The sequence below is a fragment of the Mytilus galloprovincialis genome, chromosome 12 (genome assembly GCF_965363235.1).
Source record: "Mytilus galloprovincialis chromosome 12, xbMytGall1.hap1.1, whole genome shotgun sequence".
Taxonomy (NCBI): Eukaryota; Metazoa; Mollusca; class Bivalvia; order Mytilida; family Mytilidae; genus Mytilus; species Mytilus galloprovincialis.
This window is the reverse complement of record NC_134849.1, coordinates 69,995,375-70,283,732: the sequence shown is the minus strand read 5'-3', so window position 1 is coordinate 70,283,732 and position 288,358 is coordinate 69,995,375. Positions and strand designations below refer to the sequence as shown.

General features: G+C 33.2%; 5 protein-coding genes, 3 long non-coding RNA genes and 1 pseudogene across 8 annotated transcripts in view; 7 read left to right on the top strand and 2 right to left on the bottom strand.

The window, feature by feature from the left end:
* LOC143053563 (uncharacterized) overlaps positions 1-6,461 on the top strand; it is an 8,531-nt gene extending 2,070 nt beyond the window's left edge. The window contains exons 2-4 of the long non-coding RNA XR_012971408.1: positions 2,056-2,132; positions 4,231-4,362; positions 5,590-6,461. This is a non-coding gene — a long non-coding RNA (uncharacterized LOC143053563). The remainder of the gene's footprint in view (positions 1-2,055; positions 2,133-4,230; positions 4,363-5,589) is intronic.
* A 61,918-nt stretch (positions 6,462-68,379) lies between these two features.
* LOC143053590 (uncharacterized) lies at positions 68,380-84,171 on the top strand. The gene is made up of 3 exons (XR_012971423.1): positions 68,380-68,461; positions 83,725-83,788; positions 84,100-84,171. It is a non-coding gene; the product is annotated as an uncharacterized LOC143053590 (long non-coding RNA).
* A 2,191-nt stretch (positions 84,172-86,362) lies between these two features.
* Positions 86,363-187,949, top strand: LOC143053752 (uncharacterized). Its single transcript, XM_076226530.1, has 21 exons — positions 86,363-86,433; positions 87,111-87,181; positions 110,961-111,021; positions 115,988-116,110; positions 124,233-124,315; positions 124,550-124,573; positions 127,506-127,589; positions 128,760-128,858; positions 129,591-129,689; positions 130,318-130,425; positions 150,109-150,180; positions 155,937-155,988; positions 160,178-160,420; positions 162,218-162,709; positions 163,755-163,861; positions 164,818-165,271; positions 168,476-169,251; positions 170,242-170,272; positions 177,307-177,578; positions 184,090-184,117; positions 187,412-187,949. The coding sequence occupies exons 6-21, from the start codon at positions 124,556-124,558 to the stop codon at positions 187,822-187,824; spliced, it is 3,348 nt and encodes a 1,115-aa protein (XP_076082645.1). The 5' UTR covers positions 86,363-86,433; positions 87,111-87,181; positions 110,961-111,021; positions 115,988-116,110; positions 124,233-124,315; positions 124,550-124,555; the 3' UTR covers positions 187,825-187,949.
* On the bottom strand, positions 99,501-104,463 carry LOC143054695 (uncharacterized). Its single transcript, XM_076227714.1, has 2 exons — positions 102,851-104,463; positions 99,501-100,088 (listed from the first exon to the last, which is right to left on the bottom strand). Exon 1 carries the CDS (start codon positions 104,173-104,175, stop codon positions 102,865-102,867), a length of 1,311 nt encoding a protein of 436 aa, XP_076083829.1. The 5' UTR covers positions 104,176-104,463; the 3' UTR covers positions 99,501-100,088; positions 102,851-102,864.
* Positions 187,950-220,624: 32,675 nt separating the features above from the next.
* LOC143054692 (uncharacterized) lies at positions 220,625-221,539 on the top strand. The gene is made up of 2 exons (XR_012971789.1): positions 220,625-220,731; positions 221,294-221,539. It is a non-coding gene; the product is annotated as an uncharacterized LOC143054692 (long non-coding RNA).
* A 5,770-nt stretch (positions 221,540-227,309) lies between these two features.
* Positions 227,310-231,486, top strand: LOC143054690 (uncharacterized; annotated as a pseudogene).
* A 1,237-nt stretch (positions 231,487-232,723) lies between these two features.
* LOC143053751 (uncharacterized) lies at positions 232,724-240,254 on the top strand. Its single transcript, XM_076226529.1, has 10 exons — positions 232,724-233,451; positions 234,039-234,479; positions 234,980-235,139; positions 235,541-235,663; positions 236,082-236,348; positions 236,830-237,311; positions 237,592-237,846; positions 238,265-238,363; positions 238,739-238,987; positions 240,243-240,254. The coding sequence occupies exons 1-10, from the start codon at positions 232,906-232,908 to the stop codon at positions 240,252-240,254; spliced, it is 2,634 nt and encodes an 877-aa protein (XP_076082644.1). The 5' UTR covers positions 232,724-232,905.
* Positions 240,255-267,030: 26,776 nt separating this feature from the next.
* Positions 267,031-272,901, top strand: LOC143053750 (uncharacterized). Its single transcript, XM_076226528.1, has 6 exons — positions 267,031-267,185; positions 269,505-269,674; positions 270,437-270,553; positions 270,973-271,182; positions 271,750-272,043; positions 272,887-272,901. The coding sequence occupies exons 2-6, from the start codon at positions 269,633-269,635 to the stop codon at positions 272,899-272,901; spliced, it is 678 nt and encodes a 225-aa protein (XP_076082643.1). The 5' UTR covers positions 267,031-267,185; positions 269,505-269,632.
* Positions 272,902-273,440: 539 nt separating this feature from the next.
* On the bottom strand, positions 273,441-279,623 carry LOC143053749 (ATP-dependent DNA helicase Q1-like). The gene is made up of 4 exons (XM_076226527.1): positions 279,183-279,623; positions 277,017-277,091; positions 275,581-275,747; positions 273,441-274,254 (listed from the first exon to the last, which is right to left on the bottom strand). Exons 1-4 carry the CDS (start codon positions 279,615-279,617, stop codon positions 273,441-273,443), a joined length of 1,491 nt encoding a protein of 496 aa, XP_076082642.1. The 5' UTR covers positions 279,618-279,623.
* Positions 279,624-288,358: the final 8,735 nt, after the last annotated feature.

The following is a 288,358-nucleotide window of genomic DNA, read 5'->3' as shown; positions in this document are numbered from 1 at the left end:
CTTTTATTATACGTGAAAGGTACATGTAATAGCATGTTCAAGCGAAACCATAATAAACTTAATAGACGTAATTTTGTTGAAGGGTTTTTGAGAGAATTTTTTTTCATAAAAAAGAAGCTGTGGTTTGCCAATGAGACAACTTTCCACAAGAGAGTGACAAAAATGACACATATATTAACTATACGTCACCGTATAGCCTTCAACAATAGGCAAAGTCTATATAAGGCATAGTCAGCTATAAAAGGCCCAGATATGACAATGTAAAACAATTTAAACGAGAAAACTAACGGCCTTATTTATGTAAAAAAAAATGAATGAAAAACAAGTATGTAACACATAAACAAACGACAACCACTGAATTACAGGTACCTGCCTTGGGACAGGCACATACATAAAAAAATGTGGCGGTGTTAAACATGTGAGCGGGATCAAAACCTTCCCCTTTACCTGGGACAGTGGTATAACAGTACAACTTCAGAACGAACTATAAAATTTAATTGAAAAAGGCTTTACTCATCAGATGGACAAAAATAGAAATGAACGTGGTCGGGTACTTGTACATCCCGAAAACAAAAATAATTTAAAAAATCATGCATAAAAGACTAAACTATCAATCCGTACACATCCAACATCCAATGGATTTAGTGTAAAGACGTCATAAACAGTGGATTTAATGTAAAGATGTCATAAACAGTCATAGAAAAACATGACCATGTGCTATGCCAAAGTACAGGTATCGACAGATTGTAGATCCATGAATGTGTATATGTATATAACATACTAGTAATATTTAGTTTGCTTTTAATTTACTGATAATAAAATCAATATTTATGCCAATTAAAACAATATTCAATGATCTTATTACAGTGTTGAATTGGTAACATTTTAGAATAAGTATATTTAAAGGAGCGATAAGTCTACAAGAATCATTTTAAATTTCCGGGGACGGTTAACATCATTTCCGTAAAAATGAGGATGTGTTATCCAGTTTGAATTAAGTTTTCTACAGGTACAACCAAATTTCAAAACCAAATCTTTATATCTGTGGACATATTTTAAGTTTTATGTAATTTATAATAACAAAATCCCTTGTTTAATAATTTACCAGTAATACATAGATTGCGTTCGTTAAAATCAAAAACGTCACAACAGACACGGGCAATTCGAACGAGCTGAGAAATATAAACACAGTAAGATGGTTCCAAAGGAACATCACCATCTAAAAATGGAAAATTAACAATAGTTTGCTTAAATTTTTTTCATGTATTATTTCCAAATTAAGAATATTCTTTTGGTGTAGACTATTAGATATGTAGTTGTGATTAGGTGTCACACCACCAATTATCTGTTCAACCAAATTTTGCAATTTTCACAGCTTTCTAAATATTTTACCTTACGTTTAACCTCATAGAAACTAGGTATATCCTGAATTGTACATGTGTCACCTTTCTGCATGCCAATTTTAAACATACATTCAAAATCATATAAGAAAGAAGAGAACTCCGAAAGGAGGTACCACTAAAAATAACCCATGGTTTTCTGGAAATCTTAAATTAGTATACCATGGAGCGCATTAACTCTCAATTCTAAATCCAAACATCTAGACAGGTAAAAGTTGGCTCGAAATGGTCTTAATATATTTCTCTTTCAACAAAAGTTTCATTTCTGCACATTTTCTGTTGGTTAGTTAAGGTGAACAATGACATCAAATGCACTATTTTTTGTCCGAGTCGGCCTACTTTCTCATACGTTCTAAATGTGAGGTAGTAATTGGTGGTATGACACCTTGTAACACAAACACATTGACCTGAACCATAATAAACTTAGTGCTGGTATATTATATTTAGCTGGTACATTTACTGTTTGTATTTTGTGAAGAGTGCAAAAACAACAACATGATTTTTTATTCGAAGAAATTATTATTTTTAGCTAGATGGGGGATTCCCCGATTGATTTTGTTTAGCTATTTAAGTTTATCAAACGCTTCCTCATTCAAAAATTGTTAACATAAAAAAAATAATCAACATAAATCATTCGAAATATCGATTATTGCAGTTGTAATGTCAGCTTTTGTGTGTTGCTGGAGAAGACAGCGCCCAGCTTGCGGTCAGGGACGGACAAAAAATATAAAAGTAAGTTATTCAATCAAGGTTATCTGCAACACTGCTGCTAGAGAAACTATTATTATATAAACTTTTTAAATTACTATGGCGATTTCTGGTATTAGAACAGAAATGGTAAATTCAATATTGTGTCGAGTTCAAATATTAAAGAAACTTATGAAAGTTAAAAAATGAAAATAAGAATTGTAACTTTCTTGGATGTCTGATCATTTGGAGTAATTAGAAAATGAATGAGAAGGGTGTTTCAAACCAATTTCAAATCAAGGTTTATGCCCGGACATAACTCATAAAGAGGTCATTCTGTCAAATACTGGACGATTGAAATGTTCATACTTCTTTTGACAATTTTAAGTATCATTTTGTGTATGTGATGAAGTTTTTTTTTATTAATTTTTTAGACCGTTGATTTTTATGTTTGAAATGTTTTACACTTGTCATGTTGCAACTTGTTGTTCGGTGTGAGCCATGGTTTCATGCTGAAAGCCGTACGTTGACCTATCGATGCTTACTTTTTGTACATTGTGACTTGGATGGAGAGTTGTCCCTTTGGCACACATACCACATCTTCTTAATTATAAATAATATTTTTTAGAATGACTAACATTCTTTGGTTTTCTATGTTGTGTTTTGTGTACTGTCTTTTTGTCTTTTTGTCTTTTTCGATCTTGGTGTTGTTACTTTTTTTTTTACTCATGTGTTATGTCAATATTGTATCATTCGTCTCTCTTCTACAAAAATTAATGCAGGGCAAAATTTCAATATTCAGTTTCGTGAAAAAATGTAAGAAAGAAAAGTCTTGACTTTAAGATTTTTTTTTCTCTTTAATATTACTATTTTTAAACATATCAAAGAACTTTTCTTTATATTTTTGTTAAGTGGATCGGTATTTTAATTCAAGTTAAAAGTCAATTCGATTACTCATCTAGAGTATGACAAACTATATATGAACCTTAATTCATAATAAAGAACACATTTTAAGTGAAATGGTGTCTGTCAAAATATTAGGAAACTATAAAGGTTTCAAATTACAATAATCGAAAGTGCAAGTATGCAACATTTTACCGTTGTAAATATATGGAAAATTATCGATTTAATTGTTTTATTATCTGAACAGAAAGGAATCGTGTGGGTTTGAGCTCTAAATGATACACTACGATTAGATCAAGTTTTAAAGCAGAATTATATTAACATCTGGAAATAAAAAGGAAATATGGGTAAACGTCAATCAGAGACAGCTCTCGAAAAATAAAAGACAAAGGATAATATACAATCCCTTGTAACATCATAATTATCCTTTTGTTTGATGTAAATCTATTTCCGGTAGAAAACTTGATATCGTCTTTTACAATGAAACTAAATTTATCAATGGGTGATTTAGTCCTTTGAAAGGATTTTGTTATTAAAATTAATAAACAAACAAATTATGACATGTAACGATGTGCAATTTTATCTCTATTACCAATGGTGATAACTAATAGTCTTTAGTCCTGAGAAAAGATAAAGTTTTCTGGATTTTTGTTGTTAAAATAACAAATTTGTTTTGTGCTTTTATATCTATCATTGTTACTTACCTAAGTTTGCTTATATGACAATAACAATTAAACATAAGGTGCTTAGTAACTTTGATAAAAGGTATGAGATCTGCTGTTTAAATCTAAAAATATACATCTACACATATATTTTCATTTGTTTTGAGTTGAAAATATATGGAATTGTATGTTTTAAGTGCATTTATGTAACCATGATGTAACAATCAGGTCCGCCATGGATATACAATTATCAATTAAAATGGTGAAGATTTCTCAGCCGCACTAAAGACAAGGTATTGTACTTCACAGTGTCTTATTTAAGTACAAGAGTCAAAATTTTGTAAATGTTTCATAAAGGCACATTAAAGAGGGGCGAAATATACCAGAGTGACAACCAAACTCATAAATTGAAAATAAACTGACAACGCCATGGTTGAAAATGAAAAAGACAAACAGACAAATAGTTGTACACATGACAAAACATAGAAAACTAATGACTTAGCAGCACGAACACCACCAAAAACTGATCTCAGGGTGCTCCGGATTTTAAGAATAGTATCGATGTCTTTTAATTACAGAGGTGTCCATTGGAAAAGAAATTAGGCAACGAGAATGAAGTAAAGCTCGTAAATTTAGAAAATCCTGAAGGCTCAGATGGTCATAAGAGGATGCTTAATGGTTATGTAAAAGATCCAACTATCCATGGCAAAGTGAGTTTAATGTTAGTGTTACACGACTATTCAATTTGTGAAATTGTAACGCTGATGATAATCATACAAACACCTAAAGTTTGATTACGTCAGTAAGCATATCGATTACAAGTAAATTCAAATTTACAATCGCTCATTTTATTTTTAGACAAGAGTAAACGTTAAACTGTTTTATTTGAAATATATGTGCTAATAAATATTGTCTTGTTTCCATAATTCACCGACAGAATGAATTTTGATATTATGACAAAAATATCTTAAAAGTGTTAACATATTTTCCGCGTTGATTAAAAAAGGAGCAAATATTATATTTACAAAATATAAAGCTCTTTTTATACATCACAGTACTAGTGTTCCATATATTATTCTTTGTCATGTTTCAAATTCTCGAAATTTGGTTTATTATATCATCAAACACTACATTGACAAGCACACACATCTGGTCATTATATTGTTACAGCAACTTTTAATATAAAAAGACAACCATATTTACACAAAGAATAATTATACGTTACAACAATTTTGGTATTCTTGATTTTAGTACTGAAAGTTGCAGTTTTTTTGTTGTTTTTTTTTTGTACGTATTCGCAGTCACTGTCATTCGAACAAATGTATACTACTGTTGCCTTTAATAATAGAGTTAGTTTATACGTATGAAATGTATTTCCATATTGCCAAATCAAACTAATTTTTCAAATCATTGTAATAGACTGTAGAAAAAATTCAGGTAACATGTAACTGTAAATATCGCTATTTTATAAAAACAAATACTGATTGTTAGATCGTTTTCTTTAGAACTGAAAATTAGAATTGTCCTTGCGGAGAATGTGTCATTATGGTATAAACAAAACATGCAAACTAATTGTATTGAATAACAATCGAATTAACCCATGTGGAAACATCTTAACTATGTTCACGGAAATAGTGCAGAATATTTACAAATGAAATACGTAAATACATAAAACGAAATATGGCAGTTAACATATGAAATTTACATCTAAATTGTATGATCATAACTGAAAGAGTTTGACGTCGCGCCTTGTTTTAAATGTAATAAAATATACACATTCCAGTTTATTTCTCAAAGTTAACAATCTCATGTTACGTTTCGACACATTTTGTGACAATGTTTTGCCAGAGTGTTTTATAAAAAAAACCTGTCCAAATAGACTCATTTCCTTACTAAATATTGAATTGTCATGTTTATTTTGTACAATTAATTTTAAGAGAAGGGAAGGCATCGACAGGGAAGCATATGACTACGCAGAATTAAGAATCGTACCAAGAAAGGCATATATACAAAAGAAGAGCAACGAAGACGAAGACGATGAAGATGGTGATGGTTATCAAGTCTACACCGGTCCAGTTTCAGCAGAAACTGAAAAGAAGATAGAAGATATTTATGTAAATCAGACATTAACAACGGAGTATTGTAAGCATGATGAAATGTCTCAACGGAGATTATCAGATCACCAAACGACTGAAAATTCACAGGAAAGTCAGTCAACATCAGGAGATTTAAACTTTTATGAAAATTTAGAAAGTCAGGACAACTTCTATGTAAATAAGTCAAAAGGGATAAAGTATTCGGACTACGAAAATGTGAATATAAAAGAAACTGATATCGGGAAAATGGTGACTGTTCTTTCTAAAAATTTAAAGGTTACAAACGTAAATGAACTCATAGCTGGAAACACAAGTACAATCAATATAGATCATGTTGAGAACATGATCATTAATAATACAACAACTATACAGTTTGTAGCTGCGAAAATCGAAAAGCCGACGAAAGAAAGCGATAAAAAATCATTCACCTGGCCATGGTAATGATGAAAAACTCAATGCAACGTTTATTTGTTTAATTTGTTATGTTATATTTCATTTTTCATCTTCCAAGGCAATGTCTATATTTATATATAATACTTTTAGTTTAAACATATTCATTTTTACCAAATATTTTGTTTTCATTCTTTGCCCTTTGGTTTCTTTCGTCCCTCTTTTATTGCAACTTATAGTAATCCCTTTAAACTTTGCGGGTCCGAGTGCTGCCTTGTAGCTGCATTCGCCTGCACTTTTAAAAAAAATCTCAAAGGGTTCTTTTACATGCAAGAGATATGGCTTTCTCTTAACATTGGTCGGCCATTTATCGTACCCTTCCGACGGACTATCGTTGTTTCTCAAGACCATATTCGCAATTGGTTTCAAGGGAGAGTCGAAAATTCAGTTCCTGAAATTTTCTCACCAAAACGGGGATGGAACCAGGCACCTTTGTGTTAGTAGTTCAATTTGCTTAGCACTACACTAAGGCTCTCTTAGTACTTTTAAACGTGAATAGTGACCATAATCATCTGCATCTGTCGAAGAAATCAGTACTGATCCCCATTACGTTAGTTTATCAAGAATGAAAACAAAAAAGAAATATTAGAAAGAAAAGTAAAACGTGATAAATATCCCGGTTTCCATTTATTGTTGACACCAACATATAATCAGAAGACAAAAAATTTGGGAATACACGCATAATACAGGCAATTAACTTCCCATTTATTAGACCACGAAATTTAAGTTTTAAACTCGTAAATTAAACCTTTGAAAACAGAAATACAAACAAAAAATATGAAAAAGGTATTCTACTTAAATATGTATTCCTTAGAATGGAATTGCGTCAAATCAAAGGTTTGTTAAATAAAGTTCTGTGACCTTTACGCTAAAAAAATGTCATGGTATGTTATTTGTGTTACTACGTTTTTTTGATTGAGTTACGCCTTCCAATCGAAATTTTATAGTACGTCTTTCTATGTTGGGATGTTATACTATTGTTTCAGCAAAGGGAGAATGTTTGGTAAGGTTAAAACGTTTAATCCCGCTGCAATTGTTTGCACCCGTCATGCATCTGATGTACAATGGTTGCAAAACACAAATTCCTTTGGTGATTTCCCGTGTTTAAATTTTTAAATCGCCATAATAAGATCTCTCATTTTTGCCGATCAAAATTTTTTCTAAATGTTAAATCATGAATAAATTTCCGAGTTGACAATAATGATACAAATAAGAAAGCATTCATTAAAGTCCATTTAGTGAACTTATTTATTTAAAATTCTGTAAATGTTGGTGTAAAGAAATCATTTGAAATTATATATAAAGTCATTTATTTGTGTTCATTTGAAGTTTCATTGTCATATTCATAATTTCAAAGTGTAAATTGTAGGCACTTACTAGCCAACTATATCAAAGTATGTGTTTGATGCAAGTCTTTTTATATCTTGGCTTCATTCATGCATCAATTTTACATTCTGGTCTACTACTATGCATCAGGTTTAATTGGGCTAGTAACAGTGAACAAACGGAAAATGACGTCACCAATGAAGTAATCAGTGATCATCTTGTCCCAGGAATAGATTACCTTAGTCGTATTTGGCACAACTTTTTGGAATTTTGGATCATCAATGCTCTTCGACTTTGTACTTGTTTGGTTTATAACTATTTTTATATGAGCGTCACTAATGAGTCTTATGTAAACGAAACGCGCGTCTGGTGTACTAAATTATAATCCTAGTACTTTTGATAACTATAAAGTCGATACAAGAATGCTGACTGCAGTGATAATAACCAAGGAAAAAAGCATTAGCAAGCAGTGGAATCAACCACTATCTAAGACTCACCAGTGCCATCAATATTCGGAACAGTGGGAAGAACAAATATATAACAACATTGAAGAGAATAACAATTCCAAAATAAAAGCAGTTTCTGATGTCGATTTGTATGGTGAAAACATTTTCTTTAAACTTTATAGGAGAAATATTTTGAAGATTGTAAAGGTGCATCCTAGTAGACACTTAAATCAAACTTCTTTTTTTGCTTGTAAAAGAAATCTTGTTTCTGCTAAATGGTGTATTGTGTTATTTCAGATAGTGTTTGTTTTGTAAATATATGTTGTAAAAGAAAAGAGGGACGAAAGATACCAAAGGGACAGTCAAACTCATAAATCTAAAACAAACTGACAACACCATGGCTAAAAATGAAAAAGAAAAACAGAAAAAACAATAGTACACATGACACAACATAGAAAACTAAAGAATTAACAACACAAACCCCACCAAAAACTAGGGGTGATCTCAGGTGCTCCGGAAGGGTAAGCAGATCCTGCTCCACATGTGGCACCCGTCGTGTTGCTTATGTGATTACAAATTCGGTAAATAGTCTAATTCGGTAGGTCACATTTTTGAAAGGGAAGGTGATTGTAATTACGACGTAAGGAACATATCCGATATCATTTGTGAAACGGTTATTCCATAACGGTCAACCAACCCGTGATGGCGTCCGTAAAATTTACGAAGAGATGATTTCAACTTCACCATTTGGAACTCTTGGTTTAATAGCTTCCTTGTGAGGAGTAACCCTCTATCAAGAAAATCATGATAGGAAATGAAAGCATGGGAATATCGTATCAATTGGGAGATATATACCCCGTATGCAGGTGCTGCTGGAATGTTGCTACTTAGAAATGAAAAGTTCACAATTGGAAAGCTGAAATCATCTCTTTTGTCGTAAAGTTTTGTTTTCAACCGACCCTCATTGTCAATTTCTAGATGTAAGTCAAGATATGAAGCCGACTTAAGTGTATCTGTAGTATCCTTTATCTCCAATTCGATGGGATAGATGCGTTCCACATAGTCACCAAGTTTTAAATTGTTTAGTGAAAGCACGTCATCTATATAGCGGAAAGTAGAGTTAAAGGATATTGCTAACTTGTTATCTTTCTTCCTAAGAAGTTCCTGCATGAAGTCAGCCTCATAATAATTAAGATTCAAGTCGACAAGTAGAGGGGCACATTTTGTTTCCATTGGGATGCCGACAGTCTGTTGAAAAACACGTCCTCCGAACGTTACAAATATGTTGTCAATCAAGAAATCAAGCATCTTGATTATATCGGTTTCAGAGAATTTTTTGTTTGAATCAGAGTGATTCTTTACAAAGTATGATTTATCCCTCCCTACGACAAAATACTTGTATCTACGTTGGCCATTCTTTTTTATGAAGCAAAGTAATACCAACTCTTTCAATTTGTCTTTTAGTTTGGAATGTGGAATACTTGTGTAAAGAGTAGAAAAGTCAAATGTTTTAATACTGTTACAAGATGAAAGAGAGTTAGATTGTATGTACTCTTTGGAATTTTTAAGTATCCACATCTGATTCACGCCACCTCTAGAATAGACAGTTTCACAATAACTTTGAAGCCCGTCTTTGATTGCTGATAACATTGATGTTAATAATTTAGAAAGAGGTTTCGTGGAGCACTTGGAAGTCCCAGCAATATACCGTTGTGATATAGTTTAGGTATCCAATACAGTGATGGAAGATACAGTTCTTCATCTTTGGTTGAAATACCAAAGGAACAAAGAACAGACCTATGATTATCCAGGATTTCCTCTTTGGTAAGTGTCGTGAGGGTATATGTTGAGTTTCCAAGTGAATTGTCTATACCTAATTCGTTTATCAAGCAATTAATGTAGTGACTTTTACAGACAAAAACGATGTTATTTGGGGCTTTGTCTGCGGGGACAACAACATATTTATCATGGAGGTCGTAACAGTTTCAGAAGACGAATATTTTTTAACTTGTGGACTATTCCACTTTTTGGACGTTTCTGTCGTAAATAGTAATTTCTATCGCGCAAAGCGGCATAACTCATACACGAATTCCAAACAATGTGAGTGTTTACCAACGTTTTTGTACATTTTGTATTTGGAAATTAAACACAAATTTTGAAAGAGTAAATATCATAACGGTACTTAAATACATAACTAAATAGAGTAATTTAATTCTCATAATAATTTCGACTTTCTGGAGAATGACAGCAATTTTTGTATTCTTATACTTCATTTTAAGTTTTAGAATATGGTTTTGAAATAACATAGCGTATGCAATGATAATCATTGTATATGCCTGATATTCATATGATGAAGACATAATCTTTCAATCATTCAATTTGAAGTCTGAAGCTGGCATGTCAGGTAACTGCTAGTAGTCTGATGTTATTTATGTACTAGTGTCATTTTGTTTATTTTCTTTGGTTACATCCTCTGACATCAGACTCGGACTTCTCTTGAACTGAATTAAAATGTGCGTATTGTTATACATTTACTTTTTCTGCATTGGCTAGAGGTATAGGGGGAAGGTTGATATCTCATAAACATGTTTAACCCCACTGTATTTTTGCGCCTGTCCCAAGTCAGGAGCCTCTGGCCTTTGTAAGTCTTGTAGTATTTTTAATTCTAGTTTCTTGTGTACAATTTGGAGTTTAGTATGACGTTCATTATCACTGAACTAATATAAATATATATATGTGTGTGTGTGTGTGTTTAGGGGCCAGTTGAAGGACACCTCCGGGTGCGGGAATTTCTCGATGCATTGAAGACCTGTTGGTAACCTTGTGCTGTTGTCTGTTCTAAGGTCGGGTTGTTGTCTCTTTGTCACATTCCTCATTTCCATTCTAAATTTTATATATTTCACGTTGGGCCACCTTAATTGGTCTAAAAGTTTAATGTGGGAAGTATAAAACAGGTTTAATCCACAATTTTCTAAATAAAAAGTGCCTTTACCAAATCATGAATTTGACAGCTGTTTTCAATTTTTTTTGTATAATGCCTAAGTAACATAAGCCCTTTTAAAACTGGAGTTGATCTCAGGCGATTCAGAATTGGGAACTAGTATCTCATTTAACAGAAGATTATTTGAGACACCGAAGGCTTCAAGTACTGACAAAGAGAGGTGCTTTTAATATAGTTAATCTAGTATTATTATGTTGAAACAAGTATCATATCCTTCTTATATTGTATATCAATAATATTAAGAAGAGAACATAAGTTACAAAATCAGCAACAGATAAAATTTGACAAATATACACGTTAGTCAATAAGTATTACGAAAGTACTTTGAATAGAAGTAGCTACGTGGTGGAAGCTTAATGCACTAAACATTCCATAAAATTGAGAAAGGAAATGGTGAATATGTCAAAGCGACAACCACCCGACCATAGAGCAAACAACAGACGAAGGCAACCAATGGGTCTTCAATGTAGCGAGAATTCCCGCACCCGTAGGTGTCCTTCAGCTGGCCCCTAAAATATGCATAATAGTACAGTGATAATGGACGTCATACTAAACTCCGAATTATACACAAGAAACTAAAATTTAAAATCATACAAGACTAACAAAGGCCAGAGGCTCCTGACTTGGGACAGGCGCAAAATTGCGGCGGGGGTTAAACATGTTTATGAGATCTCAACCCTCCCCCTATACCTCTAGCCAATGTAGAAAAGTAAAAGAATAACAATACGCACATTAAAATTCAGTTCAAGAGAAGTCCGAGTCTGATGTCAAAAGATGTAACAAAAGAAAATAAATAAAATGACAATAATACATAAATAACAACAGACTACTAGCAGTTAACTGACATGCCAGCTCCAGACCTCAATTAAACTGATTGAAAGATTATGTCTTCATCATATGAATATCAGGTACAATCCCTCCCGTTAGGGGTTTAGTATCATACTATCATAAAATATATGAGAAGAACATAACCCGTGTCATGCCAACAACTGTTTTTTTAGAAATAAATTTGTTTAGTTCCGATGCAAAGACCCTATCAGTGAATCAATGTTAAAGCCAAAATATGCAATCTTTAATGACCTGACAACAGTATCGTAACTATATCCCCTTTTAATAAGTCTATTTAAAGGTTTTGTTAGTTTCTGAGGAGAATACTGACATTTTTGTGCTTTATAAAGAATATTTCCATAAAATTTTGGATGTGAAATACCTATATATATCTATTTAAGTACAGTCATAATCTTTGTTTAACACAAAATAATCAGTTTACTAGTATTTTAATTTTATTGATACTTACATCTCTAATAGGTATATCGTTTGGGTTTTTGCCTTAGTTATCTAAGGTAAAATGTATTTAACAATTTTTGTTATGTCAATAGTTAAAAGGAAAATCAATCAGATTTAAACATGCAATTTTGATTGAAAAATAGAAATATAGTTTTTTATGCACAAACAAATAACGTAATGATATTAGCATATGATCTTATCTTCTTATTGCTTATAACATCATAAATACTTTTGCACATGTCTGTACATTCATCCGAATTTAATTTTACAGGATAGGTCTATCGTTAATCTCTTGTGTGACCAGTCAATGCAACTTTCTACTTTTTGATTAACTTTATATAATTTAATTTTGGATGTAACCCGTCTTCTGATGGGCTGACGTTGTTTTGTTTATCAGCTCATTAGCATAATTTAGTCATGTGACTGTGACGTCATCAACGTTTTTTCATGGTTTACTCAGGTTTAAAGTGGAATTAAGAATATGATTATCAGAAATAACTTTAAAATTTTATCTGTCTATTCGAAATAAAATTATACAATTATGGCCCGCTGTGGATTTGAATATTAGTTCGGTATAATAAAATAATTGTGGCCCATTTAGTCGGTGATTATCCAAAATTGTCAACCCGAGTCAGGTTTATTTGATGAGGGCTTTAGCCCGAGGGGAATAACTTGACAATTTTGGATAATCACCGACTCAATGGGCCACAATTATTTTATTATACAGAACTAACAATGGATGGGTATTTTGAATCATTGTAAAAGCACTTAACCTTACTTAAGTCAGTAACAAACACAAGTTGACGTTCAAAAAATTTTCTACTTCTAAATAATTACAGTAAAACAAACAAAACATGGTCTTTTTATGTTTTTAGACATCTTATCAATTTAGATAGTCTGACTGAATTCTCTCCTCAACTATATGTATATCACAAATCAAAAAGTACCATTGATATACTTTTATGATATTTTATTGTACATTAAGCTTCCGTATATTTGCAATCTTCACTTATCGCGTTTCGACAGATAAATTAAGGTTAAATATAATGTGTACATATTGAGAACGCACGATTTCATTTTAAGTAGAATATTATTTTTAAAAAAATTATAATTTCCTTATTACGATTCTCAAGCTATATTTTTGGTTTCTCAAAACTCTCATTTAACCATTGACAACATTAACAAAATGCCACTTTCACGGTTTTGATTACTTTTACAGCTTTAATGGCAAACACGTGTGAAGTTTACCTCAATTGTGTTGTTGCATTATTGAACCTTTCAATTTACTGATAAAGATTGATATACACTGATTAGTTTTTACAAGGATGAGAAAAAAACGACGTATTAATTAACGCAGAAAAAAATAGATACTCAATCCGTCAAATCTTGGATAAATAAACTTAAGACATTCTTCTATTATTCACATATCATATATCAACCACTCTATGTAAGAAAGACTCAGGGAAAGAAAATAAATCGTGATGTGTTCCGATTTGCAAGCAATACTGTATGTATTTTTGCACAGAGACCTATTTTCTACTTCAAGACAATTCGGTAATGACATGCTCAAAAAAAAAGGAAAACGTAATGTTCAACACACTCTTTTTAAAGAACCGTTTTGTGTAAGAACTTGTCCTGGAGACTTTCAAACTTCACACAATGAATCGATGTTAACTTGTATTTAGTGCAAAGGAAAGAAAATTGTGAACATTCTGAAACAAAGTGATTAGCCAAGCTAAATGACAGTTCAATACACATAGATGAGTGTGAAAAGGTGCTGAAAACTTTTTGAAAGGGATATAGAAAAATCTGATTTAACAGATAAGTCTATAAATAAAAAATAGTTGAGAGGTAAATGGAGTTCACAGCGTCTTAACGTGTAGGGCTAGATTAAATTTTGATGGCTACTAACATGTTAAAACATCTCTTTGTCAATATTTTGGGAAATGAGATTCGCAGGTGTAGAATTAAATATTGTCTGCTCTTTGCAGTAAATTGTATCCACGAACTGAAGGTTATTATGAAATATCGTTCGGATGATATCGTGTCCAAAGATGTGAACAAAAGTCCTTTAAAAAGGTCAATATTAAACATGAAAAGGTGTCTTTCATAGACAAGACAGTATTACACGCGGAAAAGTGTTTACTCTCAGTCACTACAAAATATATATTCACTGGTTTAGTTCTTGATCTAGGTTGAAATTTTTAAATTAGCTTGAGTTGGTTGATTTTGTTTTTGTAAAAATACAAATTTAGTATTTAAACAGGAGAATTGAAATCATATAAAATGTGATAGTTCATATTTGTAATCAAATATGTATTTACAATAAATAATTGAAAATGCCGTGGTATCAACCCACAGTTTTGCATTTGTCCCAAGTCTGTCTTTGTAAGTATTGTATGTTTTTTTTTTATTTTAGTTAATCTTTGTAATTCGGGGTTAAGTGTGTTGCCCTTTTTCACTGATCTCATACATGTAATAAACATTTTTGTGTAGGGGCAGCTGATGTCCGCCTCGAAGTGCGGGATTTTCGAGAAAATGTGTAGAAGACACATTGTTGGCTTTGGGCTGTTTTCTGGTCATTGGTCAGGTTGTTATCTCTTTGACATATGCCTTATTTCCATTTTCATCATTCTCAATTCTTATGAATTATTTGCGCATATTATATTTAAATGTTCACAATATAACTGGTTCTTAGTTGATTTGTTTTAAAAATATTGTAAAATGCTAAATAAATGATCATAGATACCAAGATTAGATTTTATATTTACGCGTGTTTCGTCAACAAAAGACTCATCAGTGACACTCGAATCCACAAATGTTAACAAAGCCAAATAAAGTACGAAGTTGAAGAGCATTTAGGACCAAAATTCCAAAATGTTTTCCCAAATAAAGCTTATGTAATCTTTTGTGAGGTAAAAAAGCCTTAGTATTTCAAAAATTCAAAAGTTTTGTAAACAGTAAATTTATAAATATGACCATATCAATGATAACTAAATAAATATCCCTATCATTTCATAATATAATGCTTTAAAAATTGAATTCTAATGCAATCATTTTGTAACAATGGTTCTGATTGGATGACAGTAAGCGTAAAATTCTCTATCTCCTTGTCTATAACTAAGGAAGCCGACATTTTGAATTGCTGAATATATTGACTCCGGGTGCGGGAATTTCTCGTTGCATTGAAGACTTGTTGGTGATCTTCTGCTATTGTCTGGTCTATGGTCGGGTTGTTGTCTCTTTGGCACATTCCCTATTTCCATTCTTAATTTTATATGTAATTTCTACAATAATAATGTAATTTTTACAATAATAAGAAAATGTTAAACTATATATTCGGACTTAAACTTTAACAATCATATATCTGACATACATGTATGTAAAAAGGCATCAATACAATTAAATATTCTAAAACGTATGGGTAAATATTTAAACAACTAGGTAGGTTAACAGCATACTACTCATTCAATCTTTCAGATTTTAAATATTGTACAATAATTTGGCACTACTGTAGTGACAAAATATTCTTTAAAAATGGAAAAAATTCAAGAAAGAGCTCTAAAATTCATTTATGAAGATTATGATAGTCCTTACGAAAAGCTGCTCGAAAAATCTAAAGTACCATCTTTTAAATAAAGAAGAATAAAAACAATTGCAATAGAAACATTTAGAATAATTCACAAAAAAAGTCCGAGCTACCTTCCTGATTTGATTGGTATAGAAATTAACAAGTATGATTTAAGATCACAGGAAACAGCAGAACTCCCAAGAGTTCGAACTACTAAGTATGGCTTAAGGTCGTTTCGCTATAATGCTGCACAAATGCAATGAGCTACCGAACCATTGTCGAATGGAAACATCTTTTGACCAATTCAAAAAATTGGTACAAACATGGGATCCAAGTAACAGCTCATGCCAGAGCAGTACATGCATTTAGTGATTATGCCTGTTTTATCTTACTTTTTATTTTTTGTGTGACTATCCGATTTGTGCTATTTTATTATTAACTAGTTGTAAGTGTACTATGCTTTTAATATGTCATTTATATGATTTGGTATCTTACTATGCATTGTATGATGTTATAATTGTCTTGTTTTCATGACTTTTATGAGTGTGTATTGTATTGTGTGTGTGTGTTATGTATTTTGTTTTTACGTCGATTTGAAAAGCTCAATAGAGCTTGTGTGTATGTAGTTTATTGAATATCGTCTCTAAATAAAACTTTTAATATTAAATCTTGAATCTTGAATAGAAACAAACCCTTTTTTAGGAACTATGTGTATTAGATGTACTGAAAATTGCATATTAACTTTTTTCCTAAGACAATAATAATTCAATTTTCAAACAAAGTTTTAAAATGACCACGTTTTATCATAAATAAAAGGGGGACGAAAGATATCGTAGGAACAGTCAAACTCATTAATTAAAAATAAACTGACAACGCCATGGCTAAAAATGAAAAAGACAAACAGACAAACAATGGTACACATGACACAACATAGAAAACTAAAGAATAAACAACACGAACCCCATCAAAAACTAGGGGTGATCTCAGGTGCTCCGGACGGGTAAGCAGATCCTGCTCCACATGTGGCAAACGTATCAAAAGCAAACACACATATTTGACTAACCACCATATCAAACAAACCAAGAGCACCCGATTCCTCTGAGGATATAGACTTACAAATGAATACAATATAGTACAAATTTTGCTGGCTTTTGTGCAAAGACATAATGTTTTTGGGTTTAATCATTGTTACGTGCACAAATACACACCTGTCAAAACCATAAGTCGTAACTAGTCACTAGTCGGCGAATTATTTTAAGAAATTCTTTCCTTTTACATTATGATATTGTTTGATTTTACTATCGAAATATTGAAATTTCTTACAGACAGATGCATCGGTAATGGAAAATGGGAAAAAGAATGAAAACTCAGCAGAAGTTTGGAAATAGTTATGTTACAGATCCAACAACCGGAATTAAAGTGAGTATATAATTCATTTAAGATAATCATATTATATAAAAATGAATCCAGCGCTTGTATTTCGACCTTTGGGATAATGTCGAAAATACGCCAGTATTTCCCTGATGTATTCGATAAATTATTGAAAAATAAATAATTAAAAAAAACTTCCATGTTTACAATTTATGTAAGTGAGCCACGCATTTTGTTTTATCAGTGACGCTATAATCAAAATATTTGAAAATTCTAAATAATGTACGAAACTGTAAAGTACGTGTATATAAAACGTAAAGGTTCAAAAAGTTTTGAAAGATACAGGTTATTGACAAAAGATATACATTTATGTGGTATCTTAAATTTTATTAACAAATACATTGACACGCGCCTTTCATATAGTATCCGAATGTTTTGATTTCTGTCTCGCCATAACGGAGTCAAAAAGCGAGACAAAGATATGATGTTTTCGGCATCGGCGTAGGCGTCAACAGTTGTATAAGTTTGTGATGAAGTCTACTTTGTGGTGAAAAACTTCAGTCATGGTCTACTGACTCATAACTCGTAAGTTAACTGACAGCGCCACGGCTAAAAATGAAAAAGATAAACATACAAACAATAGTACACTATAAAACAACATAGAAAACTAAAGACTGAGCAACAAGAACCCCACCAAAAACTGGGGTGATCTCAGGTGCTCCGGGAGGGAAGCAGATCCTGATCCACATGTGGCACTTGTCATGTTGCTCGTGTTTTTACAAACCTGGTAAAGAGTCTAATTCGGAAGGTCAAATTCGTGAAAGGGAAGGGGATTGTAGTTACGACGTAAGAAACGTATCCGATATAATCTTTGAAACGGTTATATCATAACGATCAACCAACTGGTGACGGCGTCCATAAAATTTACGAAGGGGGTGATTCCAACTTCAGCATTTGGAACTCTTGATTTAATAGCTTCCCTGTGCAGCAAACCTCTATCAACGAACTCATGATAGAAAATATAGGCACGGAAATATCGTATCAATTGGGAGATATATACTCCGTATGCAGGCGCTGCTGGAATGTTGCTACACAGAAATGGAAAGTTCACAACTGGGAAGCTGCTATCATCTCTTTTGTCGTAAAGTTTTGTTTTCAACCTACTCTAAATATCAATTTTGAGATGTAAATAAAGATATGAAGCAGACTAAACTGTATCAGTTGTATCCTATATCTGTAGTTCCATGAGATAGACGCGTTCAACATAAACCCCCAAATTTTGAATTATTTAGTGAGAGAACATCATCTTTATAGCGGAAAGTAAAAATAAAAGATATTGTTAACTTCTTTTTTGTTCATCATAAAAAGTTCCTGTATGAAGTCAGCTCCATAATGATAAAGAACCAAGGCGGCAAGAAGAGGGACACAATTGGTTCCCATTGAAATGCCGAAAGTCTGTTGAAAAACACTTCCTCCAAACGAAACAAATATGTTGTCAATCAAGAAATCAAGCTTCTTGATAATTTCAGTTTCAGAGAATTTTTTGAATCAGTGTGATCCTTTACAAAGTAGGATTTATCCCTCCTTAAGACAAGATACTTGTATCTACGTTTGCCATTCTTTTCATGAACCAAAGCAGTACCAACTCTTTCAATTTGTCTTTGAGTTTGGATTTGGAAGTTCTTGTGTATAGTGTAGAAAGGTCAAATGTTTTAATACTTGCAAGATGAAAGAGTCTTAGATTGTATGTACTCTAAAAAATCTTTGAAATGTTTTAGCACCCTCCTCTAAAATAGGTAGTTTCACAGTAACTTTGAAGCCCGGACTTGATTGGTGATACAATATATATTAATATTTTGGAAAGAAGTTTCCTGGAGCACTTAGAATACCCAGCAATATACCTTTGTTTGTAAGGATACTTATGTTGTTTAGGTATCCAATACAGTGATGGATAATCCAGTTCTTTATCCTTGATTCTTCAAAAGTTAATTTGTGTGTTAATGTTTATTTAGAAGAAACGATTTATGATAGGTCAATGATATTTGGTATACAGTTGTACTAAAATTAGTAAATCTCATTTCCATGGAGATTTTTTAAACATCCATGTACCTCCAGTCATGGTACATTGACTTTGATTATTTGCATAACTTACATGTTAAATAACAGTTCTTTTACATCAATTATAACAAAAAGGCGAGATATGTATATGTGTTACAGCCGATTTCACTGAGTGTGTAGCTAAAGATAATATCTTTGGTTAGCTTGCTTGCTAGATGAACCATGAAGTCATTATTAGGTAAGGTATACTACCCTCCTTTCGAAGTAGCCTAGTCCTACAGACAGATATATTGGTTATCAGTCGGACTAGTCTATTCTTATAAGAGGGTAGTTTACCTAACCTAATAACGACTTCACGGTTCAGCTAGCAAGCAAGCTAACTCAATGTTTTACCTTTAGCTACACACTCAATGAAATCGGCTGTAACAGTTTATTTATTTTATAAATTGTAAAAGTACATTTTTATATTTATTATTTTTTACGGCATTGTTCCACTCATCAACTGCAGTATGAAATCCAGTTTGAATAGTTGAGCTAGTCTTAAATAATGTTAACTAATTTCCTCAGTATTTTCGTTTTCATTAATGAAGCTTTTTTTACCTTTTATTTAAGAGAGAAAACGGCACAGACGATAATGCATATGATTACGCAGTAGAAAATTGTGTGTCTAGAGATGCATATTTACAATAGGAGAGCACCCAAGGCGATAATGAAAGTGATGGGTATGAAGGGTAAATGGAAAGCATTTGTGCAGCTTCAGCAGCAACTGAACACAATTTGACAGATTGCAAAGCCAAGCAAACATTAACATCGGATTATCATAAACATGATAACACTTCTCAGCAAAATCCATTATATTTCCCAGAAAACAAAAATGACATTGAAAATTAGGCCATATCTGTAGAATCTAATTAAACAAATGATTCAAAAGAAATTGAAACTGAAGACTGTCACTATGTTAACCAGTCACCATTGAACAATACTGACTACGAAAATACAAAATTTAATGTAGATGCCTCTGAAAAGGTAGTGGCTGTTAATTCAAACTGTGTAAATGTTGAAAGCGTCAATGATATGACTGCTTTTAACACAAATACAATTAAATTAAATCATGCTGAGAATATTTTATACAAAATACGATACATGTGCATTTTTCGAATGATAAGGACTCTAAGTCGCAGAAAATTGACAAGAAAGCAAACACGTGGTGATGATGACAAACAAAGATTATACAGTTGTGTATAAAAGAGGGACGAAAGATACCAAAGGGACAGTCAAACTAATAAATCTAAAACAAACTGATAACGCCATGGCTAAAAATGAAGAAGACAAACAAACAACAGCACACACGACACAACATAGAAAACTAAAGAATAATCAACACGAACCCCACCAAAAAACTAGGGGTGATCTCAGGTGCTCCGGAAGGGTAAGCAGATCCTGCTCCACATGTGGCACCGTCGTGTTGCTTATGTGATAACAAATCCGGTAAATAGTCTAATTCAGTAGGTCACATTCATGAAAGGGAAGGGGGTTGTAGTTACGACGTAAGGAACATATCCGATATCATTTGTGAAACGGTTATTCCATAACGGTCGACCAACTCGTGATGGCGTCCGTAAAATTTTCGAAGGGATGATTTCAGCTTCACCATTTGGAACTCTTGGTTTAATAGCTTCCTTGTGAGCAGCAACCCTCTATCAAGAAAATCATGATAGGAAATGCAAGCACGGGAATATCGTATCAATTGGGAGATATATACCCCGTATGCAGGTGCTCCTGATATGTTGCTACTTAGAAATGGAAAGTTCACAATTGGAAAGCTGAAATCATCTCTTTTGTCGTAAAGTTTTGTTCTCAACCGACCCTCATTGTCAATTTCTAGATGTAAGTCAAGATATGAGGCCGACTTTATCAATCATAAATCAAAATATATATGTATACATTATGTTTGGTGTTATGATCCTAGTGAAAGGTATTTTAACCAAATTGATCTTCGAAAGTAAATATAGGGGGAAATATTTTAAATTGCATTTTTGAATGTGAAAAAAAAAATATAGTTTCCTTTGTCGGGTCGTTGTTCTTCTTATGACGAAATTTTACGAAACCTTGAATATATCATTACATAAAGAAAAGTTATATAATAATATGGAACGCATAAAGCACATTAATAGATAATCACAGTTTATCGGCGACAATGATAGATTATAGGTCGACCATTATAGATGTACGGCGTAAAGTATACTTTACGGTCGACCATCATAGATGGTCGAATTAATGTGACTCGCGCGCAGACAATGATAGTTACTTCTTTGATAATGCATTTACAGTCGACAAGGTGAATTGTTTCGACAATGATAGTTAACGTCGACCAAGTGAATTAAAATACGAGTCGTAAATCCGTAAATTATAAATAAAACCGGAAATACTTGTCGAATGTTAAATCAATTTTGATTGGCGGTCAACTTTTTCTACTTTCGTTTTTAAACTTAGGATCATGATGATGAAGAAACGGTTTTGAAAAATGATACAATGACTTTAAAGGTGAGTGACAGTTGTTATTACTAACCTTATGTTATTTAAGGACATATTTGCTGTTATTTGTAAAACTTATATCTTGTAAGTTTTATAGATATATAGGTCTGAATCAAGCGATATAATTTCTAAGTCCGAGATTACGAACCCGGATTCACGTCCAACGACTGTTTTGCCAGACAAGCTGGGACCGGCTCTAGCAGTATTCCTGAAATAACTATAACCAGCATTTACCTTTTGAACCCATCATCCATAGGCATGGCATGTGCCTTAAAATAATAAAATTGAGTTTGTGTGTTGGGGAAGTGGGTTTTGAAGTTCAATAATCGATGTTGGCAATTTATACTAGTGATTTCCAAAATTAAGTAAACGGACAAACTGATCAGCATACTAGACATGTTAGGCATGAAACAGTTTTGTAAATAAATAAAATGCAGGAGCACATAGTCGTTTTTCTAGACCATGCAAATCCAGGTCTGTTCGCCTTATACACATGTTATAGTTCATGTAGATAGATACAGTAATTCATATTTTTAACTATTAGTTAGTATTTTGTAACATGAATTAGTATAGATATATGTATTTTAAAAGTTTCTCATAATTCTTTTAAATAAGAATGGCATAAAGATATTTTAGTGTTTTAATTATTTTGTATGTGGTGAGACTTTAATGAACAGAGGCGAATTTAGGGGGGGTCTTTTTGAGAAAAAAAGTTTGTTGCTTATATAGGGAATCACTGAAGCATGACTGGTGCGGGCCCTCTTATACAATCAGTGGGCTTCCACTTATAAAAATTTCTGGATCTGCCACTGATGATATATTGAATTAAATTGTGTTTTAGACAGATATATATATTGGAAATAATAACATTATGCACCTTGATGTATGAAATATTGTAGCAATATTTACTAAAAAAATATATATCAATATCAAATAGAAATTAAAATATTCTGTGTAAAATAAAATGGGTTACAGATTGCTCTAAAAAAATCACAAGAAAAAATGGGCATCACAGGAATAATCTAGAATGTGTCCATAGTTCACTGATGTACCACTTAATTTAGTTTAAACATATTTTATTGTCGAAAAACATGCACCACCTGCACTTGCATTTTCTATGTTCAGTGGATCAAACCTCTAATTTGTTATTTCTTTTTGGGTATCATCATGATCATGTAAAATAAGGTTAAAATCTTAACAAATAATATCAGTTACACTAATTATGATCATGATGATTGTGGCAAAGTTTGGTTTATTGAGGTCCAGTTGTTGAATTAAGAGTAGATGACTTTTCAAGTAGTTTACAAAAATTATCAACAAATTGCAAAAAATGGCTGTTAAGGACAATTATACCAATCAGATTTTGATTGATTAATAAGGTTATTTTGACTTATCTGCATATCTTGCTTTGCTCTTTATTATTGCTCTTTACAGCATATCTTCATCTTACAAGATTCAAGATTCAAGATTCAAGATTCTTTATTTCTTAAACACCATAAAGATACAATGGTACAAAGAAGTTCTTCAAAAGTCATATAACATAACACAAACACACATGACAAGATGAGATGAAAATATCAAATAATACATGATAAACAGTATAGTAAAGAAGAGTGGTGATTAACCAGGAAGACTCACTTGAAAAGTTAAATTTGCACAGCAATTACTGCAAAAGATCGAAAAACGGACAATGATTTTCGGTCAATTTCCTGAATGAAAACAGGATTTTTTTCTTAGTAATTTTTTGACTGATTGGCCTAAAGTTCTGTTTTTTACACCTTTGAAATGTTTGCTGTTCATCTATAATAAAATTTATTTGATAAATATTCTATAAAGCTGCAGTTATTTGGTTTTAAATAGATGTGTAAAAACGGCAAATATGTGTCCCCCATTGACAAAACATCAGGGAATTTCATATCCCCTTTCATCTAACTTTACGGATGATTATTTTCAAACAAACATGTTTTCAAGCATAGGAATGTTTTGCATTTGAAGTTATCTTCATATAGAAATATCAGTATACTTAAAAAACATATAGACCTGAACATGAACTGTAGAAAACATGGAAAGATATGGCGAAAATGAGCACCCCACTCTACATGTTAAGTACACATGTACATGTACACTTTGAAATCATAAATAACAGTTCGCTTCATAGGGTGGACAATATTTGTTACGGATGGACAGACATGACTTTATGGTTATCACCACTAGGCATCTCCCTAATTACAAGATTGAAAAAAACGGGTTCTTAGATGAACCAGAAATGACCACATATGACTATAATCATCATAATCATGATGATTGGTCAAACATTTTAAGATAAAAATGTGTCTTTTTTTATATTTTAAATCTAAGTATTTGCAGAACTATATCAGCCAATCATGTCCCAGTCATGTCTGTTATTCTTGCACACATTTATAACAATTTAACCATTTGTTAACTGTCAGATTGTTTCATTTTTAAGTCTGATAGTATATATATAGACCATAATTGTTTTGTCTTTTATCTATGTTCTTGTCTGCCACGTTGGAAGTAAGGTAGGGTCATCTGACTTTTTTTTTAAAACTAGATACCTAATCATGCTTATGGTGATTATGGACAAGTTGGGATAAATTTGTCTCCGTAGTTTACAAAAATGTAGAAAAAAATTGTGAAAAAAAATGACTGTAAAGGGCAATAACTCTATATGGGGTCATATGATAGTATTTAACCTGATGAACATTTTTGCCACTGTCAGATTTGCTCTAAATGCTTTAAATTTAGTTTCAGAGATTTAAGCCAAAAACTGCATTTTACCCATGGATATGTTTTATTATTAGCCATGGTGGCCATCTTGGTTGGCAGACTGGATCATTGTACACATTTTTTAGATTAAATACCCTAGTGATGATTTTGGCCAAGTTTGGTTTACTTTTGGCCCAGTAGTCTGGTAGTTTCAGAGGAGAAGATTTTTGTAAAAGTAAACAGACGACAATGACGGATGAGTGATTAGAAAAGCTCACTTGACCTTTCAGGTCAGGTAAGCTTAAAACAAATTATTTTATGCAATGTTTGATTAAAAATATCAACACTATACTCATAATTTACTTACCATATCTGTTAATAAGGTCTTGTTCTGGTATCAGATTTGGAAGATTCTGCTTTAGATCATTTATTGACTGTATTGACTTTTTTATCAAATCTTCTGGAATGTTGGTCCCACTGCCTGAAAGTTAAAAAAGAAAAAATGTAATATAAATGATAAAGGAAAAAAATGTGATTTGTAGATATATTTTTTGTAAATCAAAAATACATGTATGCAAGATATATATTTGAAAATATCAATAGGTTTAGCATGTTTAGCCAACAATTCCTTATAACAAACAGAAGTTTCACAGGTCGGGAACACTTCCTTGTAAGGATATGCTTAAATTAGCATACTTATGTCCTCTGATTATTTAGGTATGATTATGAAGCAATTTATTTTTACCTAGGTTACCCCATTACCACCCTAACTAATGAAAAGCAACTGGTTCAATAATAATTCACTTTAAGCAGCAGCCAGTATGGTCTTTAGGAAAGGATGATAGTTCGTCGGAAGGGGATGATAAAGGGCTGACCTGTGTTAAGAGAGCCATATCTCTTGCACGTTAAAGACACCCTTGTAGATTTCGAAAAAGAGTAGGCTAATGCTGCTACAAGGCAGCACTCGCACCCGCAAAGTGGAAAGGGATTAATATAAGTTGCAAAACTTGTTTCCCAATCCACTTTAAATAAATTTGTTTAAATTATGCAGCCAATATGGTTCAATTTTGTCACAATAAGCTAAATGAAATGCTTTGCTGAGTGCAGCCTGATAAAAATGCAGAGTTTAGTTTGGATAAATGTTTTACATGAGAATTTGACAGCTAGTGAAGGAAAAGTATCACATTTACTAATTTGTTTCCTCAAAACAATGTATTATCACCAATCGAGGCCATTTATAGCTGATTATACAGTATCAGTTTTTCTCATTGCTAAAATTGTCTATCATCCATAGCATTTCATCAAAACTGCACAACCCATGACAAGGCCTTTTTAATTTTTGTCTGACAATGTTAACACTATGATCTAGAGAATTTAATTGACTAAAGAGTATTACATTTGGAAAAAAACTTGTTAACTTCTTATACAAGGCAAAAAAAGAAAGTTGACCCGTGCAGCCAGTATAGCAATATACATTATTAATCTTCGCATGCAAATTGAAGATTATGTCACATTATCATATGTGCAGACCAAAAACATTTAATTTGAAAGTCCTAGACAATATATGTTGACAGTTTTCCAGTGTAGTAAACTCGTAGTTTGCATTGTAGTTCATTGAGTCAATTGGTTAGGTTATCAAGGCCTAGTCCTTGTGTTTTAGAAATTACATAATGTACTTTGAAATATATTCTGACTTCAGGAAATCTTAGAGTTCTGACCTGTTTCAGGCATTTCTTAACATGATTAAATGTCACCAGAATGTGAAATCATTACAAATGTATATGATCCAACTCAGAGTAGACATGCAACAAACATTTGATTTTATTTTCACATTTAAATATATATGTTTTTTAATTTGCACCATATTGAATGACCAAATAAGAACTTGTGTGTCAGATGGGTCTTAGACCCTTTTCATTTCAACGATGTAGATGTAAAACTCAAAAATGTATAGAGTGTGGTCATAAGTATTCGTCACTTGAGATTTTTCGATATAAATTGTATCAAGGATTTGTATTTGTACTATACAAATCCTTGATTGTATATAAATTTACATTTTTTTCAAAAAAATATTCGTACGGAATTCCTTGGTACCATTAGAAGCAGAATTGTCACAGGTTTATTTTGTTTATATATTATTTTTGTGGATCATTTTCTTTTTTCTCAATTTAAACATAATGACATAATTAAATTTATTATTTTCTGTTCATTGCTGTTCAGAAATCCGTTATATATATTCAACCAAATTAACTCATAAAAATGTATTGTATGTGTTCACATCAAGAGAAAAACAAAAACACCTGAACACAAAACTATTACCTATAAATATACTGTAAACAATTCTACGTCTTTTGAGACCTTGTTGATAAGAATCCAACCATGAATGCTCCCAAAATATTTTTTGATGAAATTGTGTTTTTATATGAATTATATAGCCAAAAAATGTAGGTGATGAATACTTTATTCAATACTTTTGGCCAGATACTGTACATTTAAACCTGGATGCTGTATTTTGTAGTTTTATTTCGTAGATCTATTAATTTTCAAAAAAACTGTATTACAATGTAACAATGTAAGTACTCTTGTATATATTCGAGATATATTCAGACCAACATTGAAATAAAATTTATCCATAAAATTATAAGCGTGTGCGATCTTTAAAATTTCCCCCGGTGCTGACTGCAGATTTATCATTATGATGTTAATAAAGACTGTACAGATAAGCAATTGTACGTGGCCTACCTTCTATTCGTGATAGATTTGTTATTAATTCTGAAAGCTCTTTATCTGTGCTGGCAGCATCTAGTGTCCCACATTGAGCTTTTCTTTGTGTTTGAAGAAGGACTGTTGAGACGCGCTCTAACACACTGTCAATTGATGGTTGATGAGAACGAGCTAGACGATCCATTTTGCAGTTTGTGGGTACCCGCAGTTTGTTTGTAAATGGCGGCCGAATTGTGTTGTCATTTGTATCGATGGATATGATTGGTCGGAATTAATTAGCATGGACGATAACGCATTGTGATTGGGTACATATGAATTGCTACTGAAAAAAAGGCGTATTTTGTATTTACGAATCGCCGTTAAACTGTTCTTATCCAATAATGTGGTTCTCGCTTTCATCTATCATAGATTGTCGATCGTTAATGCATTTATGATAGATAATGATAGATTGTCGACGATAATTTCGTAAATGCATTTACAACCGTAAAGTATACTTTACGCCGTACATCTATAATGGTCGACCGATAATCTATCATTGTCGCCGATAATCTGTGATTATCTCATTAATGTGGTTCCCGCGTGCCATATATATACCAATAATTAGTTTTCCAACTTTTCAATGCAAAATTAAGAACATGTAAGACATATACATTATTTCAACTGACAAACAAATATTAATACATATTTTCCTTAGAATCTACTTTTTATTGGAATATAGAATTGCCCTTAAAAGGTTTGTCAAATATTGTTGTGTTGCTTACACATAATTAGAAAATTATTTAATTCAGTTTAGATATAAAAGATTTTTATTTAGATTGTTTTTTTACAATGCCAACAATAAACAGATTATATACCCGTTCATTATGTGTTATTGCGAACCACAGAGTTGTATGCTCTTGACCAAGGTATTTAAACTCTTGTAAGTTTACGTGTCCCATTGAATCAATACAATAGCTTTTACCTACCTGTTCAATCAAATTTACAGATTTCTAAATATTTTACCTTAAGTTTAACTTCATAGAAACCAGGTATATCCTGTTTCGTACATGTATCAGCCTTCTTCATGCAAATTTTCAACAGATGTTTAAAATCATATAAAAAAGAAGAGGTCTTCCGAATAGAGATACCATTAAAAATAACCACTGGTTTTCTGGAATTCATAAATTAGTATACTATGGAGTGCATTAATCCTCAATTTTGAATGCAAACTTATAAACAAATAAATTGTAGCTCAAAATGGTCGTAATATATTACTCTGTCACCAAATGATTCATTTCTGTCAATTTGTTGGTTAGTTTAGGGAAAAAATGACATCAAATGCACTTTTTTTTGTGTCCGAGATGGCCTACTTTTACATACGTTCTAAATTGGAAGGAGTAGTTGGTGGTGTGACACCTATTATACCATCATACAATTGGTAAAGATAATCATTACGTTCAAAACATTCGTAAATCAAATTAAATAAAGCTTATAATAAAATGAAAGTGTTGATATTTTCACCCCTCAAAACAAATCTTAACTTTTCACATCCTTCTTTAGTGATGTTCAATTTAATGATTCTCTTGTTTTAATGGGTTGGTCTATTACTATAAATTAAACAACAAAAGTTTACCGATTTTAAATTTGAGAAATCGATTCAGAATAATTAATCAAGATAATAAACAAAACAAATGGAATTCCATCAGATCAAAAAGGATCAAAACCATAATTAAGTTTATGATGATGACACCGGTCCAAAATCATCGTCAACTGATAATTTTGCAAATTGGTGTACCAATTGTCGAATTTTTCTTTTTACAAAAAATGCGAAAAGATCAGTATTGCTATAACAATAATTGCTATTTAAAAAATATAGATTGAATAAATCAATAATACAGTAGTTAAAATAATATGGTCATGAATAAACTGGTAATTTATTTAAAGAAAAAGAACAATGAAACGTACGAGTATGCAGAGAAAAAGATCGTATCTACAAACGCTTATATAGCAACAGAGAACGAACAGGATTATGACAAGAGTATGAGCAACAGCTATAGATACATACGGGCTGTATGCAAATCAGAAGATAACAAAGGAGTGTCACATACATGATGAAACTTTTCATCGAACCGCATCTGAACTCTATGTGGAACAAGAATCAGATTACGGGCGAGGCGAGTCGTTAAAATTATTGAAAGAAAATGTATATTTTAAACCGTTTACGATACAGGTTCCCGCTAATCTTAAAACTAACTTCATTCTATGTCATCTTCCACTTACTTCTAGCGATCGTTCGTTGTATGGGGATGAACCGGGATCTATGAAACCAATAATAACTAGATTCGCCATTGCAATCAATAGCGGATGGCACCCTCCAGGTGAGCGGCAGCCATTTTGAAAACACAAATGTCTAAGAGCACATGCAGACATATCAATTAACATTTTTGAAAAATTTCATGAATTTTGGAGCATTTTTTAAATGTTTTATGTTTCCATGGTAACGGTTACAATTTCCAAAATTCCAAAGACAGGTGCAACATTGGTACATGCCTTGTTCCATTTCTGTAAAGTTTCATTGGGATTGATGCTATATTCCAAAAGAAAATGCAGCTTTAATGTACTTTCCCATAGGGTCAATGTTAAACTTTTGCCCTGTTTCCATGACAATGGCGACCATTTTTGAACTCCTTGATATTGCATGCATATCTAGCCATGTCAGGTAACACTTCCATAGTTTCATCCACTTGGGTCTTTTAATGAAGGATATAGAATTTTTAAAATTTTTCACATTTTTGCAGTTTCACTGGAAGCGGCAGCCATTTTGAACCATTCCATGCTTCCTGCAACACTTCACATGGGGTCCTCAATATAGTAGAGTTCCATCAACTTTGTTCCATTTGATTTCCAGAAATAGCTTGGACAAAATGTGTGGAGGAAAATTAATAAGAAAAAAAAGAAACGTAGAATAACAATACGTCACCCCAACTCCGTTGAGGGTGCCATAAAAAGTGTTAAGATAAGCATGAAAAATTTAAATTATTAAAACTTAAAAACAAATTTGGGTTTTCATCTTTTTCCTCCTTCACAAAGTCGATTTAACTGAAACGAATCGTTGTAGCAAACCAAAACCAAGACAAACACAGCAAGAATGTGTCCATAGTACACGGATGCCCCACTCCCACTATCATTTTCTATGAACAGTGGACCGTGAAATTGGGGTCAAAACTTTAATTTGGAATAAAATTAGAAAGATCATATCATAGGGAACATGTGTACTAAGTTTCAAGTTGATGTAACTTCAATTTCATCAAAAACTACCTTGACCAAAAACTTTAACCTGAACTTTGCACTATCATTTTCTATGTTCAGTGGACCATGAAATTGGAGTCAAAACTATAATTTAGCATTAAAATTAGACAGATCATATCATGGGGAACATGTGTATTAAGTTTCAAGTTAATTGGACTTAAGCTTCATCAAAAACTACCTCGATCAAAAACTTTAACCGTACGGACGAACGGAGGCACAGACGGACGGACGGACGGACGAACGGAGGCACAGACCAGAAAACATAATGCCCCTCTACTATCGTAGGTGGGGCATAAAAACACAAATTATATAGGAGGAAAACAACGGAACAACAGAAACACTGAACTGTACGTCACATGAATGAATCAACGCCACAAAAGTTACGTCATTGGTAATTTAAAAACAATAGAAAATAAATTGGGCTTAAGGTTGTGAGGGTGATATTTTATGTATTTTCTAACCATACTAAACCATAACCGATAAGACTTAACACAAATTAATTGTTTTTAAAAGCATAAAGCACCTCTTACAATTTCAAACTATCGATGACTTTTTATGAGAAAGTGAAGTCATCCCTTCTTTGCTACGAGATTTTGGTTCAATGACATAGCAGTAATTTTTTTCTGAATTTTGATAAAAGCAAAATTACGTATATGCAGAACTAATGATATTGGATGATCCATACTTAGAAGTTCCAAAAGGCAACTTTTCTTGTCATTTGACATCAAACTTATAACAAGTTAATGTTTTTAAACATGTTTGACTTTGTTACAATTAGTCAGAGGTATAAATACTCAATAGTTCATTACACAATTTATCGTCTTCGACCAATCGTCAGGATCGTTAACTCATTTAAAATGACGTATTTCATAATGCATTGACTTTGTTTTGTATAGTTGTTAATACTTCAGCTTTATCATGTACATCTTTTGAATATTCATTTTATTAAATTTACTGTTTGCAAAAGTATAAATTACTCTAAATTATAGGGATTTTCTGGTAACTTAACAGAAAACCCTTGCCGTTTTTGGCACAACCTTTTTGATCTTTTGGTCCTCGATGCTGTTCAACTTTGTACTCGTTTCGGCTTTCAAACTTTTGTATCTGTGCGTCACACATAGGTCTTGTGGGGACAAATTACACTTCTGGCGTATTAAAATTTTGAACTTGTTGCCTTTTGTTGGCTGTTGTTCGTGTGATTCTTTGTCAATTGTGTTCTCCAATTTATTTATATTGTAGTCCTGTGTTGTCATTTTGATGTTATATTTCACATGGCCATAAAAGTGCGAGGTTTGGCATGCCACAAAACCAGGTTCAACCCACCATTTTTTCCTTTAAAAATGCCCTGTACCAAGTCAGGAATATGGTCATTGTTATATTATAGTTCGTTTCTGTGTGTATTACATTATAACGTTGTGTCGTTTGTTTTCTCTTATTTTTGAGTGTAAATTCACATTGCGATAAGACGTGTCACGGTACTTGTCTATCCCAAATTCATGTATTTGGTTTTGATGTTATATATATATGTTATATTTGTTATTCTCGTGGGATTTTGTCTATATGTGTTACATTTTAGTGTTATGTCGTTGTTCTCCTCTTATATTTAATGCGTTTCCCTCGGTTTTAGTTTGTTATCCCGATTTTGTTTTTTGTCCATGGATTTATGAGTTTTGAACAGCGGTATACTACTGTTGCCTTTATTTGAAAGCACTTTTTTCCACCCAATATACGTTTTTGCATTGATATACCTTAAGAATAGTGTGCCAATTTCGAAACATCCTAAAAATTCGCGTTAGTGAACCCACAGTGTAGAAGATAAAACGAAATCTCGTTTATTAGGATTGCATTACTCATGAGGAAGGCCCATGATAGGGATGTGTATTTTAGTGAGCAAGATAAAAAGATTTTCTAATTCTGGATTTTACAAGGTTTTATTTGTTGCTGCAGTTCATAGAATGCAAAGCAATAACCGCACAAGAAATTCGGACAAAACAGATCGGAAAAGTATATCGCTATCCTGTTGCACATGGTTTTAAATTGTTCACCCGAAGAATGCTTTCATATTTACAAGTGGTAGCAACAATCCAGTAGCTTGATATTTATTCATCCCTAAATTGTATGTGACGTTTAAAAAAATTGGTGAATTTTCTCGTATGATTCTTTAACAGAATAGTAGATGGGAAGTATTTTACACAGTGTTGATCGAAAATTGCGTAAATGCCCGTTCGATGACACAAAATGTCGTCCTCTTTTTTTATCAATTTACGAAGATATTTGCGCGCAACAGCAAGAGATGTGTTATCCTATCCTGCAACGGCAGACACTCACTGTCATTGATAGATGACATCAGTTACAGGCGTCACATACTTGAGTACCTATTATGTCTCTTTTTTTCTCTCACATATTGTTTTGAATATTATTGAGTCATATGCGACAGCCATACAAGTGAGGGGTTTCGTTAGCTTTAAAATCAGTCTGAGACTAAATCCAGCATTTTTCACTATAAATGGATGCCTGTACCAAGCTAGGATTGTAACATATACTGACAATTTGTTTTGGGTGTTTGAGCTTTTTATTTTGACATTTGATAAAGGAATTTCCGATTTGATTTTTGTTGGGGTTGGGGGGGGGGGGTATTTTTTGTTATTTTATATTTGAATAAACACATTCTGCTAATTTTAGGTACTTATCTTTAACAAATCTTCAAGATAGTATACATGGTATAAGTAAGTTAAAAGAGGAAAGAAAACAAGACATTTTAACTAAATATAAATAAAAAAGATATTCTAGAATAACAAAACTACAAAAAAAGAAAAGGCAAAACATTAGGTGAACCTAGTTTTTGCAACTCAGCCTCAAAACAATCAAATGTATAGAAAACGAGCAGATATTTGAGAGATATCTGATCTGTATTGTATTTTAAGCTAAACGGATAATTGCGAAAGAAAAAAAGAAAAGCTTAAAAACAATACAATTATCCCCATTCCATTCTATTGCAGCATATAAAAAAACCAAAAACCATTTAATAAATATTTTGCGGAAAATAAAATAAAAAAAAGGTCTGCCAAACTGTACATGTTAGAATGTCTTACTAAACTAAACTATGTTACGTCACATGTATTCTCATGATGTCAAACATAAAAACTTGACGTATTTATAACTTTTTGTACGCTTCAAAATGGTTTAAATTTTGACAAAAAGAAGATTTTGAGACTCAAAATGCGACTTTCATTTGTGAGACATTACATACCAAAAACAATCAAATTCAAAATGGTGGCCTTCAACGGACTGGTGGAACTTGGTATTTTCCTCTTCAAAATATTTTTCAACGACCAATGGAAATTATCGTTACAAACGAATTGCATCAGAATGAATGATAACAAATGGGATGATTATGATTATTGTTTGCATAGTATAAAACACACGAGTTGTAATGAAAAATGAAAATCCTATTTATTTATTTCCTAATAAAATAGTTAACAATTGAAATCAAAAGATCATTGCGAATTGTATAATTTAGGACATGCATACATGTGTAAAGTGTGCATATAACAACTGTTACAGTTATTTTGCTATATTAGCGATACCCTTTTGTTGTTTCAATAACTCATTTTTCTGACTTCTCTCAATCTTAAGTTCCGTCTCCGCTACTGCTGTCTGTCGTATTGCTTCCGTTCTTTCATTCTCTAATCTTGTCCTTTCGTTTTCCATTTCGTCTTTTAAACCTAAGAACAACACACACACCAGCAAGTATGAATAGTTTGTTCGCTTTCATAAATTACTTTATTATGTTGTCTTGTCTCCCACCTGTGATTTCCACTAAAACTAAGTAAACTCTTACGATATAAGGTTTTTTTTTTTTTTTTTTTTTTTTTTTATATATATTTTATTGAAATCTTTACATTTGTTAGTTTAAAACATCGATTACCGGTACCTTATCCCGGCCTCGTTAACATTAGTAATGATATTTATATATACAGGAGTTAGTGGGTGTTAGTAATATTCATTAAATATATATATAATAAACCGGTATAAATACATGTAAGTTAAAAGCTAACAAATATAAAGATGGTTCAACATAAATGTCTAATATAACAAACAAAAAATAAACATTTCTTCATAAATGAGATATTATTTAGTTTTGGATTTTGAGTAATCAAACAAAGATTATATATAAGTTGGCACGCGTTTTTGTTATTTTTGATAAATTACAGAGTATGATGAGAGCCATTAATTGCCCCCTGATATCAAATCTATTTAAATTTCTTTTATTTAAAAAAAAAAACGCTTTGAAATAGTCTGGACACTTTTAATTAGTACAAAATGGTGACGTATGGTATATATAGGACTTTAACAATTGAGGGACGATATATACCAGAGGGACAGTCAAACTCATAAATCAAAAATAAACTGACAACGCCATATTACGACCCTATATTGGAATTTCACGCATAGTTTTTTTTATGAGAAATCAGAACAGATTTACTGGAAAAATTATACATATTCATATCGTTTGAGATAAAACTGTATTAGAATTATATATTAAAGATCATCAAATAGGGCTATTTTGACTTTTTTCGTGGTTTACATTAAATGTTAAAAGTTTTGAGTCCAATTACAAATATGAAATTTTATATTGATATAAAAGAAAATACTGTGTGATTGCCAATGCAATGAGACAACTCTTCACAAGTGTGATTAACAACTACAAGTTACTCTACGGTCTTCAACAAAGAGCAAAGCCCATACCGCATAGTCAGCTACATGTATAAAACGCTCCGAAATGACAATAATAACGTCCTCATTAATGCACTGAAAAAGAATAACAGGTCACTAACTAAGACCAGGCACATGCATACATGCGGGGTTAAACATGTAAGATCGAAACCCTCTCTTTAACATGGGACAGTTTTAACAGTACAACATCAGAACAAACTATAAAATCATTTGAAAAAGGCTTAACTCATCAGATGAATACATTTTAGAGGGAATGCCACGAACCATCAAACATCATCCCTAAAACTAATTGAAACTACATTTTTTTTTTAAAATACATCTAACAAAAGCACAGATTGGACATTGACGGATACTTGTGCAGCACAACAAAAGAAAAGACACTAAACAGAGTCTGATGTCTGAAAGAGTAAGTTCTCATGAAAATCTGAAAGATGTCATTTAGTAGATTTACTACACTTTTCCGATTCGGGGGACTAAAACGGGTGCCTATTTATACTTTCTGCTTCCAAAATAAAGGCTACATAATGGAAACGTTTATAAGATAAACCAAAATGATAAACTTCATTTCCATAGAGTCACATAGAATTAAAAGAGGGACGAAATATACCAAAGGGACAGTCGAACTCATAAATCTAAAATAAACTGACAACGCCATGGCTAAAAATAAAAAAAGACAAACAGAAAAACAATAGTACACATGACACAACATAGAAAACTAAAGTATAAACAACACGAATCCCACAAAAAACTAGGGGTGATCTCAAGTGCTCCGGAAGGGTAAGCAGATCCTGCTCCACACGTGGCACCCGTCGTGTTGCTTATGTGATTACAAATCCGGTAAATAGACTAATTCGGTAAAATTTAACTTAAGATCATTCTATATATTTTATATACTGGCAATTTATTAGTTAAATCATGTCAGTAATGGCCATCATAACAATTGTCTAAGCTTATGCAAAAAATACCTTCATTAAATAAGCTCTAGATTAAAAAAAATGGAAAATCACAAATATAACATGTTGAATGATTACTACATTTTAAAAATCCATCGGTGATATATATTTAGACTTTGACTATTTCATTAAAATAAATATTGTTCGCGTCTGCTCTGTCCAATAGATATTTGTTTGGCTCTTTTTTTTGGGGGGGGGGGGGGCATTCTTGAATGTATGAGTATCCTCCTTTGGACATGATTTCGTTTCAATGTCTACATTGTATTAAATTTTAAACTTAATAACATATTGTTTGTTTGTTTTAAACATTATTGGTAGTGATTACCTAAGATCTATACTAGTCGACAAAAGAAACAATACACGACTTTTTTTCGAATTAAAGATAAAGTTTTTCGTTTATAGGACCAATATATTGAAAGTAGTAATAATTAATGACAACGGAAATATAAATCAATTAAAAAAATATTTCCTACTTTCATGACGTCATTTTGCGAATTTTTTTTGGGGACATACAACGACAATTTCAAAAACAGAAGTTTTGATTACAACCTCTCATTTGAAGGTAAAAACAATGTTTGCCATCAATTCTTTTCTAAAAATCATAGTTTCTTCATTTATTTGTAAAGCAAATTTCGGCCCCACGAAAAACAGTTTAAAAGTAAACAGTATCAATTGACATACCATTGACAGTTTGTGTAAAGTGAAATTCAAAATACTGCAACAATCTTAAAACCGCTCCGAAAGGTTCAAAATTTACAGGTTGTTGTTTTCGTATCTAAAAATTAAGATCACAAAAAATACTAAACTTAGAGGAAAATCAATTTGGAAAGTCCATAATCACATGGCAAAATTAAATAACAAAACGCATCAAAAACGAATGGACAAGAACTGTCATATTCCTGACTTGGTACAGGCATTTTCAAATGTAGAAAATGGTTGATTAAACCTGGTTTTATAGCGCTAATCCTTTCACTTTGATGACAGTGTCATCAAATTCCGTTTTATTTAATTTATATCTAAAGCATCGATTTGAGACGTAATTTTTTTTTTATTTTGTTAGATTTTTTGAGATTTCAAAAAAACTCTTTACCCAAAAAATAATTACCACGGTCTGAAAGCATCATGTCAGAATTGTTTTTATAGTTTATAATGTTCGAAATACAGTAACGTCAAATGAAACCATAAAAATATTAGACAAGTGATCTATTTGTGCAGTTCGATTGCCAAAGGTGATTATTGCTGTTTTTTCGAAAACATGTACATGTGCTTTCATGAATGAACGAACAGAAAATAAAGGCAGGTCAAACAACATCCAAAATTAAAAACAAGAAAAATCAAAAGCTTTACCTTGTTGCCACATGTTATGGTTTATCTTCAGGCAAACAAATCTATTTTATCAACGAATCAAATAATGACAAAGAGATATGCCAAAGTAACAATTGTATCTTAAACCAAAATACATTTTAGTGCAATAATAGAAAAATAAAATAAATACAAAATTGAAAATCTGATTTTGGAGAACGGGCATTAAGGCCTAGTTTTGGCCCAAGAAAATACAATGTTTGATAACCATTTCAAATTGGAACATATTGTTTAGAAATGCATCAGGTCAAGAAATATAAATGAAAAACTTAAAGATTTTTATCTGATGACGTAATAATATGTACTGTTTTCACAAAAACGATAAAAAAAAAACCAGAATGTATGCAGTTTTCTATCTTTATTTCCGTTGTGGAAACATCCTGCGCAGCCAAGAAACAACAAAATAATTTAACAGAAGCTTTATTATAACTATTGGCATAATCTCCAAAAATATAAAGTTGTTTCTTGGGTGCGCACATACTTTTTCACTCTAAAATATACTTAAAATTTGATGAAAAAAACAAGGAAAATCACGAAATTTAACATAATATGCAAATTAAGTCATGATTTGTTGCCATGGTAACTTGTTCGATGTCAAATTAGTTTTGTTTTTAATAGTACCTTATACCTTAGTCAGGTTTTCAGTTATTTGAGAATATGTATGATAACTTTTAAATTTGTTGTAATTTTTGGGCCAAATAAGGGCCTTATTGCCCCTACTCCTTTAGATGGTCATTGTAGTTTGTATGACTATAAAACGGAATTAGGTGTGAAATGTGATGAAGATATCTATCATGAAATTGCATTACCTTGAATTTCTCTCTGTAACCCTTGAATACTACTATCTTCTATATCTGTTCTTCCTCTTTCTGCTTCCTCCTTTTCTTCCTGGAGCCTTCTAATTTCTGTTTTCATCGTTTCCATATATCCTTAAAATATTAGATAATAGCATAGAAATTTACACACATCTTATCTCTTTTCACCGATTTCAAATAGTATGTAATTAAATTTTTGAGAAAAGGTGTTCAACTGACAAAATACTTTTGTAAACATCAAGGGTTTTTAGTGTTAAGTTAACGTCCTCCATTTGAACATTCTAAGGCCTTAATTTTAATTTGATTGCCGGGAATTAAATATATGTATCAGTGATGATCACGGATACATGTACGTGCATCTTGTAAGAACAAACAGCTCGTTATTTTGTTTGCTTCTCCCTTGTGCATTGTCATCCTACAAAACAGTCTAGGTGGTCACGTGATGACTGGAGATTTTTGCATAGTATATACACGCAGAGAGTTGTTGACCTTGACAACTGTTAGTCAAAGGCCTTAGTTATCCCATTCCCCTATACTGTCTACTGGAGGTGAAACTTTAGGTTATTGATGTATGCAATTTAGAATAATGCAAGAATATTTGTAAATTGCGAGCCATCAATAATTCCGATGCATATTTCAATACTATTACATACAATGCACAAAAGAGTCTTTGATCATTAGACGTGAATCATTTAAAAGATCAACCACAAAATATTTAATCAAAATCTTTACAGCTTTTGGGGTTCTATCAAAATCTTTGGTTGTTCTACGATTTACACTGCTATTCCCTATATGACTGTATCGTGTTACTATGGAAATCGTGCATATTTGTTGAGTATGGTTGATTGATGCTTCAGATGGGAGATAATGCACTGGGAGGAGGGCATAACAGTGACTTTGAGATGAAAACAGCAATTAAGGTATACGGTTTTGTTTCTATTGTGCAAGTTATGATTGTGTTGTCTTGGATAGAGACTTCGTACCTTTTTTTTTAATTTTAGTTATATTGTACAGAAAACCGAAAATGTGGTATAATTGTCAATAAGCAACTCTCCAACAGAGACCAAATTACATAAAAATTAACAACTATACGTATGGTCTTCAACGATGAACTCATAGTTATCAAAGGTACAAGGATTATAATTTAGTATGTCAGACGCGCGTTTCGTCTACATAAGACTCATCAGTGACGTTCATATCAAAATATTTATAAAGCCAAACAAGTACAAAGTTGAAGAGCATTAAGGATTTAAAATTCCAAAAAAGTTGTGCCAAATACGGCTAAGGTAATCTATGCCTAGGATAAGAAAATCCTTAGTTTTTTTCGAAAAATTCAAAGGTTTGTAAACAGGAAATTCATAAAAATGACAACATCATTGATATTCATGTCAACACCGAAGTGTTGACTACTGAGCTGGTGATACCCTCGGGGACGAAACGTCCACCAGCAGTGTCTTATCGGGGCCTTATATAGCTGACTATGCGGTATGGGCTTTGCTCATTGTTGAAGGCCGTACGGTGACCTATAGTTGTTAATGTCTGTGTCATTTTGGTCATTTGTGGATAGTTGTCTCATTGGCAATCATACCACATCTTCTTTTTTATATATTGAAGAGCATTGAGGATTCAAAATTCCAAAAAGTTGTGGCAAATACGGCTAAGGTAATCTATGCCTGGGATGAGAAATTCTCAGTTTTTCGAAATATTCAAAGGTTTGTAAACAGGAAATTTATAGAAATGACAACATCATTGATATTCATGTCAACACGGAAGTGTTGACTACTGGGCTGGTGTTACCCTTCGGGACGAAACGTCCACAAGCAGTGTCATCGACCCAGTGGTGTAAATAGTTATCAAAGGTACCAGGATTATAATTAAGTACGCCAGACGCGAGTTTCGTCTACATAAGACTCATCAGTGACGCTCATATCAACAGATTTATAAAGCCAAACAAGTACAAAGTTGAAGAGCATACCACATTATCATAAAACTGTGTATAGAAATTGTCTATTATTGTAGATATCTCTGTTAACATGATTAAAATGATCTCAACTTGTCCAACCTCTAGGGCAAGTTAGATCATACAACTTTGTATAGTAATTGTCTATTGTTATAGATGTCTCTGTTAACATGGTTAAGATCATCACTACTTCTCCAGACTTGGGGCAAGTTAGATCATAAAACTTTAGATACGAATTGTTTATTGTTGTAAATGTCTCTATTAACATGGTAAAAATGATCTCAACTTCTCCAGACTCTGGGGCAAGTTAGATCATAAAACTTTGTATAGAAATTGTCTGTTGTTGTAGATGTCTCTGTTAACATGAGTAAGATTATCTCAACTTCTCCAGACTCGGGGCAAGTTAGATCATAAAACTTTGTATAGAAATTGTCGATTGTTGTAGATACATTGTATCTCTGTTAACATGATTAAGAGTATTTCAACTTGTCCAGAATCTGGGGCAAGTTAGATCAAACAATTTGTATAGGAATTGTCTATTGTTATAGATGTCTCTGTTAACATGGTAAAAATGATCTCAACTTCTCCAGACTCTGGGGCAAGTTAGATCATAAAACTTTGTATAGAAATTGTCTATTGTTGTAGATGTCTCTGTTAACATGAGTAAGATTATCTCAACTTCTCCAGACTCGGGGCAAGTTAGATCATAAAACTTTTTATAGAAATTGTCTATTGTTGTAAATGTCTCTGTTAACATTGTTAACAGTATCTCAAATTTTCCAGACTAGGGGCAAGTTAAATCATAAACTTTGTATAGAAATTGTCTATTGTTGCAAATGTCTCTGTTAATATGGTTAACAGTATCTCAACTTGTCCAGACTCCGGGCAAGTTAGATCATAACACTTTGTATAGAAATCGTCTATTGTTATAGATGTCTCTGTTAACATGGTTAAATTGATCTCAACTTGTCCAGACTCGGGGCAAGTTAAATCATAAAACTTTGTATAGAAATTGTCTATTGTTGCAAATGTCTCTGTTAATATGGTTAAGAGTATCTCAACTTGTCCAGACTCGGGGCAAGTTAGATCATAAAACTTGGTATAGAAATCGTCTATTGTTATAGATGTCTCTGTTAACATGGTTAAAATGATCTCAACTTGTCCAGACTCTGGGGCAAGTTAGATCATAAAACTGTGTATACGAATTGTCTATTGTTATAGATGTCTCTGTTAACATGGTTAACATGATCTCAACTTCTCCAGACTCTGGGGTTAGTTAGATCATAAAACTTTGTATAGAAATTGTCTATTGTTGTAGATGTCCCTGTTAACATGAGTAAGATTATCTCAACTTATCCAGACTCGGGGCAAGTTAAATCATAAAACTTGGGATACGAATTGTCTATTGTTATAGATGTCTCTATTAACATGGTAAACATGATCTCAACTTGTCCAGACTCGGGCAAGTTTGATCATAAAACGATTGACCTTCTTAGCATAAGTTTGTTATAAACACTGGAGTGAAAAAAAAACAAATAACAATTGAGTATTTTGTCAAGGGGGGGGGAGGACGATCGTTCCATTTAGCATAAGTCTGTCATTAATACAGATAAGGATGACAAAATTCAGTTGAGTATCTGGTTAGCGGGAGGGGGAGGGGCGGAGAACGATCGACCTCCTTAGCATAATTAAGTCTGTTATAAATACAGATAAGGAGTGAAAAAAAAACAGTTGAGTATCTGGTCAACGGGAAGGGAAACGAATGTCGATCCACCTTCTACACATAAGACTGTTATAAATACACATAGGATTGAAGAAAAACAGTTGAGTATCTGGTCAGCGGGAAGGGAAACGAATGTCGATCCACCTTCTACACATAAGACTGTTATAAATACACATAGGATTGAAGAAAAACATTTGAGTATCTGGCCAGCGGGGGGACGGCAGACGATCGTTCTTGAAATTTTCAGGTACCAATCGCACAATTTGGAGTATAACACACAATCTTTTCTTTGTTTGGTACTCGTTGGCATTACATGAAGAATATCGCTTTGATATCTAGACATTTTCATATGAATATACAAGCAACAAGGTATACAATAATTACCAGAATTGGTAAATTAAACAGTCAATGTGTGTTACCTCTGAATAAAACCGAAAGGCAACAAGAAACCCCTTCATCACTGGCTTATAGAAAATTTACAAATAATAAAAATTAAAGGTGCGAATTACAGATTGACGACGGATATGTTTCATTTGTCATATTAACCAAAAACCCGGCCGATTTCCCTCGAAATTAAATAAGACTTATCACCTGATTTATACTTACATGAGCAAAACGACGGGTGCCATATGTGGAGCAAGATCTGCATACCCTTCCGGAGTACCTGAGACCATCTCAGGTTTGTTGGGGTTGGTGTTTTTCAGCCAATATTTTTGCATGTTTTGTTTTGTTTGTCTTTTCTTTAGTGAATAATAGGGTAATACGTTCTTAAACTGTATGAGACTCCTGAACTGGGAAAAAAACCTGTTGTCCGTCCTAAAATTGTCTAGAGGACTAATCTACAATGTAGCAGCAGCAAATTAAAAACTTTTCTTACCGTAAGTAGTACATGCAGGTTTTACATTTGGAATGTCAAATACATTGTTACATCTGAAAGAATATTTCGATTTTTGTTTCCATTGAATAAATATAGTAAACAAACCGCGATCGCAAGTCATTAATAATTTGAAAAGTTTCAATTGCCATTGTTCTCATTCTTCTGACTTGCATCTCTTTTTATAGTAAATTATCATAGAAGCTAGACAAGACATCATACACAAAACATAGTGCTCTTTCTTGCACTGTTTTCAATTGCTTTTGGAATTTTGCTGTGTGCAGAAATGCCATGCCAAAGTTGAAATTAACAAAGACCAATTAATAAAAAATGGTTCATTTGCACAGTTTGTCAAATAAAGTGCCTAAACATTAGAGCATATTCATTTGATCGGATGCCTTCCTGCAAGTCTTAGTTATATATAGAAAAATTCAGGACCCTAACTACTCAGATCAATGGACCCATGCTATACAATTCAGGACCCTAACTACTCAGATCATTGGACCCATGTTTCACACTCATGACCCTAACTACTCAGATCATTGGACCCATGCTACACAATTCAGGACCCTAACTACTCAAATCATTTGACACATGCTATACAATTCAGGACCCTAGCTACTCATATCATTGGACACATGCTATACTATTCAGGACCCTAACTACTCAGATCATTGGACCCATGCTACACAATTCAGGACCCTAACTACTCAGGTCATTCGATCCATGCTACACCATTCAGGACCCTAACTACTCAAATCATTGGACACATGCTACACAATTCAGGACCCTAACTACTCAGATCATTGGGCTTATGCTACACATTTCAGTACCCTAACTACTCAGATCAACGGACCCATACTACACAATTCAGGACCCTAACTACTCAGATCATTGGGCCCATGCTACGCAGGACCCTAACTACTCAGATCATTGGGCCCATGCTACACAATTCAAGACCCTAACTACTCAGATCATTTGGCCCATGCTACACAATTCAGGACCCTCATTACTCAGATCAATGGACACATGCTATACAATTCAGGACTCTAACTACTCAGATCAATGGACCCATGCTACACAATTCAGGACCCTAACTACTCAAATCATTGGACACATGCTACACAATTCAGGACCCTAACTACTCAGATCAATGGACCCATGCTACATAATTCAGGACCCTAACTACTTAAATCATTGGACACATGCTACACAATTCAGGACCCTAACTACTCAGATCAATGGACCCATGCTACACAATTCAGGACCCTAACTACTTAAATCATTGGACACATGCTACACAATTCAGGACCCTAACTACTCAGATCAATGGACCCATGCTACACAATTCGGGACCCTAACTACTTAAGTCATTCGACCCATGCTACACAAATCAGGACCCTAACTACTCAGATTATTCGACCCACTTAAAATCACTCATAACTATGAATATACAATAAAAGTCAAAAGTGTTGCATGATTCGACGATTTCTAGCTATCTCTTTCTGAAAATTTGATATCCGCCACTGAGAGCACCAATAATCAAAAAGGTCGGGTAATTTTAACAGTGTTTTCAAGATAAATTAAGTAACAAATAACAATTAATTGATTTTAGAAAAAGAGTGGTGTACGAGCCTACGAAAAATAAATGAGTTTTACAGTAAAAATCATAAATTGTACAAAAAACCTGAAATTTTCGGCCAAGTCCCGTTTTGACGATTTGTAATACTGACTTATGACGCGGTCAGAAAAATGTCCGGTCGTTAACAGTTCAGTGGACCCATGCTACACAATTCAGGACCCTAACTACTCAGATCAATGGACACATGCTATACAATTCAGGACCCTAACTACTCAGATCATTGGACTAATGCTACACAATTCAGGACCCTAACTACTCAGATCATTCGACCCTTGCTATACAATTCAGGATCTTAACTGCTCAGAGCAATGGATACATGCTACACAATTCAGGACCCTAACTTCTCAAATCATTGGACACATGCTACACAATTCAGGACCCTAACTACTCAGATGAACGGACCCATGCTACACAATTCAGGACCCTAACTACTCAGATCAATAGAACCATGCTACACAATTCAGCACCCTAACTACTCAGATCATTGGACCCATGCTACACAATTCAGCACCCTAACTACTCAGATCAATGGACCCATGCTACACAATTCAGGACCCTAACTACTCAGATCAATAGAACCATGCTACACAATTCAGCACCCTAACTACTCAGATCATTGGACCCATGCTACACAATTCAGCACCCTAACTACTCAGATCAATGGACCCATGCTATACAATTCAGCACCCTAACTACTCAGATCATTGGACACATGCTACATAATTCAGGACCCTAACTACTCAGATCATTCGACCCTTGCTATACAATTCAGGATCTTAACTGCTCAGAGCAATGGATACATGCTACACAATTCAGGACCCTAACTACTCAAATCATTGGACACATGCTACACAATTCAGGACCCTAACTACTCAGATGAACGGACCCATGCTACACAATTCAGGACCCTAACTACAGTACTCAGATCAATAGAACCATGCTACACAATTCAGCACCCTAACTACTCAGATCATTGGACCCATGCTACACAATTCAGCACCCTAACTACTCAGATCAATGGACCCATGCTACACAATTCAGGACCCTAACTACTCAGATCATTGGACTAATGCTACACAATTCAGGACCCTAACTACTCAGATCATTCGACCCTTGCTATACAATTCAGGATCTTAACTGCTCAGAGCAATGGATACATGCTACACAATTCAGGACCCTAACTTCTCAAATCATTGGACACATGCTACACAATTCAGGACCCTAACTACTCAGATGAACGGACCCATGCTACACAATTCAGGACCCTAACTACTCAGATCAATAGAACCATGCTACACAATTCAGCACCCTAACTACTCAGATCATTGGACCCATGCTACACAATTCAGCACCCTAACTACTCAGATCAATGGACCCATGCTATACAATTCAGGACCCTAACTACTCAGATCAATAGAACCATGCTACACAATTCAGCACCCTAACTACTCAGATCATTGGACCCATGCTACACAATTCAGCACCCTAACTACTCAGATCAATGGACCCATGCTATACAATTCAGCACCCTAACTACTCAGATCATTGGACACATGCTACATAATTCAGGACCCTAACTACTCAGATCATTCGACCCTTGCTATACAATTCAGGATCTTAACTGCTCAGAGCAATGGATACATGCTACACAATTCAGGACCCTAACTACTCAAATCATTGGACACATGCTACACAATTCAGGACCCTAACTACTCAGATGAACGGACCCATGCTACACAATTCAGGACCCTAACTACAGTACTCAGATCAATAGAACCATGCTACACAATTCAGCACCCTAACTACTCAGATCATTGGACCCATGCTACACAATTCAGCACCCTAACTACTCAAATCAATGGACCCATGCTACACAATTCAGGACCCTAACTACTCAGATCAATAGAACCATGCTACACAATTCAGCACCCTAACTACTCAGATCATTGGACCCATGCTACACAATTCAGCACCCTAACTACTCAGATCAATGGACCCATGCTATACAATTCAGCACCCTAACTACTCAGATCATTGGACACATGCTACACAATTCAGCACCCTAACTACTCAGATCAATGGACCCATGCTACACAATTCAGGACCCTAACTACTCAGATCAATAGAACCATGCTACACAATTCAGCACCCTAACTACTCAGATCATTGGACACATGCTACACAATTTAAAGATGCAGATAAAAATATATTGCACGTTTGTATTAATAAACAAATAATAGCACAACTTAGTTACACATTACTTTTTTTAAAATCAACATAAATAAGAAGATGTGGTATGAGTGCCAATGAGACAACTCTTCATCCAAATCACAATGTAAAAAAAGTAAAACAATTATAGGTCAAAGTACTGCCTTCAACACGGAGCATTGGCTCATATCGAGCAGCAAGCTATAAAAGCCCCCAAAATGACTAGTGTAAAACAATTCAAACAGGAAACACCCGTATTCAACGGACATGCAATTGCAAAAAAACAGGACATGAGCTGAGCTGTACTGAATTGTCACTGTCATTCCTGCTCATCCTGTCACACAATCGTAGAAATCAACAAATCAACACGTCATTATATTTTGGCTAATTAACAAAAGGATAAGTTATGGAATGAAAAAATGAGATTTGTTTAAAAAAATTGATTTAAGTTTAGGTTTCAAACTGTTTCTACTCTAAAACATGTTAAAGCCTGATAGAAGTTTGTTGCCTTGGGTATAAATAAATTGAGATCAAACATTTTTTAGATGTTAGTCAATGACCAAACCATGTAAACCAGTGTAATTGGTTTTCCAAAACGGTTTTAGTTCAGGATTATATAAACAAAAAAGAATATAGCTTAGGGTTTTGAACTATTGTTTTTGAACTGGCTACAAAAACAAATAATCATGTTTCATTTCATTATCTTCTTCAAAACAAAGACTGTTTTCAGTACGTGGTTGCCTCCTATTTAGCATGCAGTAATGTTATTTATCGGAAGAGAAATGAATTCTTTAACAAGACAATTATGCCAAACAATGAGTTTCATTAAGAATCCGTCAGTTTTTATAAATCAGGTGAAATCATGGATCCTTAAATAACAATTATCTGACTCTTTAAATTTCATAAAAAAAACAGGCATTATTAATATTCACGATTTCATTTCTTTTTTTTAAAGAAAGCAACTTGTGTTTATTGTGAATACACAACACGGAAGCTAACAACGCGGACCTCGACGAAAGCACCCATCAATATTTACATGTGGAATACACATCTCCACCAAAAGGCGCTTGGGTACATAATACAGATTTTATATTAGTAATTTCTTAAAATATTCAATGTTCTATGTTATATATAGGCTGGGTATTGATCTTCGTTTCAAATCTTTTATGTATTGAACCAGAATATTTACCTGTAAGATCAATAGGAAACTAATATATAAATAACTATCTTATCAATAACCCAGTACGTCCGTCCCACATAGAGTATATATGTGTATGGTTTGTCCGGCTAACTCCTCCTACGATTTACAAGTTTTTGTTGGTAAGCTGCCTTTGTAATACAGATATCTTTGTTGGTCAGATATCTTTGTTGAAGAGATGTCATTGTCGGACAGACTAGATATTTTTGTAAGACAGACGTCTTTGGTAGAAAAAGAATTTTGTTGAAAAGATGTCGTCTTTGTTGGACCTTGGTCTTTGTTGGTCATATTAGATATTTGTCTGTTTTGGTAAGAATTTTTTGGTGGACATGTCTTTGGTGGACATGTATTTGTTGGACATGTCTTTGGTGGACAGATGTCTCAGTTTTTGTTAGTCAGATGTATTTGTTGGACAGATGTATTTGTTGGTTAGATGTCACTGGTGAAAAGATATCTTTGTTGGACAGATGTTTTTGTTGGTCAGATGTCTTTGTTGGACATATTTTAGTTGCATGGACAAACTATAGTATTTGGTTGTACGTGTCTTTGCTGGACATGTGTTTGTTGGACAGATGTCTTTGTTGGACAGATGTCTCTGGTGGACAGATGTCTTTGTTGGACAGATGTCTCTGGTGGACAGATGTCTTTGTTGGACAGATGTCTTTGTTGGTCAGATGTCTTTGTTGGTCAGATGTCTTTGTTGGTCAGATGTCTTTGTTGGACATAAGTCTTTGTTGGACAGATGTCTTTGTTGGTCAGATGTCTTTGTTGGTCAGATGTCTTTGTTGGACAGATGTCTTTGTTGGACAGATGTCTTTGTAGGTCAGATGTCTTTGTTGGTCAGATGTCTTTGTTGGTCAGATGTCTTTGTTGGACAGATGTCTTTGTTGGTCAGATGTCTTTGTTGGTCAGATGTCTTTGTTGGACAGATGTCTTTGTTGGTCAGATGTCTTTGTTGGTCAGATGTCTTTGTTGGACAGATGTCTTTGTTGGACAGATGTCTTTGTTGGTCAGATGTCTTTGTTGGTCAGATGTCTTTGTTGGACAGATGTCTTTGTTGGACAGATGTCTTTGTTGGACAGATGTCTTTGTTGGTCAGAAGTCTTTGTTGGACATATTTTAGTTGCATGGACAAACTATAATATTTGGTTGTACGTGTCTTTGCTGGACATGTGTTTGTTGGACAGATGTCTTTGTTGGACAGATGTCTTTGTTGGTCAGATGTCTTTGTTGGTCAGAAGTCTTTGTTGGACAGATGTCTTTGTTGGTCAGATGTCTTTGTTGGACATAAGTCTTTGTTGGACAGATGTCTTTGTTGGTTAGATGTCTTTGTTGGACAGATGTCTTTGTTGGTCTGATGTCTTTGTTGGTCAGATGTCTTTGTTGGTCAGAAGTCTTTGTTGGACAGATGTCTTTGTTGGTCAGATGTCTTTGTTGGACATAAGTCTTTGTTGGACAGATGTCTTTGTTGGTTAGATGTCTTTGTTGGACAGATGTCTTTGTTGGTCTGATGTCTTTGTTGGTCAGATGTCTTTGTTGGTCAGATGTCTTTGTTGGTCAGATGTCTTTGTTGGACAGATGTCTTTGTTGGTCAGATGTCTTTGTTGGTCAGATGTCTTTGTTGGACAGATGTCTTTGTTGGACAGATGTCTTTGTTGGACAGATGTCTTTGTTGGTCAGATGTCTTTGTTGGACAGATGTCTTTGTTGGACAGATGTCTTTGTTGGTCAGATGTCTTTGTTGGTTAGATGTCTTTGTTGGACAGATGTCTTTGTTGTCTGATGTCTTTGTTGGTCAGATGTCTTTGTTGGTCAGATGTCTTTGTTGGTCAGATGTCTTTGTTGGTCAGATGTCTTTGTTGGACATATCTTAGTTGCATGGACAAACTATAGTATTTGGTTGTACGTGTCTTTGTTGGACATGTATTTGTTGGACAGATTGTATTATTTTGTTGTACGTGCCTTTGTTGTACATGTCTTTATTGGACAGCTATCTTTGTTGAACATATGTCTTTACTAAGCAGAAGTCTTTTTTAGACAGAAGTCATTTTTTGACAGATATTTTTGGTTGACTTATGTTTTTGTTTGACAGATATCTTTCTTGGACAGATTAAATGCCTTTTCATTGAACGTTGTTTGGGTGCTTCTCGTTGGCGTATTCTCTTCGCTTATAAAACTAGTTATTTTTGCAACGAAGCTCATAAAAAAAAATTATAGTTCGTTCTTAATATGTTGAACTGCTACACCACTGTCCCAGGTTAGGAGGAGGGTTGGGATCCTGCAATATGTTTAACCCCGCCACATTCTGTATGTTTGTGCCTGTCTTAAGTCAGAAGCCTGGCTGTAATTCAGTGGTCGTCGTTTGTTGCTGTCTTACATATTTGTTTTTCGTTCATTTTTTGTACATTAATTAGGCCGTTAGTTTTCTCGTTTGAATTGTTTTACATTTGTTTTTTCGGAGCCTTTTATAGCTGGCTATGCGGTATTAGCTTTGCTCATTGTTGAAGGCCGTACGGTGACTTAACGCTGTTAATATCTGTGTCATTTGGTCTCTTGTGAAGAGCTGTCTCATTGGCAATCATACCACATCTTCTTTTTTTATAAGCTACTGAGATAATTTTCTAATTTCCGTGATACTAACAAATATCGTCTAAAGAGCTGTTAGTTTTATAATAATTTAATTGAATCCGATGATGAGACTGTACTGCATTGAGCTTAAAAAATTGTTTAAGTTTCCCGTCTTCTGTTGATTGGTTGATTGATTGATTTCTTATAACGTCCAGTGACAAACATTTCATGCAGATTTAGGACGAGAACACTGTGTCTGTGACCAGGGATGAAGGCTTAACACTGCGTCTGTGGCCAGGGATGATTGCTAAACACTGTACGTTGATCGCTAACAAGATAAATGCTTGACACTGTACGTTGCCCACTAACAGGATGAATGCTAAACACTCTATGCTGCCCACTAACAGGATGAATGCTTAACACTGTACTATGCCCTCTCACAGGAGGATTGCTAAACACTGTATGTTGCCCACTAACATGATGATTGTCAACACTGTACTATGCCCACTAGCAGGAGGATTACTAAACACTGTACTATGCCCACTAACAGGAGGATTGCTAAACACTGTACTATGCCCACTAACAGGAGGATTGCTAAACACTGCACGTTGCTCACTAACAGGATGAATGATAAACACTGTACTATGCCCACTAACAGGAGGATTGCTAGACATCATGTTGCCAACTAACAGGAGGAATGCTTAACACTGTACTATGCCAACTAACAGGAGGATTGATTAACACTCTATGCTGCCCACTAACAGGATGAATGCTTGACACTGTACTCTGCCCTCTCACATACAGGAGGATTGCTAAACACTGTATGTTGCCCACTAACATGAGGATTGTAAACACTGTACTATGCCCACTAACAGGAGGATTGCTAAACACTGTACTATGCCCACTAACAGGAGGATTGCTAAACACTGCACGTTGCTCACTAACAGGATGAATGATAAACACTGTACTATGCCCACTAACAGGAGTATTGCTAAACACTGTACTATGCCCACTAACAGGAGGATTGCTAGACATCATGTTGCCAACTAACAGGAGGAATGCTTAACACTGTGCATTGCCAACTAACAGGATGAATGCATAACACTGTACTATGCTAACTAACAGGAGGATTGATTAACACTGTACTATGCCCACTAACAGGAGGATTGCTAGACAATGTATGTTGCCCACTAATAGGAGGATTGCTAGACACTGTATGTTGCCCCCTTACAGGATGATTGCTAGACGCAATATGTTGCCCACGAACATGAGAATTGCTAGACACCGTATGTTGCCCACTAACAGGAGGATAGCTAGGTACTGTATGTAGCCAACTTAAAGGAGTATTGCTAGACACTGAATGTTGCCCACAAACAGGATGATTGCTAGACACCGTATGTTGCCCACAAACAGGATGATTGCTAGACACCGTATGTTGCCCACTAACGGGAGGATTGCTAAACACTGTACTTGCTCACTAACAAGAGGATGGATTGCTAAACACTGTACTTTGCCCACTAGATGTCTTTTGGTTATTTGTGTTGTTGGATTGTTGTGTCATTGCCGTATGTCCCACATCTCCTTTTACTCGTACGTTGTGTGTTGTCCACTATATGTCTTTTGGTTATTTGTGTTGTTGGATCGTTGTTTCATTGACGTTTATCCCACACACCCTTTTACTCGTACGTTTTGTGTTGTCCATTAGACGTCTATTGGTTATTTGTGTTGTTGGATTGTTGTCTCATTGACGTTTATCCCATACCCCCTTTTACTCGTACGTTGTGTGTTGTCCACTAGATGTCTATTGGTTATTTGTGTTGTTTGATCGTTGTCTCATTGACGTTTATCCAACACCTCCTTTTACTCGTACGTTGTGTGTTGTCCATTAGACGTCTATTGGTTATTTGTGTTGTTTGATCGTTGTCTCATTGACGTTTATCCAACACCTCCTTTTACTCGTACGTTGTGTGTTGTCCACTAGATGTCTATTGGTTATTTGTGTTGTTGGATCGTTGTCTCATTGACGTATATCCCACATCTCCTTTTACTCGTACGTTTTGTTTTGTCCATTAGACGTCTATTGGTTATTTGTGTTGTTGGATTGTTGTCTCATTGACGTATATCCCACATCTCCTTTTACTCGTACGTTTTGTGTTGTCCATTAGACGTCTATTGGTTATTTGTGTTGTTGAATTGTTGTCTCATTGACGTATATCCCACACCTCCTTTTAATCGTACGTTGTATGTTGTCCACTAGATGTATATCCCACATCTCCTTTTACTCGTACGTTTTGTGTTGTCCATTAGACGTCTATTGGTTATTTGTGTTGTTGAATCGTTGTCTCATTGACGTATATCCCACATCTCCTTTTACTCGTACGTTTTATGTTGTCCATTAGACGTCTATTGGTTATTTATGTTGTTGGATTGTTGTCTCATTGACGTATATCCCACATCTCCTTTTACTCGTACGTTTTGTTTTGTCCATTAGACGTCTATTGGTTATTTGTGTTGTTAAATCGTTGTCTCATTGACGTTTATTCCACATCTCCTTTTACTAGACTAAGTACGTTGTTAGTTGTCCACTAGATGTCTATTGGTTATTTGTGTTGTTGGATCGTTGTCTCATTGACGTATATCCCACATCTCCTTTTATTCGTACGTTTTGTGTTGTCCATTAGACGTCTTTTGGTTATTTGTGTTGTTGGATCGTTGTCTCATTGACGTATATCCCACATCTCCTTTTACTCGTACGTTTTGTGTTGTCCATTAGACGTCTATTGGTTATTTGTGTTGTTGAATTGTTGTCTCATTGACGTATATCCCACATCTCCTTTTACTCGTACGTTTTGTTTTGTCCATTAGACGTCTATTGGTTATTTGTGTTGTTGGATTGTTGTCTCATTGACGTATATCCCACACCTCCTTTTATTCGTACGTTTTGTGTTGTCCATTAGACGTCTATTGGTTATTTGTGTTGTTAAATCGTTGTCTCATTGACGTTTATTCCACATCTCCTTTTACTAGACTAAGTACGTTGTTAGTTGTCCACTAGATGTCTATTGGTTATTTGTGTTGTTGGATCGTTGTCTCATTGACGTATATCCCACATCTCCTTTTATTCGTACGTTTTGTGTTGTCCATTAGACGTCTTTTGGTTATTTGTGTTGTTGGATCGTTGTCTCATTGACGTATATCCCACATCTCCTTTTACTCGTACGTTTTGTGTTGTCCATTAGACGTCTATTGGTTATTTGTGTTGTTGAATTGTTGTCTCATTGACGTATATCCCACATCTCCTTTTACTCGTACGTTTTGTTTTGTCCATTAGACGTCTATTGGTTATTTGTGTTGTTGGATTGTTGTCTCATTGACGTATATCCCACACCTCCTTTTATTCGTACGTTTTGTGTTGTCCATTAGACGTCTATTGGTTATTTGTGTTGTTGGATTGTTGTCTCATTGACGTATATCCCACATCTCCTTTTACTCGTACGTTTTGTGTTGTCCATTAGATGTCTATTGGTTATTTATGTTGTTGGATCGTTGTCTCATTGACGTATATCCCACATCTCCTTTTCTCGTATGTTTTATGTTGTCCATTAGACGTCTATTGGTTATTTGTGATGTTGGATTGTTGTTTCATTGACGTTGATCCGACACCTCCTTTTACTCGTACGTTGTGTGTTGTCCATTAGACGTCTATTGGTTATTTGTGTTGTTGGATTGTTGTCTCATTGACGTATATCCCACACCTCCTTTTACTCGTACGTTTTGTGTTGTCCATTGGACGTCTATTGGTTATTTGTGTTGTTGGATCGTTGTCTTATTGACGTTTATCCCACACCTCCTTTTAATCGTACGTTGTGTGTTGTCCACTAGACGTCTATTGGTTTTTTGTGTTGTTGGATTGTTGTCTCATTGACGTTGATCCGACACCTCCATTTATTCGTACATAACATTGCAATACTGAATGAAATTAACATATATAGTTAATATTTATCAGTGATCCCAGCAATAATTATCGTTTTTATTTTTGTATTATATATCATTTGTAAATTTTGGACTATAGATAAATTATCAGAAAGTTTTCTCCCTTTTTAATTGTACCAAATAAAATATTCTCAAACATATCATTTACGTAACTAATGGTTTAAAATATTCTACAAAAAAAATATTTGCTTCATTTCGACCATCTTAGGTAAACAAAATATTACAAAAGTAAAAATCTGGTGTTATTTAAAATCTAAGTAATTTCTAAAGTAAAATTCGACCTAATAGGTATAAGTAATTAATTCAGAGTAGGATAGCCGACCATATACATACTGGTAGATTTCTATGTCTAAGGTAACAGAACTTAACACCAAACATATTTCGGAAATTCTTTCGGAAATATGAAACAAAAAGAAAAAAAAGTAATTTTTAAGAGGACATTTGAACTTTAGTCTGATGATATCTGAAATATAGTCATACGAATGTCCTGACAGTATTATTTAATAACAAATAGAAATATATCTTACATTTTAACAGGAAAAATTAAAAGTTAAAAATTGATATCAAACTGTATGTCATATTTCCATTGTCCTTGGCCTCATTTTCGTGGTTCAGCGACTGCTTAAACATGAGTACTCACACCGAATTGTTTTTTTCTGATCGTGATTGAATTTATGTTAAAAGTCTGTAACATGAAAGATTTACTGCAAGCACACGTATCACATGAACTTAACATTATCAGTGATCGATACGAATGAGGTCAAGGTCTACCAGACAGACATGTTTTACAATCATACCGTACACCATACACGTATATAAATAGCTTACAGTATCGGAGAAACCGTACACCATACACGTATATAAATAGCTTACAGAATCGGAGAAACCGTACACCATACAAGTATATAAATAGCTTACAGTATCGGAGATACCGTACACCATACAAGTATATAAATAGCTTACAGTATCGGAGAAACCGTACACCATACAAGTCTATAAATAGCTTACTGTATCGATGACACCGTACACCATACAAGTCTATAAATAACTTACAGTATCGGAGAAACCGTACACCATACACGTCTATACATAGCTTACAGTATCGGAGAAACCGTACACCATACAAGTATATAAATAGCTTACAGTATCGGAGAAACCGTACACCATACAAGTATATAAATAGCTTACAGTATCGGAGAAATCGTACACCATACAAGTTTATAAATAGCTTACAGTATCGGAGAAACCGTACACCATACAAGTCTATAAATAGCTTACAGTATCGGAGAAACCGTACACCATACATGCATACACCATACACGTATATAAATAGCTTACAGTATCGGAGAAAAACATCTAATTACAAAACTTCACATTTAGCCATGAACAATAAAAATGGTGAATGAAATGATTCCAATGTGTATGTCAGTCTGGCAGGGTTAACCTGACCTAAATATAAAAATAAAGCGATGTGGCATGCTGAGGGGTATGATTGCCTATGAGACATCTCTCCATAAGAGACAAAATGACGTAGAATTGAAACAACTATAGGTCACTATACGGCCTTCAACAATGAGAAAAACCCACATCATATTTACGTTAAGCACGATATTGTGTTTCAAATGGTAACGTCAAATTTTTACGTTTTACGGCGATAATTGATAATTTGGGATATTTTTTTTTATTTCTCTGGCAATTTTTGTTTTGCACATCAATATGGATACTTCTTAATGTTTGGTTGTGCATGGAATATTTCCCGCTGAAAGTAAAACCCCATTTATTTATTTACTTTTTTTTTTCTCACATGATTTTATAATATTTTGCTGAAAATGTATAAAAATAAAATATAAAATATAAAATAAATGATTGTTTAGCTGCAACAGACACCAAGGGACGATGCTCTAGGATTGTGATCTTAAAAGCTCTAACAATCCTCCTCGTATCTGATGCAGAAAAACAAACACAAATGGAAAAAGTTTATGTATATTCACAGCAAATAACATATACTGCAGTAAACAGGTATTGAGAAGAGTGTAAGTTTCCCTACTGCAACAGACACCAAGGGGCGGTACGCAAGGAGCTGTGGTATTTACACAGTCCTCCTCGTGTCTGAAGCAGACAAGAAAGCCACATCATTAACAATTTTTTGAAATAAATTTACATGCAGCAGTGAGAATAGACTTATCTTCTGTGTTCATAAGCCATATCAGTTTATCTCTTGCGTTAAGAGTTAAAAAGTTTGGGCAACTTTTAGTTATCTCTTGAAATAGATGATTGCGATCATCATTAAATTTAACACATTGGAATAAAAAATGATATTCATCCTCCACATCTCCGGAGTTACAACGAGTACAAGTTCTGTCATTTAGAAGAGTACCCTGATACCTTCCGGACTCAATTCTTAAGTGGTGTGAGGAAATTCTGAGCTTTGTTAAACTTCGTCTCTGTTCAAAATTCCCAATAATGGAAAGACATTTTTCTCTTCCAAAAACTGATTTAAATATAACATAAGTTCTAAGTTTACCATCTGAATGCTTTGCCAATTCCACAAGTCTATAAAATATGATTTTAATTTTTTTTTCATATTAGTTTTTGAAGCTATTAATTTTTGGTAATGGTGAAGATAGATGATTGATGTCTGGGATCATTTCAAGAATTGACTTCATAGAGCCATACCAAGATGTTTTGTTTTGAATGAGAAAGATTCTTTGATGTTACATAAGCATCTTTAAGAAGAGAAAATTGGGAATCAAGATTTTCCAAGCGATACCAGTAATTTAACATGGATTTAATCATATCATAGTATAGTGGGAATCGTCCTAGCTCGGATAAAATTCCAAAATTCATGGATTTTTTATGAACACCTAAAACCAGTTTACAAAATTTTATATGTAGTCGCTAACATTTTGAACTGGAATAGATTTTTTTTCAAATGGTAAAGTTCCATTTCTGATTCTTGCTGAGAATGGATTAAAAGTTCCCCATATTTCAGACCCATATAGGAGTATTGGTTTTATGGTATGATCAAATACATGTAAGCTGGTGCTTATGCTTGGATTAAGTGATAATAAATTCTTGTACAATTTATAATAAGCCTTCAAGGACTTTTTATACAGTTCATTTTGAGCATATGAAAATTACCCTGATGCACTAAAGTGCAAACCAAGATATTTATCATTATTAACACTATCAATCAACATATTTTCATAAGTAAATTTTTCACAAATGTGTCTGCCTGCTTTGTTGAATATCAGAACCATACAAAATGTTGAGGGATTAAACATGTTAGCGGGTGTCTTCCCCCCTCTTTAACCTCGGACAGTGATGGATCAGCACAACACAAGAACAAACTGTACAAAACAATAATTGGAACAGGCAAATATAGATTGTGGCGGGGTTACATGTAAACATGTTAGCGGGTGTCTCCCCCCTTTAACCTCGGACAGTGGTGGATCAGTACAACACAAGAACAAACTGTACAAACCAATAATTGGAACAGGCAAATATAGATTGTGGCGGGAGTAAAAACGTTTGTGGGCGCCAAAACCTCCCCTAACCTGGTACATTGGTGTAATAGCACAGCAGAAGAACAAGGCTTTAAAATCAGTTCAAAAAGGCTTTAACTATTTAACTCATCAAATCGATACAAGCACTCAAACAACTAACAAAAAACACTAAAGACACAAAGTAAAGATCTGACTTATAAAAACACTAAAGACACAAAGTAAAGATCTGACTTATAAAAACACTAAAGACACAAAGTAAAGATCTGACTTATAAAAACACTAAAGACACAAAGTAAAGATCTGACTTATAAAAAAAAACACTAAAGACACAAAGTAAAGATCTGACTTATAAAAAAAACACTAAAGACACAAAGTCAAGATCTGACTTATAAAAAAACACTAAAGACACAAAGTAAAGATCTGACTTATAAAAAAAAACACTAAAGACACAAAGTCAAGATCTGACTTATAAAAAAAACACTAAAGACACAAAGTAAAGATCTGACTTATAAAAAAAACCACTAAAGACACAAAGTAAATATCTGACTTATATAAAAAAACACTAAAGACACAAAGTAAAGATCTGACTTATAAAAAAAACACTAAAGACACAAAGTAAAGATCTTACTTAGAAAAAAAAACACTAAAGACACAAAGTAAAGATCTGACTTATAAAAAACACTAAAGACACAAAGTAAAGATCTGACTTATAAAAACACTAAAGACACAAAGTAAAGATCTGACTTATAAAAAAACACTAAAGACACAAAGTAAAGATCTGACTTATAAAAAAAAACACTAAAGACACAAAGTAAAGATCTGACTTATAAAAAAACACTAAAGACACAAAGTAAAGATCTGACTTATAAAAAAACACTAAAGACACAAAGTAAAGATCTGACTTATAAAAAAAACACTAAAGACACAAAGTAAAGATCTGACTTATAAAAAAACACTAAAGACACAAAGTAAAGATCTGACTTATAAAAAAACACTAAAGACACAAAGCAAAGATCTGATTTATAAAAAAACACTAAAGACACAAAGTAAAGATCTGACTTATAAAAAAAAACACTAAAGACACAAAGTAAAGATCTGACTTATAAAAAACTAACAAAAAACACTAAAGACACAAAGTAAAGATCTGACTTATATAAAAAACACTAAAGACACAAAGTAAAGATCTGACTTATAAAAAACACTAAAGACACAAAGTAAAGATCTGACTTATATAAAAAACACTAAAGACACAAAGTAAAGATCTGACTTATATAAAAAACACTAAAGACACAAAGTAAAGATCTGACTTATATAAAAAACACTAAAGACACAAAGTAAAGATCTGACTTATAAAAAACACTAAAGACACAAAGTAAAGATCTGACTTATAAAAAAAACACTAAAGACACAAAGTAAAGATCTGACTTATAAAAAAAACACTAAAGACACAAAGTAAAGATCTGACTTATAAAAAAAACACTAAAGACACAAAGTAAAGATCTGACTTATAAAAAAAACACTAAAGACACAAAGTAAAGATCTGACTTATAAAAAAAACCCACTAAAGACACAAAGTAAAGATCTGACTTATAAAAAAAACACTAAAGACACAAAGTAAAGATCTGACTTATAAAAAAAACACTAAAGACACAAAGTAAAGATCTGACTTATAAAAAAAAACATCTATCGAAGGCAAAAATATCAAACAGTACACAACCAACATCTACTAATAGATTAAGTGTTAATAAAAGACGAGAAAAAAACATGATCTTGTGAAATGCTAACATATAGATATCGGTAGAATCCTCTCATTTTCCTGGTTCATTGGTCAATTTTAATGTTTTGTGATTAGATCCGGTTCTTATGTATATGTTGTGTACAAGTTGTAATGTTATACAAATTATAATTTGTACAGATTTTTTGTACAAGTTATCAGTGTTTTATGAACTGCTTAACACAAATGGATGATGCACGCACACGGCCTTTTGTTTCGTATATTTCTGTCATATTTTCACAACTACATGATACAATCTAGTATTGAGCATTGATACAAAAAACATTATAAGACCACAAATAGACTTTTTATGGATATGAATATGGCATCAGGAGAAAAATAAAATTAGATTTTAAACCATTCAGGTATCCTCACTTACATTTTGAGGACAAGGAGAGTAGCCCTAAATGTTAGGTTGAAGTATATTAATTTGAGTTTAAAACATTGAACTAGTCCATTTCAGAAGATAAACCTGTATTACCTGGTGCAAGAAGATGTGTGTCAAAAAACTTATAACTTGTACAAAAACCCTGTACAAATTATAATTTGTACAAACTTACATCTTGTACACAACATCTATAATACTAAAATTACGAGGTCCAATTTGTCAGCCGTCATCGGGTAAAAACGACAAATCAAAGAATTCAACTCTATGTATAGCTAATATAGGACAATGGTGTAGATTAGAAATTACACCACTCCAGACCCTTTTGTTTTCCACATAATTAATATTGCCAATAATTACCAAGTTCCGGGTCAAGTCCGATACCGATACCAATAGTATATTCACCTGTTACCTATAAACTTATCTGTACGTTCCGCATTTGACAGGCGCACCACCAAACGGTGTATTTAGGATTTTGATATATACACGGGTCATAATCAAAGGGCTGACACTACTAAATTCAATCATTGTCAAATTGTTCCCTATTGTAGTTTTATTCAGCAATCAGCAATACTTTCTAAGATAACTAATATAGGACAATGTTGTTGATTAAAAAATACTCCATTCCTGGATAGCCAGGACCTTCTGTTTTCCAAATAATTAATATTACCAATAATTGATAAGTTCCGGGTCGACGGGTTCAAACAAAGATTTGAAAGCAGAGAAAACTGTGTATCTTATAATCGACATAACTTTATCAGATGACAATATCAATTACTAAAACAAGGCTTAAATATATATACTTTAATTCAGTAACGGACCCGCGATATCACGGGTGTGTACTTGTATATACTATAAGCAACAGGTCAACTATATTTGCTGTATGGAAAGATTGTAAGGTGAACATATCCGTCTGACATGTTGCATCTGACCTTGATCTCATTTTCATGGATCATATTAGCATGTGTTAAAGACTTAGTCTCTATCTTGATTTTTTTAAGTTGATAAATTCTGCCTTCTTTGGCACAACTCCTTTGAGAGTTTTTTTTGCATAAAACGGGCATGGTAATATAACATGTTTTTTATCTTCGATTTTATCATTACACGTAAAACACACTCTTTCTTCTACATTTTTATTTTACGATTACCTTCATAATTTCTTTACCTTGATTTAATATTTGGTAGACCTACATTCAAATATGCCATCTACATCGTCCATGGCAGAGTCATTTCATACAATATAAGTACCCCTCCTCAAAAAAAAAAAAAAACCAATGACAAACTTCATGGTTTTGTAATGGAAATCCAAAATATAGATTAAATGAAGAAATACAGTAAAACAGGAGGTTCAAAAGTATATATTGTGAAAATTTCAAAAGATTCTGATACGAAATGCAAAGTTGTGACTGAAGGAAAACGAACAAACAAACAAACAGATGCCTGTGTCATAATCAGTAGAAAAAAATACAAATAGCTGAGAGGTTCACAGCAGACTGCTTATGACCCTCAAATAAAAAGATATTGTAAGAAGTAAGAATCAGCTTTGCCTCGGTTGGCAATATGTTGTTCTAGGGGTAATAATCTGCTCTTAGACTACATCCTTATCATCTGTAATTGACCTGGGTTGACAATGTTTTTCTAGGGTTAATAATCTGCACTATTACCCTTTTATCTGTTATTGATCTGCTTTGCCTCGATTAACAACGTTTTTCTAGGGTTAATAATCTGCAGTATTACCCTTTTAATATCTGTTACTGATCGGCTTTACCTCGGTTGACCACGTTTTTTCTCGTGGTAACAATCTGCTCTTTTACCTTCTCATCTGTTATTGATCGGCTTTACCTCGGTTGGCCACGTTTTTTCTCGTGGTAACAATATGCCCTATAACATTCTCATCTGTTATTGATCGGCTTTACCTCGGTTGGCCCCTTTTTTTCTCGTGGTAACAATATGCCCTATAACCTTATCATATATAATTGATTAGCTTTGCCTCGGTTGACAATGTTGTTCTAGGGGTAACACTCTGCTCTATAACCTTATCATCTGTTATTGGTCGGATTTGACTCGGTTGACAATGTTTTTTCTCGTGATAACAATCTGCTCTATTACACTAGCTATAATCTGTAATTGATCGACTTTGCTTCGGTTAACAATGTTTTTCTATAGGTAACAACCTGCTCTATTCCCCTATCATACATTATATAATTATAAAAGTGTCTCAGTATTAAGACGGTCACTTTTGTTTGTTTGTTCTTTTAAGTGTTACATGAAATGAGATCTAGATCTCATACCTAAGAGAGGTACTTATCAAGTATGAATCAAGATATCAAATGTTAAAGAAAAGATAGTTGTTTTTTTATTCTTACAGTTTCTATAGATTTTCTCTTCAGCTTTGCTTATAACTGGAGTGCATGGGTAACACGATTCGCTTCTTTAATTATTAGTCCTTTAGAGTGCTATCATTGGTATAAATAAAACGTGAACGAGGCTAGACGTCCATAAGACAGCCACCCAACGAGAACGAGGCTAGACGTCAATAAGACAGCCACCCAACGAGAACGAGGCTAGACGTCGATAAGACAGCCACCCAACGAGAACGAGGCTAGACGTCAATAAGACAGCCACCCAACGAGAACGAGGCAAGACGTAAATAAGACAACCACCCAACGAGAACGAGGCTAGACGTCAATAAGACAGCCACCCATCGAAAACGAGGGTATACGTCAATAAGACATCCACCCAACGTGAACGAGGCTAGACGTTAATAAGACAGCCACCCAACGAGAAAGAGGGTATACGTCAATAAGACAGCCACCCAACGATAACGAGGGTATACGTCAATAAGACAGCCACCCAACGAGAACAAGGATATACGCCAATAAGACAGCCACCCAACAAGAACGAGGCTAGACGTCAATAAGACAGCCACCCAACGAGAACAAGGTATACGTCAATAAGATAGCCACCCAACGAGAACGAGGCAAGACGTCAATAAGACAGTCACCTAACGAGAACGAGGCTAGACGTCAAAAAGCTAGCCACCAAACGAGAACGAGGATAGACGTCAATAAGACAGCCACCCAACGAGAACGAGGCTAGACGTCAATAAGACAGCCACCCAAAGAAAACGAGGCTAGACGTCATTAGAAAATTGTCAATACAATACTGGAAGTTTTGTTTCCCGTTCTGGGATAAACATTCGTTGGACAGGTGTTCATTGTTCCGGTTGTCTTCATAAATAGTTATGCATGGACCTGTTTCCTATCTATTATATTTATATTTATATATCTATATATTATCTGTTTTAATATCTATTGAAAGCACAAAGTCAGTAAAATACTTACGATTACATGGTTGTTCTGGTGTAAAAATCAATGCAACAGCAACCCAACGACACATATATCTAAAAACACCAGCAACCCAACGACACATATATCTAAAGACACCAGCAACGCAACGACACAAATATCTAAAGACACCAGCAACCCAACGACACATATATCTAAAGGCTCCAGCAACCCAATGACACATATATCTAAAGACACCAGCAACCCAACGACACATGTATCTAAAGACACCAGCAACCCAACGACACATGTATCTAAAGACACCAGCAACCCAATGACACATATATCTAAAGACACCAGCAACCCAACGACACATATATCTAAAGACACCAGCAACCCAACGACACATATATCTAAAGACACCAGCAACGCAACGACACAAATATCTAAAGACACCAGCAACCCAACGACACATATATCTAAAGACACCAGCAACCCAACGACACATATATCTAAAGACATCAGCAACCCAACGACACATATATCTGAAGACACCAGCAACCCAATGACACATATATCCAAAGACACCAGCAAACCAACGACACATATCTAAAGACACCAGCAACCCAACGACACATGTATCTAAAGACACCAGCAACCCAATGACACATGTATCTAAAGACACCAGCAACCCAACGACACATATATCTAAAGACACCAGCAACCCAACGACACATATATTTAAAGGCACCAGCAACCCAACGACACATATATCTAAAGGCACCAGCAACCCAACGACACATATATCTAAAGACACCAGCAACCCAACGACACATATATCTAAAGACACCAGCAACCCAACGACACATATATCTAAAGACACCAGCAACCCAACGACACATATATCTGAAGACACCAGCAACCCAACGACACATATATCCAAAGACACCAGCAACCCAACGACACATATCTAAAGACACCAGCAACCTAACGACACATATATCTAAAAACACCAGCAACCCAACGACACATATATCTAAAAACACCAGCAACCCAACGACACATATATCTAAAGACACCAGCAACGCAACGACACAAATATCTAAAGACACCAGCAACCCAACGACAAATATATCTAAAGGCTCCAGCAACCCAATGACACATATATCTAAAGACACCAGCAACCCAACGACACATGTATCTAAAGACACCAGCAACCCAACGACACATGTATCTAAAGACACCAGCAACCCAATGACACATATATCTAAAGACACCAGCAACCCAACGACACATATATCTAAAGACACCAGCAACCCAACGACACATATATCTAAAGACACCAGCAACGCAACGACAGAAATATCTAAAGACACCAGCAACGCAACGACAGAAATATCTAAAGGCTCCAGCAACCCAACGACACATATATCTAAAGACACCAGCAACCCAACGACACATGTATCTAAAGACACCAGCAACCCAACGACACATGTATCTAAAGACACCAGCAACCCAATGACACATGTATCTAAAGACACCAACAACCCAACGACACATATATCTAAAGACACCAGCAACCCAACGACACATATATCTAAAGGCACCAGCAACCCAACGACACATATATCTAAAGACACCAGCAACCCAACGACACATATATCTAAAGACACCAGCAACCCAACGACACATATATCTAAAGACACCAGCAACCCAACGACACATATATCTGAAGACACCAGCAACCCAACGACACATATATCCAAAGACACCAGCAACCCAACGACACATATCTAAAGACACCAGCAACCTAACGACACATATATCTAAAGAAACCAGGAACCCAACGACACAAATATCTAAAGACACCAGCAACCCAACGACACATATATCTAAAGACACTAGCAACCCAACGACACATATATCTAAAGACACCAGCAACCCAACGACACATATATCTAAAGACACCAGCAACCCAACGACACATATATCTAAAGACACCAGCAGAGCCAAAAAGATGTCATAATATCTAAATCGTTCCGGGTCTGAGTAAAGAGGTCAACCTACAGTTTTGAACAATCGACAAACGTTTATACAAAATATATAGCTATTAATCGTCTGAATAAAGATATCAACATACAGACTTAAACAATAGACAAAAGTAAAAACACAAAAATACTGAACTCCGAGGAAAATTCAAAAAGGAAAATCAAAAATCAAAAGGCAAAATCAAAAGTCCAAACACATCAAACGAATGGATAACAACTGTCATATTCCTGACTTGGTACAGGCATTTTCTAATGTAGAAAATGGTGGATTGAACCTGGTTTTATAGCTAGCTAAACCTCTCACTTGTATGACAGTCGCATCAAATTCCATTACATTGTCAACGATGCATGAACAAAACAAACATACTCAAAGAGTAAAAATGTCAAAAATAGGGGTACAACAGTCAATATTGTGTTATCATCTTAATATCACTACATAAACAACAAATGTAACAAAGTAGCACAAAAAGGCATACATCATATTTAACATTCTCATTTTGCTTTTCTTATACGGTTGAATTTATCTATGTAAAGTCTACCCATAAATGAAAGAAGGTTTTCATTACTGGTGTAAAATTGCGCGTTTGAAATTCGCACAGGTAGACATAAAAATAATTTTGTCGTATGACGGCATACATAAATGCAGACTCACGTAAAGTAGATATAACAAAAAACAGACTTACAGTAAAAATAATAAATAAAATAATGGTGTGGTTCAAAGTATGACGGGACACATAAGTACAGTTTCACGCCAAATACGGCTGAATTTATCTATGTAAAGTCTACAAACGTCTCTACAAAATGTCCAGCTTTAAATCGTCCAGAGTCTTAAATAAAGAGGTCGACATACAGTCTTAAACAATAGACAGACGTCTATACAAAATGTCAATCTCTTACATGTAATCGTCCCGAGTCTGAATAAAGAGGTCAACATACAGTCTTAAACAATAGACAAGCGTCTAAACAAAATGTCACCTCTAAATCGTCCCGAGTCTAGATAAAGAGGTAAACATACAGTCTTAAACAATAGACAAACGTCTATACAAAATGTCAACCTCTAAATCGTCCCGAGTCTAAATGAAGAGGTAAACATACAGTCTTAAACAATAGACAGACGTCTAAACAAAATCTTAATCTCTTACATGTAATCGTCCCGAGTCTGAATAAAGAGGTCAACATACAGTCTTAAAGAATAGACAAGCGTCTATAGATACAAAATGTCAACCTTTAAATCGTCCATAGTTTAAATAAAGAGGTCGACATACAGTCTTAAACAATAGACACACGTCTATACAAAATGTCAATCTCTTACATGTAATCATCCCGAGTCTGAATAAAGAGATCAACATACAGTCGTAAACAATAGACAGGCGTCTATACAAAATGTCAACCTCTAAATTGTCACGAGTCTAAATAAAGAGGTCGACATACAGTCTTCAACAATAGACAGACGTCTAAACATAATCTTAATCTCTTATATGTAATCGTCCCGAGTCTGAATAAAGAGGTAAGCATACAGTCTTAAACATTAGACAAACGTCTATACAAAATGTCAACCTCTTAATCGTCCCGAGTCTCTAAATAAAGAGGTCGACATACAGTCTTAAACAATAGACAAACGTCTATACCAAATATCAATCTCTAAATCGTCACGAGGCTAGGTGTCATTTTGGTTTCTTGTGGAGAGTTATCTCATTGGCAATCATACCACATCTTCTTTTTATACATTAAAAAATAGACAATCGTCTATATAAAATATTAAGCTTTTTATCGTCCCCACTCTGTATAATAAAGAGTCAATATAGTATTTCTAATTGGCAATCGAAAATCAAATTGTATCTTTTCTCAATCAAATTCAACATTTAATACTGCACGTGATTTATATGACAACGTCAGAACAATGCACAGAAAAAACAAACAAAAAGCTTGATATAACTCGTAATTATTTAGTTGTAGCATATTAATGTTATTATAAGAAAAGAATGCTTCCTTTTATTTTATTTTATAAGGTTGTGAAAGCGTTGATTTGCGCACATTTTTAGTATGAAGCGCCATGCAGTGACTTTCTCATACAAAAAGTGCTTCAGTAAAGAACAAAATAGTTCCCAGAAAATTAACTTTGAGTACGGCATTGATCAATTGTTTAACGCCACTTTAAGCACTGTGGACTATTTCGCGGAGGTATTTTCTTATTGGTAGAGGCAGCTTTTACTGCTTTTAGGAAAACTGACATTTTGTGTTACTAGTAATTCAGATTGGAGTCAAATGTATCCGTAATGTGCAGGGGGTTGAACTCAGAATCACAGTCGGACTACTTAGACCACAGGGTCATGGAGACCCCGCAAGCCCCAGTAACACATCAGGTATGTACTCGGGTGCTCCTGAAGGCACAGGTGTTCCTGCTACAAATATGACTCCTGTCGTGTTACTCTTAAAATACATTGATGAGTCAAATCTACAAAAATAGCAAAAGGAAGATAGTTTAGTCACCGATAAAACATTCCTTAAACGCTGGGAAATTAAACTCTTCATTAGTTTTCTCGTTCTCCTGCGGGGACGCTACTGGTCATAAGAGCACAAGAACCGTGACAATCTAGTAGAAATGAAAAGAAAAATTAAATTTCGTACAAATGTACAGATATATCATGTTAGCATTTCCCTCTTAACGACAAATTCGACATTTTGCTTTAAGAATTATGTGTTGAATAAATTTGAAATGGCGCTATGCAAATACATTTATTGCGTACAAATCTCAATCGTGAGTACTTTTATTATTGTCTCGTTTTCACTACATATATTCACTTCCTGTTTTCATCACTAATCAAACTCTTCCTTCAAACCGAGGCCTTTCAAGGCAATAAGGCGTTTTTTCTTCTTCTAACGAACTGCCCAGAACGGTAAGTATGATTAATTACATTGTATATATAAATATATATGATCATTTTCCCTCACTATGTTCAGATTTTATTTCAACTTTAAAGAACGATAATTAAAGGGCTTTTCAAGCAATGGTAAAAAGGGAAAATTAAGAAATGTACTGTTTTCAAACGTTTCTAAAAAAGCCTTAACATATGACTTTTAAAGCATATACATAATGAAATAAATATTATAATGATTTTTAAAATAAACAATATCACAATGAAATGGACAACCGGAAGATTTCATTAACGACATTATGTCAGGAAAAGAATGAATTATTTTGTTGAAGCCTATCGGATAAGGCAGAAATCAAGCCTTAAGCTTATAGTTCTGAAAAATATCAAACCCCTGTCAAAAACTGTATAGGAATATGATTTTCAAAAGAATTTTTAAGTTATAAAAATTTGTTTTACTTCAATTCATGAGAAAAGAGCTAATTCCTAGAAAACGGAAACCTCTCATCATACATGTAGTAACATTGAGGAAGACGGAAATTCGAAATTAAGATTTAAACTGTGAACTGTGCTATAATTTTACATCATTAAAACGGAAATATATGTACCAACAAAATATCAATTTTTAGAAAGATCTATTTATTGGTGATTGGCGATTTGATAATTTTTTGACAAACTTAAGTACGTTTTCGCCTATTTAATGTGGTTTCTACACGAATGTGTATCTCTTTTAAAAGATCACTTTAAATTAGTTATATTTCAGAAAATTAAACATAAATCCTTAACTTTATTCCATTTTTAGTTATAGTTTAACGAGCCAAAGTTGTATGCAAAATGTTACCAAAATCTGTGACATACATGTACCTCATTTTAAATACTGTATACCATCAGTATTAATTGAATGTATTGTTTATAAAAACTACCGACAGAGTGTTATGTATTAGTATTTGTATTGTGCATTGCATAACAATGTATTTTCAACATACTATTCAGTAGGTAAACAAGAACTGAATGTTAAAAGATATTTACAATGAAATAAAAAATAAACGCAGTATTTCGCTCAATCTAAATCACGCGACATATCAGAAACAGGCGCGATGAGAGATCGGTTTTTAATTAGATTGTATTTCGCTAGACAAACTAGCTTCACCGAGCGTGCCATACGCAACTATTATCAGCACCCGCAGTGCGCATGCGCTAAATTTGATCGCAATCGATATCGATAAATTTACTATAGATTATTAAAGGAAATATTGAATTTTGGTTAGCTGACAGTTAACAAAAATAACTATCTTTTTCATTGGCATCACATTAGAAAAAACATTTTCTTAGCTTTCCAATGACATATTTTATAATTGAATCGGGATAGCAGAAGTTACGGCCATTTTCATTTTTAAAAAAGTGGTTCATTCCCTATTACTTCATACAATTCAAAATGAAAAACGTTTGCAAAGGAGTTTTCATATATGATTACATCTTTCATTATTTTTAGAAATAAATTCATTGGCATAAATATATATTCTTTGCTTTATAATCTTTCCAATGATATATATTTGATATTTTAGAAAATTTAATGAATCGGGGCCTTTTTTAACCAAAACTGGAGTTATTGTCATTGTTTGAAAATTGCGAGAAAAATTCTAAGTCCATGGAAGTATTATGTTGATATAGTACTTCCATGGTCCTACCAAGTAAATCGCTCGATCACAAGTCACAAAACAAAGTTTAATCTATTTGCACATAAAATATTTATACATTCAATACAATGTTTTATATCATGAATTCAAAAATTCAGTAAATAAAGTAAAAGAAGTGTAACTTTTAATTTAAAAGAATATTTTTGTCCAGCCGTCAGTTTTCTTTATTTTTGATAATATAAAATCTTTCACTACTACATAAACTCAGACTTTTGGATGTTTTTCGTGAAGCGTATTAAAAAAATTGAAATCCCATCTAAAATGATTTTTTTTTTTTGCAATTTTTTTACATATCTTTTTAAAAGTTTTTTTAAATAATTAGGCGGCCGTAACTAAACAATTTTGATACTTAAACATGCTCATCTGATTTACATAGAAGTAATAGATACATATTTTATATATATTAATTATTTTCATGTTCTAAAAAGACCAATAAGTTTTGATGAAACAGGAAAAGTGTCATTATCTTAAATTTTTCAGATGCAGTAACACTTAATCAGAAGATCTTTTATAGTAGATGGATTTGGAATGAAATCTTTAAACGTCAAATTTTCTTTCATCAATTTTATACCTTTTCACTGCTTTTGGTTGGCAATATGAATCGCTGTACTATCTTACATGTACATGTGATGTATACTAGTCTATTGCTTGTTTGATGTACATTCTCCTTTTATCATTTTAACTGTTACTGAGAAAAATAAATCGCATAGAACAAAATAAGATTAATTTTAATTTGTCTCTCTCCTTTCAGAAGTTTCTATAGGGAAATATATTTAATTTTATACTTGAACATTTATGTAAAATTTGTATTAAAAAGGAAACTTATTTTAATTATTGTTCTGTTAAGGTTAAGTTTACGGAGAGCTGTCTTATTGGAACTCATACGAACTCATCCCCGCAAATCTTCTTGCATTTATATTGTACATGTATTTGCAGAATTTTTTATTTTTTTATTTATCGAATGAATGAGATAGTTAGAATCGTTAAAATTTAGTATTATACATGCAAACAGATGCCTGCGACCCCTGTTGGTTCGATTAGAATGTTTTCTAAAGATATCCGTGTGAAGTTCACAAATTTCATCATTCATTTGATCACCTGTTGTGAATTTCAGATAACACTGTCAAGTTCAGTCAAATCCGTGGTTTAAACTTTCCTATACATATCGGTAATATTATTTTCCGGGTAGGGTATCCCCCCCTTTTTTTTATATATTATACTCGGAACATTATTGTAAACACTTTTTCTGTGGGACTTTCTTTACGGTTTTAGGAAAATTTGAGAATATCAGTATATAAATTCATTAGTATGTGCTTCGATTGGCTTATATTTATATAAAAAAAAAAGTAATCTAAGACTATATCATTATTGTAAGTGAGAGACCTTTCCATCCATCAACGAACATGTGAAGCGTGTATAAATATTGCTGAAACTGAGAAATATGTATTGATATAGTGTTCATTCTAAGAACACCTGCAAACTGATCTTTTATAGAAAAACTTTGTCACTTCGGAACATCCAAACTTTAAAAAAACAATCCAATTTGAAAAATTGTCTATTGTTTTATAGGTAGCCAGTGAATGTGATAGAAGTGCCAAAATCTGCAATCTTATTTTACTTAGAAGACGCTGCTTTTCAAATTGTTAAACAGTTTGTCTTAACTGAAGACATTTTTAAAGAAATCTGAAAATTTAGCTGTACATTTTTACTTATTCATTATTAATACGACATTTGTCTTTTTTTCACATAGCAAAATTAAAGCTATTTAAAGGACAATACGTTGATGTACTGTAGCGTGTTTTCCATTGTGATTTATAAACAAACTGCATCGTCGCGGGCAAAAGTACTATTAAAATGCATCGTCGCGGGCAAACGTACTATTAAGCATTTAGTGTTGGAGGCCAATTTTTCTCTCAGAAATCATGGCTGAAAAGTTAGAGCAAATATTAATAAACAAACAATTCTGGGAGGTAACTGAAAATAAGAGTAAAATCAGAGACTGAATTTATTCTTTTAATAAAAAAGCAAAATGTTGCAATGAGTTTGTGTTTGTGTATGTATATTCAAATTCTACGCTGTCTCATATTCGGGTTTACGTCGAAAGATATATATATATGTTTGGTAATCATGATCTCATATTTGTCCTTTTTCGACTTTTTATTTTGTATGCATGGTTTGATATTCGATATAATCGAATTGTATATCTTTTGGGACATAAAGTCAGTTTATAGTCTTTATACAACTCGTATTCATGCCGCGGAACCTAGCATGCTACAGTGTCATATACTTATAATATTGTTTACTTAGGGTAGTCAAATTATTTATGAGTGTCAACATTGTCTTTACAAACTCAGCATGTTGTCTTGATAAGATATCACACACAGAAAAGACTGATCAGACGGATAAGAAATCAAAATCATGCGCGATAACTCGTACTGGCTTACACTGAGGACAATAGTTGGCCATGATCTATCCAGGTGAAATCGGATGCAGATAAGAAACTGTTGTAGCTCATTGTACACGAATTTTGCTGCCTTGTAAATAATTCAAATTAAGGTTGGACGAAGTTCTTGTATGAAGTATTTGTATTGTGCTACACATATATCCAGAAAGGAGTAGGTACAGTATGACCCCTTTTTGACCACGAAATATAGCAGTTTTACAAAATTGTTAAAATGTAAACTTTTAGCTATTTTTTGGAAAGAAGAATACTTCTGCTACATAAATATGGGCTGTTTTTGACAGTACAATGCACATATATCGGGTACTAGCATCATTAAGTCATGCTAAATTACTGAAATCTTCACAATTTTAGCATTTGAGTTAAATTTTAGACGGTTTCCGTCTTAAATGAAAGTGGCCGCATTCGTGTTCATTCTTAATATTTAAATGTAAGTTGTATTTGATGATAATGCATAACATATAAAAAGGTTGAGAGTGAACACGGATGCGGCCACTTTCATCTTGACAAAAACCATCTGAAAGGTGACATATTATGGAATGTTTGATAGATTGTTTTATATCTAAGCTTGAATTTGGGCGTCTTTAATAACTAAATCAGTTCAAATCTTTCACATAAACTAATTGAATCCAAGATCTTTCATCAGATGAACTTGAAATTTGAGGCCAAAATCGGCCCTTACCGGACCTACTCCTTTGCATAAAGGGGGGGGGGGGGCACTGACTGCCTAAGAGGGGGCCCGCTCCAGTCATGCTTCGGTGATTCACTGTATAATCAACCAAATTTTTACAACAAAAGAGGGGGCAGGGCATATTGCCTCTGATATAGTTAATTTTCAAAACCCTTACTTGAAGTGCAACGAAAATAGTATCGTAATATATAACTGATGCGCTCGTTTTGCACTTTTAAAAGAAGAACCGTTAGGAATTCAGTTACTGAATAGGGGAAAATATATATATATATCTGAAATTGCTTATTTACGGTTCCTCAGTATGGTGTCACACCACCAAATCATCCAATGAGAATTAAGAACAAGTAAAACCTACTCTGACAAAACTTGTTCAGTAGAACAGTTCCTCAGTTTGGTGTCACACCACCAAATCATCCAATGAGAATTAAGAACAAGTAAAACCTACTCTGACAAAACTTGTTCAGTAAAACAGTTCCTCAGTTTGGTGTCACACCACCAAATCATCCAATGAGCATTAAGAACATGTAAAACCTACTCTGACAAAACTTGTTCAGTAGAACAGTTCCTCAGTTTGGTGTCACACCACCAAATCATCCAATGAGCATTACGAACATGTAAAACCTACTCTGACAAAACTTGTTCATTAGAACAGTTCCTCAGTTTGGTGTCACGCCACCAAATCATCCAATGAGCATTAAGAACATGTAAAACCTACTCTGACAAAACTTGTTCAGTAGAACAGTTCCTCAGTTTGGTGTCACACCACCAAATCATCCAATGAGCATTAAGAACATGTAAAACATACTTTGACAAAACAAATGAAAACATAGTGCTTTGGACGTTGTTGTTAACTAAAACTAGCAATAAGAGGGACATCAATGAATCTTTACTGAATGAGAATTTTGGAGGCCAAATTTACTTTTCTACGAATACGAATGACATGCAGCTTTAGGGTAAATATGTATTTAATAATTTGCTAACATGTAGTCGAGATTTTTATTTAGTATTTCAAAAAATAGAAGTTCCTTCATAATATACGTTCCAAGTGGAAGAAATATTCTATAGTATTATTTCCACTGGAACAATTTTTACAGTATTTGTTCCTTACGAAATAAGGGTATATATAGACAATTGTTCCCACAGGAACAGATATTATGACATTGTTTATAACAAAGTTTCCAGGAGAACTTATTTATTAAGGTGGAACAATAATACATGTACGTTGAGGTGTCAGACCACCAATTACTCCCTCCAATTTAGAACGTAGCCCTACTCTGACACAAAATAGTGCTTTTGATGTCCTTGTTTACTTAAACTAACCAACAAATTTGCAGAAATGAGACTTTTGGTAAAAGAGAAATATATCTAGACCATTTTGAGCCAACATTTTCTTGTCTATGACTTTGAATGATTAAAAATTGAGGATTCATGCGCTCCATAGTATACTAACTTAAGATTTCCAGAAAACCAGGGGTTATTTTTGGAGTATCTCTCTTTGAAGGTCATTTATTTTGTTAGAAGGCTTTATATGTATGCTGAAAATTGGCATGTAGAAAGCTGATACATGTACAATTCAGCATATACATGTACCTGGTTTCTATGAAGTTAAACTTAAGGTAAAAATTTTAGAAAGCTGTGAAAATTGCATAATTTGGTTAAACAAATACGGATTTTTAATTGGTGGTCTCACACCTTGACTAAATACGACTTGGGGAATGTTATTGAACTCAATTACCTCTCCCAAAATATGTGAAAGTCTACACATTTATATACTTTATGAAAATAAGGTGAATGTTCATAATGCAAAGTTATTATAAAAACTATCCAATAAGTTTTCGTTTACCCATCATTACAAACCAGATAAAGTATAAAATTAGCTGTACTCTACTGTACTGATTCTTACGTGACCATTCTGAATAAGTCTGAATTTTACTGAAAATCACTTGGTCCCAATCTTGACCACACTTAACTGTATTGATTTTTACTCGACCATGATCTTGACCATACTTAAAAATCTGATTTAGTTCTCGACCAGTCTGAAACATTTGTAATTTCGGGAGCCTGTATAGCTTGCTATGTGGTATGCTGGGGTTTTACTCTTTGTCATAGGCCTTACGGTAAATATAGTTGCTACCTCCTTCGTATTTGGTCTCTGATGGAGAGTTCTCTCTTTGACAATACCTCATCTTCGCAGTATTTTCATAATTATGCCATGCAATTATCTAAAGTCATGAAAAAATGATTGATTGTTTCTCCTAAATCTGTCGGATTTGTTTTTACCTTCCGGTCATTTTTTTTCAAAAATGATAATTATAAATAATAATAAATTTCAGGGCCGTATCTCACTGACATGGGGCTAATAAGGCAAATGTCTCAGGCGGGAAATTAAAAAAAATAATAAGTCGAGACAAAAGCTTGTCTTCATATCAAATTGTTTTCACGGCGAGTGTCTTGCAGGAAGCAGCGTTGAATTTCATTAGTATTAGTAATTTAAATTTTAAACGTGAGTATTATTATATTTAAGGACCTTTTGTCTAATTTTAAATTGTAAAAATATTCGAAATTCGTACAATTAAGACTTGGAAAAGATCTCCAATGACGGGTGAACGGTTGTGTGGTTTGGCAATTTAACATGTCCACCGATGTCCAATGCTGTTTTGAAAAGATACGAAGCTACCGGACATAGACAAATTGGTCGTTTTCTCATGGAAAGTTAAACTTTATATTAAAGAATACAAACTGGCTCTCTTTTCTGTAAATAAAACTAAAAGTCTGAATAAGTTAAATTAAAGTGAGACAACCAATCTCCCGGAATCCAATCATTTAAAAAATAGAAAAATAATGTATTGCCATATTACTTTTTACATTGAAGGATTAAACTTGCATTAAGCCGTGTACAGGACCTTAATAGAAAATAAACGGGGATATATGATGAAGACATAAACTTTCAGTCAGTTTAATTCAGGTCTGAAGCTGGCATGTCAGTAACTGCTATAGTAGTCCTTATATAGTAGTCTGTGTCATTTTAGTCTTTTGTGGATAGTTGTCTCATTGGCAATCATACCACATTTTCTTACTTACTTTAACCCCGCCTCATTTTTGCGCCTATCCCAAGTCAGTAGTCTCTGGTCTTTGTTAGTCTTGTATGTTTTTTTAAATTTTGGTTCATTTATATCTTTCGGAGTTTAGTATGACGTCCATTATCACTGAACTAGTACACATTTTTGTGCAGGGGCCAGCTGACGCCCCACCGGGTCACGCGGCGGGATTTTCTTCTGTGTTGGAGACCCATTGGTGAGTTGTCTGCACTTTGGTCGGGTTGTTGCCTCTTTGGCATATATATTCCCAATTTCCATTCTCAATTTGATATGGTGTAAATGTGCTTGGGACAAAATCGCACACAATTCATTGAAAAAATACAAATAATTCCTGTTCTTCATCTTGACAGGTGCTGGAGGGTCTTCATTAGTGATCGTATTATTCATACCCTACAAAAGGGTTAACACAGCCCCATGCCAGTGGCGGATCCAGAGGGGGCGTAGAGGGCGTACCCCCCCCTTTTTTTGCTTGGACTTTTATTTTTTTTTATTTTTGTAGAAGTTTAATGATTAATCAGACTAGACGACGTGAACTTTGCCATTTTCTGTGTATTCATTTTATGTGACAATTCTTTACTTATAAAGATATTTTCCGCTAGTATACTAACTGAAAGTCATGTGATTCACTATGGTGGAGTTGACCAGTGCGTCGAAAAAACGTCACTCAGTCATTTTAAAATTTAAATTACTGTCACAACTTGCTTAGGATGAGCATGACAATCTTAACACCTTCAATGACTATTTCGCCGAACTGATATATTGAATACTTTTTTCAAGACCAGACTACAACCTGCTGCTGGAAGTAGCCTTAGTGTCTACATGTTTCGACCGTCATTCATATATTCGTTGTCTTATGATTTCAGACTCATTCGTAGCTCAGTTTGGTTGATTTGGAATCCGTCAGATCCCTTAATTTGTTGTGTAAAATATATCAACCAACAGTTTTTTTTTTTAGTTTAAACATATTTTATTTGCATAAGTAGCAAAAGGGATTGGACACAAGTTATAACAACATTAGAGACGTCCTCTCCCAATATAAATATAAACACAAAGTACATTAGATAATGGCGAAAAAAAGAAAAAAAAAACATAGTAGTAACCAACAGGGGCGTAGCTAGGTTTCAGATCAACTGTAGGCACAAATCGGTCGGGGTCTGGGGGCCGCTGAAGGCCCCCTGCAGGTCCAGGGCGGAGCCATGGTAGGGGGTTCATGGGGGCGAAGCCCCACGACAGAAAACGGTTTTCTACATTTTAATTGCATAATTTTGTGTACAAATATATCATATTTACTGGTTTTTATCATGATAATATTCATGAAGAAAAGTTCGAAGAATTATGAATAATATAACATTAACACATGAATTAACTTAGTACAAACAGAAATCTGAAAAAAAAACAGAATTAAATATTTACAATATGAGGGTCTGGATGGGGGTCTGTTATTCTGTAAACATTTAATTTTCACCCCTTTTTTCTCTAATCATTAAAAAATTAACCCCTTTTTTCTCTAATCTCCATATTTTTTCCCCGTTATTCTCTAATCTTCATTTTTAAGGGCATTATTCTGTAATCATTTAACCCCAGCCAAACCCTCCAAGTGTAGATCTGACTAGCGTTAGATAAAGGCCCACAGAGGGTCAAAGGAAAAGAATTGGTTAAACAAATTTTATATTTCTGAACTTTTATGAATAACTTTCAGATACACGTAACAGTTTCATACACAAAGACAATGATACATTTACTCAAAGTCAAGTCGACGGTTTTTTTCTGTCGATAAAATCAGTTAAACTCGCATCAACATCAACATTGAGGTGTCGGTGGATATGAAAAAGAAAGATTTGAAAGTCGCTCGTCTACCATTGTCGATCTCAGGAAGGATCTGACGCGTCTCATCGCGCTGAAGGATCTTTCACTAGTTGCCGATGAAACAGGCATTGTCAATAAAATCCAAATAATCCTATACACTGAAGGGTACAAGTCGGAGTTTGTTACGTTAAGGACACAAAGAAATCTATCATAATCTGGTCTGTTGTCTTCAATACGCCAACGGGCTTTCCATCATGCTATCTCATCTTCAAATTTTGTTTTTTTCACCTAAATCCGGCGAACGGTAAGAGTTGTTAATTTTTTCTGCTATTTCTGGAGTCAAGTTCCCTAATTTGGCAATAATACGCATTAAAATTCAAATGTTTATCTTTTTTTATTATTTTTTTCCAAAGGGTGTATAATCGGCAAATTTATGTATAGGCACGTGCATGCCTAGTCGAGCCTTAGGTAGCTACGCCCCTGACCAAACATTTGGATACATATTGCTTGTTTGTCTTTTTTAGCTCGTCACGTGTCCGTCGTATTGTAAATTTTATCGAATAGCCCGGCTTATATCTTGTTTACAACAAGAAATCTGTGAGGTTATGATAACTTAACTTACCTCTTACAGCAAACCAGCGAGAATTTTCCTTGTCTTATTTAACTGAAAAGTCCCACATCAAATTTATCAGTAAATAGCTTGAAATCTTTACTATCATTTTATAATAGACAATTAATAGGGAGAATACAGTATCGAAAATGTCCAACCCTTACACCTTTCAGGAACTACAAAATATACATGCACCATGCCAGGAATCGTTTTAAAAGTACATATTATACTTTTTTCATGTTTTTTAGCCAAAAAAGGGTCCCAAAAATTTTTCGCATCTCTCCGCTTGCCGAATTTAAAAACTTCGCCCCCTTTCCAAAATCATGGATCCGCCCCTGCATGCGTCGATTTAAGCAGTACTCAAAGTATTGTGCTGTGAATAAATTTCAAAGTCAATGGTGTATACATTCTGTATTCTGTAGCACTGGTTGTTAGTAAAACAACAATGGTGTATACATTCTGTATTCTGTAGCACTGGTTGTTAGTAAAACAACAATGGTGTATACATTCTGTATTCTGTAGCACTGGTTGTTAGTAAAACAACAATGGTGTATACATTATGTATTCTGTAGCACTGGTTGTTAGTAAAACAACAATGGTGTATACATTCTGTATTCTGTAGCACTGGTTGTTAGTAAAACAACAATGATGTATACATTCTGTATTCTGTAGCACTGGTTGTTAGTAAAACAACAATGGTGTATACATTCTGTATTCTGTAGCACTGGTTGTTAGTAAAACAACAATGGTGTATACATTCTGTATTCTGTAGCACTGGTTGTTAGTAAAACAACAATGGTGTATAAAATCAAAATGATAAAACCAATCTACAGAAGGTCGAAGGTCATATAACCCAAATAATTAGTCATTCATTTTACCAGCAAATAACTTTCTTAAAATTATATAAAACTAAAGTACTTGTTACAGAATAGTTGGGTCGATATATACAGTAACATTCATTACAGTTCAAAAATTTATCTGATGTTTCAGTTTTCTATCTCATCTTTAGATTTTCCGGAAAAAAGTCCCGAATCGAGTTGTATATTATGCTCACTAGTTTCGCGCCCCCTGTCAAAATAGGTTTGTGAAAGAAATGGCAAAGCAGACGGTTTTGGTCAAACATACTCAAAGATATGACCAAGATATTGTGAGAATGCATAGAAGTAAGTTATTAAGGTAAGACGTGCATTTTTAAAATGTTGAAAATGCATCTGAACGAGGGGGTACAAGTCAAATCGGCACCTTCTTCTTCTTTCCTCCACTATCTGGAGTACCACTACTTTTGTAGTGTAGCACGATAAGCAACTGTGTGCATGTGCAGGCAGGGCCGTAAATTACATAGAGGCATGTAGGCAGTTGCCTCCTATTGCGGGCTCACTGACAAAAAAAATAAAAAATTGGAGGAAAAAAACACTGAAAAAAATAGACGTATTTACACTTGTATGCAAATTTGTCCGACATTACGTAAAATCACACAGGTTCCCGTAAACTTTGACATCATAATTTAAATGATTTGACGTCACAATTTAAAAGTGATTGTTGCTTGACGTCAAAAGGTGATTCGGATTAGATCTAAGGTCATTCGGAGGCAAGATTCAGCTAAATACCAAAAGTGAAAATACGTTTATGGTTAAGATCATGCATAATTTGTATAGGTGGCACGGTAGTATTTGCATTCCAGAATTTAGGTTGCTCTTTTGTGTACCCTACTTAGGTAAATGTATCTAAACAGTGTGATTGGACAAAAAATACAGTATCAACTGAACATACTTTCCCAAACTGAGGGATGAATCAGGTGTAGAAAAATATGAAATAATTTTACATACAGATGAAAATGAATTTTTGAGAATTTTTTAAAATTTTGTATTCACTGCACCATAAAAGACCTAAAATAACTAGTGGCCTTAGGTTTCTAAAAATAGCAAAAAAAGTAAACGGTCATGATACATATTCAAATTCATTTCTGAATAGTAAAATGAAAGTACTTCAGTTAACATGGTTAAGTGTGAATGTAGATTTTTTTGCAGTGTTAGAAAGTGGTGAAAATTTTAAAAAGGCTATCATTATCCCTATGGGCCAGGAAATACTACCGTGCCACCTATAGCACTGGTAGCTACTTCAGAAAACGACCTCCTTTCGTAGAGAGCATAAGGTAGGGTAGATAACTCCAGGAAAAAAATGACTTTAAAATTGCTTAGGTCATCACTCTTATTACGCACGGGAATCACGACGGTTGGTTATACCTATTATCATTTATTGAACAACTTATTTGGACTTGAAAGGATATTGCATGACGATAATATAAAACAATATTAATATAAATACAGGTAAAAAAAAATTTTAAAGCATGTTATTTGAGATAAAGCGATTTCTTATGGAGAGTTTTTGCGGAAGAAGGTACGATTTTTTTTTTAAAGTTCAAAAAATGTAATAAAGAATTGATTATACCTTAAAGTACTTTTATTTTTCGTTTATAGGGACCAATATTCTTTGATGTAATAATTTTGACCAAAAAATGGTGTGTTAGTATGTGGGGGAAAAAATTCATTTTGAGTATGAAAATTTTGTCCCCTAGGCCACATTTAAAAGAAAGTCTGTTTCCTCTCCCCGGGGTCTACCCTTTGTAAACAGACCAGGAAGGCAGGTTCTTTTTTTTTTTTTTTTAACTGGATGTGATTGTCATAGCATGGTCACATGAATGGTTTGACTTGTCCAGTCCAGGCCACTTATCAGTTGTTTGTGCTCAATTTGAGTGTATTTATTTAGATTATCAATCCTTCTGCTTTCAAGCACTTTCCAAAAATGGAAACAAATTATTTTCAGGAAAAAAATAATTTCGATTTTTTTGTGGGAAATAATTTTTGGCCCGGGGGCTTATTTTTGACCCGGTTGGGGGGGAGGGGAAACAAACATATTTTTAATTTTGGCCCTAGATCTATAGTCATTTTTTTTTTTCTTTTTTTTTCAAAGAATGATAAAGATTGCCCAAAAGGTTTTTATGGAGAATATCATTCAATGATGAAATCCTGTTTTCAAAATTTTATATAAAAACTTTGATATTGACAAAAGGAGGGGAAAAAAGGGGGGGTGTAGTCATTCAAAACCTAACTGTCACCCTTAACTCATAATGAGGTCTCTGATTACAATCCTTTCTTTTACCTTACAGATTATCAAATTATGATTAACCTAATTGTAAGCTTTGCCTAAGCGTCACATAGATATATCTTTGCAGCAATCAAGGATCAATATCAATGATTATCATGAGTACAATTCAAAGCCATGATCAATTGTCCTAAATGTTTAATGATTTATTTAAAACTAAATGATCAATCTTCCATAGGTTTAGCCATAATATTACTAACTAGATACATGTAGGGATGTTCATGTATATTGCAACAATTGACAACCACATGAGTCATGACATACTGTAAAGTTTTAATATACTGCAACAAATTACAACTTAAGGATGTTCGCTACTCTTGTTTTTGACTTTTTGTCAGATATTCGGAATCCTCTAGTTTTATCCATGTATAGTCATTAATTAATTTGCCCACTAACCCCTACTTTTCTTTACAGAATCTTATTACACATAGTTTAAAAAGCCATTTTTGAAAATATTATAAAATCCTTGTTATTTTTCCAATGATTTTTAAAGTGAAAAGGTTCCAATGTTAAATGTATGAAAAATCTAGAGAGAATTATTTCCCGCCAAATTTTCAATGGCTTATATCGCGAAACAAGCACACGGACCCTTTATTTTTTTCTGCTTTTTTGGCTCCTTTATTTATATACTATCAATTTATAACAGTCTTTTAAAAAGCTTGTTATTTTGAAGCAGAGTAGCAAACATCCTTAATGTACTGTAAATATATAATGCAACAGATGACAACCAGAGTAAAACATTTATTAATTATATAGAGAATCACTGACGCATGACCAGAGCAGGACCCCTCTGAGCCAGTCAGTGGGCGCGGCACATAAAATTAGTTGATTTGCCACTTACAACTTCATGTAGTGTATACATCTGTATACTGCAGCAAATTATACAAAATGGGATTCTTTCTCTACACATCACATTTAACAACACATTCACATTTTCTTAAACTAAATGAATGCATTTCTCAGAACATTATTGATGTATTGCCCTTATCATGATTATGCACCTCTCTTTTGAATTATATCACATAGAGATAATATAAAATTATGGCCCGTTGAAGAGGTGAATATCCAAAATTGTCAACACGCGAAGGTTATTTCATTGAGGGCGCAGCACGAAGTGAAATAACTTTTGAGGGTTGACAATTTTGGATATTCATCGATTCTAAGGGGCCACAATTGTTTTATTATACCGAACTAACAGTGGAAGTGCATTTCGAACACAGACTGACGTTTGAAAATACATTTGTGTTCGATTTTCTCGAATATACAACAAAAGTAGAATCTTTTTGTAAAATATTGATGGCCCTGAAAAGGACCGTTAATAAGAGACATCATCGGCTGCTGCCACTCTCAGCTCTATCTATGTCCAATGCCGTATTTCCTCGTCTCTCGATGGGCTTCCAGTGTAACGTGAACGCTGCCATTTTGTTTATTTACGTTTGTGACATCATTTTTATGGGAGGTAACTCAAGTACAAATAAACAAACTCAAAAGGTTATTCACAGGTGAATAATTCTTTAGGGTTATTCGTCCTTTCTTCAATTGAATGAAAATTAACTGAATTATTCCATGTCACGTGATTACGTTTCACCCAATAGAATTGTTTGCAATATACGTAGGGTATAATAACACATGTTATTGCAGGTAGTTCCAAAAGCACATAATTATACAAGTAATTTTGAAACACACCAGAATTCTAATTGATAAATGTATTTATACTTTATTTGCAGTTGCCAGACTATAAACAACTTTATTTGTTTTACAGAGAATCAAGTTTAGAAGACCACATATTTAGATACCAGAAATTTACATTTATTCTCGCTGTAAAGGTTAGTACATGTACTTTAAGCTTTTACTTTTTTAATTATAAGACTAGTGAAACTAGCATGCAATGTAATAATGCTGTATTTGCTTGCACATATTCATAGATATTTCTTATCTGTTCAAAGTAAGTAAAATTTGAATTCTTAAACACACTTATTGCCTACATTTAGTAATTGTTTGCAGATGCCAGACCCAAACAAAGAGTTATTGTTATTCAATATGTACTTTTTCAGATAATTAATCAACTTATTTTCTTCAGCCAAGCAATTTGAATTATAATTGATAAATGTATATATATTCTTTATTTATTTTACAGAGAATCTAGTTTAGGAGACCCTTACTATTTACCTTAAGAAGCCACAAATTTATATTTAATCTTGCTGTTGAGGTAAGTACTTAAATTTTTAGGGTTTTTAATTGTAAGATTATCATGACTATTCAATGGATAGATAAGTTAAACTAGCATGCAATGCAATACTACTTTATTTGATTGGAACCAAATACAAAGAATCCATCCTAACACACCAAAAAAAAAAAATACATTGAGTTACCTCCCTTTATCAATGAAGATCTGCATATATTCATAGATTTTTTTTTAACTGACGCAAGTTAAATTTAAATTCTTAAACACACTTATTACTTACTAACTTAATCATCTTCATTCTTTGATGCACATAAGGCAGACCATGGAAGTATTATATTGACAGGAACTACAACGATTTATTAGCACTTATTTATAACCCGGGGAGCTCTGTAGAAAAGATATGGAAACTGACTAATTAGTATGTTATCGTTAATAGCCCTTTGTGACCATGTGCGATGCCACCGTCCTAAACTGACCAGACATACTTCTTATCATCACGTGGTTTTTATTGCGAAAGGTTATCTCTAATACCTGTCGGAAAACCCCTTTGTTTATTTCAATCTCGTCTGTGGTCTTTCAGAATTATTCAATTTTTCAAAACAAATCGACTGATGTACAAAACAAGAAAATCGGACGAGAACTTTGAATACTACAACGTTTTGAAGTGGTGAGTGACAATATTTCATTAGTTTGTGGGTTAAGTTTAAATCGTAATTAAGGTTTGTTCCGGTTACCGCCGGTTAAAAATAAATATATTTGATAAAAATAAATACTGTGAAGTTTCGAGTAATCTATATAGTTAAGGTACTGGATAATCCTGGAAAGTAGAAATTTCCAGTTTAAAATACGAAAATTAATCGAACAAGTACCAACATCAACAAAATACAGCAGAAGAAAACAGAAATCTCACTTCGTTGTGTAGCTATTTATATAATGTTGGTTAATATCTTTTTAATTGTGAATATAAAAACTTCATGTCTACCCGCAATTGAAAGACCTTTCCGATCATATAAAGCCATGGTCAGTATTTTATCCTTTGAACATGTATGACTATGCCAATATATACTAGCCAAGATTTAAAAAAAGTCTTATGACCTGAGTATTGTTTTCCCACAAGGACAAATCTTAAAGTGATCAACTTCTACTGTAAATCTAATACTTTATATATGCACTTAAAAAACAAGGTTTAATGTCTATATCAAAAACGTAAACTGAAACTGTTTTACAGTGCACTTAACATATACATGTCCATAAAATCAGAATTCAGTGATGTATATTTGGCAGTCAGGATATTTCATATATAATTATATACGTAAAGCCTTATTTAACATGGTGTTATACCAACCCTGGATTTGGAGTAAGTCTTATAATTGCTCTATAATCAAATTGTCTTTTTTTAAATCTTGATTAAATCGGCTCAATTTTCAATATGTACATGCAGTCCCGAATATGAATGAAATACATGCCACTGGACATAAGACAAACAACTTTCAATCACAACTTATGATGTGCTTTTTCTACTCTTCAACCTTTTAAAACAAATCCAATATAGTGTTTTTTTGTCAACAGATATGCAATCCAACACATTGTATGTGATAAAATTTTATTTTGCACTCTATGCTTTTAAATTCGATAAGATGTGACGAATCATCCGATTTACACGAACAATATATCTCACTTTCAAAATGTGAGGGAAAAAAATCATCGGGTATATTATCTGTCTCAAATTCATCCATTGTCAAAGTGTTTGTTTGGAATTAATGATTGTATGTCTCGTTCACATTCATCTATACACGTGTGTATAAACTGTTTCCTTAGGATTTATGACAACATCCGCTTTCTTCGTGTATTTCCGTACCCCGGAAACAACCGACACATGACTTTATCGCAATGTGCCACACGCTGGTGTATTAATATAGTGCCATGTTTCAAGTTAATTAACATGTCATTAAATTGGGCGCGGCATCGCAGATGAACCGTTTGAAGTCGGGTCGTAGTAGTTCCTGTCAATATAATACTTCCATGGGCAGACAAAACACAGTTATTGCCTACATTTAATAATTGTTTCATGTTGTTTGCAGATGCCAGACCCAAACAAAGAGTTATTGTTATTCAATATGCACTTTTTCAGATAATTAATCAACTTATTTTCTTCAGCCAAGCAATTTGAATTATAATTGATAAATGTATATATATTCTTTATTTATTTTACAGAGAATCTAGTTTAGGAGACCCTTACTATTTACCTTAAGAAGCCACAAATTTATATTTAATCTTGCTGTTGAGGTAAGTACTTAAATTTTTAGGGTTTTTAATTGTAAGATTATCATGACTATTCAATGGATAGATAAGTTAAACTAGCATGCAATGCAATACTGCTTTATTTGATTGGAACCAAATACAAAGAATCCATCCTAACATACCAAATAATAAATACATTACCACAACACATAGCTAGATCAATTTTGTGTTACAGTGGATACACTATCAGAAGCACCTGCATGCATAGTATATATATCTCTCAATTATTTGCTGACTTTAGAAAATAACATGACATTCACAACAGTTGACACATGTGACCAAGCGTTACCGTTATGGAGTTATGCCCCTTTATAATTGGGCAAATTTCTGTTCCAAACTTAAATTTGCCTCATAAAAATTATAATTGATAATATTAGTTTAATGGTGTGTTAGTGACCTAATAGGATATATTGGGTCAGTAAATTCAATATTGGGTGAGAGAGTTGTTGTTTTTATGAAGGGTTGTGGTATTATTTATGTTTTGAAAGGGAAATAACTCCTCACTAACACCATATGGTAAGTTAAACCATGTATGGTTGCTAATTGTATATTTTTTAGGACACCCTATATCAAATATACATAGTGTAGTCCTTTAACCAATCATATCTCTATAAATCTATAGGAGGTAAGGTAAATGTATATATATTTTGTTTATTTTACAGGGAATCTGCAACCTTACAAGACCATATATTTATATTAGATACAGAAAATTGATATTTTACCTCACTGTTAAGTAAGTATCTTTTGTTTTCAATATTTTGATTGTAGAATCATATAATGAATTATGGTTGGATGAGGGAAACATGCATGCAATTCAATACTGCTGTATTTTATTTTAAGGCATAATTGAACAATCCATATTCTTACACCATAATCGGTACACAGAGTTATGGCCCTTTATTTTAAAAAAATCTATCAACAAACAAAGATTTCATCTGACAGCTGATAAAATCTTTGGCTTCAAATTAATTTCATGTTAGGTGCTGGCTAGATGACCCAAAAAGTTCTTTAAACACATAGTTTTAATTCCTTGTTGCAACTGTTTATAAATATGAATTAAGATGTATTATCTTTTAAGAAGTTACTTTAATCTGTTTTTACAGACAATGGCAAGATGTCAATTTTGGACAGAAGTTATTCCTTATTATACGAATGCTCGTGATGCCATTATGTATAGGTTTCTTTTTGGAGAATACTGTTATGTACTTCCAGATATCAATATTTCTGAGGAATTATCTAATGTTTGTACCTATCTAGGAGATTATGACTGTTGTAATTGTAGAAGAAGAGCAAGTACTATAGGGGCACCTAGTACAATTGATTCCTCTGATTCTCTGTTTGCATTAAGCAACAGGTTTTCAGATTCAATTGAACTTTCATGGCAATCACAGGCTGTTCCTACTTCACCATCACATTTTAGTGATAGTGTAAGTTGATAACCTCTGATTCCAAAGACATTGAACTTCCTCACCAACATAATGAATCATTTGCTTCAATAATTGTTGAAAGCAAGTCATTCTCAGTTGATGAGGAATTAGATTTAGATCAACATTGGTTACAAAGATGTAAATAGCACATAGTTTTAAACAATTGTCCTTAATTAGGATTCACTTGTTGTCGAGTATCGAGTTGCAAGTTACAAAAGTCGAGTTGCGAGTTACAAAAGTTGAGTTGCGGCAGCGAGTTAAGAAAGTCGAATTGCGAGTTACGAAAGTTGAGTTGCAAGTAAAGAAAGTCGAGTTGTGAGTTAAGAAAGTGGAGTTGCGAGTTACCATGGTTACGAAAGTCGAGTTGCGAGTTAAGAAAGTTGAGTTGCGAGTTAAGAAAGTCGAGTTGCGAGTTACGAAAGCCGAGTTCCGAGTTAAGAAAGTCGAGTCCTTTGTCTAATCCTAATCATAACACCGATTTATTTGCTGATGATAGCACCATATCAGTCATTAGACAAAACAAAAGTTGCATCAGTCAAAAACTTAATACGGTTTTACAAGATATTTTTCATTGGTGTACATGTGGTGACAATAAAATGGCTGTAAATGTATCTAAAACAAAAGCTATATGCATTGGATCTAAACAAAAGCTTTCCGTTACATCAAATGAAAATATTAATCTTGCTTTAAATGGACAACAAATTATAGAAAGTACATGTGAAAAGGTTCTATGTGTTTTTATTGATGCATCTCTATCTTGGTCCTCTTATATCAATTATATAATAAAAAAAGTTAACTCTTCTGTAGCTTTACTAAAAAGGATAAAGAAATATTTGAATCACAAAGCTAGACAAATGTACTAGAACGCTTACGTTTTACCTCACTTAGATTATTGTTGTTCAATATGGGGAAACTGTAATAACTTTCTATTAGATAGTTTACTTAAACTGCAAAAAAGGGCAGCAACAATAATTTTAGACGAACATGATTACACCAAACTTTCAAGAGAATTATTTCACGAATGTAACATTGTGCCAATCACACAAAGAATACTTTATCACAAATCATTTCTAATGTATTTATGGCAAAACATGGCTTAGTTCCAGAATATATGTCCAGTCTTATTGTATCAGCTTCTGCAAACCAAAAATATAATACGAGATTTTCATCCTCAGATAATTTTTTAATTCAAAAACCAAATACAGAGTTATATAAGTCTAGTTTCTCGTACACTGGACCAAAAGTATGGAATGCTCTTCCTAATTCAATCAAAAAATCAAATACAGTATCAGAATTTAAACATAAATACAAATCTATGTACTTTTAACATTACCATCACATTTGTACTGTAATGCCATATAATTGTTTATTGTATTTTAAATTGTACATTATCTTTATTTATCATAATTATTGATCATGTTGATGCATTGTTTAGTTTTAATGTAATTATTATTGTATTTTAGAGAGCCTTATTGAAAATTGGTGTAATCCAAATGAGTTACTCTCTCTAAATAAAGATATTATTAATATTATTATTATTATTATTATAGTTGCGAGTTAAGAAAGTCGAGTTGTGAGTTACGAAAGTTGAGTTGCTAGTTACGAAAGTAGAGTTGCGAGTTACAAAAGTTGCGAGTTACGAAAGTCCAGTTGCGAGTTACGAAAGTCCAGTTGCGAGTTACGAAAGTCGAGTTGCCGAGCCTGGCATTAATCATTAGGGACCGCAAAATTTATTCTTTGGCGGTGACACTCAAAATTGTGGACGTTAAAATTATATATGTCTACATTGGCTAGAGATACAGGGGAAAGGATGGACGTGCATAAAACAAGAAAAAACAAAATTTTTCATCCTAGCCCCCCGTCCCCCCCCCCTTCCCCCATAAAAATCAAATGGTAGCTCCCTAACTTTGGTGAGCTTAAAACGAAAGTAAGCAATGACGTCATGGAGTCTGTTGTAAATAAGCTAAAAAGCAAGTGTGATTAACTGATATGACCGAATCTGATATTGCTTCTATAAAGAATAAGAACGTTACTTTCGAGAAGACTGATCTTCTGATTGAAGATCGGACTCGTAGGTACGAAATATGCGAAATATGCGAATTTGATGGTCCCGATTCAAACTTTTCAGATTGTTTGGAAGAAGCATCTGGGCAAGAAAACGTTCTTCCATATTGACAAGACAATCTCGTAGATCATTTAGTAGATGGTCTAAAAATTGTATATACCGATGTACGCACAATAAAACTGAACTGAAAGAAAACACGGAAACCTTTCTGACAAATTGAAACACCTGTATATATATAGTTACAGCCATTCGAACTTTTTCTATCTTTGACTGTTATGATTTTAATTATGATTGTTTATTGGGCCATTCTGTTTGTGAACCGTGTGTCCTTGCTTCAGTGGTAGCTACGCAATCCTCATCTTCTTGGCATTGACCGTTCGTTATATTTAGCCATAGTCTACACACATGTCTTTCTTTAATGACAATTATTTTCTCCATGATTTTGCAGTGTGTTATAGTCCGTGCGAGATGAAGAATTTCCTTTACTATTCATTTTTTAGGATTATTTGTTTACGAAATATAAGGTAATTTATGGTCAGACCGGTTCTTTTTATGTTGTAGTGTAAACGCACTGGATTAAATAAGATCGATATCGTCCTTTAATGATACACTATTTTTTTTTCAAATACTTCCAGAACTTGACTTATATTAGACTCTTATATAAATAAGTATCACATGTAACTCTTTCAAATCCCCCAATCACGGGAATAACTTAGTTCGGGTACATGCATGCTTTGTTTATCAAATTTTAATCAATCGTCAAAATATTTTTGTAACTCGCAACTCGACTTTCGTAACTCGCAACTCGACTTTTGTAACTCGCAACTCGACTTTTTTAACTCGCATTTCGACTTTTGTAACTGGCAACTCGACTTTCGTAACTCGCAACTCAACTCTTGTAACTCGCAACTCGACTTTCTAAACTCGCAACTCCACTTTTGTAACTCGCAACTCCACTTTCTTAATTCGCAACTCGACTTTTGTAACTCGCAACTCAACTTTCTTAACTCGCAACTCGACTTTTGTAACTCGCAACTCGACTTTCTTAACTCGCAACTCGACTTTCTTAACTCGCTACTCGACTTTTGTAACTCGCAACTCTACTTTCTTAACTCGTAACTTGCAACTCAACTTTTCATAAAGGGGGGTGCCCACTGACTGACTAAGAGGGGGCCCGCTCCAGTCTTGCTTCAGTGATTCCCTAAATAATCAACCAAATTTTTCTCACAAAAAGCCCTTGAAAACCCTCTAAATCAGCCTCTGTCAAAAACTAAGTCATTCGTCTATTAGACTTGTTAAAGTAGGGCAGAAGAATCCAAATGGCTATCAAACTAGTCACAAAGTGTTAAAAATAGTTATCTTTCATTTTATTCATTAAAAGTCTTTATTGTTTTACTTATACCAAGCTAACTTAACTTGTATTACAAACACATAACAATAATACCAAATTATCTTTGTTAATATCAATTTAAAACAGTATCATAATTGATATATCAGTCAGGTGTACTACTTGTACAAGTTATTTTTATGCCCCAACCACGGAGGGGCATTATGTTTTCTGGTCTGTGGCTCCGTTCGTTCGTCCGTCCGTCTGTGGTTCTGTTCGTCCGTCCAGGTTAAAGTTTTTGGTCAAGGTAGTTTTTGATGAAGCTGAAGTCCAATCAACTTGAAACTTAGTACACTTGTTGCTTATGAGATGATCTTTCTAATTTTTAAGCCAAATTAGACTTTTGACCCCAATTTCACGGTCCACTGAACATAGAAAACGAAAGTGGGAGTTTCAGGTTAAAGTTTTTGGTCAAGGTAGTTTTTGATGAAGCTGAAGTCCAATCAACTTGAAACTTAGTACACTTGTTGCTTATGATATGATCTTTCTAATTTTAATGCCAAATTAGATAATTACCCAATTTCACGGTCCATGGAACATGGAAAAGGATAGTGCGAGTGGGGCATCCGTGTACTTTGGACACATTCTTGTTATTTACTTGAAGTAAAACAAAATATACACATTTAAGTTAATTATAATCTTTAAATAATCTCCCCTTAATTTTCTAAAAATTCACTTGTATAAGAAAATTTTTCTTACAACCCCACAAATATTCTCAAGTTTTGCGATGTAAAATCATGCCTTTAATGATTTTTCCCAGGTTAGCTTATAATTTTTTATTAGAGTTCAATGTTTCAAGATAAGAACATATGGATGGACCCACCTTTAACCTGGGTTGGAACACCCTTATAAAAATGGCTAAATCCGCCCCTGCCGTCTGTCATATGTCTGTTGTCCTTGACCTCATTTTCATGGTTCATCAGTCAATGTTTAAGTTTTTGTGTTTTGGTCTGTTTTCCAAATACTATAAGCATTAGGTCAACTATATTTGGTGTATGGAATTATTATAAGGTGTACATGTCTGTTGGGCAGGGCAGGTATATTCCGAACTTGTCCTCATTTTCATGGTTCATTGGTAAATGATAAGTTTTTATGTTTTTGATCTGTTTTTCAAATACTATAAGCAGTAGGTCAACTATATTTAGTGTATGGATTGATTCTAAGGTGTACATGTCTGTCTGGCAGGTATAATCTAACTTTGACCTCAATTTCATTGTTCATTGGTCAATGTTAAGCTTTTGTGTTTTGGTCAGTTATCATAAGCAACAGGTCGATTATATAAGGTATATATTGTTAATGATTAATTCCGGTAATGGTAAGATGTACTTGTCTGTCTGACAGGATTATCTGACCTTGACCTCATTGCCATGGGTATTTAGAATGTAATGTTTATGTGATATTTGTAGTAAAACCTTTAAGAAAGACTTTCTACATAAAATCAATGGTCAGTACAGCAGGTGAGACATTCCAGCGTGTGCACTCTTGTGTTTTCTTTTTCTCAAAATTGTGATAACACAAAAATTGTAATATCATTAGACCAAATCATGAGTTGTCTACCCTTAATTTTAACTATTGATTAACAGTCTTTAGAAAAGTCTTTCTCACTAGTTAGCAACAAAGAGACTAATTTAGCGCCAAGAAACAACTAGAAAACAAATATCAAGTCAAGAAAATTTCCAATTAAATACTTAAAATAAACAAATTATTTAGAAACATTCATTAAAGTCATTCTTTAACATTGTTTAAAGTGGCATTGTTTAACTTAATCTTGTTAACTGAAGGTTTAAACGTAGACTAGTTGAGTTAGGGAAAATTTTCTTTGGCTCAGTTGATTGTGCTGCCTTTGGATCCAAAGATTGAGGTTTGGAATCCTGCTGGTACCATCCATGTATTTTCACTATTACAGGTTGGGGAGGACCCTCATAAATTGGTATTATACATGTACCCCAAAACGGGTATCAATTTTCAGTGACAAAAGTATATAAGCTTTGGATTTCTGTCATGGTGAAAATATTTAGGTAAAGCCTAAAAGACCAGAAATGGGTCTGATTACTTTCAATGTATTTAATTAAATTACAATTTGTTTGTCAAATTAAGATGGCTGACATGGCTCAAAAGGACTCTGTATTGGAGTTATTGCCCTTTAAATGACAATTTTTTACAAATTTTTTGTGTGTATGCCCAAAATCTGAAAAAAACTGTATTAAATAGATATTCATATAAACTTAAATAAGCAAAAATTATCAGCAAGACAAGATCTACAAAAAAGTCTACATAGTTGAAATTGTCTGATGATCCCTTTATTCAAATGGCCCACTGGCACTCATTTGACAACATCAGGGCTCACACTACTTCAGAATTTTAGGGAGAAGTGACTTCTCTTTTTGAAACTGATAGGGAGAAGTGGTGAGATTTGAAAGAGAAGTGCTCATTCGCGCGGTGCGCTACAATGTTTGGATTTTACAATAGTATAAAGGGCAATATGTAAATAATGTTCTTTTTATATTGTTCAATTCATATCTGAGAAAAAAATTACAATTAAAGTAACATTTGAAATTAAAGGTTGTTTAAGTTTTACTAAGGTTCTTGTGAGAAACTACCAACTAAATATCTAGAACTAAAAAAAAAGATATTTTAAAAAATGTAAAGAAATTATAATATATCAATTACAATTTAATTTAAAATTATCTTGTGTATGAAATTCAGTGTTTCTCATAAAAAAATATAAAAGTTATTAAGCTGGGCCATAATATCTTGATATTTGTATAATAGTCTCAGAGTTAAGCAACTTTAATCAATAGTTTGAAACAATCCATAAAAAAATATAGGGAATTATATACACCAATCAATTAGATGTAACCAAAAGTCTCTTAATGCGTGTGGAATGCGTAATTTTTCCCTTTGGGATCAATATACTTCTGTCAGCTGTTCCATCCGTGCGTCCGTAGTAATTATTGTAAAAGTACGGATTTCGGTCATAGCTGGTCCGGTTCAGCTCCGTAGTTTAGAAATCGGTCAATGGCGGACGAATGCAAGAAAATTTACAAAAATAAACGATGTTTGACAAGTTATTTGGAAAGGAACATTACGTTTTTAATGCAATAAATGGATTAAACATTTACTGGAGGCAACTTTTATCACGTTTAAATGAAGTAACAAACTTATTTTGCCGTCGAAATTTAGGTTGATGTACGTTTTCGAGTAACAAGCACCGGAACTTGCAGAAACGCACGAAGTGATAAAAAGTTGTATTTTTGTCGAGCCTGCAACTTTTGTTGCAGAAAGCTCGACATAGGGATAGTGATCCGGCGGCGGCGGCGGCGGCTACGGCGGCTACGGCGGCGGCGTTAGCTAACTTCTTAAAAGCTTTATATTTTAGAAGGTGGAAGACCTGGATGCTTCATACTTTGTATATAGATGCCTCATGTTACGAAGTTTCCGTCAGTCACATGTCCAATGTCCTTGACCTCATTTTCATGGTTCAGTGACCACTTGAAAAAAAAGTTCAAATTTTTTGTAATGTTGAATTCTCTCTTATTATAAGTAATAGGATAACTATATTTGATATGTGCGTACCTTGCAAGGTTCACATGTCTGTCAGACAGTTTTCACTTGACCTCGACCTCATTTCATGGATCAGTGAACAAGGTTAAGTTTTGGTGGTCAAGTCCCTATCTCAGATACTATAAGCAATAGGGCTAGTATATTCAGTGTATGGAAGGACTGTAAGGTGTACATGTCCAACTGGCAGGTGTCATCTGACCTTGACCTAATTTTCATGGTTCAGTGGTTATAGTTAAATTTTTGTGTTTTGGTCTGTTTTTCTCATACTATATGCAATAGGTCTACTATATTTGTTGTATGGAACGATTGTAAGGTGTACATGTCTAGCGGGCAGATGTCATGTGACCTTGACCTCATTTTCGTGGTTCAGTGGTCAAAGTTAAATTTTTGTGTTTTGGTCTGTTTTTCTCATACTGTATGCAATAGGTCTACTATATTTGTTGTATGGAACGATTGTAAGGTGTACATGTCTAGCGGGCAGATGTCATGTGACCTTGACCTCATTTTCATGGTTCAGTGGTCAAAGTTAAATTTTTGTGTTTTGGTCTGTTTTTCTCATACTATATGCAATAGGTCTACTATATTTGTTGTATGGAACTATTGTAAGGTGTACATGTCTAGTGGGCAGATGTCATGTGACCTTGACCTCATTTTCATGGTTCAGTGGTCAAAGTTAAGTTTTTGAGTTTTGGTCTTTTTATCTAATACTATATGCCATAGGTCAACTATATTTGGTGTATGGAAATATTTTATGATCTTTATGTCAGTCGCACAGGTTTTATTTGATCGTGACCTCATTTTCACGGTTCATTGCACAGTGTTAAGTTTTTGTGTTTTGGTCTATTTTTCTTAAACTATAAGTAATAAGTCAACTATATATGTTGTATAGAAGCATTGTTAGCTGTACATGTCTGCCTGGCATGGTTCATCTGACCTTGACCTCATTTTCAAGGTTCATTGGTCTATGTTTAGTTATCTTGGTTAATGTTAAGTTTATGTGACAGTTGTTATAAAGCTTAGCTTTATACTAAGGACTATCAACATAATATCAATGATTAGTATAGAAGGCGAGACATTTCAGCGTGTGCACTCTTGTTATCAAATAACCTGCTACACACTGCGAAGACAATGCTTCAGCCTCTTTTCTAAAGATAATGAATCGTTTATGTCTGAATTTCTTTAATTATCAATATAAAATTGATGTTTCATCAACTTGGTAAAAATTGAAAATATCCGATGACGGAAGCGACTGCAAGCGACTATCGTCATGGACAGGGCGACTTGTTTTCGCTTTCGGGGGTAGGGGAAAGCGAAGTGACGGTCGGGAAGGCGACTTCTTCGCCCAAGTCGCCTGGTAGCGTGAGCCCTGAACATGGCCCATTATCTTTTAAAATGGCCAATTGAATTTATTGTTGAGGGGCCCCGGGCTCATAGTGAAAAAAACATTCCAGGTCACAGCTTTTTGGAGTTACATGTATTGCCCTTTATGAAGATTTTTATATTTTTTTTGCGTTTTTGCCAAATATCTGAAAAATCATAATACTATATATCATGTATATAGCTACATGTAGTACATAATTAGCAAAAATGATCAGCATGTCATAGGACACAGTTATCGTCCTTAAAGTTAAACTCCTTTACAAATATAGTACTTAGCTATAGTACTAGTGTGGACAGTGTATAAATTTTTAATATTTAATTTTTTCATACACTTAGCTTTCCAGTTTTTTTCTTTATATTTTATGCATAAGTATTTAGTAGAGGATGAAATAACATGTTAAAAAATGTTGGTGATAAATTTTTATGAAAAGTAGCTATAGTGATTCGGTCCAGTTAAAAACAGTCAAAAATTAGTGTGTCTGAACATGCTGAAACTGTCAAACTGAGTTATACAATGTAGCTTTACGTAGAATTGTCCATATTTTGAGTAAGAGCTGGTAGACTTTTTTTTATAATTTTGATATTATTTGTCCAAAAAGTAATAAAATACAGTGAAAAAATACTTTTTAGAAAGTGCACTGAGGTGCAATTTTGATACGACCGCAAAAAAAAATTGGGATCGTATAACGGTATGTTGTCTTCGTCTGCGTCTGTGTCCAAAGACACATTTGGTTTCCGTACAAAAACTTAAATTAAAGTGAATGGATCTCTATGAATTTTTTTTAAGAAGCTTCAATACCACAAAAGGAAGATTGGGATTGATTTTGGGGATGATGGTCCCAACTGTTTAGGAATTAGGGGTCCAAAAGGGGCCCCAAAACAATCATTTAACTAGTTTCAGGGTAATAACTTGTTGATTGCTCTGAAATTGTACCACAATGTTTAATACCACAAGTAGAAGGTTGGTATTTATTTTGGGGGTTATGATGCCAACAGTTTATGAATTAAGGGCCAAAAAGGGACCAAAAACAAGCATTTTTGTAGTTTCGGAACAGTACATGTAACTTGTGTGTGAATGTATAGATCTCTCTGACATACAGTATATGGACCATAATTTGCTATTGGGCTCGTTTCCTATAACGATAGAAAAGTGATAAAAATGTGTATTACTGTAAGAAAAGTTGTAACTACATCTAAAGATGCCTTTATTTTTATCAACATACAAGTGTATACTACTCTTCCCTAGAAAAAAAATTTGAAATTAACAAATTTCAAAGATTATACGACCGTATTTTTGTGTCGTTTCTCACGTTACTTTTCGCTTCCGAAGTGCATAACGCTGACTGATTTATAGATAATCGTCACCGGCAAATTCGTAACTTTTGCTTTCAAATAATAAAGAACATCGACCAATAAGAATAGTCAGAAGAAAATGCTGAGAACTATAAGTATTTCTGTAGCAGGTGTAAGAACACTAGCGTTACTTCGGTTTCCGATTTCGTAAGGCAAATTTTAGATGATGTAATCTGCTTTGTTGTAATAGAATTCTTTATAACAATATGCAAATATGAACTCTCGCGAGATGTTCAAACAGGTAAATCAGAGATGATTTACATTCTAGTTTTGTTCTTCGTAATAATTAAGTTAGAAAATGACGTTATCGTTATGCGTTACATTTCACACGAAACAGAAGTCCAGTTATTTCCTTTTTTTTTATTAAAATTGTTTTTGTTGTTAAGTTTTAATCATTTCCGGTCATACGTGAAACATGTGACTAACATGTGATCACGCCCTTACGACCGGATATATGAAATACTAGGTCTAAACATTGTTTTTGTTTCCAACGGGATGTTAGCAAACATAATCTATAGACTTGTTTCGTCTTGTTTAAAAAAAGGAAAATACAATTTTCAAAGAGATTGCACCGGGGGTCTATTATTTTTCCTATGTGCATAATGTTACATACAATCTTGTGTGAAAATAAATGCCCAATGACTTGACAAAATCGATTTCAGATTTGACAGACGTTATAACACACTTCGTTTCCCGATAACGATGTAAAGGGTCCTTGGAAAATTCAATCGACATTACGTCTCTTATCATTGTGCCGATGCTCTTTGGATTGAGTTTGCTTCAGCAGTAAATATAAAATAAATTAACAAATTAAACAAAACTTACCTAAGTTGAAGTTTGATGTTAATTTGGTAAGGTCCAATCTCCCAGAATAACATGAGTGAACAATCGATCACGTGACACAAATCAGACTTCAGAGGAAAAGTCAGGAAACTGAAATTCACATCCACTGGGAGGGCATAAACACAATCACGGGCGGGCATGTTATTCTGGGAGATTGGACCTTACCAAATTAACATCAAACTTCAACTTAGGTAAGTTTTGTTTAATTTGTTAATTTAATAAGTCCAATCTACCCAGAATCACATGAGTCTTTAGAGTTCAGTTTTCTGTACTTTTATCATATTCTGTTATAACAAATTGAACTCCAATTCACAAGGTTTAAAGCATGGTAAAATTTTGAATTTCCACCGTTTTGATATATACATGTATGTACAACTGTATCTTTCCAATAGTATTTGTAAAATATATATCCTTTATATACACATGATATTTACAACATTTATTTCCCATTTGAATTTAAGACTTCATTACTAAATGTACTGTCATTAGTAGTGGGTCGTTTGTAATGTTTTCTAAAAACACTATCTTTTCTCCATCCTGCTGTTCTTAGAATAGTATCTATAGGTATCTTACCACTCACATAAGAAGTACAAGCTCCTCTTGTGCTATGAGGCGAGAAAATAGTCATATCGATGCCTGCTAAAGCAAGAACTTTTTTAATCCAGCTAGCTATAGTACACTTTTTTACAGCTTTGTGCGGTTTTTGATGACTTACAAATAATTGTGTTACATCATTTCTAAGTGCTGCTGTTCTTTCTAAATATTCATTTAAGGTATACACAACACATATTCTATAATCTGGTTTATATGCCTCAATAAACAATTCTGACAACTGATATCCTGGTCTTGTTTGTTTGAGCAAATCTCCATATCTAATTTTTACATATGTTTCTCCTAATTCAAGGTTCCGAATGTCAATAAGAAACAAACTTTGGATTCTTTGTCCTGTTGTCAAAGCCAACAACATTACCAATTTTAATGTTAACTTCTTTAATGAAATATCTTTCACTCGTTTCAAACTTTTTAAGAACTTTAACACAATTTCAATGTTCCAAGTGACATTATATTTTGGAAGAGAAGGTCTTTTGTTAAAAATTCCCTTCATAAACTGTTTTACTTGGACATGTTTTCCAATTTGAACATTAGTTATCAAATACACAAAACTTGACACAGCAGATTTAGCAGTATTTAAAGCACTGTAACCCAATCCATTTTCAAATAAATTGAAAAGAAACTTTAGAACATTGTTTATAGATGGATTAAATTGATTAATCTTTTCTTCGTTACAAAAAAGCATCCACTTTTGGATATATGACCCATATTGTTTTTGTGTACTTTCTCTCCATGATCCAATGATGATATTGGCAGCGTCTTTTGAAAGGCCTCTTTCACACAATTTTTCCCTGAGACCATGAAAACTCCCAGTCTCATATTTTTTAACTGATGATTTTGACTTGTTTTTGGATTTTGTAAGATATTTTGAACTTTTGGTAGAATGTAGGGTTGTTTGCATACTAATTTCAGCATCACAGGAAACCAAGGTTGTGTCGAAAATAACGGAGCTATCACTACTGCTGTTGCTCTTTCTAGACAAATTTTCTGTAATACAGCACTCAATACACTGAAAGGTGGAAAAATATATGCGTAATAATCACTCCAGTTCAAAGAGAAAGCATTAACTGCAAAAGCCTTAACATCTGGTCCAAATGAAACATACTTATCTAACCTGTAATTATATTTTGAGGCAAAAAGGTCAATGTCACAAGGTCCAAACTTGTCCATGATTTGAGCAAATATTTTGTCTACTATCATCCATTCCATATCAGCATTAAGCTTTTGCCTGCTAAGTGCATCTGCTTTAATGTTTAACTTTCCTTTTATGAAGAAAACACTTAACCAAATTTTCCTATGCATACACCATAACCAAATTTGTTTAGCTAGTCTATTAAGTGATGTTTTTCTTCCGCCCATTTTATTCAAATATTTTATAGCTGTAGTGTTATCCAGAAATAATTGGACATGTTCTCCGTGTGAATTTTCACAAAATTGTCTTAAGGCCAAAAAGGCTGCCTTTAGCTCAAGATAATTTATATGTTTTTGTCTCTCCTCTTTCGACCAAATACCTGACATATCCAAATTATTTGTAACATCATGTGCACCATATCCTATCATACTACTATCCGACTCAATTTTTCTGTCTGGCGATTTGAAAACAATAGGTTTGAAACTATATGGTAAATTGAGAATCCACCAATTTATACATTCTCTAGATTCCTTTGAAAGCTTCATTTTGCTTTCAAAATTTCCTTTATTTATTTTTAACTCAAAGTCTTTTTGTATTTCTAAGGTTTTGTAAAACAAAGGTGCATATAAAACACCATGTTCAGCTGCAACTAATTTCCCAATTAGTTTAGCAAACTCACGCACAGTAATAAATACTTTTCCCAACATGTCAACACTTAAATTTACAATGTTCGCCACTTTCTTAGCGGTTAGTCTAACAGTCATATTAACTGAGTCTATTTCAAACCCTAAAAACTCAATTTTTGTAGTTGGTGTAACAACTGATTTCTTATCGTGTATAGTAAATCCTAAGCTATCAAATAACATCAAAGAGCTTTTTACATTGTTACTACATTCTTCATGTGAGTCACTGATGAGTAAAATATCATCTATATATGCACAATTTACATATCCTTCTTTCCTCAAAGAGGAGAGCACTGGTTTTAGTAGTTTAGTGAACACTCTAGGAGCGGACGATAAACCGTTAGGCATAGCAGTAAACTGAAAAAAGTTGTCTTTCCATTTAAATCTTAAATATTTTCTGTCCTCAAGACTAATTTTTATACGCCCGTCAAAATTTTGACGGGACGTATTATGGTATACAAATGTCCGGTGTCCGTCCGTCCGTCCGTCCGTCCGTCTGTCTGTCCGTCCGTCTGTCCGTCTGTCTGTCCGGCGTAAACATGTCGCACCGTAACTTGAGAACGACTTATCTAAATTTCATGAAACTTAATATAGTTGTTTTTTATGATGGTCAAATGATCTGTATACTTTTTGGTGAAAATAAGATTTAAACTTTTTGAGTTACGGCACTTTGTAACTAAAACAGGGGTGTTTTTTTTTTTCACATGTCGCACAGTATCTCAAAAACGATTCTTGATTATTGCTTAAAACTTTACACACTTCTTAGTTATATTAATCTTAATATCTGTATACTTTTTGGTGATGATTCAAAATTTCATTTTTGAGTTATTGAGTATTTTGTAAAAAAGGGGGAGGGTTTTTTACATGTCGCGCCGTATCTCAAAAATGATTTATGATTATTGCTTAAAACTTTACACACTTCTTTGTTATATTAATCTTAAGATCTGTATACTTTTTGGTGATGATTCAAAATTTCATTTTTGAGTTATTGAGTATTTTGTAAAAAAGGGGGAGGGGGTTTTTACATGTCGTGCCGTATCTCAAAAACGATTTATGATTATTGCTTAAAACTTTACACACTTCTTTGTTATATTATTCTAAAGATCTGTATACTTTTTGGTGATGACTCAAAATTTTATTTTTGAGTTATTGAGTATTTTGTAAAAAAGGGGAGGTTTTTTTTTACATGTCACGCTGTATCTCAAAAACAATTTATGATTATTGCTTGAAACTGTACACACTTCTTTGTTATATTAATCTAAAGATCTGTATACTTTTTGGTTTGATTCAAAATTTTATTTTAGTGATATTTGTAATAAGAAAACAGGGTGGGGGGGGGTTTCACATGTCCCGCCGTGTCTCAAAAGCAATAAATGGTAATTGCTTAAAACTTTCTCAGAAACTATTTATGATCATTGCATAAAACTTCCACACAAGACGTCGGGCGTATCATGCGCTCATGGCGCAGCTGTTTATTAGACTATAAAAAGCATCTTTAATGTCCAGTCTAGAAAAGAGGCAGTTTTGTTTTACTAATTCTACAGCTGACTTGAAAGTTTCCATTTTAAAATGTTTATACTCCAAATGTTCATTTAAATTACTTAAATTGAGAATAAGTCTATGAGATCCATCAGGTTTAGGTCTTATAAAAATGTGAGATACAACTTCCCCAAACTGATGGTTAGTAAATTCAATGACACTTTTATTCAACAAATTTGATAGCAGGTCATCAATAATGAGTTGCTCAGTGTCATTAAATTTTATTTCTTTACGTGAACATTTATTACAAGGTTCAGTCTCAAATTCTAAGTGATAACCTTGAGACACAATGCTCAAGAGGTTAATGTCACTTGTAATGTTTTTCCATACTGGTAAACAGTTTGAAATTTTTCCTGCTACAAAATTGGCAGGTAAATTTTTAAGATGATGTAATTCATTAACCATAAAAGTACTTACATTATCTTTTGTGACTAGTGTTTCTTGTGGCCCAGATTTCCCTTGCCTTTCTTGTTTTTCTTTCCCTCTCGGTTGATCTGGGCCCGTTTGGCTAAAAAAGAACTTTTAAAACCACTGCTATAACCACTGTTAAACCCATTGCTCTTATTGTTGTCCCTGTTTGATTTCTCAGGCTCTCTTGTTTTATCTTTTCCAAAACCTTTAGTATAACCAATCTTTTTCCCCAGTTTAACACTGTCGTCAATTTCTTTCATTCTCTTTTCGAGGTCCTCCTGTTCCCCAAACAGATACTTTGAAGAAATCTTTTCCCCTTCATTGGAAAGAACATAGTACTTTTTGTCAAGTGCTGGAGTCAGTAATCTTTTCCGCTGACTAGACATATCTCTGTGTGCATACAGTAACATATTCAAAGAATCAAGTGCCAATTCGAAATTTTCTTCAGATTCCTCTGTTGAGCTTTTCAAACTTTTGTCCATCAACAAAACCAGAGGAATCATCCCATTCACTAAATAACCTTGAGTTCTCTGAAAATTCCGATCAGAGTCTTTTAAGCGTTTGTCAGTCTCTTTCGAAGTCCATAAAACTTTATTGACCTTAGGCACTTCCAAATAATCACAATTCTCGGGTCTAACGTATTTTTCTAATAGCTCTTGTACCTCTTTGCTCCTATGGTCTACCGTAGACTCGGATCCTTGGTTTACGATTTTCGCTATTTCCTCGTGTACGGAAGGCCCCAATTTAGGCTTTTTGGAAAGAACACTTTCTACTCTTTTAATCTTCTCAAACTTAGTCGGTGCAATTTCCACTTTTCTCTGTTTACTCTTTGGTTCACCTTCCTCATCTTCATTTGACGATTCAAAATCTCCTTCGGATTCTTCTTCCGATATGCTATCATAAAAACTATCAGCTGTGTTTACACTACTTGGTGACCTGTTGACCTTGCTACGCGCATGCGTACTGGAAGCTGTAACCGGTGCGCGTTTGTTTTGAATACACGCATTTTTTATCTCTGAAACAGATTTAGTCAGGGCGTTAATAGCTCTCTGTTGTTCCAAAATAAGTTTCTGATTATTGATCATCTGCTCCTGGTACATTCCAATTAAATCCGTCCTATTTGTTTGGTCAGATGTAGCGGTACTCGTACTCGTAGCCCCTCCTTTTTTAATTTTTCCAGAAAACATAGAAGTAGCACTATTTTTCGCCACATTATCTGATGGAGCTCCAATGATTTGAAGAGAACCATCATCATTCACAATAACTGTTTGATTTTCAAATATATTGCAATCTTCCACTTGGATAGGTTCTATCGTAAATTCCTCCGCCATTCTGGGAAACACGTGCCCTCGGTTTTCGAAATCGAAAACTGAGATATAATCTTTACTTTATAATTTTCAAACGTATTTTTACGATATCTGTTTTACTATAATCACATAAATCCAATATAAAATACAATTTCCTGACAGATCATAGAATAAAATCCATAATTCGAATAATTTTTCCTCACAAAATAAGTTCAAATTTGCTTATGAAAGGATCAACCTCGTTCTGATTTGTGTCACGTGATCGATTGTTCACTCATGTGATTCTGGGTAGATTGGACTTATTAAACTGGATATTTTAGGTGAATAAAGATAATTTAATAAAAAATACATGTTAATATACCGTTACACTTGGAATGTACAAAAGTGGTATCTTTGTCACAATTTTTAATTATTTTTTTTTATTCATGTTCTGCAAACACTTTTCAGAAATGCAATAAACTTGTCAAAGGAGAAGTAAACTTTTACCATGCATGACTTGAAAGGAAGTACTTTATTGATTTTGGCCCACTAAAGTAGGTTAAAATGTGGAAACCATGTAGATGGTGTACAGGTCACAAATATCACATGGTGCCTATTTTAAAGGTTTTAATTACAAGTTAAAAGTTTTTTATGGCCCATTTATGGGCATTATGTTTTCTGGTCTGTGCGTCCGTCCGTCTGTTCGTTCGTCCGTTCGTCCGTCCGTTCGTCCTTCTGTCCCATGTCAGGTTAAAGTTTTTGGTCGAGGTAGTTTTTGATGAAGTTGAAGTCCAATCAACTTGAAACTTAGTATATATGTTCTGTATGATATGATCTTTCTAATTTTAATTCCAAATTAGAGATTTAACCCCATTTTCACGGTCCACTGAACATAGAAAATGATAGTGCGGATGGGGCATCTGTGTACTGGGGACACATTCTTGTTTCTTTACTGGATTTAAAGAATTTTACATTGCCAATGATTTGGAATAAATTGTATATAACTGGAATTTCAAAACCAAATATAAATACATTTTTTTGGCTAAAACATCAAGATACAACGATTATGGTATCCTGTATCAATGAAGAAAATATGGAAATTTCTGAATAAATTGTACTAATTGTTTTCAAAACAAGCACATATTTAGGAGTTTTATAATACTGTTACATTTAAAATGGATTTTAAGAAAAAGTATACTGTTAAGATTATTTAAAGCAGATTTTACAATAAAATAAAACTAAAAAAATGCTTTCGGTTTCTTATGGTTTCCTGTCGCGTTTAAAAAACCCTTTAATTTAACATTGAAAATAGATTTTAAATATTAACATGAAGCAAGTAACACTAGTAATTGTGTTCATTTATGTCTTTTGAAATATATTGTGCAAAATAAAGAAAATAAAGATTGGTTTCCTGTTTGGTTTCCTGTCACGTAAACGGTGAATCAAAATGTATAAATTTTTTCTTAAAAAACTCAATTGTTCAGTTAATACTATTCTAACACCAACACAACCCACAGAATAAAAGTTAGAGTTTTAGAACTTATAAAAAAGGATACAAAAAGAAACCAAAGGCCGAATACCAAATTATGGTCCATATATGCATTGTACCACAAGGTTCCATATTACAAAGGGAAGTCTGAGATTGAGTTTGGGGTAATTGCCCCAAACATGGAGGAATAAGGGGCCAAAAACAAGCATTTTTCTAGTTTCCAGACAACAACTTGTGTTTAGGTGAGTGGATCTCTCTGAAATTTTACTACAAGGTACCATACTACAAAGGAAAGTCTGGGATTGAGTTTGGGGGGTAATTGCTCTAAAGAGGGATTCAAAAAGTTGGGGGGGGGGGGGATTTTTTTCCCATTTTTTTTTAAGGGGTTCATATTTTGCACAATAGATTTGTAAGATCTTTGACCACATTTATTTTTGTGTTGGAAGCCTATATTATGTAAAAAATGTGATCCCAATCCAAATTCAGACAGTATCAAGTTTGAATATTGTATCCAAATTTGCCCCCACTGTATCAGGTTGCACTCAGCGAAGCATTTAATTTTAATTTTAATTTATTGGTTTAAAGAAATGCACTACGAAATAACTGTGTTCTCATGCCAGCAAGACAAGATCTACAAATTAGTCATCATGGTTGAAATTGTCGGACAATCCCTTATTGAAGTTATTGCCCTTTAATGATGATTTTTCACCAATGTTTTGCGTTTTTGCCTAAAATCTGAAAAAAACCCTATAATAGATGTAAAGATATTTCAATCAGCAAAAATGATCAGCAATTGACGAGATCTCAGTATTCCCCCCAGATATTTCATTTAGCATCCTGGTAAACAGGGACGTTTGAAATACCATCTTGTTTCTAAAAATTATTGGATAACATTCATAACATAACCTATATATATAAAAAAAAAACAATTTAGATAGCCTCACTTGCAATATAGCATCACATTACCATGACATGCATGATGCTAAAAGGCCTGGGGGAGAACACTGGATCTGATAATCCTGATTGGAGTTTTCTTTTTAATGAGGATTTTTGGTATTTTTTAAATTTGGCCTATTACTATCTTAAAAACTATATTAGATAAATAGAATCTTAAATAACCAAAAACGACCAGCAAGACTAGATCAACAAAGATTTCTATTCTAGTCAACAACATGGAGAGAGTCCATTGTTGAAGATGCACATAGACCTAGGTAAGCGACAGAGGCTCATTAGTTATTATTTTCTGAAAATCATAAAATTATGGTCTGCAGATCTGTAAACCAACAAATTTAAAAACTTATTGAAACTGAAATATTATTTCTCTTTTTACATGTTTAGGTAAGCTTTTGCCTAATGTATTTTCATTCCCTTCCGATACTTGTTGCTCGAGAGTACATTAAAACATTCTGATTCATAATCAGCAAAATAAGTTTATAACTTCATCATTTTCATTAGAACGTGATTAATATTGCCTGTAGTTCATGTTCCATCCATTTATTGCATTACTTGCATTAAAAGCGTCCTATTCCATATCCAAATCACTTGTCTAACACTGTTTAATTTTGAAGCGGATCAGCTACATGACATGTATGACAGAAATCCGTATCCGTACCATAATTACAGTTAAATATATTAACTACAGATACAGGAATGACACAGGCTGACAGCTAACAGAAGAATAATGATCCCAAAATGGAAAATTACACATTCCACACGCATTAACAGAATTTTGGATAGATCTCTGTGCTTGATGTATATATTTCATGTAAATGCTTTCTTTCAATTTATTGATTAATGTTGCTTAACTTTCATGACTTATATTTATCATGTTTATATATACATGATATATATCTTTTTAATCAGAAACAATGAATTTCATTAACATTATAACATGTATAAACAGAATAGTTTTTAAATTGAATTAAATTTCCTGTTTAATATAAAAAGAAAATTTAGTGCTAGATTTTTAGTTGGTACTTTATTACCAGAGGAAAAGTATAATTGTCTAACTATAAATAATGGAACATTGTAGTGCCACGAGCGATCAAACACTTCATGCATTTTTCTTTTCAAGTCTCACCGCTTCTTTTATTTTCAATTTCAGTTTTAAAAATAGAATTCACTTCTCTCTACATGCTCTATGATTCTAAAGTAGTGTGAGCCCTGCAACTACAAAGTTTGTGGTTTTTCTCTAGATTGATCAACCAATATGGCCTCCTAGTCTAAAATAGAAGACCCTTCTCCCTATAATTCTAAAGTAGTATGAGCCCTACAACTACAAAGTTTGTGGTTTTCTCTAGATTGATCAACCAATATGGCCTCCTAGTCTAAAATAGAAGACCCTTCTCCCTATAATTCTAAAGTAGTATGAGCCCGGCAACTACAAAGTTCGTGGTTTTTCTCCAGATTGATCAACCATTACGCCTCCTAGTCTAAAATAGAACATTGAGCATATAGAGGTCAAACTAATATTTCTAAAATAATAACAAACCACACCAGTAGCCAAAAAGGGGGATGCAAAGTTCCCCTTTTGTGGTGACCAAAAGTATAAAAGACTTATAAAGTTGAGATTCAGATTAAAAAGGTTGACTATTAACATTACAGTGACACAACACTAAAATAAGTCCCATTAGACAGCCTGTCTAATAATACAGTGACTTGACACAAAAATAACTCCCATTAGACAGCCTGTCTTATAATACAGTGACACAACACAAAAATAACTCCCATTAGACAGCCTGTCTAATAATACAGTGACACAACACAAAAACAACTCCCATTAGACAGCCTGTCTAATAATACAGTGACACAACACAAAAACAACTCCCATTAGACAGCCTGTCTAATAATACAGTGACTTGACACAAAAATAACTCCCATTAGACAGCCTGTCTATTAATACAGTGACGTGACACAAAAATAACTCCCATTAGACAGCCTGTCTAATAATACAGTGACTTGACACAAAAATAACTCCCATTAGACAGCCTGTCTTATAATACAGTGACACAACACAAAAATAACTCCCATAAGACAGCCTGTCTAATAATACAGTGACTTGACACAAAAATAACTCCCATTAGACAGCCTGTCTAATAATACAGTGACTTGACACAAAAATAACTCCCATTAGACAGCCTGTCTAATAATACAGTGACCTGACACAAAAATAACTCCCATTAGACAGCCTGTCTAATAATACAGTGCCTTGACACAAAAATAACTACCATTAGACAGCCTGTCTAATAATACAGTGACACAACACAAAAATTACTCCCATTAGACAGCCTGTCTAATAATACAGTGACTTGACACAAAAATAACTCCCATTAGACAGCCTGGCTTACAATACAGTGACGTGACACAAAAATAATTCCCATTAGACAGCCTGTCTAATAATACAGTGACTTGACACAAAAATAACTCCCATTAGACAGCCTGGCTTACAATACAGTGACGTGACACAAACACAACTCCCATTAGACAGCCTTGTTAATAATGCAGTGATGTGAGACAAAAAAAAAACCTGCCATTAGACAGCCTGTCTTATAATACAGTGACGTGACACAAACATAACTCCCATTAGACAGCCTGGCTTACAATACAGTGACGTGACACAAAAATAACTCCCATTAGACAGCCTCTCTAATAATACAGTGACATGACACAAAAATAACTCCCATTAGACAGCCTGGCTTACAATACAGTGACGTGACAAAAAAATAACTCCCATTAGACAGCCTGGCTTACAATACAGTGACGTGACACAAAAATAATTCCCATTAGACAGCCTGTCTAATAATACAGTGACTTGACACAAAAATAACTCCCATTAGACAGCCTGGCTTACAATACAGTGACGTGACACAAACACAACTCCCATTAGACAGCCTTGTTAATAATGCAGTGATGTGAGACAAAAAAAAAACCTGCCATTAGACAGCCTGTCTTATAATACAGTGACGTGACACAAACATAACTCCCATTAGACAGCCTGGCTTACAATACAGTGACGTGACACAAAAATAACTCCCATTAGACAGCCTCTCTAATAATACAGTGACATGACACAAAAATAACTCCCATTAGACAGCCTGGCTTACAATACAGTGACGTGACAAAAAAATAACTCCCATTAGACAGCCTGGCTTACAATACAGTGACGTGACACAAAAATAATTCCCATTAGACAGCCTGTCTAATAATACAGTGACTTGACACAAAAATAACTCCCATTAGACAGCCTGGCTTACAATACAGTGACGTGACACAAACACAACTCCCATTAGACAGCCTTGTTAATAATGCAGTGATGTGAGACAAAAAAAAAACCTGCCATTAGACAGCCTGTCTTATAATACAGTGGCGTGACACAAACATAACTCCCATTAGACAGCCTGGCTTCAATACAGTGACGTGACACAAAAATAACTCCCATTAGACAGCCTGGCTAATAATACAGTGACTTGACACCAAAATAACTCCCATTAGACAGCCTGTCTAATAATACAGTGACTTGACACAAAAATAACTCCCATTAGACAGCCTGTCTAATAATACAGTGACTTGACACAAAAATAACTCCCATTAGACAGCCTGGCTTACAATACAGTGACGTGACACAAACATAACTCCCATTAGACAGCCTGTCTAATAATACAGTGACACAACACAAAAATAACTCCCATTAGACAGCCTGTCTAATAATACAGTGACTTGACACAAAAATAACTCCCATTAGACAGCCTTGCTAATAACAAGCCTTCATGCTATTATGAATTTGTCCTAAAACTCTTACACTGAGCTATGTATGGTACTATGGTAGGTTATATCTTACACTTTTTAAGCTATTTATGGTACTATGGTAGGTTATATCTTAAACTGAGCTATTTATGGTACTATGGTAGGTTATATCTTACACTGAGCTATGTATGGTACTATGGTAGGTTATATCTTACACTGAACTATTTATGGTACTATGGTAGGTTATATCTTACACTGAGCTATTTATGGTACTATGGTAGGTTATATCTTACACTGAGCTATTTATGGTACTATGGTAGGTTATATCTTACACTGAGCTATTTATGGTACTATGGTAGGTTATATCTTACACTGAGCTATTTATGGTACTATGGTAGGTTATATCTTACACTGAGCTATTTATGGTACTATGGTAGGTTATACCTTACACTGAGCTATTTATGGTACTATGGTAGGTTATATCTCTTCTTTTTCATTCATGACAAGTTACTTGTCACAAGTATACACATTCAGAAATAGTTCAACTGATATTGATATAAATGTGAAGAACTGAAATTGAGCTATTTTATATTTTCAGTTTAAAGATCTACTGTTTGTTTTATTTGATTCATGTCCAGTCAATTTATTACTTAGTAAAGGTAATTTAATATTATAGTCAAATTGTATTGGATTGTTAAGTTTTTTATTTTATCGAATGAAATTCAGAAATATCATGAATATATTTCAATTGTAAATGTTAGAATTCTTAAAGGGGTGATAATCAAGAGCTAGCTGGTTCATTCTAAGTAGCATTTCACCAGTGCTTTTTTTCAAAATTCTTTTTAAGGTGGTACCTAAAACTTTAACTAAATTTAATTTGGCTCGTTTAATTTTCTTAATATTTTGACAAATTCTTTACTTTGATCCTTTGACAAAAATAAAAATTTCAAAAAATTTGAACCAACTGTTTAATCAGAAAAATTACACTGGTTATATATAGCAGTTTGACAAACACTTATTTTGATCATTGAGCAGCTTGATACTCCCTTATAAACACAACGTCATTAAAACATTCTGCTGATTTTACAGAGTTATCTCCCTGTAGTGTCAGGTACCACCTTAAACAGGATTAACATTTTGCACTCATCTACTTTTGTTAAATAAATTGGAAACAAAAAATAACATGACATAATTTATACAAAATGAAGTGCATTTGTTAGTGAAAACTAAACAAAACATTACAATCATTACAATGTGAGTTGCTTAAAGAGTAAGAATTTTTAAGATGTCAGGCCTAAATTAAAATATTGTTTGTTTGCCCTTTTCCGACCCTATGTTTTGAAACAGGGTAGGTAGGTATGTAAAATATTTTATTTTTTTCCCAAAAAAATAACTTGGCTCGGTATATTTTTTTTCATGGGTAGGCAGGTAGTACGGGGCGCCGAATGGGACTCTTGTGGTTTTGTACAAAATTCAATTCTGTCATAACAAAATCATTTTTGTCTTACAAAACTATGTGCTACAGACTTGTTTTGTGAGAACTTCAATTTTGTGATGACAAAATTCATTTGTGTAGACAAAATTCATTTTTGTCATGACAAAATTCATTTTTGTAGACAAAATTCATATTTGTCATGACAAAAGTCAATTTTGTCTTAAAGGTATGCAAATATAAACATATTTGCATACAAAATTGACTTTTGTTACCTGATATGGAAATTAAATCACAAAAGTCAATTGTGTACGGTAAGATTCAATTTTGTGAGACAAAATTGACTTTTGTGAAACAAAATTAACTTTTGTGAGACAAAATTGACTTTTGTGAGACAAAATTGACTTTTGTGAGACAAAATTCAATTTTGTCATTTTTGTTGAGACAAAATTCAATTTTGTCATTTTTGTTGAGACAAAATTCAATTTTGTCATTTTTGTTGAGACAAAAGTCAATTTTGTCATTTTTGTTGAGACAAAAGTCAATTTTGTTAATTTTGTTGAGACAAAAGTCAATTTTGTAAATTTTGTTGAGACAAAAGTCAATTTTGTTAATTTTGTTGAGACAAAAGTCAATTTTGTCAATTTTGTTGAGACAAAAGTCAATTTTGTCAATTTTGTTGAGACAAAAGTCAATTTTGTTGAGACAAAAGTCAATTTTGTTGAGACAAAAGTCAATTTTGTGACGACAAAATTCATTTTTGTGATGACAAAATTCAATTTTGTAACAACAAAATTGACTTTTATGAGACAAAATTGACTTTCGTGAGACAAAATTGACTTTCGTGAGACAAAAATCAATTTTGTTGAGACAAAATTCAATTTTGTTAATTTTGTTGAGACAAAATTCAATTTTGTTAATTTTTTTGAGACAAAATTCAATTTTGTCAATTTTGTTGAGACAAAATTCAATTTTGTCAATTTTGTTGAGACAAAAGTCAATTTTGTCAATTTTGTCTCACAAAAGTCAATTTTGTGTAACAAAAGTCAATTTTGTGTAACAAAAGTAATTTTTGTGTTACAAAAGTCAATTTTGTGTAACAAAAGTCGATTTTGTATGCAAATTAGTTCACAGAAACCAAACTAAACTAATTTAAATACAAAATTGACTTTTGTCGCTCAATTTTCAAATTAGGTAACAAAAGTTAAGTCTGTGTAACAAAAATGAATTTTGTCATGACAAAAGTGACTTTTGTCCGCTGATAGATAATTTTGTATGACAAAATTTCAAATTTGTAGTATGATACAAATTTTGTTAAACTGAACTCATTTTTGTTGAACGAAAGTCACTTTTGTCCGTACAAAATTGAATTTTGAGTACAAAACCACAAGAGTCCCAATAGGCGCCCCGTAGGTAGGTATAATATTTTATTTTATAGATACAACATCTGCATAATGTCATTTTTGTCTGTTTTGCTTTTGCTAATAAGTTTCTGGGAGTACGTTTTGAAAAAAAATATCATGTAGAATGTGAAGTTAATTCATATGCACTACTATTTTGTTTTCAAATATCAAAATATAGAGCTGTGTCGCATATTTTCAACGTTTATATATGCCTGGAACTTTGAAGAGTTTTAACTTGCACTAATATTCTGTACTACCTATCTTGTACGCTTACCTCTACCTAAAGGTTTTCTGTAAGAGATAAATTTGTGCTGGTAAAATACATGAAATATGTCCGGGCAGACATACATTACTAGTAGAAAAGGTCCCTAGTGTTTAAATTTCCATGTGTGCCTATGTTTCCAATAAAAATGCTACAAGACTTAAACTCAATTGTCACGTATTTTACATCGCATTTATAAATGATCTGTATGGAAAACTTGGGCAATTTTACTGCCAAATATTCTCCACATTACAGGCTTTTGTAACCTTTGGTTCATGTCAGATATAAATAATATAGCAATGCTGGTCGAAGGCATTGTTAACATAATCATCCTGATCTACGGATCACAAAAGGCCATCCCTACATAGAATACAACGTCCGTTTACACAAAATAGTTTGTACACACGTTGATAATTTTGTATTAAACGAACTTTTTTGTAAATGAACCCTGCTCTTCAAGTATAAAGATACAGAGTTAACGTACGTCATATCATGATTTCAAAGCGTTCAACATCGATTTCAAACAAATGCTTTGAAACTCTAAATGCAAGTGTGCATGTCAAACGCTCACATGATACCAAACGGACTAGACCTTATACGATAAAGATAAAACCCGAGGATTCCGGTAAAAAAGTTTTGAGCGGGAAATACAATAATAAGATTTTTTGTAGGAACGAAAAAATAAAATAAAATAAAATAAAACCTTGCTGGTAAATACAAATAAAAGATTTTCAGGCGGAACGAATTTATAGGGTCGGTCGGTAAAGGGCAAACAAACAATATTTTAATTTAAGCCTCACTTGTGTTGTAGGAATGACAGATTGGATGTTAATGTCAATGAGACAGCAACCATTCAATGAAAGAGGTCAACATTGTATTCAACCATTAGAAACTATCTTTAAATTAGAACTATCACTGAGTTTGTACTTACATTAATGAGCAACACAAGTGCCACATGTGGATCACCTAAGATAACCCCTAACTTTTGATGGGTTTCCTGTCACTCAGTCTTTAATTTTTAGCTCACCTGGCCCGAAGGGCCAAGTGAGCTTTTCTCATCACTTGTCGTCCGTCATCCGTTGACGTTAACTTTTTACATTTTGAACTTCTTTTAGAGAACCACTGAATGGAATGAAACCAAACATGGCATGCATGTTCCATATGAGGTTCTGACCAAGTGTTGTTACTTTGTAGCCGATCATGATCATCCAAGATGGCCTCCAGCGGGGGACTTAGTTTAACATAGGACCCTATGGGAAATGCATGCAAATGACTTCTTTAAGAGAACCACTGAATGGAATTAAACCAAACATAGCTTGAATGTTCCTTACGAGGTGCTGAACAAGTGTTGTTACTTTGTCGCCGATCCATTATCTAAGATGGCTGCCAGCGGGGGCCTAAGTTTAACATAGGACCCTATGGGAAATGCATACAAATGACTTCTTTAAGAGAACCACTGAATTGAATTAAACCAAACATAGCTTGAATGTTCCTTATGAGGTGCTGAACAAGTGTTGTTACTTTGTAGTCGATCCATTATCTAAGATGGCTGCCAGCGGGGGCCTTAGTTTAACATAGGACCCTATGGGAAATGCATACAAATGACTTCTTTAAGAGAACCACTGAATGGAATGAAACCAAACATGTCATGAATGTTCTTTATGAGGTGGTGACCAAATGTTGTTACTTTTTAGCAGATCCATCATTCAAGATGGCCGCCAGCGGGGGACTTAGTTTAACATAGGACCCTATGGGAAATGCATACAAATGACTTCTTTTAGAGAACCACTGAATGGAATGAAACCAAACATGACATGAATGTTCCTTATAAGGTGCTGACCAAGTGTTGTTTCTTTGTAGTCGATCCATTATCTAAGATGGCTGCCAGCGGGGGACTTATTTTAACATAGGACCCTATGGGAAATGCATACAAATGACTTCTTTCAGAGAACCACTGAATGGAATGAAAACAAACATGTCATGAATGTTCCTTATGAAGTGCTGACCAAATGTTGTTACTTTGTAGCCGATCCATCATCCAAGATGGCCGCCAACGGGGGAGTTAGTTTAACATAGGACCCTATGGGAAATGCATACAAATGACTTCTTTTAGAGAACCACTAAATGGTATAAAACAAAACATAGCATGAATGTTCCTTATGAGGTGCTGACCAAGTGTTGTTACTTTGTCGCCATTGCAACATCCAAGATGGCTGCCAGTGGGGGGACTTAGTTTAACATAGGACCCTATGGGAAATGCATACAAGTCTTCTTCTAAAGAACCACTGAATTGAATGAAATCAAACATAGCATGAATGTTCCTTTCCTTATGAGGTGCCGGCCAAGTGTTGTTACTTTTAGCCAAATTTTATATTTTTTTATAGGATTTCAAAAACCCAAGTAGAATCAGGTGAGTGATACAGACTATTGAGAGCCCCTAGTTAATTTTGTGTTTTGTGTACTGTTGTTTGTTTTTTTTCTTTTTAGCCATATTTCTATTTTGAACATCTATTATTTGTATTTATTAGATCCGTGTCCAGTCAATGTGATCCTTGTACAGTCAAGTTGTTATTATAGTCAATGTGATCCTTGTACAGTCAAGTTGTTATTATAGTCAATGTGATCCTTGTACAGTCAAGTTACTATTATAGGTAAGTGTACATTATATGTGAACTATATAGGATCAATTACTATTGAAATTTGTTTCAAATGTAAAATGTTCAAACTCTATAGGGGGAGATAATGTAAAATGTTCAAACTTTATAAGCATGGTAAGGGGAGATAATGTAAAATGTTCAAACTCTGGAGATAATGTAAAATATTCAAACTCTATAAGGGGAGATAATGTTAAATGTTCAAATTCTATAAGGGGAGATCAGGTAACTGTAAAATGTTTAAACTCTATATGGGGAGATAATGTAAAATGTTCAAACTCTATAAGCATGGTAAGGGGAGATAATGTAAAATGTTCAAACTCTGGAGATAATGTAAAATATTCAAACTCTATAAGGGGAGATAATGTTAAATGTTCAAACTCTATAAGGGGAGATCAGGTAACTGTAAAATGTTTAAACTCTATATGGGGAGATAATGTAAAATGTTCAAACTCTATAAGGGGAGATAATCAACATATAGTTTTTACATTCAAAATACCATACCACCAATGTTTTTATAGTAAACAAGACACAAAGAATGTGATGACATCATTACAATGTTATTTGTCTTCAAATATAAAATTGAACTTGTGCTATAGAAAAATAAAGTGAGATGAGCAACCCAACAAAGCAAGAATGGAGATGTGTACAGGTTAATATATAGTCAACGATTCAAAAATAACCTCATATGATAAGGTCTTCATTTTTATGAAGCGGGCCATTAAATTTAGGATTTAATTGCACATTATACCTTTTTTTGTTTGGTTTGGTTTGGTTTAACGCCGTCACATGGTGACCCCCTATAAATTTGGTTAGTGAATTTCATATGGGTTATTGACCTCTGTCTATTGTTAATGGTGACGTCATCTATTGATGTTGTTGTATTTCATTGTTTATTTTTATACAAAACGCAGCAGGAAAAGTCCCATGTGCGATAAACTTGTTATATCGTATATATGGTTCACTACTTACCCCCTTCGGCCTCAGCCCCTATGGATTTTACTAACCCTCTATGGATCCGTAGGGGGTCAATAGCAAACCATATAACTTATAACTGTAAGTTTATTTTATTGAAACAGGGAGATAACACACACACATTGATATGTTTATCAGAAACATTCATAACAAGTACGAATGAAGTATTTTTTAGTCATACTTCAATTTTACATATATATCGGGCTTAAACATGTAAATATGATTTATAGTTATTTTTCACAGATGCTTTAGATGACGACACAATGTTACTTATAAATTAGGCTGACCTCAGAAGTACATTCATCAGTATTTATTTATTAGTATGTATTGTATAATATATGTTTTTTTAAGAGAACAAAACAAATCAGTCCATAAAGACTGCCTCGATGATCTTCACGGTGTTGTGGTATTGTGTTCACCTTTAGTGTGGGAGGTGGTGGGTTTGAACCCTGGCCAGTTCAACCAAAGACTTGAAAATTAATATTTGCTGCTTCTCCAAAATGAGGTAAATCAATACAGAGTCAGAGTAACATAAGTAAGTAGTTTTCACATATGCCATACAGCCACTTCCTGTTTTCACATCTGCCATACAGTCACTTCCTGTTTTCACATCTGCCATACAGCCACTTCCTGTTTTCACATCTGTAATACATCCACTTCCTGGTTTCGCATCTGTCATACATCCACTTCCTGTTTTCACATCTGTCGTACAGCCACATCCTATTGGTTGATAGTTTGAAATTATACAACACTCATTGTACAATGAAAATTTCTTTTTCTTGGCTTCTATGAAGGAGAATGATTTTATATTTGATGAACAGCTTGAAAATGTTGATTTGTAGAATGTTAGCAATTTTTATGCCCCTTTTTAATGGGCATTATGTTTTTGGAAAATGACGCAGTCATTGTTCCATTACTGGCGACCTGAACTTCATTCCATTCTCTGCCTACCGCGCTTGGTTTCGTATTTACTATTTTCTATACAAACTGGAATTTGCTTGTGTTATGCATGAGAGGTCATTGTGTAGTAATCAGCCAGGAACCAGTTTACAAACTAACTGGTTTCTGCTTGTATTCCACTACACTCGAACAAAGTGTTGTAGTTTGACGGGAACCAGTTTAGAATTTGTAAACTACAAAACGTAATCGGTTATTGTTCATTCCGTTTTGATGTTTCATACCGACTTTTATGGTTTGAATAAGCTTAAGACCCTTCAAACATTAATGTGATAGGTTTATTAAAGACTGTTTTACAAAAGGATGGAACTGTTTTGCTTTCAAAGTCGTACTATAGTGATTTCTATTATGTACGGATTTTCACTCTCACCGGTTAATTTCTTCTTTTACACGTGCTTTTGAAACTTCCTGTTTAAACATCGCAAGTTTTAAAATTGTTTTTGTCGAGCCTTCGACTTTAGTCGAAAAGCGAGACTAAGCGATCCTACATTCCGTCGGCGGCGGCGGCGTCCACAAATATTCACTCTGTGGTTAAAGTTTTTGAAATTTTAATAACTTTCTTAAACTATACTGAATTTCTACCAAACTTGGACAGAAGCTTGTTTATGATCATAAGAAAGTATCCAGAAGTAAATTTTGTAAAAATAAAATTCCATTTTTTCCGTATTTTACTTATAAATGGACTTAGTTTTTCTGCGAGGAAACATTACATTCACTCTGTGGTTAAAGTTTTTAAAATTTTAATAACTTTCATAAACTATCCTTGATATGTACCAAACTAGGACAGAAGCTTGTTTATGATCATAAGATAGTATCAAGAAGAAAATGTTGTGAAAATAAATTTCCACTTTTCCGTATTTTACTTATAAATGGACTTAGTTTTTCTGCGAGGAAACATTACATTCACTCTGTGGTTAAAGTTTTTAAAATTTTAATAACTTTCATAAACTATCCTTGATTTGTACCAAACTTGGACAGAAGCTTGTTTATGATCATAAGATAGTATCAAGAAGAAAATTTTGTAAAAATAAATTTTCACTTTTCCGTATTTTACTTATAAATGGACTTAGTTTTTTTTGCCAGAAACAAAACATTCACTCTGTGGTTTAAGTTTTTAAATTTTTTATAATGTTCTTAAACTATCCTGGATTTCTACCAAACTTAGACAAAAGCTTATTTCTGATCATAAGATATTATTCAGAAGTAAATTTTGTAAAAAAAAAATTCACTTTTTCTGTATTTTACTTATAAATGGACTTAGTTTTTCTTCCAGTTAACATTACATACAGTCTGCAGTTAAAGTTTATAAAACATTTATTAGATTCATAAACTATCCTGGATTTTTTTACCAAACTTGGAAGCTTCTTTCAATCAAAAGACAGTATCGTGAGGGAAATTTTTATTGATGTTTTTCCTCATTTTTGTTGAGTCTGCGATTAACAGAAAAAGTAGGCGAGACACCGGGTTCCGTGGAACCCTTACGAATTTTTTGAGTGAATTTAACTTATTTTAACAATCATGAAGCGTTCCAGAATCATTTTCAAGCAGTTTCTTCTTCTCTTTGATGATGGAAAATAGGTTTTTCTCAAGAAAATACCGCAAACGATCGCAGAGGAATTGAAACGTACAAGTCAAGTCGGCACCTGGTTAAACTGGCATCTAGTCAAATCGGCACCTATTTGACGTCAATTCGGCATCCAATAATATTTGTTATAATATTTTCTATTCAATTAATTAATAACTGTTACCAAGTACATAGTGAATATGTTGTTGTGTATTTAGGTAAACAACGAAACCAAAGTGAAATTATGTTGTTGTGTATAAAGCCTTAAAGGTAAACAACGAAGCCCTTACCCAAGCTGTTGTTTTAACAATTAGACAATTATTAAAATAAAATGGAAAACTATGAGTCCCTTTCAATTAATCAAACTTTCATGCCAAATAATAAGCAAATTTAAGGTGTTTTTTTTTCAGTAAAGTTTAAAAAGCATTAAACAAACAATCCTGTAAAATGCTCAACTGGTTTAAATAATGCATAAAAATATTCAATATCTCATGTATTAGTCCAAATAATTATGACGTCTGGCAAGGCTATTTTTTTTTTTCTGTGATGTCTTCCTACGAAGTTCGTAGGAAGGCTTCGTAGGAAGGCGTCCCAGAAAAAAAATTAACAAAGCCTTGCGGTCATGTGGGAGAAGGGGGTTCAGACTATGTGGTATCAGGTCTGTTCGTGCCCAATACACTTTCGCACCCTACATGTTCGCACCTCGCACGTTCGCACCCAAGGTCCGTTTGCACTCTACTCATTCGCACCCAATTTTAATTCAAATTCAAGTTGAATAATTGGAAAATCATGATTGTTGTTTTAAATTGATTTGGTGTAAATACTGAATGTATTTATAGCTTTGTATGAGTAAAACATTGAAGATTTTAAAGAAAAAACACAAAAGATAATTGTTTTTAACAGCTTGGTCCCTTTGATCTGAAACAACGAAACAATAAAATATAGGAACCAAAATATAGCAATCCACTATTATAACCAAAACATGATAAAATCTATTCAACACACAGAAAAAAACATAGTCAGAATCTCACTTCATTTTGAAAGAAGTCAATGAAACAAAGTTATAGCAATACACTAACCAAAACATGATTAAGAGTTATTCAACACAAAATAAACGTTGACAAAATACCACTTTATTTAGAAAGGATTATTATAATTTTTAACAATATGCTATCTAAAACATGATTAAGATTTATTCAACACAAAAAAAAATGCTGTCTCACTTTATTTTGAGACAATGACAACAATTATACTTATAAGAAAACACTTGCTTACAGAGTTATTAAACACAAAACCAATTAAGATTGGGTGCGAACATGTAGGGTGTGAAAGTGAAAGGGGCGAACATGAGTGGGCACGAACGGACCCGGATTCAGACTATGTACCAGTGAGAAATATACAAGCCTTTCTACGGTATTTATTTGTACAATTCAGGTAGTCTTGACCTATTCATTTGTCTTAAAAACAGCCAGTTGTCACCTTCACTTCACACACACACACACATATTATAAGAATATCAATTATATGCTTACGAGACATGTTGCACTGTTAAACTAATTACGGTATGTGAAAATCAAGACTTGCATAAAAACTATCCCAATATTAGAGACAGTGGCGTCATTTTTCTTCAGAGCTTTCAGCTCTTTGATTTGATCTGTGGGTCCGTCTGTTCGTCTGATCTTCCGTCCATTGGTCCGCCTGTCCTGCTTCAAGTTAAAGTTTTTGATGAACTTGAAGTCCAATCAACTTGAAACTTAGTACACATGTTCATTATGATATGATCTTTCTAATTTTAATGTCAAATTAGAGATTACTCCCAGTTCACGGTCCACTGAACATAGAACATTATAATGCGGAATGGGCATCCGTGTACTTAGGACACATTCTTGTTGTTTATGCTGTGCAACTTCTTTCTGTTACCCAATAGTTTGAAATTATTCAAATTCATTGTATAAAGAAAATGTTCATGAAAGTTCATGTGATGAATAACAATGATACATGTATCCCTAGACTAAAGAATAATGATATAAACAATTACAGTTTGTCCAACAGCCTTCAACAATGAGCAAAACCCATACCATATAATCGTCTATAAAAAGCCTTGGTATGATAAAATGTGAAACATTTCAAAAGAAAAAATCAACAGCCTACTACAACATGTACAACAATGAAGGAAACACAAATATGGTACACAGCTTCTAACTACAGCCACTACGTTATAGGTCCTGGCTGTGGACAGGCACATACAGAATAAAAAAAAATGATTGAATTTAATGTGACTGGTCTAGTTGATTATTGATAATGTTTTAAGAAACTGTTACTTGATATTTTTTATGTGTTTCTTAAATGCCGACCTTTTTATAAAACCCAAATCTTGAAACGATCTCAAAATAAGGAGTTGTGGTATGATTAACAATGAAGCAATTAATCCTAGACCATAGGACAAAGATAAATATTATAAACAATTACAGGTCGTTCAACAGCCTTCCACAATAAGCAAAACTCAAACCATATAATATTTAGGAGATGTGGTTTGATTAACAATGATACAATTATTCCTAGACCATAGGACAAAGAAATAAACAATTACAGGTCGTTCAACAGCCTTCCACAATGAGCAAAACTCATACCATATAATATTTAGGAGATGTGGTTTGATTAACAATGATAGAATTATTCCTAGACCATAGGACAAAGAAATAAACAATTACAGGTCGTCCAACAGCCATCAACAATGAGCAAAACCCATACAATATAATAATTAGGAGATGTGGTATGATTAACAATGATACAATTATTCCTAGACCAAAGGACAAAGATATAAACAATGACAAGTTGTCCTACAGCCTTCAACAATGATCAAAATCCATACCATATAATAATTAGGAGATGTGGTATGATTAACAATGATACAATTATTCCTAGACCAAAGGACAAAGATATAAACAATGACAAGTTGTCCTACAGCCTTCAACAATGATCAAAATCCATACCATATAATAATTAGGAGATGTGGTATGATTAACAATGATACAATTATTCCTAGACCATAGGACAAAGATATAAACTATTACAGGTCGTCTAATAGCCTTCAACAATGAGCAAAACCCATACCATATAATAACTAGGAGATGTGGTATGATTAACAATGATACAATTATTCCTAGACCAAAGGACAAAGATATAAACAATTACAGGTCGTTCAACAGCCTTCCACAATGAGCAAAACCCATACCACAGGATAACTAGGAGTTGTGGTATGATTAACAATGATACAATTATTCCTAGACCATAGGACAAAGATATAAACAATTACAGGTCGTCCAACAGCCATCAACAATGAGCAAAACCCATACCATAGGATAACTAGGAGTTGTGGTATGATTAACAATGATACAATTATTCCTAGACCATAGGACAAAGATATAAACAATTACAGGTCGTCCTACAGCCGTCAACAATGAGCAAAACCCATACCATAGGATAACTAGGAGATGTGGTATGATTAACAATGATACAATTATTCCTAGACCAAAGGACAAAGATATAAACAATGACAAGTTGTCCTACAGCCTTCAACAATGATCAAAATCCATACCATATAATAATTAGGAGATGTGGTATGATTAACAATGATACAATTATTCCTAGACCATAGGACAAAGATATAAACAATTACAGGTCGTCTAATAGCCTTCAACAATGAGCAAAACCCATACCATAGGATAACTAGGAGTTGTGGTATGATTAACAATGGTACAATTATTCCTAGACCATAGGACAAAGATATAAACAATTACAGGTCGTCTAATAGCCTTCAACAATGAGCAAAACCCATACCATATAATAATTAGGAGATTTGGTATGATTAACAATGATACAATTATTCCTAGACCAAAGGACAAAGATATAAACAATGACAAGTTGTCCTACAGCCTTCAACAATGATCAAAATCCATACCATATAATAATTAGGAGATGTGGTATGATTAACAATGATACACTTATTCCTAGACCATAGGACAAAGATATAAACAATTACAGGTCGTCTAATAGCCTTCAACAATGAGCAAAACCCATACCATAGGATAACTAGGAGTTGTGGTATGATTAACAATGGTACAATTATTCCTAGACCATAGGACAAAGATATAAACAATTACAGGTCGTTCAACAGCCTTCAACAATGAGCAAAACCCATACCATGTAATAATTAGGAGATGTGGTATGATTAACAATGATACAATTATTCCTAGACCATAGGACAAAGATATAAACAATTACAGGTCGTCTAATAGCCTTCAACAATGAGCAAAACCCATACCATATAATCATCTATAAAAAGCCTTGGTATGATAAAATGTGAAACATTTCAAAAGAAAAACGAACAGCCTACTACAACAATGAAGGAAACACAAATATGGTACACAGCTTCTAACTACAGCCACTACGTTATAGGTCCTGGCTGTGGACAGGCACATACAGAATAAAAAAAAATGATTGAATTTAATGTGACTGGTCTAGTTGATTATTGATAATGTTTTGAGAAGCTGCAATATGATATTTAATATTGCTCTTTATGTGTGTCTTAATGCTGGTAAATAACACTTTTGAAATTTTTAGATCTGGAAAAGTGCAATAGATGTTCTGGTGTTTGATGGAAAAAGTCACACCCTGCTTGTAGAATACATTTGTACCTCATTTAGGTATGTGATTAGATTTTTAAGGTTTTGAGTTCAGTTCATTAAATAGTCCAGAAAAGTTGAGATAAATGACTGTTTCAATGCTATAATATATTATTTGAATGAAATAAGAAGATAAAAATATTAAGTCAGTATTTTACCACTCATAGTGATCATGTTTCAATTGGCAATAACACAAATACCTCAATTAAAACTCAACAGTATATATTGACTATAATTATTCTTTTCTATTTTTAGGCTATAATGGAAAGTTGGAATGAAGTAAGATTTACTTAATAGTCTCCTTGTCATTTATAGTTTTGTTCCCCATTAGGCCAAATAAAAATATATGTGTGGTTCCAGTAACCCTACCGTCCCTACTTTTTCGGCTTAAAAATAGCCTACCCTAAAGATTTTATTGTCATTTTTCATTAAGCACTGTTACTGTCAGAATGTTGCTCCCATAGACTCAATGTAAAAAAAAACCATAAAATAAAAAAAAATCCGTGCCTACCTACCCTAACTTATTTTCAGATGTAACTGGAACCACACATACTTTTTTATTTGGCCTTAGTGTACAATTAGATACGAGTATGTGATAACTTGAGATAAAAACTAGTAGAATTCTAAGTGAACTACCAAACTACTTATTCAAAAAAAAATAAAAAATACAAGACTTGGACAAAGCAAGGTGAACTCAAAAAACATTTCTACTCATTACACTGGTGACACAAACAGCATTTGAATCAGTATTCAGTAACTGAACAAAACAAACAAAAATGCAGTTTAAGAAATGTAGCGAATATTTTTAAAGTATGAATGTACATGATGTAGGAGGGGATGGACAGCTTTTGAGGATGGACAGCTTTTGAGGGAGGTGGGAAGGGGGGGGGAAAGATTTTGAAAGTGGGAGATAGTGTATTATTTATGTAGTACCTTCAGAATCCTTGTTTATTTGTAACTCTAAGTAGGTCTGTAGAGTTATTTGAAAAAAATATTGGGACAATTTTTCTACATAAAAAAAATTAAAAATACAGAAGTTATCTCCCCTTGCCATTGTTAAGTTCAGGTGAGTTGAATACGACCAATCTATTTTATGGTATAAAGAGCTGACTGATGCAACACACTTTTTGTCTTGTTAGGTTACATTCTCATTGCTTTATTATATCCCACATCTACATTTATTCAGTCTACATACATTTATATATGTATCTCTTTAAGTAAGTTAATAGAGAGATTTCTACTAGCTGATATGAAAAAGGATGAGAAAGTACCTAGGGGCAAAGTGAATGAAACACAACTACATGTCTTTAAAAGGCAATTAAAGGACTTAGTGAATGAAAAACACAACTACATGTCTTAAAAAGGACGAAAAGTAGGGGCAACTAAAGGACTAAGTGTATTACATGTCTTTAAAAGGACAAAGGTCAAAGTCCAGAAAATACTACAAGAAAGAAAAATCAAGGATATGCCAAATCTAGTCCATGATTCTATAAAAAAATAATTTTTTGAAGGTTAACAATTTTTGTCGAGACTGTGACTTAAGTCCCAGAAAGCTCGACATAGGGATAGTGATCCGACGGCAGATAACATCTTAAAAGCTTCATATTTTAGAAGGTTGAAGACCTGGATGCTTCATACTTTGTATATAAATGCCTCATGTTATGAAGTTTCCGTCAGTCACATTTCCAATGTCCTTGACTTCATTTCCATGGTTCAGTGACTACTTGAAAAAAATATTTTTTGTAATGTTAAATTCTCTCTTATTATAAGTAATAGGATTACTATATTTGGTATGTGTGTACCTTGCAAGGTCTTCATGCCTGTTAGACAGTTTTTACTTGACCTTGACCTCATTTCATGAATCAGTGAACAAGGTTAAGTTTTGTGGTCAGGTCCATATCTCAGATACTATAAGCAATAGATCTAGTATATTCAGTTTATGGAGGGACTGTAAAGTGTATATGTCCAAATGGCAGGTGTCATCTGACCTTGAACTCATTTTGATGGTTCAGTGGTTACAGTATAAGGTTTTTGTGTTTTGGTCTGTTTTTTTGCCCCACCTACGATAGTAGAGGGGCATTATGTTTTCTGGTCTGTGCCTCCGTCCGTCCGTCTGTGCCTCCGTTCGTCCGTCCGGTTAAAGTTTTTGGTCGAGGTAGTTTTTGATGAAGCTGAAGTCCAATCAACTTGAAAATTAATACACATGTTCCCCATGATATGATCTTTCTAATTTTAATGCCAAATTATAGTTTTGACCCCAATTTCATGGTCCACTGAACATAGAAAATGATAGTGCAAAGTTCAGGTTAAAGTTTTTGGTCAAGGTAGTTTTTGATGATATTAAATTACATCAACTTGAAAATTAGTACACATGTTGATATGATCTTTCTAATTTTAATTCCAAATTAAAGTTTTGACCCCAATTTCATGGTCCACTGAACATAGAAAATGATAGTGGGAGTGGGGCATCCGTGTACTATGGACACATTCTTGTTCTTATTCTGTATGCAATAGGTCTACCATATTTGGTGTATGGAATGATTGTAAGGTGTACATGTCTAGCTGGCAGGTGTCATCTGACTGTGACCTTATTTTCATGGTTCACTGGTCAAAGTTCAAATTTTGAGTTTTGGTCTTTTTATTTAATACTTTATGCAATATGTCAACTATATTTGTTGTATGGAAATATTTTATGGTGTATATGTCAATCGCACAGGTTTTATTTGACCTTGACCTCATTTTCACCGTTCATTGCTCAGTGTTAAGTTTTTATGTTTTGGTCTGATTTTCTTAAACTATAACCAATAGGTCAACTATATCTGTAGTTTGGAAGAATTGTTAGCTGTACATGCCTTGACCTCATTTTCATGGTTCATTGGTCAATGTTTAGTTTTCTTGGTTAATGTTAAGTTTATGTGACAGTTGTGATAAAGCTTTTTATTTAGGACTATCAACATAATATCAATGATTAGTATAGAAGGCGAGACATTTCAGCGTGTGCACTCTTGGTGTTTTTGTTGATAATATAAAATGCATAAATCCCAACAATTATATGCTATTAAAAGAATTCCTCTCTGTCTGTTATTTGAAGGAAGGATACTACTGATTTATGTATACGTAGTCATTGCTAAACAGAAGAATATATAATTATTACCTAATTTAACAGTAAGGACATTCATTTTAATATATTTTTATTACGGTTTACTTACAGAAACTTAATACAGCTGCTAGTGATGGAGATATAGAGGCCTTAAAATTATGTCTACAGAATGGTGCAGACATCGATTATCGAGATGTAAGTAAAATATTCACATTCAAAACTACCTTATTTTAATAATTCATAGAAAATCATTTGAAGATACAGCCTATTATGGTACATGAACAAAAAAAGACACAAAACTACATGTTACTTAAAATTAAAGCACAGTGAAACAGTGAAAACTACAAGTAACTTCAAAATGTTGAATATTGTACATAAACACACGACAACAATTTACTTTAGAACTATAATAACAGAAGTATAAAAAATAAAAAAACAAGTTGCTTCAGAACATAACAGATTGTACATAAGCAGTATAAAACAAACAAAGTTCTACAAATTACTTCAGAACAGAACAAATTGTACACCAGCAGTATAAAACACACAACTACAAAACTTCAGAACATAACAAATTGTACATAAGCAGTAAAAAAACACACAACTACAAGTTACTTCAGAACATAACAGATTATACATAAGAAATATAAAACACACAACCACAAGTCACTTTAGAACATAACAAATTGTACACCAACAGTATAAAACACACAACTACAAATTACTTTAGAACATAACAGATTGTACACCAACAGTATAAAACACACAACTACAAATTACTTTAGAACATAACAAATTGTACACCAGCAGTATAAAACACACAACTACAAGTTACTTCAGAACAGAACAAATTGTACATAAGAAATATAAAACACACAACTACAAGTTACTTCAGAACATAACAAATTGTACATAAGCAGTAAAAAAAACCACACAACTACAAATTACCTCAGAACATAACAGATTGTACATAAGCATAAAAAATATTTTTATTGAAATGAATGATGATACTGAATCTACACTAATTCCTGTTGTTAATCAGACAGTTTTAATGAACAAATATTTGTTAGAATCATATAAAGTGGGGTCTCATTTTACTTGTTTTGTTCTACTGAATCCATTGATATAATTATTTTACACATTTCTTGAAAAAAATTTTTTTTTTTAAATATCAGGTTTTATGGAAGTCCTGACATTTCACAACAAAACATGTTTATTTGTTGTTTATGTAGAATATAAATACAAGTGTGACTGGTCATTGTATTCAGTTTTGACCACTGATTCATGTGATATATATTTTGTTTATATTTATTACACAACATTGTCCAGTTTATCAGACAAGTTTTGATGTCAGTTGTATTATTCCAGTTGTTTGGAGAGACAGCATTAATGAAGGCTGCTGAGGAAGGACACCTGGAGATCTGTAAACTCCTCATTGATAGAGGATGTAAGATCAACATCACATCAGTATGTTATCTACTTAGTCTGATCACATTACTATTAATCTACACTAAATCATGTTGTTAATTAGACAGTTTTAATGAACAAATATTTGTAAGAATTATATAAAGTGGGGTCTCATTTTACTCGTATTATTGTTCTGAATCAGAAAATATTCCTCATTTTCATGTTTCTTAAAAAATTTTTTTTTATTAAAATGATCAATTATACTGAATCTACACTAAATCATGTTGTTAATTAGACAGTTTTAATGAACAAATATTTGTAATAATTATATCAAGTGGGGTCTCATTTTACTCGTATTATTGTTCTGAATTAGAAAATATTACTTTTTTTCATGTTTCTTAAATTTTTTTTTTTATTGAAATGAATGATGATACTGAATCTACACTAAATCCTGTTGTTAATCAGACAGTTTTAATGAACAAATATTTGTAAGAATCATATGAAGTGGGGTCTCATTTCACTTGTTTTGTTCTACTGAATCCATTGATATAATTATTTTACACATTTCTTGAAAAAAAATTTTTTTTTAAGATATCAGGTTTAATGGAAGTTTTGACATTTCACAACAAAACATGTTTATTTGTTGTTTTATATACAATATAAATACAAGTGTGACTGGTCATTTTATTCAGTTTTGACCACTGATTCATGTGATATATATTTTGTTTATATTTATTACACAACATTGTCCAGTTTATCAGACAAGTTTTGATGTCAGTTGTATTATTCCAGGGTTATGGACAGACAGCATTAATGTTTGCTGTCTGGGGAGGACACCTGGAGATCTGTAGACTCCTCATTGATAGAGGATGTAAGATCGACATCACAGAGGTATGTTATCTACTTAGTCTGATCACATTACTATTAATCTACACTAAATCATGTTGTTAATTAGACAGTTTTAATGAACAAATATGTGTAATAATTATATCAAGTGGGGTCTCATTTTACTCGTATTATTGTTCTGAATTAGAAAATATTACTTTTTTTCATGTTTCTTAAAAAAAAATATTTTATCAGAATGAATGATTATACTGAATCTACACTAATTCCTGTTGTTAATCAGACAGTTTTAATGAACAAATATTTGTAAGAATCATATAAAGTGGGGTCTCATTTTACTTGTTTTGTTCTACTGAATCCATTGATATAATTATTTTACACATTTCTTGAAAAAAAAAATTTTTTTTAAATATCAGGTTTTATGGAAGTCTTGACACTTCACAACAAAACATGTTTATTTTTTGTTTATGTAGAATATAAATACAAGTGTGACTGGTCATTTTATTCAGTTTTAACCACTGATTCATGTGATATATATTTTGTTTATATTTATTACACAACATTGTCCAGTTTATCAAATAAGTTTTAATGTCAGTTGTAGGATATGTTGTATATTATTGATATTGATAACAAAGTATTGTACATTATAGTTACATGTTATTTGGTTATATTATAGGCCAGTGGAGTAACAGCTTTACATTGTGCTGCTCAAGGGGGATATCTACAGATCACAAAATGTCTAGTAGAACAAGGAGGTGCCAGTCCCTTGATTACAACACGTAAGGTAATATTTTATAGTATATGACCAGTGTTCAACTATTAAGTAATGAATCACTAAAATGATGTATAAGATATGGTTGGATTCTATTTAAAGGCTATAGTTAAAAGTCATATGATTATTTGAATTGAACTTAAAAAGTTTGCTGTAATTAAAGTCTGTGTAAACCAACAAACTGTCAAACAAAACTTACACCTGTCTGTTGTCATGACAATTATAACAAAGTTATGTGATAATATCAAAACAGTCTAAGCAATGCATTGACATTCGTTCACCATGTGTTTATATATTTAAACAGATGCGAGGTGGGCAATGACAGATAATCTTTAAGATGGGTGAAACAAACTTAAACACTACTAGACAATATTTATATGGATTCAATAAGGTGGAAACATGCTTAATCATTTCATATTGTTGGCAGTAGGAAATTATTTAATGCAATAATTTGAAAGAGATGATCCTATGGAAATTTCTACAAATCTGTCTAGAGATAAATGTCATCTTGTCATAATTTATTTATTTCCTTATTTGAACAATCACTAAAAACTATGAAATGCTGTAAAAAAAATATATACAGATCTAGGTGTACATGGGGTATACAGATATAGGACGATGTGGATGGGGTATACAGATATAGGAGGGTGTGGATAGGGTATACAGATATAGGAGGGTGTGGATGGGGTATACAGATATAGGAGGGTGTGGATGGGGTATACAGATAAATAATTTTCAAGAAATAAATCTCGCAAAAATAAAATCAAGTTTTCCGTATTTTTCTCAAATACCCCTGCTTAACATGATATATCTGTTTATAAATGGACTTAGTTTAAAATTGAGAAAGGAAATAGGGAATGTGTCAAAGCAACAACATTGCCAGTTAACATTACATTACATTCAGACTGTGGTTAAGTTTTTAAAATTTTAATAACTTTCTCAAAATATCCTGGATTTCTTACAAACTTGGACAAAAGCTTGTTTATAAGATAATCTTCAGAAGTAAAGTTTGTAAACAAAATCGTTTTTCGTATATTCCTTATAAATCATGGACTTTTTTCCAGTTAACTCTACGTACTACATGTACTCTCTGTGGTTAATTTTTTTTAACCTTTATTAGATTTTATAAACCATCCTGGATTTTAACCAAATTTGGACAGAAGCTTCTTTTAGTACTAGTCAGAAGATAGTATCTCATATCCAACTATAGCAGTCATCATGTGACTTTCGTGACGTCACACATCACCCGTATCAAGCCCAAGTAAAATATATAGAAATGCACAGGGGCTTTCAGGAATCGATAAAATAAATTACTTTGAGTTCATGATGCAAAAAGTGTGGGAATATATATTAATTCCTCATATATTTAGAAAGATATTTATGCCTTTTGGAACAGTTTAATTTTTGGTCTTCTCCCTTCCAAATGCTTTTGAAAATTTGTCTTGTTGCCTCGATAAGTTCCCATGTCATATCATACAACTCCTATAAATATTTGATTTTCTGTCTTGTTAAACATAAAATTGCGATTTAAACAAAACAGATGGAATAATTGTGGGAATATGTTCTTATTACTATATTCATAAATATATCGTAGGTGCAATAGTTTAATTTTTTATTATGTCCCTTCCAAATTGATTTGAAAATTAGATATTTTCAGAAAATCTGGTATTATTTTTCAAAATGGCGACCACATTGACAGCGTGGGCCGACTTGGTAAAAACATATTTTGTAAGATTGTTACATTGAAAATCAAATAACTTTGAATGCTCGCGTTTTATGTCATTGTCTTACATTAAAGCAGCCTCTAGAATTAAACATTTGTTACTTTAGGTATAGCTGATACATGCTATTTTTGTTTTTGTTTATATTATTTTGAAAAAAATGGCGACCAAATAATTTTCAAACGTAGACGATGTTCGACACTTATTTTGTCCATTCACTGTTTATATTGCAATTAAATATGACAGGTTATTGTAACTATAATGATGGCCAAAGACATTAAGGAGATATTTTAGTCATAACATCGACGTGATCAAAGAAAACAAATATGGCACCTGATCATGATATGTTAGTTTTGACAATATCTATGTAGATTAATTAGGGGTGTCCGATTCTTACAATTTTAAATCTGGATTCATTGGTTACCTATCTCCAGCTAGGGGTTGAATTGGAGCCGAATTGAATGTCAAATGACTACATATTCAATGAGGTCCAATTATTCACTTACAAGTGCACAACTCATCAACCAGGTTTCTCAGCTTATTTTATTAATAAAAAAAATCATATTTATTTGTTTGTATATATCTGATAGCTAATGCTCCTATAACAAAATTTAGGCTGATCAATTTTTGAGAGTACTCACTGATCTTCTATAGTTTGTACGCAGGTAGGTTAAGGCACTTTTAAACGTAAATAGGGGCAAAATATGATATTTCAAGAATAAAATTGTTTTAACAACAATTCATTAATCTTAGTTGTTAAATTTATATATTCATGTAGTAAGGATTCAGTAAACCAAAATTTTGGTAATGATCGCCTAGGTCACGTGACTTCCACAGGGGTAAAATGCATGCCTTAACCAAACTGGCAAAAAACGGGTTACTACACTGAATAAAAATCAACAAACTTTTTTTAAAACGAATCCTTGTGCTTTCCCGTTGCTTAAAAGTGCTGCGCGATTTTCCAGAAGTGAGCATATTAAATAAAAATAATGTTTACCCGGCAGCATATAAAGTTAAATATGTGCACAGTTTCGTTCTTAATTTGATTACAGTTTCATATTCATTAAGCGCGCAGCACTTTTCTATTAGGTTGTAACTATAGCTTTCTATTTCAGTTGATTTTTTTGAGAAATATCGTCTCTGGTAACCCGCTTTTTGTGAATTTAGATTTCGTAACTATGGTTTCGATTAATTGTCTATGTCATTCAAGCGCACTGACGACCCGAACAATCATCAAAGAACCGCAACTGTATGTAGAATGTCGAATTTTCCCAGAAAAAAAGAGTGACAAAATATGTGCAGTTCCACCTTCATAAATAATTTGTAATACCAATCTCTATGCAAAGTTGGTCGCTTAAACTTTGAAGAGTAGTCTTATGGTGTATATGTTGGTTATCTGAGTTCTATATATATGTTATAAGTTGTCCTTGGCAGAGGCAGGTTTAGGGGGGGGGGAATTTTGTTGCTTATTTAGGGAATCACTGAAACGTGACTGGAGGGGGCCCCTCTTAGGTAGTCCAAATAATTATGACGTCTTGAAAGGACAAAGTAAGGTGTCAAAAAAAAAATATAGCCTTTCAAGACGACATAATTATTTGGACTACCTCTTAGGCAGTCAATGGGTCCCCACTTAGGAAAATTTCTGGATCTGCCAGTTCTTGGTCCTGTTTATCAACCATTTATTTTCCTCCAGCCCCAGGTGATTTATGACTATGCAGACTTATTTATTTTTTGTATAGCTAGATCTTGCTATATAAATCACTGATCTTTTGCTAAATAAATCCTTGATCTCAACATATTTAAATCCTTTCTATTAAATATGGATTTGTAAATTTATGCTAATAGTATGCATAAAATATATAAAAGAAAACAGCAGTTCTGACATATTCAGTTGCAAGATATGTTTGAAAATCAGTAAGCATGGTAAGACAAATCCAATCAGAAGTCTTGAAAAGTAAAAAGAACCACTTAATTTTAAATGGAAGGTAATTTGATATTCAGGCTAGGGCAACTTCAAAGTTTTCTATCGATTGATGCTACACAGACATATTTTTTCTGGGGGTTGCTCACTTGCTGTGTGAAAAATTATTTTCACTTTTCCCCTCTATTTTTTTTTTTCCAATTCTTACTAGTCAAGGATATTCATTTCCAAAATTGATGTCCCAGTCAGTACTCGCATACAATTACATTTCATCTATCATGTATTTTGTGATGTTGTTTTACAGTTTTAAAGGAACAGTTGCTTGCTTTAATTTGGTTCATGTCTGTAGACATATCTGTTTTTTTATACATTTGGCTGTTAAGTTTCTCAATTGATTTTTTTTTTTATGTCCAAGCCATATTTAGCCCACTATTCAGTATGAATTTTCTCATTGTCAAAGGAGGTACAAAATGTATATGCCTATAGAACTAGTGTAATTGATTAATTATATAGCTATTTCATTAGAACTTACAATTGGTGGATAGTTGTCTCTTGAAATGGCGATCATACTACATCTCCTTATATGATATAAAAACAGACAAATTGCATTAAAGTCTTTGTGTGACCATGTATCATGTGTATTGCTTACATGTTTTTTGTTGACCCCTTTTTAAAAAATCTGGATAAACTTAGAAATTATATAACCAACACTTACCAAATTAGATTTCACATATATATATGTCAATTTTCAACTTTATATTATTGAAAAACGATTCATAATTTAAATAAAATCAGTTTATAAAAGATGTAAAATCTGGATACCCAGCAATTTTTTAAAACTGTAAATACTGAAAGTTTTGCATGCATTTATTATACTATTTCCAGTATATGATCATTTATTATTGCAATTATTCAAGAATGGATGCCTTAGCTGTTATCTGCTCTTTGGTTGGGTTGTCTCATTGACATGCATATTCCCTAAATTCCATTCTCAATTTTACTAAAAAATGTTTATTTATTGTGATTTTAAATAATTCCTCATAAATTTGTATGTTTCAGTTAAAAATGTTTAAGAATGCAAGTTCTTATTATTGCGATATTTACCTAGTCACATTATTCGCATTCAATTATTTCTGAATTTACAGTACTGTACATGTATAAAGTTTGGGTGGTTTACAATAGGCAATATGTGTAATGGAACTTTACAGAAGAAAAATAAATAAGCGAATACAATGATAGAAGTCGCATCTGTGTCTTATTTTGATAATGGAAATGGCAATACTTTATGATTACATGTATCTGTATATTTAACAGGACTGAAAGTATGTTTTTTATCCAAATACAGTCTAATCATCTAATGGAACATACTTGTACAAGTTTAACTTTTACTGGGATTCATGTTTAGTACCAAATTGTTGCTTTTATATATGTTTATCTTCTTTAAATATTTCTTTATGAGTCCTTGTGCATGTTTCGTGTGTTTTACACCAATCAAGTTTGATTGAGCTATTGATAATTTTTTTTTTCTGCATTGTCTACAGAGTTTGAACTTGTCAATTGCTGGTATTCATTGATATCTACATGTCATGCATGTATACTTAAAAGCTAGTCACTCATGTTGACCGACACTCTTTACCTTATACATGTAGTAGATTCTTTTAAATATATTGTAAGAATATAAAAATTCTAAATTTAGCTGTTGAATGTACATGAAACTTTCCGTAACATTAGAATTAAAAGTACAAGGTACCACCTTCTATTGGACAGTCTGCATCTCAAACTTTGAACCTGTATTCACCACTGCATGTTTCATGTGTTTCATTTGTCATTATTTACATAATTTTCTAAGGATTTCTCAGGGTTGAATTTTTTTTCTGGTTTCTTTTTTATTGAATTTTGCACTGCAACACCCTCAATTGTTAAAGACAGTACAATTTTCAAGACGAGCATTTCAGCTAAATGACTATGTTGTATGAAATTTGCTCATAGTTGTAGGCCTTACACTGACCTTTAGTTTTTGACTTTTACGTCATTTAGTCATGTTAGTTGCTTGCCCATGTTGGGGAGAGTTGTCTCATTAGCAATGAAACCACATTTTTTTAATTTTGTATGTACCCATACATGTACATGATATCTTATGCCCTTTCTTATTCTGATACATGTATATGTTAATGTCACAGAAAAACTCTCAAAAACATGATTACTATTGTCTGATTGGCAATCATACCACATCTTATTTTTTATATTTACTATGTCACATTTTATGTGCCTGAGTCTCTCAACATGCTCAAGCTAAAGCTTATGTTGTTCTTATTTGGTTGCTGTCTGTCATTATTTGTTTATTTGTGTATTAAAGGTAGCATAACTCATGTACAAATGTAATTGTATGTCTAAATGCAAATGATAAAGAGTTTTACTCATTGTTGAAAGCGGTATAGTAACTTATAAAAATTGTGATAAACATGATGAAAGACCCAAGAACTTTCATAAACATCTGAAATCTAACTGGCCTAATTACTCACGAAATTGTAATGAAAGTACAGTGCATAAAAAGAAATATTTAATCAAATTAATGTTTTGATACACACGCTTGACAAAAAATTAATGGATGAAGTTACTGTTCAAATTTTGATACTGCTGTTCTTATGAACATAATGTAAATTTACAGATATCTATAACATTTAGCCCTTTTATGTTGGTCTTCTGTTCGTAATGAACTGCACATGTAATTTTTTCCACTATACAGGTACAACATTGTACAACGTACATGTATATGTGCATAAATTCTTTTTAATCAAATTGTACTTGTTTAGATTAATCTCTGTCTGACATGTCTGTGTTCATGTTGAAAATTAGAACTGTTCATCTTTGATTATCCTTTACAGCTGTGGAACAATCTCTACGAGGCTGTTACAAGATGTTGAATTACTTTATAGATTACATGAGGTTTTTGCTTTACACATGTTTCCATTTGTAGGTTGTAGGTTCCGTTAACGTTAATTTTACAATTTAACAGTAAATTAGCCATATCTTTCACTTTCTGCATTCTATTAATGGAGGGTTTTCTTTCTGTCCAGAAAAAACAGGCAAGAAAAGATGGGTGTCAATAACTGGGTCCTCCTTTCACCTTTAAGCTGAGTCTTACTAGTATTTTTAATTATTTTTAACATGCTGTTTGACATCACCATGATCACACTGTGGAATGTCTGGTTGGAAAGTTAACTTTATTCCATTTCAAAAAGTTATGTTGCCCTGAACACATTGTTGTCCATGTTTTCTGGATGACAATAAAATATGTGTTGAAAAAGAGGAATTTTGACACAAAGCTTGTGGATTACCAACTGTTCATAGATCCTGCAGTCAGGTATTGCAATGTACATGTAAGGCTTATCTTTTTCACTTTTGTTCTCATCATTGTCATCTTGAACCTGTAATAAAAAAAGTAACAATTGACAATTGTGTACACAAAAAAAAACATCCAGTAAGCAGTATAACAGTATTACTGATACAAATATTTTTCATATACATGATATATATATAAACATGAAGGACTTGTATTGTAATCCAAGTTTTCATGCAAAAGTTCCGTGAAAAAAGATTTGTTAAAAACTTAACAATATCCACCTAACATTTTTGTAAAAGATTCACGAACTATCAATATATTTTTAGCAAGTTTTTGCAAAATAAAAAAAAACTCCGCCACATTATGTATATATGTAAATATATGTTCCTGCCTCGTTTGAATTGTTTTACATTGTAAATTCGGTGTCTTTTATAGCTGACTATGCGGTATGGTTGTGGACCCCTCTTTTAGAAAAGTTGTTTCAAATATGATGTAGTTCTCCTCTTTTAAAGTAAAAAATTCTCAGCTTTTCCAAGGATTTGTATAGTAGCACTATACAAATCCTTGGTTTATTCTATTTTTCTTTTCTATAACAATAAAATAACCCCTGACTTAAGGGAGGTTTCTTCCCAACCTGATAATAACAAATTCAAGTCATTGTTCTGCCATTTACACATACTAGAGCTATAACCAGACTAAACAGCAAGCTATAAGGACATAAGGGACCCCAACATTACTAGTGTACACAATTTAAACAGGAAAACCAACAATCTAATATATATATGCAAACTGAGAAATAACAGGCTATGAACCACATCAACATATTACTGAACAACAGGCCCCTAAATCAATCCTGACATGTACATAAACAAGCAGCGAGTATGGGTAGTTTTGTTCTGCCAGCATACAATATATTTGCAATATATTTGCAACTGAAGCCAACTGTTCTTTAGAAGTTCTGACAACGAACATATTTTGATGTGGAATGTAAGTAAGGGGAAGGCAACCAATGTACAGACATTTTTTCCTGTTATATATTTATATCGAAGTACTCCCACTTGGGATATCTATACTATTAAACGAGAAGACCTCATTTTGTGTGTCGCTTCTCTTCCTTCCACAATAAATTAATCATCATGCTTCTGTGTCCTATAGGTAACATGCATAGTTGCATTTGTCATCCATTCTTATGATTATTCAGATTGAGTTATTTTGGGAGAAAAACGACAAAAAGGGTGTCCGGATATTGATTCCGTCATCAGACTGACTTTTGGTCATAGATAGGTTTTCCGGTTTTAAACATGCACAACTACATTCAATCGTATGATGTCAGCGTCGTCGTCTGCGTCGTCGTCGTTGTCCGAATACTTTTAGTTTTCGCACTCTAACTTTACAAAAAGTGAATAGAAATCTATGAAATTTTAACACAAGGTTTATGACCACAAAAGGAAGGTTGGGATTGATTTTGGGATTTAAGGTCCCAACAGTTTAGGAATTAGGGGCCAAAAAGGGGCCCAAATAAGCATTATTCTTGGTGTTCGCACCATAACTTTAGTATAAGTAAATAGAAATCTATGAAATTTAAACACAAGGTTTATGACCATAAAAAGAAGGTCGGGTTTGATTTTGGGAGTTTTAGTCCCAACAGCTTATAAGGAATAAGGGGCCCAAAGAGTCCAAAATTGAACTTTGTTTGATTTCATCAATAATTGAATAATTGGGGTTCTTTGATATGCCAAATCTAACTGTGTATGTAGATTCTTAATTTTTGGTCTTGTTTTCAAATTGGTCTGCATAGTCCAAAGGGTCCAAAATTAAACTAAGTTTGATTTTAACAAAAATTGAATTCTTGGGCTTTTTTTATATGCTGAATCTAAACATGTAGTTAGGTTTTTGATTATGGGCCCAGTTTTCAAATTGATTCAAATCAGGATCCAAAATTATTATATTAAAGGGAAACTTCGCAAAAAAATCAAAAATTGTTATTATGTTCATTCAGTATAAAAATGCTCAAATTCATAGTTATTCAAGTTTTATTCCGCTAGATAAGGGATCACCATCGATTTTAAATTTAAAGTATCAATTCTCTGCGTTCGGCCATTTTGTCTTCTTTCTCGATTAATAACAACGATATGTCTATAAACCACAAAGGAACAAAACTACAGTAACCGATGTAGTCGTAATTGCGTGTCGATATCTTGTCAATCGTACGGTTGTTTTATCCGACTAACTAACTTGATACGGAAAATATTCTTATTTTTTTAAATTACCATGGTCTGTTGTTTTTAAACTGTTGATATTGGAATTAGGTAAAAAGTCAAAGTTGAAATCATAAATAATTAAGTGTTTCGTGAAAATTGTTTTCGAAAATCTAATTTGTTCATAATTCTTTAAAGTAATAAACTTTTTTCAAATAAATTCTGATCTTCCCTCATCTGATCACCAGCATGGCTAAAGGTATTACTTCCAAAGGTATTGTGAGGGGTGTGAGGTGACACGTCCAGGTATTCAAGTGATTTCCTGTTGGGCTTGCAAGTTCATGCATCGTTTCACCTCTGCAGGTATTGATCAGTGTACACGGCGGATAACTTATAACTTTCCATTTTGAACTATCAGATGTATAATATACAACTCTGTCTTACTTGTCATTACTAAACTCATACGCTTGTTTATAAATAACATTTCTGGTGTAAAGAATATATTTATAAAAATATAAATAATACCCAAAAAATAAGATTTGATGAAATTAAAATATATTTAAATATTTTTTCCAAGGGTGAATTTGGGAAAATGTAATCTGGTAATATCAGAGACAATATATGTCTCTGGTAATATATAATCATTGTCAATAGTGAAGGACTGATTGGAACATACCAGAAATATTGATTTAAAAAAATGTACGCACTTGTCAACAATTCGTTTATACAACTGGGTAGAAAGTTACGGAACTATAGCGCAATTTAAAATATATACATGTATACATTGAACATAAGAAAAAAACATATATTTTGAATAAATTGGGGTAAAAGTTTTGTAAATAGACTAGTCCACGTATGCCAACAGTATGTAATCATCGAATGTCGATAGACTATTGTATACTAGAAGAAGATGAAGAAGAGAACCAATTTGATTTAAATATATAATTTGCTTTGGTTCATAGAAGTTGTGGACATAGTAAAATCACAGATTTATATTTCAATAAGATTGTTCTCGAATAAAGGAAGGAATTCGTCATTACAATTGTTATATATGCCACTGGACGAACACTAATTATCCCCAAGGGATGTGAATATTTTGCTGGAAAACTATTGAGTATCAAAGTTTCAAATTAATTTCGGGATTTATTTACTTTCTTGGTATTCAAGGGAAATATGACATTAAATTGGTTCTGTCTTTTTTTTAAACATCGTTATAAAGATGTGTGTCTAAGGTGGACGCCACAAGAACCCTGTAATACTAGTACGAGAGTATAGCATGTAAACATTCCTTCTCAATAATATGGTTGTATTGGAAATCTTTTCATACAGATTGACAACTCATGGTCCGATATGCATGTAATATTTGCCACATGAAGCCCATAGTTCTTTCTACCATCATCATCTTATTCTTTGATATTGCTGTAAATATCGATGGTTCACACCCAAACAAAATGGGAGTAATGTACCTTCAGAACTTCTCCGTGGTATACACTTGTGAAACTTAATATATAGATGAAATTTCTGTATTGGAATGAATCTACATCTTCAAATAACGATTTTGAGTAATCACCTTACAAAGCAATATAAACGTATGGCAAGATATAACCATGAAGGAATTTAGTTTTTGTCAGACGCAAGAACTCAACACTATCATAAACGTATACGTATATATGCATGCAGTTTCAAATATCAAGAACAAGCGGTCGATGTTGATAGTCCGTTTTCTAACTGTTCAGAGTTAGACATGTCACTTGTTCATTCTTGGAAGCCTTCATATTCCCCGTCCAACGATGGGAACTCTTTCTGGTTGTGTTGACTATAAATGCTTGTATGGTAATTCTGTCGTTGATCTGTACAAGTGGTTGCATTTCCTCTCCTTTCCCAACAAACAAACTAACGAAACGCTACTAGTCTGCTTTCTCTAGAGCTCATCCTCAATGGGCTTATACGTCAGGAAACTTACATGTATACTAATAATGATTGTTTCAAGAACAACGATGTATTGACGAACTATTCGAAATTCGTCAATATCAGTTATGCATGACTAAAATATAAGTTTTATTACAACTACTGTATTACTTATTTGGATTATTGACGGCTATCATGTTCAACATTGCACAAATATTATCATAGAATTTTTAAAAAAAAAATGTACAAAAATCCTCAAAAAAATAATGCCTTAGCTTAGATCATTGGTATTCTTTTCACAAAAAGTTCGTGTAAATGATTGTCAAATGAATTTAATTATGTAAGAATGAAATGTTAAAAAGAAACTTTAAAATTGCGATAGTTTTATGAGCATTAAACACAGCCAGATTTGAATACAAGTTAAGAAATTCCGGTAAAGTCAATGATATCAAACAGATGTGCAATGGTATATCAAATTGGGAAATATTGCATCTTGGCGTCCGGCGTCCGTCGTCCGTCGTCGTCCGGCGTTAGCTTTTACAAAAATCTTCTCCTCTGAAACTACTGGGCCAAATCAAACCAAACTTGGCCACAATCATCATTGGGGTATCTAGTTTAAAAAATGTGTGGCGTGACCCGGTCATCCAACCAAGATGGCCGCCACAGCTAAAAATAGAACATAGGGGTAAAATGCAGTTTTTGGCTTATAACTCAAAAACCAAAGCATTTAGAGGAAATCTGACATGGGGTAAAAATGTTTATCAGGTCAAGATCTATCTGCCCTGAAATTTTCAGATGAATCGGTCAACCTGTTGTTGGGTTGCTGCCCCTGAATTGGTAATTTTGAGGAAATTTTGCTGTTTTTGGTTATTATCTTGAATATTATTATAGATAGAGATAAACTGTAAACAGCAATAATGTTCAGCAAAGTTAGATTTACAAATAAGTCAACTTGACCGAAATGGTCAGTTGACCCCTTTAGGAGTTATTGCCCTTTATAGTCAATTTTTAACCATTTTTCATAAATCTAAGTTATCTTTTACAAAAATCTTCTCCTCTGAAACTACTGAGCCAAATTAATCCAAACTTGGCCACAATCATCTTTGGGGTATCTAGTTTAAAAAATGTGTGGCGTGACCCGGTCAACCAACCAAGATGGCCGCCACGGCTAAAAATAGAACATAGGGGTAAAATGCAGTTTTTGGCTTATAACTCAAAAACCAAAGCATTTTGAGGAAATTTGACATGGGATAAAAATGTTTATCAGGTCAAGATCTATCTGCCCTGAAATTTTCAGATGAATCGGTCAACCTGTTGTTGGGTTGCTGCCCCTGAATTGGTAATTTTGAGGAAATTTTGCTGTTTTTGGTTATTATCTTGAATATTATTATAGATAGAAATAAACTGTAAACATCAATAATGTTCAGCAAAGTTAGATTTACAAATAAGTCAACATGACCGCAATGGTCAGTTGACCCCTTTAGGAGTTATTGCCCTTTATAGTCAACTTTTAACCATTTTTCATAAATCTAAGTAATCTTTTACAAAAATCTTCTCCTCTGAAACTACTGAGCCAAATTAATCCAAACTTGGCCACAATCATCTTTGGGGTATCTAGTTTGAAAATTGTGTCCGATGACCTGGCCATTCAACCAAGATGGACGCCACGGCTAAAAATAGAACAGGGGTAAAATGTAGATTTTGGCTTATAACTCTGAAACCAAAGCATTTAGAGCAAATCTGACAAGAAGTTAAAATGTTAATCAAGTCAATATCTATTTGCCCTGAAATTTTCAGATGAATTGGACAATGGGTTGTTGGCTTGCTGCCCTCCAATTGGTAATTTTTAAAGAAATTTTGCCGTTTTTGGTTATTATCTTGAATACTATTATAGATAGAGATAAACTGTAAACAGCAATAATGTTCAGCAAAGTAAGATCTACAAATAAGTCAACATGACCTAAATGGTCAATTGACCCCTTAAGGAGTTATTGCCCTTTATAGTCAATTTTTAACAATTTTCATTAATTCGGTAAATTTATGTAAATTTTTACCAAATATTTTTCTCTGTTACTAATGGGCAAGGTTCATTATAGATATAATTGTAAGAAGCAAGAACGTTCAGTAAAGTAAGAACTTCAAACACATCACCATCACCAAAATACAATTTTGTCATGAATCCATTTGTGTCCTTTGTTTAATATGCACATAGACCAAGGTGAGCGACACAGGCTCTTTAGAGCCTCTAGTTAGTTTTTATTAAAGATTAAAACTACTATTTTTTACTCCATATTTGAATCTTTATGCAATTGCCGCTAAGAAAGTAATCCAAAATTGTTTCTTTTTATTTTTATACACTTTCGGAATTATGAATCTGAATTTTATTTTCAATTAATTTACACAATTTAATTATTGTATCTTTATTCTCATCGTGTATTAAATCTTAGTGTATTAAATACAGCATACTCTTTCTAATCCTTTCTGTTTATCCTTTCCAAATAACAACATTTATACCTGTGTACGCTTGAACTCACACCTGCGGCTAAATAGCTACAAGGTAAACGAATTGACCTCAAGCCGAGAAATATACAGTGACTTTTACAAAATAATATACACACTCTGCTCACACATTAGTTGCATTGAAATGATTATCAAAACAATAACGGTAAATAGAACTGAAATATGTTCAGTTCAATATCAGTAAAAATGTTCAATAAATATTTTATGAAAAAAATCTCAACAATAATTAATGAAATTTATTTGAAAACATTTACTAGAGATAATTTTATAGGAGTTTAATTCAATCAATACAAAACGGTATATGCATATACATTTTCGTTCATTCTTATATTGTGGTTAACAACTACGACCATTCGTCAGCTGTGCGCTTTTAATTACGTATATTGTCGATAAGCTATAAGAGTTAAACAGATTTTATTTTTCCCAGAATTCAACAAATCGGGCTAAAACGTCACGACCCACTTGAGAATTCAACCAAAAAAGTTACAAATACTTGATTTTCTCCGTTATTAGAAGGAATATAAATTTAAAACTTTGCAAATGTGTTTTTTATGTTAAGATGAACATAATTAGATAATAAGTAAAAAATCACGGAATTTCCCTTTAAGTATTGTGCAATAGCAAGAAATTTTCAATTGCACAGTATTCGGCAATATCAAGAAATCTTCAATTGCACAGGATTGTGCAATAGCAAGAAATTTTCAATTGCACAGTATTGCGCAATAGCAAGAAATCTTCAATTGCACAGTATTGTGTAATAGCAAATATTTTCAATTGCACAGTATTGCGCAATAGCAAGAAATATCTAATTGCACAATATTGTGCAATAGCAAGAAATTTTCAATTGGAGTTATCTTTCTTTGTCCAGAATAGTAGTTGAATCAACTTAAATCATTGTTTTATACAATATACAATGTATATTCACTTTTACTACCAACTAATAAATTAAAACAATCTTTACCATTCAGTGATAACAAGCACCTTATTTTACATTTTAATATTTTATGATGTATTTAAATGAGTAGTTATTGTTGCAAACTCCATTAGAAATTTGAATTGAGATCAGTTTTGGAAAAAGGGAAAAGGGGGATGTGAAAAAAAATGCGGGGTGGGGGGGGGGGGGGTAAACTTGTTTCATTTCAGATTTCATAAAAAAAAAAGACAATTTCTTCAAACATTTTTTTGAGAGGATTAATATTCAACTGCAAAGTGAATTGCTCAAAGTCAAAAAAAATATTTTAAGTTCATTAGACCACATTCATTCTGTGTCAGAAACCTATGCTGTGTCAACTATTTAATCACAATCCAAATTTAAAGCTGAATCCAGCTTGAATGTTGTGTCCATACTTGCCCCAACCGTTCAGGGTTAAACCTCTGCGGTCGTATAAAGCTGCGCCCTGCGGAGCATCTGGTTCGCGTTTATCTACATGTAAGCTACGATTATAATACTATGATATATAGAGACTTTCTGTATAATTCTGTCTACTGTTTTCTTTGAAATGACTATTTAAGGAGTCATACCAGTTGCATTTATATTGAAATAAGTAAAACATGTGGAAAAAAGAATGTGTCCATAGCACACTGATGCAACATCGGCACTATCATTTTCTATGTTCAGTGGACGGTGAAATTGAGTAACATCTCTAATTTTGCATTCAAAATTAGAAAGATTATATCATAGGGAACATAATTATTTATTAAGTTTCGAGTTGATTGAACTTCAACTTCATCAAAAACTACCTCGACCAAAAAGTTAAACCTGAAGCCAGACAGACAGACGGACGGTACGAACGAACAAACGAACGGTCGCACAGACTAGGAAACATAATGGCCTTAAATGGAGCATAACAATTTATTGTTGAAAGTGAAAGTAGTGATTTGGCCAAAATGAAAGTATGGTGGAGACTTGCGGGAGGCAGGACTTTTTCGGGACGTCAGGATCGGGTGTTTTTAAGCTCAGGAATACGGGATTGATCCTTTCGTGGTCCGGGAATATTTTTTTTTCGAATTTGGGGATGTCGGGAAATGAATGTCTTTAAATTCGGCACCTCGGGATTTCATGTTTTTAAGCCCGGGATTTCGGGATGAGGACCCCTCCGACCCGTGATCCCTCAAATTGGCCTTCGTCATTTATACAAGATTCAAATCCTCCCATTGGCGTGTTTAATAGGGCTCTCAAAAGAAAAAAACCACTGATGGATTGTCCTAGAAGCATATTTATTTTTGTTAGAATAATAATGGTCTATAAGCAGTTACATTTATTTTATGTTTGAAGCGGTGCTAATTTTTAATTTCATAATTTGATTTGACTTTTACAAAGAAAATGCATTGTAGTAAAGGGGTAGAATAATTGTGGTTTTAGGCCAGAGACATGAACATAATTGAATTTAACAGAAAAGAAACAGATAACGGACTTAGGAACAAAAGTGAGGGGGCTTTTGATACCTTTTATGAAATTCTCCAGACATAATATCTTTTACAAAAATTCATCCTACAACAGTTTACAACTGTGTATGCCCGCGATTTCGCGGGTGTGATCTAGTATAGGTTTAATTATTAATAAAATAATTTACACAATATATTTACACAGTGTGGTGGGGTGCTTAGAGACTTGGTTTAAAATCAATAAATACAGGTAAGACTGATTTGAAAACAAGTGTTAGTATCTTTTTATAATATTTACAAAAAATGATGCGGAAAATGGACATCATTACATTACCAGATGCGGAAAGGGGGAATATAAAAAAAGTAATTTTTTCCTGTTTTGAAAAATATAGGTGCGGGCGGGTTTGTCAAACAAGGAATTAAATTGGTGTGGCCTTTATACATGTTACATATTGCATAAAGACTGTAACTAGTATAGTAACAGAATGAACCTTAGTCTGGTAGTACAAAATGTTGAACAGAAACAACTTCTGTAGCTGTCTCATGATATATGTCAGATTATGTACACAAAAAATGTACAATGTACACCCTACATGTACATCTTCTTTTATTCATAAGCATATTAAAGAACTTAAACATGTACATATGTACAAAGAAGCATACAGAATAAAATAAGGGTATATATTGTATATATAAGATTTACACTTTGGTACAGGACAAATAGCCCAGGTTTTTAAAAACTTCTTTTAGGTCTGTCAGAATTTCTATTTAGTAAGTACTATACTTACTTGTACACTACAGACCAATAAGTATATGTACTAAGCAAATAAAATTGAGAATGGAAATGGGGAATGTACGTGTCAAAGAGACAACAACCCGACCATAGAAAAAACAACAGCAGAAGGTCACCAACAGGTCTTCAATGTAGCGAGAAATTCCCTCACCTGGAGGCGTCCCTCAGCTGACCCCTAAACAAATATATATTAATTCAGTGATAATGAACGCCATGATGTACTAATTTCCAAATTGTACACAAGAAACTAAAGTTAAAAGAATACAAGACTAACAAAGGCCAGAGGCTTCTGACTTGGGATATGCAAAATTTTCTTTAGAAAATAAGAGTCTGGCCTGCAGCAGCCCAAGAATAAAACATCAATCAGCATACAGTTACACTTAAGTCTTTCAAGTCTTTATGTGAATAAAAATCTAGAATTTTTGTTGTTTTAGAAAGTAAAAAAACTGACCTTGCATTTATGATGCTGGTGATTTGGTGAAAATTGAGACTACGTTTAGATAACACACGTCTTCAAAATTAATAGTTTAAAATAAAATATTGGGGAGGTAAAAAGTGAAACGCTAAAATGTATATACAAACCTATTCTATTACTTTCCTCTGGGCAAAGTCTTAAGAAAAATATATATTGAAACTGTAGGAGATTATAGTGGGTTTCACGACAACGAGACAGCAATTAAACAACAAAAAACACATAAGGACAGCTAGTGGGCAACATATATAGTGTTCACCAATAGATAGGTGTATACACAACATGCCAATTTCTAAATCATCCCTTATTTCTTTATCATTGTGAATAATTTATCCCAGATAATAGAATACATGTATTACATGTCTTTGATTTAACAGAACAAATGATAAAAGATCTGGCATTAAAACGTGACTTCTCAATATAATTTAAAAATTGAGGAAAAAGCCAGAATATGAAAGTTATACAATATAAAGAATACCAATCTTAAAGTTTTATTACTTAGAGGTTTATTGTCCCCCTTCTTTTAACCTACAAGAAAACTTCCTGAGAGCCGATGATTAAATATCTACCTTATTTTTCCGAAATGTTCATATATGATATGTATCAATATGGCGTCAAGTGTTTAAACACTTATCAAATCGGTGTGCACGTTAAATAAATATAAATAAATAAATGCTTAAAAATGATGCAATTTTATTATCAATCTAAAAATATTAATCATGAAAAAAAAATATATATATGCATATATTAAATGACTGAAGCAATTAAAATTCTTCAGGATATTGTTAAAATATTGTTGAAAACAAAACTGTATGTATATAAATATATATTATTAATTCTCTAATCCCTTAAACAAAGACCAACAGAAATAAAAAGTCAACGAAAGATTTTATGTTTAATAATTCAAAATAATACACGTTTTTTATTCTAGCATTTATAATACAATATTAATGTATCATCCACATGAAGGGGCGTAACTCCTAATATCATTCTAACACACTAATATAATCTTAACTTCATCTGAAAGTTTTGAACGTTACTTTTTATGATTTGTCTTAATTTGTCCAAAACAGTCTTAACAGACTTGATTTAACGCTAGAGCATTCCATCTTGATTAACTTGACATGACTGAACAGACTTGACACAACATATCTGAACAGTGTCTTAAAGTCTGAAATTTCTCAACGTTTTTCTCTAGCGGTAAATTAAGTCGATCAAGACTTGATCAGACCAAAATGACCGTTTCAGACTTTAATCTGGCTACTAGTGTATATAGGAGAAAGTGGATGGGGTATACAGATATAGGTGGATGTGGATGGGGTATACAGATATAGGAGGGTGGGGATGGGCTATACAGATATAGGAGGGTGTGGATGTGGTATACAGATATAGGAGGGATTGGAGGGGTATACAGATATAGGAGGGTGTAGATGGGGTATACAGATACAGGAGGGTATGAATGGGTTTACAGATTAGAAAATCATGAATTGAAGAAGAAAAAATGAAAATCATGAAAATGGAGAGAAATCGGTAAAAAATTAATGCATAGAAAAGAATTGGGTGCAGAAATATAAAAAATAGAGAACAACATTGGGGTGTTAAAAATATAAAGAACTGTCAATAATGTGTACACAAAATTAGAAAAGATAGTTAAAAATGAAGACCCCATGGTCCTCCACACCCTAATGTAGACATAAGGATGCATTTACCAATCTTCAAACTGCAAAGAAAATTATAGGACAAAAAAAGAGTTAAAAGCCTATTTAAAGTCTTCACAAAATTGTAAAAAATAATCTAAATGTCATCTTATGAGTTATATATATATATATATATATATGCAGTGCAGGCGATTTGGTGTCACGATATCACAGTAGCATGGGTTCGAATCCCGGCGAGGGAAGAACCAAAAATTTGCGAAAGCAAATTTACAGATCTAACATTGTTGGGTTGATGTAAATTTTTGGTTCCTCCCTCGCCGGGATTAGAACCCATGCTACTGAGATATCGTGACACCAAATCGCCTGCACTGCAGCCGTCCCGCTAGACCACACGACCACCTGGGCTCTCAAAAAAGAGCTTTCGCTGGCCGTGTGTTACCTTTCCACGTCAGTTTTAATCTAGCGGCGTACTGCAGTACATGATATATAAGGCATGAAGATGTTACAGATCAGCTAAATTATCTATAGTAAAGGATCCTACAAATTAATGTAAGATACAGTCACAGAAAATAATTATATTTATAAGTACGTCATATATATATATATATATATATATATATATATATATATGACGTACTTATATGTATGGTTAGCATCTGTTAAGATAAAATAAATCACCACTCATCTGCTACTGGTCTTACTAATTGTACGATATGTGTTACAGAAGCCTTCTTTGTGTCAGATGAAAGCAATATAAAGATTTGTCTGTATTTCAGGGTAAGACTCCATATGATCTAGCAGCAACAAGAAAAAAGAGACAGTATAAAGCAGTGATGGAATACTTACAGGTACATATAGTGATATAGAGTAACAAATGTTTACAGCTGCTACTGGTCTGACTAATTGTAAGATATGTGTACAGGTACACAGGCCTCTACAATAATTTTTTTTTCAACTTGTCCAGTAGGACAAGTACATACCAAAACTTACTTGTACAAATGAAATTGTTACTTGTCCAATTTTAAAATAATCTTTTTACATCTTGAGTTGATTAAAGGAACAAAACGAACTGCAACAATAGAACAGAATTTGATCTTTTTCTTTTGAAATACTTTTCAAAAATATAAGTCAAGTACAACTGAATCTAGTCATGTCACAGGACTTAGGTTCTAGTTTTCATCAATGCTAGTCTCATCAGACTCTGCACACGAGGCACCATCTGATAGGCCTGTACACTCATTTGACATTTGTATCCTATATTTTTTAAGTTGAAAAAAGTGTATTCAAATACAATCAATAAAAAGAAGATAAGGTCTGATTGCCAATGAGACAACTCTCAGCAAGAGACCAAATGACACAGAAATTTACAACTAAAGGTCACTATATTGCAAGTATTGCTTTTTAGCTCACCTGGCCCAAAGGGCCAAGTGAGCTTTTCTCATCACTCGTCGTCCGTCGTCGTTAACTTTTACAAAAATCTTCTCCTCTGAAACTACTGGGCCAAATTTAACCAAACTTGGCCAAAATCATCATTGGGGTATCTAGTTTAAAAAATGTGTGGCGTGACCCGGTCAACCAACCAAGATGGCCGCCACAAAACCAAGATTCATCAGGAGAGAAATCTTAAAAAAGTAGTTTTGAACAAACAATTTAAAATTCTAATGTAATTTATTTGTTATCACCATTTTGATTGGACATCATATATTTGAGGCACTAAATCCACACTTAACAAGCTTTTAACTAAGCTAAGTTGTCATTTTTCAAATCAGGAATTTATTATTATGTGTTTTCTTCAATATTCAATAAAATTAGCAAATATCTTTTATTTCATATTCTAGAGCGAACAAGACAAGAGCAAGTTTTCTTGATTTTTGATATTTAATTGTTTTTGGTTATTGATTTAAGGATGTACAGCGGTGGGTGGACGGCTGCCAAACACTGTCCGTTCATTAACATGAAAAAGCTTTGACGAAATCTTTTCAAATTAAGATATGTCGTTTCCTGTGACTAAATGAAGGTCAAGTTCAATTTTCACGATTTGAGCTGTTTTCGTTGTTGAGTTGTTGACCTTTCAGTAACAAAAGTGATTTTTACCATATGAATTTGAGTTATTTCCCTTTGAACAGAAATGGTGTAATTATAAGTATCTTATCAAAAATAGAATTCCTGGGTTTTTGTCGAGCCTGCAACTTTTGTTGCAGAAAGCTCGACATAGGGATAGTGATCCGGAGGCGGCGGCGGCGGTGTTAGCTCACTTCTTAAAAGCTTTATATTTTAGAAGGTAGAAAAGCTGGATGCTTCATACTTTGTATATAGATGCCTCATGTTACGAACTTTCTGTCAGTCACATGTCCAATGTCCTTGACCTCATTTTCATGGTTCAGTGACTACTTGATAAAAAAGTTCAGATTTTTTGTAATGTTAAATTCTCTCTTATTATAAGTAATTGGACAACTATATTTTGTATGTGCGTACCTTGTAAGGTCCTCATGCCTGTCAAACCGGTTTCACTTGACCTCGACCTCATTTCATGGATCAGTGAACAAGGTTAAGTTTTGGTGGTCAAGTCCATATCTCAGATACTATAAGCAATAGGGCTAGTATATTCGGTGTATGGAAGGACTGTAAGGTGTACATGTCCAACTGGCAGGTGTCATCTGACCTTGACCTCATTTTCATGGTTCAGTGGTTATAGTTAAGTTTTTTGTGTTTTGGTCTGTTTTTCTTAAATACTATATGCAATAGGTCTACTATAATTGGTGTAGGGAATGATTGTAAGGTGTACATGTCTAGCTGACAGGTGTCATCTGACCTTGACCTCATTTTCATGGTTCAGTGGTCAAAGTTAAGTTTTTTAGTTTTGGTCTATTTTTCTAATACTTTATGCATTAGGTCAACTATATTTGGTGTATGGAAATATTTTATGATCTATATGTTGGTTACACAGGTTTAATTTGACCTTGACCTCATTTTCACGGTCCATTGCTAAGTTTTAAGTGTTTGTGTTTTGGTCTGTTTTTCTTTATTTATAAGCAATAAGTCAATTATATTTGTTGTAATGAGGAATTGTTAGCTGTACATGTCTGCCTGGCATGGTTCATCTGACCTTGACCTCATTTTCATGGTTTATTAATTAATGTTTCATTTTCTTGGTTAATGTTGAGTTTATGTGACAGTTGTAATAAAGCTTTATATTTAGGTCTATCAAGATAGTATCAAGGATTAGTAAAGAAGGCGAGACATTTCAGTGTGTGACTAAATGCAGGTCAAGTTCAATTTTCACGATTTGAGCTATTTTCATTGTTGAGTTGTTGACCTTTCAGTAACAAAAGTGATTTTTACCATATGAATTTGAGTTATTTCCCTTTGAACAGAAATGGTGTAATTAATAATTAATTTCTATGTCATTTGGTCTCTTGTTTATTTTGAGTTATTTCCCTTTGAACAGGAATGTTTTGATTATAAGTATCTTATCAAAAATAGAATTCTTGTTTTTTTTTTAATATGCTTATTCTTACAATGTACTTAGATATTGGACCATAATAGGTAAATGTCCAATTTCAAATTTTTCAGTTCTTTGACCACATTATTTTTGTTTCTGTGCTGTGTCAAATGTTCATTTTTTTTAATTTTGTATAGAATGCATAGAAATGGAGATAACTGTATTGTATTAACTATTTTTTGCTTGGCCAACAATTAACTTTGTCCTACTTTAGCAAATATCCTTTTATGTAGCTAAAAACTATATCACTAGCCTTTTTACACTACGGTTATGAGTTTGAGTCCCTCACATGGCAGGTCCTTTGACTTCTTAAATTCATGCAAGTAATCAGTTTTCCACACTTTTTGTCGTCATGCTTACAGATGTTGATTTGATATTTGGTATACAGTTTAAGGTTTACCGTGACAAATTATAGAACAATTTCAGATTTTATTCCGGTCTGAAGTTTTGCAGAGGCGGATTTAGAAGGGGGGGCCCAGGGGGACCGGGGGACCCCGTTTTGGGAAAAAAATTGGTTGCTTATATAGGGAATCACTGAAGCGTGACTGGAGCGGGCCCCCTCTTAGCGAAGTCAGTGGGCCCCCACTTATGAAAATTTCTAGATCAGCCAGTGTTTTGTGCAGAGTTATGTTCCTTTGACTTAAACAATAAAGGAAAGTTATCAGTTTTCAGCATTTTTATACGTTCATATAATGCTATATGATGTCGTAGGTGTTGTCGTTGGCATCGTCCGAAGACACATTTGGTTTCCAGACAATAAATTTAGTTTAATTGATGATTTTCTATGAAATTTTACCAGAGGTTCAATACCACAAAAAGAAGGTTGGGATTGATTTTTGGGGTTATGGTTACAGTTTAAGAATTAGGGGCCAAAAGCCAGAATTTTTGTAGTTTCCGGATAATAACTTGTGTTTTAGTATATGGATCTTTCTATAAAATTGTACTACAAGGTTCCATACCACAAGGAGAAGGCTTGGAATGAGTTTGGGGGTTTCATACTTTTTTTAAGTTTTTGAAAATTGAAATTTTTTGAAAATTTTCAAGAAGAAATCTTCAAAAGCACCATATTGCAAAAAAGCACAGTATTGCGCAATAGCAAGAAATCTTCCATTGCGCAGTAGCACAGTATTGGGCAATATCACAGTATAATGCGCGAATGAACAGTATTGTACAATAGCATAGTATTTGGGCAATAGCAAGAAATCTTTCATTGCACAGTATTGCACAATAGCATAGTATTGTGCAATAGCAGGAAAACTTCAATTAAAAATAAAGACAAACTTGTAACCAATTTTAATGGGATTAATGTAAAATCTTTAACTTTTTTCAAGGAGAAATCTTCAATTGCACAGTATTTCGCAATAGCATTATATTGGGCAATATCACAGTATTGCGCAATAGCAAGAAATCTTCAATTGTACAGTATTGTACAATAGCACAGTATTGGGCAATAGCAAGAAATCTTTAATTGCACAGTTTTGCGGAAACGCACAGTATTGCGCAGTAGCAAGAAATCTTCAATTGCAAAATAGCATAGTATTGCACAAGAGCACATTTTTGTGCAATAGCAAAAAATCTTTAAGGTGGTACCTAACAGTACAGGGGGATAACTCTGTAAAATGTTTTAATTACGTTGTGTTGTTACAGGAATTTCAAGCTTCTCAATGATCATAATAAGTGTTTGTCAAACTGCTATATAACTAGTGTAATATTTCTGATAAAATGGTTGGTTTAAATTTTTTTAAATTTTTGTATTTTTGTAAAAGGGTCAAGGTAAATACTTTGTCAAATTTTTTTTTAAGAAAATTAAACGAGCCAAATTAATTTTAGTTAAAGTGTTGGGTACCACCTTAATTGCACAGTATTGTGCAATAGCAAGAAATCTTCAATTACACAGTATTGCACAATAGCATAATATTGCACAATAGCACATGTACAGTATTGCACAATAGCTGGAAATCTTTAATTGAAAATAAAGACATTCTTTTAACCAATTTCAATTGGATTAATTAAAAGTCTTTAATTTTTTGGGGTTCTAACCTTGTATTACTATTCTGGATATTGGGGCCCCATTTTGAAATTGGTCTACATTGAGGTCAAAAGGGTCCGAAATTAAACTTTGTTTGATTTCATTAAAAACTGAGTTATTGCAGCTGTATGATATGCTGAATCTTATTATGCATTGAGATTTTGTATTTTGGGCCCTGTTTTCAAGTTAGTCCTTATTAAGGTTTGAAGGATCCAAAATTAAACAAAATTTAATTTCAACTAAAATAAAATTTTTGGTGTTTTTTTTATATGCTGAATCTAGCTATGTTGTTAGATTTTGGATATCAGACCATTCTAGGAAAATTATATGTCCCATTTTAAATTTTTAAGATCTTTAACCACATTTATTTGTGTCAGAAACCTATGTTATGTCAAAAATTTGATCACAATCCAAATTAAGACAGTATCAACCTTGAATATTGTGTCCAAACTTGTCCAAACTTGCCCAAACTGTTCACGGTTCGACCTCCGCGGTTGTATGGGGCTGCGCTCAGCAAAGCATTTTATTTTATCTTGCTTTAAGATATTGATTTGATATTTGGTATATAGTTGTACAATGACAAGTTACAGATCAAGTTCAGAGTTTGTTCTGGTCTGTTGATTTGGTGCAGAGTTCTGGTCCTTGGACTCAGAAAATTCGTTTGTATGTATTGGTGTTAACTATTGATTTTTTTTGTACATGATTTGTGTCTGTACTTGTGTGTTTAATTATGATGAAAGACCAAAAAACATGGAGATTGAATACACAATCATCAAGTGTCATATCGAAAAAAATGCACACTGTTCAAAGTATCTATTTTACACACATCTCATAGCTTATTTCATGCATTCCAAATTTATGACAACACACTCGACCTCAGATGAGTTGAACCTCGGATAAGTCGAATACTTTGGTCCGTTACCTTCAACTTCGACATAATGAGGTTCGACTGTTTATGATGTGACACATTTTTATTGTATATTATTTTTCGGGGTAAATATTTTAGAAATTTAATAGTTCTACGAGTGACATGAGAGAAGATATATTAACATTGCATATTCCTCATATTTTAGACTGTCATGTCAGAGAAATCTTCAGGTGTGACTGCTGGACAAGGGATAGAAGGTAATTTATTGTGGAGCCTGCGACTTCTGTCACAGAAAGCTCGACATAGATATAGTGATCTTGTGGCGGCAGCGTTAGCTAACTTCTTAAAAGCTTTATATTTTAGAAGCTAGAAGACCTGGATGCTTCATACTTTGTATATAGATGCCTTATGTGACAAAGTTTCTGTCTGTCCATTGTCCTTGACCTCATTTTCATGGTTCAGTGACTACTTGAAAAAAAAGTCAACATTTTATGTAATGTTAATTTCTTTCTTATTATGAGTAATAGGATAATAAAATTGAGAATGGAAATGACGAATGTGCCAAAGACACAACAACCAGACCATAGAGCAGACAACAGCAGAAGGTCACCAACAGGTCTTCAATGCAACGAGATATTCTCGTTCTGATTACTGTCATACAAGTTTGAGGCTTGACACACTTGACACTGGTTCCCTCCACTTCTTGTATTCAATTGTGATTACTATCATACAAGTTTGAGGCTTGACACACTTGAGACCTGGTTCCCTCCCCTTCTTGTATTCAATTGTGATTACTGCCATACAAGTTTGAGGCTTGACACACTTGACACCTGGTTCCCTCCACTTCTTGTATTCAATTGTGATTACTGTTGTATAAGTTTGAGGCTTGACACATTTGACACCTGGTTCCCTCCACTTCTTCTATTCAATTGTGATTACTGCCATACAAGTTTGAGGCTTGACACACTTGACACCTGGTTCCCTCCACTTCTTATATTCAATTGTGATTACTGTCATATAAGTTTGAGGCTTGACACACTTGACACCTGGTTCCCTCCTCTTCTTGTATTCAATTGTGATTACTGTCATACAAGTTTGAGGCTTGACACACTTGACACCTGGTTCCCTCCACTTCTTGTATTCAATTGTGATTACTGTCGTATAAGTTTGAGGCTTGACACACTTGACACCTGGTTCCCTCCTCTTCTTGTATTCAATTGTGATTACTGTCGTATAAGTTTGAGGCTTGACACACTTGACACCTGGTTCCCTCCACTTCTTGTATTCAATTGTGATTACTGTCGTATAAGTTTGAGGCTTGACACACTTGACACCTGGTTCCCTCCTCTTCTTGTATTCAATTGTGATTACTGTCATACAAGTTTGAGGCTTGACACAGTTGACACCTGGTTCCCTCCACTTCTATTCAATTGTGATTACTGTCATATTAGTTTGAGGCTTGACACACTTGACACCTGGTTCCCTCCACTTGTGTAAAATTATGATTACTGCCATACAAGTTTGAGGCTTGACACACTTGACACCTGGTTCCCTCCACTTCTTATATTCAATTGTGATTACTGTCATATAAGTTTGAGGCTTGACACACTTGACACCTGGTTCCCTCCTCTTCTTGTATTCAATTGTGATTACTGTCATACAAGTTTGAGGCTTGACACACTTGACACCTGGTTCCCTCCACTTCTTGTATTCAATTGTGATTACTGTTGTATAAGTTTGAGGCTTGACACACTTGACACCTGGTTCCCTCCTCTTCTTGTATTCAATTGTGATTACTGTCGTATAAGTTTGAGGCTTGACACACTTGACACCTGGTTCCCTCCACTTCTTCTATTCAATTGTGATTACTGCCATACAAGTTGGAGGCTTGACACACTTGACACCTGGTTCCCTCCACTTCTTTTATTCAATTGTGATTACTGCCATACAAGTTTGAGGCTTGACACACTTGACACCTGGTTCCCTCCACTTCTTCTATTCAATTGTGATTACTGCCATACAAGTTTGAGGCTTGACACACTTGACACCTGGTGCCCTCCACTTCTTCTATTCAATTGTGATTACTGCCATACAAGTTTGAGGCTTGACACACTTGACACCTGGTTCCCTTCACTTCTTGTATTTAATTGTGACTTCTGTCATACAAGTTTGAGGCTTGACACACTTGACAACTGGTTCCCTTCACTCTTCTTGTATTCAATTGTGATTACTGTCATATTAGTTTGAGGCATGACACACTTGACACCTGGTTCCCTCCACTTCTTGTATTCAATTGTGACTACTGTCATACAAGTTTGAGGCTTGAAACACTTGACATCTTGTTCCCTCCACTTCTTGTATTCAATTGTGAATACTGTCATACAAGTGTGAGGCTTGACACACTTGACACCTGGTTCCATCAACGTCTTGTATTCAATTGTGCATATACAAAGTCAGGTTTATACAAGTCAATCGTCAATAGTTTGAAGAGTTTTCACCGAATAAATCCTGTATATATTAACATTAATTATTAGAATTGACTATAAAAGTTAATATTGATAAGGTCTATGCTTTTCCAAAAGTTTATATACAATAGACGGAGTTTCCGGTTATGTAAGAAATTATTTACCGTCAATGGTGTTTATTTGTGTGCCAGTATCAGGTTTAATCTGAGTGTTCTTTGTGACAGAAACTATAGTTCCCTCCACTTCTTGTATTCAATTGTGATTACTGTCATACAAGTTTGAGGCTTGACACACTTGACACCTGGATTCCTCCACTTCTTGTATTCAATTGTGATTACTGTCATTAGTTTGAGGCATGACACACTTGACACCTGGTTCCCTCCACTTCTTGTATTCAATTGTGACTACTGTCATACAAGTTTGAGGCTTGACACACTTGACACCTTGATTCCTCCACTTCTTCTATTCAATTGTGATTACTGCCATACAAGTTTGAGGCTTGACACACTTTACAACTGGTTCACTCCACATCTTGTATTTAATTGTGACTTCTGTCATACAAGTTTGAGGCTTGACACACTTGACACCTGGTTCCCTCCACTTCTTCTATTCAATTGTGATTACTGCCATACAAGTTTGAGGCTTGACACACTTGACACCTTGATTCCTCCACTTCTTCTATTCAATTGTGATTACTGCCATACAAGTTTGAGGCTTGACACACTTGACACCTGGTTCCCTTCACTTCTTGTATTTAATTGTGACTTCTGTCATACAAGTTTGAGGCTTGACACACTTGACAACTGGTTCCCTCCACTCTTCTTGTATTTAATTGTGACTTCTGCCATACAAGTTTGAGGCTTGACACACTTGACACCTGGTTCCCTTCACTTCTTGTATTTAATTGTGACTTCTGTCATACAAGTTTGAGGCTTGACACACTTGACACCTGGTTCCCTCCACTTCTTCTATTCAATTGTGATTACTGCCATACAAGTTTGAGGCTTGACACACTTGACACCTGGTTCCCTTCACTTCTTGTATTTAATTGTGACTTCTGTCATACAAGTTTGAGGCTTGACACACTTGACAACTGGTTCCCTCCACTCTTCTTGTATTCAATTGTGATGACTGTCATATTAGTTTGAGGCATGACACACTTGACACCTGGTTCCCTCCACTTCTTGTATTCAATTGTGACTACTGTCATACAAGTTTGAGGCTTGACACACTTGACACCTGGTTCATTCCACTTCTTGTATTCAATTGTGCATATACAAAGTCCGGTTAATACAAGTCAATCGTCAATAGTTTGAAGAGTTTTCACCGAATAATTCCAGTATATATTAACATTGATTATTAGAATTGACTATAAAAGTTAATATTGATAAGGTCTATGCTTTTCCAAAAGGGAAATACCTTACTGTATTTCTTCTTATTGTTAACATTCTGCTGCCAAACTTTGACACAATTTCCCTCTGTAAGACATCACAATCAGGTTTATACTTGATAATGTTATTACAAATACCTATCTGGATCTCACCCTGTGAGTCTCCAAATTATGTCAGTCCAGAGTTATCTGCCCAAAACCCAAACCAAAAAATCTTGTTAGTAAATAAATGCCTTAATTGTCATAGGAAGACCAAATCCGTTGAGTGAAATTTGTTCAAGAACTCACCCTGTGACTTTGATTTATTTAAACCGAAAACATTCAAAGACTCCTTGGTTGGGTTATGCCCCTTTGAAAATTAAACAAAGTCGGTTGGCCCCTCTAAATCAGAAACTGTAAGTTGTAGACACTTGGGATCATGTGACTTTATAGATAACTGGACGTTACACAAACAACAATCAATCCATGTTTGACATACACTTTTAATGATTTGTTAATGAAAAATATTGAAAACAAACTTTTAAATTGGTTAACAAATCTTTATTAAACTTAGACTTAATGATATTTTTATAGAAAAAGTTATAATTACAGATCCAATCCACACACAGACAAAGTCCACTATGTTAAACAGGTTACTTGGCAGTGGAACGTATATTTCCTATGACATGCGCTGTATGGTAACAGGCCAGTTCGCGGTCGGAAAATCGAGTCTTGTCAAGCTCTTAGCTGGTGATGTTGTCCCAGAAGGAAGACATCCTACCGATGGGATTTCCCTACTAGAAGGTCGCTGTGGCCTTGATGTAGAGACTAGAAGCTGGATTTATATTGATCCAGGTAAGAATATCTACAACATTAAAACTTTTCATTTATATTTGAATTCCTCTTTGGTATCTTCCACCTCTTCAGAATCTTTATAACTTGAAAAGACAAAGACATAGAAAAAACTGCGGCTTATTGAAAGAATTTAACGGTTATACGAATTCAATAACACTATTGTTGGTGAATGTAGTTTCTCTTATGATTTAAACAAAATTCTAGTCTGATATTCAGAGATATTGTCCTTTTATCATGTTAATGGTCATATTTTTGGCAATTTTTATATGCCTTAACCGGCTTAAGAGACTGTTGTGCATTTTTTTTTCTACAGGGCCGTTATACGGACTTCTGATAAAAAACAAAAAAACTTCTGCATATAATATTTATCTTATGGACAGCAAGTTCAAAAGGATATACTATAATGTACTCATTGCATAGCTCTTTATTAGTACCCTACCGACGGAGTCAAAAGGAACTTCAGGTTGCACTCTGTTCGTCTGCCGGTCCATCGATCAGTCCGGCAAATCAGTTTTCCACACTTTTTATGCCCCAGCCGTTGTGAAGGGGGCATTAAGTTTTACGCTTGTCCGTCTGTACGTGCGTACATCCCAAAATTGATTTCTGTTCTCTTACTTAGCTGGCCTTAACCAAATGTTATGAAACTTTATATACACAATGCTTATTACCACAAAACACAGATCAAGTTTTAATTTTGGTGACGTCACTTTTACCGTTCTAGAGTTGTGCCCCTTTTACAATTGGAAAAATTCCTGAAATATATGTGTCTGTTCTCAGTTAAACTTTAGTTTGCCTCCAAATGTTATGAAACTTATGCACGATGCTTATTACCATAAAACTCAGATCAAGTACAAATTTGGGTAGCGTCACTTTTACAGTTCTTGAGTTATATCCCTTTCTAATGTTATATGCAAGCAGGGACATCATCTGTGTCCCATGAGTACAGTCCTCCATTTATCTACTCCATGCTTGAATATATTGATTGGCTATTTGGTGTATAGTTTTATCATGACAAGTTACAGATCAAGTTTGAATTTTGTTCCGGTCTGAAGATTTTTTGCAGAGTTATGGTCCTTTGACTTATAAAATTCACTCAAATAAACAGTTTTCAGCACTAATTTTCGTCATGCTTGAAGGTATTGATTTGTTAATTGGTATATATATAGTTTTATCATGACAAGTTACAGATCAAGTTTAATTTGTTTTCCAGTCTAATGCTTGAGCGCAGATTAATAAATGGTCCTTGGACTTATTGACTTGATATTTGTTAAATAGTTTACATTATGACAAGTTATAGATCAAGCTAGAATTTTGTTACAATACAATGAATTTTAAACTGGTAGGGGACTATGTATTGCCATGCAATACTCACAGAATGCTTGTTAGCTATAAACTTGGAGTTTATCGTCTGTTTATCTACTGCCGTTCTGTCTGTATTTTTTTTTTTAAATATTTCTTCTTCTTAAACTGAAGTTAAATCATACCTGAGGCTTCTAGCTTCAAATTCATTCCTGAATTTCCTGCTCAAAGTTAAAACACAGGAATAAAACAGACAAAATGGCAGTTTTTGTCTTTGCTAAAAAGACAGTACGACATATACATATAGGGAGGGACCTTACTTATTCTGTTGAGGCATATGTTACGGTTTTGCTAAAAATCATTCAATGCTTTTGGCCTTGAGTATGTCTTTTGATGATTATTTAAAAAGATGGTATCAGTATAACAACAGCACATTATCAAATCAAAATAATTTTTTTTTGAATATTATCTATTCAAGTGATATATACTATTTTACAGAAACGTATGACGCTTTAGATGTGGTTTACAATAAGGTGTTGATGACTTCAGTAGAGGAGGATGAAAGAAAAGAAGAAAAAACACCAAAGAAACATCATTTACCAGATCCAAACCTTGATAGAAGTGATGGTAAAGTGATGACCGCTGGTCCCTCCCAACAGCCCCTAGCAGCCAAACCTTTGTCACCTCAAATATCTGACAGTGTGTCGAAGAGAATACCAGAGTTAAAAACACACATGAAATCGAAAATGACAAAAGAAGAAATAAGAAAGAGAATGGAAAAAGTACTTAAAAGTGGAAACTACAAGATGAAAGTTGGAAGACTGATTTTTTGGGACTTTGGTGGACAGTATGTTTACTATACGACACACCAAACCTTCATGACGTTCAGAGCTTTGTTTCTTGTGGTATTCGATGGAAGCAAAGGATTACATGAAGTAGTTCCAGATGTTCTGTGTTTTCCAGGACAGCACATGACACCAACCCCAGCAGGTACTGTATGTTAGTTACAATACAAAGACTCATATTGAACATCATTTATTGTTTATTATGTTAAAAAAAAACATCTACTTTATCATTAGTAAAAACAAGGCGTCCAGGTTACTGTGCCAATACTTACTTTAATATTGTGAAGACAATGAAAGCTTTCCCAATAATCAGTTGGAATTTACCTGTGATTTAAATTTTTGCAAAGTGTACTGTCCCATTGAATAGTAACCGTAGCTTTGTTATCTGTGTTGATCATGTTTATGTTGTTCAAGGGAAACTTTGAATTTCGAATTTTCATGAAAAAATCATTCATTGATTATAAATAGGGCTGTACAAAAAAAATACTGGTGATAAAAAAATCATTAAGGTGGTACCTACACGTACAGGGAGACAACTCTGTAAAATCTGCTAAATGTTTTAATTACGTTGTGTTGTTAAGGGAATATTAATGTTAAGCTTCTCAATGATCAAAATTAGTGTCAAACTGCTGTATAACCAGTGTAATTTTTTCTGATAAAACGATTGGTTCAAATGTTTTGAAATTTTTATATTTTTGTCAGAGGGTCAAAGTTAATTTTAGTGAAAGTGTTGGGTACCACCTTAAAACTAAATAAATGACATATATTACAAAATCATATTAATAATAGACTAGAAATGTATCGTAGCTAATTTCGAAAATCAGTGCCAATTAATTATTTTTAAGCATTCATGCCCCTTTGAAATATTAAATATATCTAAAATAGCTTTACATTTGCATTCAAGTCTGTGTTTTCTAATTTTTTTTAACCTAAAAAGTAAAAAGAACCAAAAAAAGGTTATTTTTTAAAGAAACTGCCACTGGACCTTGCCAAGGTGAAATATGTGCTATGCAGCGTACAGTCGGTGTATTTTATTTCAAATTGATTTCCGTCATCAAAAATAAATTATCTGTCAATTTGCTCCCCAATAAAATGTATTTCTTTGGTTTTTATCACTATCAATTATGTCATATCAGTTTCTATTCGTATTAAACTTTTATTTCATTTTTATTGTTTTTTTTATATTTCAGTATTCCTTCAACATTGGGTTAACTCAATCCTAACATATTGTAAGGTGGTATATGTAGGCATTCCAAAGATCTTGTTTGTTGCCACCCATAAAGACAAAATACCAGTGGTGAGTAAATTATTTAAAACAGGAGGCTGATCAAGTCTTGTCCCGTGCCCAGTTATCTATTTATAGTTATTATTCTTTTATTCTTTCATAAGATATGACATAGTAAATTTTAACTCATGACAAAAGTCTTGTGCAATGGGTCATAATTTATTCATTCTATTGATTCGTATGAATAAAAGCAGATATTTGTGTTGGTATTAAGTAAGTACGACAACAGCCTAACATCATCAAAAACAAAAGAACATTAGTAGTCAATAGTTATCAACAATAGACAAATGATTTACAATTATCTAGCACCAAATCATTTGACTGAAACAAAATTGTTTCAATTAAAGATCTGCTATTACGCTAATGTAACGTTAGAATACCATCTGCTCTATGGTCGGGTTGTAGTCTCCGCGTTGACACATTCCCCATTTCCATTCTCAATGTTATTTAACTGTATTGAGAGTAGATAACACCAACCTAAAATATCATGTACAACAAAATTTTCTAGGTTAGTGTACTCTACCATGTACGATTAAGGCCACACACAACAAATAGTATGTTAATTGTCTGCAGGCCACACACAACAAATAGTATGTTAATTGTCTGCAGGCCACACACAACAAATAGTATGTTCATTGTCTGCAGGCAGGTATGGAAACTTTAAGAACGTAATTGTGAACTTAACTCCCAGTCCCTGTTCCTGTACAGCCTACGCATATATGTATGATAATAATGTATGCCCATATCAGTTCAGTTTATATGCAAGAATGAAGTCATGGTAAAAAAAAGAACATATGGGAAAGTTTTCTCGTGTATCTTGTAAACCTGTGTATTATGTAAAATTGTAAATAAGTACTTTGAAAACATGTATTGTTGTCAAATCCTAGGTATTTTCAATTTCATTATTAAGAAAAATTAAGATTTTAAAAGGAAGTTTAACGTCATATCTATAATTATCATTTTTTAAGGATGATGTGGAGTCCAGACGTGAGGAATTGTACAATGGAGTAGAGGAATTGTTCAAGGACCATGAGGGACGAAATCACCTAGTCCTAACACAACGGATATTTGTCGACGCAAGGGATAACACAGATACAGAAATTGAAGTCCTGAAGAAAGCCATCACAGATCTTACGTTTGAACATCCGTGTTGGGGAGAGAAGATGCCCAACGCTTGTGTACCCCTTGAACTGGAGATTGCAGAGCTGGTGGCAGAAGGAAAACAAATCTTGTCATTGAAAGATGTTGAGGAATTGAATGCTATAAGCAATGTTTCTGTATTGTCCCCAGACCTTCTCAAAGATTTCCTAAATTTCCACCACTCTCTGGGGAAGATTGTTTACTTTGATACTCCACAGCTTAAAGATTTCGTAATCATCAACCCCTTACTCATGGTGGAGGTTATGCGGTCCTTTGTGACAGGTAGTTATGTCAATACTTATTATGAAAGTTAGACGGTATTGTGTGAAAGGTACCGCAAAGCGGGTTATTTTTGCTTCTTTTTGCGGATAGAACAAAATCGTCGAAATGAATTCCACCAAATTAGAAGTGTACATAAAAAAGGTATTGATAAAAGTTTTTAATCCGCAAAAATATTTATCGCCAAAATATTTCGCATACCTTCTTCTTTGAACATTGCGATATGTAACACCCGCGAAAAAACCCGCTATACGGTATGTATGTCAAATAAGGCAACAGTAGTATACCGCTGTTTTCGAAGTTCATAAATTGTTTGAGAAAAAAACAAATCCGGGTTAAAATTAAAACTGAGGGAAACGCATCAAATATAAGAGGAGAACTACGACACAACAGAAACACAAACTTAAAATAAAACACACATACATGACATAAAAGAACCTATAATATGAAAATATTAAAATTCGGTTTTAAATGTCAATTTTAGCGTCAAATGACAGCTTATTGAACGCTGATTCCAAAAATATATTGTTTCTATACAAAAAGATATAAACAAGGGAGATCAATTTTTACTTCCGGTTTAAAATATGTTACTTCAGGTGTGTTTTGATAGTTTATTTGACACTGATTCCAAAATGGTTCTATATACTTTTACATTAAATTAGTACAAAAAATGGATAATTCTGGTTTACAAACGGTCACTTCCGGTTGGCTTTTACAAGGTCACATTGCTTGCAACCTTTTTGCAAAAAGTCCCATGGCTTTATCATGTATACATAAGAGGAAAGAGCAAAGGAAGGTCAAAATCGAGAACGTTCAATTTACCTATGACTTTGAGCTCCATTTCAAAGTCATCAACCAAGGACCTCAAATCAAAAGACTCTAGGCCTCTACTTTATGTTGTTAATGAGTTATATTACCATACAACTGCAGGGCTTTCCATTGAAGCCGGTAGCTGGCAGAAATCCGCCGTTTACGGTGGCTTCAAGTGCCGGCTACTTCACTGACAAAAATATAAATTCAAAAAGAAAAAATATCTTTTTCAAATGTTTACAGGCAGCCGAGAGACGTATTGTCGCAAAGTCATGGTCACGATAAACAAGGGATGAAAAGTCAGTGTTTACCTTGGGCTAAATATAGTTCACATGAATTCAGGTCACTGATTGGTTGTCTATTTAAAGTCAGAATGCATCGTTTCTTTTCAAAGCTATCAGGGAGACGTTCCGGTGGTCATTAACTCGTTGGCGTTTTTTGTTGCTTTTAAAACGTGAAGACAATCAGATAGGATGACAATCTTATGTTATGGAATTATATCAATCAAATTAAAGAAATTGTAGTAGATCATATTGTTCAGAATCTGGAAAACAGTATCTTTTGAAGTTAATTTTTCAAAGCCCACGTGGTGTTAAGAGAATCAAGGTAAAAAACGAAAGTAGAATACTGTCGACTCGACCTCAAATAAATAACATTTCCAAATGATTTATGTATCCGACTTATTGAACAGTTTACAAAAAAAAAGAGAAAATCAGAGGATATATCAATTTTCTGTCAATGCTTGAGAAATGATTGTATGATTTAAATACACGTAACAGTCTTTAGAGAGAAATGGGGGGTCATTTGTTTACAAATGCACGTAGTTATGCAAAATAAATCGATCAAGATTTCTTACAAACCGGATTATTATATAAATAAAACTCCTTTAAAAGTTAATGAATGTTAAGCATAAGGTAATAAAAATAAAAAAACTATAACATAAAAAAAAAATGAAATTTCTTTGAGATTTTTTTTTCTTTAATTTCATACATATAAAATAGTCATTTGAAAGATGAAATTAGGTGCCAGGAGATTGCGAGAATGCAGGATTTTGCTCTATTTATGCCAGAGCTTCTGGGGGCCTTGAGCGGCCCCTAGACCCCCTGCCGTAAGGCACCAAGCTTACAGCTTGGGAGGCGTCCGGCTTTCGACAAACGCATGCTACAGCCGCCTATAATTTTAATTCAGCCTACAACTTCAATGTCAAAGTTGTCAACTTATATTAGATATAAAAGGGGGAAAACTGGCATTAAATGTTACCTACCCTTTTAAGTGAAATTTAGGTGTTACGATATGTCGCAACTAATAATTGTCTGAAAATATTTTGTCGATATCTTGTATGATTTCTGAAAATAAGAGATAACAAGCCAAAATCAAAAATTTGAACACGACCTTGACCTCATTTTCATTTTTTTGGACCAAGGACCTCAAATCTAAAGACTCTAGGCCTCTATCACTTATGGTTTTCCAGTTACAAATTTATTTTTTTTCAATACAAAAGGGGAAATAACTCTCATATGGTGTATTCGTAAAGCTTCGGTCAAAATAAAACCTAACATCCTGAGGATATAAAGAGCAATTTGGAAAAAATGAATTTGTCGCTTTCTTTTACGTTTGTGGAGGAGATTTGATAACAAGAAAAACAGTGTTTGGGGAGATAACTCTTACAATGTATCTCTGTCAATACTTATTATAGAAGCTACATGCATGTCATCCTTTGTGACAGGTATTTATGTCAATACTTATTATGGAGGTTATTAGATCCTTTGTGACAGGTAATTATGTCGAGACTTGTTGTGCATGTTATGAGGTCCTTTGTAACAGGTATCTATATCAAAACTTATTATAGACGTTATGCTATCCTTTGTGACAGGTATTTATATAACTAATTCTTAGGGAGGTTATGAGGTCTATTGTGACAAGTTTTCATGTCATGACCTGTTATGGAGTTTAAAAGGTTCTCTGTGACGGGAATCTATATCAATACTTATTATGAAAGTCCTTTGTAACAGGTTATTATATCTTATACTTATTACAGAGGTGCTAAGGTCCTTATTGCAGGTATTTATGTCGCAATAATTCTAAGTTGCAGCGTTCTGTAGTTTTCTCAAGAGACTTACTATGCCATTTAGCTGGCATAAATCACGAATTTATGACACATTTTGAGAAGGGCATGGTGTCCTTTGGATACAAATGGTTGATAAATTAGTAACCTTCAAGATTTGCTTGAAATAAGATGATAATTTGCTTTCAAGTAAAAATTGATTAATTTCATGTTAAATCTTATGTGAATTACATTCAATATGGCTGGTCTGTTGTGGATAATAGTAACATTGGCAATCATACCACATTATCTCTTTCTGACCGAAGTTTGTTTATGTTTGATATATTTTGCAGATAAAGTATTCTGGCCAAAGAAAAAGAGAATTCAGGAAACTTTCAAAAGAATGTCAAAGCATGGGACCATAAGACGGGAAGACCTATACTTAATTTGGAAGCAAAAAGATTTCAGTGCGATTTTACCCTACAAAGAGTTTGTATTTAACATCCTGATTCATCTAGATATATTGGCAGAGCAACGGAGATATGATACAACTACAGGAAGTCGGTTACCAGTAGTAAACTTCTTTGTTCCCTGTATGGTAACAGAGAGAAATACCACCAGCTTCATGGATAAAGAATGTACACCAGAGAGAGCAATATGCTTAGCGTTTCTATTTAAAGGAACCATATTACCACCAGCTCTACCAAATCGTCTTATCAGCGCTTGTCTGAGCATGTGGACCGTCAAGCAGTATGAGGGTAGACAACTCCTGTTCTCAGGATTTATTGGTTTATCATTTGACAAGTCACATGATATCGTTGTATGCGTTGAAGGCAACAAGATTCTCCTTTACATCATTCACAGAACCTCCTCCGGATTGATTGTACCGGATATAGCTACAGGTGTTAAGGAATGCTTGGTCATCACAATGGAAAGAATTTCTGATTTCTATCAGTCCACAATCCATACAAAACGCAGCCAACAATCGCCATTTCACATTGAATATACATGTTCAAAGTTGAAATGCTTCATCAATGAAAAAGAAACCCTGCAGACTAGTGGATGGATTTGTGACAAACATAACCAAACACACAAAACAGGACATTGGCGTGTTTGGAATCAAGATCAGGTGTGTATTACATATCAGAAAAAAGGCAAATAAACATATGAGTAACATAATCAAATCAAACACACATTAATTATAGAATACAATAAGGCATATAATTAAATCAAACACACATTAATCATAGAATACAATAAGGCATATAATTAAAGCAAACACACATTAATCATTGAATACAATAAGGCATATAATTAAATCAAACACACATTAATCATAGAATACAATAAGGCATATAATTAAAGCAAACACACATTAATCATTGAATACAATAAGGCATATAATTAAATCAAACACACATTAATCATAGAATACAATAAGGCATATAATTAAAGCAAACACACATTAATCATAGAATACAATAAGGCATATAATTAAATCAAACACTCATTAATCATAGAATACAATAAGGTACATAATTAAAGCAAACACACATTAATTATATAATATCATATGGAACAAGCATCCGAGAGTCGTACGAGCAACATGATGAAGCAAGTAAGCATCCAAGCAAGTAGTTGTACAAATATCAGTTTCACTGGAAACCAACTTATGGTATAGAGTTAAGCCCTATCTGCCAGACCTTGTATCAATTTATATTGATGATTTTCGAATCATAAGACACTGGTTAAACTGTAAACCACTTATTTATAGCGTTGAGCCCTATCTGACTTTATATCACTTTACATTCTTGGTTTTCTAATTTGGTTTCCTGAAAATACTTTCGTATAATAATCGTTGTCTTAGGCCAATATTCTGTTTGTCTGTTTTTCCGTCCCGCCGGGTATCAAACGTTTTTCACATGATAACCGCAGAATAACCTTGCTTCATCGGAACACAGATAAAAGATATACATATATGGAAAAAGAACAAATATTAATTTTTGTGTCAAAAGGATGACTGTATAATACAAGTTAAATAAAATATAATGTGCAAAAATATACTTTTAATACATTATTAGAATCTGCCATACATTTATCATTGTTTATTTTTCTGCAGACAAAAGAACAATGTGAAGAGGATTGTCAAGGTAAATATTGTGTCACTTCAAAATAATTCCAATCTAGAGTCTTGTGTTGTGAAACCTGTTGATCTGTTTATTGATGTGTCCCTCTATGTAATTTAAATGGTGACTTGTGTTGGGAAACCTGCTGATCTGTTTTTTTACGTGTCCCTCTATGTACTTTAAGTGGTGACTTCAGTTGTGAAACCTGTTCATCTGTTTATTGACGTGTCCTTCTATGTAATTTAAATGGTGACTTGTGTTGGGAAACCTGCTGATCTGTTTTTTAGCTCACCTGGCCCGAAGATCCAAGTGAGCTTTTCCCATCACTTTGCGTCCGTCGTTGTTAACTTTTACAAAAATATTCTCCTCTAAAACTACTGGGCCAAATTTATTCAAACTTGGTCACAATCATCATTGGGGTATCTAGTTTAAAAAATGTGTTCGGTGACCTAGCCAACCAACTAAGATGGCCGCCATGGCTAAATATAGAACATAGGGGTAAAATGCAGTTTTTGGCTTATAACTCAAAAACCAAAGCATTTGGAGCAAATCTGACATGGGGTAAAATTGTTTATCAGGTTAAGATTTATCTGCCCTGAAATTTTCAGATGAATCGGACAACCTGTTGTTGGGTTGCTGCCCCTGAATTGGTAATTTTTATGGAAATTTTGCTGTTTTTGGTTATTACCTTGAATATTATTATAGATAGAGATAAACTGTAAACAGCAATAAGGTTCAGCAAAGTAAGATCTACAAATAAGTCAACATGACCGAAATGGTCAGTTGACCCCTTAAGGAGTTATTGCCCTTTATAGTCAATTTTTACCCTTTTTCGTAAATCTTAGTAATCTTTTACAAAAATCTTCTCCTCTGAAACTATGGGCTAAATCAATCCAAACTTAGCCACAATCATCTTTGGGGTATGTTGTTTAAAAAATGTGCCCGGTGACCCGGCCATGCAACCAAGATGGCCGACACGGCTAAATATAGAACATAGGGGTCAAATGCAGTTTTTGGCTTATAACTCAAAAATCAAAGCATTTAGAGCAAATCTGACTGAGTTAAATTGTGTATCAGGTCAAGATCTATCTACCCTGAAATTGTCAGATTGACCGGACAACCGGTTGTTGGGTTGCTGCCCCTAAATTGGTAATTTTAAGGAAATTTTGCCGTTTTTAAAGCAATTGCTTTTATGCCGTCGCGTATGGACATCTTTGTGACCCAGATCAGAGACTCCGCCCAGATCAAGCCATAGTATTTTGTTAAACAGGCTCCTGGTCAGTCATTCTTTAACACCTATGTATGTTTTCTAATGCAATACATAGCTTGAAACTTTAAAAAAAAGTTAGTGAATTTAAGAAGTTTCAGAATATGTTCTTGAAGATGTATTTTTGTATTCAAAGGGTCAACCGTTTGACTATCAAATAACATAGAAGTACGAGTGAAAAAAAGTACATTTTTATAAATGCGATTCCGTTTTCCGCCGTTCGTACGATGTTTCAACAAAATATGGATTCATTTCAGTTGTTGATTTAGTATTGGAAATTTAACTGAATTATCTCCTAATAAATACGGTTTTTTATGTTTAATTTGTGTTTCTTTAAGAGGTCAGGTGCTCTTGTTCATTCATAAAATTATCGTTCATTCATACATTTATCGTAAAATCAAAATCACTACACAGGTTAATGCGTAGTGTCAAATTATTACCTGTAATCTAAAAATAGACAAACTTTATTTGCGCAAATAATTTAGCAGAACGAAACCCTTGTTGAAAACACATAACAATAAGTTCGTTTTCCTTTTCTGTCAAAACTCCGTAATATTTATCGATCACCTTACTAATGAAATGGACCCGTCCAAACGTAGTAGATGCCAAGTCGGTCCACATAAAGAGATATTTACAATTTGGAATTTTCTAGTTTATTAATACATAGATTGAAAAAAAGTACGTCTTTTAAATATCATGATCAAAACTGGGTTTGCATAACAAATGTCAGATGAAACCATTATCCTCGTCTTTTCAGTGAACAAGTCTACTACGTTTGTTGACACTCGACAGTCCACCGTGTTAGCAATTTTATTTCACATGTTTTCGAAATATTGAAGATCACTTTTCGCAATGTTTCCTGAAAATTGATAAATATCAAAGCAACGTAGAGCTGTTTGTTCTTGTTCGTATAATAAAATTGAGAATGGAAATGGGGAATTTGTCAAAGAGACAACAACCTGACCATAGAAAAACATACAACAGCAGAATTAAGGTCACCAACAGGTCTTCAATGCAGCGAAAAATTCCCGCACCCGGAGGCGTCCTTCAGCTGGCCCCTATACAATATATATACTAGTTCAGTGATAACGATTTAATGTCATGTTTGTCTGTGATGACCCCCCTTTTCGGGATTGCATGAGAATTGTAGTTATCTCGTACCCACATGCACTTGTTTCTATCCATAGGAAGGTCGACTATCCATATAAAACTATTTATATGGATAGTCGACCTTCCTATGGATAGAAACAAGTGCCTGTGCTCGTACCGCATCAGAAGGACACATATTAACTGAGCAATAATGTTTGGAACTTAGTTTTAAAAATGATGACAAAGTAACATTATGAAAATATTTTTATTAAGCTGAAATATACATTTATTCTTTACATGTTTATGTCTTGTAAGATATTTTATTTCTTTCCCGTTTTTTAACATTTGCGTCTGGAAAGTTGAAATGTTTTAACTTAATCATTTGTGTTAATGGTTAAATATAAATTAATAATGAAAACTGTTAAAATTAAATCAATAAAGGAAATTATTGCCAAGGAAGTTACAAACACTACCAGGGGATAATCCATGATGATTTCTTTTTGAGTTATATGTTTCAGCACATGTATATTTGACCCCAACTTTAGCCTGGTAAACGTGTTGTCTCCTTGTGAAATATAAAACATATTAAAAATGACTTTCTGCTAAAGTCTTTTATTTATATAAAATTAAAACCTTCTTACTTTTTACTAGACAACACTCATGTCAGGTTTAATTCTTGTATATATGTGGATGAAAAATAAAAGTCCCCAAACATTAACATGGCAGCAATTGCTTTTACAGCCTTTAAGGCTTTGATTTGTTATTATCTTGAATATTATTATAGATAGATATAAACTGTAAACAGCAATAATGTACAGCAAAGTAAGACCTAAAAATAAGTAAACATGACCAAAATGGTCAATTGACCCCCTAAGGAGTTATTGTCCTTTATAGTCAATTTTTAACAATTTTCATAAAATTTGTAAATTTTTACTAACATTTTCCACTTAAACTACTTTGCCACGATCATTATAGATAGAGATAATTGTAAGCAGCAAGAATGTTCAGTAAAGTAAGATGTACAAACACATCACCATCACCAAAACACAATTTTGTCATGAATCCATCTACTTCCTTGTTTAATATTCACATATACCAAGGTGAGCGACACGGGCTCTTTAGAGCCTCTAGTTTACGTGTTCCTCTACAATGTATGTACTTTAAATGGTGACTTGTGTTGTGAAACCTGTTGATCTGTTTATTTAAGTGTCCCTCTGTGTAATCTTGAAAGGGGACATATTTATAAGAAATATCTTTCTTATATGTTCTGTACCAAATAATTTATTGCTGGTGATAAACATGTACTTGTCAATATCTCTGATGAAATATCTTGAATTTTATTATACCCCACACAACGAAGTTGCGGAGGGTATAATGTTTTTGACCCGTCCGTCCGTCAGTCCGTCCGTCAGTCCTGTTTCTTGTCATCGCAACTTCTCTCAAACCACACAACAGAATTTTACGAAACCTTTTCAGATAATAAGGACATACTATGTAGTTGTGCATATCGACGGGAAATTGCGATTCAATTTTTTTTCTAGGAGTTACGCCCCTTTGAACTTATTTACTTTAATGTTCTACTGCAACAGTTTGTCATCGCAACTCCTCTCAAACCACACAACAGAATTTCACGAAACCTTTTCAGATAATAAGGACATACTATGTAGTTGTGCATATTGACGGGAAATTGCGATTCAATTTTTAAAGCAATTGCTTTTATGCCGTCGCGTATGGCCATCTTTGTGACCCAGATCAGAGACTCCGCCCAGATCAAGCCATAGTATTTTGTTAAACAGGCTCCTGGTCAGTCATTCTTTAACACCTATGTATGTTTTCTAATGCAATACATAGCTTGAAACTTTAAAAAAAAGTTAGTGGATTTAAGAAGTTTCAGAATATGTTCATGTAGATGTATTTTTGTATTTAAAGGGTCAACCGTTTGACTATCAAATAACATAGAAGTCCGAGTGAAAAAAGGTACATTTTTATAAATGCGATTCCGTTTTCCGCCGTTCGTACGATGTTTCAACAAAATATGGATTCATTTCAGTTGTTGATTTAGCATTGAAAATTTAACTGAATTATCTCCTAATAAATACGGTTTTTTATGTTTAATTTGTGTTTCTTTAAGAGGTCAGGTGCTCTTGTTCATTCATAAAATTATCGTTCATTCATACATTTATCGTAAAATCAAAATCACTACACAGGTTAATGCGTAGTGTCAAATTATTACCTGTAATCTAAAAATAGACAAACTTTATTTGCGCAAATAATTTAGCGGAACGAAACCCTTGTTGAAAACACATAACAATAAGTTCGTTTTCCTTTTCTGTCAAAACTCCGTAATATTTATCGATCACCTTACTAATGAAATGGACCCGTCCAAACGTAGTAGATGCCAAGTCGGTCCAGATGAAGAGACATTTACAATTTGGAATTTTCTAGTTTATTAATACATAGATTGAAAAAAAGTACGTCTTTTTAAATATCATGATCAAAACTGGGTTTGCATTTGTTTTTGTCAGATGACGTCTTCCTCGTCTTTTCAGTGAACAAGTCTACTACGTTTGTTGACACTCGACGGTACACCGTGTTAGCAATTTTATTTCACATGTTTTCGAAATATTGAAGATCATTTTTTCGCAATGTTTCCTGAAAATTGATAAATATCAAAGCAACGTAGAGCTGTTTGTTCTTGTTCGTATAATAAAATTGTGAATGGAAATGGGGAATTTGTCAAAGAGACAACAACCCGACCATAGAAAAATATACAACAGCAGAATTAAGGTCACCAACAGGTCTTCAATGCAGCGAAAAATTCCCGCACCCGGAGGCGTCCTTCAGCTGGCCCCTATACAATATATATACTAGTTCAGTGATAACGATTGTGATAACGATTTAATGTCATGTTTGTCTGTGATGACCCCCCTTTTCGGGATTGCATGAGAATTGTAGTTATCTCGTACACACATGCACTTGTTTCTATCCATAGGAAGGTCGACTATCCATATAAAACTATTTATATGGATAATCGACCTTCCTATGGATAGAAACAAGTGCCTGTGCTCGTACCGCATCAGAAGGACACATATCAACTGAGCAATAATGTTTGGAACTTAGTTTTAAAAATGATGACAAAGTAACATTATGAAAATATTTTTATTAAGCTGAAATATACATTTATTCTTTACATGTTTATGTCTTGTAAGATATTTTATTTCTTTCCCGTTTTTTAACATTTGCGTCTGGAAAGTTGAAATGTTTTAACTTAATCATTTGTGTTAATGGTTAAATATAAATTAATAATGAAAATTGTTAAAATTAAATCAATAAAGGAAATTATTTCCAAGGAAGTTACAAACACTACCAGGGGATAATCCATGATGATTTCTTTTTGAGTTATATGTTTCAGCACATGTATATTTGACCCCAACTTTAGCCTGGTAAACGTGTTGTCTCCTTGTGAAATATAAAACATATTAAAAATGACTTTCTGCTAAAGTCTTTTATTTATATAAAGTTAAAACCTTCTTACTTTTAACTAGACAACACTCATGAAAGGTTTAATTCTTGTATATATGTGGATGAAAAATAAAAGTCCCCAAACATTAACATGGCAGCAATTGCTTTTACAGCCTTTAAGGCTTTGATTTTCTAGGAGTTATGCCCCTTTGAACTTATTTACATTAATGTACTACTGCAACAGTTTGTCATCGCAACTCCTCTCAAACCACACAACAGAATTTCATGAAACTTTGTAGATAATAAGGACATACTATGTAGATGTGCATATCAACAGGAATTTACGGTTCATTTTTTTTTCTAGGAGTTATGCCCCTTTGAACTTATTTGCTTCAATGTACTTCTGCAACAGTTTGTCATCCCAACTCCTCTGAAAACACACAACAGAATTTCATGAAATTTTGTAGATAATAAGGACATACTATGTATATTGACAGGAAATTATTATTCAATATTTTTTCTTATACAATTTTTTTTTCTTATACTTATTTAATTTCTCCAATGACAATGTGGGGACGTGGGGTATGTGAGTGTGCTCACTAAGGTTCTTTAATTTGCATGTGATATCAATTTTCACACGGCTTTCCTGAATTATATTAAATGGATAATGTGTTTGTGATAGAGATAGAATAAAAAGTAAAAGTATTTGTTTTTTGTCAAGCACAGTGTATTGATTTAGATCTAGAAGCATGAAAATATAGTTTATATGTCAATACACATTATTAACAGTGCCTGGTGGTGTTTCATAGCCTAATCGGTTTTGGTCCAAAAAGGATCTTCATTAGAGGCAGAATGGTGGATTAATGTTTGCACCCTATTTTAATAGATATGGTAACTGGTGATTCAGTTAACCGTCGGTTCAGATTTAACTGGTGGTTCAGAGTTAACAGGCGGATCAAAGATGCTGATACACATAATTAATATGGCTTCTACTAACGACAGCTCCATTTGGAGTTAATGTGTTTAGAGACCACTCATGGCAGTAGTCCTTTCCTATATTGCCTATTAATTTAGATCTGATTGATACTTTCATGTCTTTATGACCGCTTTTCACAATTCTGCACTTTTTTAACCTCTTGGTTTACACATTCTAGAATTCTTTGCTTTTAAAAGACGTGTTTCTATTCTTATGATGATATTGATGGTAAATATCATGTTTGCAATTAAATGTGTATTTCAGGTTTAAACGATGACGCTTTAAGCAAGACACCAAGTGCTATTGAGCTGTTGCGTTTTTCAAACCAATGTGAATCAAACCAAATGCATGAATTAGTTATATATCTTGGAATGGTTATGATATGGAAAGATATTGAATACAATCATCCTCAAGATATACAGGTTGCCAAATTTTTGCTGTTATCAAAGTGGAAAGAGATGAAAGCTAAATGCAATTTCAAAACTTTGTCCGAAGCTCTGATTAGCATGGGTATTTCAACACATGTTTTGTGTCAAGTAAGTTTGTACATGGTTTTTATACGCCCGTCGTCTTTTAGACGGGACGTATTATGGTATACCGTTGTCCGTCCGTCTGTCTGTCCGTCCGTCGTCCACATTTCGGACAATAACTCAAAAACACTTTCACCAATTTCCATGAAACTTAAGTGAATTGTTTATATCTATTGACGTAAGCTCCCTTTCGTTTTTTTCTAATTTCAGATTTTAAGTTTTGGATTTATGGGGCTTTATTCATAAAAAAGGGGGGATTTTCAACACTTCGGACAATAACTCAAAAAGGCTTTCACCAATGTCCATGAAACTTTGGTGAATTGTTTATATCTATTGATGTAAGCTCCCTTTCAATTTTTATAAATTTCAGATTTTAAGTTTTGGATTTATGGGGCTTTATTCATAAGAAAAGTGGGATTTTCAACACTTCGGACAATAACTCAAAAAGGCTTTCACCAATGTCCATGAAACTTTGGTGAATTGTTTATATCAATTGATGTAAGCTCCCTTTCATTTTTTATAAATTTCAGATTTTAAGTTTTGGATTTATGGGGCTTTATTCATAAAAAAAAGGGGGATTTTCAACACTTCGGACAATAACTCAAAAAGACTTTCACCAATGTCCATGAAACTTTGGTGAATTGTTTATATATATTGATGTAAGCTCCCTTTCAATTTTTATAAATTTCAGATTTTACATTTCCGTGTTATGAATTTTTATGCTTAAAAAAGGGGGTATTTTCCAATTTTGGGACAATAACTAACACTTTCACAAAATTTTATGCAACTTTGATAAATTGTTTATATCTATTGACATAAGCTCCCTTTCCATTTTTATAAATTTTAGATTTTACGTTTTCTTAAGTAATGAATTTTTATACTTAAAAAAGGGGGATTTTATAAAACTTTGGTGAATATATTAATGTAACATCCCTTTTGATTTGTATATATATTTCTAGTTGATCATATAAATTCATTTAAAGCATAAAAGACTAGTTAAAAGAGCAACTGGCGTATCATGCGCTAAAGCGCAGCCCTTTATTAGATACTCTTTCGTTTCAACTTTGAATGAAAAATTGTTAGGTATAGTATCCTGTTGGAGACAAATGTATTGAAATTAGTAAGACCTCTTTTTGTCCCCAAAATACAGCAGTTTTAAAAAATTGTTAGAATGTTAACTTTCAGTTTTTAATTTGAAAGACGAGTGCTTCTGCTAAATAAATATGGGCTGTTTTTGAAAATACATGTACTACGCAAATATATCGGGTACTAGCACTTTTAAGTCATGATAAATTATTGAAATCTTCCCAATTTTAGCATTTCAGTTACACTTAAGACGGTTTCCGTCTTATTAAAAGTGGCCGCATTTGTGTCCTTTCTTAATATCGAAATGTAAGTTGTATTTGATGATAATACATAACATATATAAAGGTTGAGGGTGAAAACGGATGCGGCCACTTTCATTTTTTACAAAAAAACATCTGAAAAGTTCCTTTTTTTGCATATTTGATAGATATTTCATGTTAAGCTTGAGCCGGAGCGTTTTTTAATGAGTAAATCAGTAAAAAAAAATTCACATAAACTAATTGAATCAATAAAAATAGACACTTAAAGTATTTAAAAAGTGTCCAAAATTTTTCTAATAAAAACTATAAGGTTTTAATCATAGTAATTTAGAAAATGAAATGAAAAAAAAGAAAAGATTTTAAGTCAATCCGGAATTCTTAACGATTGTAACACTACAAATGTAAGCAAAGTACTTACATAATAGTAGGACTGCCCACTATGGAAAGCCAACGGGGTCAAAATTCTTAATTCGTAACTTGTCAATTCGTAACTTGTAGTTGTGTAATTTCATAATTTGTAATACGTAAATGGTCAGTTTGTAACTTGTACATTTATAATTTCAAAATTGTTAATTCGTAAATAGTCAATTTGTAACTTGTAACTGTGTGATTTCAAAATTCTTTATCAGTATATTGTCAATTTGTATATTGATGTTTTGTAACTTGTAACTTGTCGATTCGTGATATGTCGATGTGTGAAATGTCAAAGTGTTAAATGTTGTCGTATTATGCTAACGATCATTATGACGACAGATGGCGCTCAGTTTCTTCTTCTGTAAGTAGGAGCACCTCCATATGGAATGTATACCTAACTAATTTAAATCAATTATATACAGCACATACATATAATAGAAAACAAATAGACATAAAATATATTTTTTTTTTTATACAGAGGTAACCTCGAATAAACATATATTGTATTTACTGTACTCGTCACCAAACCTGGGAGGATGTGTCACTTCCTCACGGTATTAAGGTATATACAGCCTGTGTCGCTGGAATGGACTTCCTTGTCAACTTTGCAAATATATTACTGTCACTTGGTAGGATATTACTTCTTAATACTTTACCGGGTCAAAATTAAACGAAATACATGAAATATGAGACGGAACTGGAAAATTCATACTAGTAATATCAGTGTTCTCTGGTGTAAATATTTGACTGAATGTAGGATGGGAGAAATAGGTGGACATGCACCCATTATGTCTTAATATTATAAGCTGAAATAATAGAATTTCAGAAAAGAATGTAACTATCTAATGATTTATTTAATGTACGAACAGTCTTTATTTAAAATTTGCCTCTTGAGTAATGAAGATAAAAAAAAAAAAAAAAGTTTATATAATATTTGTACTTTGCATAACAGATTGAATGAAAAATTATTTTAAATGAGTTACTTAGTTAATGTATACTTATACCAAAACTGTATTGAATATACAATATTTTGTAATAAAATCTTAAGGAACAAGCAAAATTAAATGGGGACCTAAAATAGCCTTACATATTTGCAAAAAATTGAAAACAACACGTTTAATGATTTCATGCGTCCAAAGCACTTTTCTGGATTTACCTTCATCAGGAACGCTCAAAGCCAAACATTTGAAATCCTAGGATGTATAATTACCGAAACCATTGAAGAGCTATATAACAAAACTACCTAAAATAAATAGCCAAATTCATCTAAAGTCAACTTTGCCCGAGGGAGTTGAAACCTTAGTTTCTTAATAATTTCAAATTTATAAACGGACAATTTTAGAAAAGTTTGTTAAATCAAGTACTGACTACTGAGCTGACTGATAGTCCACCAGCAGAGGTATCGACCCAGTTATGTAAAAAATCGAAAACAACACGTTTAATAATGTCATGCAACGTAGCCAAGAAGGCCAACTCAACATAAGGATTCCTGATAAGAAATTTGAGATATTGTCCATCGTAATGTAAGCAAACCACATACATTTCACTGGTCAGGCCAATAATGGGTTATGGTCAATAGTATGGGACCCCAACACATCTATGAACATCAACAAGCTTGAAAGAATACAGCGACAACCTGCAAAATTTATAACAGTAGACTACAAATCCGGAGAAGATGGTTGCGTCTCAAAATGGCTCACAAAACTGAAACTACAAGACATACAGACAAGACGCTCAAGCCAAAAGCTAATATTTCTGTACAAGGTGGTTGACTGTGGGTGGTTTCTGCTATAGAACCAGACAATAAAAAAAAATTCGTCCACAGCAAAATACTACAATAGTGTACCTCATTTTTTTTTAAAACAGTACTAATAATCGAGTTGAACCACCTTTAAGACACTGTAGTGCTCACACCGAGCGTTGGCAGCCGTTCATGATCAGAAACTGCTCTCTTGCACCGTCAATACATCGACGGCGCTCTCTCTACCATTGTATTAAAGCCAATATTTGAATCCACAACGTATTCCTAGATAAAGATGATCATGGTAATAGATCGAAATATGCTAGGAGGTGTCCCCTCTGAATATTTTGTCAATTACCAATGTTGTAAAACTATGAAACTGTTTTTTTTTACTAAACACGTAACCTACACCCACTTTTAGCCAATGTGACACCCTACCCCTTTCACTTGTCAGAGAAGATTTCACCATCTCACCATTTGCATGCCAGAAGCAATAATCTCCAATATGCATATGCTTATCCTAATTGTATTTCACCATGATTATCTTTGCACATTTTGGGTTTGACCGGGGGGGGGGGGTAGTATGTCTTGGGTCATTTTGAAGAGTAAAAGGGTAGCCTGGGACCCTGGCTTAACGCTGGGCAGAAGAGCCAGGCGAAATACAACATGCATGGTTTGGCAATAACGTCATTTCTTGACATATCTATGGGCGGGAAATATTTATATTGTTACCAACTCATTGCAAATTATTTAAATTCATATGAAATGCAAATTTCAAAAAATTTTGCTTTATTGATTAACATCGTTAATCAACTCGGTTAATAAACGATCCAATCGACGAAATATTAGATTTGGTCGGGTTGCCGGGCTATAAGGAGGGGTGGCACCGGTTGGGGATCTTATCTAGATTATTTGGCGTTGAGCAGCAGTTGAGAGGGATAGGGTTTTTTTGGTTGTAAATTTTTATAGAACGAAAAATTAGATAGCGGCAATTCTTAAGCTTCGTGACAAGAATTATAGTTCAGTTGGCATGTATATTAATATATATTTATATCTGTCAGCCCTATCCCATCCTGTCAGAATAAAATGGTCCGATAGTAGCATTTAAGGATTAACAGAAATTGTTTATAAATAGTACCTGGGTTTTCATTTAATGATGTAGCCTTTTATAGACGACTAAATATGGTATTAGGTATTCTCATTGTTAAAGGTCGTAAGTTGTCTATATTGCTTAATTACATCGACTTTATTTGAAATTTGGTGGATAGTTGTCTCATTGGCAATACTACGGTTTAATACCACATCTCCTTAATAATTCTGTCGTTTTATTCCGCTGAAAAACTACTATTTCATTAACCTCGCCATTATGAGAGATCTATTACGTGGAGGTACTGAACTATTCGGGATATATTTTTTTATATAGTCTACGTTTTAACGAAACGCCACCTGTCGTCTTCAGTAAACAAAATAAAACTGGGATTCTGTAAACATGCATTCTTTTTTTGCGGCATTTGCTAAACATAAGTGATTTATATTACTATAAGTATGTACATACGCCTTATGAAGGTGCTCCTACTTACTTATGTACACAAAGAAGAAACCAAGCGCCATCTGTCGTCATAATGATTGTTAGCATAATACAACGACAACATTTAACACTTTGACATTTCACACATCGACATTTCACGAATAGACAAGTTACAAGTTAAAAAACATCAATATACAAATTGACAATTTACCGATAAAGAATTTTGAAATCACACAGTTACAAGTTACACATTGACAATTTACAAATTAACAATTTTGAAATTACAAATATACAAGTTACAGACTGACAATTTACGCATTACGAATGATGAAATACACAACTACAAGTTACTAATTGACAAGTTACGAATTAAGAAATATGACCCCGTTGGCTTTCCATAGCCCACAGGACGGTGGTATTGAATTTGACAGCGATAATGACCTAGCCTTCGGCTCAGTCGTTATAATTATCTTAGTCAATACCACTACTGTTGGCAGTCCCTATACCCCGATAATTGCCAGTTATTCAAGAACTATTATGTTTATTTCATTGAGGAGACATGTTTTTGAAAAATCTCATAAATTCAAAATGTCCAAAGCAAACTCAAGGAGTTGTACGATTTCTATGACAAAGAGTGAAGACCAGTCGTAGTAATACTGCCGTTCATTTAAGTGCAATTTTTCAGTATATGAATACTCGATCAAATTTACCAAAACATGTGGTATATAATTCAAGAACTTTTATAATGAAAACAGGAAAATGTTTTATTATAGCGACATCTCTCTTAACAGAAAAACCACGTCCCATCGGTCATTATCTTGTAAAAGACCGTTAACGACCTGTTTTCTGGTCCGTTTTGTTTTGTTAATGACTGATGGAATTTATTACTAAAGAATAATGAATGTGATGTGACCCTTTTTTTATCCAATAAGAGAATCTTATTCTCAACCGATATGAAATAAAAGCAAATAACAGGAACCCATCAATACATGTTAACCCTGGTCGACTGAAATGTTGAGACGGTCCTACTCTTCTGTCGAATTTCGTGGTCTTTCTCTTGAAGCATGCTTAGAGTACAATATGATACCCATTGACAGCACAATTTGAGAGTTATAAAATTCTTGAAAATATAATTTATTGAAATTATTGAATAAAAAATAAGAAGACAGTGGAAGTTCTGCTAAACACCAAACCTGTTTTATTGGTTTTATTCTTGCAAATATAATTTCAACGAATCCCTTACAAACAAGCTAACAAGTGTATATTTCGTAATAACTCTGTCGTGTGTAGCAAAATATATGAAATAGATATTCTTTTCCTGTTTGGTTCTAAAAAGATATAAAATCAAATATTGTTGTCAACGGGTTTCGTTTGTGTCTGTCAATATATTGAATCAAATATTGTTATCAATGGGGGTTTAATTTTTTTTGTCTGTCAATATTTAAAATCGAATACTGTTGTCAATGAGGTTTTTATCTGTGTTTTCAGGTAAGAAGAGTCACTAAAGCAGAAACAGGTAAGTAGTTATACAGTCACCTAATACATAGAAAATATCATATGGGTTTTTCAATATCACATCCGTATCTACATGAGACACCAATAAAACCACACAAGCTCTGCTCGAGGTTAATGGTTGATACAGTATCATCCGGTAAATAATATAATTCGGTAGGTCACACTATGGAAAAGGGAATGGGTTGTAGTTAAGACATAAGGAACATATCCGATATCATCTGTGAAACGGTTATTCCATAACAGTTAACCAACTCGTGTTAGCATCCATAAAAATCACGAAGGAATGATTTCAAAATCACCATCTGGATCTCTTGGCGTAATAGCTTCCTTGTGAGCAGCAACCCTCTATCAATGAATTTATAATATGAAATACAGGCCCGGGGATATCGTTTTCTGTTTTTGTTTTGAACCGACCCTCATTGTTAATTGTTAAAGATGTAAGTCAAGATATGATCCAGACTAAGCTGTATCTTTTGTATCCTTTATCGCTAAGTTGATGGGATAAATTCGTTCAACTAAGTCATGCACTTAGAAAAGTGTACAGTTCATTTTACTATGTGATAAGATAAAATCTGGCGTCATGCTGCAGGGTTTATTTAGGTGAACAGGCTAACTTTTCTGTTCACCTTGTACAATGAACCAAGTGAACTTTTCTTGTCGTCTTCTGCTAACTTTTACAAAAATCATTTCTGCAACTACAAGGCCAACTTCAACTAAACTTTGTCACTATCCTAAATTGGCTATTTAGTTTCCAAATATGTGTGAAATGGCCCCGCCTGCCAACCAAGATGATCGATATGGCCAAAAAAATCAAACAATGCAAGTTTGTCTATTAGGATTCACAGAGAAGATCTGACAATGGCAGACAAGTTCAGAATGATGAACTCTATCAATTGTCCATCAATTACAAAACTGTCATATGACTTTATTGATTATTTATTGACTTTAAATGACAATTTTACCCTTTTTAGCTCACCGGGCCCGAAGGGCCAAGTGAGCTTTTCCCGTCACTTGGCGTCCGTCGTCCGTCGTCGTCCTGCGTTAACTTTTACAAAAATCTTCTCCTCTGAAACTACTAAGCCAAATTAAACCAAACTTGGCCACAATCATCATTGGGGTATCTAGTTTAAAAAATGTGTCCGGTGACCCGGCCAACCAACCAAAATGCCCGCCATGGCCAAAATAGAACATAGGGGTAAAATGCAGTTTTTGGCTTATAACTCAAAAACCAAAGTGTTTAGAGCAAATCTGACAGGGGTAAAATTGTTTTTCAGGTCAAAATCTATCTACCCTGAAATTTTCAGATGAATCTAACAACCTGTTGTTGGGTAGCTGCCCCTGAATTGGTAATTTTAAGGAAATTTTACTGTTTTTGGTTATTATCTTGAAAATTATTATAGATAGAAATAAACTGTAAACAGCAATAATGTTCAGCAAAGTAACATTTACAAATACGTCAACATGACCGAAATGGTCAGTTGACCCCTTTAGGAGTTATTGCTCTTTATAGTCAATTTTTAACCATTTTTCGTATATCTTAGTAATCTTTTAGAAAAATCTTTTCCTCTGAAACTACTGGGTCAAATTAATCCAAACTTTTCCACTATCATCTTTGGGGTATCTAGTTTAAAACATGTGTCCGATGACCCGGCCATCCAACCAAGATGGACGCCATGGCTAAAAATAGAACATAGGGGTAAAATGCAATTTTTGGCTTATAACTCAAAAACCAAAGCGTTTAGAGCAAATCTGACATGGGGTTAAATTGTTTAACAGGTCAAAATCTATCTGCCCTGAAATTTTCAGATAAATCGGACAACCCGTTGTTGGGTTCCTGCCCCTGAATTGGTAATTTTAAGGAAATTTTACTGTTTTGGTTATTATCTTGAAAATTATTATAGATAAAAATAAACTGTAAACAGCAATAATGTTCAGCAAAGTAAGATTTACAAATAAGTCAACATGACCGAAATGGTCGGTTGACCCATATAGGAGTTATTGCCCTTTATAGTCAATTTTTAACCATTTTTCGTAAATCTTAGTAATCTTTTACAAAAATCTTCTCCTCTGAAACTACTGGGCCAAATTAATCCAAACTTATCCACAATCATCTTTGGGGTATCTTGTTCAAAAAATGTGTCCGATGACCCGGCCATCCAACCAAGATGGCCGCCACGGCTAAAAATAGAACATAGGGGTAAAATGCAATTTTTGGCTTATAACTCAAAAACCAAAGCATTTAGAGCAAATCTGACATGGGGTTAAATTGTTCATCAGGTCAAGATCTATCTGCCCCTAAGGAGTTATTGTCCTTTATAGTCAATTTTCAACAATTTTTATAAAATTTGTAAATTTTTACTAACATTTTCCACTGAAACTACTGGACCAAGTTCATAAGTAAGATGTACAAACACATCACCATCACCAAAATACAATTTTGTCATGAATCCATCTGCTTCCTTTGTTTAATAGTCACATAGACCAAGGTGAGCGACACAGGCTCTTTAGAGCCTCTAGTTCATTTTTGCCTGTCATCTTGAAAATTATAAATAAAAATATAGAAAGAAACTTGTGATTGCAAAAATGAATAGCAAGACAAGTTCTACAAAATATCAGTCTAATGGTTGAAATCGTCAGTCGATTCCTCGTGAGACTTCTTTGCCATTTGATGACAATTTTTGTTTGTATTTTTATACCGTCGTTTTTGGCTTATATTTAAAACATGTTAAAAATTATGCATGTTATGATAGATTAATAGAAACTTAAATTAAAACGATCAGCAAGTAAAGATCTACAATTAAGTCTATATGTAGGAAATCGTCCGAAGACTTTTTATTTGCGTAATTTTGCTTTGATAACATTTTATATCATGAGTGTGTATGCCAATACAGTTAGTAGACTGTAGTTTTATAGAAGTGACTGCCCTTATATTTCGATTGTTTTTCAAACACCTAAACGATAGAGAGAAAAAAATGATAAACAAAACAGTTGTGTGTCATGAATTTTATTCTTGTCTACAATGTTGGAGAGTGTCCTTTGTTGAACATTCATAAAGACTAAAGTGAGCTTACACCGGCCATTTAGAGCCTCCAGTTTGTTTTGCATTGTTATAGAACTAATATCGTGATGGACACAAACAACACGGCATTCTTTTTATTGACCGGGCTTTAGGCTCAATTATTAGAAGGCAAACAAGGTACTTCTTATTTCATGTATTTCAAATATTCACAGATCAATGAGCTTAGCAGTATTGTAAAGTAATCATTTGTTTATATAAAATGAATGAATATTTCAGATATTCCTGCCGATTACTTGGATTTTATTCCAACAGATGAGATTCTAGATACATTAGCGCCACAAATTGGTCAGGTTTTTTTTCAACTTGGCACCGAATTTGGGCTATCAATTCCTGACCTGGAAAATATACAGAGCAACAACCCTTCTGACTTGGCAGAACAGAATAAGGTCGTATTATTCAAGTGGAGAGAAGACAAACAAGTCAAACCTACAATACGGGTCCTAATGCAGGCTTTATTTAACATAGGAAGAGGTGCACGTTGTTTAGAAGAGGTTTTAAAGAACGTTGATCTTCAAACCCTTATAGTTTCAAAACAATCGAGAGGTAAAGGGGCAAAGAAACCAAAAATAAAATCAGAACAGGAATCACAGAGTCAGCGAAAGGTGTCAAAGAAATGTTCAATAGCTTGAATAGAAAATGGTAAAACCAAATGTGCATTTGAATAGGGAAAATATACTATAGGCAAAAGAAGTGAAAAATATTGTGCATAATTTAGCCTCATTGTTTGAAAGATAAGTTATGCTGTTAACCGTTACTTTTGTATTTCTTTTCTTCGATGAGCATTCAACAGATCCATCCCCTGCTAATATACCCTGCTTTGAAAAAGTGAGTGTTTATTGTTTGACCTCTGTCTGTCCATCAATCAGTCCACCCAACAGTCAATCTGTCAGTCCATCAGTCCGATCGTCCCATGAATATTTTTTGTCACATCTTTCTCAGGAGCTACATTTAACACAACAATTTCTGAAATTTTGTAGCAGGGTTTATAAAAGTCAGCGTTACCATGTGTTGCGTTATCAGATTCATAATTGAACAATTTCCCGTTAGCCAAACACTTTCATAATTTTACATGACATCAAAATTGAACATTTTCTTCCCATTTTTCTCAGGAATTACAATACAAGGATTTTAGGGTGTATATACGTCAGCTATACCTTGTGCTGTGTTTTCAGATAAATCACTCCACAACTTCCTGTTTACCTTCAATTATTCGGTGAGCGGTAGCTGCAGTTTCACTTGTTCATTGTAAGGTTTAACATAAATATTTGTATGTGAACCTGTTTGGTGAATTGTTCTCCTTTATAACACGCGGTTGACTGTTGTACCTCTTCATGCCCTATTGGTGACATTTCTATCTATTATGTCTGTTTTTGTTTACACATCGTTGACAAGATAATTGAATTTAATATAACTCTCATACAAGTGGGAGCTAAAGCTAGCTATAGATAGTTATCAAAGGTATCAGGATTATAATTTATATTAGTACGCCAGGAGCGCGATTCGTCTATTAAAATAATACTCATCAGTGACACTCATATCAAAATACTATCAAGCCAAACATGTACAAGGTTGAAGAGAATTGAGGATCAAAAATTCCAAAAAGTATAAAACCAGGTTTAATCCACTATTTTCTACATCAGACAGGAATATGACAGTTGTGATCCATTCGTTTGACATGTTTGAGCTTTTGATTTTGCTTTTGATTACGAACTTTCCGATTTGATTTTTTTTCGGAGTTCAGTATTTTTGTCATTTCACTTTTTAGCTCACCTGGTCCAAATGACCAAGTGAGCTATTCTCATCACTTGGCGTCTGGCGTCCGTCGTTAACTTTTACAAAAGTCTTCTCCTCTGAAACTACTGGGGTAAATTAAACAAAACTAAGCCACAATCTTCCAATCTTCATTAGGGTATCTAGTTTGAAAAATATGTCCAATGACCCGGCCAACCAACCAAGATGGACACCATGGCTGAACGTAGAACATGGGATCAAAATGAAGTTTGTAGGTTATATCTCTGAAACTTAAGCATTTAGAGTAAATCTGATGAGGTAAAAATGTTCAAGATCTTTCTGTTCTGAAGTCTTAAGATGAATCAGACAACCCGTTGTTGGGTTTCTGCTCCTGATTGTATTTTAAGAAAATTTGGAAGTTGCTGCTATTATTTTCAATATCAGTATACATAGAGATAAACTGTAAACAGCAATTATGTTCAGCAAAGTCAGATCTACAAATAAATCAACACGATGAAAATTGTCAAGTGACCCTTTGAACAGTTGGTGCCCTTTATAGTAAATTTTAACAATTTTGCGTTATTTTTGGTTTAATCTATTACATAATTCTTCCCCCTTGGTCATGTTGAAACTGCTTAGCCAAAATTAACCAAATTTAGCCACAATCATCATTGGGGTATATAGTTTTAAATAAAATGTGTCAGATGTCCCCGCTAACCAACCAAGATGGCCGCCAAGGTTAAAAATAGATTATAGGGGAAAATATAGATTTTGGCTTGTATCTCTGAAAACAAAGCATTTAAAGCAAATCATGCATGGGGGTGACATTGATCATTATGTCAACATCTATGAACCTAAAATGTTCATACAAATCAGTCAACCAACTGAATTGGTAATTAAAAGAAAATTTTGCATTTTTTGGTTATTATCTTAGATATTATTATAGATAGAGTCAAACTTTAAACAGCAATGATATACTGCAAAGTAAGATCTACAAAGAAGTACACATGAACCAAATTACGAATTGACCCCTGGAGGAGTTTGTGCCCTTAAAAGTAATTTTTTTACGATTTTTTTATATTTTGTTATTTTATGTGAATTTGGTAAATTTCACACAAAACAAGTTCCTCTGAAACTACATGGCTCAGTCCATTATAGATAGAGATAATTGTGAACAATAATAATATTCAGTAAAGTAACCCAAACAAAAAAAATTGAGGAACAAATCATGGTAACAAATGATAAACAAATCGTATGATTTCTTTGTGATTTGAAAGTGATAAAATTTCACATGCAAATGAGCTAACAAATCACAATAACAAATCACGAACAAATTGCTTACAAATCATAAGCAAATCAGGGTAACAAATGATAAACAAATCTTATGATTTCTTTGTGATTTGAAAGTGATAAAATTTCACATGCAAATGAGCTAACAAATCACAATAACAAATCATGAACAAATTGCTTACAAATCATAAGCAAATCATAAACAAATTGCCAAGAAATTGTTTTGAAATCATTTACAAATCAGAAGCAAATTGTTTTCAAATCGTTAAGAAATTGTTATCAAATCTTTAACAAATCAGAAGTAAATCATATTCCTACGTCAAGCAAATCAGAAGTAAATCATATTCCTACTTAAAGCAAATCACAAGCAAATCGTAAACAAATTGGCATCAATCATCAATTCACAGATTATAGCATTAACATACAGATAAAAAATAAGTTCTGCCCCTGAAACCCCCAAATTTTGAAGCGCAAGTGTCTTCATTTTACCTTTAATAGCTACTCCACTAGTTGTAAAAAGGAGTACTATCTTACTTTTTACCCGAATTTGACTAAAACGAAATTTGAAAAAAACATAGGCAACCACGTGTACTTAGTAGAATAATGTTGAATAGGTGATGGGTCTTAGTCTTTGTCCAAATCTGCTATATTGTAATATATATATATATATATATATATATATATATATATATATATATATATATATATATATATATATAGCTTTGTCCATTTTGCCCGGGACATGGTCAGTAAACAACAATTAAAACATTAAACTTGCCAGTGAATTTTATCTGCTGGCTCGGGAAGTTATTCTTGAAATGTTTTGATCTGTTTACACATCTTTTACACATTTTTATTTTTAAAATTAATCCTAACAGCACTAAACTATCATGATTATAACGAGATACTGAAATGCACAGTTTCTGAATTTTAAAAAGGTTAACATTTGAATAGTATTAGTTAAATATGTGAAATTATAAATATAAAGATTCTTTACCATCGTCATCTTTCATAGACTGAATAAAACTCCTCATCTTGCAACCTTCTTTGTTCAGTTAATATAGAACAGTATTTGAAATTTGAATTTGACCTCAACCGGAAGTCAGAGAGATAGATAAACAAAGAAAACTGGAATGCATTAACATTTTATTCATTGTAGCAAATCATCAATGAATCACATCAAGATAGCTAAGAAAGTTAACAAATCATTTTCAAATCATTTCATAGAATATTCAAAGTTAACAAATCATAACGAAATCACACGTTCTAGCTAACAAAGTTAACAAATCTCTTTCAAATCATTTCATACGATATTCTAAGTAAACAAATCATAAAGAAATCACACAAAAACAGAAACAAATGGCTTACAAATCATACAATAGAAAGAAATCACATAGAAATCAGATTTAGGGAATTTAGAAAATTCTGATTTGTCTATGATTTGTTTAATGAATCGCAAGCAAATGGTAATAACAAATCGCAGAATCACGATTTGAAAGAGATTTGAATACGATTTGAAAGCAATTTGTTCATTTATTTTTCTGTTTGGGAAGATCTACAAACACGTCGCCATCACCAATACACAAGTTTGTCATGGATTTTATTCTTGTCTGTAATGTGTGTCCTTTGTTTTATATGCATAGACCAAGGTGAGCGAGACATACTCTTTAGACCTCTAGTTTGTTGTTGGTCGAAGTAGCTAGTATAACCAATCTTTGATACGACGGCTTTACGTCTATTGTCGATGATCATGTGGTTTTGAACTATAACTCGATAGTAGTTAGTTCCTATCAAGAGTAATGTTTAAAGCTATATAAGCGCAAATCCGGCTATGGTTTTGGCGGCGGATCATTAAAGTTACACTGTGAGATAACTGAATTTCTTTATTGGTGTTAGGCTACAATTAAAATGTATGGTATATTCGTACGAGTCCCAAAATGTGCTCCACTGTAAAACATCCCCGTCAAAACGTGTCAAAATTTAATTTAGGTAATCTATGTTTATTACTAAATATACTTTGTGGTTGTATGTACGAATATTCTTCGTGATTATTGTATGTTTGTAAATTCGGGTTAGGAAAGTTGCGTGATTGATTTCTGGTATTATTTGCCTCTAACAGAATTCTTTCAGTAGCGTGTAAACGGCTGTTTGTTTGTATTGCTAGTGTTTGATCTAGGTTTATAGCATTAGGCGTCAGCGTTCATTGTTGACTGTACTGGTCAATCAGAAGTTATGTTGGATTTGATTGGTTGCGTAAGTTTTCGTATTGTCTAAGTTAACTGTCTAAATTAAACATATATATATTCATTTGAGTCTGTAATTTATTGTTCAATGAGATCCACGTGTAGGAATTCTGTAAACATCTCGCTCAAAGCATGCACAATCTTGGAAGGTCAAATGAGCTTTTTTCATCACTTGGCGTCCGTCGTCCGTCGTGATTGTCGTGTATTAATTCTTACAAAAATCTTCTCTCTGAAACTAATAGCCCAAATTTATCCAAACTTTGTAACAATCATCACTATTGTAACTAGTTTTACAATTGATTTCTATGACCCCACCTGCCAACCAACATGGCCGACATGAATAAAAATAAAACTAAGGGGTAAAATGCAGTTTTTGGCTTATATCTCTCAAACTAAAGCATTTAGAGCAAATCTGACATGAGATAAAATGTTCATCAGGTTAAGAACTATCCATCCTTGCTTATTTGGGTTGCTGCCCCTGAATTGGTAACTTTAGGGACATTTTGCAGTTATTGGTTATTATCTTGAATATTATAATAAATAAAGATAAACTGTAAACAGTAATAATGTTCGGCAAATAAGTCGGCATGATCAAAACTGTTAGTCGACCACCTTTAGAATTATTGCCCTTTATAGTCAATTTTGAATAATTTTTAGTAAATTTTTGTAATCTTTTACAAAAATATTCTCCTCTGAATCTACTGATACAAATTTAATCATACTTGGCCATAATCATTATTAGGGTATCTAGTTTCAAAAATGTGTCCGATGACCCTGCCTTACAACCATAATGGCCGACATGGTAATTGTTGGCTTGCTGACCCTGATTTAGTAATTTTACAGTAATTTGCAGTTTTTTGTTATTATCTTAAATATCATTATAATATCTGATAACGTATGCTATTATTATGATTTAATCTAAATTTTACATGATTTCCAAATCATTATTAAATACAGGTGAGCGACACATGCTATTGATAACCTCTAGTTCTGGTATATGTGCTCTTTTGTGGTCCTTTTTAGCTCACCTGGCCCGAAGGGCCAAGTGAGCTTATGCCATCACTTGGCGTGCGTCGTCGTCCGTCGTCTGTCGTCGTAAACTATTTCAAGAATCTTCTCCTCTGAAACAACTAGGCCAAATACTTCCAAACTTTAACTGAATGTTCCTTAGGGTATCTAGTTTATAAATTGTATCCGAAGTTTTGATCTATCAACAAACATGGTCGCAATTGCTAAAAATAGAACATAGGGGTCAAATGCAGTTTTTGGCTTATATCTCAAAAACGAAAGCATTTAGAGCAAATCTGACGGGATAAAAATATTCATTAGGTCAAGAACTATCAGCCCTGAAATTTTCAGATGAATCAAACAACCTATTGTTGGGTTGCTGCCACTTATTTGGTAATTTTAAGCAAATTTTGCAGTTTTTGGTTATTTTCTTGAATATTTTTATAGATAAAGATAAACTGTAATCAGCAAAAATGTTAAGCAAAGTAAGATCTACAAATAAGATATATGACCAAAATTGTCAATTGACCCCTTAAGGAGTTATTGGCCTTTAAAGAAAATTTTACACAATTTGTTCATGATATTTGTTAACTTTCAAAAATCTTCTTCTCTGAAAGTACTGAACCAATTGCAGGTAAACTTAGCTAAATGATTCTAACGGTATCTTGTATAAAGTTTGTGTTTTGTAAAAAACATGGCCGCCATGGCTAAAAATAGAACATAGGTTAAAATGCAGTTTTTGGCTTGTATTTAGCATTTATAGCAAATATCTTGAGGAGTTTAAGTGTTTATTAGGTCAAGATCTATCAGACCTGAAATTTTCAGACAAATCGATACTCATTGTGGGGTTGTTGTCACTCAATTGGTAATTTTAAGCAAATTTTGCAGTTTTTGGTTATTATCTTGAATATTATTATAGATAGAGATAAACAACAAAAATGTTTATCAAAGTAAGATCTAGAAATAAGTTTATTGACTAAAAATGCCAGTTGACGCCTTAAGGAGTTATTGCCCTTTAATGATAATTTTACACAATTTTTCATTGTTTGCTAACTTAGTTAAATATAGCTATAAATGGCAACAAGTCTGTAAGCGCAACTACTCCTAAACAGATTAATCAATATTGATGAAACTTTACACAGTTTTTGAACACAACCTGTAGATGTGCATGAAGGAAGATATTTCTGGTAAGATTTTTTTCAAGGGAGATAAGCACAACTCCTCCTAAATGACTGTACCAATATTAATTAAACTTTACACAGATCCAGTACATGACCAGAGAATGTGCATAAAGGAAGATATTCTTGGTCTGAAATATTTGAAGGGAGATAATTAACTTAATTTATATAGATTTAGTTATTTTTTTGGTTTCTACACACTGACTTAAAATATGCAAAGAGAGATAACTCTAATTATTATTAATTTTAAATGTTCTTTCATTTCCTTTTACTTCAAGAAAAATAGCCAATGTTGCTAGGGGTAAAATGCATTATTTTTGCCTGTGAAGAAAATATGACAGATACAAAGAATGTTTGAATGGCATATTTTAGCACACACTGAAAAGCAAAAATAATCATTGATGAATGATTTAAACAAAAAAATTGAAGGTGAGCGATTCAGGCTCTTGAGAGCCTCTTGTTGTGTATATGCTCCTTTATGGTCCTTTTAAATCTATGTACCCCTCTGTGGTCTTTTAGTGTATGGACTCCTTTGTCAATGTGGAGTAGTGTACATTTGTGATGTCGTGCTGTTTTGTGTAAAAGAGGGACGAAAGATACCAAAGGGATAGTCAAACTCATAAATCTAATGATAATTCTACTGAAAGAATTCTGTTATAGGCAAATAATACAAGAACTTTCCTAACCCGAATTTACAAACATACAATAATCACGAAGAATATTCCTACATACAACCACCAAGTATATATAGTAATAACCATGTAAGATGTGCTCCTTTGTGGTGCATTGTTCTCCTTTAAGGTGTTTACGTTCTTTTGTGGTTAATTGTGGTCCTTTGTTGTGTATGTGCTCCTTTGTGCTGCTTTGTACTCCTTTCGGTGTATTGTTCCCATTTGCCGCGCAATGTACTCATTTGTTGTGCATTGTACTCCTTTTTATGTATGTACCCCTTTGTGGAGCATTGTAGTTAGTGCATTCGGGTCCTTTGAGGTGCATTGTGGTCATTTTTTGTGAATGTGCTCAATTGAGGTATTGTACTCCTTTGTGGTGGATGTGTCCTTTTTGTACATTGTGCTCTTTCTACACAAAGTTTTATTTGCAAAAATGTTAGCATAATAGGATATTTTTTTTATTATGTTAAAGTCATATGAAACCTCAAATTAAAAAAAATATGCATCTGTTTTTTATACCTAAATGGATAGTTTTCATTATAAAACTTTTGTACATATACTTTTTTCTGAGGAAAATTCTTTAATTTGTCCACATTTAGAAGAAGTTTACTTATTTTTAATTGCTTGCTTCCAGGAAGCAATTCGCCGACATATTTTCCGTATGCATAGTGACCTGAGCGTAACCCTCCTCGTAAAAATCCGGTGATCGCAATACGCATGAATCTGTCACTAAAATAAACAATTATCTGATTGTACATGTTAAGCACGTGCTCAATACCCATGCTTTTTGTTATTTATTTACTATAAGGTGACAATCGGTAAACTTCGGCTTCAAAACACGGCATTTAATGAGCAGCCATATTTGTTAAATCATAACAGACAGAGAGAAAAAAAAATTGACGATTATACGATATATTTGCGTAAATAATGATAAAATCGTGCACAGAGGACTTAGTTTGTGATATATATATGCATTGGTTCAAAAATTGGAAAAACATTATTTTTCACCACTCACTCGTTTCATATGACTTTAATTTTACCATATATTATTTTCAAATTACTATGTACATACAATTATATCGATAATAATAATTCCATGCATAAGATCATGATAATTATGTTTTTTATATTATTGTTACGGTATCATTATTTTTATTAATAATTTTACCATATTATTATGTTGATGTTTATATATGATTTTTACATATATTTTTTTTCTGACCGCTATGTATCTATCAATGTATGTTACACATCGCAGGATCCAATTGCTGATATATGCGCATTGGAAGAGGGCTCGTTGGTTAGTATAAGTATTGGAGGGCAGTGATGTTATTTTTTAGGTGGTTCTGCTTCACTATCGTTTTAGGAAAAAGGAGTTCTTTCAGATGTCTGTTTTGCAGTCCATCAAATGGAATGATCTGCTATTCATGCTATTTGGGGTTTCTTGTCTTTTTGTGATGTTCTTGTATTTAAAATCAATAATGTTATTTGTCTTGACTTGGCTTTTGATTCTGTTTTCTTGTAGATACATGTATTTTAATCGTTAACCGACATCAATAACTGAAAAACTTTAGAGAACATATTCAGCCTCTGGTGTGTCCTTGGTTCTTTTAAGAGGTGGTTTTAAAATCATATTTGTAACGCATCCTGTTTCTCTGGATTTATTGTCGTGCAGGATGAAACGTGCACTTCTTTTCTGTATGCTTTCTATCTTCTATTGGTGAATGGGTTCCAAGTGATAGGATGGTATTCTAGGACCGATCTAACCATGGCTTTTAAAGTAGGATAGTTTGTTGCACTCTCAGGGGTACTTGTGTAAGTTTCTTAGAAGGAAACCAAGTGTACAGCGTGTCTTGCTTATAAATTTAACAATGTGCCTGGTCCACTTTCGGTCATCGGATAAATTAAGACGTAGGTACGGATTTGTTTGAACTTGCTTTAATATCATGTTGTCTTGTTGGTTACCATATAATTATGTTTATATATGAGTGTAACACTATTGATATTTATATATGAGTGTTACCACATACTTATATGTTTATATATGATTGTTACCACATACTTATATGTTTATATATGATTGTTACAATATAATTTATGTGTATATACGATTTTCACCATTTTACTTTCTATGTACAAAAAATTATAATGATTCCTGATATCGCATTAATGTTCATTATTAACATGTAATAAACAGTATTATATAGTAAAAAAATATATTAATAATTTTAATAAAATGATGAACCTATACCCCTTATTGAGCAGGATGTGTTTGTTCTTCTAGGGCACCTCAGTTCCGCTATAATCACATATGTTGTGTCGTCGTATGTTAACAATTTTACCTATTTTACATGAGATAGTACCACTATAAGCTAGTGGAGTCAAACCTGCACGTCTTTCAAATTCAAATTCAAATTCAAATATATTTTATTGTCAATTAAAGACGCCCATTACAGGCAGAATAATCACAAGTTAAATTTGGTACAATGATTACAAAATGATTACAATTATTTGAGTACAATTAAATCAATGATTACAACGAAGAGAAAAGAAAGACACACTAATGTATATTTATAAAATGTATCATGTTTCAACTTTGACAAATACAGTGATCCTAAAAAATATAGGAAACTGAATTTAAATATTCTGGTTTTTCCCCTGGTGCTTTTATGATCCTACAATAAGAAACTGTACAGATATCTAAATTATGCCTCTGTCTTTCTACAGTAAAATATATAAACTCACTAAGTTTCTAATAGTTGTTTTCGAACAACATTTAAATTATTAATTAAATTGCTCACTTGATTAAAAATGTGACTATCTTCATTGGACATTAGCCAAATAAATTGTGATTGATAATCTAAATTGTGAAAGTTTTTGTAACTTTTAACTATGTTGGAAATAATGTACTCTTTCACTTTCAAAAGATGAACATTTAAGTAAAAAATGGAGTTCATCTTCCACTTCTTTTTTACAAAGATTACAAGTTCTATCCATTGCCTGAAGTCCCCTGTATCTACCTCTCTCTATTTCTAAATCATGATTACTAATTCTGAATTTTGTCATCTGAATTCTCAGATTCCTATTACCTATAGCCAAATAAGGTTCAAAATATATATTTCTCTTAAAAAGTTTGTATGTTCTAAGTTTATTTCCAAATGACATATTTTTTCAAGGGCACCTCATTTCAACTTTGATCTCAATTAGCGTCCGTTGTGTTGTTTTGAAAAAAAGACTTATTTTACATTATCCACTAGTGTAGCAAGAACTGATTGTCTTTCGAGGGCACCTTAGTTCAGCATATAAGGAAACATCTTGTATGTTGAATTTTCAGGTTAAACAACTTGTATCCTACATGCTTTATTAAGTTTTCGGCCAATATCATGTTAAAAACATGATGCTTTCACCTATCCCGTTTCGTAAATAGTCAAATTTAGGCATGTTTCCTTAGAATTAAACTTGCTTATATACACATAAGGGAAGTGATTTATTCAAAAGGGGCAAAGTTACGTGTACAAATCACATTGATAAAGTATACATAACTATGATTTTGATGTAGTGAAACTTGTTGAATAGGAGTTGCTCGTCATTCTGGGGATTTACAGTACAGCTATAATTATAACTTTAGTCCATTTAGTCGTCGTCTGTTAACAATTTACATATCTTACACAAGATAGTGCCACTAATAAAGAAGGATCTGCTCGTCCTTCCAGTGCACCTCAGTTCATTTATGATGAACACATGGCGTCCATTGAGTCGTCGTCTGTTAACAATTTACGTTTAATACACGAGTTAGTACCACTAGTGGAGCAGGAGATGACGAGATGCACGTCCTTTTATGGCACCTCATGCAGTTTAGTTGTTCTCATCGCTAGGCGTCTGTTGTGCTAGCATTTTACTCATTTTACATAAGCTAGTACCACTAGTGAAACCAGAGCTGTCGTCCTTGTATGGCACCTTAATTTAGCAACAAGCATGATGTTCACATGGCGTCCATTGTGTCGTCGTCTTTTAACAAGTTTACTTATTTTAGATAAGATAGTGGAATTTTTGGAACAGGAGCTGCTAGTCCTTCCAGGGCACCTCATTTTATCACTTGCCGTCTGTTTACTTATTTTACATTATATACAACCACCAGCGAAGCAGGAGCTTGGTGTCCTGCCAGGGAATCAGGGTTTACTTATTCTCATCACTTGGTGTCCGTTGTGACGACGTCTAGCTGTTTATATTTTCTATGTATTTAACATGATATATGCCACTCGTGGAGTAGGAGATGCTAGTTCTTCCTGGGCACATAAGTTTATCTATGACGAGCATTTTGCATCCATTGAGTCGTTGTCTGTTACCAATTTACTTATTTTACGTGAGATAGTGCCACTAGTAAATCATGAGATGCTCGTCATTCAAAGGTATCGCGATTCAGCTCATCACTTGTCGTCCGTTGTGTTGTCGTCGTTAAATCATCTATGTATTTAACATAATAAAATGCCACTAGTGGAGCAGGCGCTACTCGTCCTTCCAAGGCACATTATTTCACCTAATCTCGTCACATGGCGTCTGTTTTGTCGTCGTCTATTAACATTTTACTTAATTTACATGAGCTAGTACCACAGGTTGAGCAGGAGTTACTCGCCCTCTAGGACACAGCAGTTCAACTATAATCATTATTTGGCGTTCGTTTTTACGTCATTCATTAACTTTTACAAAAGTCCTTTTCTCTGAAACTAATTATCCAAATTAAACAAAAATGAAGGGTCTCACTAATTAGCGACAAGAAGCGACAACAAGAATTATTTTAGCGACAAGAAGACTATTTAGTGACAAGAAAACATTTTTTTTTTTTATTAGATATAAAGAAATTTGTATTAAATGTTTTTTTTTTAAATATACGAGCAAATATGTCTAATTAAAATGTTTTAAATTTATTATATAGATAGACGAAGAAATGAAACATTTGTGAGGAAGAAAGAGATTGTGAAGTTTATATTAGTATATAGGTAGATGAAGAAATTAAACATTTGTGAAGAAGAAAGAGATTGAGCTTCTTTTTTTTATTTTTAAATATGAAGAATATGTATAAGATAATGTATGTATCTGTTTTCATCAAAGTCAAAGTATGAATAAACGAATGGAGATATATATGGAGCGGGCATAATGGAATATAATATTTTGATTCATTTGCTTAATACTATGCTCTAAGTGTACTCTTGTTATGTCAATTCGATGCTTTAATTGTAGAACTCTCAGCCACGCTTTGCCATCTTTATTATTTAAGCGTGTTTCCAGACCCCACGACGAGGACGTGGTTCTACCTTGGGGTCCATATAATTTTAATTTTTTTTTTTAATTATTTTAAGTCATTATATAGTAATATGTACATTCCTATCTAACATGATATTTATACATTTTGTACATGGTGGTCCCATTTTGATAAGCTGTAAATTTTTACCACTAAGGTTCACTGTATTTTTGCCCTTTATGAAGTTGTAGTTTTAGCATTTTTAATACGTTTCCGTTGGCAAGGTTTACGTGCACATGCACTTGTTTTGGGGATGGTCAGCCCACCATCTGTTGAAGTGGTGGACTCTGGGATTGCGTTTAACTTTCTCCCATGAGTCAAGAATTTTTGCAATGCAAAAGCCTTTTCTTTCTACGATTTAATCTGCCATAGAGCTTTTGTGCATTGAAAATGGCTTACTGAGGAGCTTAGCTCAAAGTCTCCATGTCTATAAAGTGCGCCATTGACAAGACTTTCTTGCAACTTTATTTCTTTGTGAATTTTATTAATTAACTCTGGAAGTTTCTCAGGCTTCCAATCTTGATTTAGTTTCAAGATGTGATTGATTGATTCACAATTATTGTTTTTCCATTGCAATGGAATTCTCGACTCTGTTTTTCGAGCATTGTACACGTAATCCCTTATAGTAGGAATAACTTTTTACGTAAGATATGGACCTACGAGGTCTTCATATTTTCTTTCAATATCAGTAACCTTAGTGGAATTCATTACATCACATGATCTTGCTTCTCACGACAACGTCGCACCACTGCACATAATTATAAGATTCGTTTGTATGGCCCCCCGTAGCGAAAGGGCCATTAAATCTTTACCCTTGTCCGTTTGTACGTCCGTGTTATGAAATTTATGTATTCAATACTCATTACCACATAAAACAGCGTTTGATTTATGTGACGTTACCTTTACCGTTTAAGGGTGATGCCGTTTTTACACCATAATAAAATACAATTTCTAGCTATTTAGTTGTTCATCAAGTGAATATCTTGTTCAATTTTAAATACTAGAAGTATGCTTGTAAGTGATGTGTAATCTGTATTTTATGATAACAATATGGCGCGTTGGTTCATTCTTATTCTATTAAGACATGTATTTTTTTTTTACAGCATAAAACCAAAGACTACAGACGAAACTGGTGAATCTGCAGAAAGAACTGTTACGGATATATTTGGTGAAAGTGATCCAGATGAAAGCGGTAGCAATACGCACAACAATTCCCTTGATCAATCAGTTTTGTCAGACAATTTTAGTTTCTTTCATAACCAAAGGAGCAATGGGTCAGATGAGGCAAACGAAAACCTGGAGAATGGAGACAATGACAGTTCAGATGACGCCGAAAAAGACGATTCTCTCGATGAAGTGTCAAATTCTTGTATGTTTCAACCAGAAGAACAATTAAGATACGGAGAGTTTTTAAATTTAGAGGAACTTTTAAATAAACTGAAATCAAAAGATGTTAGACATGGTATCCCAGAAGGAAAGAAAGACAACGTATGTTTTACAATTGACAACTCCAGAAACATTGCAAGATAATAACTTACGTAGTGAATTTTCAGATGACTGTGGGGTCTGGATTAGTTCATCTGGGTCAACACCTAAGACATATTATGTTGTTCAAGATGACGGTAAGCTAAAAGCTGTTGTATGTAGACAGGATATATTTTGTACTGAAAAGCAAATAAACAAGAAGAAAGAATTCATTCCAGTGGATCCTCAGCCCGCCGATGATAAAATCGTGGAAATCAGTCGTAGCTACTCCACTCTAAAGCAACAGTCATACAAGAAAAGAGTAACATGGGTCGGAAAAGCACCTTTTTCATTAGATATCAACTTCAATGCGGCTGTCGTGGAATATAAAGGCAAACACCCTGGTTTTTCTGCTCATGGCAATTCAAAGAAAGGAAACGAATTCGTTCGAACTCCAGCACTGTTATTTGAAGAAATGGGAGAACTTGTGAAGACCATGCGTCCAAAAAATGCATATAATAAATTGCTAATCAACTGTAGTGATGAAGCAACCGGGCCTTCGGCACCAAGACAGATTCGTGACAAAAAATACCGTGATAAGAAGAAAGAAATTCGGAATATAACTGGCGTAACAGGAAACCGTGGAAATATGGCAGATAACATACAAACTATAGAAAATATTATGCAGAAAGGACACAATTTAATTAAGCATGTGGCTCATTCTCCAGGTAAAACACCGTGCGTTATCCTGTATACGGAAGAAATGATGAAGGATGTTGTGAACTTGTGCTGCAGTGGACAAACTCTTTTGGGTTTCGACAAAACATTTAACATGTGTGACATTCATGTGACATTCATGTGACACCATCTATTTTCAAACAACTTTCTGTCACAAAGGTTGAAACAGGAGAACCGCCTTTATTTGTCGGACCCATGTTTTTACACGACTGTTCGCATTTTGATACGTATAGTATATTTTTCTCGCATCTTAAGACCAAACTCGCGGATGTGGACACCTCGGAATTGGTCATTGGTTCCGATCAAGAAGGATCTTTAGTTAAAGCCATTGTCAAAAGTTTTCCAGAAGCAACTCATGTATTATGTACACTGCATTTGAAACTAAACCTTTCAGAAAAGATGAAAAATGGAGTTGGGATGCACAGAAAGAACAGATTAGATATCGAGCAACGCATTTTTGGAAGAAATGGCATATCTAATGCAGACGATAGTGCCGTTTTTGAAGAAAAGTGTGAAGAAGTCGAAGAATTCTGTAAGGAGAAATTTCCATCATTGAAAGGCTACTTTTCAACGGTTTTGAAGCCAGTCCTTAAAGGGAAAATATATGAGCCGCAAAATGCAGGAAGAATTGAAAGAGAGTGGACTAACAACAATAGTGAATCGTACAATCATGTTCTCAAGATAGCTGTTGATTGGAAGCCTCAGTCATTAGTTGACTTTGTAATAAAGATGACAGACATGGTAGAGGCAAACTATAAAGATTTACGGAGAGCAGTGATAGGGAGAGGACCTTATACGCTTGCGAGCACACACGAACATTTTAAGATTGACAGGCATGTTTGGGCAAACAAAACTTTAATGGAAAGGTACAAATATTATGCCAGGTTCCGCCGATACCGTATGAAGACCAAATTGGTTAAGTCAACAGATGGCAGACGAGTGGTCAATGAAGCTAGGTCGAAAGGAAAGAAGAAAGGTCAGAGGAAAAGGAAACTGGCTGATATGACAACTACGATAAAACGGCAACGCGTGCAGTAAATTTATTTAAAAAAACAAACTGTGTGTAATTTAATGTATTTATATGTGTATATATATTTCTCAGCACTACCTACTTATACTTCTTGTTTTTCTTTTTATAGGTAAAATACACTAATAAACCTGGAGCACATTAGTCAATGTCAACACTAGTATTAATTGAATTATAGTATATTGCTATTATTTTGTTGCGTGTTTCCTGTAGTATTTTTTTTATTACTCATATTACATATCTATTGTCTGTGTATTGCATATGTTATTGTTTGTATGCTATATGCCCTCATAGGGGCCCTTATTTGGTGAATAAAAAAAATCTTTTCTATTTTTCTATTCTATAAGATAGGCATCCGACCCTACCTGTAATTTTCACATACATGTGAGTTAAAATTAGTCCTGTCACAGTATAAGGTTTTCAATGATTAAATGCAATTTGCTTATTTCCTTCTATTACAAAAAAAATCGATATCCTTTTCGGTTCTTTTCGGTCCTTTTCGGTTCTTTTTGGTCCTTTTCGGTCCTTTTCGGTTCTTTTCTGTAAATCGTCGCTCTTTTCTGTAAGTCGTCGAACCCGAAAAATCTACCGTCGTATCTGCTTCTATCAGACCGTTATCCCCAAATAAGTCAAGGAAAAGTAATCTCATAATACAATAATTAAACGTAATACTGGCTGCCTGTACCAAGTCAGGAATATGACAGTTGTTATCCATTCGTTTGATGTGTTTGGACTTTTGATTTTGCCTTTTGATTTTTGATTTTCCTTTTTGAATTTTCCTCGGAGTTCAGTATTTTTGTGTTTTTACTTTTTTTATACATAATTAGATGATAAAATATTATGTAAATAATATTTCATTTTTTTCTATCAATTTTAACTTTCTTGTCGCTAAAATTATTTTCTTTTGCATATTCTTTTAATATTTATTGCAATAACTAATTTTAATTAAAAAAAAAATATGTTTTCTTGTCGCTAAATAGTTTCTTGTCGCTTCTTGTCGCTTGTTGACGCTTCTTGTCGCTAAAATTCTTGTTGTCGCTAATTAGTGAGACCGAAAATGAACAACAACCATCATTGCCGGGAGTATGTAATTAAGCAACTTTGTCCGATAACCTCACTTGCCAACCATCATGGCTGACACGGCTAAAAATAGAATATTAGGGTAAAGTGCAACCTTTACTGTTATCTGGAAGAAAAACCTATAGATAAACAGACTTGGCAGGATTGTTCAGAGTGTTGAGATCGACTGACAACTCATTTACATTTAAATTGTGAGACGAATTCTGTGGGAGTTATTGCCTTTAAATGAACATATTTTTTTTTGTCTTTTGTTTTCCTAATATCTTGAATACTAGAATAAATAGTGAGAAACTTTGATACATGAAATAAGCAGCAGGACAAAATATAGAGTTCATAGATAGAGGCTTGGCGCCTTCAAGCTAGTTAATTCCCCTCACTTTCTGTACGTGACTGTTCCAAGTCAGAAACTAGTAATTCAGTGGTAGTCGTTTGTTGCTGTGTCACATATTTGTTTTTGTATTATTTTGAACATTAATTAGGCTGTTAGTTTTTTGGTTTGAATTGTTTACATTTGTATTTCATGGCACTTTTATTATTATTTTTTTTTTTAATTTTTGTGTCATTTGTTCTCTTGGGGAGTGTTCTCATTGGCAACCATACCAATATTTTTTTTTTAATTAATGAATTAGACACCTTAGCCGAAATGGTCCTTTCATAAATACTATTACCATTAGTGGCGTTTTATCATCATATCTTGAATGATATATAAGAGAGATCGAAACTATTTAACAAAAATTATCAGCTAGAGCAGATCTACACAAAAAAAAATCTAACGCCAGGCAGTCCAATGTTGAAGATGCGACATCGACTCCTTATATCCTCTAGTTTGTTTCTCGCCTGACACGAAAGTAGCGTAAAGCGAAACCTAGAGATTGCTTGTCCGGTGATGTTAAGTTAATTAGTTTGAACTTTGAATCGATCTACTTGTGCTATAACTGACATTGAGGTTGGTAGCGACATTACGTACAGAACTGGAGCTTTATCTTTTATCTTTTATATCATATTAAATAATGTTAAATATTGGACTGGATTAACTGACATTGAAGTTGGAACCGACATTACGCACAGAACTGGAGCTTTATCCTTTATATTTTATATCATATTAAATCATGTTAAATATTGCACTGGATTAACTGACATTGAAGTTGGTAACGTCAAAAACATGATCTGTGAAGATCTGCATGAGTGAGACGTAGCAGTACAAGTCAAAGTACTAAAGTACTGAACAACGGATGGTCACAAGCTCTTTTAGATGGTGCGACAAGCACTTGTCTCAGAAAAAAAGCACAACTGTATACCTGAAAGTGATGTTAAGGTAGCAATACACAGTTAGGAAAAAAACTTAAAATTGACGCTCATAATTTTTAAGCACCCTCTTTCTTTCCCTTCCTTTCTAACAAATAAGGCTTAATATTTGTGTTATGCATGTGTATATTTATGGAAAGTGAACCATCGATAGATTTAATTTCCAAAAGTTATAATGGTGAAATATAACCTCTTTTTGGTGTAACCATGGCAACAATCTGCATTTATTTGAGATGAAAATTTGCAAAAGGGGGATGAACATGTCACAAAAGTCTCAAAAATTTGGTCCAAAGGAAAATTTCAATCAATTAGCGTGATACCCTGACATTATAGCCCTATATCTATCAAGAGGTTCAAAATCAAAAAATAGCATTTCTACTTGGTTTTCCATAAAATGGAATTGAAAAGCTCGAGCGACAAATTTTTGTACATAATTTCTAGATCTATGGGCGGTACGGATAGGAAAACCGGACTATCAAACAGAAAAATGGCCTATAAAACATGCTAAAACCAATATAAATGTTCATATAAACCAACTTGGAAGGCTATATTATTCTTCAACTATCTTAAAATTAATTTTATTGTACAAAAAACTTTCATATTTAAAAAATTCACCATGGCCATGATGCGAATCTAAATTCTAACTGTGTTTTGCTACCTAATGTACAGATTGTTTTCTGGGACAAGTTCGTGCGTGGATAATAAATTAATGACAGGGAATTCATCCTCACTGTAATGACTATTATAGTGTAGTGATACAAATTAGTATACTCTAGTCTATTGTTATATATTACATTAATACTTGTATATGTCGTGTACATTTTATTATTTTGTACAGGTTGTTACTTGTACAAAAACTTTGTATGAGTAATTACTTGTATGATGCCATCATACAAGTAATTACCTGTACAAATATAATTGTACCAGTAATTACTTGTACAATTTTTGATGAGAAAAAGATAATAACTTGTACAACACAATATCTTTGAGTTGTATGTGCTTCTACTTTGATTTATTAGGTTAAATCTATAATTCCAATATATGATATTACATTTGCAACTTTTTTTCATGATTTATTTTCGAAATGAATTGTGGAAGGGTTTTATTTTATTTTTGCTTTTAACGACTTTGTCACTTTGCACTAGTAGTCAGTATTTAAGTGGCAACAAGCTGTTAAGCTAAATTTGCTCAATGTCTCATGCTAGGTTATGTTGTTACTCTGCGTTCGTCGTGTGTCTGAATAATAATACTAATATAAAAAAGAAGATGTGATCTAATTGCCAATGAGACAACTCTCCTCAGGAACCCAAATGACCTTGACAGAAATTAAGAACTATTGGTCACCACACGGTCTTTAACATTGAACAAAGCTCATTTCGCAAAGTCAGCTTAAAAAGGCCCTGAAATGGCAAATGTAAAACAATTCAAACGAGAAAACTAACGGCCTTATTCATGTACAAAAATGAATGAAAAAAATATGTAACGCATCGACAAGCGACAACCATTGAATGACAAACTTGTTACAGGCACATACATAATTTGGCCCGGGTTAAACATGTAAGCAGGATCCCAACCCTCCCCTAACCTGGGACAGTTGCATGGTGTAACATTACAACATAGGGAACGAACTATGAAAATCAGTCGAAAGAGGCTTAACTCATCCGATGGATACAATCAGAAAAACTACACAGAGTGGACATGGCTGTATATCCCATACAACAACAAAAATAAATACCCACTAAGTACAGAATACACCTTTGAAAAAAAAGAAAAGAAAAACAAACTTAATATAGATCTCTATGATAAGAAAAAAATTGTAAGGGTTCTACGGAACCCAGTGTCTCGCCCACTTTTTATGTCAATGGCAGGCTCAACAAAAATGAGTAAAAAAATCAATAAAAATATTCCTCTCGATACTATCTTTTGATTGCAAGAAGCTTCTGTCCAAGTTTGGTAAAAATCTAGGATAGTTTAAGAAAGTTATTAGAATTTTAAAAAATTTAACCACAGAGTGAATGTAAGTCCATTTATAAGTAAAATACGGAAAAATGTAACAAATTTACTTATGGATACTATCTTAATATCATAAACAAGCTTCTGTCCATGTTTGGTAGAAATCCACGACAGTTTAAGAAAGTAATTAAAAATTTTAAAACTTTAACCACAGAGCAATGTAATATTTCCCGGCAGAAAAACTAAGTCCATTTACAAGTAAAATACGGAAAAACAGGAATTTAATTATTACAAGATTTACTTCTGGATACTATCTCATGATCATAAACAAACAAATAAATAAATACGAGAAAACAGTAAAAGAAAAATAATACCAACAATCCCAGACTTACTAACTCAAAGAAAGGTGTTTTTCAATGAAACATTTTGTTTAAAGCAAAAGTAGAAGCACAACTCAAAGATATTGTGTTGCCCAAGTTATTATCTTTTTCTCAAAACAAATTGTACAAGTAATTACTGGTACAATTATATTTGTACAGGTAATAACTTGTATGATGGCATCATACAAGTAATTACTCATACAAAGTTTTTGTACAAGTAATAACCTGTACAAAATAACAAAATGTACACGACATATATATAACAGTTACATGTGTACATCAGTTTCATGCATTTGTAGATCATCTTATTCTACTATATAAATAATAGTACAGTGCAAGCGCATGGTGGACACGTCACTCTTCTGTAATTATTCGAATTTTCTATTAGAAATGAATCGATTTGAGTAGGCACCGTATTTTCCCGCAAAACATGTGTAATCATCCATGCAGAGTTGTCGTTCCTTGAGATTGCAAACGTTCTTGAGATATTCTGACACATACGTGTACATAGATATTAATGATTCGTTTAACCTATTTGCTTATACATATAACCTTCAGTAATATAATTAATGTATCTTTTTTAAAAAGTATTTGATGAGTATTCATTGAAGAAATTAATTTATAACAAGCAACAAGGAATGTTAGTTTCCACTTGATGATGTCTACGGTCGAATTCATCATGTTTATAGATCGGTTAAAAACCCAAAACGAATATTACGTAATGAAAATATAGGCGATAGAAAAACACTGGAATGCCCTCACTGTCATCCGCTGTAATAAATGATTTTATATTATGGCATGTACGAAACTGCACATGGAAATCACCAAGTTGTCGACTACAGGGTTAGTTTAACAGTGTTTTTTTTTACTCGATTCTGCAATCGTCAATTTTTTTTTTTTTTCAGAGATCGTAGTTAGATCGTAGTGAGTTCGTAGTGAGATCGTGACCTTGTGTGACTGTGGTATTTAACAGCCATTTATAGGTTTACCTCCAATTTTAGATAATTAATATCACGCCTTCAAAGTTGAATAAGTCAGATTTATTGTATTGTTGTTTTATGCCTCATTATGATTTTCGATATGTGCGTCTGTTCGTTCTTTCGTCCGTCCGTCTGTTCGTCTGTCCGTCCGTTCACCCTTTCGTCCGAACGTCCGTCCTTGCTTCCGGTCGTCAGTCTGTCCACATGTTCCCTATGATATGATATTTCTCATCTTGACAGTTTATACCACAGTTTTACGGTCCACTGAACACTGGAAGAAAATGATAGTTTGAGTGGGGCATCTGTGTACTATGGACACATTTTTGTCTTTCATGTGTTCCTTCTTATCTTAAACTGAACAGTTGTGTGATCCCGCTGCTTTCTAATGACATCTATAATGAATCTTAATGTAACATCGTTTGTAACATTCATTTTGATTGGTTAATGTCACCAATTTTCATTAAATCATTTTGTGCAACCATCAACTCACAAATTGATCCCGTCGGAGTTTAAACGCAATACTGTTAATATCTTTGTATTTGTAATTGTTGTAAGAAAGTATATGCACGTGGCTAGTGTTATTGATTTGTGGAGTGAAATATAATTCAATAAACCGACCATTTTATCTTTGAAGAAATTGATTTAAGAGAACCTCTTTTTAATAATAATATCTTTATTTGCAAAACATACAAAAACCAATTTTGGTTGTGGCAAATACATTGACAAACAAACATAATGAAACATAATGAAAACTCGACAATATTATAAGAAATATGATAAAAACAGTTACTGTTCTCCTTTCCTCAGTTCTAATGACTCTTTAATAAAAAGAACAACTGCTTTTACATCATTTGGTGTTGATGGATTAAGTTTTATCACGAGTTTATCAGTAAAATTAAGTGTATTAAAATTTACATATTTTTGTATATAATATTTTAGAAAGATTTCTCTTATATTTTTATTTATTTTACAGTTGAAGAAAAAATGAAATTCATCGTCTAAGATATTACATATTTTACATTTTCTTTCATTTCGTGGTATTTTGGTATATCGTCCAGTTTCTATGAAGAGACAATGTTCGCTTATTCTAAATTTGGTTAACATTTTTCTTGTCTCTTTACTTGGGTGTGATAGGTAGTATTGCATTTGGTTATTTATATTAGATTTAAGAAATTTATAAAGATATATTTTATTATTTTCATTTAAGTTATTTATTTTATCATCAATAAGAGTTTGATAATAGTTGATATAACTTTTTTTTAATTGGGGTTTTAACATTTTAGTCTGTTTTAAAGTTTTAGTTTCCTCAATAAGCTTAATGTCAATATTTATATCTTGTGACACATTTTTTGCAAAAGTATACCAAGAGTATGTTCCCTTGGTATCTAAACTTTTAGTTAATTTTAAGTTTTTTAAGAAGTGGGTTTAGATTTTTAATGAACACAGAGTTTTGAGTACATGTGTTACTCGTATTTTTTTACTCATGCATCGGCATTCATATATATACCGGTTGGTTTCTGTTTGCTAGCTTTTCATTTTTATGTTGTATATATGTGTGTTTTGGAGCGAAGTTTAGTATAGTCTTTATTGGTTTTGTTTATTAGAGCGGGTATAGCAGTTGTGTGTATTGGGGTGGTGTGTAGTATAGCCAGTTGAGTGTAAACTGGAGAGGGGTACAGCCGTTCTGTGTATTAGAACAGGGTATAGTATAGGGTTTTTTTTAGTTTTTTTTTAGAATGGTTATTTAGTATATATTTGTTTTGTGTGTATTGTATTATAACGGTGTACAGTATAGCGGTTTTGTGTATCGGAGCCGGGTATACTGATATAACGGTTCTGTGTGTATTTGAGCGGGGTATACTATAACGATTTTTTGTGTATTTGAGCGGGGTATATTATATTTTCTTTGTGTGTATTGTATTGTAAAGGTGTATAGTATAGCGGTTTTGTGTATCGAAGCTGGGTATAGTATAACGGTTTTGTGTATCGAAGCTGGGTATATAGTATAACCGTTACGGTTTTGTGTTTATTTGAGCGGGGTATACTATATTTGCTTTGTGTGTATTGTATTGTAACGGTTTTGTGTATCGGAGCCGGGTAAAGTATAACGGCCTACTGAACTATTAGTTCGGTCAAGAAAGACAACTCGTACTAAAAAAGGGGAGGTAACTCAATTTTCTTATAAAGGGAAACGAGTTTATCAGTATTTCCGAGGAGGCTGTTGATTTTTGCACGCCAACTTGTGTGCATAAATAATTAAATGTCGGATCACAACGTGTTTTGAATGTTTGATGATCGATGTCCACGCTTAATTCCAATAGTATAATAATTTGTCATCTTAATAGAAAACCGTGTTTAGAATCAAATTAGGATTATTACGGTTTATATATAATAATTTCAATTAGTTTTTATTATACGAGATGCGTAATTATTGTGTAACATAATTCTTTCTTATCTTTGAACAAAAACCTTTTTCAACTAGACCAAATCCGTATGTTAACTTAAAATGTATGAGTCAATCACGACCGAAGTTTGTTTTACAAGTAATTGCTTCCCTCTTCCTACAATGTGTTTTATAAATTGACCATAAACCCACTTTTTCATGGTATGGTATCAATATTTCTGACCTGACACTACGTACTTTTTATTGCTTAATTCATTAGAATTTAATATGCAATGTTTCGGGTTTTTTCGGGAATAATCCCAGGTAAACCTAAAACTATTTAAAACTATTTAACACTATTTTTTTTCTAATTATACGTTGTCCACATTGGACTATATATACAAAGAAAACAACAGTTTCAATTACCAGTAACAAGATTGGGGCCTGACAATTTAAGATTGCAAAACATTGCTTTTTATATGTCCATATATATGATTTGCGACCCCCTGGTGCTGCTGAAGATAATATTTCACGCACACAGACATGCGCATTGTATTGGCCGGACAAATAGTCCTGGTACTATTCGTCCGGCTAGCCGGACAAATAGCAACTGCCTATATAAATACATTAATCTAAAAGTTTTCATTCGGATTTTTTTTTCTAATTTCATTTTACATTTAGCAGACACGTACAAATTGATTCGAAAGACTGTGTCATGACATAATTGCGGAAATTATAGTCAGCTATAAAAGGCCCCGAAATGACAATGTAAAACAATTCAAACGAGAAAACTAACGGCCTTATTTATTTTAAAAAACTAGCTTGGTTAAAACAAAGCAACATGCATGTCGGTGAAAAGTGAACCATAATTATTTCTGATGAGATTGCATGCAATTGGTCTCAGTTGAAAAAAACGTCAACCTAACATAACATACATTTTGTCAATAGATGTAAACCTCCATGCTGCGAGATTTTCTGATTTTAGTCGTTGTGTATTCAAGTAACAATCCATTGTGTGATTTTTAAGAATTAAACTTTTCCAAATATATTACAGTTTTGAAGTTTTTTTTAATTTATTTTCATATTCGATATAATGATTATTTCATAATAATGTTTATTTCTAAAGGAATATATGTAACGGATCTCAACTATGACAAAGTATTAAGTGAACACGGGTATTTACCAAAATACATGTAGCTAACTTAGCCAAATCAAAAACTCGTCAAAGATAAAACTCTGAAAGTGTTCAACTTAAAATGATAAGAAAAGTGTGAAAAATTAATAATATTTATACACGCATCACTCCCTGTAGAGAACAATCAAAGACACTTGAATCACACAAATCAATATTGGTATCCCGGGGTGTGTAGGTTTATGCAGTACATGTAGTTATTAAAATGTTAATTAGTAAATATTTCTGTTAAATCATATTTCAAACTTTATCATACTACTGAGTATTGGATGTTTAATATGTGTTTTTTTTTAGGGAAGATAAATCATTATTGTTAGCAGAGACATATACTACAAGAGACATACACTACAATTGTAGTATATGTCACTGTAGTTAGTTAGCTTACGGTTATGGAAAAATTATGAAATAATAATTATTGAAATTTTAATAATTTAAAAAATCATAGCCATTTTTTCTGTTAAAAATATAACTGGTGCAACCAAAGAACCTTATCCAATTGATGTTTATGGATGGTCACGATATATATAAATGCAATAACGATGAAGCTTATTATTTTATTTAATTAAAATCCGCAGGAAGATTTTAATTTCGACATGCATCCGTTACACCAGTCTTTTCTCGGAAGCTTCCAGCAAATTTATTTTTGTCATTGTAATGAAAAATATATTGAGATTGTTAATTGTTGGAAGTTCACTTTTCAACATAATGATTCCTTTGTTTACTTTATCCCCTATCATGATTGAAAAGGGGAAAATACACAAAAACGTATACCTTGTGTATTGCAAGGATTTCTACCTTAATGTCACATGTAGAGTAAACATGTATATCTTCAAAATCATATTGTATATCAGAATCTTAAAAGATATAATCATACTAATTCATAAAAGTATAAGTCTTTTTCCGATGACTTCGTATCCAAGCGTGTAAAATTCTCTTTTCCATGACAATTTTTAATTTTCAACCATAAAAAGACGGGAGAATTACAAAAGTTAATTTTTAGACAAAAATACCATTTTATTTCCCTGTCTTTGGAGATTATTAAAATATCCACGCGAAAATAATAAAATAACGAATACTATTTGTTATTGAAGCAAATAGATGTCAGGGGTTCGCAAAACAATGCCTTCTCTGTATACATTAAAAGGGCTACTTTGCTATTTATGGTAGCAAATTTTGGTAAATTGTCTTTTTGTATATTGATGTTTTGTAACTTGTAACATGTGACTTGTCGATTCGTGAATTGTCGATGTGTGAAATGTCGAAGTGTTAAATGTCATCGTTGTATTATGCTAACGATCATTACGACGACAGATGGCACTCGGGTCTTCTTCTGTGTATAATCCTCCTGTAAGTAGGAGCACCGCCATATGGAATATATACCAAAGGAGTTTAAATCAATTATGTACAGCGTATACTTATAAAAAATAACAAATAGATAAATAAATTTAGTTACATCTTCTGACATCAGACTCGGACTTCTCTTGAACTGAATTTTAAATGTGCGTATTGTTATGCGTTTACTTTTCTACATTGGCTAGAGGTATACAAAGGGGGGGGGGGGTTGAGATATCATAAACATTTTTGCGCCTGTCCCAAGTAAGGAGCCTCTGGCCTTTGTTAGTCTTGTATTATTTTTATTTTAGTTTCTTGTGTACAATTTGGAAATTAGTATGGCGTTCATTATCACTGAACTAGTATATATTTGTTAAGGGACCAGTTGAAGGACGCCTCCGAGTGCGGGAATTTCTCGCTACATTGAAGACCTGTTGGTGACCTTCTGCTGTAGTTTTTTCAATGTCGGGTTGTTGTCTCTTTGACACATTCCCCATTTCCATTCTCAATTTTATTGTTTGTTTTATATGGCATGTATAACAAGGACTCGGTTTTATATTGAGGTAACCTCGTATAAACATGTTTGTTTACTGTACTGGTCACCAAACCTGCAATGAGGTGTGTCACTTCCTTTATTAAGGTATATAGATGTGTCGCTGGAACGGGCTTCCTTATCAACTTCGCAAATATATTACTGTCACTTGGCAAGAAATGTCTACTTAATATTCAACCGGGTCAAAACAAGACTTAAAGCATGAAATATAAGACGGTGCTGGAAAAATACTAATATTGTCCTGGGCCCGCAAATTTTGGACTCAATGTATAATGGCAGAAATTGTTTGACAACCATCATTCATTAATATTATAATCTCAATATTAAAATTTTAGAAAAGAATGTTATCTAATGATATGTTTTGATACAAGAAACAAATGGACGAACAGTCTTTATTTATTTAGCTCCTGAGTTATGAACATAAATCAGGAATCTGATGTACAGTTGTTGTCGTTTGTTTATGTAATTTATAAGTGTTTCTTGATTCTTGTTTTTTTATATAGATTAGACTCACGGTTGGTTTTCCCGTTTGAATGGTTTTACACTTAGTCTAGTAATTTTGGGGCCCTTTATAGCTTGTTGCTCGGTGTAAGCCAAGTCTCCGTGTTGAAGACCGTATCTTGACCTATAATGGGTTATTTTTATAAATTGTTATTTGGATGAGAGTTGTCTCATTGGCGCTCATACCACATCTTCCTATATCTATAAAAAATGATATCATATAAGTACTTTGCAAAACAAACTGAATGATTTTTTTTAAATGAGTCACTCAGTTAATGTATACTATATATCAAAACTGTGTTGAATATGCACTATTTTGTAATAAAATCAAAAGGAACCAGAAAACATATCGAGGCCCTTAAATTTGAGATATTGTCAACCGGAATGCGAGAAAACCGCATATATTTAAATGGTCAGGTCAATTATGGAATATCATATCGTCAATAGTATGGGACCAGTTCACATCTACAATCATCAATAAGCTTGAAAGAATACAGCAACAACCTGCGAGATTTATAACAGGAGAGTACAAATCCAGAGAAGTTGGTTGCGTCTCAAACACGCTCACCAAACTGAAACTACAAGACATACAGACAAGACGCTCAAGTCAGAAGCTGATATTTCTGTACGAGGTGGTCGCAGTGCTATAGAACCAGACAATTTAAAAACAAAAGCTCGTCAAAAAAAGAACACTTAATTGCTGTCAAGGACCCGATTTAACAATTATCAGTCAAGAAATGTTGTGAACAAACATGCAGATAAAAAACTACACGAAGTGTTTTGAGATCTCAACGAGTAAAATACAACAATATTCTAACTCATTTTTCGTAAAAACAGTATTCGAATAGAACCAAATTGAAGAAACTACGCTCGTGCACCGTCAATACATAACTAGGAAACTGTTTATTTTTTACTACACGCGTCACCTACATAAATTTGAGAATGGAGATGGGGAATGTGTCAAAGAGACAACAACCCGACCATAGAGCAGACAACAACCGAAGGCCACCAATGGGTCTTCAATGCAACGAGAAACTCCCGCACCCGGAGGAGTCCTCCAGCTAGTATAACGGTTTTGTGTGTATTTCGGCCGGGTATACTATATTTGCTTTGTGTGTTTTGTATTGTAACGGTGTATAGTAGAACAGTTTTGTGTATCGGAGCCGGGTATAGTTTAACGGTTTTGTATGTATTTGAGCGGGGTATACTATAGTTGCTTTGTGTGTATTGTAATGTAAAGGTGTATAGTATAACGATTTTGTGTATCGCAGCCGGGTATAGTATTACGGTTTTGTGTGTATTTCAGCCGGGTATACTATATTTGCTTGGTGTGTTTTATATTGTAACGGTGTATAGTAGAACGGTTTTGTGTATCAGAGTCGGGTATAGTATGACGGTTTTGTATGTATTTGAGCGGGGTATACTATATTTGCTTTGTGTGTATTGTATTGTAGCGGTGTATAGTATAACGGTTTGGGAATCGGAGCCGGGTATAGTATAACGGTTTTGTGGGTATTTGAGCGGGGTATACTATATTTGCGTTGTGTGTGTTGTATTGTAACGGTGTATAGTATAACGGTTTTGTTGGTATTTGAGCGGGGTATATTATGTTTGCTTTGTGTGTATTGTATTGTAACGGTGTATAGTATAACGGTTTGTGTAGTGGATCCGGGTATAGTATAACGGTTTTGTTATCGGAGCCGATATAGCATAACTGTTTTGTATGTATTTGAGCGGGGTTTACTATATTTGCTTTGTGTGTATTGTATTGTAACGGTGTATAGTATAACGGTTTGTGTATCGGAGCCGGGTATAGTATAACGATTTTGTGTATCGGAGCCGGGTATAGTATAACGGTTTTGTGTGTATTTCAGCCGGGTATACTATATTTGCTTTGTGTGTTTTGTATTGTAACGGTGTATAGTAGAACGGTTTTGTGTATTGGAGCCGGGTATAGTATGACGGTTTTGTGTGTATTTCAGCCGGGTATACTATATATTTGCTTTGTGTGTTTTGTATTGTAACGGTATATAGTAGAACGGTTTTGTGTATCGGAGCCGGGTATAGTATGACGGTTTTGTATGTATTTGAGCGGGGTATACTCTATTTGTTTTGTGTGTATTGTGTTGTAACGGTGTATAGTATAACGGTTTGGTGTATCGGAGCCGGGTATAGTATAACGGTTTGGTGTATAGGAGCCGGGTATAGAATAACGGTTTTGTGTGTAGTTGCGTGGGGTATACTATATTTGCTTTGTGTGTATTGTATCGTAAAGGTGTATAGTATAGCGGTTTTGTGTATCGGAGCCGGGTATAGTACAACGGTTTTGTGTGCATTTGAACGGGATGTACATAGCGGTTTATGCGAATTGCGGGAGAATGTCAAATTTAGTTGTAATGGCATTAATCATGGCGAGGCTATATTAAAAAAAATACAGTATCATTTAAATTTTATATATAGAGATTCAATAAATAATTAATTTTGTACAAGCACCACACAACATAAACAATATTTGAACTGTAGTTAAGTTCAAATGTAACAACAAATTAACAACAGTTAGTCTTTGCAGACGACATGTGATTTATATCGAAAATAGTCCAGAAAATAAAAAGTTTACAACGAGTTGTTAGTTCTATTTTGTTCTGTATTTTGAATTCCTCATTTATAGAGCATTATAAATAAATAATTATTCCTCATATTTACATACAATTATACATGTAGCACTAGTTATTCATCCGCGTTAGTACTAATTTTCTCAACTAAAGTTTGTGTTTGGGACAATGAAAAACGGATTATGTCTCTGAGCAAATCTTCTTTGCATTGATAATACTGTTGAATAACTTTCTGTAATCTTTGGCTTTGATTTTCAAGTCTTTCCTGCTTCTTGTATCCAGGTAGATGGCGTCGCAATCGCTGAGTTTCATTCAGACGAATTATGTCGTCTTCTTGTGCTTCGCGAATGTTTTCCTTAACGATAATTTTTTCAGCTCTAAGTTGACTCACTTTATCTTGTAGACTGTTTCTGATGTCTGGAATCGTTCTGGCGGAATCACATTCTGCACATGCGCTATCAACAAGAGTAATTTTTTATTCTTCTTCACAGTCGGAACCGGAATGTTCAGCATTATCAGAATCGGATGCTGACGGGAACCGTGAGTCGCGACTCAGACTTGAATAACCAGCATCAATAGATTTTTCCATTCGATCAGGTCGTCCTGAAATCTTTGTAAAAACCGGAAGTTGGATTTTTCTATTGACCCTTCACTGCTGTATGAGCCAGTAGAGCTGGTATTGTCTGAGATTTCCATGCTACTGTTAGATATATCGGATGATGCCTCACTATAGTCCTCCAATAAATCATTGACAGAAAGTCTCTTAGCAAGTTTTACTGCAAGGGTCAATATTAGGGCCAACATTATTTAATATTTTTTTAAATGACATTTTCTATTTTATTCATAAAAGTGACCTCTATAATTATGCAGATGACAACACCCTTTCATACGCAGATAACGATTTAGATAAATTAATTAAAACTTTAGAAGGTGAAAGTAAAATTTTGATAAACTGCTTCTCAATAAATAAAATGAAAGCAAATCCAGAAAAATTTCAAGAAATAGCTGTAGGTAAAAAAACTAAAGACAAAAACCTAAAATTTAAATTAGAAGGTAATGAAATAGAGTGTGAAGCTTAAGATAACGTTAAACTTCTAGGTGTAACAAGAGATTTTAAACTAAATTTCAATGAACATGTCTCTATAATATGTAAAAAAGCATCCAAACAATTAAATGTATTAAAAAGAATAGGTAAACACCTGACTAAACTCGGAAAATTAACAATTTATTATTCTTTCATAATGTCCAACTTTAACTACTGCCCACTAGTTTGGCACTTCTGTGGGGAGGTAAATACAAAAAAGATATAGAAAATTCAAGAGAGAGCACTAAGGTTTATCTATGAAGACCATTCAGCAAGTTATGAAGATCTACTCTGCAAATCAAAATTACCATCTTTAAAAATAAGAAGAATGCGATCTTTGGCGATTGAAGTTTTCAAAATTATAAATAAAGATTGTCCTGTATATCTCCATGATTTGATTCACTTAAAGGAAAACACTTACTCTTTCAGATACCAGAATACAGCAGATCTACCACATGTAAGAACAACTGCATATGGCCTACAATCCTTCAGGTATGCGGGTGCTAGGCTTTGGAATGAGCTGCCAGATGAGCTTCGAAAGCAATCGTCTTTAAATCAGTTCAAGAACTTGATAAATTCTTGGTCTGGCAGCTCATGCCAATGCTTTGCCTGCAAAACCACTTAATCAATGTTCATTAATTTTTTGGTTTGTTGCTTTATTTTCAGCATGGCAAATTTATTTTATTGCGTAAACCCCTGAGGGTTTACGCAGTATATATTGGACGATATATGTAGTCTTTCGGAACACCGGATGTTATTCGGAATAAATTGTCCTTTCTATTGCCACCTTTCATATACATGCGCAATAGCTTATCAATTGACCTGTTGAATAAGCATTAGCATCATTAGTTGCTATAGAGATGCAAAATTTATCATGGCACAAGCTATGTTAATTAGGAGATAACTGTATTGTATTTTAAGCTCCGACGGCATCAATTGGGGATTTGATGATCGCAAATTAAGTTTACTGGCGACGCGTTAGCGGAGACAGTAAAGATCAGTAAACGGGTCTTTGCGACCATCAAATCCCCAATTGATGCCGTCGGAGCTTAAAATACAATATTGTTATCTCCATTCTAATGAAACTGACAGAAAACAACGTTTAAACATGTATTTAAAATCTGTCATATGCCGTCTGCGCTTGCGCGTACGTCCCATGGCATCAATTGTCAATTGTCAATTGATGCCATGTAAGAAAGTGACGTTATCCAATCAAAATGAACGTTACAAACGTTGTTGCATTAGAAAATGAGCATTTGAATACTTCCTTGCACGCAATTGCAAGCTGCTAATATTTACCTTACATATATCCGTAATAATTATTTTAATTAGAGTCAAACGTTGAAACCTGGTTACCAGCTGTGTTAATTCATGAGATAAGATTTCATGTGAAAAAGCAATGACATAACAAATTACATGTGCCGCTTTCACGGCTGGTAATCTACACACGCAGAACATTTGGTTCTGCAATGAAAACCGTGAGAGGATTTTCCGGTTGTGCTTGAGTGGAGTAATTGTCACCGCTTCAAAAGGTATATACATTTCTAAATCTCAATTTTCTTATTCAACTGATCAAAATATTGAAAATCGGAGAATACTATGCTGTGGTGAATACTTTAACGAAGAGATACATGTATCATTTCCTGTTGTACGTAGAGTTGAACTCCTACAAAATCAGTTGTCCCACGAGAAATTGCCTAAAAAAGTGATATTTCAATTTTGAAATGGTTCTATTTACAGACCTACAAGTTCAAATTTAGTTTTTTTTTTCGTGCAATGGGTATGAATGTTGTTTTTGGCGGCGTATGCGCTGTCCTGTGTTGATAGACGTCTTAATAATTCCAAAAAACAACATTTTTCCATGAAGTCATATGCGTGAGGGGATCGGTTCTGATTGAGGACATCGTGAATGCGTGAGGGGAAGTACAAACATTTTTTTTTAATCTTTGGCTTTGTGACTTTTGTTGACTCAATGAATAAATGTGATCAAATCAATGCTGATTAAAAAGCACAGATTTATCCTTATACTTTAACAGACGTAAACTGATCACTGATTCAATGAAATCAAACTATAAATTGTTTGTTCAATTTCAGAAAATGCCATTGTTCAAAGGAAAAAGGAAAAGAGGACTGAAATTGACTCTCTACAAAAAGCCATGGAGATACAAGTTATCCCCGCCCTCGAAGTGAACTAAACCCTCTGGGAACTGTAAAAATCAGTTGAAAAAAGCTTAATGAAAAATCATGTTATACACATTTATGAAAGGAGTTATCTCCCCTAAATTAGTTCATTTAAAAAAAAGATGATTCTAAAAACATAAAATTTGATATTTGTTTAAATATTTTGATTTATACAATCAATCACCAAATACATAACCTTTATATGAATAAAGTCTAACTATTGAATTGCAAATCTGTCTCCAAATTTGCAGATGTGGGCAAATAATCGGTCTAGTTTTTACTTGTAGCAAGAAAACAAAATCGTTGACAACATTTTTTGTCTTTATTCTTCGTGAAACATATTATTAAACCTAGGTTCCTACAATTATTTCATAATCCAATCTCATAAACTTTTTTAAGCACACTCACATATGTGTTTTTTCATGAACAATGTAGCCAAATTTAGGTAAGCTTCAACGACTCATAGCTTGAATATAAAGATATGATTTGTACCTCCCCTCACGCATTCACGATGTCCTCAATCAGAACCGATCCCCTCACGCATGACTTCATGAAAAAATGTAGTTTTTGGAATTATTAAGACGTCTATCAACACAGGACAGCGCATACGCCGCCAAAAACAACATTCATACCCATTGCACGAAAAAAAAACTAAATTTGAACTTGTAGGTCTGTAAATAGAACCATTTCAAAATTGAAATGTCACTTTTTTAGGCAATTTCTCGTGGGACAACTGATTTTGTAGGAGTTCAACTCTACGTACAACAGTAAATGATACATGTATCTCTTCGTTAAAGTATTCACCACAGCATAGCATTCTCTGATTTTCAATATTTTGATCAGTTGAATAAGAAAATTGAGATTTAGAAATGTACATACCTTTTGAAGCGGTGACAATTACTCCACTCAAGCACAACCGGAAAATCCTCTCACGGTTTTCATTGCAGAACCAAATGTTCTGCGTGTGTAGATTACCAGCCGTGCTTTAATAACGATTGATAACCTTAAAATTAATCATGCATGCAATTTTAGCAGACTTAACAGGATCGACGTTAAGATATCAAATGTTTTTTTTTATAGACACCGAGTGATGATAGATGTAGACAGAGATAACCAATAATAATTTCTATCATATATGGTCAGGGAACAGATTATCTAACTTTATGTTCCTATTGTAATTTTAAAGGCTCTTCAAAATGTTCGTAAAAATAAAAATAAATAATTATTATTTCTTGAAGACGATCAGATGATGAATTTTCGGTTTTAATATATATTAAGTACGACAATGTAAAATAGTGCAAGGGGATTTTGAGCCATCTCACTGATCAGTGTAGGCTACACGGTACCCCCAAATGAACAGTATAAAACTATCCAGCAAGAGAGAAAAAGATGGGTCAATATAGAAAAATTAACAAGGCAACTTCAGTTCAATTTCAATATATACATGTATTATTATATAGATTATTGTAATGAATAAGTCAAATGTCAGAGGGAATATCTTTTTAAATATGGCAGGAAAAACAATTAGACAACTCTCCATGAAGTGTTAGACACAGTGTAGTCAAAGTTAGCAGTTACATGTATACTATACATGTAACTGCTAACTTCAAACCAGAAACAAAAAGCAAATATGAACTGCACCAAAAAAAGACAACCACCAAACAACATGCTTCTTACTTGGAACATTCAGAAAATATCTTCAAAGCGAGTTAAAAATTTTAATAAGTTTTTGTTTTTAACAAAAGCGTTTTGCCATCTAAAACTTTTAAGAGCAGAAAGCACACAACTTAAAATTGCCAATGCTTACTACCCTTAGCATCACAAAAATCTTGCAGAGCAGGTGTAAAGATATTAATAATGATCAATATCAAGCCATTGTTCAAATAACCTTGAACATATCAAATTTTATAAAAAAAAAAAAAAAAAACCACCACAGCTATTTACAGGTTCACGTACTGCATTTCTTGAACACAAGTAATCATCAATTAATTACATTTCTTCACATTTGTAATTGAACTTTAGCCTAAAAAAATAACTCTTATAAAAAACCAGCACCTTAAAATGGAACATCCAGTGGTTGACTCAGCATATTGTCTTTTGGGAGAGAGAAGAAACAAATATTCCTTGGTCGTGGGCAATGATTCCTTAATGCGGGGATCACACATTGCCGATTATTGCTCCCGTTTGAGATCAGACAGCAATAAGACACGAAAAGTGAAAAAGTCGGATTACTATCCTCAGTTATCTGGAATGTCCTATCATTGTCTGAACGCAGTCGTTTAAATTCGTAACAGATAGGCTACGGGTCGGGAATGGTCTTGATAGTTCGGTGAAGCACCCCGACATTTAGGTGCGTCCCGTAACATTCGGGGAAACTCAGCCGACTTTGTCTAGCCGGATGACAAGCGTGACTATGTCGTGGCATATTCTGCTGTATCGGATAAAAGTTCTAACATTGTTCTGTGTTTTCTGGACGGTGTCCTGTGGAACGGGAATGATCTGTAGATTTCAAACCGTCTTTGCCGAAATCGTTCCGGAACAGTCCTGTTATTAATACGAAATTTGCCAATGATACCCACCTCAGAGTCCCGACAGTTACAGAATACAATACGACTGAGACCAGACAAAGACGTTTGCAATGACATAGAGAGGATCGTGATAGAATTCCGTTCCGACAGTACCTGATCATCCCGAGTATGTCGACAGTTTTCGAACGGATAACTTCTGTCAGCGTCGGTTCACTGTCTGGTCACTGTCTGATCTCTGTCGGATTACATTCGGTAGAATCGGGATGCAGTTGTAGTGACCAATTCGGTCGAATTTTAGGTAGCAATACACAGTTAGGAAAAAAACTTAAAATTGACACTCATAATTTTTAAACACCCTCTTTCCCCTCCTGTCTAACAAAGAAGGCTTTATATGTGTGTTATGCATGTATATACTTATAGAAAGAGAATCTTCCATAGATTTGATTTCTAATGGTCATAAGGGTGAAATACAATCCCTCTTGGGTGTAACCATGGCAACAATCTGCATTTCTTAGATACAAAATATAGCAAAAAAGGGGGGTGAACATGTCACAAAAGTCTCCAAAATTTGGTTTAAAGGAAAATTTCAATCATATACAGTAATACCTTTCCTGAATCCATAGGTTTATATCTATCAAGTGGTTCCATCTGCTCGTTTTTCCATAAAATTGAATTGAAAAGATCGAGCGCAAAATCTTTGTTGATAAACACTACAATAATGTATGGACCTATGAACGGTACGGATAGGAAAATACGGACTGTCAATCATATAAATGGCCTATAAAACATGTTAAAAACAGTCTTAATGTTCATATAAACCTACTAAGAAGGCTATATTATTCTTCAATTATCTAAAAAACAATTTTATTGTACAAAAACTTTCATATTTAAAAAATTGCCATAATGCGAAACTAAACTTCGAACTGTGTATTGATACCTTACTTTGCGAAAGATACAAATCGGATTAGAAGCGGATTGAGAACGGGATTATCGTGAAAAAATTCTCTTGGAAACGGTTGAATATCGACGCTTCCTGAACAATATCTGATTGTTGTCGTGATTAATTAATTAAAGTTTGAATTTCCTTCCACGATTCACAGGATCTTGATCAGACTTTTGACAAATTTTAATTGGGAATGGTCCTGTCAAGGACGGCAGTAAAAATCGTGAATGTGTGATCACAGCTTTAGCGAAAATATATCAACCCACATTGAATTGTAATTTCATTAAGTAAACAATCAATGTCAGTTTTTAATTCTTATACCACAATAATTATATAAAACAATACATCTTAAGTAAACAATTATCTAATATTTAATACCAAACAAGCATTTGGGTTTACGATTGCATTTCTTTTTTTAAAGAAAGCAACTTGTTATCTTTATTATAGTGCTTCTGTTGCTTTGTGCTAATTTTAGAAACTGTATGTGCTTTTAATGTGCTTTCTATGTGCAAACCCTTTTATTTGTGCTTTTGTTTTTATCTCATAATTGCATGCATCAGTATGTGTTTAACTTATACGATGCTTAAAGAACTTTTGTGCTGCATGGTTATATACTGATATGAACTCTTGCTTTATATGTTTAATGTTGTGTGCATGACTCGATATGTATGTTTTGTTTTACTTGTTGTTATGTCGGTTTTAAAAGCTCTTCAGAGCTTATGTTTGTAATTGCTTGCTTATACCGACTCTAAATAAAGCTTTATGTCTTATGTCTTATGTCTTATGGCAAATGTCTTGCAAGATGTCCAATGTTCTTCTTCTGTGTATAATCCTCCTGTAAGTAGGAGCACCGCCATATGGAATTTAAATACAGGTAAAAATTATTTTTGAAATTGCCAGGAACACTACAATACTGTGGCATCTTCTTTAAAACTCGCGGTGTTTACGTATATATTGTTTTATATTATCGTCATGCAATATCCTTTCAAGTCAAAATAAGTTGTTCAATAAATGATAATAGGTATAACCAACCGTCGTGATTCCCGTGCGTAATAAGAGTGATGACCTAAGCAATTTTAAAGTCATTTTTTTCCTGGAGTTATCTACTCTACCAAGGAGGCTGACTACAGAGTTTCTGGACTATTAGGTTAGATAACTTTCAATGATGAATAACATTAATATTTATTAATATTTATTGAAATTTTAAAGTGTAGTGATACTTCCAAGTACAAGTCATATACCTTTCACAAGTGGATGTCAATTTTAGCGCAGATAATGACAAATATAATATGATTATGAATATAAATCAGTTTCAACAGTGCACTTTGGCAGCACAAATTCCTTGTTTATTTTTTAAAATATGTATCAGTTATATATTTTATCATATTTATTGTACTGAGCAACAGGTCTTTGTATTTTTTTAGCAGCTTGGGCTTGTTTGAAGAATCACTACATATATATTCATTTTTCATCATGTTTATAAACCAATTTCTACAAATGCAATATTGTGTCGCATGAGTTTTTTCATTAAACTTGTCTTTTTTGGGGGGTAAAATTACAGTATTTATTTACCTTTCTATAAATCGGACCTTTAAGGACATAGTCACATACATTTTTACATGTACCTAGAAGGTGACAGCTTTTCAAACCTCCCAAATATAGTTTTGTCTAGCTGATTAGACATTAAATTTTGTCTACAATACATGTATCTATTTCAGAAGGGTCTTCATACATTTCATCCTACACTTTGCAATCAAATTTAATAACATACAAAGTATTGAATGACAATTGTTTTTCTAGCAACAAACTATTCATAGCTGCATGTGGCTTCCACTATAACCTGGATATTTTACTTTTAAAAGTTTAAAGATGTATTATATGATTATGTAAGAATGAACATTTAGATGAGATAAACATGATAAATGACACAATCTTGTATTTTAACTATTTGTTTAAGTTGTGCAAATATGTTACCAAATTTTTACCTTTGGTTTCTAGAAGACACCCCATGCCATATAGTTGGTTATTAAATATCACACATGAATAAATGTGAAGCAATTCAAACAAAAAAAGGGCTTATCTCAATAAATTAGTATTAACATAAAAATTAGAAGTTGTATGCTTGTCAGTGAGACAACTGTCCAGAGGTAGAGGCCTTCCAGTGGCCCTCCCCTCCTATTCTAGCAAAAATTTCATTGATTATATAGAAATCCATTGAAGCATGACCACAGCAGCCCTCTCTTAGACAGTCAGTGGCATGGGCCTTCACTTATGAAAAATTTTGGATCTGCAACTGCTGTCTACTAGCAAACTTCAAATGAAGTGGATGTAGGCAATTAGAGTCAACTTTTGCCTTTAACAATGAGAAAAACTCATACCATATATATATATATATATATATATATATATATATGACTGGCTATAAAAAACCTTGAAATGGTAAATAAGAAACATTTGTTTTACCTCTTAGATCTGCCTTAATGAGCAACTTGTGTTAATATGGGTAACACTAACAGTATTCTGTTTTACTCTCAAACAAATTTTGAAAGAACACATCATTATTCCTATACATCCTTTTGGTAATTTGGCATTTTTTTTCCATGGTCAAATTCTTTTTGTTCTCAGACCAGTCAAATTCATTTTATTGTATCATTACTAGTGAATTTCTGTTATTTTTAAAATGCATGATATTTGCTTTGTTTGCTTTGTGTTTTTTGTTTGTTTTTACAGAAAACCTGGATGCACATTAGTTTTGAAAGGGAGCATTGATCTGACCAACACACAGTCTCTAATGTCTGGAATCAGGAATTCAGTATTGTTGAAATGCATCACTTTATGGAATAAGCTTTGATTTTCAATGCTGTTGTAATTAAAAAATTCTATAACCAGGTTATAAAGGCAGAATAAAAAAAAACAAATTCATCTCAGATTCATAATGCAACATTTGCATTTGACATGTATAAATGTATTTATATTAATAACAATATATTTACTGCATACCGGTACCTAAAAAATAACCACATGAATAAATAATGAACAACTAATAAATGTTTTGTGTACAAAGGGCAATAACTCATTCATTAGACAGATGGTACAATCTAAAATAATAAGTTAAATAATTATATTGTATCAGAAAAAAATGTAGGTAGTACCCAACACTTTCACTAAGATTAATTTGGCTCGTTTAATTTTCATCAAATTTTAACACAGTATTTACTTTGACCCTTTAACAAAAATATAAAAATTTTGAACCAACCGTTTTGTCAGAAAAATTACACTGGTTATATAGCAGTTTGACAAACACCATTTTTTATCATTGAAAAGCTTAATATTCCCTTTACAACACAACGTAATTATAACGTTAAGCTGACTTTACAGAGTTATCTCCCTGTAGCGTTAGGTACCACCTTAATATAGTGAAATCAAATTATAGTTATATTACATTTTGTTAATTAGGTAACTTTATTGCAATCACTCATTAATATTTGAATGAAATGCTGCATCTTTGTTTACTAACTTGTCGTCAAATAAATTTTGTTGATGCAGTTTAGGTGGTCAAGCATTTGATAGTTTGATACCAGTTAAATTGAAAACTTCAAAATTGGTACTTGCTGCTACACAGCTACGCACACAACATTTATGAATAAAAGTGAAGACTCTTGAATCATATCAATTTGTCTGGGAGTGAGAGAGTTGACATGACTTCTTGAAATAGTTTATTTAAAAAATATCTGCCTAGCAAAAAGCTTGATTCAAACACATTATTAGTATCCAATAACAGGTTTAACTCCTGATATAAGCATGTAATATTTGCCACTAAACATAAACCATTCATTCATTTTTTTAATTTGTTATATAAAAAAAATATGACTTGAAAATTCACAAGGACAATTAAAAAACATCTTTGGTTTCAGTATTCTTTTTCTTAACCTACATGTATTTTATAGGAATACCTTAAGTTTCAAGGGCTAGGGGGAGTTGCTATATTTTGTCAAATTTCTAGAAAATGATTCAAACACATTATTACAGTACTACATGTATCACAATAACAGGTTCAAGGCCTGATATAAGCATGTAATATTCACCACTAAGCATTAATCAATAATTTAGTTTTAAAACTTGTTATATAGAAAGAGAGTTAATGTAAATATATGGCCATTTTTTGTTATGGCCTGTTTAATGTTTTTTCTTTCATTTTGATTGAAGTATCATAAAATGCCCTTTTTTTTTAGGGTCACGTAAGCGGCTTCTTCCAGATGCTGTCCCCTCATTGTTTTTGTTTAGGGAAAGTTCTACACCCAGATCATCAAAATACAGTAGACGAGATGATGTGGACTTAAGCGTGGTCAATAATGTACAGCTTGAAGTTGAGGTTGGTAACGAGGCTGAGGTCAAAGAAAATTTTGATGACTTAGATGGCATTGAGCCTATGCAACAGGAAATGGGAGTGCACTGTACCTTACTTGGAATATTTGGTATTGAGAATTTAGAGAATGATCCAAAACGTGTCCAATATTATACCTCATTCAGGGACTATGAGCATTTTATGCTGTTTTTCAATTGTTTAGGCCCAGCTGTAACTGAATTAAATTACCAATGTCTGTCTTTGACACCAAAAGATCAACTGTTTATGTGTTTAATGAAGTTACGTCAGAACAAAGAAGATTTAGAATTAAGTTTTTTATTTGAAGTGCCTGAATCAACTGTGTCAAAGATTGTCATAACTTGGATAAATTTCATGTACTTTCAATTAAAAGAGATTAACATATGGCCATCTAGAGATATTGTGACTGATTATATGCCAGATGATTTTAAGTACAAATTTGCAACTACCCGGGTGATAGTAGATGCTACTGAAACCCCTATACAGAAGCCATCACATGTTGATGCACAAAGTGTGACATGGTCTAGCTACAAACATAAAAACACAATTAAAACCATGATAGGTTGCACACCAAGAGGCACAGTATCATATGTAAGTGATGCTTATGGGGGTTCAGCAAGTGACCGTCAGATCATAGAAAAGTCTGAATTGCTTCAGCTGAACTTGAATTTATTTGAACAGAAAGATAGCATAATCATGTGATAATGGCAGACAGAGGAATAATGGTTCAGGATTTATTTGCAGCACAAGATGTGAAAGTGAACACTCCCACTATGCTTAAAGGAAAAAGTCAGTTGGAACCCGAGGAAGTTGTAAGGGACAGGAGAGTAGCATCCAAAAGAATTCACATAGAGCGAGTTATTGGATTAGCCAAAACATTTAAGATCTTGAAAAATGAACTGCCATCAGGCAAACTTATACTTGGGTCTAGAATTATTTTTGTGTGTTTTTCTATTGCAAATTTCAAAAAGTGTATTGTGAATGAAAATGCATAAGAATATATTTGACAAAATTACTCAAAACCAGATGAACTGTAAATGCTTGTTCACGTAAATGTTGTTTGCTTATTTATAAATTACACTTTATCAGTTTCATGTGTCCAAAGAAATTTTTTGGCTTTTATAAATGGCAGAATTGATCCAAAATATTTAAAAGCCTTTGAAAAAAGTAAGGCAATTACCTTTAATATCAAATTTACTGAAGCATTTTCAATCATAACATGCTTTTTGAAATTTGCTAAAATAATAACATTATTTGATTGTCTTTCAAAATTTTGAAGATAGTTTGAAACAATGATGAAACACATAATTTTTGGGCTACTTTTATGCATGTTAATTATTTAAAAAAATGAGATTTATAAGTTTATTATACCTACATAAACATAATTTTTCAAACATATATTTATTAACTTGCAAAATTTTAAAGAATAAGATTGATTTTCAAATTGATATTCTTTTCTTGCTATTAATTATGTTACTTGACAAACATTAAATTAATCATGGTTCCCAATTTTGGCACATTCTGATTTTGCACCCATGTCATTAAATGGACCACACATTTTATGGTATTGTCTACTATAGTAGATTTTATTCCATGTAATTTCATTTCTGAGATACATGTACATGTACAAAATTTTGAAAGAAAATAACTTGTTTACCAGTATTTCAATTGCTCTGAAAGTATACTGCAATGTTTAAAATCACAAGTCGAAGGTTTGGATTCATTTTAGGGGTTATGGGACCAAAGTTTAGGAATTAAGGGCCAAAAAGGGGTCAAAACAAGCATTTTTCTAGTTTCCAGACAATACCTTGTGTGTAATTGCATGGATCTCTCTGAAATTGTACCACAATGTACAATATAACAAAGGGGAGGCTGGGATTAAGTTTTGGGTTAATTGCCCAAAATATGTAGGAATTAAGGGCCAAAAAAGGGCCAAAAAGAAGCATGTTTCTAGTTTCCAAGCAATCATGACAATAACTTGTGTTTAAGTGTATGGATCTCTCTGAAATATTCAATTGCACAGTATTGTGCAATAGATGTGTTAGATCTTGAACTACATTAATTTTGTGGCAAAAACCTATATTATGTCAAAAATTAGATCACAATCAAAATTCAGACGGTATCAAGTTTGAATATTGTTCAGGGTTCGACCACTGTGGTCGTATAAAGCTGCGCCCTGCAGAGCACCTGGTTATGTTTAAAATTGTTTATTTTAATTTAGAATGTTAAATTTATGATACATGTTTGAAAGCCATATCCCCTGTCAGTGTGCAGTTTGTACCATGGTTAGAACCATGGTTAACCATGGTCAACCATGGTTGTATGACCATGGTTGACCATGGTTTGACAAAATTGTTAATTGGCCGACCATGGTTAACCATGGTTTTAATGACCATGGTTATTGATGGGTCAACCATGGTAGGAACCATGGTCAACCGTGGTTACAACCATGGTCAACCATGGTTATTGATGGGTCAACCATGGTTGGAACCATGGTTATTGATGAGTCAACCATGGTCAACCATGGTTGGAACCATGGGTATTGATGAGTCAACCATGGTCAACCATCTCCATTAAACCATGGTCTTCAAAACCATGGTTGGCCATTTTACATTCTTGTCAAATCAATCTTCAATTATCTTGAAACAGTTTGTCTACTGGTTATGGAGCCTGTATACTTCTCTTCCTTTTTGTATCAGGACTACCAACAAATGCTGAATTGCATGAAACTCTTTAAAGCTACCCTTGCAGAAATGTTCATCCATAAAATGAAAAGCAGTTTCCACCTACAAAAACATAAAATTTTCCACAAAGAATCAATTGCTCTTGATAATTTGTATAAAATAACAGATTTAAAGGATCAGAAATGTTTTTATTTTCTTTTGCAAATTTTCAATAAAAAAAAACATAACAACAAAATAAACATTATGAACATGTTTTTGTTTTAACAAATAATTGTAACCCCCTCCCCCTTTTTTGTTGGTTTACCTTTCAAACAAAAGAATGATTGTGTAAATTATTTTACCATAGGAATTATCAATTGACAAAATTTTCATATTGTACAGTTTCATCAGTTACACCTGGAATTAAAAACAATTGATTTATCTTAAATATAAAATTTATGTTGATATGGATAACTGATACTGACAAAAAAAATTAAAGACCCATTTCAGGTGGCATGTGTTCAATTAATGAAAGCCAAATCAAATACTGTAACAATCTTTATATCTTTTAAACAAAATATCAAACAGATTTCCTGTGAATGTACTTATCTGATAACAAATCTTCTTTACGTGACAACACTGGACATCAAATCCTTCACTTGAATTTTAAAGCGCGAAATAACTTTACTCACGTGACGTTCGTTCCAAGTCATTTAAATGTTTCGCACTGAGTGAATCATGCTTAACGGTTGGTGATAATAATTGATCATGACGTCGCATGTGTTTCCGGCTGGGGAATAAACATAAACAATAAAGACTAAAGTAACCCGAATAATCCAGTCGTTATATTACGATCACTTCGATCACTCCATTAACGCCTGAATGCATACCCAATCAGAACGCGTCAACCGGAAGTTCAAATTAACGAGTTGCATTGTGGTTTATTGCCTATAGAAATTGGCGCAAAAAGTAGGAGGAGTTGAAATAAATGTTTGTAAACATGAGCGATGGCCCGAAGCACCTGTCTTCACTGTTCACACGTGTTCAGTTCATCTAAAGACGTGAGGAGAAATGTTGATAAACTTCAGGGAGATGTTGATATTGTCAAAACTCTATCGTTTTCATACGGGATTGCAGAAAAAACACTTCGTTGTTATGTTGACAGTGCAGAAAGTTGTTATGTGTGCAGCAAGTGCTTTGCTACATTACAGGGTATATGTAGGAGTCAGAAACGTTTCAACAATCTTACAGAGAATTTGAAGAATGCTGCTTCCCTGAATTTTGAGAACATCAAAACAGATCTAGAATGTACATCATTGCCAGTTCACCATGATAAGTCTGTGCCTGTGGAGATAGTGATTTCATCAATTAAAAAGAGACCAAGAAGTTGCCTAACTCCAATGAAATCTGGGTGTACTCCAAAGGGAAAGAAGTTAGTTACCCCATCAACACCAAAAGCAAACAGAAGGAGATTGAATTTCTCAAATTCACCAAGGAAGACCCCAAATACAACCAAGAAAAAAATATCTGCAAGCCCTGGGCCAAGAGTTAAGGTATGCTTTAATATATTTATGATCTGAGGAGGATATAACAACCCAGAAAAGTGTAACTGTGTACATTTATTATTTTATTTGGCATGTATAAGCTTAGCCTTCCAAATAATTAGCCTCAGTCTTATTTAGTACTGCAACATCACTATCATGACTATACAAAATTAGGTCTACATGCACCAAATCATCATACTAAATTACTTGATGAAGAGTGCACGACTTTACTTGTATCTCTAATAAATTAATATGTACATGTACAATATAAACGTGAAAAATACATTAAAATTATTAACAAAAATTTTGGTATAAAGATCAACGACAACGTACATTTAGTCATTTACATATATACTTCTAATATATATATCTGAACACATTTAATATACATTAGTAAGGGGGACATAAAGTTGGAACACCCCCCCCTTTTTTTTAAATGTCTGAATTACATGTATGTACATGTATTACAATATTTGTACATGCACATTGTAGGTACTTTGTACAATCATCTGTATATGTATTTCCTTAATTATTTTTAATGTTAACCCAATGTTTGGATTTTAGACCAATACTGAATACATTTATTTTCATTCCAGGTGCAACTTGGATTTAAAGGCAGTACAAGGAATACTGTACTTAAAGGCCACAGCAAACTAGCATGCCGAGCACTAGTATTAAAACAGTACAAAACAGCTCTGAATCATCTTCTTCAAATTGAAGAACTGAAGAAAGACCTCAACCAAGTCATTAAAAAGAAGATAAGTCAAGAGATTCAGCAAATATGCAAATACAAAGATTGTGTCTTACGAACAAAAAACATAAAACAATTTTCATGGAAGACTGCCTGCAAACAGTTGGAAAGTGTATGTCCTCTGACAATGGATTTCCTTCATACAGTTGCTGGACCTAGTAAATTGAAGCAGCTTCCTCGTGTTGTTTCAAGTGTGGCAATACTGTTATTTAACAGAAACATGCATATGGGAGCTTTACAAGTGATAAATAGCATTTTGATGTTCAGAGGTCATGTTCGAACAAAGGTATGTACAAAAATGATTAATTTAAGGACATACACAAAACTTAAATCTTTCACAGTTCTTGTTCATGTACATGTATTTATATAAATTATACATGTATATTTATATATGTGATATTAAGCTGAATGAGACAACTGTTATGGAAGATCAAACGCTGTTGATATACAATGTTAGCAGTTATTTATCATTGAAAGCGACATAGCAACCTTTAACATTGAGCATAAAGCTTGAATAAAACCTCATTTAGATTAATACATGTCCATGAAAAAAATAGAAAATATAGATTGAAAGATACTGAATAGACAGTCACAAATGTAAAATTATATTCAACATTGTTGAATTTTATTAAAAATAAAAATGTCAATATACATGTAGTAAACATTAACCTATTAACATGATTAATTCTTTGGTACATTTATATCTTACGAAATGAATATGTATTTTAGTGTATGCACATTCATGACATTGCACATGTATTTAACAGATACTTTTCTATTATTTAGGTGTACACTTCCTTCAACCGAGCTGGTTTGAGCAGTTCATACAAATCTGCAGTAAGACATGTTGATGTTATATGTGAGGACTTTGACCTGCCAGTAAAAATGTGGTCTCAAAAGTTAGCTACTGCTGCAAAGGATAAAGACAAAGATATGACGTTATTAGGTATGTTATATTTTTCATAATGTATGTTGAGCAGGCAGGCTAACACCAATCATTGGACAAATTGCACATATAAAAAGAAGATGTGGTATTACGTATTACCAGTGAGACAATCTTCATCTTTGTTTAAAAGTATCCATTTAATCACATTTTAATCTGACTATAACATGTATAATTTGATGCCTATATGTACATTAATTGATTTATGAGTGAAAAATTAGTCCATGGGCATGATTATGGATGCTTCAACATTTAAATAGATTGTATACATTTATGTTTAACTTTATGTTTAGGTATACATATTTTGTACATGGAAAATAGTTATATGCTCATTTGTCAACCACATTTCTACATGTACATATATGAGCAATTCACTATTTTATCATTATTATACATCATTTCAGATGATCATAATTATGCCTTGTCCACTTTCTTGGAAGATGATTCTACAGTACATGTATCAATGGAATCCTCATTGTCTTCTGTACAGACACCAGTACTAGTGAAACCAGTGCATGCAGAACCAGGTATTACAATTTGCCCATTTTTATCAGCACATTTGTAGGGGAAACTGATTTCACTTTAATTCTTGAGCTTTTATATACAATACTTTTAAAAGAAGAGTGTTGATAAGTTTTAGCTTTTATTTCTATATTAATTCATTAAAAAGTTTTTTGTTTTTTTATTTCAACCAAGAGTTTCGGTTTATATGAACTGTATGTAATGTATTTGAGTGTTTAAATTTAATTCAAGTTTTTGGTTAAGAAAGTTGTCAATTTTAAAGCATACAGATTTCAACTATCATGTTTACTATTTCCAGGTGATTTAATGTAACTGTGCACATTTTATGAATCTGTGACTGTGTTAATGTTTGATTGACTTTCTTTCCATTTTATTTGATACCGAAAGAATGCAAAAAACTCATATTCCTATTATGCATTTCAGGATTACATCAGGGTTCAAGATTTAACGAGGCAAACATAATGAGTGAGTGCTCTTTAAATGAAGGATCACCGTGGCCAATGTACATAGCTGAACCTTGTCCAATGACAACACCCAGTTCGATAAATGAAGGATCACCGTGGCCAATGTACATAGCTGAACCTTGTCCAATGACGACACCCAGTTCTATAAATGAAGGATCACCGTGGCCAATGTTCATAGCTAAACCATGCCCAATGACAACACCCAGTTATAAAGAATCAGTTAAAGGTACATTAAACCAGCTTCATTTCTTTTATAAGTTAATTAAACAAAATCATACTTTTTATTATAAAAATATAGATGTATTATGTGGTACATGTTGTACTATGATTGCCAATGAGATGATTGTCCAAGTAAAACCAAATGTAGTTACACTTTATGTATTTTACAAAACATTTATTATTATATCGGGATATCTTAATTCTGGTAAAATCTTTAGACAACAAATAAAATAACATATTTATTCTGTTAGCATACTTATGTTATATATTTTTATTATGAAAAGTAGTTAAGCATATGAAATTTTTATGAAAGATTTAACCAATCTAATATTGAAATAATTTTTAATTTTAAACAGCTACTAGTGTATACCGTATATACATTGATATATGCGAATGTGGTCAAAAAGATGTGTGTTGAAAATGTTAAATATTTTGTATATTTTAAAAAATGGACATTTTATTAATAAATTGTATTACATGTATTATAGAGGCAGTCAACATGGTCAAGTCTACACCAATTCCAGCTGACACATCCCAGCATGAAGAACCTATCACTGAACTAACAGCAGCTGACTCTCCTTTTACAACAGTAAATTCCAAGGATATTAACTCAACAACTGAACCTTCTTTTCAAATTATAATGGACAACCTCAACATGAATACAAAAGCACGACATAAAACAATGGACACATCAAACAAAGTTTTCAACTTAGTCCATTCTGTTGCAGTGAAAGACAGAGCACCATCAGAGGATTTAGACTCTGTTCACCCACAAGCAGACATACTGTCTGTCCCAAATGAGGCGTTTGTTCCAAATGCAGAAGATTACAAGGCACTATACAAAGACTGTAATATACTTATTCAAAGGGCATTAGTCGACCATATTTCAGCCTTGAAGGACTGTAAAGAATTTGTTACCTACCACATTCCCCACCAGTATACAGAGGAGTCGAAGAAAAAAAGTGTTATTGTAAGTATCCACAGTTTACAATGTAGCTAATTAATGAAAATAATGAATACGTTTGTACATCTGTCGTGAAATAAAAATTAACATCAAAATTAAACAACTGATATATATATATATATATATGTGTGAATATTTAATTGATATATTTTTATAAACTTTTTTTTGAAATTTTAGTAATTGTTCTATGTTTTAGATTACAACTTTTATATATATATTGTCCATGTAATTTTGATTTTTGATAAAGATATTTTCTTCAAATTCAAAAAATATATCTTCATTGTAGGTACCTCTGGGAATCATGGAAAAAGATGAAAACAAAACAGAAGAAATGATTGAAGTTATTGAACACCTACAACAGTATGTGCCGAGAGATGGACAGCGGAAGATGATGCCACTTCTGTTAGGGGGAGATGCTCTTAGTGTAGAAAGAGGTGATGCGGCACAAAAGGCAAGAGCTGATGGAGTTAATCAAGAGGACCGTCTGGAAGGATTTATTTGGAAGAGTGAAGACTGGCATGGTCATGTCATAACTTTACAGGTATGTTTCTTATGTAATTGAAGATGAAAAAATATATGTTTCATGTACATGTAAAATGATAATTTAAAAACAAGGAGCTGTGGTATGATTGCAACTGAGACTAATATCCACCAATGTTCAAATGAAGTGGGTGTTAGCAACTGTAGGCAAAAGTACAGCCTTCAACAATGAGAAAAATCCATAATGTAGTGTTTGCTTTAAATATATGTAACAATTCATTTTAGAAAACTAACCGCCAAAGTAATTACAGAACAATTCAGGCAGGATAAAAATTACAAGCATGAACCAAAGTCAACCACTGAATAACAGGTTCCTAAGGTGGGACAGACACTTACAGAATGTTTGTAAACACTTATGTTATTTTTTTTCAGTCATCATTTGGTTTTGTTGGGTTTTTATAAATTTGTTTATTTTTCAGGAAATTTATAATCTACATTTTAAAGGAACATCATCTGCCGAAAAAGGAACCCTATTTCAGCTTAGGAACAAATTTGATCACCGAGGTGTTAAATCAGTTGTAAGTACATTTAATTATAAACACAAAGATGAAATGATAAAAATTTCTGCATATATTGCTTTTCCTCAGCCACTCTATTAAATTCATTAAATAAAGTTGCTTTTCACCATAATTTTTTGTGCAGGAGATAATTGTAATTGTAAATGATGAGAAACATGTTTGGAAATATCTGTTCAATTCATAAAATTATAAAGCTATGTTATATTGTCTGTCTTAATAAACTAATGTTTCTGTTACTCTGAATACTAACAAATTATTTAATTTATAGATCTGCCTAAAATTTATTGTTGCATTAAAGAAAACCAGAATAAATGATTATAATTGACACTATCCTATATTTGAAATTGTTCTAAAATTATAAACTTTGTATTTTAGGTAAAAGATGCTGTCAATGACTGCAGAGATTTTGTACGTTTTGTAACAAAGGGCTATGTTATCCTAGCAGCGTTACAAATCCTGAATTTGACAAGTGTAGATGATATCAACAAAATAACTGACACAATGAAGAAAGAGGAAAAGAAAAAATTTCTGGAAAAGTTGTCATCAGACATTGTTGAAAAATATATTGTTGCCAAACCATTTGTCCTTGAACAGAATGGCCACGACACGGCAGATAATAATAGAGTACCATGCGGATATCAAGGCTGCCCTAAGACATTTGCCATAAATGGAAAGTGTAAGGAAAAACACATGAATATTTGTTTATACAAAGATTTGCAACATCTACAATTACCAGAAACAAACAAAAAGCAGAAAGAAACCAAAAAAGTTGATTCTAATAAAGCTGAAACAGAAGACCATAAGTTGAATTATTCATGTAGTTTGTTGCGAGATGGTCTTTACGACTGGATTAGAGAGGATGCATCTAAAGAAAATGATGGTGATCGTCTAGTGCGTATGTGGAGGTTAGACATTCTTAAATATACTCAAAATAACCATACAAAATACAGTCTTCTTTCATTCCGGCTACAAGCTCAGCTGTTAGCACTTCTACCACCAAAGCTAGCACACCAATTGCGTCACAACAGGGGTGTGAACATTCATGGTGGGGCAGGAAAAAATGTACCAGGTGATTTGGCGCTGGAATTTCTAAACATGCGGGCAAAAGATTCGTTGAACTCATTAAGTGGAAATTTGTCATCATCTTCAATTCAAAGATGTGGTAGAAGTTTGCAGGGCTGCAATGACCTTATTGACAGCTACACAGAAGGTTTGCAGCAATTTTTTGGTCGACCATCAAACTCGAAACCATCTATTCAAAAGGACATCAACTCTTTAGTTAAAGAGCTAGCAAAAGAGAATTTGTTTGATAAAATTCCAGGACGTTGTCACCACTCCTTCCAAAATATTATAAATGATGAAACAAGTAAGGTAAATGGACAAAAACTGAGCCAGTGGTTAACATCAAAAAAAGAAACATTTGCAAAATACCAGCGTAGTCGTTCATATCAAATGTGTTGAACTGTGTAGAAATTTACTTAGAATACTGTGTGTACACATGAAGTTATAAATTGTGATGGTGAAAGTTCAGTGCAATATTTTGAAGCCATAGTGCAATTTTGTTTGTTATCCTTTTTACATGTTTTTTTTTTAATGAGTTACATTTTGCATGTTTTGTATTCAAATATATAGTGTTACATGTACCTTGGTTTTTTTTTTATGTGATCATGTAATAATACTCATTTTGTATGCAATGAAACTTCTTTTTACTAGTCTTATATGCAATTTTTTACAGTCTCTTGATGTGTGATATTTTATTGCTTTGTTGGAATTCTGCTGCCTTTGGTTAAATCAAGACATGATGTGCTTGGTAATTTGTGATTCCAAATACTTGTTTGTTTTTGTTTTATAATTAACTGTGATCATTGTAAATAAATAGTGCTGTAAATAGTTTTGTCTTTTCAACTGATGGTGATGAACAATTATGCGGTCTCTGGTTAAATCAATACAAGTAGGTTGTTATCGTTAATATTCAATCAGTTGTTTTTTTTTTTCATTAATTGGGATTGTTGTGTTAAATAGTGCTGTAAATATTCTTGTTTTGACCAATTGTGACCATACATCTTTATTAAGTGCCAGTATAGAAATATTTTCAACAAGAGATACTTTTGGAATAACTGAATAGTTTATCTATTGAAACAGAATTCAGTGTTAAAATTAAGGGAATAGTGCTTTTTCGTGTATATGAATCTGCCTAAATGTACATTGTTCCATTTTACGATTGAAAAGATTAGTGCTGACTAAGATAAACAGTATATATATATATATATATATATATGATTCAATAATTGTGCATATATAGGTCTTTAAAAAATCAATCCATTGAATATTTATCATTTTATGTAATTCCAGTCTTTTGGTTCAGATTTTAATTTGTTGATCATGAACCACAGAAGTTTTTGTAATTTTTATCCATGCTGTCTTCTAAACTTTTTTTTTCAACTTTGCATTGAGTGCACGCATTTTTCTATTTGAAGAACCTATCTAATATTTTATAAGTGATACATGTACATTGTACCTATACATGTACTTTAACTGCTGGTCTCTCAGTCAACAATTTTAATTTGTATTATTCTGGCATTTTCCATGTATAATTCTCATATGATTGTATATATTTGATGCTACTTTAAAATGAAGTTGTTGTGTTAATAAAATGTCTTTCAACACCAATTTTTTGTTCTTGTACTAAAGTTGTGCAGTTTGATCATGTGGATACTGATAACTGAGTCATGTTTTCATGGTTACATGTATCTAGAGTTTTGTAAACAAGTAGTTACTGAACAGCGACCCTTAAAGACCATTTAAACATAAGAAGATGTGGTATGATGACCAATGAGACAACTTTTCATCCAAATATTACAGTTGTAATTACATGAACTCAGAAGTATTTTTCCGTAACAACAGGGCCTTCAACATGGAACCTAGACTCGCACATCAAAGTAAGCTATATTGAACCTAAAATAACTTTGCTGGATCTCAACTCTCACTGGAACCTTGGACAGTGGTGTTACAGTACCTTGTAAGAATCAACATTTATATTCACTTCAAATTACTTTGGTTGGCTACGTTCTCATTGGCGATCATATGACATCTGCTTATTTTTTGGTCAATTGATTATAGTGTTTCTATGCGTAAATCAAATATAAAGGGTTGAAAGATTTCATTGGTAGTTTTTGTCTGAGACGAATAGATAAGTTGATTGATTTGTTCTGCATTTTGTCAAGTTGGGTTTTATAGTGTAACTGACGACACATCTACTAAAGTTATGGAATATCCTCATTGTTAAAGGTCACACAGTGGCTTTTAGATACTCATTACATATAAGATCATATGCTCATTGGCAAGGCCAATGATATACAACATACATTGTTATCTTATTTTCATATTTTGATTTTCTTCAAAAAAAAGATACATCATGTTGTCAAATATTTAATACAAGTACATAAACATGTACTTAATCAAATTAAATATATCATAATGCACAATTTAACATTTATCAAAACTCCATATCAACTTCCTCAATTAATTCGAGAATTTCTGTTGCAAGGTCATGGTCTAAAAGTCCAAGTGAAATGACAGCTGACGGTTGAGGCCTTCTTCACATAAGTAATCATTAAAGTCAATGAAATTGTCCTTCAAAATTTTTAATTTCTGGTCATTGAATTGTCTGGCAATTGGATCTGATTCAAAATTGTTTTCAGGTGATATATGTATATTATAGAATTCAAAGTCTACACAACAACCACAAGTGCAATTTAACCGACAATTACTGCAACACTGACACAAAGGATTTGTGCTGTTCACAGGGTTACCTTGTTCAAGAAGCTCATCATTGTCTAGCACAAAATATCTATTTAACTCAAGTCTAATACATTCCTTTGTTTGGCACAAATTTCTCACCCCTTCATTGCAACGTCCTTTAGCAGTATCAAAGCTGGAGAAATATATACAAGATTGTGAAGGTTTGCCATTCCTGCCTGCTCGACCACTTTCTTGTGAAAATTGTTCAAGTCCTCGAGGTGCTCCCCAATGAACTACTCTTTCAATATCAGGAATATCAACTCCCATGCCAAATGCAACTGTTGCAAACACAATACGAATGGTACTATCTTCATTTGGGAACTCATTCAACACATGATTCTTGTTTGTTTCTGCTGTAGACCTATGATACATTGCTACAAGTCTATTATCCAAAATATCTCTATTGTGTTCAATACCACTTACGAAGTACTCAAACAAATCGGCACATGAAAGAATACTCCTACAGTATATGACGGTCTTCTTTGTTTTTACAGAGTTAGTTTTCAAGTCTTTTAACAGCCACTCTAATTCATGGACACTTTTGCTGGACTTTTTCAATGAATATGTTATGTTGGTGCGTTCAGGTAATTTTGAAATTGTCTTAGTCCCATTTGGTTTCATCTGCAATTTTTTCAAAATTTCTGAATGCATGGATTTGGTTGAGGTAGCTGTAAGGGCAACAAAAGGAGTTTTTTCTGGCACAACTGAACGTAATTCTGCAAGTCTGTCATAATGTCTTCTAAATTCTCCACCCCTGCCAAAGAAAAAATAAAAAAATCAATATATTAACATAAAAAGTTGTCAAGAATGAATGAATGATTGTTAGTCGTTAACATATTATTAGCACAAGAAAGGCTACATCACTGCATGAATTCAGTGAATAATGGCAAAAGAAATATACATTACAATGCAATTGTTTTTTTTTTAACTTAATCTATTAATAGTGGTACATGTAGTTGTACATAGCATATACATGTAAAATGGACACCAGCATTTCAGTTGCTGTTGTTGGTTCATGTCTGTTAAATTGTTTCTGGCATGCCTTGTTTTTTCATAGGTTTCATTGTTATAATCTAGTCTGTAACTTGTAAGAAATTTTTCTTTAATAGCCGACAATATAATATGTTTTTTTTTCTCATTGTTGAAAGCCAAGAAAAAACTGTAGAGCCTTGGAAGGATATTTCAAACAAATGGCAATTAAAAAAAAAATCAATCATACTGTACATGTACACATCTCCTCATTATCATAAAAGACAGTAGCAATGTTAAAAATAATATCTTACCACTGTGTGATGCAATGGGCTTCATCTATTACAACTGCTTTGATATGACTATGAAATTGTCCTTTGGTCAAACTAGTGCGCCACAATCCTGGTGTAAGGGCTGCCTCAGGCGAGGAAAAGACTATGGAATATTTCCCTGCAGCAATGTTCTCAACAACGCCTTTATCTGGTTGACATTCACCTACTACTGTTGCACTTATATTCAATTGTTCTAATTTAGAGATCTGATCCTTCATTAAAGCTTGAAGTGGTGAAATAACTAGCACTGTTGATTTTTCACAGGACAGTTTTTCAAATAGCTCCGGTAAATGGAAGTAAATTCTTGATTTACCATAGCCTGTTGGTAAAATGACAACTGTATCATTCAACTGTAGTATATTTTCAATAGATTCTCTTTGTTTATCTTTGAATTCAAACATATATTTATCCTCTATTTCACTTAGATAGCTATCGATCTCCATGTTTGTAAACAAACGTGATGTTGCCGGAAATCGGGACTGCGCATAATCTAAAGGTCGTTGTCCGCGATTGGTCAATACAATTTGTATTGGGCTGACGCGTCCAATGATCACTTTGTCTTCAAGCCCTCTGGAGGACAATGACCGTAAGGGGGCGCTGTAATTATTCGAGTTAAGACTAAAGATATGTCTCTGAAATGTTTTCAAGTTCTTAAAATATGCCGTATAATGATAAAGAAAGGCAGATTTATGAACTTGGAGAGAAAGTCAGAAATTACGTCTTTGGAAGAAAGAAATACATCGTTAAATGACAGCGTACAACTGTTAAACAACAAGGAATACTGATCGAAAGTAGGTTCCAACTTCCAGTTTGTAAAACTTCAAGTCCCAAAAATGACCCGACTGCAACTAGCATTCTCTGCCACTATAGCTTTACTGCTCAGTGTATGTGTGTTTTAAAATGTAAATAGAATATATTGTTATTGAAATAATCATGAAAGGTCACAATTTACCTCTTGGGAAGAAAGGTCACAATTTACGTCTTGGGAAGAAAGAAATTAAAAATTGTCAAGAACATTGTACCACTGAAAAAACGAGCACGATTTTTTAATGTTAAAAGTCTCAAAGTAATTAACAGTTTGTTATAAATTCCCATGGGTATAATCCAGATCAATATTTATTCACCATGGTCCAGGTTGTCAAGTTGACCATGGTCAGGTGCAAGACCATGGTTGTCAAATTGACCACGGTTGATTAGACCATGGTCAACCATGGTCAGATGTTTACCATGGTCACAAACGTGGAAAACCATGGTTAACCATGGTTAAATAGAGCATGGTCAACCATGGTCAACATCTGACCATGGTCACAATCATGGTTAACCATGGTTGACCATGGTTTTCAGCACATCCAACCATGGTTTGACCATGGTTATCAATGGTTAGCGATGGTAACCATGGTCAACCATGGTTGCATTTTGACAGGGGAATTGGCATGCATGGAATGAATAAAAATATTAATTTATTTGGAACTATCGACATTTGAAAAATTCTTAATGAATCCATTTTTTTTTATTAAATACCAAAGATGCAGCAGTTATCTAATCTAAAAGTACATGTACAATGAATGTTTTTAGAATACAAAATAACATGGGAATGTTTGAACTTTGACAGTTATAACAAAGATGCTAAATATGGTCTGAAGTATTTCTCATAAAACATGGATAATTTTGGAACTAATGAGTTAAGGCAGAAATTTTCATCATAATCGACTACTTGCACAAACAGATCTACAAAGGTATACACAATGAAATAGCAGTATTTTCTTTTTGCACTAAACAATTGACCTTGAAATTGTGCATAATAGGTGCTTATCTCCTTTAAAGCTATTTCCCTAGATTTATTTCTGTATAGGAATGGAAAACATTTTCCTGGCAATATTTTATCATTCCTTCCATTGTATGGACATTTAACTTCTATAAGAAAATCAGCATCAACAATGCCATCAGGTGAAGCCCCTAAAAATGGGAAATCTGGTCTAACAAACAGGCCTGAGGGCCTACATTTTACACCTTTTTGTGCCTCAAATATGCAAATAGCTTTAGATTCAAATTGTTTTCCATGTAACAAACACTTTCTAACTATTTTATGGCTATTAATTAAAGTTTTGCATAGTTTGTTTTTGTTTCTTCTACAAGTCATTCTGGTAATTTCCCCAAATGTTGATGCAGTCAATCTCCATTTCCTGTGCCTGAACCACTCATTGCATTTACTTTGCTTCCTCGTACATTTCTCTATTGCCTTGCAGTCATTCTCAGTAACCTTCAACAAAATGAATTAATTTGGTTTTGATCTTTTTCTGAACCTTTATTCCGAGTAGAAACACATAGATATCAATTGATCAAGTCTAAATTTGAGAATGAAGAGGTTACAATTGTATACCCGAGTTCTGCTATTTAATGCAATTCAATAAAAAAAAGTTTCCCAGAGAGCAAAAAAAAAAACCCCAACAAAATAAAATAGCACATAGAATTCATAGTCTGTGAATACCAAATACAAATGTTAATTGTGTTAATTAAGACAAAAGATCTCATGAATATCAAAACAAATTGATCGAAAAACAAAGGATATGGAAAATATTAGTAAATGCAAGGAACAGTGCTTTTCGTTGCTGTTCTTCATCTCAAAGTGACAAGAAAAAATTGTTTCTCATGATGTGATCAATAGTTATTACTATGCATGAATCCCGTGTCATGTGACTTTAATTATAAAATATGTGTGTAAAAATACATACATTTTTCTTTAAAGATCATAATACATAATACAAGGAGAAATAATATTTAATATTTCTTGAATAAATATCTTGATGGCAAGCCTAGTCTCATTGGTTGTTCATCATCATCATATATTTTTGTAATCCATTTTTAGTCTAGTAGTTTTAGGGCCATTTATAGCTTGTTGTTTGGTGTGAGCCAAGGCTCCGTGTTGGAGGCCATACATTGACCTATAATGGTTTACTTTTATTAATTGTTATTTGGATGGAGAATTGTCTCATTGGCACTCATACCACATCTTCCTACAAATGTACATCTATTAGACTCACCATAAGGGCATTATCTATCCAATACTCAGCAAATGGCCTTTCAAGATAGTCATGGTCATGAACTGCATTTTGAAGATCTGCTTTTGGATATATATAGCGTAAGGATATATCCATGGAAGATGTTGAGCAAAAATTAATTAAGGAATTTCTGACATGATCATTGTACCCCTTCAAATTCTGGAACTTTGCTGGTCGTGGATCATCCAGAATACTATCTAAATGTTTCCTTTTAGATGGAATATTTTGTGTCTTTACTGGTGATCCTGGAAAATACATTTGTTGCTTTTGAATAAAAAAAAAGGTTCCCGTATGACATTATTTTGCAGGATATGTCGATGTATTGCAATTATACTGACGGTGTCATGTCACCTTGATCTTCTAAAAATATTTTGTATCAAGTTTTTTTTCCAATTTGGCAGCAAAATGGGGCAATGCAAATTTTTCATTCTTAATCATTTTCTGCCTATTACTCAAGTATGTAATCATGTCGGTTTCAATCTACTTAGCAGTTACAGAGAAAATGTTTTTGATAGTTAACCAAACTATGACAGAGAACAACTGACACCGGCACCTATTGCCGGTTGAGCGACAAAAGTTAATTGTGGACAAATGACAGCAGATAGCATATACTCACTATTTGAAATAGTATTTTTAGCACTTTAATTTATCAGTTAATCTAAAATGCATAATTTGTTGGTTTAGTTGTTTGTTGTCCAGTCTGCAACTTTTGATGCAGAAAGCTCGACATAGGGATAATGATGCGGTGGCAGTGTTGGCTAACTTCTTGAAAGCTTTATATTTTAGAAAGTGGAAGATAGGATGCTTCATACTTTGTATATAGATGCCTCATGTTACGAAGTTTTCGTCAGTCACATGTCCAATGTCCTTGACCTCATTTTCATGGTTCAGTGACCACTTGAAAAGAAAGTTCAGATTTTTTGTTATGTTGAATTCTCTCTTATAATAGGATAACTATATTTGGTATGTGCGTAGCTTGCAAGGTCCTCATGCCCCTCAGACAGTTTTCACTTGAACTCGACCTCATTTCATGGATCAGTGAACAAGGTTAAGTTTTGGTGGTCAAGTTCATATCTCAGAAACTATAAGCAATAGGTCTAGTATATTATGGAAGGACTGCAAGGTGTACATGTCCAACTGGCAGATGTCATCTGACCTTGACATCATTTTCATGGTTCAGTGGTCAAATTTAAGTTTTTGAGTTTTGGTCTTTTTATCTAATACTATATGCCATAGGTCCACTATATTTGGTGTATGGAGGTCCACTATATTTGGTGTATGGAAATATTTTATGATCATATATGTCAGTCGCGCAGGTTTTATTTTTAACTTGACCTCGTTTTCACGGTTCATTACTCAGTGTTAAGTCTTTTTGTTTTGGTCTATTTTCCCTAAACTATAAGCAATAGGTCAACTGTATTTGTTGTATGGAAGCATTTTTAGCTGTACGAGTATCAACATAATGTCAATGATTAGTAAAGAAGGTAAGACATTTCAGTGTGTGCACTCTGGTTCTAGAGTTTTGAACTACTTTACAATACCAATACCATTGTAGAAAGCTTTAGGTTTGTGAAAAGTCTGGAGGTTTTCTGTGCAGCACTTTTCCACCTGTACATCTCCTGTTTGAATAAAGTGCATCAGCATCATCATGACAGCAGCAATATGTTTGCATGTACCATGTGGTCCTTTTCCTGCTGGGCATTCACAGTGAGAATTTAATGGTTCCCCAGTACATCTATCAATTTTAATTTTATAGTTGTATGTTACCTACAAGTAGAAGGAATTGTATTACTTTCACAATAGTATCAACACTTAAAAGCATGCATTCATAAAATTTAAGAAAGCCTTATATGTGTTTTTGATAAATGTTTTGTTATAGATGAGGCCACTATATTTAAGATTTGAATTATTTCACATATTTAATGTGGAATTTTATCATTGTTGAAGGTCCTTTATAAAAGTCATAAAATTGAGAATGGAATATACATTTTTGTATATCCACTACATACATGTATGAAGTTGAACTGTGGTGGATTTAAATAATGTGTCCTACAGAAACCGTGACAACTGGTCCAATGTATGTGTTGACATAAAAATATTGAATTCAAGAAACTTGCACAGAGTTAAATGACAAATGTATCGACTATATTATTTGTTTGTACGCACTAACATGTAATAGAGACTTTCAGATACTAGTATATTATTTGAAGAAACTGAAGGAATTACAAAAATAATTATAATTTATGCAGCAAATGTGTGATGATCATATGCAGTCAAATCCCCCTATTAGTAAAATAAATGATATAAAGTGTTAAATGTCTGAATTTCTAATTTAATGGAACCTTATGTCTCATTGCTGCACCAACAATTCCACTTAAGAAAGTGTATTGACCACTCTGATAGAAGCTGCAGGCTAAAATTCTATGTGATTCAAACATTTTTTTTCCCTTTTTCCAACGCCTTTATATCCCCACTAGCCTGTCGATCTTCCGCCATCCGATATAGGAAGTATTCCTCTATTTGTTCTGTAGTAACTTTTGGTAGCATGATTTTATGTTCCGGCCGTAACTGTTGGAATCCTGTCAAAGGCCACTGTGGCTCTAATGGTTCTGGCATGTTAACAGGTCTTAAACACCTCGGAAGTTTGCATTTCTGTCATAAGCTCTCAATCTGGAGTAAACATAAAATATGACACTACATTTGGAAAATTAAAATATAGTTTTCTCATGTTTAGTATCATTCATATTGGAAGAAAAACAACTAGCTTCTCTGTTGCAATCAATAAGTCTCATTTCATACATATCATAAAATATAAGAATACACTTACTTTTGTTTGAACATTGGTCAGAGATCACCATATTCATACTTATCTATTAGCCAACTGGGACAGTAAATGTGATGAAAATGAAATTGAAACAAGAGAAGAAGTCCAAGATGTTATATTGAAATCAACATACTAGCACTTCCCCTAATTGTGACAAATCAAAATTAATTCCAACAACAACAGGAAGCATGCCAACTGGAAACTGAAACTGAAAATAAAATAAAAAATGAAATGAACTATAAATTGTAAAACACAGGTACTATATCCATTGCAATAAACACGACTCATTATTATGCTTCAGACACTTTAGGTTCTCCAAACTTAACTAGACTAGAACTAATGTTACATTTGTCCTTACATAGTGTGTGATAGAGGATGAAGATATATTATAGTAGATGATTAAAATGCTCTCATGCCGCAGAAAAATACAAATCATATTTATGTTAACATTTTTTATCTCTTCAATTTAAATGACATTTATAAAGGATATGAAAATGAAGCTGGTGACTGTTAATTGCTGTTAGATAGCTGACCACACCTCTTTCATCTTTTCAATTTATATGACTTTTTATGGTTTAAAAGGATATTAAAATGAAGCTTGTGACTGTTAATATATGTAGCTTTATTGTTGTTAAGCGACTGACCACATTCAATTTTATCAAGGAAAAGTCTGAGGTTTAATTTGTTTAAAGTATTTTTTATTTACACATTTATACTGTTGTTATATCTAAATAATTCAATACCCCATACACGAACCTGTAAATCAATAAAAAGATATAAAATGGATTATCAACCTCTCAATTAAGTCTGTTTTTCTGTCGGTAGTAGTGGCACCACGACGTGTAAGGCCAGGGACTAAACTTAACGCTCGCCCAGAAGCCCAAGGCGACCAGATTTTCGGCTGGGCGAATATATTTAGTCATCCTGATCGCCCAGCTGGCGACTGTAAAAAAATTGAAGTAAATCCCTTTGTACCCTTTCCCCTGCGATATTAACAAAAACTGTTCCCAAAAGGAAACCTGTTTTGTCTTTTCAAAGCGATATAGTAATATTCAAATTCAAATATTAATATAGAGTATTTCCGAAAACCAGTAGGTTCTTTGTAATAACCTAAACCCAGTCGAACAGCTATGTTTTCAATCCGAAGTCACGATATGTCATATGACATATACCTCCTTCAATCAGCATATTTTCGTAAGTCTCTTAACTCTGCTAAATTTTCTACGATTATTTCATTATTGAATAGTGTTTTCTTCTAAAACTGTTCAATAAGCATTGCGAAAAACGAAACGCAAAGTCTCGTAAATAAATATCCCGATATTAAGTTTGATATCCAATCTTCAATAAAAACTTATTGCAAAATAAATTTTGATCAACACTATTAGAGGATGGCTTGGATTGAGATAGTATTTATTAAAAATAAAACCAGCCATATTGTCTAAAGGTCAACAGGAAGTTGAAAAAATTGAAGGGAGACAATTTTGGCAGGAAATAACCTAACATAAATATTGTCAAATCTTATAATACACAGTGTATGTAAAGTGCGGATCCTAAAATATCATTTTTACTGTATATGCCATAAATGTCTAATGTAGAATGATAAATAAACAGACGAACTTTTTTTAATTTTTGAAGAAAATGAGTTAAAATGTTTATGTTCAGAAATACATAATACTAATAAAACAAAGAAAGAGATGCGAGCGGGGTTTTATCGCGCCTAAAGCCATCCATCTGTGAAATATATACCAAAATAGGTGAATATTTAGGACATTTCACGAACAGATCGTGCAGGTGCTTTATAACTAACAGGTAAGATGTTGTTGCAGTAAAAAGTATTCATTTTAATACAATTAATAAAGTTGGATAACGTAGAATATGTTTTGTCATTCAGTTTCTTCATATTTAACTAAATTCCACTATGATGATTTCGTAATGCTAGTCATGTTTACTGTCGAATAATGATACTATTCTTTCATTTTCACTGTGGAGCGAATCATTATTATTGTATATGCGGTGCATTTTCACTATATAATCATTTTTTTTTTATCTATTGATTACAGCTCATTTCTTTAAGCATGTAGAGCAAGACTTTAGTTGACTTGCTTGCTTTTCTTTTATTGGATAATCATTATGATAACACCCAATTTAATTCAAATATTAATACAGGTTAAACTTTGCCTATTCATATTGTTTAAAAGTGTCAATCTTATTTACAAAGTTTGTATAAACAATTAAACAAACAAAGCAAGCAAGCCAACCAAAGTTTTGCTTTACATGCATTAGGAAATTAGCTGTAAAGCCTTAATTTAGCCGACTTGCTCAAACAATAGATAAAGTAAGAGAAAGATTTGATAAAATTTAACTTACGGAGGAAAGTTTGGTTTTAAAACACTCTATTAAATTTACTAGAAATAACATTTATTTCAAATGTATTCCATTTAGTTTCTTATAAAGCCAGTGGCGTAGCCAGGGTTTAAATGATGTGCATGCCTTCGCAGAGCGGAGCGAGAAAAAATTTTTTTGGAACTATTTTATGCAGAAAATCATATTTTTTTTCAAACATTGTTCTTTTAAGCACATGTACCCCCCCCCCCCCCCCCCCCATCCGAATCTAACACTGGTTTGATTTTTGTTTAATTTGAAAATACCCACCAATCCATATAATTATATTTCAAACAAAATTTTAATGTTTTTTCGAAATTCTCGATGTAATTCAAAATTTATTTATTTGATGTAAAAGTTTTCCACCAATCTTACATTTGACATCTCATAAACGGTCCCATCACACTAGCACTTCTTTATAAAGGAACTGAAGTGATCCCTTTTCCTAGCATTTCTAAAAAATCGGCCCCATCACAGCAGCACTTCGGAATATGGGAACTGAAGTGATCCCATTAACGCATCGCAGGGGACACCATCGAAACATCCAGTCTTGTGTTGTTTGCACTCTCATATGTACAGTTCTTGCCAGATCTTTATATCATCAGCAATGACAATTTCGAAAATAAGTTCTATTAAAGCTTTGACCTTTTGAAATATAAATTATAACGGTAATCCCATTGCATTTTCTCTGAAGCTTTTATTTCTCTATAAAAATAATAAAAGGAAAAGGAAAAACATCATTTTTTTTAGTTATTGTTCCTTGGTTACATAAAATATGTGCAATGCAGGGGACATACGAACTTTGTTCTTTTATTGAAAATAAAATTAATATGTGGACCTAGAAAGAACCTTGAATTGAATGATCAAACTCTATTATAGATGAGTTTTTTTTTCACGTCGTCTTCCATGTCACCGGAACTTGACAATATCAGGATATGGTGGTTTAGTTGTCAGTTATGTTGTTAGTCAGTTGTAGAAGCCATCGCTCCACTAGGCTCAATTTCAGATGAAACATGTCCCAGGATCTGTGCATTGTCCTCTGCACTTGTTGTAGCCGACAACGTAATCTTTTTACGAAAAAAAATCAGACTTTTTTGCGATTTATCCATCTAGTTTTATTACATGAACTAAATTGTCCTTAATAAAACACCATGCATACTTCATCGGAAATAATTGGATGTTATCCTCATATCCTAACCCTTGATTCATACGGATACCTCAGAGTTGAACTGCTGTGAACATATCTTTATTTATATTTTTTTCCTGTCAAAATGATGTGGATGCTTGAGCATCTGAGCATATGTATGCAAGCTACGCCACTGAAAGCGTATATGGATCTTTATCCTTATTTTTTTTTTATCCATTTCCATGACACTTCACCACTAATTACGTACATCTTGATATAGATTGAACCTCTGTTATCCTGTTTGAACGGTTTTACACTGAAGCCGTTTATAACTTGCTGTTCGGTGTGAGCCAAGACTCCATGTTGAAGACCGTATTTTGACGTATAATGGTCTACTTTTATAAATTGTGACTCGGATGGAGAGTTGTCTCATTGTCACATACATGTACGACATCTATATATGGCTCAATCTATATATGGCTCAAAAACGAAACGAGACGGGATAAAGAAAGGATAAAAAAATCCACGCTACTTTTTTAATATATTTATAATGTGAGTCAGAATAGAGTAAAATAGTGGGTCGCATTTGGGTATAAGCGTGACGCCGGATTGCCGATTTTTTGCAAGCGTGACAGGTGAAAGTAAAATGGTCTACTTTTATAAATTGTGACTCGGATGGAGAGTTGTCTCATTGTCACATACATGTACGACATCTATATATGGCTCAATCTATATATGGCTCAAAAACGAAACGAGACGGGATAAAGAAAGGATAAAAAAATCCACGCTACTTTTTTAATATATTTATAATATGAGTCAGAATAGAGTAAAATAGTGGGTCGCATTTGGGTATAAGCGTGACGCCGGATTGCCGATTTTTTGCAAGCGTGACAGGTGAAAGTCAAATGATTGTGTCGTGAAAAACGAGAAATGAAGTCTAGCGGGACACGGATAATTACAAAAAATGAGAACAACATTGTATAAGCGGGATACGGGAATCTGACAAAACAATAAGCGGAATACGGGAATCTGCCAAAACAGTAAGCGGGATCCAGGATCAGAACCCCCCAATGAGACCCCAGAATAAGATATTTTTGTATATTCATCCTATTGTTACAGTCATGCCTTCAATAACAAATGTATCCGATGCATGCATTTTTTATATTTTTGGTCCCTTTTTCAATTTTGTGGGGTCCAAATTTATAGACAAAAGTCCTTTAATATAGATATTTGGGATTCGTTGACATGCTGAATCTAACCGTCTATCTAGTTTGGGGATTTTTTGCCTAGGATCTGAAATAGCCCACATAGAGTTCCAAAGGGTCTAAAATCAACAAAAATGAATTGTAGCATGCATTTCGTGTACAATAACCCAAATGTGTATGGTTTTACCTCTGCGGTAGTATCCATTCGCGGATCTAGAATTTTTCATTTTGCTTTTGTTACAAGTTTGAAAAGCTATATATTTGATGAAGAATGAATGAGGAGCTTGTATTTCAATTTGAAAATACATGTATCATAAATCCTAAAGTCATCAACTAAGTTTTTTCATTTGTTGCAAGTGCATTTATCACATAATTCTACAATAAAAATTCCTCGCATCTTTGAAAATTCTACATTAATAATGACTGCACTAACAGTGATAATTCATCGCATCTATAGTTAAAATGGATCGCTTTCAATAATCGATATGCTATATTATGATGCTTCTATAACATTTATTTGAAATTTAATGCTATGTTTGTATATTATAAAGACATATCACAATGAAAATATGTTAAAACTTTCCTTCAAATCACTTAACTTGATATTTTCAAAACGTAAACAAATACAGTTTTCCCATGATCCTTTATTCTACAATAGACATACCCGCATATAACAGTAAAAATGAACTAGCTGGATTCGCACTTTATATACACTGATACATTTCTGGTGGCAATAATTTAAATATTACAAGCTTTATTAAAAAAACTGTTTTGTTTCATACCATAAACATACATTTAAAGAAGAATCAGAGAAATTTGTATTTGAACATATAAACAAGACTGTACTTCCTGTTTTACTTCTTGTATTTATGATCCTCCTTACATGGGGGGGGGGGGGGGGGGGGGGAGGGGCACTTATTAAATGCTTTTAATTTTAACAATTATGGAGAAACAAAGTAACAGTTCTTAGCTTTTGCAATATATTTCTGTACTGTTGCATCAAAATAATATGATCCTCTCCCATCTCACCTGTTTTATTTATAAAACTCCTTATTTGGAGCACTAACACCCTTCTGCCCTGAGAAACAAGCTGGAACACTGTTAGTAAGTATATAAAACGTTATTTTCAGTTTTATTTTCATTTAGTCGTTTTGTATAAAGATTGGTTGGGCTCCTAAAATTTCAACTGGGCCCCTGAAAAAAATATCTTAGGGGCCCAGCTGGCCCCTAGACAAAAACAGTTAAGTTTAGTCTCTGCTTTAAGCTCATTTTTTAGCTTCGGTATGGGCCACAGAACGTAAACATCCGCCATATTGGATTTTCTGTAACTGATGGTACAGTTGCGCCACCTGTCGTTAAGGTTGGCGGGTGAAAGCCATTTGTGGCGTCAGATATTTTGTTTCATGACGTCAACATTTTACTGGAACCTGTGTGATATCCAGTAATGGTGGACAAATAGCGATAAGATGTATTACAGCCATAAAAATGGTATATCCCAATTTACTCATGGCATTTACGTGGGAATTCTGCAAATACCATACTGCCATATCGAATTTACCAATTACAAAACAAATATATACATGTACATGTAAAGTCACAGAAGTTTGAAATCCTAGCAATGACGGTGTAAAGATATGACAAACTCGATTATCACAGTAGAATCAAAAAAAGAAATAGGGAGGTACACCCCACCCCCATCTTATTTTTATCTAGAAAAGGACGGGGAGGTGGATGAGGTCCTCCCAAGTCGTTCTACGTTGACGAATTTCAATCAGATTCATATTGATAAATTACATGCGAGTATACTTCAATGAGGACCCAATGACAAAGAAAACAAAACGACATATACATATAGAGGGAAACAATCAGTCTTCAACAATGGACAAAATAAAGACATAAAGCTAACTGTTTTGAGAGTATTATAATTTGGACATCGTTAGATATTTTTCAACAAATTTATAGTTTTTCATTACACCTGCAGTGAAACATACAAAATATATTGGCATTATGTTTTTATGTTGTGCTGTTACACAACTGTTCCAAAGGGTTACACACCAAAACATGCCAAATATCTGATGTGCCTGTAGTCCAGTGGTTGTCGTTTGTTTATGTCTGTCATATCTGTTTTTGAAATTGTTTTGTTATAAGCAAGACGGGTAGTTTTCAGTTTTTGATTGCTGACATCACTGCATAGTTGTCCCATTTGAAATCACACCCAATCTCATTGTTTTGTTTTTCAATTACCTCTTAAACTACTTAAACATTGATGTGACAACCTGTAAACATCGGTAATAAATTTAGAAAAATAATAGGTAATACACTTAACTGTAACATACAGTTAATGTTTGTTTTTGTTGTGAAAATATTGACCTAGAACTGTCTTTACATCTCTCTCAGACAATAGAAGTTTCAGTTGGTATAACATGTACAAATGTATAACCCTTTTCGGTCCCAATTTGCAGTGTTGTTCATTTGTTTTGAACATTTCCATATAATGCAGATGTACCGATTCAATTCAATAGTCTGTTCTCAGATGCCTGAGATACACTTCAATATTTATTATTTATTGAAAATATGTGGACATGGTGGAATCATCTTTTAGAAAAGTTGTTCCTATGGTAATGACACCCCCTCATTTTTGAAGGCTGTATGGTTGCCTATAATTGCTATGTCATCTGAACCTCTGTGGATAGTTGTCTCATCATGCTTGCTCATTGGCAATCATATTTTATATTAGGCCAAAAAAATATATGTCTGTTTACGGTTACCCGACCCACCCTATTTCGAGTGCCGACCCTAAGTTATTTTATCTGTCATAAAGTGAAAAATGAACTGAACTCGTGTCAAAAGTAAAGATAGTGTCGCCTGATACATCCCAAAGTTCACAATCGTGAATATGATAGCTGCTTTTAGGAAATTCGCGACTCGTGTGATGAAATAACACTTTGCCGCCATATTTTCTCCAACCAATAACAAAGGGAAATAATTTTCAAAATTACAGGTAAACTCGGCCCATGATTAACTCGGACCACGACAAGATGAAACTGCATGACTCAAAATCATGTCACAAATAGTAAAATGAAAAAATAAAATAAAATGCGAATACCGACCTACATGTACCTACCCTATTTTTTTTAAAGTACATGTTTGTAACCTTAAACTAATTCAAAGATATTATTTAAACTTATGTGTTTAAAATTTGGTATAACTACAGAATTACATTTTATGACAAAACTTTGAATTTCCTACTCAAATAAGTGATTTAAAAATCACTTATTTCAATGAATCCCCTGACCAATCGGAACTACTCGGCTTTTCTGGTTGCACGAAGAAAAAAACCTCGTATGCACTAGGCGGATAAATCGCACTATTTTGTAAATCACGTGACATTATTTTACATCACATGACATGAAAATGAGCGATAGACCGCCATGCCTGTGTTGTGGTTTAAGAAAGAGTAAATATTTCGGCCTTTTCAGTAAAAAAAGTGAACTTGACAATATTAAATCAAACCTTCAGTTATTATTTGAAAATACAATCGACTTTAGACTTATCAGCAATACTGTTATATGTGACAACTGTGTAAATATTGTTAAAACTTTTAAAAATATCAAAGAGAAATTAAAAACCAATTGTTCAGAGAACAATTGAAGGTCTTTCCACCAATAAGGATCTATTTTGATATGAAAATATTAAAATTCAGTTGAAAATGTCAGTTCCTATGGCTTAATGATGTATAAATATGAATTTTGAGCAAAGGTCAAAATCTAGAACGTCAAATTTACTGATGATCTTGACCTATATTTCAAGGTCATAAACCAGGGACCCCAAATAAAAAGACCCTAGGTCTGTAATATGTATAGTTAATGAGTTATATCACTTTACGTTTAATTCTTAATATAGGAGGGGCAAAACTCCCATTTTATGTCTACACACCCTTTTAACCAAAATATATAAGTTACGACATGTCGCAACTAACAATTTAGTAAAAATAATTTGTCGGTATCTTATAAGGTTAATGAAAATTAGTGAAAATAGGCCAAAATCAAAATTTAAAATATGACCTTGACCTTTGACCTTTACCTAATTTTCATTTTTTTGGACCAATGATCTCAAAACAAAAGACCCTAGGTCTCTATCACTTACGGTTTTCCAGTTTAAAATACATTTCAAAATTTCAAATACAAAAGGGGAACTAACTCTCATATGGAGTCTCTATACGGCTTCGGTCAAAATAAAACAGAACATCCTGAGGATGTAACGAGCAATTTGGTAAAATAAATTTGTCGTAATCTTTTATGGTTGCGAAGGAGTAGTGGCCACAAGAAAAACAGTGTTTGGGGAGATAACTCTTACAACGTAAAGTATTTGGTTACGCAGTGGTCAGTTTTAAAAGTGCATACGCTTTACGATATCATATTCCAAATATCTAAGCGACATCTTTTGAAATATCAATACTACGCAAGAAAAGAATTAGGCGGAAGAATAAAAAAAAAAATAATAATAATTAAAAACCAATTGTTCAGAGAACAATTGTAGGTCTTTCCACTAGTAAAGATCTATTTTGATATTGAAATATGAAAAATCAGTTTAAAATATTAGTTCCTATGGCTTTATGATGTATTTATATGAATTTAAAGCAAAGGTCAAAATCTAGAACGTCGTATTAACCTATGACCTTGACCTCAATTTCAAGGTCACAATCCAAGGACATTAAATCAAAAGACCCTAGGTCTTTAAGATGTTTGGTTAATGAGTAATACCACTTTACGCACAATTCTAAATGTAAGATGGACAAAAACTCCCATTTCTTGTATGCGCACCCTTTCAACCAAAATTTACAAGTAAGGACATGTCGCAACTAACAATTTATGAAAAATTATTTGTCAATATGTCATACGGTATTTGAAAAGAAGTGAAAATAAGCCAAAATCAAAATTTAGAATATGACCTTGACCTTTGACCTTGACCTCATTTTCATTTTTTGGGACCAAGGACCTCAAATCTGAAGACCCTAGGTCTCTATCACTTATGGTTTACCAGTTGGAAATGGATATCGCTTAATTAAATGGAAAAGGGGGAATTACTCTCATATGGAGTCTCCGTAAAGCTTCGGTCCAAATGAATATCCTAATCCTGAAGATATAACGAGCAATTTGGTAAAATAAATTTGTCGCAATCTTTAACGGTTGTGAAGGAGTAGTGGCCACAAGAAAAACAGTGTTTGGGGAGATAACTCTTACAACATAAAGTATTTTGTTACACGGTTGTAAATTTTTAAAGCGTATAAACTATACGATATCATATTCCAAATATCTAAGCGACATCTTTTGAAACATCAATACTACGCAAGAAAAAAATTAGGCAGAAGAAAAAAAATAATAATTAAAAACCAATTGTTCAGAGAACAATTGTAGGTCTTTCCACTAGTAAAGATCTATTTTGATATTGAAATATGAAAAATCAGTTTAAAATGTTAGTTCCTATGGCTTTATGATGTATTTATATGAATTTAAAGCAAAGGTCAAAATCTAGAACGTCATATTAACCTATGACCTTGACCTCAATTTCAAGGTCACAAACCAAGGACCTTAAATCAAAACACCCTAGGTCTTTTATATGTTTGGTTAATGAGTAATACCACTTTACGCGTAATTGTAAATGCAAGATGGACAAAAACTCCCATTTATTGTCTGCGCACCCTTTCAACCAAAATAAACAAGTAAGACCATGTCGCAACTAACAATTTATGAAAAATTATTTGTCGATATGTCATAAGGTATTTGAAAAAAATGAAAATAAGCCAAAATCAAAATTTAGAATATGACCTTGACCTTTGACCTTGACCTCATTTTTATTTGTTTGGACCAAGGACCTCAAATCTAAAGACCCTATGTCTTTATCACTGATGGTTTACCAGTTAGAAACGCATATCACTTAATTAAATGGAAAAGGGGGAATAACTCTCATAGGGAGTCTCCGTAAAGCTTCGGTCCAAATGAATATCCTAATCCTGAAGATGTAACGAGCAATTTGGTAAAATAAATTTGTCATAATCTTTTACGGTTGCGAAGGAGTAGTGGCCACAAGAAAAACAGTATTTGGGGAGATAACTCTTACAACGTAAAGTATTTTGTTGTGCCGTTGTAAATTTTTAAAGCGTATAAACTATACGACAACATATTCCAAATATTTAAGCGACATCTTTTGAAACATCAATACTACGCAAGAAAACATTTAGGCGGAAGAAAAAAATAATAATAATAATAATTAAAAACCAATTGTTCAGAGAACAATTGAAGGTCTTTCCACTAGTAAAGAGCTATTTTGAAATTGAAATATGAAAAATCAGTTTAAAATTTTAGTTCCTATGGCTTTATGATGTATTTATATGAATTTAAAGCAAAGGTCAAAATCTAGAACGTACTTTTAACCTATGACCTTGACCTCAATTTCAAGGTCACAAACCAAGGACCTTAAATCATAAGACCCAAGGTCTTTAATATGTTTGGTTAATGAGTAATACCACTTTACGCGTAATTCTAAATGTAAGATGGACAAAAACTCCCATTTATTGTATGCGCACCCTTTCAACCAAAATATACAAGTAAGGACATGTCGCAACTAACAATTTAGGAAAAAATATTTGTCGATATATCATACGGTATTTGAAAATAAGTGAAAATAAGCCAAAATCAAATTTTAGAATATGACCTTGACCTTTGACCTTGACCTTATTTTTATTTTTTTGGACCAAGGATCTCAAATCAAGAGACCCTAGGTCTCTATCACTTATGGTTTACCAGTTAGAAACGCATATCACCTATATCAAATACATAAGGGGGAATAACTCTCATATGGAGTCTCTGGATAGCTTCGGTCAAAATTAAAATCCTAATCCTGAAGATGTAACGAGCAATTTGGTAAAGTAATTTTGTCGTAATCTTTTACGGTTGCGAAGGAGTAGTGGCCACAAGAAAAACAGTGATTGGGGAGATAACTCTTACAACGTAAAGTATTTTGTTACGCAGTTGTAAATTTTTAAAGCGTATAAACTATACGATATCATATTCCAAATATCTAAGCGACAACTTATTAAACAACAATACTACGCAAGAAAAAAATTAGGCGGAAGAAAAAAAAAAATAATAATAATAATAATAATAATAATTAAAAACCAATTGTTCAGAGAACAATTGTAGGTCTTTCCACTAGTAAAGATCTATTTTGATATTGAAATATGAAAAATCAGTTTAAAATGTTAGTTCCTATGGCTTTATGATGTATTTATATGAATTTAAAGCAAAGGTCAAAATCTAGAACGTCATATTAACCTATGACCTTGACCTCAATTTCAAGGTCACAAAGCAAGGACCTTAAATCAGAAGACCCTAGGTCTTTAATATGTTTGGTTAATGAGTAATATCACTTTACACGTAGTTCTAAATGTAAGATGGACAAAAACTCCAATTTATGGGCTGCGCACCCTTTAACCAACATATACAAGTAATGGACATGTTGCAACTAACAATTTATGAAAAAATATTTGTCGAAATGTCATACGGTATTTGAAAATAAGTGAAAATAAGCCAAAATCAAAATTTAGAATATGACCTTGACCTTTGACCTTGACCTACTTTTTATTTTTTTGGACCAAGGACTTCAAATCTAAAGACCCTATGTCTCTATCACTTATGGTTTACCATTTAGAAATGCATATCACTTAATTAAATGGAAAAGGGGGAATAACTCTCATATGGAGTCTCCGTAAAGCTTCGGTCCAAATGAATATCCTAATCCTGAAGATGTAACGAGCAATTTGGTAAAATAAATTTGTCGTAATCTTTAACGGTTGCGAAGGAGTAGTGGCCACAAGAAAAACAGTATTTGGGGAGATAACTCTTACAACGTAAAGTATTTTGTTACACGGTTGTAAATTTTTAAAGCGTATAAACTATACGATATCATATTCCAAATATCTAAGCGACATCTTTTGAAACATCAATACTACGCAAGAAAAAAATTAGGCGGAAGAAAAAAAAAAATAATTAAAAACCAATTGTTCAGAGAACAATTGTAGGTCTTTCCACTAGTAAAGATCTATTTTGATATCGAAATATGAAAAATCAGTTGAAACTATTAGTTGCTATGGCTTTATGATGTATTTATATGAATTTAAAGCAAAGGTCAAAATCTAGAACGTCGTATTAACCTATGACCTTGACCTAAATTTCAAGGTCACAAACCAAGGACCTTAAATCAAAAGACCCTAGGTCTTTAACATGTTTGGTTAATGAGTAATATCACTTTATGCATAATTCTAAATGTAAGATGGACAAAAACTCCCATTTCATGTATGCACACCCTTTCAACCAAAATATACAAGTAAGGACATGTTGCAACTAACAATTTATGAAAAATTATTTGTCAATATGTCATACGGTATTTGAAAAGAAGTGAAAATAAGCCAAAATCAAAATTTAGAATATGACCTTGAACTTTGACCTTGACCTCATTTTCATTTTTTGGGACCAAGGATCTCAAATCAAAATACCCTAGATCTCTATCAATTATGGTTTACCATTTAGAAATGCATAATACTTAATTCAAATGAAAAAGGGGGAATAACTCTCATATGGAGTTTCCGTAAAGCTTCGGTCCAAATGAATATCCTAATCCTGATGATGTAACGAGCAATTAGGTAAAATAATTTTGTCGTAATTTTTTACGTTTGCGAAGGAGTAGTGGCCACAAGAAAAACAGTGTTTGGGGAGATAACTCTTACAACGTAAAGTATTTTGTTACGCGGTTGTAAATTTTTAAAGCGTATAAACTATACAATATCATATTTCAAATATCTAAGCGACATCTTATGAAACAACAAAACTACGCAAGAAAAAAATTTAGGCGGAAGAAGAAAAATAATAATAATCAGAACAAAATCAATAGGTCTTTCCACGGAAAAGTGGAAAGACCTAATTAAAAACCAATTGTTCAGAGAACAATTGAAGGTCTTTCCACAAGTAAAGATCTATTTTGATATTGAAATATGAAAAATCAGTTTAAAATGTTAGTTGCTATGGCTTTATGATGTATTTTATATGAATTTAAAGCAAAGGTCAAAATCTAGAACGTCCTATAAACCTATGAACTTGACCTCAATTTCAAGGTCACAAACCAAGGTCCTTAAATCAAAAGACCCTAGGTCTTTAATATGTTTGGTTAAGGAGTATTATTACTTTTTTTGTGTAATTCTAAATGTAAGATGGGCAAAAACTCCCATTTATAGTCTGTGCACCCTTTCAATCAAAATATACAAGTAAGGACATGTCGCATCTAACAATTTATGAAAAATTATTTGTCTATATGTCATACGGTATTTGAAAATAAGTGAAAATAAGCCAAAATCAAAATTTAGAATATGACCTTGACCTTTGACCTTGACCTCATTTTCATTTTTTTGGACCAAGGACCTCAAATCTGAATACCCTAGGTCTCTATCACTTATGGTTTACTAGTTAGAAATGCATATCACTTGAATCAAATGAAAAAGGGGGAATAACTCTCATATGGAGTCTCCGTAAAGCTTCGGTCCAAATGAATATCCTAATCCTGAAGATGTAACGAGCAATTTGGTAAAATAAATTTGTTGTAATCTTTTATGGTTGCGAAGGAGTAGTGGCCACAAGAAAAACAGAATTAGGGGAGATAACTCTTACAACGTAAAGTATTTTATTTTGTCGTTGTGAATTTTTAAAGCATAAAAACTATATGATATCATATTTCAAATATCGAAGCGACATCTTTTGAAACCTCAATACTACGCAAGAAAAAAAATTAGGCGGAAGAAAAAAAAAAAAAATAATAATAATCAGAACAAATACAATAGGTCTTTCCACGGAAAGGTGGAAAGACCTAATAATAATCAGAACAAACCCTATAGGTCTTTCCACGGAAAGGTGGAAAGACCTAATAATCAGAACAAAAACAATAAGTCTTTCTACAGAAAAGTGGAAAGACTTAATAATAATCAGAACAAAACCTATAGGTCTTTCCACGGAAAAGTGGAAAGACCTAATAATCAGAAGAAATCCAATAGGTCTTTCCACGGAAAGGTGGAAAGACCTAATTATCTCATGCAATTTTAAAATCTGAGAATGTCAATAATGAACCTACTACAAATGACTAACTAATAAAGACTCCAACTGCTAAGAACAGTAAGAAGAGATTGGCCTCAACACCAGCATCAGAATTGAGATTCAGATTAACACCCAAAAGAGAACCAGTTATTTCATCTCTGGTCCGATCATTCGAGAAATTAAATACCCATACTAGTCTAAATGTAAAGGAAAGATCCGGTGTTTCTAGACGTCGGATTGATTTTGACAATGGTCACGACCATGACCATTCATATACAAAGGGTTCACCTTCATATGACATCAGACAAATCAGTGACCAAGACAGCAACCAGATTGAGGCTTTACTGTGCCAAAATTTGGACAGGTATATATATAATAATAATAAATGAATAAATAAACTTTATTTGGAGTCGGCAAGGTATACAAACAGAGACAACATAAGCTGAAATGAGCTGTTAACCGACATATATCACTGGCTTTATTTATGATTTAAGATAACCAGACTTTATGCAGCCACACAAAGTATATTTGAGAAGTGCATCTTGTGTACAATACATTTTTATTGACAATCAAGACTAATTTTATCATGTAACATTATATTTATTTATTTATTATGTAGATCACACATAATATTATAATCAGTCTAAAATTTAAAGTTTACATGTGTGTCAGTGAATGATAGATACATGTACCATGTAAATTGTAGAACTTGTAATTCAATACATATTTATAATTACCATATATATGCACCTAAAGAAAATAAAATGTTGATATTAACATGTAAGTATCTTTGTCGAAAAAGGTAAGAGTGATGATAAAGATCATAACATCTTAAGTTCACAGAAGAATAACTCACCCCTTTCTTATAAATTATAATTGAACATTTATACATGTATGTATGTCCTCCAATTGCATAATAAGGGTTTTTTGGCGCTGTCTTTCTTCTTTTAGTTGGACACCAGGTTCGAGCCCTGGGAACCCGAAGCAATTACTATATTGGAATGGATATATATACTGAATACTGTACATAATCATCATGTATATGTATGTATGTAGCATATGGTTTAAAATAGACCATGTAGACACATGCATGTAGCATATATATAGAGAGATATAAAAAAAAATCTTCTGTTTGCAATGATCAAAATATTTGGTTGTGTAAATAAGATACATCTAAAACCCAATCTTTTTTTTTTAATATTGATGTTTCAGTATCTTTGTACCAGTACCATAGGTAAGAGTTATTGTACCAGTAGAATAGCACAACAATTGTATATATGTATGTGAACTAATATAATCTTGGTGATGGACTAATATGCATGTCTTTATATATTATCCTACTAAATTGAATATATGTCTTGTATATCTACTTCATTTCATTAGATAGCTTTTCTTAGGTGCAATGATTGACTCTTTTTTATTTTAAATATTCTGCTTTTTCTGTCAATGTCTGACTCTCTTTTACATATTGCCTTGTAAATCATCTAACCTTCATGCTGTTGCATTATGTACTCATACAACCTATTATTATATAGTATTCCATAGTTTCTAAACTTTAACTTGTTATGTAAAATTTAATTACAGTATCTTATGAAATATAATTGAAATTAATGTACATAACACTCATTAAGTCTTAAAATCTCCTCATATTAACTATCTATAATTCAATGTCCAAATAATGTCAAATACATGTAGACTATGTAATGGAAAATTGAAAATAATGTCATTTTGTTTTTAAAATTTATGATTTATTTTTTATTTTTTTAATTCTATTAAATATGACTATTTAAATCAATAAATATGAAATTGTACTTGAAGACTTTCAGTTAATTGTATTGAAAACTTGACTTTTTAATATTTATAATTTATAGTTAGAGAACATCAATAAAGTTGACCATTTTAAATATTTATGAAGAAAAAGATGATGAAAGTCTCAAAATCATTTTTTTTTTTTTTGCAGTGAGTATGACAGTATTTGCAAAGAGATCAGTAAGCAGCTTTCTGAACTTGGAAACACAAAGAGCCTTCTTCTGAAGAATGATATTGGAAGACTACAGAATTCTGACATGTTTTCAGCATGTATTCTTGAAATGAATACACACTGTCCAGCTTTGCTACAGGTTAATGTATTTTTTAGCTTCAACAAAAGACGTGAAATCAAGGCTTAACAATCACAAATTCTGGTATAAGCGTCATCAACATTCAGGTTTAATTTGTGCATAGAAATGTTAATAATTTACACTTTTGCAAAATCTAAACAGATGGTTACCATAGTGCCTTAAGGCCCTGGGGAGAACACTACATGTTTATTGTAGTTTTCACTATTAAGTTGACTCAAATTTTGACAGTGCACATTTGAATCTTTAAGCTGACAGCAAGAATTGCATGTACAATTATAATGTCAGGGGAAAAAGCCTGCTAAAATTTGAATATCATTATTGAATATCAATGCATATTTAGGTTTATTTCATTTTATAAATTTCATGGTAACAATAGCTTCCCTGTTGCACTTGGATCAAGGGTGATTTCAAAAATGGCAATATTTTATTAACGCTAGACATACCGTTGTTTATATTATATAACTTTGTTAATGTGTAATGATAATATTGTATGTAATATGCCATCCAAGGGCTCTAATTTGATGAAATTAAACTATTCTATTCTATATTAACTTCTTATTAAAGATGCTGTCGAATAATGATAAACAAGATATATATTTTATATTAGTTGTTAAGTATTCCCATTTTCATGATTGTAAAATGGACATTGACATTTCAATTTCAAATTAACATACAAGCAAGATATTTAAACAATTTACTATTTTAGGTTTTAGTACATTCCTTAGGAAAACATGAGTCAATAGAGAAAAGAGTAGCCACTATAGCAACAATTTATGGAATGATCCTTCATAGTAGAAATGTACGTGCATCTTGCATTCAAAAGATCTTCTCAGCTTTGTTGATTCGTTGCCATGCAGATAATAAGGTATAAACCAGATCATTCTTTGATGGTAATTTACCAAAAGATAAATAGAGTTATGGAAATCATTCAATTTCTATTATCTTTAAAAAAAAAATAAAGGATAGGAGTATATTAACAAGAGACAATATTGCACAATATACATAGAAAAATTACAAGTTATCAATGAACAGGGCTTTTATTACAGTTCTTCGTCTTGATGGTCGATGTACCGTATTCAACAATGACCAAATCATGCATACCCTACAACGCAGTTAAGATGGTCCCTATCATTGACTTCAGTTGTACTATTGATAAAATTAAACCAAAGTTTAGTCTTGCTCACCACCCCCCTCAGAGTGACAATTTTTTATCCTATTATTAGGTACCTTCTCCATTGAGGAGTTCTCAAAATAAATTATTATCATGATTATGACAATAGACAATTCATGATTAGTAATTAGATGATAATGGGATGAAATTTCAATATTGCCTGCAAAAATTTTGATTAAAAACAATTTTACAAATTCTATTTTTAAAAATTAAAATCATGAAGATCATGCAAAAAGTGGCATAAAAAATACTGTGGAGGTGAAATATCTAGATTAACCTTGTTTTGTATAAAATGAACAGATTTAGTCAGAAGGATACATTTGATATTTTTCAAGAGCAAATAATCATGATAAGCAGTCATTAATTGAAAACCATTAACAGATTATTACAGATCTTTTCTTCTTTGATATTATTGAATACAAATAGTCACCAGATATTGCATGTTTTCTTTCTTATTTTAGTTATTAAATCGATTGCATAGTATACATCTGACATTATCTGAAAGTTCGAAAAGAAACATTATCAGAGAATTTGGCGAACAGCTGGAAGAAAAATTGATAAGAGATGTTTCTGATGGCAAAAATGGTAAACTCAATGGGGACAATTTAGACATTCGTGTTAACACAAATGATGTTAGAATGACCAATACAAACAAGGACTACAACTTTTTCGCTACAAATTTTGTTTTAAACAGAATTTCAATTGAAAAACAGCCTATTGTGCACCATGATTCCCCTGAACCAAGCCTGGAAATCTTCTTACCAAATGAAGCCGAGATATTGGTGTATAAAAATAGTCTAAAGATTCTTTTAGGACGTATTCTGGTTGAATACATGCCAGGATTTCAATGGATGAAGAAAGTTTTGCCAGATCATATAGATCATCCTCACAAAGAAGAGATGAAAAGAAAATCTGTGGTACATATGCTCCCTCTTTCCTTGAACAATGAATGCTCCTATGACGGATGTGTCAGAATTATGGATGAATACATTGAAATGATTAACAGATGGTATAGAAAAGCTGGCAGAGGTTGGTATTTTTCATGTAGAGGTATTTGACATTGGTTAGAAGTATAAGGGGAGGGTTGAGATCTCCCAAACATGTTTAACCCTACTGCATTTTTGCACCTGTCCCAAGTCAGAATGCAATTAGGTCAATGATATAATCTTTTCCATCTTGGTGATATCCCTTTTTTAAGTACATTAATTGGTTAGTTTTCTTATAAGCATTTATACATGTATGTATGTCCTCCAATTGCATAATAAGGGTTTTTTGGTGCTGTCTTTCTTCTTTTAGTTGGACACCAGGTTCGAGCCCTGGGAACCCAAAGCAATTACTATATTGGAATGGATATATATACTGTATACTGTATACTGTACATAATCATCATGTATATGTATGTATGTAGCATATGGTTTAAAATAGACACATGCATGTTGCATATATATATATATATACATATATATAAAGAGAGAGAGATATATAAAAAAAATCTTCTGTTTACAATGATCAAAATGTTTGGTTGTGTAAATTATAAGATACATCTAAAACCAAATCTATCATTTTTAATATTGATGTTTTAGTATCTTTGTACCGGTACTATTGGTAAGAGTTATTGTACCAGTAGAATAAGACAACAATTGTATATATATATATTTATGTGAACTAATATAATCTTGGTGATGGACTAATATGCATGTCTTTATATATAATCCTACTAAATTGAATATATGTCTTGTATATCTACTTCATTTAATTAGATAGCTTTGCCATGATCGACTTTTTAAAATATTCTGCTTTTCTGAGCGTAAAAATACATGTAAACATATTTTAATTATATCATAAACATATAGTTTGTATAACAATGTATAAGCACAAGTTTGTTTACACATGACTACTGGTATTAATTGAGGCCAAAAAAAAAAGAAGTTTTATAGTTTTATCAATTATAAATGAATTCTTAAGAGCTTATCTTCACATGTGATTGGTTTCTATTATAAAATCGCATTTCAGCTGCAGAACTAGACACATTGCAGATTCCAGTTGGAGGAGATCAGCTTACCAGGGTCAGATTTCAAGGGGCAAAAACACTAAGAGCTGGAGCACACACTAAGCAAGAAAGATTTGATCAGTTATACCCAATGGTAATTGAGCTGTTCCACACTCTTCAAGACTTTCTAGAGGTATTTTAAATGTATAAACCATTCTGTCAAAAGAGACTTACAAGTAAATAGTAGAAAACATATCCTATAAATGAAAAATGCTTAACATGGACAATTTATCATTTATATACCTAAAACATACAATGATACCACTAAGAAACTATAAAACATTCTAATGTAAGCTTTATCTTCTCAGAATAATTAGCTACTGGCTTGAAAATGTAATCAATACAATCATTAAAACATTAAAGAAATGTATGTATACTTAGAAAAAAAAGTGTTAAGCATTAACTGATGGATATTTAGTCCTGATGTTTTGCTGTATATCACCTAAAAGACTTTTAAGAAATTTTAAATTGTTTTATTTGTGATGTAACAAATTGGAGAATGGAAGAGAGAGTAAATGTAGATGGGACACAATGGCACACGGTACATAGAAAATACAAATTATCAATGAACATACTAGTTTTTATCATGTTTATATCTGGTCTTTATCTTGATAGTTATGAAGGGTCTTCAATAATGAAAGAATCATTCATACACTTCCACAATGTAAAAACAAGATGGTTGTATATGAGTACCAGTCAAAAGAACTAGGGAAACAAGGGCCATTCTTAAGTTTAATTTGTAGAATGGTAAACTTTCAGTGCCTTTTTTGTAACTTTTACATCATTTGATCTCTGTTCATGCTGTGGGAGAGTTGTCTCATTGGTAATATCATACAACATCTTTTTAGTTTCACATGTACATTATGCTTATCCTTTTATTTTATTTCTGTTTAAGAAACTGACCAAAAGATTTCTGAAATTAGGTAACAGCAGAGACCAGGGGACTTTGGCAAACCTGAAGATTTTGATTCAGAGGTCAAATGTCAATGGAAAGGTGAAAAGTAGATTTAAGGTATGTGAGCATACTGTTCAGGTACTTTTAAAAATGGATCTTAAAATGAAAGCTAAATTTATCTCCAATTAATGTTGTCTTCATCAATTTTAGAATGTGTACATCAATGAAATATGAAAACATTTATGTACAAAAAATTAATGAAAAACAAATATGTAACAGATAAACAAACAACAACCACTTAATTACAGGCTCCTGACTTTGGATAGGCACAAACAATATGCATTTATGTTATTGGTAAAACTCTTTTATTTTACAGCATCATAGCAATCAACACAATTTTAGGTTCATTGTTTTATTTCCTCTTGATAACAAAATTACATGTATAAATTTGTCAAATTATATTCAACTTTTTTGTTTAAAAAATAAGCTGGTTATATAAAATACTGTTTTATTATTTCTTTTGGTTTATTTTTTAGGCCCATGAAGACTTTGTCCTTACTGTAGGGCATTCTTACTTTCTTGATTATGTGATGAAAAAATTTGATATGAAAGACTTGGACGACACACCAACCCACAAACTGTTACCTGAAAATATTAAACAGTTACATGCTCCTTCAAAACAGAAGATTTTTGATGCCATTATGGAGGAAGTGATAGCAGAAATTTACATACCCTATGAAACTCAGGTATTTATGAATAGAATTCTAAAAAAACTTATCAGTTAAACCATTATTTTTGGGGTAATTACATTGCATGCATCAAAAAAATTATTTCATTATTGTAAATTACCGATATTTTTCTTTAATTTCACATTCTAATAGTTTAAGTTAACTATGACTATTTAAATTTGTTTTTATATCATAGTTTGGTATGTCGTCATCATAGTTGTCTTGTTAATGAAACAGCAATCTTACAGTACATGAATTTACATATCAGTGACATCGGGATGATAACTTTACTTTCTATTGGTCAAAAGGCAAAATAATTCTGGAATCACAAGTTTCATAAAATAATTTAGACAAACTGTATCACGATTTACTGATGGCTTCGTCATGTCAAAAGTGGAGTAATTTTTACAAATAAGATGGGACATGAAAGCCGAAAGATTTAATGTAGTAAATATAAGCAATTATATATCACAGTACAGTCTTGTATATTGCAGTCAGTTGATTTTAGTTTATGAAACAAATGTTCATTCATACCACAGATTTTTTTATTCATATTATCTATACATGTATATATACTAATTTCAGGCACCCAAACAAGTGGATCTAAAACTACTGATAGCCAACCAGGCATACCAATGTTCTGCATCATTAGACAATAACACAGCAGTAGTTCCACTCTCTATTAATGGTAGACAGACTATCATACAAGTTCCTGTTCCTAGACTACAAGAAGGCTGCAGCATAAATGTGAATGGTATTACAATTTTTATTCAGGAAGTGAAAAAGGGACACGATGACCTGTTTAATTATGTTCACAATTTTCTTCAATGGTATTTTATTATTTTGCAAATGGAAGATGCTATTCATGAAGGAGATATGGTTAGAACAAATGTAATCATTACTAAGACAATGATTCCATTTTTTTCTCACACTCAGTTCTTTCTAAGTATTTTACCGAATGTATTGACTTCATTCTATAGACTGAGTTCACTTTGCCACCTCATGTTGCTGCAGAGGTTAGGGCTGCATCTTTTGTTAATGTCCATGGTGGTATTGGGAAAAATAAGGCTGCAGACATGCACAAGGAAAATGAAGTGAAGTTAGTCAAAGATTTGATCAAAGGTCTTGGGGCAAACAAGACAGAAAAATCTATTATCGCAATGTCAAAAGCAGCACCAGTTATAAACGATGTAACAACAAACTTTGACAAAATGTTGAAATTGAACGACTTCAAAACAAAACATAAAAAGAGATCATCGGAGGAAGACATTCGTACTCTAGTTAAGAAGCTAAAAGATCTTGATCTTTGGAATTTTCATGAAAACAGAACACTAACATTATTCACTGGTATAGGTCAATCACCTTTCAACTTCAATACTGATGTGTTTTTAAGGAATATGAAATCAACCATATTCAGACTGCAAAGGGATTTGCCATGTGAGGCAGATGATGATAACAATCATGATGATGACGATGAGGAAAGTGACATGGAAGATTAATTAAAACATATACATGTACTTGCATTTAAATAATTTACTGGTCATACATACAATTTATAAAAATCAAAAACGAAAAATGAAAAAATCTGTTATTGATGTGTAAATAAATTAATATGAAGTAGAAAGTTGAATGATGATGGAATTCAATGTTAGCCATGCCATGGTTCACTCAACAAGGGGAATTTTTGACAATACTATAAGAGTAATTGAATATTTTTTGCAGCATTTTGAGAAATGATTTTGCTATGAAAATGTGTACTATAAGTAAAAAAAAACTCCTTTAAAAAACGAAATTTCTGTATAAGGTCAATAGTTAGGTTGAATTTTTAAGCTTAAACTGTATTGGTTTAACAAGGATAATGAGTGTTTTGAAATATATGTCTAAATGTCAAAGCAGACTTACTTCTTTGCTTTTTTTCATAATAAAAAATAAGGCTATTAAAAACATTCAACAAGTTGTTATTTTGAATTAAATGCTGCACGTCAACACAATGTAAAACAGTGAGTTGTCTTATAAAAAATATATTGCATTTTTCACTAAAAAAATTATATTTAAGTAAGGTAGCTGTAAAGCAAATTGAAAGTCAAAATATAATGGATCTACTCATGTGATATCATGAAATGGTAATTTCAATCAAAATTAGGCCACAATTGTCTACCTTACAAGACCTTGTTATGGGCTATAGTGAAAACATTCAAAATAGAATAATATATGTACTGTTATTTATAAGAGAACATTTCAAATGGGTTCTGTATTTTAATCTTTGTCACTTTTGTTTATTGTAACTGCCTGCAGTTACTGCAACATTCATACATTGGTCCATTAAATTTGGTTTCATTAAAGCCAAAGTATTGTAGCAGCTGAAGTCTGAGACATTTATCTTTTGTCTTGCAGTACTGCACCATAGCGTCCGATAAACCCTTACGATTTTTCGCTAGATCATTGTTATTGAAGTACATTAGCGCCTCAGCTTTCTGACCCTTTCTTCCTGCTCTGCCAACCTCCTGGAAATATTTCACCAATGTAGTTGGGGGCCTACAATGTATGATTTTAGTAATTGCAGGTGCATCTAGACCCATCCCCAATGCCACAGTTGCCAAAACCAACCTAAGTTTTGGTTCCTCTTTCCGTAGTTCAAACAGTATGTGTTGTTTCATTTGTGATGTATAATCCTTGTGAAACTGGCCAAAAATTCTATTTTCAGGAATTGCCTCACCTATGTACTGCTCCTCTTTTAACTCATAATTTATGAATTGGTAGAAATACCCCAATGCTTCTAAACTTTCTACGTACACTATTGTTAATGGGAATTTGTCCCGCTTAGTTTTAAGCTCTTGTACTAGAGGAACAACAATATCATCATATTTGCTAAACTTCTGAAGGTTTGACAATCTTGTTTTTATTTCAAGGAACAAATTCGGTCGGTCTGGGTTTACTTTAATAATAGTTGGGTTGATATACTGAAGTATTTTAGAAAGGGATTGTATACAACTTGGTGTGGCAGTTGCTGTTACAGCTAGGTGAGCAGCATTTGGAAAAAGAGCTGTTAATTCTCCAATCTGCTTAAACTTTGGTCTGAAATCTTCTCCCCTGCAATTTTAATAATATGAAATTTGACAGCAGAAAAGAAATCAGTAAAGGGTATGACTTTTTTTTATAAAATAACATAACAAAGCCTCCAAATACATGAAATAACATCACCTAAATATTAAATTTAAGTATAAAATCATAATTTCAGACTCATTAACAAGAGCAAGTCACTGCAGGATCGTCATGAGGTCTTATGATTTTGGAGATATGAAAATTAGTATGATTGGAAAAGAGACATGTCTAAAATTTGTACATATTGTGTATGCCAATGTGTATTTGCATTGTTGTTTATCACTGTAATTGACTGTACATATGTTGGGTTCTAGCAATAAAATTGTTTTTATCTTGAATAACTGGAAGGAAATGATAAAAACATGTAGATGTCTTTAGATCAGAAACTCATTAAATAGATTTTAAGGTGAAAATCAAAAAAATTATGAACTTTACTAAAACTAGATATTCTCAAAATTTCTAGCAAACAACCAATAATTTTGAAGTTTTTTCTCTCAATCTTTTTAAAATAAGGCATTGGTAATCATTTATAATCTTTTAAATTAATCTTTATTTTCCTGAGCTTATATGTTTATATATATAAGAAATGTACCATTGTATAACATTATTGTAAAATTAAAACGAGACATGATATATCATTTGTATACATGTATTATTTGTATAATATATTTGCAAATCATGTAAATAAATAATAAATGAAGTTCACTTATCATCCAAATCAGTGTATATATAATGTAATACAGAATGGAAAACCCCTACATGTATAAATATGTGACATTCAGTTGCATGTGTTTTACTTTATTTAACATGTTTAAGACTATTTGCAACATAGAAAATAAAGGATATAGAGTAATGGGACAAAATATCACACAACACATGAACAAAGAGAAAAATTATCAACGAACAGGTCTTTGATTCTTGTTCTTCATCTTGACAGATGATGTAGGGTCTTCAACAATTTATATATATATGGTGATGATCATGTACAGTATATATATCCATTCCAATATAGTAATTGCTTCGGGTTCCCAGGGCTCGAACCTGGTGTCCAACTAAAAGAAGAAAGACAGCGCCAAAAAACCCTTATTATGCAATTGGAGGACATATACATGTACATGTAAAGAAATCACCATTTCAACTTAGAACTTGGTACACATGTAAAAAAGATCACACAAAATTATCTAAAATAAAGAAGCATATTATTGTGTTTTTTCTGATCTTCAAACTTAAGTTTTCTTTAATAACAAGTGCCTCTGTTCTGGTCTTTTCTTTTTTCAATCGCTTTGGTATCTTCATTTTTTTTAATATACTCACCACTCCTCAATCATGTGAACTTCATCAACTGCAATGCAGCACACCTTTTGCTGAAAGACTTTGCTGCGTAGTATTCTGCTCAAAACTGGAGTAAACATAGCCTCAGGATGGGTGTACAAAATCTCAATATCACCACTTTTAATCATTTCCATATCTGTCATTGTTACCTACAATTGAAAATATTTAAGGATCATTTTGAGAGGATTTACTGAATTATTGATAAGACATATTAATTGGTAAAACTAATTTCAATATACTTTTGTTAGAACCATTTGGACTGAATTCAGAAATTATTGCAAAAATGTGACATGTGTGACAGGGTTGTTATCATAGTAATTTGAACTCGCATTTTGGAATTTTGGACATGAATGAAGCAGGATTTTTCCCAATAACACTAAAATAACCAGGTGCTCCGCAGGGCGCAGGTTTATACGACCCCAGTGGTTGAACCCTGAATAGTTGGGGCAAATTTGGTCACAATATTCAAGCTTGATTCTGTCTGAATTTGGATTGTGATCAAATTTTTGACGTAATATAGGTTTTTGTCACAAAATTAATGTGGTCAAAGATCTAACAAATTTATTGCACAATACTGTGCAATTGAAGATTTCTTCTTGAAACTTCTTTGAAAAAAAAGGAAGCCCTTCAAAAAATGGTAAACAAAAAATCCCCCCCCAACTTTTTGAACCCCCTTGGAGCAATAACCCTTAAACTCAATCCCATGCTTTCCATTGCAGTATTGAACCTTGTAGTACAATTTCAGAGAGATCCATACACTTAAACACAAGTTATTGTCATGATTGTTTGGAAACTAGAATCATGATTCTTTTTGGCCCTTTTATGGCCCCTAATTCCTACATATTTTGGGCAATTAACCCAAAACTTAATCCCAGCCTCCCCTTTGTTATATGGTACATTGTGGTACAATTTCAGAGAGATCCATACAATTACACATAAGTTATTGTCTTGAAACTAGAAAAAAGCTTGTTTTGACCCCTTTTTGGCCCTTAATTCCTAAACTTTGGCTTTATAACCCCTAAAATGAATCCAAACCTTCTACTTGTGGTTTTAAACATTGCGGTATGATTTTAGAGAAATTGAAATACTTCTACACAAGTTAATATCCTGAAACTAGAAATATGCTTGTTTTGGGCCCCTTTTGGGCCCCTAATTCCTAATTGGTTGGGACCATCATCTCCAAAATCACTCCCAATCTTCCTTTTGTGGTATTGAACCTTCTGAAAAAATTTCATGAAGATCTATTCACTTAAACTAAGGTTATTATCCGGAAACCAATGTGTCTTCAGACGACGACGACGCAGACATCATACCAATATACGATCCCAAATTTTTTTTTGGGGTCGTATAAAAATCACATTTTGTTTTAAAAAGACAAAAACCAACTAAAAAATGCTTGTAATAATTTCTGATTTTACAGTAATAACATTTTCAACACCAGATGCACATTTCAACAAAGCTGTCTCTTCAGTAATGGCCAATGCAAAAACGATCTGAAAATCAAAACATTACAAAAGATGAAGATCTTATCAATAAAAAGTGTAGCTACAGGGATCTCCATGACCTGTTTAATGTCGGAGGTGCTCCATAGATGGTCTGTTCCTAATCCTGAATTCACTCAAACCAGATATTGTGTTGAATAGCTTTTAACATGTTTTATGAAAAATATTTATTAATTAACATTTTCTAAAATAGAAGTACCTATTCTGAAGTAACTTTGGGAGCTCATCAACTTGGACCATTTTTGAAAAAAAACTTGAACTGTAAATACATGCAAGACAACTTGAAATATAAGTATAAAATAAGACTTTTGACAAACTTAGTTGTCTTTTTTAGATGATCCAAGTAATCTTCCGACTTGTTTCTGGGCCAAATTGTCCTGCATTCTTCGGTATCAGGTTTGTTTGCGCCCAATACACTTTCGCACCTCGCACATTCGAACTCTACACGTTAGCGCCAAACTTTAATTCAAATTTCAGTTGAATAATTGGAAAATCATGATTGTTGTTATAAATTGTTTTGGTGTAAGTAAAACATTAAAGATTTTAAATGAAAAACACAAAAGATAATTGTTTTTAATAACAGCTTGGTCCCTTTGATCTGAAACAACATGAACAATAAAATATAGCAATACACTGTCATAACTAAAAGATGATGAAATTTATTCAACACACAAAAAAAAACATAGTCAGAATCTCACTTTATTTTTAAACAAGTCAATGAAATAAAGTTATAGCAATACACTAACCAAAACATGATTCAGAGTTATTCAACACAAAATAAAACGTTGACAGATTCCCACTTTATTTATAGAAAGGATTATATTTTTTTTTAAACAATCAGTGACAATACACTATGCAAAACATGATTAAGATTTATTCAACACAAAAAAAAAATGCTGTCTCACTTTATTTTGAGACAACCACAACAAATGTAAGAATACACTTGCCAAAATGTGATTACAAAGCTATAGTCATTAAACACAAAACCAACAAGTGAAACTGCGAGCTACTGCTCACTGATGATACCCCCGCCGCAAGTGGATAATATTAATAGTGTAAAAATATGCAAGTGTTCGGTAAACAGGAAGTTGTCAAGTGATGAAAACACATCACACGGTATAGCTGACTTATATAAATCCTGAAACCAAATTTCAGAAATCCTTGTATTGTAGTTCCTGAGAAAAATGTGACGAAAATTTTCAACTTGGCTATCATGTGTAAAATCATACAAGTGTTCGGTAAACAGGAAGTTGTCAAGTGATGAATCTGAAAACGCATCACATGGTATGGCTAACATATATAAATGTTGATACCAAATTACAGAAAGGGTGGATGTGTAGTTCCTGAGAAAAATGTGACGAAAGTTTCATGGGACGGACTGACTGACGGAGGTAAAACAGTATACCCCCCCTTTTTTAAAGCCGGGGTATAATTAAAGTTTGGCGTGAACATGAAGGGTGCGAAGGTGAAAGGGGGCGAACATGAGTGTGTGCGAAAGTGAATGGGTGCAAACGGACCCGGATTCGAATTCTTCTGTCATCAAAAAAAGAATATCTCTAATCAGCATTAACAGTTATAAAATAAAAGGCATGGCAATATAGATATAAATAAGACAACTAGACAACTGTCCATACAATTGAAAGTCACAACATATTTAAAGTTAACATATTATATATATATAGATATAGGAAGATGTGGAGTGAGTGCCAATGAGACAACTCTCCACCCAAATAACAATTAAAAAAAAAAAGTAAACCACTATAGTTCAATGAAAGGCCTTCAACACGGAGCCTTGGCTCACACCGAACAACAAGCTATAAAGGGCCCCAAAATTACTAGTGAAAACATTTTTAAACCAGAAAACCAACGGTCTCATCTATAAAAAAACCTAGAAACACGTATAAATTACATAAACAAACGACAACCACTGTACATCAGATTCCTGACTAAGGACAGGTGCAAACATTTGCAGCAGGATTAAACTTTTAAATGATTATTAAAGTACAAATGTACATGTATGTCCTTCAAAATGGAGCTTCGGCTCATTCCCGAAAGCAAGAATAGATGGAATAGTAACATTACATTGTCTTTGTTAAGTTCCAATGACAGATATTCCGTACAATTGTTGACACCAGCATTAACTACATTAATTTTAGATTTTTTGTAATACTCAGTTTGCGGTTTGGATTCATCGGAGTCCTCATTATCACTGTTGTAACTGTAAGCTACAGTTCCTTGAAGATTAACAAAGGAAGCCCGGATACCTTTTTCTTTCAGGGTCATCACTTGGTCCTGCATAATGGAAGTCAATGGACAAATAACTATAACTATCCCAGGTTCATCTTTCATAAGGACCCATGGCAGCATTTGAAAGATCAGACTTTTCCCGTACCCAGTCGGTAGAATGCTGATACAATCATTCCCAAGATCTAAAGCCTGTAACGTTTCTATTTGTTTGTCTTTTAATGGATAAGTTATCTTGAGTTTTTCTCTAGCGAGGTTTATTTTCGACTCCATCTTAGATTGATTTCACTTCCGAGAACTATATTTTAAAGCGAGGGGATATACTTCCGGCGAACGATATAAGAAGATTTTCTCCGTAGTGCATACGAGGTTATTGTACTGCATAGCGAGAATGGCCGAGTAGTTACGATTGTCCCCTGACTTAAAACAGACATATATTTTTTGTTGGTTTACTCTTTGTAATTTTTATATGTATCCACCCTAAAGAAAAGTTGTTTGGAATGAAATGAATCCCCTCCAGATCCTCCTTAATAAGTTGAAAAGGCTTGATTTACTTCTTACCTTCTTTAGAACTTTGTTGTGGTTTTTTTGGGGGGCGGGGGGGGGGGGGGGGGGGGGGTTGTGTCGAACCTGTTGTTTATAAGTTGTAAATCAGGCCATTAATTACTTTTTCTCAATTTAATTGTTACATATATTTAACATGTCTGGACTGGGTTTTTTTCTCTTTTTTGAAGGCTGTATAGTTGCCTATATTTACTTTGTTATTTGAAAACTCTGTGGATAGTCGTTTCATTGGCAATCATACCACATATACTTTGTTCTATATGGATTGCAGACCTGAAAAAGATGTTCAAAGTTGAATATGCTGCAAACTTCAAACAGCCTACTACAACTTATTTACCATGAAACTATTGATCAGAATTGAACTATACATGCATACATTTATAATTGATTTCATCCCAGTCCTCATGTACATGTACCACTATAGCTATTAATCAACAGAACAAATGCAAATACTTAGTGTTGATGCCATGAAAGGTTTTTTTTGATAAATCTCTAATAATTATATCAATATATTAACTGTATCCCAATATGAACATGTTGGGCTCTTCTACAGCAGAATATACTGTATACAGCATAAGGTTTTCTCATTTGTATAGGCCTGTTTACAGGATGTATAATGGAATACTGTTGTCAGTCTGTCTGTCTGTCCATTGTCAACATGTCAGACATGAACTTTAAAAGGCTTTAATGAAATTGCATAAAACTTCGGTGAATTGTTTATATCTATCGTGAGCTCCCTTTCTTTTTTTTTACAAATTTTAGAATTTATGTTTCCGAGTTAAAAAAAAGGGGGATATTCCAGTTTTTAAACTATAACTCAAAAATCCTTTCAGCAGTTCTCATGAAACATTGGTGAATTGTTGATATCTAGTGATGTAAGCTGCTGCCTTTAGATAAAATCTTATGAATTTTACATTTCCAAGTTATGGGGTTTTATATATATATATATATTAAAAAGGGGGAATTTTCAAGTTTCTGATAATCTTATCAACAATTCTCATTAAACTTTGGTGCATTGTTTATATCTATTGATGTAAACTCCCTGTTTGATTTTCATAAATTTTTAATATGACATTGAGAAGTAATTGAACTTTATTACATGTAAATCCCACATTGATGTATAACATGTACAATAATCAGACATCAATCCAAGCCAACCTGGATGTAATTGAAAGACATTTAGAGGTCAATACACAGTCTTAAACAAAAGACAAAATAATGAAAAATATAGCAAATTTTTGAGAAGAATTATTATGAAATGTATTAGCAATATTTAGAATATATCTTTTTAAATTTAGGTTCCACCTATCATTTTAAAACTGGTATTTCGTTGCGGCTAGTCTATCAGAGGGATATTTCATCGATATGGAATCTAATTTTATCATGAAGTCAGATTTGAACATCGACTTGAGAAATGAAGGTGGAGTAAAGTCCGAATGTCAGTTTTAGTCTTATATATATGTTTGTCAATTTTACTCTTATATATATGTTTGTCAATTTTACTCTTATATATGTTTACATATATTATTGATTCAGTGGTGATGGTAAATAGACACTCACAAGTCTAAGATAAAATTTTATAGTTTTGAATGTTTCTTCATCAGTTAACTAAAATTAGGTGGAGATATGTTCTTATTTCCAACAGAGGGGCACTCAACCTATATCAATTTGTGCATGAAGCGATTGATAGTTGATAGATACTGAATGCTTTTACCACAAATTTGTGAAAGTTTTAACCGGTATTTATACTTAAATTACAATAATAAAATTCATGTCTTTCACTTCAGGACTTCTAATCCAACCAAGTATACATAGTATGGCATGTTATTGAGATATGGTTTTGGTCGATGGATGTTTATGAAGGACTTGTAGAACAAAGTATATCACTGTATTGAGCTCTTTGTCCAAGTGTATTATGAATTCAAAGTGCTTTGCTTTGAGCTCAGTTCATTGTTATGCAATTCATTCATTTGGAAATAAAGATTTGACAGACAACTCTCATGTACGTACAAGGAATTATCAACGTAGTATCCATTTTATGTACAATGTAAGTAATAGGGAGATAATAGCATTTTATTTAGATTTGAATCAAACATTTTTGTCCATTAGCCAAATTTATAAAAAAAAAAAAAAACACAAATTTACCAAACAACGCTACTCTAGCTACTAGCAATATGATGCCTGATTGTTATGTTACACTTTATTTTATACATCTATACTGCCTACATGACACCTTAGTCCTGAGTGTAAATTGTCATCCAGTATGTTAAAAAAAAGACCAAAATTTATAAGGCCTATTTGGCCTAATTGAATTCTAAAACTATATTTCATTGTACATGTTCAACATTTATCATTCATTTGTTTATTTCTCAATTTTTGTGAATTAACAGCAATTATCAATTACTAAAATAAACTTTCATACCACAACAAAACTGTCTTACTGTATTGGTATTACCTATATTTGTATCCATATCACAAAATGAATTGCAAAGAGAATATTTTTGCAATACCTTTTTCATATTGAATACTATAACTCTTTAGATCTTTAGACATATTATGTAGATGTTCATATCCACTTCAAATTTTATCAGATGACTTCTGTAGCAGTGATATTTTTTATGAGTCTTTGAAGCATGCTCACAAAGGTTCTTTTGATGATATCATTTTCATACTGGCCAATTTTTTTTTCCGCTTTGACCTGCTTTTGAGGAAACATTTTCAAATAATTAATATAAAATAACACAGAAGTTTACTCTCTAGCTCATCTAGCCCCAAGCATCATGTCAGGCATTGTCATTACTAATGTCTTCTAAACTGAGTAAATTAATTCCTAAAAAACAATTAAATGTCTTCTAATCTGAGAAACAATTTCGACATTAAACCGAAATCTTTTACTAATGATCATGATGACTACACAAAGTAATGTAAATAGAACCATACAAATAGTAATGTTCTCAGATACCATCTCCCATATAAAAAAAAATCACATCAAGAAAAAATGAACCTGTTATGTGTTCCTCTCCTAGCTTCAAAATGCATCTAAAATCAAAGATGTGGAACATATTCTATCATAATCATTTGGCAATTAATGCAATTAGGGTCTCTTCCATGCCGGTTTTGAACATAAAAAAACTAAATATTAAATAAACAACTCTACTAATGCTCAGGTTGGTTGTCATATTGTGCAACACAGTTAATAATATAGAACCCTATGGGAAAAACATAGAACTTCTTTTGTCATACAAAACACTGTCAAACATCCAAACATACTATCCACACTGATCTGTGTCCACACTTGTATTGTAACATTTTATATATAAAGCATATCATTCAATCGAATTTTCGTGGATATAACACTGTCAATAAGCCAGCCACCCAACGAGAACGAGGGTATACGTCAATAAGACAGCCACCAAACGCGAACGAAGCTAGACGTCAATAAGACAGCCACCCAACGAGAACGAGGGTATACGTCAATAAGCCAGCCACCCAACGAGAACGAGTGTATACGTCAATAAGACAGCCACCAAACGAGAACGAGGCTAGACGTCAATAAGACAGCCACCCAACAAGAACGAGGCTTTACGTCAATAAGACAGCCACCCAACGAGAAAGAGGCTAGACGTCAATAAGACAGCCACCCAACGAGAACGAGGGTATACGTCAATAAGACAACCACCCAATGAAAACGAGGCTAGACGTCAATAGAAAATTGTCAATACAATACTGGAAGTTTTGTTTCCTGTTCTGGTGTTCATTGTTCCGGTTGTCTTCATAACTAGTTATAAAATTGAGAATGGAAATGGGGAATGTGTCAAAGAGACAACAACCCGACCATAGAAAAAACAACAGCAGAAGGTCACTAACAGGTCTTCAATGTAGCGAAACATTCCCGCACCTGGAGGCGTCCTTCAGCTGGCCCCTAAACAAATATATACTAGTTCAGTGATAAAGAACGCCATACTAATTTCCAAATTGTACACAAGAAACTAAAATTAAAATAATACAAGACTAACAAAGGCCAGAGGCTCCTGACTTGGGACAAGCGCAAAAATGCGGCATGGACCTGTTTCCTATCTATTATATTTATATTTATATATCTATATGTTATCTGTTTTAATATCTACTGAAAGCACAAAGTCAGTAAAATACTTACGATGTATGGTTGTTCTGGTGTAAAAATCAATACAACCCAACGACACATATATCTAAAGACACCAGCAACCCAACGACACATACATCTAAAGACACCAGCAACCCAACAACACACACATCTAAAGACACCAGCAACCCAACGACACATACATCTAAAGACACCAGCAATCCAACGACACATATATCTAAAAACACCAGCAACCCAACGACACATACATCTAAAGACACCAGCAACCCAACGACACATACATCTAAAAACACCAGCAACCCAACGACACATACATCTAAAGACACCAGCAACCCAACGACACATATATCTGAAGATATCAGCAACCCAACGACACATATATCTAAAGACACCAGCAAACCCAACGACACATATATTTGAAGACACCAGCAACCCAACGACACATATATCTAAAGACACCAGCAATCCAAAGACACATATATCTAAAGACACCAGCAACCCAACGACACATATATCTAAAGACACCAGCAACCCAACGACACACACATCTAAAAACACCAGCAACCCAACGACACATACATCTAAAGACACCAGCAACCCAACGACTCATACATCTAAAGACACCAGCAACCCAACGACACATATATCTGAAGACACCAGCAACCCCACGACACATACATCTAAAAACACCAGCAACCCAACGACACATACATCTAAAGACCCCAGCAACCAAACGACACATACATCTGAAGACATCAGCAACCCAACGACACATATATCTAAAGACACCAGCAACCCAACGACACATATATCTGAAGATACCAGAAACCCAACGACACATATATCTAAAGATACCAGCAACCCAACGACACATATATCTTTATCTAAAGACACCAGCAGAGCTAAATAGATGTTAAAATCTCTAAATCGTTCCGAGTGCATAAAGAGGTCAACATACAGTCTTAAACAATACACAAGTGTCTATAAAAGCATCTAAGGACACCAGCAACCTAACGACACATACATCTAAAGACACCAACAACCCAACGACACATATATCTAAATACACCAGCAACCCAGAGACAAATACATCTAAAAATACCAGCAACCCAACGACACATATATCTAAAGACACCAGCAACCCAACGACAAATACATCTAAAGACACCAGCAACCCAACGACACATATATCTAAAGACAACAGCAACCCAACGACACATATATCTAAAGACACCAGCAACCCAACGACACGTATATCTAAAGACACCAGCAACCCAACGACATATATATCTAGATACACCAGCAACCCAACGACACATACATCTGAAGACACCAGCAACCCAACGGCACATATATCTAAAGACAACAGCAACCCAACGACACATATATCTAAAGACACCAGCAACCCAACGACAAATACATCTAAAGACACCAGCAACCCAACGACACATACATCTAAAGACACCAGCAACCCAACGACACATATATCTAAAGACACCAGCAACCCAACGACACATATATCTAAAGACACCAGCAACCCAACGACAAATACATCTAAAGACACCAGCAACCCAACGACACATATATCTAAAGACACCAGCAACCCAACGACACATATATCTAAAGACACCAGCAACCCAACGACAAATACATCTAAAGACACCAGCAACCCAACGACACATATATCTAAATACACCAGCAGCCCAACGACAAATACATCTAAAGACACCAGCAACCCAACGACACATACATCTAAAGACACCAGCAACTCAACGACACATATATCTAAAGGCACCAGCAACCCAACGACACATATATCTAAAGACACCAGCAACCCAACGACAAATACATCTAAAGACACCAGCAACCCAACGACACATACATCTGAAGACACCAGCAACCCAACGACACATACATCTAAAGACTAAAGACACCAGCAGAGCCAAACAGATGTCATAATCTCTAAATCGTTCCGAGTCAAATAAAGAGGTCAACATACAGCCTTAAACAACAGACAAGCGCCTATACAAAATGTCCAGCTCTAAATCGTGCCGAATCTAAATAAAGGGGTGAACATACTGTCTTTAACAATAGACAAACGCCTATACAAAATGTCCAGCTCTAAATCGTTCCGAGTCTAAATAAATATGTCAACATACATTCTTAAACAATAGACAAACGCCTATACAAAATGTCCAGCTCTAAATTGTTTCGAGTCTAAAAAAGATGTCAATATACAAACTTAAACAACAGACAAGCGTCTATACAAATGTTAAGCTCTAAATCGTCTAAATAAAGAGGTACACATACATTCTTAAACAATTATTATAGACAATCGTCTATACAAAATGCCAAGCTTTAAATCGTCCCAAGTCTAAATAAAGATGTCAACATACAGTCTTAAGCAATAGACAAGCGTCTACACAAATTGTCCAGAGTTAAATAAAGAGGTCAATATACAGTCTTAAACAATAGACAAACTTCTATACAAAATGTCAACCTCTTAATCGTTTCGAGTCTAAGTAAAGAGGTCAACATACAGTCTTAAACAAAAGACAATCGTCTATACAAAATGTCAAGCTCTAAATTGTCCAGAGTCTAAATATAGAGGTCAACTTACAGTCTTAAACAATAGACAAGCGTCTACACAAAATGTCAAGCTCTAAATCGTTCTGAGTCTACATAAAGAGGTCAACATACAGTCTTAAACAATAGACAAACGTCTATACAAAATGTCAATCTCTGTTATATGTAATCGTCCCTAGTCTGAATAAAGATGTCAACATACTGTCTTAACTTAGATCAGAAGTAAATATTGTTTTAGACAGAATTTTCTTACACTTAGCCAGACTGAAGATTTTAATATGCTCTTTTCAAAAATATAATAAAAAGGGGGGGGGGGGGGGGGGGTCACCGTGCTATTTTTCAAGCTATGAGTCGTTGAAAATTGCCTAAATTTGGTTAGATTGTTCATGGAAAAACACATTTGTTTGCATAAAAAAAAATTATGCGATAGAATTTTGAAATAAATTGTGAAAAGATAGGTTTTGTAATATGCTTTAAGAAAATAAAAATAAAAAATGGTGTCACCGAACTTGTTTTCTTGCTACAAGTAAAAAGAAAAAAAATCCCTATCTGTCCAGTATATTATTTTTACTAAAAGAGTTATCTTCCCTTAAATGGCTCGTTTGAAAAAAATGATTCTTAAAGCAGGAAAATTAAATGATATTTGTTTAAATATTTTGGATTATATAAGAAATTGCCAAGTTCTCTTTATATTATTAGACAGTCTAACTATTAAATTGCAAATCTGTCTTTAAATTTGCAGATTGAGGCAAATAACTAGAGCGATTTTTTACTGTGATTGTTCAATTTAGGATGGCGGTATACCATGAATCTACCTTAAACAATAGACAAGCGTCTATACACAATATCAAGCTCTAAATCGTTCCGAGTCTGAATAAAGATGTCAAAATCCAGTCTTAAACAATAGACAAACGTCTATACAAAATGTCAAGCTCTTAATCGTCTCAAGTCTAAATAAAGATATCAACATACAATCTTAAACAATAGACAAGTGCCTTTACAAAATGTCAAGCTCTAAATCGTCCTGAGTCTAAATAAAGATGTCAACTTACAGTCTTAAACAATAGACAAGCGTCTATACAAAATGTCAAGCTCTAAATCGTCCTGAGTCTAAATAAAGATGTCCACTTACAGTCTTAAACAATAGACAAGCGTCTATACAAAATGTCAAGCTCTAAATCGTTCCGAGTCTAAATAAAGATGTCAACATAGTCTTAAAAAATAGGCAAGTGTCTATAGAAAATGTCCAGCTCTAAATCGTACCGAGTCTATTTTAAAAAAAGTTGTCAGCATACAGTCTTAAAAAATAGGAAAGCATCTATACAAAAAGTCAAGCTCTAAATCGTACCAAGTCTAAATAAAGATGTCAACATACAGTCTTAAAAAATAGACAAGCACCTATACAACATGTCAAGCTCTAAATCGTCCCAAGTCTAAATAAAGAGGCCAACATACTCTCTCAAACAATAGACAAGTGCCTATACAAAATGTCAAGCTCTAAATCATACCAAGTCTAAATAAAGACGTCAACATACAGTCTTAAACAATAGACAAGCGTCTACACAAAATGACAAGCTCTAAATCGTCCCGAGTCTAAATAAAGATGTCAACATACAGTCTTAAACAATAGACAAACGTCTATACAAATTGTCTAGCTCTAAATCGTCCCGAGTCTAAATAAAGAGGCCAACATACTCTCTTAAACAATAGACAAGCGCCCATACAAAATGTCAAGCTCTAA

Excerpts from the sequence above, each read along its gene's own strand:
- LOC143054695 (XM_076227714.1), bottom strand. The coding sequence starts at position 104,175 with ATGGCGGAGGAATTTACGATAGAACCTATCCAAGTGGAAGATTGCAAT.
- LOC143053752 (XM_076226530.1), top strand. Across the intron at positions 129,690-130,317 it reads GTAAGATCGACATCACAGAG|GCCAGTGGAGTAACAGCTTT; the intron begins GTATGTTATCTA and ends GTTATATTATAG. Across the intron at positions 163,862-164,817 it reads ATAAAGACAAAATACCAGTG|GATGATGTGGAGTCCAGACG; the intron begins GTGAGTAAATTA and ends TCATTTTTTAAG.
- LOC143053751 (XM_076226529.1), top strand. The coding sequence starts at position 232,906 with ATGGCCCGAAGCACCTGTCTTCACTGTTCACACGTGTTCAGTTCATCT. Across the intron at positions 233,452-234,038 it reads GCCCTGGGCCAAGAGTTAAG|GTGCAACTTGGATTTAAAGG; the intron begins GTATGCTTTAAT and ends TTTTCATTCCAG. Across the intron at positions 235,664-236,081 it reads ACCAGTGCATGCAGAACCAG|GATTACATCAGGGTTCAAGA; the intron begins GTATTACAATTT and ends TATGCATTTCAG.
- LOC143053750 (XM_076226528.1), top strand. The coding sequence starts at position 269,633 with ATGGTAATTGAGCTGTTCCACACTCTTCAAGACTTTCTAGAG. Across the intron at positions 270,554-270,972 it reads AGGTGAAAAGTAGATTTAAG|GCCCATGAAGACTTTGTCCT; the intron begins GTATGTGAGCAT and ends TTTATTTTTTAG. Across the intron at positions 271,183-271,749 it reads ACATACCCTATGAAACTCAG|GCACCCAAACAAGTGGATCT; the intron begins GTATTTATGAAT and ends TACTAATTTCAG.
- LOC143053749 (XM_076226527.1), bottom strand. The coding sequence starts at position 279,617 with ATGGAGTCGAAAATAAACCTCGCTAGAGAAAAACTCAAGATAACTTAT. Across the intron at positions 277,092-279,182 it reads TGGAACTTAACAAAGACAAT|ATCGTTTTTGCATTGGCCAT; the intron begins GTAATGTTACTA and ends TTTGATTTTCAG. Across the intron at positions 274,255-275,580 it reads GTTCACATGATTGAGGAGTG|GGGAGAAGATTTCAGACCAA; the intron begins GTGAGTATATTA and ends TTAAAATTGCAG.